Here is a 288,358-nt window from a genome sequence, read left to right as displayed (position 1 = left end):
GATAAGTTTTGCTGGGCGTAAAGGCTAATGCTCGTTTGGATACCTTAAACTCGCGTCTGTTTGGGTACGTCAAATTCACTTCGTCCAGTCTCCTATTTAGGATCTCTAGTAGGCATATGCTAGATCTCGGTAGCCCAGTCACGGCGTTCTCACAGGATTCTTACAGAAATCTTACAGAGCGAAAATTTTCTTACTAGAACGCTGCCATCATCCTGCTAGATTTTCTCAAGAATTCTTTGAGAATTCTAGCTCAAATGCAATAACCGGTTCTAGCAGGAGCCGGCAAAATCAACCGGTTCTGTTAGAATCTTGCTAGAATTTGCTAGAACTATTCTGACAGGCCATCCTGCTAGAATTCTGTGAGAATCTTGCTAGAATGAAATGGCAAAAATTTCTGCTAGAATCCTGCTAGAATTTTGTTAGAATGTTCTTGCTTAAAATTTTGGTTGAAAATGACGACCTAGAATTTAATTCAAATAATAAAAGAAAGAAATCTATATATATAAAAAATTTCGACGGTTTTGTTCGAACGCGCATCAGTTGATAACGGAAAGTCGGATCGGAGCGCTCTTTGTTGCGTTGGGTTCGTATACCCGCATAATCAAAAACCATCGGGGGAATAGTCCAAACTATATTACTACTAAAAGAGATGTAGTTACCACATACTTAACCATTATCATATAGTTACGGCACTATACAAAACCATAACGAAACTGATCGTCAAATGATGACGTTTTTATTGAAGTAAATCTAATGATTCTAACTATTTTTGAACTATTTGGGGTACAATAACCTTACACTAAACAGTTCGGATTGTTTAGACAACGTGACACAACGAAAAAATGTACAAGTCCAAATAGTTCAAACAATTTATCAACTTTATTGAGAACAATATAGCAAAATTCCACAGATTTTAGATTTTTATAGTCAGAACCTGTAAGAACTAAAAACCTACTATAAATGCTATAGTAGAACACAATTGATGGCGGCCACATTTTTTCGATAAGTTTGTATAATCCAAATAATTTGTCAACTTACATGAAGTAAAATTACTATACACCATACTATTTTGAATTAAAAATTTCTATAAGTCCAAATAGTTCAAACAATATTTCAACAGTATGGAGTACAATTACAGTTTGTTATATAATCCAACTATATGTTAAACGATTGGTACAAAAATTTCAACTTTTATCAAGTAAATTGATCACAGTCGATTCCTCTGGATGATAGAGAACCTTCAACACCCCCACTTCTCCTCAGATTATCAGAAAACTCCCAAAAGAAGAAAAATGTTACGAGGGCTCATGAAATTGACTTTCACTATTCCAGAAAAAGTAGGCATGCTGTTCTTACCATACACCAAAAATATGTGTACTACATGGTGGACTATTACTGTTCACTATAAAATGAGTCAATTGTTTGGACAACTTGGACTTATCGAAAATACTTGCCCCGAGCTTGCTCCCTTCTAACACAACATGTCACCAAAACCACTGAAAAACCACCAACAGATATAGATCAATCGGATAAGGCGGCAGCAGTTCGGCAGCAACGTAAATAACATAACATATAATGGCGGTAAACATTCACCAACTATCGATAGAACTTAAAAATCAAATTTGATTATATCCGAAGTAGTTATCACAACAATTGTAGGGTTCATTTTTGCGGTCTTTTTTAAAGTGTCGGCAAAGTAGTGTCGGTAAAGTAGTTTTTCAGAAACTATATAGGGAATAGTCAATTTTTTGGTCAATGACTATTTGACGTAAAATCCAAGTTTATAAAAATATTTACATATGTATGAAAACCTCATATAGTTTTCTGCCTAACAACTAATTTCTCATATAGTAAAATCGACCAAAACTATTTTGGGAATGGAATTAATGGTTTGATATATCGTACATATATAGTTGGGTTACAATTTAATGAATAGTAGAGACCATTTGATAAATAGTTGAGTAACTATTTGTCATAAAGTAGTTATATAGTTCATGACTATGCGGGTAAGCCCAAGGAAGGTTCTTACGCTAAAGAGTGACAACTTTGGCCACTCCGGAACCGATTCCGGAAGATCTGCAGATTGTATGGGAAAAGTTGCGTAAAATCAAATTTTGATCACAGGAGGCTAAAAACGTCAAGAAGAGAAAAATGACAAGACGAAGTTTGTCGGGGTTAGCTTGTTAGTCATATTATGTTTAACGTCAGTGAAAAGAAAACAAGATTTTTAACATTTTTATTGCACTATAAAAACACTAAGGAAACCAAAAATCACTGTCACTGTTCTTTTTTTCTTCTCTTTGGATAATTCCTGGCTTCTAGTTTTACACTTTTTGTGGCTTGGCCGGAATCTCCTGCTGAGGGGGAATAATCGGGAAAATTCCTTAGATGATGGCCGTCAAGCGGCTGCCGGAGTTGATAAATTGTGGTGAAGTTCTGCCGTGTCTTCCGGAGTTGCCAATCGGAATTGTACCTAGGGAATTAAAATTAAGATTTTTTTCAACTTCAAAGTACACGAGTTATTTATAACCATCTTACCAACTCCAGGTGGCCAGAAAACCAACAAAAATGCACTGAATACACATTTTTTTTACCAAATTAAAAATAATTGTGGCTTTTGCCCACAAGATTTTTTTCACAAGATGGCGGTCACAATGCGGTTTGGCGAAAATGACGTCATTCTCGCCAAATTTTGCTCTGCTAGAAAGTTCTAACAAAATTCTAACAGAAATCTGGCAGGCCTGCTAGAATCATTCTAGCAGGATTCTAGCAAAACCAGCTCTGCTAGAAATTTCTGTGACCGGGAGTCGTAGTTCAGCCACAGACAAACAGACATGAAAGTCGAGGTCACCAACCTGTCCCAAAAATCTAACGAACTTTTTTGAAATATCGAGAAGCATGGTTATTGCTTTTCGGATTCACCACCAGAGGCGTCCTTGTTCGCGGTGACAGCGTTTACAAATGACAGCTTTCATTTTCCTTGTCTGTCTGTTTTGTTTCTTTCCGACTTACACGTGCGTTTTGATTACAAAAAGATTTTTTAACTGTTCCGATTGAAAAGGTTCTGAGGTCGTCGTTGTCCCGATAGCCAAGCACGGGTTGCCGCCTATGAAGCGGCCACTTGAGCCGCTCATAGATCTGGTGGAATAAGAACCTCGAGGATGCTCTCGTACATGTTGAGAATATGCTTGTTGCCGGGGCCCGTTGTTTTGGTGGTGTTGCCGGCGGGTGTTGTGATAAGACTTACTTTGGAATGCTTCATCATCCGCTCTGTTTTCCGATATTACGCGTCTGCAGGCGTCCGTCCTAACAGGTGTCCATATTGTCCTCCTCCGTTTTGTGACTCCCGTTGAGGACATACCCGCTTGGTCACATTCTCGGGTTGCCTTGAAGTGGCACGGGACCTTTTGCCCCCTTTACCTAATTTTGCCACTTTCCCTTGGCTGACCCCCACGTGTCCTCCCAAATGCCCAACCCGCCCCCGCATCTCAGTCAGAACTTGGCGCCGCTGCCTCCTGTGTATGACCGCTCAAACCGCCGGAATCGTGAAGAACCTTCGAGGTGCTCCGTCTCGTGGCCAGGATGCTCTTGCTCCGATTGCTAAACTCGCTGCTGCAAAAACAAAGACCCCGAAGGAACCTAGTAAGGGAAAATCTGAAGTAGTCCATCAACATCCAGCAGCAGGCGGCCGAATTTGCTGTTACGGCGCACCTGCTGATGATGGACAAGGAGAAGGGACGCTCCAAGGGCTTCGGTTACGTCCAGTACGTGGAGGCAACCGGTGCTTCTGAGGCCATGGCCCCGAAGAACGGGACAGAAACTGAAGGTGGCGATGGATAGTAGATTCTGTTTGTTTACAAGGCTGCTTGTTATGCATTTTTTTCATCACCGCGGTCACCGCCGCTATCTACAGTGCGGCACACACTTTCATTCGCTTTATCGGGAAAGATCGGTGATCTCAATCATCGAAGGTTGTTGAAAACGTTGAGAACACATTAGTTCAGAACCGCTTTCGGTGAACGAACGGCATCAGAGATGCGTTCCGGTCACAAAATCCGTGAATCGACCGTCTACGGTGATGGTGGCAAAATTGACTTGTTTTGGATATATTTTTTAAATTGTGACAGCTCTCTGCATACACCCATGCACGCATACATAAACATGCACAGTTTGCATTCAAAAGGAATGATTCTAGAAATCTCCACAGATGTCGTTAGTGAGCAAACAAAATTCAAATTTAAACTGGTCCCACTTTTTGATCATGAATTTGTTCTAGCTTTCATGTCTGTTTGTCTGTGGTTCAGCCGAAGAATTCCCTTCTTCGAGCCGAATATGGACAGAAGCGGTTTGAGGGGTCGTCCGGGTTCCGCCGGAAGAAGAACCTGCATTACTACGACATCTCTGCCAAGTCCAACTACACTCAACCCCCGGTGGTTGGTCACTTTTTCGTTTGACACTTTTTTAGTTTGTACCCCGTTGGTTGGTCAAAGTCAAACTAAAAAGTGACGAACTGTCACTTTTTACACGGCACTCACGCACATTATCAAACCAAACGTTTGGTAGTGTGTGTGAACTCCGTGTAAAAGGGGTGTCAAACTAAAAAGTGACCCCGTTCGTTTGACTACAGTTGGTGTCAAACCATCGGGGTTTGAGTGTACAAGCTTGCGGACCACCTGGTCTACGTCTCAAACCTGGAGTTAGTCGCAATGTCCGCCCTCCTGCCCACAGCAGTCAAGATGGACAAGGACTGGCAGCAGTAGAACGAGAAGGATCTGCAGGAGGCCAGGCCACGGCTCTGCCCATCGAGGACGAGTACTTGTAAGAGGACCGTTCCGCCCCCCTCCCTTTCCCAGTTTCCCCTAGTCACGTTATTAACATTTTTTAATCGATTATGCAGATTTCTCTCGTCGCCCTTCATGGACGGCAAGCTATCCAGCTGTGGAATGCAGGTGGAAAGCATACGGTTGCAACTCCAGACCACATTATTCCTGGTTCGTTTTGTTTAGGAATGAACTGAGACTAGCCGACAGAGGAATATGTGCAACCGGAAGCAGGATCATATAGCGGTCCAAATAGATTGTAACCCACGCCAATCAGCCACCTAGAATGACGCTCGGTTGGATGTGTCGCATACGGGTCTGTCGTGGATGTCACATGATTCACGGCATGTTGTTTAATAAGACAAGTTATTAAACGAGCGAACTATGTATCGAGTTGGAATGGCTCTATTTTTGGATATAAATTATTAAAAAAATAAAATATTTCGGTAATATTCTTTCATTTGAGTAAAACGAGATTTATTGTGACGCTTTGAGTTTTGGTTGAGTCAGAGAGGTTTTGCGGCCGGTTGCAGGTTCGTCGTCTTTACCGAGGAATGCGGCACGTCATCCCGATGGATGGCAATTTTGAACTGGTAACCGGCTGCTCCCCGGGAACCTTCTTGCCCGCGTCTGTTCAGTGTACATCCCCGTTTTCACCTTTACCGTACACATTCTTCCCGTCGCTGTCCACGTTTGTGAATATACGACTTCCGCTGTGAGATGATCGTGCAGATCATCTTTCGTTGCCGTCAGCGTTGCAAGATCTGACGTGACCAATGGCCGTATTGTTGTTACGGGAGTGTGACCGGGAGAGACACCATTGCGAATGCCAGCGTTGGACCGAGAACGGAATTGATTGCGCTGTTGTGATCACTCACAACCTCAAAAGCAGCTACGTCCATTGAGTTGGTATGTCTGGACCGTCTGGACGCTTGGATCGCTTGATGGGGGACGCTAGAAATAGTTGGCATTCACTGTACCAATATCCGGTAGACTTTTTGCATTTAGAAGGAAACTTGAATTAGATTCAGACGACAGTTTTTGTTCTTTTCCACTGAGCGGTGGTAATGGCGGTCTGTCCGGATTGGTGCTGAGCAGCTGAGCGGCGGGGACTTGTGCGATCTGTTGCGGGACCTTCTGGTTTTGAGGGACGGCTGATTGAACTTGTTCCCGGCTGCTGTTATTTCCACCAGCCGTGGCCACCGCTGAGGCTGCTATTATCGGTACTGCCAGACCGCGTCTGCTGCTGTTCGTAGCCTTGGTGCTACCTCCGACTCCGTCACTCAAGGTCGAGGTTTAACCGCTACTTCTGGCACTACTTTCCGGGCTTCCACTGCTACTTCCACCGAAAACATTGCTTCTCTGTCCAATCGCGGCACTGCTCGTGGCCGTACAGGTTGCGGTGGTTGCGAACGATTTACCGATTCCACCGAGCACGAGAAATTATGCGTTCAGCTCACTGATTTGGTTGTTTGCAGTTTGGATGACAATCGCTGGCACCGACGTGCCGAGGCCGCTGTCGCTAACGTCGACTTGGGCCCCGCAACCCTAAAACTGTTCAGACTCGAGAATGACTACTGCAGGTCCAGTTTTTTCTGCTCGGACGTTGGAATCCCTGACTAAAAAAATACCAAAATCAACGCACTGAACCAAACATACGAAGCGTTCATCCACCACCGGATTACCTCTTTCGGCTAAGAGTTCTCTGGCGAGATAGGCCCCACATGTGATCCCATACTCAGAAAAAAAAAACGGTGCCGCTGACCACCACTACTGCAAAAGATCGCTCGAATCGTCGGATTTGGAATCTGCTTCGGCTCGTTGACTCTTTCGCAACCGGAGTGAGTGGCACGGCCTCAAACTAAACCACCTCTCAAACCTTGTCCAGGATCTGGTCCACCAGCCGCCGTCTTTCTCCTTCATGGCGGGCTTTTGTTTGTCCTTCTTGCTGCAGAACCCATGGCCAAGTTTTACACAGCCGGCGGGATTCCGGGAGATTGGTTCTGGCAATCCGGTAGAAAATTCGTCCTGCAACAGCCACGTGTTTATGTTGTTTTGTTTTGCTCTTCCACTGCTCGAATTGATTTCAGCAAGACCTGTCAATTGGTTGCTGTCAAACTCATTCGAGCAGAGGACAGCTGAAATCGCGCGATTTTTCTACATCGCGCTCTCATCGCGATGAAATCGTGCCTGATCGCGCTGAATCTTGGCAATCGTGGCAGATCGCGTCCATCGAAGGTCATCGCAGTTGAATCGCGAGAGGGAGTGTCATCCTCCTCGAGTAAAATTAATGAATGTATTTTAAATCGAGTGAAAAAGTGCAATTTACAGTAAAAATACATCTAAAAATAGATAAAAATAAAACAAACATCTATTTTTCACTGCAACATAATCTAAAAACCCGAAATGACATCACACGACAAAGGCACGACATCCTAAATAACAAAACCGTGCGACGTCAGTCGAATGTCATACGACAATGTCGTACAATTTCGATCATCGATCGCACGACAAATACGACATTTTGGTGCAAAAACGTATGACATTCGCGCGAAAGTCGTACGTCGTACGGTTGCACGGACGACAAACGACGAAAGTCTGACGGACTTTTCAGTCAGGGATTACCAAACCGTTTTATCAACGACCGGTGTGGGAAGGGTGACTAAACTAAAAAGGTAGCGCTGTGGGCGAGGCTGTGGGTGAACAAAATATCCCAAGTAACCATCCAGCATTAATATAAATCATAAATTAGCTGTTCATCAGCATTCTCTAGCTAGTTAGTTATAAAACAGCTAAGATCAGAACAAATCAGCTCTAAAACAATTGCTTTAGGCTTTGCTGAAATGCAGCTGAATTAATGCTGCTCCTAGCAACACTGCTGGATTTTTCCCCATTAACTGGCAACACAGTAGAGGTGTGAAGAGAGAGAATGAAGCAAACGAAAATAAACACATGTCTTACTCGCTCATCCCTTCAACTAGAACAACCATCACAAACCTGCGGAGAAAATATCCGCTGTCAGTTGGTGGCTGAGATCCATCGTGATTTCATGCTTTAGCAGGTGCTGTCGATTTTTTCAGTCCTTATCGAATTTTTTCGAAAGAGCTGAATAAACAAAATAAGGACTAATGTTGCGATTATTATAACAGAGAATCGCTTCTTTTGAAAAATGAAGGTTGGCCTAAAGGTTGACATTTTTCGGGCCTCTTCGGTGCCTAAAGAATCTTCAGAATTCACCGTGGGTACTGGGGTACTGGTCATAAAGGAGGAACCTGCCCCAGCAGAGTCTGACGGAGCATATTCTACGAAGTTATTTTAGGTATCATGCAAAGTACAAGCATTGGTAGGTTTAAAAACAGCTGCGGTAAGCCAACTCCAAATAGGGCGAATGGATTAAGGCGCAGAAATTTCATCACATCGGCGGCAAACTCAAGCATCAACCCTGTTTGAAAAATGTCGCACGTCGTACGAGTTGTCGCACGGTTTTGATTTTACCGTTTCGATATCGATTGGTCGAAAGGACGACAAACGTACGACAAACACTCGACATGCCCGACGTTGTTTTTCCATCGATTTACCTTCAATTCGACGTCGATTATCGTCGACGCAAACAGTTTGACAGTTCTCTTCAGTTGAACTTGTTCGGACTTGATTGCAACCGAGTCGAACAAATTGTTGTTGGTTTTAGGCTTTGGGAGGATTTTGGCCAGTTTAAAGGTAAGTTGTGTTCTAGATTGAATTACTTTTTCTGCCGGAAAGTTCCGGCCGGAGTGGGGACAACCGAATCAAATTGTCTTGTATTCCAGATTGCGGTCTTCGTGGCGGTATAGGAGGAAGAGGAGGACGGGAAATATGGATTACTCGGCGAGCCATTCCGGAAGACGGGACGGGAAGGAACCAGTTTGCGATCGAGGAAGCCGTTAGTGTTTGGTGTTTTACTTTCCGCGGGAGGTTGCCTCCATATCTAATGGAACTGGTGAGTCATGTTTTAGAAACGATGGAGGAGGTGTGTTGGGAGTGCGATTGGACGATCGAAATTAAAAATTAGATGAACATCACAAATTCTTAACTTTTAATCCAATAATGCTTAAAAAAACTTCAACGCTGATTTGATTTGATAATTGTAAAATTAAATTATAAAGTTTTTCATTCTTAATTTAAAATTCTAGCATTCCAGAACTTAAGAATGCAAGAAATTGAAAATTTTAAATTCATTTAATTTCTTGATATTGTGCAAATTGTTAATATTCTTAAATTATACAATTCATTAATTTAAAATTCTCAAAGTCTTCAAATATTAAAAAAAATTAAACTCTAAAATTTTAAATTCATTTAATTTCTTGATATTGTGCAAATTGTTAATATTCTTAAATTATACAATTCATTAATTTAAAATTCTCAAAGTCTTCAAATATTAAAAAAAATTAAACTCTAAAATATGAAAATTTTAAAATTGACAATAATTTAAATATTGAAATTCCCTAATTCTTAAATACAAAATTTTTCAATTCATAAATCGAGTCATAAATACTAAAAATCTAACATTATAAAGTTCATAAATTCCCAAAACGTTAGTCGCGCGAGTTGAAATTTTGAATTCTAAAATTCTAAAAATTATATGTTCTAAAATTCCAAAATTGTAAATTCTAAAAATGCTAAAATTCAAATAATTTATATTTTTAAATAAAAATTATCAAAAATTCTATTTGTTATAAATTCTACGCATTTTAAAAATTAGTAAGTTTCTTAAAATTCTAAAAATTAAAAAAATCTCTTTTTTGCACATCTTAAATTTTGATAATTTTAAATAAAACAAATTTAAAAATTCTAAAATTAAAAAAATACAAAATTTTTACAAAATATATTTTTTAAATTTTAAAAATGTTAAAGTTTTTATTTCTTTTAAATATTTTAAACTTTTAAAAATTCTTTTAAAAAAATCTAAAAATTCTTAAATTTTAAAATAGGAAAAAATCTAAAATCTATTAACTTTTGAAATTTTTCAAGGACTTTACAATGTAGAAATAAAAAAAATGGTCTAATGAAAAATAGGAGTTAAAAATATCACGAATTGAAGTAAATGATTTTGGTATTGAGGTACTCTCCAATTTTAATATTCAGAAAATTAGAATTTTAGAATTTTAGAATTTTAGAATTTTAGAATTTTAGAATTTTAGAATTTTAGAACTTTAGAATTTTAGAATTTTAGAATTTTTGAATTTTAGAATTTTAGAATTTTAGAATTTTAGAATTTTAGAATTTTAGAATTTTAGAATTTTAGAATTTTAGAATTTTAGAATTTTAGAAATTAAGAATTTTAGAATTTGATGATGAGATGATGATGCTGAAATTTGTAAACGTCTGATCATTAAATATTTTTAGAATTCTCAAATTTGGTACAATCTTTAAATAATAATAATATTGTCGGATTTTTTAATTATTTGCAGTAATTTGAGTTTTATACGTTTTTAAATTTAAATTTTTAAGATGTCTTCAATTAGAATTCTTTAAAAAAAAAACCAATGCGCCATGGGTTTTCTATGTACATAGGACATTTTGTAAAAGTAAGCGAGAATAAATAAATTTAGTTTTTCTTTTATAGTTACTGTTCGGACTTGTGAACAACTGAGTTTTTAAAGCAGCTTTTTTGTATTAGCAGCTTAAAACTAGAAAAATTCATTTTATTTAGTATCATAGCAAATTGGGCGAATAAACTATCTTACATGAGCAGTTTTTCCTTAAGTACCGATGCAACTCTCTGTTGGTGCTATTGTTGCTGGCGGGCACAGTATTTAACTAATAATTAAAGTTTTCGCATTAGTTTTAGAATCTAAAGTTCTCCAGATCAAATGAACTTTACTTACAGGCTACGATCGATCGATATTCAATTAGGTAACAAATTTGCCTTCGGCCAATATTCCACGTGGGGTATAATTAAAAGCTAATTAAGAAATACAAATAAGTAAGTTTCTGCCCTAATTGGGGAGTAAATCGATTCTACCTACTAATCCGGATCAAAACACTGTTTTTGGTATTCGAATCCGGCACAGATTAGGGAGAAATCAAATAATTTTAGAGATCGCCCGAGCACACTTCTAATTTGCACATGAAATGGTTTGTTTTTGTCCTATTTTCTCAGTTTACCCGGCCGTTCGTTGCGGACCGCCTTTCCGGCCACCGAGTTCTTATTGTGCGTTCCCTTTTGCCTGTCGTGTTTCACGTGCTGCGCTAGGATGGTTCATCGCGGTGCCAACAGTTACAAAATATTTGAATATTACATATTTGAAATTGTATTGTTTTGAAATTTTATTATTATTATTATTGAATTCTGAATTTAATTTATAAATTCTTGCCAATTGTTGATTGTTGTTATATTTTTTTTCGAGCAACAAACATATTCTGATCTGATCCTGCCGGAAACCATGCGTCCCCGTGTGGTCCCGCGTGGCTTCCGTAGAACCCAAGGAAGCAGCCTCTCGTACTCCGGTAAACATCAATCCGTCGGAGGTTCAAGATCGTCGCCAAGGTGTCGCATCCGGGTTTTGATCAGCGCGTCGAGGAGCAAAAGTCCAACACGGCCAAGATGCTGCCACGGCCGCCTCCAACATCCAAGCCGGAAGCTGCGGTCAAGGCAAATCCCGAAGGAAGCAAAGTTGAAGAAGAATCGGCGATCCGCAAGTGAAATTAAGTGAACAAGTAATATTTTTGTGAAATTTTGACAGTTGAAATAAAAAAAAAAACAATAAAAACAAAACAACAGTTTTTTTCAACTGCAACATAACCTAAAAATCCGAAATGACAGCACACGACAATAGCACGACATTCTAAATAACAAAACCGTGCGACGTCGGTCGAATGTCGTACGACAATGTCGTACAATTTCGATCATCGATCGCACGACAAATACGACATTTTGGTGCAAAAACGTATGACATTCGCGCGAAAGTCGCACGACATTGTCGAGCGACGTCGTACAATTGCACGGACGACAAACGACGGACGTCTGACGGACTTTTCAGTCAGGGAAGGCATCACGTCTCCAACATCTACCTTTCACGCAAAAAAATCGACTCTTCCCCACTCGGACAGCTGAATCGGTAAAGCGGTGTATGCACTTCGGAAGGAATCGGTCAAGAAAAATTTCAAATGGGCAGCAGCGGCAGCGAAAGCAAGCCAGAGAGGGTGAAGAAAAGCCCCAAGAAACGCTCCCTCTCCTTTGTTCTGCTGTTCGTAGAGCTGTTTCTTGACCCCTTTCCTTCCGATCTCCATACTAGCCTTAACGTGGTAGTAAACAAACCAAAAATAGATCAGAAGAGGGGGAGGAGGAAATAGAGAGAGCCGAGAGAGTCACATTTTTGCTTCTCTCAATTTTTTTGACGTTTTGTGCAGGGTTGGATCAACAACAGTAGAGGCTAGCTGGAAATCAGAAATATAAAGTCCAAAACCGACCGCAAACCAGCTGTAAAAGCGCTTTTAGTGCAGATGTCTAAACTTGTTAGCAATAATCCGCAGCTGGTAAAGCGCTTGTAGTGCTGAACACTGACTTGTTTTAGAGCTGTTTGGTTACTTGGGTAGTCACTGAGTTGTGCGCACCGGTGGAGATGCTCTAAGAATCCTGCTAGAATGATTCTAGCATACATACCATACCAATCAGCATAGGGCTCCGAGGGAAGTCCGTGCTGTGACAAGGAGACGCCTCCATATTTCTCGATTCTGGGCTGTTTGTCTCCAATCTTCTAAGTTGCAGATTTTCCGGATATCTCGTCTGACTTGATCACCCCATCGTGCTCGCTGTGCTCCCGGTTTTCGTCCTCTACCGCCTTCCTGTTGATCGCGGTCGAAGATCATTTTAACGGGACTGTCATCGTGCATTCTCGCAACGTGACCAGCCCACCTAAGTCGGCCGACCTTCGCCTCTTGGACGATAGTCGGACCTCCAAGCAAAGCGTGCAGCTCGTGGTTCATGCGCCTACGCCACTCACCGTTAGCAGTCCGCACACCCCCATAGATCGTCCGTAGCACCTTCCGTTCAAAGACTCCAAGGGCACGTTCATCCTCTTTCAGCATAGTCCAAGTTTCGTGGCCGAAGAGGACGACTGGTCTAATGAGGGTCTTGTAGATTGCTAGCTTCGTGCGGCGTCGCACTCGATCGGATGTCAGGGTCTTCCGTACTCCGAAGTATGCACGATTTCCTGCATGAATGCGAGTCTGGATCGACCTACTGGTGTTGTTATCGGCCGTCACCAGGGATCCCAAGTACACGAACTCGTCTACCTCCTCCAGCTCGTCACCGTCCACTGCTAGGGGAGTCAGACACGGGGGGCCTCCGTCTTTGGAGCCACGACCTCTCATGTACTTTGTTTTCGTCGCATTCATCGCCAGTCCAATCTGCATGGCTGCTGCTTTCAGTCCGGTGTAGATTTCCATCACCTTCTCTTGACTTCTCGCTATAATATCGATGTCATCAGCAAAACCAAGCAGTTGAACCGACTTGAAGAATATCGTGCCACTCGTGTCAATGCCCGCTCTTCGTATAACACCTTCTAGGGCGATGTTGAACAGAAGACAAGATAAGCCATCACCCTGTCGTAACCCTCGCCGTGACTCAAAGGGTTCCGATAATTCCCCCGAGACACGCACAAAGCACATTACTCGCTCCATGGTTGCCTTGACCAGCCGTGTCAGTTTGTCCGGAAAACCGTTGTCGTGCATAATCTGCCATAGCTGCTCGCGGTCGACCGTGTCATAGGCTGCCTTGAAGTCAATGAAAATGTGATGTGTGGGCACGTTGTACTCGCGGCATTTCTCAAGGATCTGCCGGAGGCAAAATATCTGGTCCGTGGTGGCTCGCGCGCCCGTGAAGCCCGCTTGGTAGGGCCCCACGAACCTTTTTGCGTGGGGTGATAGCTGACGGCAGAGGATCTGGGAGAGTATTTTATAGGCAGCATTGATAAGAGTTATGCCGCGGTAGTTACAGCAATCCAACTTATCGCCCTTTTTGTAGATGGGGCATATAACCCCCTCCATCCATTGTTCCGGTAGATGTTCCTCATCCCAGATCATAGAAATTACCTTGTGGAGCGCCCTGGCCAGTTTCTCTCCTCCATATTTGAAAAGCTCGCTCGGCAACCGATCTTTACCGGCGGCTCTGTTGTTCTTCAGCTCCTTGATCTCCTTCTTAACCATCCAGAGATCGGGAGCCGGGAACTGGTCATCAGCTCCGGGAGCTCCAAGGTTAACTTCTATGCCGTCTCCGTCTGCTGTTTCGCCGTTGAGGTGTTCATTGAAGTACTGCTTCCACCTGCGTATCGCCTCGTTTCTGTTCACGAGAAGATTTCCCTCTGCGTCCCGGCACTTCTCGGCTCGCGGCACGAAGCCTTTCCGGAACTGGTTCATCTTCCCGTAGAACTTCCGCGTCTCGTTTGCAAGGAACAGCCGCTCCATCTCGTCGCGGTCCCGGTCTTCTTGCTGGCGCTTCTTTATCTTGAAGACCGCGGTTTGTCGTTCCCTTGCCTGTTTGTATCGATCCTCGTCCTCTATCGTACCGGTCTGCAGCTTTCTGTTGAAAGCAGCTTTCTTCTCGCACGATAATCGTTGGCACTCGTCGTCGTACCAATCGTTTTCCTGACTCGTTCCACCCTACCTAATGAAGTTTCAGCGACACTACCGATGGCTGAGCAAATCATACTCCAGCCATCCTCGAGAGAAGCAGCGCCTAGTTCTTCCTCACTTGGCAGGTTCGCCTCCAGCTGCTGCGCGTAACTATCAGCCACTTCGCTATCCTGCAAACGCTCGACGTTCAGCGGAGGTGTCGGAGGGCTTCGTCGCTGGTAGCAGACCGTCGACAATTTTGAACTCCGTGTAAAAGGGGTGTCAAACTAAAAAGTGACCCCGTTCGTTTGACTACAGTTGGTGTCAAACCATCGGGGTTTGAGTGTAACTGATTTAAAGGTCTTAACTTTTAATACGACTGTAGAGTTTCTTTCATTTTGACGTTCTCGTGTACCCGTGTACGACTAAGTTCCAAATGTAAACAAACACTTTGGTGGGTTCGGTGGTGCTGGTGATTCTAGGCAGCAGTCAGGAATCGGGCGCGGAAACCTTCGTGAGCCAAACAGCAGCAGCGGAACGCCTTCGAAGGATTGTGGTGCGGGTGCGGGACGAGGTGAAGTGCTCAAAAAGGATAAGGCGAGCTTCCTGCAGGAACTGCAGCGGTTCCACGATCGGAATGGGTAAGAAGAAAGCTTGGGTGTTTTGTGGGGCTTGTGATTGATTTTGTTTGTTTTTTTTAGGATGGGAGGTAGGAATGTGGATTCGCACCGGTTGTATTCGGTGGTGGTGGCAAACACCGATCTACTCGTTGCAATCTTTTTGAAATTGGAATTGTTTTTATTAATTTGGTCATCATCAGAATCTCGCCCAAGATCTCGCCAATATATTCCCCGTCCTCGTCGTATTTCAGCACTTCCCACGGCGATTGATTGTCGAGCAAGTGAATCTTCACGCCGCGGTCCAGCACCACCCGGCGAAACTGGTCGATCGCTTCCGGGTGATTCTGCTTGAGTGGTTTGATGTTTGCGATCCGGCGATGGACCGCAAGAAACGGCAGATAGTCGTCCCAGTAGCGCAGCTGATCGATCATCAACGTGCCCGGGTTGCCGTAATCTACGTAAAATACGGAGATGCGGTCAAGGGAGAACAATTCAACCACTTCTGCATCCAACGTCGGGATGATGACCATTTCCGATCCTACACACAAAAAAATATTACGGTAATCACAAAAGTAACTTACTTTCGAATTAAAAAGTTGTTAAAATTTGCTACATTAAAAGTTTTTTTCTTGTTTTGAAAATGAAAACTTTTACTGCTACAGTTTTTGAAAATCTCATTGCTCACTGATTTAAAAGTTTTTCCTATTAATTCGACTGTAAAATTTCTTTCATTTTGACGTTCCCGTGTAACCGTGTACGCCTAAGTCGCAAATGTAAACAAACACTTTGGTGGGTCCTGTTGTGCTGGTGAGTCTAGGACGTAAAGCAAAGCCGACGGTGGCAGCAGCCAGGAATCGGAAGCGGAAACCTTCGTGAACCAAACAGCAGCAGCGGAACGCATTCGAAGGAGGGTGGTGCGGGTGCGGCACGAGGTGAAGTGCTCAAAAAGGACAAGGCGAGCTTCCTGCAGGAACAGCAGCTGTTCCACGACCGGAATGGGTAAGAAGAAAGCTTGGGTGTTTTTTGGGGCTTGTGATTGATTTTGTTTGTTTTTTAGGATGGGAGGTAGGAATGTGGATTCGCACCGGTTGTATTCGGTGGTGGTGGCCCGGGATTGGTGATTGAAGGTCAATTCCCGCGAGGACTGTAACGACATCATCGCGGAGATGGCGCTGCCGAAGAGTTGCGTGAACAACGAGATTGCGTTGAAGAAGATAAACATCCGGGTTTTGGACAAGTACGAGACAGGTGATTTTCACGGTGAGGAGAAGGAGCCGACGAAGAGGAGGACGACGAGAAGCGGGATAATCGGAGGTGGCCAGAGCGGATGTTGCACTCGGTGCCGGCGGTTTACAACACCGGTGAGTTATGATAATGTGAGCAGTGGCTTGCCAACTTCACTAACTTCCATCTCTTTTAGCAACTAACCGCCCACAAATGCTCATCTCGCGACGGCGCAGCTCCAGCCGAATGAACCTGGACAGCGTGCCGAAAAAATCTGTGTCATTCTCGAAGGACGATGGAGTGCTCGAAATCGAATTCCGTTCCGAGGGCCTCATCAACCCAATGTTCCGGATGCGCTTCCAGAATCTGGAACTCCCCGTTCAGGCACTTCACTTTCCAGCCGGGAAACGTCGATCACCCTTGCCGAATCTACAATCAACTTCTCCAAACCTGTCCTGATGAAGGCCGGCAACGTGACTATCCTGTTCTCTACTTTGCTGTCACGCTTCGAAACGTCCATCCGAAACTGTCCAACTTGGGGTCTTCGGAAGTGACCGGTGGCGTACCATAAGAATCGGTACAGCTTGGACTCGGATTTTGGCCAGAAGCGTTAAATATAATAACAAAATGTCTTTTTTTAACATACTGTTTAAAACTTTTAAAAATAAACATAAAATCAAGCCCATTTTTCTGAAACTATCACTGTAGTATTAAATGTTGTTTATTCTTGCTATAATAGGTTTCTTTTCAAATTAAAAGTAAAACACTTTTACCGATACAACGATTTTGTTCCATAAATGCATGGTAGTATCAAAAACTTTCCAACTTTTAAATTGAAAAGTTTGAACTTTCTACGAATATTCACCAACGCGAACTTTTAATCCAACGAACGATCTTTTTAAATTTAGAGTATTTTTTCTTTGTGTGTATGCGTGGCTACTCCATTTCGGCGCAAGGGGCAGGAAACTCTAAATATTTAACTAAATATAATAATAAGTATACTTAAATTATGAAAGTACACTGAAGATTAAAATTACGCCCAAAATGTGTCGATATGACACATCGAATGTGTACACCGCGTTGTTTTGAATTCGATGTGTCGATTCTACACATTGCGCTGGTTTTAGCTTAAAAAGCCATCCAATGTGTAAACTTTTTTTGAGACTGTTGCACAAAGTTGCCACCAGGTGCGCTTGAGATTGAGCTGTCAAACTGTTAGAATTTCTTCGCCATCAACGTGTTTCTGCAAACGATCCGTGCGGACGGAACAAAAACGGGAATAATCGGATTTTCAAATGCGTCTGGTTACTTCCTTTGTGCCAGTATTACGAAAAAGGTAATAGTTAAAGCAAACTTGATTGAGAATTGCCAAAACACATCGAAACTTCCTCCTCCAACTCGAAATCTGCTTCTTTTTTACAGCAACGCAAAGGCCTGGTTTCTCGGGTGGAGGCCATCCCGAGAAAGGCATTGGAAATGATTTCCGGATAATCATGTCCGGCAGTATCTGAAAGGTAAGTTTTGTTAAAAGTTGTTGAGCTTTTGCTTTGATATTGATGATCTTGATTTTGTAGGTTAGGAGCCAGCCAGCTTCCGGCTCGCGGACGTCCTGCAGATAAATAATCACAATGAGACCTGCTTTCCAGGGCTGGTGATGGTGGTGATAACCCCACCCCCACCCCCCAGAACCAGGATCGACTCCGCATCCGAAGCTGCTCGACACTGAACCTACCGAGCCTGCACTTTGTGACAAGTTTGAGGACCATCACTACACTCGCCAAGAACTGCTAGTTCGTCCCAAACGGTTGAAAACATCAAGCAGATTTACTGCCGCATCTTCTCCGCAAACCGACGCCGGAAACTGAACCTGGTCAACAACGTCGACATCGACATCGTCGGCAACAACATGTTCGCGTACCAGTTCTAACACCTCGAAACCTGTGCAAGAAATCCGGGACAGCGGACTGGAACCGATCACTGGCACTGAGGTGTCACCATACTGGACTGCACCTAGGCATAACGCTCACCGACAACTTTAACCAGCGCCATGAAGGTAGACTTGATCGAGCTACTTAAATCCCTCAAAAAGGAGAAAGCTCCCGGTCACGAGCAGGAGAAAAAGAAGTAATGAGCCGGCGTCGTTAGACCTGTTTCTGGCTGCATTGGAAATACGCGAGCTGGACAAGGATTGAAGTCGGCAGAATCGGAGCACGGATAAGCTGATAAGGATTCGAATCAGCTGTTTTATGATAAGCAAGGTAAGCCGATTGCCATCTGCATTAATTTAAAAAAATAAAAAATAACAAAAAATCTTTCAGGTGGTTTTACCGGAAGTCGTAGAAAAAGACAAATCCCCATCACAAAAGCTGCCGTCGATAGCGTGGACAACTCCGATTAGAGTTGGAAAAGTTCGACGAGAAAAAGCAGCCGGAACCCTTTAGGATTTCTTGAGGGCGACTACTCCTGTGTTGGGAACCGGGCGGGGAGCTGCCAAGATCGAAACCGGCATGTACCTTTAGCCGGATGGGATCTTCATCAATGGAGAAAAAGCCGCCGTCGGCGTTCCATAAGATCGAGAAGCACGAAAAGGAAGATCAATTCAAGCAGGACACATTTGTGAAAGGGAAGGATCTATAGAAGAACACCATCTGTGACGAGTACGGATTAACGCCATCCATGATGAAACATGTTTTTAAGTGATGTGAAATAGCTCATTTATTTTTTATTTAAATAAAAACATATAAAATGTAGTTTAATTTCAATTTACAACAGAAAATGGAAAACAAAACAAAAACTCTAATCTCCAATAGGTGGCAGCACCATATTCCCGCTATCCGAAAGCTTCCCATTTTTGCCACCAGGGGCTACCGCCAAATCAAAAGTTACACATTGGATGCGTTTTTGGCCAGAATCCAGCCAATGTGTTCCGGGCTGTTTACACGGCGCGATGGTTGAAGCGTGGTCTTGTGCGAAAATGGTTGGATTCAACACTTTTTGGTGTAATTCTGATCTTCAGTGTATACTTATTCTTTCCCTCCTTTCTATAACCACCTTGTGTTCTTTTGAGCATCTCATCATAAACGTGTAGCTGTCAAACAAAATCTGCCATTTCTTCTAACCTGCCAGCGAGTGTGAAAAGTGTTCCGAGCTGAATGTTCGTTCAGGAATCGGAGTCGGAATGTGACCGGAGGACATTCCGCATGCGAAAAATGAACGACGCCAATGAATCGGGGTCGATCTGGCAAAAGCCGCTCTAGCATGCCGGCCGGTTTGGTTTCCGGAGATTCGATGCTGTTCAGGATCGTGCTGTTGTCCGCGTCGGTTGACATCCGCTGCAGGCAGTGGGAGAACTTTTTCCGTGCCGTTTCGCAACATCCCGCTCGGAGGCAGATTTTTCCCAGGCGGCCATAACTCCGCTGGTTTTGAAACTGTACTTTGTCGAGAGTTTCAGCGGTAGGGACCACTTTTCCGAGTGAATCAGGGCGCCACGTAGCTTGCACAAGTTGGCACTGCTCGTAGATTCTTGCAGGAGCAGAGCTTCGCAGTCGTTCTTCACCATCGAAAGGATGATCTCGGCGTGCTCCTTGATCTTGTCCGCTTCGGCAAAGTCGAGACCGCGGACTATGGCCGCCAATGTGAGGTTGAGCAACATCCTTGTTACAAGTGCGAAGTCGATTTCCGGATTTGGATAGCCCGGATGTATTGGTCGCAGTTGAGTCTCCAGATTTACGCAGTGATAAGCAATATTGATCATTTTCATTAATGTCTGAAGCTAGAAAATGTAAACAATATCAAAAAAGGATCAACAAGGCTCACGAGCTGTCAAACCATGGTTCAGTAAGTGGCGGTGGGAACTTGGAGTTAAATATTCGTAAGTATACTTACAAGTATACTAAAATACCGCCAGTACACTGAAAATCAATAAGTATATTTAGAGTTTCCTGCCCCTTGTTTCGGCGTGGATTTTGATCTTGTGCGGTATTTTCCCTGGTCCAACCATCCTCAAGCTTGGTCACATTTCCCAGCCGGCTGTCGGATCCCTCCCCCTAGAACGGACAGATTCGCCGACCATCCTGCGAAACGTAACCCAACACGGCCTTCATCACGTTGGTCATATTCAGCGGCTCCTCATTAAGTTCCTCAATCTGGTCCGGACTCAACGTGTCCATCGAGATCTGGTAACTCGGTTCTGGCATCGTCGCCTCGTTCTGAACAGCCTGTTTGGTATCTCCCGGTTGACCTAGCCGGATGCTCAATTGTGATCGACCGATTTGCACCATCTGACACCACTTGGTCTCGTATAGGCTGGCACCCAGATAGGCTCGCTTATCATCGGCCTCGAACGCACTATCCTCAAAACCCTCCAAGCGACAGGGTACCGCAAACGGCGCTAATCGGGCGTAAAAGGAGGCACCTCATACAGCTCCATGGACGTGTCCAGCGGAACAATTTCTCCCGTGTTCAGCAACTGAATAAATCACGGCTAGCCTTCACCGTCCACCTTATTCCGAATGACCCTCATGATTGTTCCTTCGAACCGCACTCCGAAAACCGCCGTCGGCGATTTCGGAACGGCATCAAGGCGTTCGTCAATATTATCCAGCGTTTTGAGAATCTTCGCCAGCTGCAATCCCTTGAAGGTCTGGTCAAACTTGTAGAGAACTCGTCATCCGAGGTGGACGAACAAACGTGACCGGTTTCGGTTTGGTTGAGGTCGTATCGTTCTAACGGTAGCTCCGGCGCTTCAAACACAGGCGGATATTTCTCCATCTACCCAACGCCTTTCTGCCGTGAGCCGCTCTATTTGGGTTCCATTTCCGAAGCAGCCGGAAGTGTCGCGTCCAGAAGAGGTTTCTTATCCTCCTTTTCCTTTACACCGTCAGCGCCGTTACGGCGCTCTGCGGTACATCCAACCGTCGGCCGAATATCTGCCAGGATTGTTTCCCTGGTGGCCACGATCTGGTGCACCGAGTTGATCAATCGGACAAAACCCGGGAGGAGGATCGATTTGTTGAGCTCCATGGACATGCCGCCCGGGCAATCAGGTCATTTAGGAAAATTTCTCCGCTGCTGTCAATTTTTTTGATTTACATATTTCGGCCCCAAATCGTATTTAGGATGACTGAAAATGGAGCAGCAAAAGGAATTGAGGGATGTGTCCATTGAATACCAAACTGCTCGGAACATCTGGTGCCAGCGCACGCACAATCGAAGCGCTGAGGTAAACAAGATGAATCCTTCTCCGGCGCCGTTGCCTCCACCCTAGCCTAGTCACATGTTCTCTCCTTGGCGCGTCCCGGACAGCCACCGCCGCAGAACGAGAAGTCCATGTACCTGGCGGACCAGAACGCGGGTAGACTTGGCAAGTTGAACAGGTCGAGCACGTAATCGAGTTTCATGCGGGACTCGTCCAGCAATCCGATGTGGACCAAACGGCGTAACAGAGCGGCAGCAGGTCCAGGCTGTCTTATGAATCTTGAATCTTGACCAGCGTGTACTCGAGGCGGCAGAACTCGCGCTTGTTGCGCAAAACTTAAATACTGTTCGATGATCTTCAACTCCACATCGAGGCAAGATTTTTCTAACATACGGTAGGTTTCTGAGAAGACCGACGCAATTCCGTGGAGTACCCAGGTACCACAATTTAGCCTGAGCAGTCCTTTGGGGCGCCTTGCTTTGTTGGAACCAAGAAAAGAGGACCAATTCGACCAACGGTTTTAATCCGTTTGGTCCGAAGGAAAGTGCTCCGAAAAAAAATAAAGCAGGGAGGAAGACAACGCGCAGTTGGTCATACCAGTCACTAGTTCAAGATCTTGCGAGATATCGGACCGCGCCGCTATATCCGTTCACTGCCAATGTAGATAAACCTGCACGCGCCCTGGCAAACGCATGTCATCGCAATGGCCATACGTGAAGGAGAACCGTGCGGGTTAAAGATGGAAGATTCCTTCCGGAATGGACGGGATACAAACCGTTCAAACTAACGGCCTTTTTCCAAACACCGAGGTCGCTAATGTTTCGTTGCTAACAGGGCTGTGTGCAACCTCCGAAAGATGTTCTGTATAAGACATCAGACTTGGAATGAATATTAGCATCCTGTGGTGGTTAACTTCGGGGCTCGATTCTGGCCCGAGCTCTAAAACATTCCAAGTACAGTAAATATTATGAGACCATAAAACATTCCGGCCGGAAGAACTCCGTTGGTCAAAGAAAAGGTCTAGTACAAAAACACAAATGCTGTTTACTGCGGAGATCCCGCGTCCCGCGTCAGCGGGAGAAAGCTGAGCTTGGTGAGAATTGGGCATCTGCGGGGAGGACTACGAGAATAACCAATAATATGATCCAGTACTCAAACTAATACTGGCGGAAGTGCCCGCCAAGCAGGACAAAGTCCTGATCCAGCTTCACGGTGAAAACCACTAAAAACTTCCTGGCCAAAGTTCTCACCGGGTAAATCGGGTAAATTTACATCATTTAGGGTATTTTAACCATTAGTGGACCCCCTAGTAGAACCGAAGCACATTTTTCACAAATTTTCAATATTTTAAGCACTTTTTCATAACCCTTTGTACAAAACAATGAAAACTGAAGTCTTTTGAACAATTTTTACTATTTGTTTCATCAGTTATTTGTTTTTGAGCAGAAAAATAGCCAATTGAAAAAAAAAAGTTTTTTTTGCCTGTTGTGGACCCCCTTTTCCTATAGTGGACCCGGGTCCATAATCCGATTGTGGACCCGGGTCCACTATAGGCAAACTGTTATTTTTATACCAAATTTAACCGATATTTGATGTTTTGATGCATGGTGTAGGTCTAATGATAGATATAATGAATAAAAGATGGATTTTGCTCACTTTTCATCATAAACAAATATTTTTTGTTAACAAATTTGGCTTTAAACAACAAAAAAACAAACAGACATTTAAACACATTTATTTCCAAAAAAGATCAGAAAAATCGTCTCGAAAACCACTGTAAACATAAAAATAATTTAAAAAAAAGTAATCTTGATGCAAATTTTTCCATATTAATTACATAAATGGTTGACCGAAACTAAACAATAGAATTGTTTACAGTTGCTGATAAAACCACGCATGTTTTTTGGAAAAAAATGTTTTGTTATTGATTTATTATTATAAAAAATCATTTCAAACTGTAATTATGGTGCTTCAGTTAAGTACGATTAACTATAGTTTTGATTAATTATAAATTCTTACGGCTTCAGCATTATTGATACTTTTAACATGAAAACAGCTATATTTATACTCATAATTGAAAAAATATGCGTTTAGGTTGATAACAACAAGCATTTATTGTATGTTTTAGAGAAACTATTGCTTGAATACACAGTTTTCATCATTTTTGAAGGTTTAATGAACAGGGGTCCACTTTTGGAAAAGTTTGGATTTTGGTTGTCCTATATTGGACCCCCATAATTTTTGCTAGAAAATTGCATTTCTTCGCTTTATTTTAGTAAATATCCTTAAACTTACATTACTTCGACTTGCTGAAGTTAAATAATCAGTCAAAAAATGATTGGATGGTTAATTCAATCATTAAATATAAATGCAGTTTTGTTGTGAAAATGCTAGTGGCCATGGCTGATTTCAGATGTCGAACTCAAAACACTTATTTTGGTGAAAAGGGCAATTCAATGTCAGTCAACATTGTTCTAAATGATGCTGAACATGCCAAATAAAAGATTTGTAGACAACAACACGCTTGAAATTGTGATTTTATTGAATTTTCCATTAAAAACCCTTCAGAGGGTCCACTATAGGAAAGGGGTCCACTAATGGATAACGTACCCTATGATGTACCAAAAGTGCACGTCATTAATTATGCTAATTTACATCAAATTCATTTTAAATTTAAATGCCATCCGACGTAAACTTGCCGAACAAACTTCGCTTCCGAAACGTGTAATTTTCCGATGAAATCGATGTAATTTTACCGAATCCCAAATTTTTTTTACCCCGTTGAATTTTGAATCTGATGTAAATTTCAAATGCTTCAGAAGCTCAACGTTGGTTAAAACGGTGAACTTTTGTTATCTTTTTAAGACACAAAAGTAAATCATTCCAAACTACTATGAGCTGATAGCAAGAAAATAAGTATCAGATTTAAAATTCAACGGAGCGATATGAAATAACACGAAACGTGCTGGTCACTGAGAATGTAGATTGTGATTTTAGCTCTGCGGGATTTTAAAAGAAATAAATAACATTGAATGCTTACATTTATGAAAACAATGTTGGAATTAAGTTGATACGAAAGCCTTCAGCCGACACGTCTACCTGTTGCAGATGTGCGTACCCCATTTGGGCGAGGATGTCCATCATGATCTGTTTGCACTCCAGGTGGTCCAATGAAATGCTCCAATTACAGACTTGTGCGAAAGGCGGTCACGGATGAACAGCTGAAGCATGCAATCCCACGCCGGCTTTGCTTGATTCAGAACCTTGGACTTTTGTCAACATCAAACCGAGAGCTGCAACTAAAGACATTATTATTTCCGAAATTGTATTTAATTTAGTAAATACTCGAGGGGGATGACACTCCGCGATTTCATTCAAATCGCACCTAATCGCGTTAAATTCTTGCGTCATTGCTCATCGTGCCTTCATCGTGGTCGTTTTTCGCCTCATCGCGCCAAATCGCGCCAGATCGCGCACATCGTGCTCATCGTGCATAGATCGTGCTCGAATGAAAATTTGCATTCATGCAGTCAGAGTTGCCATTCAATATTCATTCAAGCAGTTTTCCATGAAACTGGCCGCACTGTTGAAATGTTTATTTTTATTGATTCGAGCAGTCCGAAAAGGTAAATAAACAAGATTTCTTCGATATTTCGGGACGGATTGCGGGAGTTCCATGAAACTGGATTGTTAAGGCGTTCAGACGGAACTTTTCCCCCTGCGAGGACCTGGACCCAGCATGTTTCGGATTTATAAATTGTTTCCTTTCGTTTCGACAGGACTTAGATTAGCAGGGGAGCGATGGAGATAGCGCTTCGACGGCCGCTTCTAGCGACGTTGGTTTACGGGTCGCAGCCCAACCGGAACAGCATGGCAACGTTGTCGGCCGCGGCGCCGAATTATTGTGACATTCGGTTGGACATTAGCGGCAGAACGGAACGGAAGGTTCGACCATCAGCTTCCATCGTCGACACGGGCGCTGTGTCTACTAGATGTCCTACGGGAATCTACCGTTCAGAATGATAAGTTCCAGCTTCCTGAAGGGTCGCTCAACATCAAGAAGGGGACGGCTACGGAGTTGAGTCCAATCATCGGCAATTTGAACCCGTGGGGATCGTTCACGCAAGTTCGCTGTCTGAGCTGCAATCCGGCGGTAGATTCTTCTCATTATGGACACTGTTTTCGCAACTTACGAACAAATGGCCCCAATTTATCGGCATGGACCAGTACGACTAGCACGAGCTGCTGCAGCACCTGCTGGAAAGTGTACGCAAAGAGGATTTGATACGTTACCAGCTGGCCATCGTACTCTCGCTTGGGTACGGAAAGCGCCCGAAAACGGTTGAGGACAGGATGGAAAAAATATCAAGTTCTTCGACACGCATCCGACCGCATGCTCGATCCCGAACCGGTGTTCCGTGGCCTCCTCGTGTCCACCATAACCTGCCAGGACTGCTGTCACATTTTGGTGCGGCACGAGTCCTTCCTGGATTTGTCACTCCCGATCAACTTGGAAAAACCGCAACCCCCCGTCCGTCGGAAAGGCAGCCCTGAATCGGATTACGGCAACAGTGCGTCTGCTTCCAGCGAAGCCACCCAAAAACCACTGAGCAGCCGCAACAACAACTGCACCGCCACCGCAGCAGGTGGCGTTCCGGAAAGTGACGAAAAAGGCGCTGTCGAATCGGACAAGGACGACGACGGCATGTTGGACACGGACGTCGAGGTCGATCTGACCGAAGATTGGCAGTCGAAAAAGATCGTGACTCAGAATAGCAATCAGTCGTCGGGCGGCCGGAAAAGCTTGACGATGCGCCGGAAAATCCGAGCAAAGAGGTTGAATCGAATATGGTGTGTGAGTTGGGTCTGAGTGCCGAGGGCGTGGCCAATATGATGGATAGATGAGCATCGAGCAGCAGAAAGCGAAGGCCAAGGAACGACGTAAACGGACCGTGAGTCATGCCGATTGGGGCAAAACGCTGGTACCGCGATACCAGTGCGAAGACGAGTTGATGGTCGGGAACAGCAAGGTGTGCTGCGACGCGTGCACCGAGCGGATCAACAGCAGGCTGTACAAGTGCATCTAGGTGGTGCTGGTTGCCTTTTGTGTTCGTTCGCGCTAGCACAAAGTGTCCAAGGGCGTAAGCTGCCCTGAGTGACGAATAAGCCGTAAAAGATGAGTTGAGCGTCAAATTCGAGCCAGATTTCGCGGCAGTCTTTGAGAAAGGGAGATGGTCGCAGGGAAAGCTTTGAAGGTGTTGACCCGCAGCGTTAGAATCAGAAATTTGTTGTCTAGATCGTCGAGTTGGTTTACAGCGAACGTTACGTGGTTTGCAACGGCGTACTGGTAGAAGGAGCATTGGATTTGTTTTATTGTTTAATCTATGTAAAAAACTCTTAATTGCTTAAATAAATTTTTTTTAACTTTGGTAAATTTAACGCGAAGCCTGAATACGACTACAATTACACGCTTAACTGCTTCTTCAAGTTTCTACTGAATGCGCGTCTTCTGCTCCGAGCTGGTGTCTTTCTGAGCTGGTCAAACGGCGTTTCTGGTTGTATCAGAAGTGCATCCGTTTCCACTGGCTCGACAGCGGCAATTCATGGTCGATCACTTGTGCAAGTTCGCGCAGATTACCTCGTCAATTCACTCGACCCTCTCGTAGTTCTAGATTGTATCGAGCGTCTCGAACGACTCCGCTGCTGAAGCCTGTCCAGCGAGATCAGACGGTTCAAGTCGAATGTCATCAGCTGGCCAGCCGCGGCCGCTTCCTGCCGAAAACACACTGGTCGGCGTGTGCCTGGTCATCGTTGATCGGCGACGACGTTCCTGACGTCAACAGTCATCCTCTGGAGCGACATGATCTCCTAGTTGTCATTGTTGGACATCTGCAAATGCACGTCCGAACCGTCCTTCATGTACTGGTCGTGCTCCATTCTTGTGCTGAATGATGTTGGACACGTGCTGGTGCACCTGGACAAACTCGGATGTGGGCAGTAGGTCCGACCGGATATCGTGCATGACCTCGCAGAAGATTCACGACAGGTCGACCAGTTTGGCGTCTGAAAAGTGTGCAAACAAGAAGAGAGCGAGAATGTTAGTTACGGCTGTCGAGTGGAGCCGTGCTCGCGGCGACAGAGCACGGGTGAGTCCTCACTGTTGGGCAATCTTTTACCACTGTGCGGTTGCGACGACGGTCCGTCCGGATGGGTAGCTGAGCGGCTGCTTTTCTGACGGGGGCTTGGGCGGGTCCACCATACATAGTTGCTTAATCCGCTGCAGGACCGTCTGGTTGCAAAGCTTATTCCGAACCAGCTGGTAGAACTGGTTCTCGTGCTCGGAGCTGGTGCTGCTGTTGCACCAGCCGTGGCCGCCTTTACAGCTCCAACCGGTACTGCCGGACCACTGTTGTTATTGATACTGGTCGTAGTCGTGGTGTGGCCTCCATCTCTACCTGCTACCAACCGGGTTGCTACTTTCGGTACTACTTTCATTGTTAAGTCCACCGGAAACACTGCTGCTCGTGGCCGCCGGTGATTTCATCGGCCGGCTTATGGTTGTGCGACCGGTTGGCTGAATAGATTGTTCATTTTCTGGATGGCGTTCGGCGATGTTGGACGAGGACGACGTGGGAACCATATTGTAGGCCGCTGCCACTTCCGTAGACTTGTTCGCCGCGACCGTAAAACTTTTGCCAGTGGTGTTGTTGTTGGAGGTGTTTCGGACTCGATTCCCGCCCACCCGGGCTCAGATTCGAAAGCGTCCATTGAAGGACCTGCACGTTGTGTTCGGACGTTGGAATCATAGACTAAAATATATACCAAAATCAGCGCACTGAAAGTCCACAAAACTTACCTACTTGCGAGTCCAGAGGCGATAGGAGATGCTTTGTTTAGTCGCAGAAGCGACTGGAACCGGCTGTGGGTGCTGCTACGGCGAAGGTTGTGGAGCCGTTTTGGGCGGCGGAACATTCCCAAATTGTTGACTCAAGCAATGGAAAGAATTTAATTCAAAAATGGCAGACCAAGTTACGGCGTCCAGCAGTAGATCGACACGACCTAGTCGTCTGATCTTAATCCAGATGATTCGTTGCGGTTTTTTGGAAGCTTCAGCGCTGTGCTGCGTGAAAAAAAAAAACAATGTTTACAACAAACAGCATCTCCTTGGAGGATCTTACCGTTATCAATAACTCCAGCTTTTCCCTAGACCACAGCCTCGAACAGCAGAGTTATCAGCCACGTACACATTGGCCGTTCGCCGGAACGCGACTATAGCCGGTTTCAGATGAAACGGATTGAATATAATACGTCCAGATGGCGACGGTTGACTGTTGAGGCAGGATTTATAGAACATTTGAGGGTACCAGCTGAGCCGCGGTGAAGCCTGGTGACAGCAACACCAAAACAGCCAGCCAGCCGATTCTGACTCCAGAATGTTTTTGCCCACGCTGATTTGGAACTCCCTCACAGATACCACTACTGATAAGATGCGGCTTGAGGCTCAGGTTCCTCTTACCAACGGTTACAACGTTATCGCATTTGTCCGGATTTGCTCCTTCACAAACAACAATCACACAAAAACTACCGTGAAGCGCGACAGGAGAAGCAGAAGAATAATTAATTCGACGGTTGCAAAACTACTTGTACTGACAAAAATTAAACATCAGGAAAAATCAAAAAGAAACCCGACACCCACGTAAACAAAAAAAGCAATCGCAGCAGGCGGGTGGGTGGTAGGCGGCCAACTGAAAAGTGCTCTGTCAAACTCTGGCAAAATCAAAACAAATCATTCCTACACGTTGCAAGGGAATTAGAAAAATCCGTGCACGGTTATAGAAAAGTACTCATTTTTTACTTATAATTGTAGGTTTAAACCGTGTAAACACTGAATGAATTACCGTATCTATCATAAGCGTGTAAATGTGAGGATTTTTCCCGAAAATTTGTTGTGGCTTAGTATTGAGGTTTTGCAGCGCGACTGTGTTTCAAATGTAGGTGGCGCCAAAATGAGGTTACTTGCCAAAAATCGTATTCCTTTTTGCTAGATTGAAGAACAAAATCGCTTATTTCTCATGATTCCCTGCATCAATCTTAATGAAACTGGTTGCAAAAGACGAGAAAATTTTTTGATTTAAAATAATGAACATCAACTTTTGGGCGCGCAAAAATTTGTGACCTTTTTCTTTAAAAAACATGTTTTGGAACACGATAAAATGAGTTTCCCTGTATATATCAAGGAAATAAACAGTTATATAGTTGATAACAGATGTGTTAACGTATATTCAACAATTTTTATTGATTTTTGACAGACTTTCTTGCCAAATAGTCCAAATTACTATCTTTTTCTAAATTTTAAGTTTTCTCATAGAAAAATCAAACAAATATTGGAAAGTTATAAACCAAATTGTTGGAAATAATTTTTCTCATCCGAATCCGGCATAAGTTTTATAAAAATGTTGATTTTGAAGGATAAAACACATTTTTTCAAAAAATCATAGGTTTACGCTTTTTGTTCATAGGTGGCGACACGTGTCTTTTAGCTTTGCTGCAAATTCTCTATGCTTTTCTAGTGAGTGATGCTTATTCCGTTTTTTTTGCATCGGTTTGACCGGCGCTGCCGGAACGGTAACGTTGGGAACGGAGAAGTTGACCACCTTGTACATGTATCACCACTTGGCGTAGCTGAGGAACACAAACAGCGAACGCGATCGTGTAGAACTTAAGCAGAACAAAGTCGTCCACCTTGACCAGTGGTTTTGTCATCAGGCCCTGAAAGCGTTTGCTTTTGGTGAAAATTGATTCGACCTCCTTCGCCATCCGGATCATCATGAACTCTATGAAAAAGGTTGCTGTGGAACCCGTGCTGAACAAACCAAGAAGAGCAGCGCCGATTCCGTTTCTGAAGACGCAGTTAAGATGGAACCGGCAAAACTAGCAGTTCCGGTTGTTCCAGCGAACGGAACGGAAGGCACCACCAAAATACTGCGACCGATGGGGATGCTTTTCAGGATGAATTGGCCACTACGACGGAAGTCCTTGCAGCCGCACCAGAGGTTAAGGTTGCTGACTAGAAAGCTCCTACTGTAAGCTTGATAAACTGCAGCTGTGGATAACAAAATAGGATATTTCGTAAGTTACAATCTAATAGAAATTTACGTACCCACAGGTTTACTGCTGTAATTCAACCGTAAGACCTTACCACAATCCGCCAAACCGAGACGCAGCCAGATAACTGAACCCGATTGCATCGGAAAAGACCGCTTCCGGGATAAATGTTCAGGTTTGGACGCGTCCGCACGGATATCAACAAACCTTGTGGATTGATAGTGATAAAACTTGTTGAGTCTCCTGCTGATGCAAACTTCCGCCTTTCTTCTGCTCCTCAATCCGCAACGTTTGTTTACATCCTCTGGACCGATCGTCTCCGAATCAGATTGTCATGTTTTATTTACAGCAGAATCTGTGAAATACTTTATTACTTCCAGCTAAAATTGCTTTGTTTTGATTTGGTCAGCCAGTTTTTTCCAGCTTTTGAAATCCCGATTCTTTTTGCAATCGATTATTTTTTGTACCTGTACGAACAACACAAACACTATCACTAGCATCCTTAATCATCAAAACTGAACAATTTATCTACAAAACACTTCCGCACCATTCCACTCAATCGTTGATTATGTTGATCTGTCATTGACAGCAACAGCCAATAGGGACGTGGCGTTACATCGTGCTGCCACCTGGTTTTTTTAAGCGCAAGAGTGTAAAAGTGCTGAGTCATCGTCTAAAAATAGACGGCGTCCTATCTCGCCCAGCAAAATTAGGTCGATAAAGTAGTCGGTTTCGATGAGCAAAAGTGGAAAACGTGGTCTAAAAATAGCGACGCCATCCCCCTATGTTTCAATTGAAAGTTATGTGCCTTAAACATTTACATTGAGCATTTTTTACATTGAATATTCATTTACATGTTTTTCAAATTTCAAAAGTTGTCATTTGGCAACAGATTAACAGTCATTTACATGACAAACATGAATTACGTTTAATTTCAGTTTACATGAACCCTCTTTAACCCAGTCACGACGTTCTAGCAGGATTCTAGCAGAGTTCTAACAGAGCTGGATTTTCTTACAGCATTCTAGCAGAAATGTTCCACCGTTCTAGCAGGATTCTGACAGAATCAGCTCTGTTAGAATATTTCGTGACTGGGAAGTGTGATTTAACGCTTAACATCACCCAGTTAATTCAATCCGAATTCTGAAACGGAATCTAATTAGAATCGTATACAATTTCCGTTTCAAACGCAACAACCGGTTCCGTGTTCGAACCGGTTGTTGCGTTTGAAACGGAATTTGTATACGATTCTAATTAGATTCCGTTTCAGAATTCGGATTGATTTGACTGGGCAGTTTTCAATTTTAAATTGAGCTTACTTACGTTGAAAGCATCGATTCAGTGCCGTGTAATTTTACACTTTTTTTCTGTGTAGCGTTTGTCAAACGCCTTCAGAAAAACGGTCCATCGAAAAGCAGATCCGGCACATCGAAGGTTGCAACATGAACATTGCACCGTCCTCGCACGGATCGTATGTCCGCTTGTTCTGCTGGTTCGGCACCTGGACGTACGAAATGCTCCGCGGAACCGCGTTTGTTACTGAATCGGGAATTTTTATTTCAAAAGTTAAACAACAACAATCCGATGACGTTTCTCGACGTCAAAATCAGAAGTGCTGCTGTTGCCGCACCAACTGTGCGACTTTTACGTTGTTGTTTAGCACCAGCCGATCCCTCGATTGTTTACTTAAAGCAGAGAGAAGAAGTGTCAAATAACTTTGTTAAGTGGAAGATTAGCCAGCGTGCGTTTAAAATAATCACCAACTTGGTGTCTAAGCCAATTAATAAAGGCGTTTATCAGGTTGCGGATAAGATTTAAAGAATATTAATGGAACACTGAAATTGTAAGTCAAGTTAAACATATTGTACTTCTTCAACGACTAATCGCAATAAAATGCAGCTTTAAAGCTGCTCAATTTTCAGCTGCTATTAAAACGGTGTTTTAATTCTCACCCACCGCAACAAACTTTAAAGAATTTCATCACGTAAACTTGATGAAAGTTGAGCGCTGTGATAGGATGCTATCTGACTACGATTCCCGCATCGAACCCCGCTCGCTAGAGCAGGTAATCGACATAACTGACGAAGACTGCAGAAGAAAACATCCTAGCGAAATATTTGAGGTTAGAAGCGTATCATCTGGTTGCGGGTCATCAATAAAATCGCAGGAACTGCGATTGAGAATCCAGCTCCTGGATGAACGGCGAATGGTTCGGCTGAAACTTGCTGAACAAGAGGAAGAATACTTTTCTCAAAAGCTTCAGCTTCTGGCGTTGTTGGGAGATTCACTTTTGAACGATGACGTCAATGCAGAATGTATAGGAACAAAGCTGAAGGCGAATGTGTCAGCTTGGCTGCAGAACTACACCAACGAACCAGATATGGATTCTGCTTCAGCTTCAAATTCCGACCTGAGTGAACAACAACAATCGGATTCGTCAACCAAGCCCGACTCACCTCTGCCGAATTTACCGTCCAGCAAGTGCCAACCGAGCAACAAATGATTTTGCCCAATTCTTTTGGGTTCGATCTCCGAACGGCAAATCAACTCGCAAACGGGTCGGGGCTAGCCAGCACTGAAAATGATCTACCAGGACTGAGCCCTTCGCAGCTGGCTGCACGACAAGTGATCGAGAATGAGTTACCTTTGTTCGCAGGAGATCCACTAGAATGGCAAATGTTCTACAGTGCGTTCCAGACAACTTCCGAAGCGTGTGGATTCAGCGACGTAGAGAATTTGTCAAGGCTGAGGAAATGTCTACGTGGTCTGGCCCTGGAGTGTGTGAGCAGTCGTCTTTTGCTACCAGCGTGTGTGCCACGAATAATCGAAACCCTACAAAATTTCTTCGGTCGTCCCGAGTTCATTCTTGAGGCTCTAGTGAAGAAGGTTAGAAAAGCTCCGGGACCGAAACCGGACGACCTTTACTCGCTTATTATGTATGGAATTGCTGTTCAGAATCTAGTTGATAGCATAATTATGTTGCAGCAACAGGATTACTTAAGCAATCCGATGTTACTAAACGAATTAGTAAGCAAACTGCCGATAGATTACCTTTTAAGATGGGTCACTTTCAAAACCCCTTACAAGAAAGTAGATTTGAGTACCTTCAATGAGTACATGTCTGATTTAGTTCAATTGGCTGTAGGAGTTACAAATTTATTTGAGCTAGATTCCATTCATAACAAAAACCATTCAACACAAGCCTGTGTATATTGTAGGGCCAGCGATCATGATATTACCTTTTGCGATCAATTTTGTAATTTGAAGATTGATAGTCGATGGAAAGTAGTACGGCAAGCAAAACTTTGCAAGATCTGTTTAGGTACTCATGCGCAGAAAAGATGTTTTACATCTACAAATAATCATGACCATCTTTTGCTACAAACTTAGGAAGCTGCCGATGCTAAACGGGTCGGGGTATGTTGCCGCACCAACTGTGCGACTTTTACGTTGTTGTTTAGCACCAGCCGATCCCTCGATTGTTTACTTAAAGTAGAGAGAAGAAGTGTCAAATAACTTTGTTAAGTGGAAGATTAGCCAGCGTGCGTTTAAAATAATCACCAACTTGGTGTCTAAGCCAATTAATAAAGGCGTTTATCAGGTTGCGGATAAGATTTAAAGAATATTAATGGAACACTGAAATTGTAAGTCAAGTTAAACATATTGTACTTCTTCAACGACTAATCGCAATAAAATGCAGCTTTAAAGCTGCTCAATTTTCAGCTGCTATTAAAACGGTGTTTTAATTCTCACCCACCGCAACAGCTGCCAAAGCTTATAATTTTCGAGGAAAAGTCGGGTTGACATTTCCAGTTCCAAAGGAACCGGAGGGTAAGCCGATTTGGTGCCCACTTTTGGAAGCGAGTGGCTTGTCGGCTGAGCAGTCTAGATCATTTCATTCAGCATAACAGTTGTTTCTTGGATCATTTATTTACTGGTTTCAGCAGCAGCTGAAGATTCATGCAGTCCCGTCGCATGTTCGGTGTGAACCTCGGAAGACCTTGCCAGAGGATAGGTGAGGTAAGACTATACGAGCCACCTACGGCATAATTCCTCCCGGGCTCCCCAGGTCGGCTTATGGCTTACTTTGGGTTCTCCGTGCAGGACACGCAGGTGAAAGCGGATAGAATAAGCAAAAGATCAAAGCAGGCCACGAGGCTAGGGGGGTGCCACTTCAGTTCCGGCGGGTTTCTCGCGTCTGAAACTGTGTGATCGGCTCCGTCGGCTTCGAATCCGATCCGAACCCTCGATTTTTTTCAAACAAAGTTAATTCAATCCATTTAAGCGTGTAACGCTCCGCTGTGGGTTTCGAACTGTCAACCGCCCTGACTGAAAAGTCCGTCGGACGTCCGTCGTTTGTCGTCCGTGCACTCGTACGACGTCGCACGACAATGTCGTGCGACTTTCGCGCGAATGTCATACGTTTTTGCACCAAAAAGTCGTGTTTGTCGTGCGATCGATAATCGAAATTGTACGACATTGTCGTACGACATTCGACCGATGTCGCACGGTTTTGTTATTTAGAATGTCGTGCCTTTGTCGTGTGCTGTCATTTGTTATATTTAGGCTTTTTTTAAAGAAAAATTCAAGTTTTTATTATTATATAGGTTATTATTTTTTTGTAATTTAACATGATACTGGAATAACCTTCCGAACATTTTCACTATCACTGCACTTAATTTCACTGTTTTCAAAATAACTGAGATAGATCCTGGTTCTGAGGCCATTGGCCATCCCATAGATTCTGGTTCTGATGCCGTTGGCCATCCCACGACGACCGAGTTCGATTCCGTGGGTCGTTCGTCCACCCCCATCGTCTTCTCCCGGATGTCCTTGAGCATCTGGGACCTGCGATACACATCCGGAACCATGCTGGGATTGTTTGTTTGACTGTGATCCGAACTGGCCGCTGTTGCCCTGCTAAGACGGTCGTTTTGGAATGTATCGTTGTCTCATATGGCTCATGTTGCCACCGACTCCTCTTCCTCCGCCACTAGTAGCAGGCCTGGCAGCAGCATCTCGGAAATAATTTTGCAACCTTTGATGAACGGTGGCAGAAGCATCTCGGAGATGCTCGCTCATGCCCTTTTCGTTTGGACCACGCACGAGTAGATCTCCAAGACGTTCTCCAATCTGTTGTGCAGATTCGCGTTTTTTTGTTTTGCATGCCGTTGCCGTATTCTTGAGCTGCATCAGCTGATCGCGCGAGTATTTTCTGCTTTCTGGATGGATTGTCCGGAACCCACTGTTCCGCGTCGTTCTCGATGAGGTTAAGCTAGCACGACTTTTTGGCAGGAATCATCGATACGGTGGCGGCCTTCGCTGGCCTGTCGGTGGCGTAAATTCCGTCGATTCTTGCGTTTGAACCGCTCCGGCACTTCCGCTTATATTGGGTGACTTCTTGCTTCATTTCCGCGGGGCTCGGATGGTGCGGGAGATGCTGCTGGGTGTTGAAATGATAAGAGAACATAGAGGTTCTCTAGTCCGCAGCGGTGATCGTGCGGGGACATTTGCATCTGTGGCATCTGCGGCGGTCCGTGTTGGTGAACGTGTGGCGGCGGATGGCGGAGATGTGTTGGTGGTTTGTGATGCATCGGTCCTATGCCGGCGGGAGGTCCGCTTACATTACATTCGGAGGAGTTGTGTTGTAGGTCGGAGTTGACGGCAGGTTGAGGCTGTTGTGTGAAGCCTGCTGTTGTTGTTGTTGAGCTCCGGATCCGGCTGTAGATGTCAAAGAGGAGGTAGGAAAAGCCAAATCGTTGCATGTACGTCCTCATGTATTTTAGGATTGATGATGGAAATGGCTCGCCAAGCTTCATTATGGTTTGGGGGGTAGCGAATTGGGCAACGGAAACTACTGCATCTGCGGAGTAGGATCAAGTGGATTAGTGGCACTGTTCGTAAGAGAGGCGACAGGATGATGAAAGAATTTGGTGGTATTTACATTGAAGAGACCGCCTTTACCACCAGCCGGATGGTGTTGGCCTTGGGCCAGGATCGGTGCTGACTGTGGGAGGCCAATGCCATGCCCGGCTTCGAACCATATTTCCACGGGTGGCTCGGTATCCGGCTGTACTGCATCTGAATACACGAGGTAAAGAACGGTTCCCAATAAATATTCATAGAAATAGAAAGTAACTAACTACCTCTAACTACTTAAACCAACTTACCAACCAACTTTTTGCTCCGATTTGGTTTTGCACACTACATTTTCAACCTCAATTTTTAGCTTTTGTTCAATCCAGTCTGAACAAGTTTTTGCTTGATGTAAACTGTCAAAGTTTTTTCGCCGACGCCGCCGAAACGTCAATCTGTCAGAAAATCGATGCAAAAAACGATGTCATGCATGTCGATTGTTTGTCGTCCATTTGTCGTCCTTTCGACCAATCGATATCGAAACGGTAAAATCAAATCCGTGCGACATCTCGTACGACGTGCGACATTTTTCAAACAGGGCGTTTTGTTTTGTTTTCCTCCAGTTTTGTGGCGAAGTGCGAACGTGTACAAACAAAAAGGAGTTTTTAGGTGTTTGTCCAACCGGACCACTTCCACGACGGCCAACACTACCGCAGAACTTGCCGTAGAATCTGTTCCTCTGTTTTCGCTCCAGCAATTAATATGCAGAACATCACTTCCGCCGCCGTCGTCCACTTTTTGCTGGACGAACTGGTCCGGGAGCTGAAGTTGTTTGCCTAGAAGAAGATGGACAAGATGTGGCAGAAAACGTAGGAGGATTTAGAGAGAAAATAGATCCTGCAAGAAAACAAGGGCTAAGCCCGTGGTCCGTGGACACGATCATCGACGTTCATCATCGACGCAGTTGCGGGTTCAGCTGGCGGAGAATCCGACCAAGGCGAACCCGATCGGTGCGCGGCTGAAGGCGACCTTTAATCGGATGATTCAGCGTTGCGTGTAAGATGGACATCGCCGACAGGCCGGATATGGATGGACGTGGTGGAGTCTTCGATTATGAAGGTGAAAGTTCTCAATTTTTATAGTAAAAAATAAACTCATTTAAATTCCTACCTTTATGTTACCCAGAGCCTCCCCTTCCGCGACACGGTGCTGCGTTGCTTGTATCTGGGCGTTCCACAACATGTGTCCGTCAACATGTGCCAGTGTCGGATCTCCCTGGAAGACCCCTTGGCCGTCGCCAAACTGCTCGATAATCTGTCTAATTGTGGCAAACACACGGACCTGATGGCGTACTACATCTGGCTGGGACTGGCCAACGGGAAATCACCGGCAGGATATTTATGTGCAGTCTTGTGAGCAATTAATCTTTGACTTGTAACAGAACAATACTGTAAGGGTGAGACGACTGGAATTACCATGGGAATGGTCATGCTCGGTTCAAAGCAAAAAAATTGTCGGGTCGCGTAAGCCCATTAGACCCAGCACGAGAAGATTCTGCGTTGGTTGGCTGTCGGAATTCTGCTGACCATCAACACTAAACCCTGGTCATCACTAACAAGCACAAGGACATGATGGTCAAGTACGGCGCTATCCTTGCCCACGGCATGACCGTCAGCCTCCAATACCGTACCGTACCAACTGCAAGACAGGTCAGAATACTCGGTTTCACCCAATACTGGTACAGGTTCCCTCTGGGTCAGTGTTTCTTTCTGGTATTCTGGAACGATCTCTGAACCGCCGCCCACGCATCTCAGTTACCTTGTACCACTCGAGGAGAAGAAACGCAAAGTAAAAAAAACCTCCGTCAAGGACAAGAACCCAGCTTCGACATTATGCACAGCCTGGCCTGCGTGATGTGCGCCCAGCTGAAGGTGAATTGCATTGCCGAGGGAATGCCGTTTACGTCACCTTCGGCGGGATCGTGATAATGCACAACTCGGCAACTGGCGAGCAGGTGCAGATCGAGCGCGTTACGGAGTACGGGCTGAAGAGTTACAGTATGTAAAAAAAGTATTTACACCCCTCGGGCACTATGCACATTTTGTGATGAAACATGTAAACAATTTAATGTTGACTTAAACCTAGTACTACGTTTTGTTCAGAAACTCATGCCGAACATTTTGCTGAAAAAGCTCATGAAAAGATGTTTTCTATAAAAAGTTATATAACAAATACTATAACAAAAATAAAAAAGGTGCAAAAAAAGTTTGTACACCTTTCGAAAAATTAACATAAATAAAGTTATTTGTTGACAAATCACCATAAATCCAGTCTCCCAACTCCAAATAGGCATCCTTAACTGATTAAAATAATAGTTTGGATTGAATATAAAGTTTACTAATTACTTAGTATAAAAGTTTAGATAACTCTGGAAATTCTATATAAAACTTAATTTTGCAAACTTTCAATTTAACTAAATGTCAATATATTACCATAGAATTGCTCAATAATCATTCTGGAGTGGGTATAACACCGTTTTGGGGATCTTTGTATCGCTAGAATAGATTTTTCGTTGGAATTTCGTACCAACCCGGAATTACGTCGTCGGAAAATCCGCCGGCATCCGAACCGGTCCTCAATTCACAAGTTAACCTATGTGGCATCGAAAAGGGCATAAAATTTCCGATCTTTTGATACCCATACATCTAGGTTTTCTATAAAACCCACGTTTTTAAATACCTAAGCAAAAAGTAAGTTTGATCCAAGAGAACAAAAATTACGAAATTCCATACATTTTTGGCAGATTGCTCAAACGAAACCATAACAACGTTTTTGCCTAGGTATTTAAAAACGTGGGTTTATAGGAAACCTAGATGTCTGGGTATCAAAAGATCGGAAATATGCCCTTTCGATGCCACATAGGTTAACTTGTGAATTGTGGACCGGTTCGATGCCGGTGGATTTTCCGACGACGTAATTCCGGGTTGGTACGAAACCAACGAAAATCTATTCTAGCGATACAAAGACACCAAAACGGTACTCCAGAATGTTTATTTAGCAATTCTATGGTAATATATTGACATTTAGCTAAATTGAAAGTTTGCAAAATTAAGTTTAGATAAGTTTTATATAGAATTTCCAGAGTTATATAAACTTTTATACTAAGTAATTAGTAAACTTTATATTCAATCCAAATTTTAATCAGTCAAGGATGCCTATTTGGAGTTGGGAGACTGGATTTATGGTGATTTGTCATCAAACAACTTTATTTATGTTAATTTTTCGAAAGGTGTACAAACTTTTTGCACCTTTATTTTGTTATAGTATTTGTTATATAACTTTTATAGACAACATTTTTCATGAGCTTTGCAGCAAAATGTTTGGCATGAGTTTCTGAACAAAACGTAGTACTAGGTTTAAGTCAACATTAAATTGTTTACATGTTTCATCACAAAATGTGCATAGTGCCCGAGGGGTGTAAATACTTTTTTTACATACTGTATAACCTGATGAAACCGGAAGCCGCTATGTCATTTGAGAACATTAAGAATAATATGAAGAGAGATCGTTTTATTGCAATTCATTTCCAATATCATTATACACATAACTATTGTAACAGTTTTGTATTTGATTCGTATGTCATAATAAATTCTATTCTTTTTTTATGTTACTGTCCAACAGGAAGTTGGATTCTCCGTTGCGTTTTCCTTCGTAGTTCGATACTTGCTCACGGTATATTACGAAAGTGCCCTCTGATGGGAGACATTTTCCCAAGTTCTGTCAACGGTATCTCCCTCCCTCGAGCAGCTGTCGTCGAACACTTTCTCCTGAAACATGTCCAAACACGCTGGCTTATCCGCGGTCATCGCGTAGTCACCGTCCACCTTGGGCACGCACCCAATGGTATCCCCACGAAGATGACGTTCCTGGAAAGATACAAGATTAGTTTCGATACGAACTTATGTCGCTACTAGTTGAATCTTACCTTTGCAGCCACTGCTCCTCGTCCTTCTTGGGGGCCATTCGTTTGTGCGAGTTGCCAACACTTCCAGTGTCACTCAAGTGCTCGAGTCGAGCGTTTGTTTGCTACCTCCGGACTCCGGAGGCTTTCTTGGTGCTACCACTGCCCAAACTAGAGCTGCATACTTTTTCTTTGATTTCCGATGACGACAGGAGGCCTTCGGTTCCGGTTGAACTTGAGTTGGATGCTCCACCGGAGACGATCCCCTCTTGACGTGGGACAGGGTCGACATTGGGAGTAGTTTGAAGCGTCAAATGTTGGTGTGGTCCCAAGCGGCGTACAGTAGCTGACCGAATTTGGAAATCCGTTCGAGATCGTGAATCCGATCGCTCCGTGCTGGTACCGGTCCCGGCGGTCACTTCCAGTGTGTTGACGATCGCTTTGTATTTATCCCAAAGTCGTTTACGTTGGCCAAACGGCAAGACGCCCCACCAGTTCGTCACTTTCAGTGCTTGAAACGGTTTAGAGCGTACACGTGGGATTTATATGGCCTTGTCCAGCCCAAACAGCTGGTGGCCACATGTTCCAGCTTGCTGCCGGCATAATCGAGCAACTTGTTCTTCTACGTGGCGATGCGTCCACTTTCGGTAGAGACCAGAAACCGGATTGATGCCAACAAAATATACGTGACCTTCTCGTACAGTAATTCCTGCGGAACCGTCTTCGGGTAGATGTTGGTCGGTTCACTGCTCAGTCTGCCCAGCGCCACTGATGCAACTTCCCCTTACTTGTCACTCCGATAAACTCCGAGTTCAGGATCTACGGTATAGAAAAGCTTTACTGTTAGAGATATATTTAGTAAGTCCGTTTCTTATTCTACGAACAACGCTCCTTTACCGCGGGGGACATCGTACAAGGAATCAGAAATCTGTCTTAAAAAGCACGCAGACAATTTTGCTCAATAACTATTGGCCAAACGCCAATACCAGCGGTCTTCCCCTAGCAAAAAAAAAACACTTCACAACCTTTCGGATATCCCCACCGGCTCTGGTGTGCCCTACTTACTTGCCTATATACCACACTTCTTTTCACAGGCGTCCTCGCGGAACCACAGACGTGGTCAAAAGTACCATCGATCACGCCACCGTCCGAATCCTTTCCGCTCAGCACTGTTCAATCCAGATCTGCTTCCACCACTGGTATCGCCTCCTCCTCCTCCTTCGGAACCACCGGCCAGAAGTCCGGACGTTTCTCCCATATCGACAACAGAACCGGAAGCCGATACTTTGCCGATTGGTCGCTCCGTGACTCGCTGCCTACCAATTCTCCCCTTAGGGCACTTTTCCTTGAATCACTCAACCTTTGCGCAAGGCACTCCGTGGCCACAGATTCTTCCGCTGGATAGCTTCAGCACAACTCGCGAAAATCAAATTGAAAACATTACGATTGGAAAACACGATTTTCTAAAACATAAACAAACCAAACGAAATGTCAAAACGGTCAAAACCAACACTCTGAATGAAATTACACAGATTCGACTAAAAAGAGGGATCGAGTCTCAGGGATTTGGAGCGGATCCAAATCCGCTTCGAAAACTCGAAGTGGCACCCCCCTAGCCACGAGGCATACTTTTGAAGTGATTTGTATCTGCAAAGGAATTTGTATTAACAAAAGGATCAAACATAAAAAGACGATACTAATTAATACTTCCCTGCGACCTTGAAGGTTTCTCGGTTAGACATCTAGCCGTGAGCACCAAGCTTGGTATCAATCCTCGTCAGTCGGTGTGGTATTGATCACAGCTGGTGTTAAGTTGACCCTCCGTCGTCTGTTGTATCCTGCGGCTGCTTAGCAAGTCAGATGCTCGCTCATTCAGTTTGAAACGAAAGGAACAAAAGAGAACACAAGAAAACATTAGATTCTGATAGTGAGTTTCAACTCAGCTGTAAAGTGTAATATCATATTAAATATAAATAATTATAATAATATTGTCACTACATGATTCTTTAAAGACACTATATTTATTTTGCTTTGCTATTGCTTCCTTGCTGAACTAACTATTCTCCTGTTACTGAGGAAACAAAAGGATAAAACATCATGATTTGATGTTCTAACAGGACGTTCAACTAGCCAGCTGCGAGACCCATCAGCCCGGCCGGGAACCAGTCCATATCTGTCGAGTACAGCATACGGTGTGGTTCACAAAATATCAAATACAGTGAACACAACACTAAGGCTATACATATGAACTGGCGGGATGGAAGCACGTGGACACCTCCCCCCGATTTTGTTCCATAAATGCATGGTAGTATCAAAAACTTTCCAACTTTTAAATTGAAAAGTTTGAACTTTCTACGAATATTCACCAACGCGAACTTTTAATCCAACGAACGATCTTTTTAAATTCAAAGTATTTTTTCTTTGTGTGTATGCTGCTTTAGAAGTGGCCACTACGTATGTCCATCCCAGATGTTTGATCTCATCGGAGTGTTTGGTTAAACTTCCGTATAGCTGGCTCCGAGGACAATTTGGAGATTCCGTCGGAAATCAAAACTCAGCTGGCAGATTAAAACACACCATCGCAAGTAAGCCATCACTCCCACCATTCCGGCATACTTTTCGAAAAAATTAGGCATTAACTTAACCGAAAACTTAACCTACGTTTCCGCTCTTTGCAGACATGGCTCTGCAGTTTTGGCGACATCTAGACCTCGGATCTGATCTCTGGATTCTCCCCTCTGCATCATTGGCCGCGACATCGTCTACAAATATTCCCAAACCGGGCTTCTCAGACATATTGACAATGAAAAGCAGAGTGCGCTACCGAAGGATCAACAGCCGTCTCCGTGGTGAATTTGAAAGTGATATGACCGCCATTAAAGGCTAATATGGAGATCGGAAGGGAAGGGGTCAAGAAACAGCTTTACCAACAGCAAAGCTGTTTGTTCTTGGGGCTTTTCTCCACCCTCTCTGGCTTGTTTTCGCTGCCACTGCTGCCCATTTGAAATTTTTCTTGACCGGTTCCTTCCGATGTGCATACACCGCTTAAAGCAGTTTCTTACATAATTCTAGCAGGATAGCCTGTCAGAATAGTTCTAGCAGGATTCTAGCAGGGTTCTTACAAAACCGGTTGCTTTCACCGGATTCTGCTAGAACCGGTTATTGCATTTGAGCTAGAATTCTCTGAGAATTCTTGCAAAGATCTGGCAAGATGATGGCAACGTTCTAGTAAGAATAATTTTTCTCAGCTAGAATTCTGTAAGAATCCTGCGAGAACGCCGTGACTGGGAAGTTGAGTTTGGTCGTTTTCTGTAAGTTGGCCGGTGGGTTGAAGAAGGAAGAAGGCTCCGTAGGTTCTGATCGTGTCCTGCCGCTTGACCGGGCTGCTTTCGTCGGTGAGTTCTGGTTGAAATCCAAGTCAATCGCCGATGATTCCAGCTCAAGTTGTCAGAGTTGTCTTACGAAGCTGCTTAGCGGCTGGAGTAATCTTCGCCACCGGTGTAACTTCCTTACTGGTGCTCCGTTCTCACCCGGAGTATCCTTTTCGGCCGATCTGCAAAATTTTCCGAACCAACCGCGGCGGGCTCACTTCGTCTTCTCGGCCAATTTTCTTCATCGGAGGATCCGAGCTCACGAGTTGCGGTACTTCTTCCGGCAAACATATTTTTCGAAATTGTCTTGCGGTTCCTGGGTCATGGCGTAGTCGTTCTGGAACTCGTTCAGGATGAGAATTTGGAGCAGAACCGGCAGCTGTGCGGGTAGAAGACACTTCTTGTCGGTGAAACCGCTGTTGAGATCTTCGCGCAGTGGAACGAACTTTCGACACTATTTGGAGAAAGAAAAAAAAATTAAACATGAATTTTTTACCCAATAAGCCGTTTTTACCCGAATCGTCTTGGATTGCCTAAAGCGCTTCTGATTCAAGATCGGAAAGTTGGTCGGATTCTTATACACAGGTGGCGTTTGCACGTCGTAATCTCCAGAACCGACAGCAACGTAATGTTAAAGGCCTTCTAGTAGGTCGCCTGTATCCGAATATGACGTCCCAAGTAACCATCCAGCACTAAATAACAGTCACTGTTTGGCCCTTAATGCGCTTTCATAGCTGCGAGTAAATGCCAAACGGTTTTTACTTCAGCACTAACAGCTACTATAGTGCTGAATAGTGGCCGCTTTTGGACTTTTCTCGGCTGTTTAAGTGCTGGCCCCTACTGTTTTTGATCCAACCCTGCACAAAACGTCAAAAAAATGGGAGGAGCAAAAATGTTGCTCTCTCTCCCTTTCCTTCCTCGTCATATTCTATTTTGGGTTTGTTTACAATTACTACGTTACCGACTCACAGCTGATCCGAGTGGGGAATGAGATTTTTTTGCTCGAAATTGACCAGTTGGAGATTTGATGCCCGATGATAGAAGATGTTGTCGCTGATTTCCGTGAGTCCGATCCTTGAAGCCTAAATGAGAGGTGGCTATCTGAGCATGCTTCACAGCTACTTGTGAATTTATCCGATGGTCTAGTTGCTGCTAATGTAAGTAAGTGCCAAAAGAGAGTGCGGGTCTAGGTGCGGGTGATTTTTACAACTACACGCTGTGAATTCGATTCAATTTACAAAACATATTTTGTGTTATTCGTTTTGAATTCTGCGTTTATTTATTTCTCAAGATTTTACAATTGATTGAACATCATTGCAGTCTCAATTGATACACGTATCCGATCTAAACTCCGTATTTTGGAACCTCGCACATATTGTCCAAAGCCAATTCCACAGAAAATCTCGAATTTCTGCTCTGATGGTGTATGTTGAGTCCGGCGTCCACTCCGAACAGCTGCCGGTCTTAATTGTACCGCTTCTGAAATGGATACACACACCTGTCACAAATAATAAAGAAAATTTTGGTTGTTAAACTTACCTATTTGTATCATAATTTGATGATATCCGAAAAAATCTCTCTGTTTTTCCCATGTTGGAATATAAGAATAACATGTTTAGATTTGTTTTTTTTTTCATACTGTCTCGCTCGCTCTACCGTTCCAAATATAAACAAAGCTAATACTGTTGCCAGTTTAATGGAAACTGACAAACAGAGTTGCCAGCAGCAGCACTTAAACAGCATCATCTCAGCATTCTCGAATGCTACGCCCACAATGCTGATTAGCACTTGCACGTGCTGTTGCATAGCAATCTTGCATTGGGATTGCTGATTAATTGCTGTTTTATGATTTTTCCTAGTGCTGGATGGATACTTGGGGTGTTCTTGCCCGTCCTTGTACTGCCTACGTTGACCTTCGCGCCGAGTGATGCCACCACGACCATGATGCCGTCGTTGCAATTATTCACGCCAATCACGCACCTCGATGTACACTTAACCCCCGGCCATCACCTTTAGGATCGTTTTCTCCGTTGGAGTACGCCTCTTCGTGCTCCTCGTAGCTGACGGACTGTGAAGATCCTGATAAAGCCACGCCAACCTTTGATTATTCTGAATATCCGGCCCTTTCGTTGGAGTCGGCCACCTCCACGAGCACAAAGTTGTCCTTCAGCTAGGAGTCCAAAACCCACTACACTCCACCCACTTCACTCCACTCCGTTGACCTTCTTCTCCTGGTGATGGTTTTCGGAAAGGAATTTCCAATTCGTTTTGAAGACGCAAGTATCTACTAAAATCTTGCCCTTCTTTGTCTTCACCGCATTACTGAACCGATTCTTTTTCAAAAACTTCTGACAAGGCAGAATTTGACGCTCTTCTGTTCATCAAACATGTTCAAAACATGAATAAAACTGTCAAAGTGTTTGCGTCGACACGGTAAAGTCATCTAGCTGTCAAAAAATCGATAAAAAAAACTATAGGTCTATTCCCGTACTTGCAGAATTGCAGAATTTCTGCAGCTTCTGCAGAATTCTGCAGCCAGCATAAGTCACTTTTTGCAGCATGTTCCCGTACTTTTCAGCTCGCTCTCTTCATCTCTCTTTGCAGAAGTTCTGCAAGGAGAGAAGCCGCAAAACTGTTGCCTGGGTAGCACGTTCCATTACTTTTTCTTCAATCACTCCGGCTAAATCTTTCCGGCAGAAAAAAATAACACAACTCACCTTAACCGGCCAAAATCCTTGCGAAGCTCAACAGCAATCAAGTTCAAACAAGTCCAACTGAAGAGAACTGTCAAACTGCTTGCGTCGACGAAAATCGTGACGTCAAATTGAAGGAAAATTGATAGAAAAAACAATGTCGGGCATGTCGAATGTTTGTCGTACGTTTGTCGTCTTTTCGACCAATCGATATCGAAACGGTAAAATCAAAACCGTGCGACAACTCGTACGACGTGCGACATTTTTCAAACAGGGATTGTACACAGTTGAGTGGATTTACTCAAATTGGGTTTTGAAGTTTTTTTTAATTATTTCAATACAATTAAAAAAATGGATTGACAAAAATTATAATTGAAAGAAGTTTACCTCTAGAACGGGGACTTATTTTTTTGCAAATCAACATTTTATCTAAAAAATCAAGCATGTACCATTTATTAAACTAGAAATTAATAATGCTTAGGTAGACATTTTATATTAGAAACAACTCAAAACTTTTACATTAGGAAAACAATTTAAGAAATGAGAATGGCAGGTACGTTTTAAAAACATAATTAAAAAAAGAAAAAGGTTTAATATAGAAGGTATATTAATATAGACCATAAATACATGTTTTAATAGCAAAATGTTTGAAAGATAACATAAATAAATTATGATTGAATTTCACATCGAAGAACAACGGTGACGCAGCGAAATTGACAAATAAAAAAAATGAATCACAATTCGTGATTAAAAATATAATAAAACTATTTTCAAATTGAGGAACTTGAAAAAAATAAATCAGATATTAGAGAAATTTTAAAATGCAAATATTTATTTCAGAAAAAAAAACAATAAATCAGAAATTCAAAGCTTGAAAAATACAAATAATTAAAAATTAAATATTGAAAATATCAAAAAATCTAAATTTTCAAAATTCGAAATAATAAAATAAAGGTTTCTAACTTAAAAGTTCCTAAACTTAAAAATTCAAATATTTTTAAATTCGAAATAAATGAATCAAAAGTTTGAATATTTCAAAGTTTAGAACACCAAAAATTCAAAAGTTACAGTTGAAAAAAATAATAAAAAATAAAGAAACTAAAATAAGTAAAATTTTAAAATTCTGTGCATAAAAAAATTAAAACTCAAATAATAAAAAAAATAGAAACAGTTCGTACTCTATTTTCCGCAGAACTCGTCATAATGTTCAATCTCTAAATCTAAACCTGATTTTCTAACGACTCCATAAAAATTTACTTTTTGTGATTCAAGATGGCGCATTTAAGAATTTCCGAATTTTAGAATTTAAACTTCCTAAAATTTAAGATTTCGACTAAATTACATCACATTTTTTGGTTCAAATAAGAATACAAATTGGTAGCACCGCTAAAGGTACAATTTATTATTTGGCAATTAAATTTACCTATTATTTAAACACACATATTTAGTCTATTCAAAAAGTTATCATTTTAACACTAAAAAATATCGCTATATCATTTACATTAATGAACTAAGCATGAAATCGTTAACACAAAAAAAAATCGTTCTCAATAAAACCAATAAAACATAAAAACAACCTACCCAAAAAAATCCATCAATTCAAAATATACAAACGTCTCTTCAAAAGACTAATTCAATTTAGTAATAATAAAACAAAAAAAAATATTACAACTAATAAAATTCTTGACCCAAATTGCAAACTTTATGTAAGCGTGTACTCAACATCCATCACACCAACTTCCCAGTCAACTCAATCCGAATTCTGAAACGGAATCTAATTAGAATCGTATACAAATTCCGTTTCAACGCAACAACCGGTTCCGTGTTCGAACCGGTTGTTGCGTTTGAAACGGAATTTGTATACGATTCTAATTAGATTCCGTTTCAGAATTCGGATTGATTTGACTGGGTTGCAGTCACTTTTCAACAAGAAAGAGAAGAGAGAGCTTGCAGAAAAGTACGGGAACGGTTTTGCTGCAACTTCCCAGTCAAATCAATCCGTATTCGAACCGGTTGTTGCGTTTGAAACAGAATTTGTATACGATTCTAATTAGATTCCGTTTCAGGATTCGGATTGATTTGACTGGGTTCTGTCTCTCTCATTGCAGAAGTTCTGCCTGGGAAAAAAGTTTCTTATGTTGTAGAAAAGTACGGGAACGCTCTGCTGCCGATTTCGTGCAGAATTGCAGAATTCTGCAGTACCTTATGTCGGGCATGTCAAGTGTTTGTCGTCCGTTTGTTGTCCTTTCAACCAATCGATATCGAAACGGTAAAATCAGAACCGTGCGACCCAGCGTGCGACGTTACACCTTTTTCAGTTCGGCCCCCTGAACTGGTAAACGTGTAACTTTCATACTTTTTCCAGTTCGCATTTTACACTTTTTTAGTTCGAGGGTTGAAACTATTCGTGTGTAAAATCGAAATGCAAAAATTGTAATGTCGATTCTCCGTTTCAGCGTCAATAAAAATATCAAAGTGTGTGGTATATCTGAACGCATAAAAAATAGTTGGATGATCTGTAAGATTTGTTTTGAAAGAAATTATTGCTATTTGTATGATAGCATTATCTAAGACAGTTTACGCACAATATTCGTCGAAGCAAATGCATGAACAAATTTAATAACATGGCTGACTCCAGATAAAAACAGTGATTGGATTACCTACCACAAGTAAGAATCGTCGATGTTTTACAGTATGTAAAAAGTATTTACACCCCTTGGGATGTATGCACATTTTGTGAAAAGTTGTGTGAAAAGATGATTTCTATGAAAAGTTCTAAAACAAATACTATTACAAAAATCAAAAAGGTGCAGTAAAAGTTTGTACACCTTTCGAAAAATTAACATAACACCGTTTTGGGGTCTTTTATCGATAGAATAGATTTTTCGTTGGAATTTCGTACCAACCCGGAATTACGTCGTCGGAAAATCCGCCGGCTTCCGAACCGGTCCACGGTTCATAAGTCAACCTATGTGGCATCGGAAAGGGCATGAAATTTCCGATCTTGATACCCAAACATCTAGGTTTTCTATAAAACCCACGTTTCTAAATAATTTGGCCAAATCAAAAATCCAAGTATGCAGAAGTATCTACCAAATTGGTACATATGTCTTAACCTCGAAGGAATTTTAGTCTACCCCAATAGTTCAATAAGTACCATTGCCCTGCTGGAAAGATACCTGTTTTCAAGAAAACGACGTCAAATCAACTTATGAAGTAATACAAAGTAGTCTACCTCCGTTCTACCTAACGAATCTGCAATCAGATTTTTCCTAAACTTCTTTCTAAACTTTTTTTTTTCTTAAACTTCATCATCCCGGTACGAGAATCGAACTCACGACCTCTGGATTGGAAATCCAGCACGCCGCTAGTCGAAACCCATCCCCTACCGGTCAGTATTCCTAGTGAGCACATTTACTCTTTTAAGGGACTTGCCACATGATTATTTTATCAAATTCTACCCCATAAAGAAATAAAGATAACTAATAAATATTTAAAGAACCAAAAATGGAAATTTTAATCCCTGGGCCTTGTAAAGTCAAGGGGCATGATTTGATCCTAGTGCATTAGTTAAAATTTGGGTATACATTCTTTTTTATAAGCACTATGGACACCACTTCATGCTACGAGAACTCGCTTTGTCGCAGCCCCAGGGCTTAAGCGTTGACCGATAAGCTGTCTTCGTGAACTAGGTAGTTCTCCGATAGTGAAAATATCACAATTGCACAAGACACCGCTGCTTCTGTGACTTTTTCACTATCACAATTTGGGATTTAGGTTGGGACTTCAGGATAGAACAATTGATTTGTTGCTTAGCATTTAAAATAAATCTATGCTTTCCAAATCTATTTGATGATAAATTTAGTTGCAATTGTTAAGTTAGAGTAATGCTGTCAATAAACTTTGATTGATGTAGAATACTAGGCATTCTTTTATATCAAATTGTCTATAGAGTCTCGATCAATCAATAATGTAATGATATCGGACAAAATTCGTTGATCTGTTGAACTAACGGTTTTCGGATTATGGTTGTATTGACAATTGTTGCGAATCGAGGAACTACGGATCTTTTGACGTAAATGGTCATTTCTTTTCGAATCGCGATTTCTATCCTATTTGTATATCAGTTCACAATTTTTATTGTGTTTTGATAGAAGTAGTACTACAACAATTTAAGGGAACGTTTAGTTTTGAACATTAAGTTTAGAGGATTTTAGATTAAAATTTAGATTTTCAATCCAAAGTAGTTAGCAAATGAATATTTGGACTTAAATGAATAATTGAATAAGTTGGACTTATGAACAACATACAACTGTGCATTTATTCTAGAGTCAGATCCATACAGCGTCAGTGTTTATTTGGTCGAAGTGTACTAATTCATTGGCAGATCTGATTCTAGTTGTAATGTACGACAAGACTACTGACGGACGTGACAGGACGAGGGCCCAGTTTAGAGGTTTCAACATCAACGATGTGCGGCTGGGCCACCCTCCCAAAAAAAAAAAGAACCAAAAATGGAAATTTTAATAAAATATCAAATAAAAGCAGCCCTGCTGAAAATCTGTGGCTCATTCAATGATTGGAGAATGTTGTTCTGATGTCTATGAATGATATTCAGTCATTCTACCAAATTCTACCTCATTATAGAATTGTTTTTAAATACATTTATTGAGAAATTTAATTAATTTCCTCAAGAAAATTGCAATTTTAATAAAATTTCAAATAAAAGCAGCCCTGGTGACAATCTGTAGCTCATTCAATGATTGGAGAATGTTGTTCTGATGTCTAAGAATGATATTCAGTCATTCTACCAAATTCTACCTCATTGCAAAATTGTGTTTGAATTCTTTAATTAAGAAATTCCATCAAATTCCTTAAGAAAATTGCAATTTTTAATAAAATTTTAAATAAAAGCAGCCCTGCTGACAATCTGTGGCTCATTCAATGATTGGAGAATGTTGTTCTGATGTCAAAGAATGATATTCAGTCATTCTACCTAATTCTACCTCATTGTAAAATTGTTTTTAAATACATTTCTTAGGAAATTCCAACAATTTCCTTAAGAAAATTGCAATTTTAATAAAATTTCAAATGAAAGCAGCCCTGCTGACAACCTGTGGCTCATTCAATGATTGGAGAGTTTTGTTTTGATGTCTTCGAATGATATTCAGTTATTCCATAAAAATCTACCTCATTGTAAAATTGTTTTTAAATACATTTATAAAGAAATTCCATCGAATTCCTTAAGAAAATTGCATTTTTAATAAAATTTCAAATCAAAGCTGCCTTGCTGACAATCTGTGGCTCATTCAATGATTGGAGAAAGTTGTTCTGATGTCTAAGAATGATATTCAGTCATTCTACCAAATTCTTCCTCATTGTAAAATTGTTTTTAAATACATTTGTTAAGAAATTCCAACAAATTCCTTAAGAAAATTGTATTTTTAATAAAATTCAAATAAAAGCAGCCCTGGTGACAATCTGTGACTCATTCAATTATTGGAGAATGTTGTTCTGATGTCTAAGAATGATATTCAGTCATTCTACTAAATTCTACCTCATTGTAAAATTGTTTTCAAATACATTTATTAAGAAATTCCAACAAATTCCTTAAGAAAATTGCAATTTTAATAAAATTTCAAATAAAAGCAGCCCTGCTGACAATCTGTGGCTCATTCAATGATTGGAGAGTGTTGTTCTGATGTCTTCGAATGATATTCAGTCATTCCACAAAAATCTTTCTCATTGTAAAATTGTTTTTAAGTACATTTATAAAGAAATTCCATCGAATTCCTTAAGAAAATTGCATTTTAAATAAAATTTCAAATAAAAGCAGCCCTGCTTACAATCTGTGGCTCATTCAATGATTGGAGAGTGTTGTCCTGATGTCTTAGAATGATATTCAGTTATTCCAGCGGTTCTCAACCTGGGGTACATGTACCCCTAGGGGTACCACGAGCACTCTAAGGGGGTACCGGGAGACAAACCCCGTAATGGTGGACATTTAAACATAATATTTGAGAGAAAAAAAATTACAAACAGATTTGAAGCAAAAAAATAAATACCATATTTAAAGTGCAGTGAATTACGGGCGAATTGTTTTTGACCAATCAGAAAATTTTCAAAACATATTGAGTGATAAAAAAAAATAATTTGCACTTGTTAAGAAATTTTAAGAAATTGAAATAAAGTGTACGGTTTTAGAATATTTTTTTCTACAAATATTCGTTTCAAATTTGTAAACTGTGCCTGCTGCCACTGGGTGACTCACCACATATAACCTTCGGACGTCTAGAAATGAGCAGAAACTTGCAACAGAGACCACAAAAGACCCGGGGGTCGTTAAAGTGGATTGCTTTTCTTTTTGCCAGCTGCCATTTATTTAAAACATACAAAATGTTGAAAAAATATGTTTCATATTTTGAATATTGTAAATTCGACCTTTCTTTGCTCAAATATTACACAGCAAAAATCCGATGGTAAAATGGCATCAGCCCGCCTGTGTGCTTCTAGCATATTCGGCGAATGAAGCTGATGTAGGTAATCTCGAAAACACAAAACTTTAAAATTTGATATCTCTTGAACGAAACATATTCATTTCTGTCGATAGGTGATTCTTATCTAAAATTGGCGGGGAACACAATGGTGAGGTCAAATAAAAAAAAATAAGTTGGGGTGTTTTGAGATACAGCCGTTTAAAGTTTTCAATTGCGCAATACAGGTAGAAAAAAATACATTAATCAGCATTTTGATCACGGAAATGGATTCTACGTCCAATTTCCTTCAAAATTGAGTCTAAGATCGACCTTCTAAGATTTGTGGTTCCTGAGCTATCGCCGTTTGAAACTAGGAGGTTTGGTCAAAAATCGCCAAAAAGTCGTTTTTTTGGGGAGGTACAAAAATGGAGGGGGTGGTCCGATTTGGATGAAATTCGGGTTTCTTGCTTGTTTTGATAGTATCAACAGCTCTGCCAAATTTGAGCAGGATCGGAGAGGGTAATTTTCAAATTTGCACTTTTTCGTGCACAGTTGAGATGGAATGACCCATAATTGTTAGGCGAATATTGAACTTTCAACACGACCAGAATTCACCACAAAAGCTTGGTGAACCAAATTGGAAAGCTTTCAAGATGAATCCAAGAACATACGAAGAATTAAGGACTATACATAGATTTGACCAGCCGCATCACTTACCAAGGTGAATCCTGGCTTCACACCCATCTTACTAACACCCTCAAACCTCACGTGATACTTTGTCGAAGACGCAGGCGATTTAGCGGTCTTCATCACTCAAGTATCGGACTAAAATTCCTATCCACTTCCCCGTGTCTTACCACTGGTCGTGGCCGGCGCTGTGATTGGCTAGCATGATAGGGACATTTGAAAGTTGCGAAGTGGTGATGATTGGTTCCTACTCTTCATCTGTGGTCCACGGAGCAATTCTTGGAGGTCCTGGTCAATAACAGAGTATCAACTACGGGTAGACACCAATGCTATGCTATGCTATTTCAGATTTTTGTTGAAATTTTCTTTATTATTTAAAAAAAAAATATTTGAAATTTATGAAATGTTTGTTTTTTCATATTTTAGAATTTGTAGGCTTGGTTGGATTTCAAAATTTCAGATTATTATTGTTTTTTCAGTAAAAACATAGATATTTTATGATTATTGTCAAGTTTAATTTCACTCTGATTTACTTCATTTTGGTCCCGCGTGTGTGGATCAATCGGACAACGCAGGGGACTCGTAATACAGAGTACTGGTTGGTACTAGCAATAAATAGTTGGTGACACGATGGCCGACATCTATAAAGACAACTTTTGTTTTACTCCATTTCGACCAAAAAAACTAAATCTGAGCAATTCTCTACCAAAACCGGAAATGGATTTTATTTGTATTTTTTCATTTGGCTCAAACTTTGTGGGGGCCTTCCCTATGACCAAATAAGCTATTTTGTGTCATTGGTTCACCCATACAAGTCTCCATACAATTTTGGCTGCTGTCCATACAAAAATGGTATGTAAATTTTCAAACAGCTGTAACTTTTGAGTGAATTTTCTGATCAATTTGGTGTCTTCGGCAAAGTTGTAGGTATTGTTGAGGACTATTGAGAAAAAATAGGTACACGGAAAAAAATTTGCCGAATTTTTATTAACTTTTTACTAAAACTCAATTTCCCAAAATTGAGTTTTAGTGAGTTTACAGCCGCATTAAGAAAAAGAAACACGAAAATTGAAGTTTTCTAAGTTTCACCAAAACAACCCACCATTTTCAAATGTCGATATCTCAGCAACTAATGGTCCGATTTTTAATGTTAAAACATGAAACATTCGTAAAATTTTCCGATTTAAAAAAATAGGTGCACGGAAAAAAATTTGCCGAATTTTTATTAACTTTTTCACTAAAATTCAATTTCCCAAAATTGAGTTTTAGTGAGTTTACAGCCGCATTAAGAAAAAGAAACACGAAAATTGAAGTTTTCTAAGTTTCACCAAAACAACCCACCATTTTCTAATGTCGATATCTCAGCAACTAATGGTCCGATTTTTAATGTTAAAACATGAAACATTCGTAAAATTTTCCGATTTTTTCAAAAAAAAATATTTGGAAAAAATTAAATCGAGACTAGCTTTTTAAATGGGCGTATTATTCAATGTATGGCCCTTTTGAAATGTTTGTCTTGATATTTTTTTCGAGAAGATCGGAAAATTTTACGAATGTTTCATGTTTTAACCGAGGGGGATGTCACTTCCGCGCTAACCGAGCGATAAAGCTTCCTTTTCAAACCTTTGCAGCGTTCACTTTCACCTTTCCGCTTTAACTTGCTTTAACGCGCGTTAACCGCGATAACTTGCTTTTGGCTTTCCTTTTCTTGCGTTCTCGCATCGCACTGCTCGATTTTTTTTGACAGCGAGAACTGTCAAGAGCAAATGACAGTTCTCGTTGTCAAATCAGTCGAGCAGTTTGTTTTGCTAGATTTTTTTCCGTCACCGGACGGATGGTGGTCAAAAAACGGTGGCGCTCTAGGAGGAAACAAGATTCTCGCCGCGTTGTGCTGATGCAACTTTCGAACGGAACATTAATGAAAACGGGCGTGTTTCGAGGCCGGTGTTGGCTGCGAAGAGCCTGCTAACGGAGCTGTACCACGATGAACCTGCGGAGGGCAAAACCGGTGGGGACAGATCAGCCGTCGGAACCGTTTCCTGCGCCTTCGAAGGGTTCCTGTTCCAGCGATTCGAGACGGGTTGGTTTTTCGTCGATTTCATGGTGGAGGAATCGAAAGGTCGCGCGACACTCTGAAGGACCAGAGCAGAAGATTGGAAACCTGGAAGTGGCCATTAAGATCCTTGAGCTGGCTGGTGAGAATCAGAGCGAAGCGTTCGAACATCGGCATGATTGATGCGACTGGCTGTGGACAACAATAACGCTGCATACAGGCAACGCGGCCAGCTTGGAGGACAGCATCGACTGCAGACGGCACAGGCTCCCATTGTTCCGGAGACCGTCGCAGTTGCGCCCAACAGCGGCGGTGGATCCCGCTTGAGCTTTTTGGTCAAGGACTCGGCCACGCTGTTTTTATTCCCTGGGCCTTGTAAAGTCAAGGGGCATGATTTGATCCTAGTGCTTTAGTTAAAATTTGGGTATACATTCTTTTTTATAAGCACTATGGACACCACTTCATGCTACGAGAACTCGCTTTGGCGCAGCCCCAGGGCTTAAGCGTTGACCGATAAGCTGTCTTCGTGAACTAGGTAGTTCTCCGATAGTGAAAATATCACAATTGCACAAGACACCGCTGCTTCTGTGACTTTTTCACTATCACAATGTGGGATTTAGGTGGGACTTCAGGATAGTACAATTGATTTGTTGCTTAGCACTAGCATTTAAAATAAATCTGTATCTTTTCCAAACCTATTTGATGATAAATTTAGTTGCAATTGTTAAGTTAGAGTAATGCTGTCAATGAACTTTGATAGATGTAGAATACTAGGCATTCTTTTATGTCAAATTGTCTATAGAGTCTCGATCAATCAATAATGTAATGATATCGGACAAAATTCGTTGATCTGTTGAACTAACGGTTTTCGGATTATGGTTGTATTGACCATTGTTGCGAATCGAGGAACTACGGATCTTTTGACGTAAATTGTCATTTCTTTTTAAAATCGCGATTTCTATCCTATTTGTACATTAGTTCACAAATTTTTATTGTTTTTTTTTATAGAACTAGTACTGCAACAGTTAAAGGAACGTTTAGTTTTGAACATTAAGTTTAGAGGATTTTAGATTAAAATTTAGATTTGCAATCCAAAGTAGTTAGCAAATGAATATTTGGACTTAAATGAATAATTGAATAAGTTGGACTTATGAATAACACACAACTGTGCATTTATTCTAGAGTCAGATCCATACAGCGTCAGTGTTTATTTGGTCGAAGTGTACTAATTCATTGGCAGATCTGATTCTAGTTGTAATGTACGACAAGACTACTGACGGACGTGACAGGACGAGGACCCAGTTTAGAGGTTTCAACATCAACGATGTGCGGCTGGACCACCTTCCCAAAAAAAAAAAATATTCTGCATTTTGAGATTCGGCGGGAATTTTAAATATTATTATATCCAATACAAAATTAATCAAAACGTTTGTAATTATCAGTCGCAATCAAAAAGAAAATTACATTTCTTTGATTTTTTCATTACAACATATTACAGACAAGCACCGCGTTAAGAAACGTCAAACGCAATCTTTCCGTTTCTGTTACTTTTCAGCTGCGTACCGCTTAAGAAAAATCTTTTCGTGACCCTTTCCTTGACCGTTTCTTGGGCGTTTTTTTATATGGAGTTTTGCGTTCCTTCCGATCAGCATACCAGCGTGATCAGCAAACCGTACTTAAACATTTAGTGTTATTCTCTCGCCAGCTCTTGCAGTGAGCGGTCGTCATTCGAGTTTTTAGTGCGTGTTTCTGACGGTGTTTTGTTTACCTTCGCCGACGGTAATGGCGGCGGCCGCGAAGGCGGATAGCGATTGGACGGTCCACAGAACCAAGGACGGCAAGACGTTTTACTGGAACAAAATTACGCAGGACGGGTTTCAGGAGGAGAAGCAGCCGTTGACGGACAAGGAGGTGGAGAATTCGTTGAAACCGGATCCACCAACCCCGCGCGTGCGTAAGTACCAGGACGCTCCCGGGGAGAGGTGGCAGGTTTTCTTTCGGCCGAAGCACAAGCCACTGCAGACAATGCAGATTTCGGAGGAACTGTGGAAACACTACCCCGGAGTGACGGATGTCACCAAACTCCACCAGAACAAGCTCCGCGCTACTGTCAACAACCCGAAGGAAAACAACGCAATCGTCTGCGATCCGTGGTTCTGCATTGAATACCGGGTCAGGATTCCGGCGCGTTCCGTGGAGATCGACGGCGTAGTGAGCGAAAATGGACTGACGGTGCAGCAGGTGTTGACGGCGGTAGGCCACTTCAAGAGGAGGAGCTTACCATCAATTCCGGTCATTGAGGCTCGACAGATGGGTACGGCCGAAGGTGAGGGCGCGTCCAAACGCTTTGTCCCATCGAGCTCGTACCGAGTGACGTTTGCGGGGACGACAGCTCTACCAGACTACCTGGTGGTGGACAACATGCTCCGTCTTACGGTGCGCATGTACCGCCCGCGCGTTATGAGTTGTTCTAACTGCAAAAAGCTGGGACATACTGCAGCAACAAGACGGTCTGTGGCAAATGAGGAAAGAAACATCCGGACGAGCAGTGCCAGAAAGAGGTAGAGAAGTGCCTACTCTGTGGAGGACAACTCCACGAAGTTCGTTCTTGTCCCGAATACAAGACGCGCGAGGACAAGTTGAAACGAGAACTGGAGAGGCGGTCGAAGCGCTCATTCGCAGATATGTTGAAGACGGTCACGACGAGTGCCGGCAGCGAGAACCCCTTTTCCGTCCTTTCAGAGAAAAAGGATGATTCAGCTGAGGACGGAACTGAAGATGAGCTGATAATCAACGCAAAAGGCGGAACCTCCAAAAGGAAGAGTAAAACAAAGAAAAAGAGCAACAGTGACAAATCTCGGAGCAGCACCCTTCCACAGCAAGGTTCGGAAAAGTTCAACAAAGCGTTCCCGGGGGTGAGCTCAATAAAAACATCGCCAAAAGATCCAACCAACCCAGCAGCAGTCGTGCCTCAGAAGGACCATGGTAAAGACAACCGAACTCCGCTTTCAATTTTGTTTGAAGCGGTGTTGTCGGCAGTGAGCGGATCAACAAGAACCCTGCTGGAACCTCTGATCCCATTCTTCAAAGAACTCGGCAAGATACTCAGCGAGAACTCAGCGCTTAATGCCATTATCTCTTATGATTAAAGTGTTAATTTACTAAAGCCTTAAGTTAAAATCAGAGGCGACTCGTGCCCCAATGAAGTACCTGTTCAATGTAAAAAATGTTTTTACAGCTTTTTTCTTTCAATGGCATTTATTTTTACGTTTTATTATTTTTACACTATTATAATTTTCTATTTATGCAAATAATTAATTAAAATTATGATTAAGACTTTTTTATCTCGTTAAAATGTATTTTTAAGACTTAATCATTAGCGCGGGGAATGTGGAAAAATAGAGCAATCGCTCTGAAATCCTTATCGAAACTCAAGGGAAGTTATTGAAAATTATACTGAATTTTAAAACTATTCATCAGGATGTTAGAAAAAATACCACATCCTAAACAAAAAAAATGTTTGTTGGGATTTTTTAAGCCCAACTAATATTGAGCTTACTTGGTTACTATTTAAAAATAAATTGACATTTTACTCTATACTTTTTAGAACCAGCTCGTATCGCTTTTGATCCTTTGTCAAATTTTTAGAGAATTGAATTGAAGGGCTTTTGATGTTAAAAACAAAACTATATTGACATGAATTCGAAATAATTAAAATATTTGTTTTTAGCATCAGTGAAAAAAAGTTTTCAGAACAAATTCATGCTACAATATATGATAATAATATATTCAACTAGAGTGAACAGGGACTACAGTCTGAATAAACACAGTCGTTTTTGGAGCATTTAATGGCATCAAATCTTAAACTTTTTTAGGACTGCATCCGCTTTAACCCTTTCCGGCCTGATGGGTCATATATGACCCAAAAATCAAAATTTTCAAAAGTAGCCTATAATTTTCGTAAGGACCATTTTCCCATCATCACCTAAAAAAATATTTTTTTGAAAATTCAGGCCTGAAAGGGTTAAATAGAACCACCCGAAAAATAAAATAACGATCATGGTTGAATCTCAGTCATAATTCTTCTCATGTGTCTCGATACTGTAAAAGCACAGTACTTTTTGTTTCAATTGTTTCAATTCAATCTATCAATCACACTATCTTAACTTAATATTACATCACTTTCCAGTAGAGCAAGAATCCACTAGTAACCAAGAAGATCGAAGAGGTTCAACGCGCGCAGTTGAACATTCCAGTTTTAAAACAAGCCATCACCAGTCTGCGCAAAACAGCCTGATGCCTAAAAGTGCGCCAAATATAGAGCAATATCTGTGGTGCTCTCGCGCTCTCTCATTTATTCATGCTCTCAACGTGCTGTCAATGCGCTGGCTTGTTTACCTTTTGCATGCAGCTCCCTGGAGAGCTGAGCGAGCTAAGTCGGCTGGGGCCTGGGGGTGGCATTTCGCTCTCTCCCAAAAATGCTGTCAGTTCAAGCTCTCAGATTGAACCTGATTTACCAACACATCGATACTGCCTCTGCGTATGAATAGGAAGCTCTTTACATGTGTTGAATTTTTTCTGTATGGAGATTTTTTCCCCGACGTTCAGGGGGTCGGTGTTGAACGCGACGAGCATTTGCGCGTGGCCCGCTAGGCTGGCTCGCTTTAGTATTGGTGGGTTGTAAAGAGAGGTAAAGAGTAAAGGGTGGCGGGCCAAAGCTTTTTCGGTGCATGCAGCGCTGCTGAACATAGGGCGTTGATTTTGTTAACGTATATTCAAACAAATTGTAATAAACAATTATTGTATGCTGCTGGTTTAAAAGCACCGTGGTACTTAAATAAAAAAATATCCGCTTGAAATCGGCTACCTGTTCAATGAACAGGTTGAACAGGTGGACGAGTCGCCTCTGGTTAAAATGTAAATTACAAGTAAAACCCGGTCCGAACCAGTTTACTAAGGGGACCTAAATAAACAATTTCACGAATAAAAAAAAAAAAAAAAAACATTTAGTGTCACAAACAAACATTGCCTCAACAATGAAGCCTTCGGACACCTAGTTTCGAGTAGGAATCTTGCAATCGAGAACGCCAAGGCAATTCTGTAGAGCAAATAATTTGATTTGATTTTTTTGAAACAATATTGCACACTTTGCACCAAATTCTCGCCCCTTGCAAATAATATCTGCTCACCAAATATTTGCACACTTGAAATCCTACCCCTTCTCTTTTCGCTCGCCTTGAGTGGTTCGTGTCTCGACTGAGCTTTGATGCTTTCGGCCACTTTAGAACAGTTTCAGCACAGAGAACAGATCCAGAGTTTTTTTTGAAAAGGACCAATAAACTATTGTCTTTCATATGTTTATAGGACCTAATCAAAAAAAACTCTAGAGATGTACATCACTGAACAAAAAGCATCGAAAGACGTGTGTAAAAATTCAAACCATGATACGTTGAAAAGAGCTAGGGTGTGCATCATCCGCCTAGATAGCGCCACTTCAAAAATCATGATGACCTACAGTAGCAGAACGTTGGACCATCCACTCACTGCACAAAACATTCCGAACGAACGAAATCAGACCAATGTCTGACTGTCCTTCATCGTAGGGGTACGATTTTACGCGCGAAAGAAAATAACAAAATCAGCTGTGAAGGTAAACAAAACGAAATCAGAGTTTTAAAACATGTGGAAAGGTACTATTTTAAGCTCTCGTTCAAAAAAATAATTTTTAAACAAGTTTTCTACTATGTTTTTGATAATGTTAATGCATTTTTGCATTATTTGCAGTCAATTGAAATTGTACTGAAGTGAATTTATTTATAAACGAGGAAAATATTATTTTTCTGAGGAAATTATTGACCCATTCTACATTGTTAAGTCAAGTAATCTCAGCTGCGACGGTGGCGCCGCCAAGCGTATCCTTTACACCCTAATTTCTTTGATGCAAGATTGTATGCAACACATTTTGTGATTGCTGCAGTGTTTACACAAGTTCGAGCCTAGACATCTGTTCTCTGATGTCTGTATATTTCCATTAGATCCATTGGAAATTTACATTAGATTCATTGGAAATTTACATTAGTTTTGAAAATTTACATTAGTTTTGAAATTTACATTAGTTTTGGAATTTACATTATTTCAAATCAACTAATTCTGATTGGCCAATGGGAATGAGAAGCTCGACTTGGATTGCAGTAGGAAAAGGGTGTGGCCTATGTTCTATTTTAAAATTATTGAAGCGGGCAGCAAAAGGAAATTCTGATTCTAAAAAGTTGTTTCACAGGTAGGGGACGCTTTCTCGTCGACGGCCAAGTGGAATAACGTTGGACTGGAATCGAACAGACGACGGGTAGGATGTTCGGTGTTACTGCTGCTACCCGCTGCCGACTGAGCCATCTTCGCATTTTATAATCGAGCGGCTAAAGCATCAACTTGTTCAGGTCGAGGCACAGGCAGTGAGCCAGCGAAGTATGGGAGCGATAGAAAGAGAACCAAACATAACTATTTTTAGTTCGGGTAGTTTTGAAGTCAACGTTTGGCAGAAATACATTGGATATATGATTTACATTAAATAGGAATTTACAGGAAGCCGAACACGGGTAGAAATTCATCAGATTTGAGTTTCCATGCTCAACGTTTCCATTAGATTCATGATTTACATTAGATTTAGATTTACATCGGAGTAATTTCCATTACTTTTTGCTTATTACATCATATTTCAACATTACATTGAGTGAGTTTACATAAGAAACAGCAATTACGTGCTGTGTAAATTTACATATTTTTTTCTGTGTAATTTTTTTTCTGCTGTAGTTTCCCTGTTTGAAAAATGTCGCACGTCGTACGAGTTGTCGCACGGTTGTGATTTTACCGTTTTGATATCGATTGGTCGAAAGGATTGGTATGGAGGAGAAGGATGAACCACGAGCTGGCGCAACTCTACGGCAAGCCAAGTATTCGGAAGGTCGCCAAGGCTGGCCGGATCAGGTGGGCCGGACACGTCGCGAGAATGCCGGACGCGCTGGATGCGCGCCAACCAAACCAGACTATCAATCCGGTGAAGTTGGTGTTCAATTCGGAGCCGGTTGGAACGCAGCGGAGGGGGGCGCAACGTGCAAGGTGGTTGAACCAAGTGGAGGAAGACCTGGAAAGTGTGGGAGTTCCGCAACGGAATTGGAGAGAAGCAGCCCAGGACCGAGTTAGATGGCAACGCATCTGGAGACAGCTCATGACCCGGAGGTTGTACGAGCAGTAAAAGTAAGTAAAGTAAAGTAAGTGGTCGAAAGGACGACAAACGGACGACAAACACTCGACATGCTCGACATGGTTTTTTCAATCGATTTACCTTCAATTCGACGTCGATTATCGTCGACGCAAACAGTTTGACAGTTCTCTTCTGTTGATCTTGTTCGGACTTGATTGCAACCGAGTCTAACCAGTTGTTGTTGCTTTTAGGCTTTTTGAGGATTTTGGACAGTTAATAGGTAAGTTGTTTACTAGGTTCAATTACTTTTTCTGCCGGAAAGTTCCGGCCGGAGTGGGCGAGTGACCGAATCAAAGTGTCTTGTATTCCAGATTTCGGTCTTCGTGGCAGAGGAGGAGGAGGACGGGAAATATGGTTTACTCGGCGGGCCATTCCGGAAGACGGGACGGGAAGGAACCAGTTTGCGATCGTGGAAGCGGTTGGTGTTTGGTGTTTTACCGTCCGCGGGATGTTGCGACGCATACCTAATGGAACTGGTGAGTCATGTTTTAGAAACGATGGAGGTGTGCTGGAAGTGCGATTGGACGATCGAAATTAAAAATAGGATGAATGGAACAAAACAAATTCTCAACTTTTCAATCCAATAATTCCAAACTGAAAAATAAAAAAATCAAAAATACTAAAATTTTTAAAAAACTTAAACGCTGAAATTGTAAAGTTGTAAAATTTTAGCATTTCAGAACTTAAAAATGTAAGAATTCGAAAATTCTAAATTTATTGAATATCTTGATATTGTGCAAATTGTTAGTATTCTTTTCTTAAATTCTAGAATTTATTAATTCTTCAAATTCTCAAAGTCTTCAAATATTTTTGAAAAATTTGAAATTCAAAAATAAGATTTTTTTTAATTGACAAAAACTTAAACACTAAAATTCCTTAATTCTTAAGTACTAAAATTCTTCAATTTATAAATACAAAAAATCTAACATTATAAAGTTCTTGAATTCCCAAAACGTTGGACGCACGAGTTGGAATTTTGAATTCTAATATTCAAAAAATTATGAGTTCTAAAATTCAAAAATTGTAAATTCTGTAAATTCTAAAATTGAAATAATTTATTGCTTATTGCGCGATAAAATCACGTTTATCCTTCGCTGTGAGTGACAGGAGATTATTGCCGCCTAACTACCGCAGTGTAAAAATCAGCAAGTTGAACTGAAATTCTACGTTGATTTGGCTGTCAACTTGGTTTGTTTTGAATATTTTCCAAAAAGTCAACTGAAAACTCAAGGCAACCTTTGACAACTGCCAAAAATTTGTTCTGCGGTTGTCATGCGACCATTATCTTGCGGTCGTATCACTGCGCGTGAGCTCTAATTATTGACGCCCGCAGTAATATATTTTTAAATTCTAAAATTTCAAAGATCATTATTTTTTAATTCTACGCATTTGAAAACTTATTAAGTTTCTTAAAATTTTAAAAATAAAAAAAACTGATTTTTTAGATCTTAATTTTTTTTTGAATTTTCAATAAAATACAAATTTAAAAAACTTTAACAGACTAAAATTTAAAAAAATATTACAAAATTAAAAAAAAAAGTTCAAGTTTTGTTTTAAGGTTTTAAAAATTGTTTTTTTTTATTTAAAAGTTTTAACTTTTCAAAGTTTTCAAGGATTTTACAAAGTCAAAATTTTAAAAAATATCACGAATTGAAATAAATGATTTTGGTATTGAGGCACCCTAAAATTCAAAAATTTTATAATTCAGAAAATTTTCATTTTTAAAAATTTCGAATTTCGGAACTTAAATTTTTTAAGAATTTCAGAATTATAGAATTTTAGAATTTTAGAATTTTAGAATTTTAGAATTTTAGAATTTTAGAATTTTAGAATTTTAGAACTTCAGAATTTTAGAATTTTAGAATTTTAGAATTTTAGAGTTTTAGAATTTTAGAATTTGAGATTTTTTTAGCATTCTTAAATCAGGTACAATTTTCAAATAATAATATTCTCGGATTTCAAAACTAATTGCAATAATTTTAAATTTAAATCTATCATCTATCTAGGCATCTATTATTTATGATTCTTTTTTAAATGTTTAAATTGAAAGTTCATAAATTTAGTTTTTCTTTCATAGTGTGGGTCTCGTGGCGCAGGGGTAGCGGCTTCGGCTGCCGATCCCGATGATGCTATGAGACGCGGGTTCGATTCCCGCCTTATCCACTGAGCTTCTATCGGATGGTGAAGTAAAACGTCGGTCCCGGTTTCTCCTGTCTCGTCAGAGGCGCTGGAGCAGAAATCCCACGTTAGAGGAAGGCCATGCCCCGGGGGGCGCAGTGCCAATAGTTTCGTTTTTTTTTTCATAGTTCAAAAAACCATATTTGAAATTTTATTGAATTGAAATTTTATAATTATTATTATTATTGAAATCTGAATTTAATTTATAAATTCTTGCCAATTGTTGATTGATGATATATTTTTTTCAGGCAATAATCATTTTCCAATCTGATTTTGCCGGAAACCGGAATGCGTTCCCGTGTGGTCACTCGTGGCTTCCGTAGAATCCACGGAAGCAGCCCCGTTTTTTCGTACTCGTACTCCACAAAACCCACGTTTCCTCGTACTCCGGTAAACATTAATCCGTCGGAGATCCAAGATCGTCGCCAAGGCGTCGCATCCGGGTTTTGATCAGCTCGTCGAGGAACAACGGCCGCCTCAGAAGAACACCAACACCCAAGCCGGAAGCTGCGGTCAAGGCAAATCCAGAAGGAAGCCAAGTTGGGGAAGAATCGGCGATACGCAAGTGAAATTAAGTGTACAATAAATATTTTTGTGAAATTTTTACAGCTGGAATAAAAAAAATCAATAAAAACAAAACAACAGTTTTTTCAACTGCAACATAACCCAAAAATCCGAAATGACAGCACACGACAATAGCACGACATTCTAAATAACAAAACCGTGCGACGTCGGTCGAATGTCGTACGACAATGTCGTACAATTTCGATCATCGATCGCACGACAAACACGACATTTTGGTGCAAAAACGTATGACATTCGTGCGAAAGTCGCACGACATTGTCGAGCGACGTCGTACGATTGCACGGACGACAAACGACGGACGTCCGACGGACTTTTCAGTCAGGGTTGAGGAAGGGCTGTGGAGTTGGAGTCGGAGTCGGAGTCGGAGCCGTAGTCGGTGGAGTCGGGTCTTTATGGGGACCTGGAGTCGGAGTCGGAGTCGTCAAAACTCGAACAGCTGGAGTCGGAGCCGGAGTCGGCTAAATTTTAAAAGCTGGAGTCGGAGTCGGAGTCGGAGCCGAAGATTTCTGATAACCCGGAGTCGGAGTCGGAGTTATCTTAAATTCAACAAAAACAAATAATTTATTGTTCAGTATTTACTATATAACAGCTTGATTTACAAAACTTCTTATGTTTTTAATTGTTTTTTACGTCGCATGCAATGCGTCGCCATTTTTTAAGTTTTTAAAGAGATTTATCAGATGCCATTAAGTTTTTGAAGCTTTTTATGGTTATTGGAAAGCTCTAATTGTGTTATTTTACTATAATCACTAAATAATAACCTCTTACCCAAATATGTAGTATCATAATTAAAAAAAAATATAAAAAATATTGGTTATGTAGTCAGACATATCTTATTGATTCTTTTGACTGCTTCCTTTTGACTATAATTATGTGCCCTTCCAATTCAAATTTGACCAAATTTCATCCAGTTCTTTCTGAAAAAAGAACACACACAGTCATCTTTTACCCCGATAACGAATGTTTTGGAGGCTTTAAGTTAAATATTTTTTTAGGAAAAAAATACGAGGTACATAAAAAGATTACAAATAGTAATTACTGTTTTTGGAAATCGAAAAAGAGTCACAGACAGTTTAACTTTTGTAACAAATAATCAACGATAATAACAATCTCTTGGAACTCAACATGCGCATTTTGTTTATAACTGAGTACAAGAAAATCAAAGTAGTGCATTTAAAATAATTGAAACTAACAAAAAATATCAAAAGAAGTTGCAACTAATTTTGAAATAATCATTGAATGATGATGTTGATGTTGATTTTAGGTAAACTATTTTGATATCGTTGCAAATTATCGTTGAACAAATCTCAAGCCTTCAGTACAAAAATGAACTAATAAAAAAATGTATAGAAGAAAATGCAGGATTTTAATTTATTTTTAAAAAATTATTAAAAAACGAAATCAAAATATTATCAACCCGTAAGAATTTTCTCATACTGTATGTACCACGCCAATATGACGGAAGGTGATTATCATTGCAAATCAATGTACCTTAAAAAAATGAAATACTTGTGACCTAGAAAATATTTTACTTGTGGATATTTGTTTTTATCATATTTTAAATTTTTTCATATATTTTGATGGAGGCGCAAGATCATTCATAAAGCTTCGTTTCAGGTGAAAATTCACGAAGTATCGTGCGCCTCCTTTTTAATGTATATTAATTTTTAAAATTAAAATAAATTTAAAAATTCCAGAGTAAAATATTTTCCTTGTCACAGATGTTTGAAAAGGACCTCTTAAGCGTCCTTTCCACGAAGAAATTGTTCAGATACATAGATTTGCAATAATAATCTCATCCAGCCATGGCGTGATGTCCATGTACGTCTTAAAAAAAATAAAAAAAAAATGTTTCGTTTAAAATTGTCATTTAAAAATCAAGGTGCCTGTCACTGTGCTTCTTATAAATGTCAGCCTGAAAAAGATCAAATTGCATTTTAATGTTCAATAGATCATTAAGGCCAGGTTTCTATTAATTATTCATTCAAAAATAACAATTTAATATTTACATTTATTAGCTTTGAATGCATTATTTGCAAATTTTAGGTTTAGCAAATAATTCCAAATTTATTTACAAAACTGTTCTTCTCAAAATGCCTCTAAAACTGAAGATATTTTTCGATTTCTGTTTCCATAACGTATAAAACTTGTAACCTAGAAACTTTTTTTTCGTTTTGTGATTCGAACTTATTTTTCTTGAGAAAAACATGACGCTTAGAGAGTATTTAAATAATCTTATTTATCAATGTTTTAAAAATAATTAAGTAATAATAGTTGACTAACTTTTGAAACATTTAAAAATATGTGGAGTCGGAGTCGGAGCCAACCATTTGTTGAAAGCTGGAGTCGGAGTCGGAGTCGGCTAGAGTTGGTAGGCCGGAGTCGGAGTCGGAGTCGGAGCCAACCATTTGTTGAAAGCCGGAGCCGGAGTCGGAGTCGGCTAGTCTGAGAAAGCCGGAGTCGGAGTCGTTTGAAATATGACCCGACTCCGCAGCCCTGGTTTGAGGTGTGCACTTTGTTGGAGAGCTTTTTACAACTTGCACGATTGTTTAAAAATCTCTGAAATCCGCAATATGTCTTTTTTACACACGCTTTATGTCAGTGGTCATCAACTGCGGCCCACTGAGGTCTTCTGTGCGGCCCGCGGGCTGGTTTTGAATTTATTATAGAATGCTGTCCATCAAGAAACTTATCATGTCAAGTTCTCTAGGAAAAAAAATAAAGTGTGATACCACAATACTAACAAAACAATTCAAAAGGGCTGTAGTGGGTTTGTTAACAAAAAGTGTATTTCTCTAATGCCAAATGTTAACGTTCTCAAGCATGAGCAAAAAAAATAAATTTTAATACCAACCATATTTGTAAAGATGTCGGAAGTATTTATTTCGCTTTATCTCATTTTTAAACAAAGATTTATGAAATGTTGTTTTTTTTTTCAAATGAAGATTCAATCTTTTTTTTAAATGTAGACTTTAAAATATGATTGCGTTTCAAATGTTACATTCATTAATTGGAAAATCAATATGCTTAAATCAACTATTATATCAGAACAAGGATCGCAGGATCGCCAATTGTGCGTCCGGCTCCGCAAGAAGCCCCCAGCAATGAAAGTTTGCCACGCGAGGGATGTTGACAGATCGAAGGGCCCGCCGTCGACACCATTCCCAAAGTATAGTACGCAACGACACTCACGGCTGACAGTGGGCCGAGTACATTAACAGCGCAATATCCCACACAAACTTCAAGCAATTAGAGGGAGGGGTTCCAGTGGTCAGAATGAGCTCAAATTCGGAATATAGCCTAGTGATGGGCCAATCTTTCATTCCAGGGGGTAGGCCCGAGGAAGCCCGGATTCGGAACACCCTACACAGAAAAAAAAATATGGTAATATTCATCAGGAAATGGTGAAAGATTTTGTGTAAAAAAAATTAATTAATTTTACCCCAGAAAATGATTAATTTTTATCAGTTTTTGATGAATATTCATCAGGTTCACATTTTTAAACATTTTTTTTATGTAATGTTACTCAAAAAAGTGGTAATATTCAACCTACAAAATTTTCAGCATTCCAAAATTCAACTTTTTTTTTTTGTTTAGCTAACCATTCATCCATGCCTGCTATCAATATGGACACCCATATAGGGTAAATTGGACATACTTTAGGGGGTAATTTGTATACATTTTGTGGAGCATACTCCGCTAAATGAAAAACCTAGATTGTTTTTCATTTTCTTTTTTTGAACTTTTGATGTGACAGTCATGCTACACAGCAAAAAATCCGATGGTAAAATCGCATGCAAAAGCATGCACATCACCTTCGTCAAAAAAGACACTTAATATTACACACTGCATGTACAATTTTTGCAACACACAAAAAAAAATTGCAACCGACGGGATTCAAACCCAGCACCATCAGTAAGGACTGGCGCCTTAGCCCACTCGGCCATCAGACCGATGAAGAGCTGTAAGGATAAATGCATATATGAGCTTGACATTTCGGTCAAGTAGGTTTCTCATACTGATGGGCTACATATTTCAGTGTGTAAAATCACATAAAATTGCATAAAATAATGCAATATTTATTTTACACCCAGGCCTTTTACACGCAGCTGTATTACTATTTTTTTAGCTGTGTAGGTCAGGATAGATCTAATCCTGGATTTTGTTCTGTATCATGTGAGAAATTACACACAGCTCACTTTTGGGCTATCACAGAAAAAAAAATGATGGTAATATTCATCAGGAAATGGTGACATTTTGTGGCTAAAAAAATGATGAATTTTCATCAGTTTTTGATGAATATTCATCAGGTTCACATTTTTACACATTTTTTATGTAATATTACTCAAAAAAAGGGTAATATTCAACCTACCAAATTTTCAACATTCCAAAATTCAACTTTTTTTTCTGTGTAATCCAAATTCTTTTTCATCGCATGTGTTCCTATCTGCCCCACTTGACTTTAAAGAATAAAAGAGAATCATTCTTTTTTTTTAGGACTCCCATGAACACCTCATCAACAATCACAAAAATGTACATACTCTTCATTTCAACTTTATGTAATGTATTTTTATTTGTATCCAGAACAAGTTGTACAAATGATAGCGAAAAATCTACAAACACTTTTTATGATGGAGTGCCGAAAATTCTTGCAGAGTTTGTTTTAGATGATAATACATATTTCACACACTTAACGTATGACAAAAAAAGGAATTTGCTGTATGCAGGAGCAACTAATCGTATTTTTCAGTTGGACATGGACAACATAAAATTAATACATGAGGTAAAAACGGGGCCGAAATTAGATTCACCTCAATGTCATACAGGAGGGTGCTCGCAAGATGATATTGAAACGTATGAAGCAAATAATCATAACAAAATTCTTATATATAACGATGTTGGCGATACGTTAATTGCCTGCGGCAGTGTTTACCAGGGAGCATGCCAGATTTATTACCTCAATGGACGCTTTCCAGACTCTTCAAAATATATTGAAGTAGCTTTGGCAGCAAATGATGAATTTTCATCCACATATGCTTTTATCGGGCCGAGTAAATATCAAGCCTGGAAAAAAGAAGATATTCTCTACGTCGGAACAACTTTCACAAATGTTGGTGATTATCGTCACGATGTTCCAGCCATCTCTTCAAGAAAGTTAGATGATCTTGACTACGCAGAATTTTCAATCCAGCAATCAAATATAAACATTGATGTTAAATACCGTGATCACTTTTTAGTAAACTACATGTATGGATTTAACAGCTCGGAGTATGCTTATTTCGTCGTCGTACAGAAAAAATCCCACCTGGCAGATGAGGCCGGATTTGTTACGCGATTGGCAAGAATATGTGTGAATGATCCAAACTATGATAGTTATACAGAGGTAAGCACAAACAACCTAAATAAGACAAGCCCAATCCAATTGAAAAAGTTTCCCACTAAAGGCTAGTATGGAGATCGGAAGGAAAGGGGTCAAGAAACAGCTTAACGAACAGCAGTAGAGGGAGCGTTTTCTTGGGGCTTTTCTTCACCCTCTCTGGCTTGCTTTCGCTGCCGCTGCTGCCCATTTGAATTTTTTCTTGACCGATTCCTTCCGAAGTGCATACACTGCTTAATCATGAAACTAGGTATAAAAAAACAAAGTTGACTTTATAGCTGTCAGCCACTATTGCTAGTTCCAAACTAGTGTCTTCCTTTTATCTTCAAGAACTTCGCAACACGTGGGTTAGCCAGCGTTCCGGCTCCCGTAAGTTGTCCAAAAGGATCTGGCAAGTCTTGAGTTGTTTCTTCGAGGGGCTTCTTCGGTTTCAACTATCTGCGCACTTGACTCTTCCCGTTATCCCAACAGAGGCGTAACTTGTGGTACGTTCGTTTGATGGCTAGTTCGGCACTGAGTGCCGCACTCAGAGCTGTCAAAGTGTTTCTTTGAAGAAACTCGCGCTAGTTCCGCACGAGTTTCGCCGCCATCTTGGAACTGAAACTCTAGTGCCGCACTCGATATTTTTTCAGTTCATGCGAGTTCCATGCACACTGAAAAAGAATGTTCGTTTGAACCAAAACTGGCACCGACGAGTGCGGCACTCAGTGCCACACTGGCTGTTCAAACGAACGTACCATTGGTATCGTACTTACAGGTCGTGTTGTTTTCTACAGACGCAGATGACAGCCGCAGGGGCTGTCAAAAGAACTGGACGACCCGAAGGATTAACTTCAGTGCTTGTCGTTCCTTGATATCCTTTGGACCTTCTCCAGTGTCTCGAGGTGACACTCGCTTCAGTGGGTCGGCGCATACCGACCGCTCGTGTGGGTGGATTTTTCCAAAGACACTCTTCTTCTTCTTAATCATCGTTGCTGCTGCAGCTGCTCGAAACCTTTTTTTTTGGGGATTTGACGAAAAATCTGCAATCTGTGAGGTTAGGTAGAGCTTAACCCGACTCACTAAAAAAACGCCCTATTTCACGGTAAGCCTTTATACCTCCCCGGAACCGTCTTTCGACATTTCTTCAGGGAGGGGCAGCGCCCAATGGCGCACTCGTGATCAGAGTATCAGGAAGCCACCGCGGCCCCTTAGCTCTGTCCTTGCGCACGCTGCTCCGTACGGCACTTTTGCTGCAGTTTGAGCATAATCTGTGTTATGGCTCTGGATGCAGCGCTCCATGCGTCTTCGCTAAGACACATTCGATCCACCAAGTTGTCTGGCACGCTAGCAACAAGGTGTTCCTACTATCCTGGAACCGTGGGCAGAAAAATACCACGTGTTCCACAGTCTCAACCGTGTCCGTACAGCTCGGGTAATTGGGTGGATTGTGTCACGTTCCCCAGAAAACCATTCCCCCGAATAACATTCCCCAGAAATCGATTCCCCAGAATGAACCGTTCCCCAGAAAACCATTCCCTAGAATGTACCGTTCCCTAGAAATATTTATCGTGGTGATTATAATTATTTCCAAAATTTCAGAAAAAAATCCAAAATTTTCAAAATTTCTGAATGTTTTCAAAATTTTCCAAATTTCTAAAATTTTCAAAATATCCAAAATTTCCAAAATTTTTAAAGTTTACAAAATTTCGAAAAATTCAAAAAAAAAATCAAAATTATAAATTTTCAAAAAACTAAAAAAAATTAAATTCATAATCTTTGATTTTTTTAAATTTTAAAATTTCTTTTCTCTTTAATCCACGTTTTTATTAATGGAGGAATCGATAATGCAGCAAACACTGCCTGCGTCCTGCTGACCGCCGGAGTTGTCAAAGTCTGGTTTGACAGCTCAAGAAAACCATTTTGATCGATCTGTCAAAAATTTTCACAAGTATGGCGACGACTCGACCCGCATATCGTGAAAGTTTATGCGCGTAAGCTGTTTTTTCTATCTTTTTCTTTTTAATTCGCCCAACCTGGATAAACATTTCGTAGGCCCTCTAGACAACACGCCCGAGCCGAACAATCGGCGGAGAACCTCCCCCGGACGCAGAAAAGCTGATCCGCAGGCCCTCTCGGAACACGCCCGCGTTGACCACTCCTCGACGAACCACGACCGGACTAAAAAGTGTAAAAGCTGATCGCAGGCCCTCTCGGAACACGCCCGAGTTGACCACTCCTCGAAGAACCGAGGCCGGACGAAACAAATGTTAAAGCTGTCCCGCAGGCCCTCTCGGAACACGCCCGAGTTGACCACTCCTCGAAGAACCGAGGCCGGACGAAACAAGTGTTAAAGCTGTTCCGCAGGCTCTCTCGGAACACGCCCGCGTTGACCACTCCTCGAAGAACCGAGGCCGGACGAAACAATTGTTAAAGCTGTCCCGCAGGCCCTCTCGGAACACGCCTGCGTTGACCACTCCTCGACGAACCACGACCGGACAAAAAAGTGTAAAAGCTGATCCGCAGGCCCCCTCGGAACACGCCCGAGTTGACCACTCCTCGAAGAACCGAGGCCGGATGAAACAAGTGTTAAAGCTGTTCCGCAGGCTCTCTCGAAACACGCCCGAGTTGACCACTCCTCGAAGAACCGAGGCCGGACGAAACAAGTGTTAAAGCTGTCCCGCAGGCTCTCTCGGAACACGCTCGCGTTGACCACTCCTCGAAGAACCGAGGCCGGACGAAACAAGTGTTAAAGCTGTCCCGCAGACCCTCTCGGAACACGCCCGCGTTGACCACTCCTCGACGAACCTCCACCGGACGAAACAAGTGTTAAAGCTGTCCCGCAGGCTCTCCCAGGCGAAGCTCGACCTGAAGTTTATAAAGTTTAGTTTTCAAATTATTTGCGAAAATGCCCCGAAAATGTGCTGTTATAAAATGTGGAGCAATGGAAAGAAAAACCGACACTGGATTTTACAAAATTCCTAAGGGGGACCTTGCCAGAGAAGTTCTAAGGCGAAAATTGTGGATTAGTGCGGTCAATCTGAAAGTAGAACACAAAGAGGACTTTGTTTGTGGCCAACATTTCCATTCAGGTAAAAAACATAATAAATCTAATTGGATATATAAACCAATATTTATTTTAAAAACAGGAAAGCCTGCTTCTCCTAACGATATATCAAATATCGATTGGGTTCCTTCAATAAATCTAAATCCTGTGGATACTTCTCTAGATTCTTCTTCATGTAACATATAAAAAATGATAATTAATTTAAGATTCATTAAATCGGTCAACGTGTTGTTTTAATTATAGATTGGGCCTCGGACAAGTGAGATGAAGAGTGGCTCGAAGAGCACACTTCACAAGATGCTTCTCAAAATGTGCCCGACTCCGAATACCTTTTCTACGATGATGGACCTAATGAAGACACCAACAATAATAACATTACGAACCCTTCCGAGCTTGATCAAACAAACATCAGTTTGATCCACGATGAAAAGCTAGATGATGTTAATCCGGAGGACATGCATGGAGAATTTGACGAAGCTGTTCCGGAGGACATGATCGTTGACGACCAAGAAAACGAGGAAAACATTTCCAGGGAAAATGTCTTGGGGTTACTCCGACAGATACAACAGTACAAGGAAGAACTTGAGAAAAAAGACGCTGAAATTTGCTCGCTGAAGAAAACGGTAGAGAAGCAGAACAAAATTCTAGAGTGCTTTCGGTGGGATCTAAATTCATTTCAAGATAACGACCGCAAGGTTACACATTTGACAGGATTACCGAGTTATATTACCTTAGAAGCAGTGGTTGATTTTGTAAAGCCAGGAATTATGGTGTTTTCTGATGTTTTGAGCAAGGAGCAAGTTATAATTATGGTTCTTATGTACATTAGGCTAGGTCTATGCTTTAGTACATTATCAGTTTTGTTTCGGGTCTGTACTGCCACGGTAACCCGCTACTTCTATTCCGGTTTATACTCTATGTAACTTACAGGTTTAGTTAAGTGGCCTTCGCCTGATCTGATAGAATCGAACACCCCTGCTAAGTTTCATAAACTTTATAATGCACCCATAGCTGTTATACTCGACTGTTTTGAGGTGTTTACCGAGAAACCAGGAGTTAAAGATGCAATTGTAAAGATGTATAGTACATACAAACATCATCACACAGTTAAGGAGCTGATAGGGATAACATCTTTTGGGTCCATTTCTTTTATTTCAAAACCCTACTCAGGTAGAACATCTGATAAATATTTAACTGAAAACTGTGGTTTTTTGGAAAACCTACAGAAAGACGACATTGTTTTAGCCGATAGGGGCTTTACCATAAGGGCATCTCCACCGCAGGGACCTAATTGCGTTGCAAAGCTAATTTGGCACCCGCGTCAAGCCCACCGCGGTACTTGTGCGAGAGCTAATTAGGTTCGAGTTCATCCGTGTTCATCCGAATCTAAACAAAACTCAGGTTAGCTCTGGGATCTACCGGGAGCAAATCGTCTGACGGATGGTTTTTTCAAGCAAAACAATGTAATTAGGCCAATGTGAGTTTGTAAACAAAGAGTTTATCCTGCTCACGTCAGTAAATGTTTACATTAGGAGTGATGATTGATTTTTCGATTTCAATTCTTCGAGTTTGGAGATATTTTCCCTCCCGTGCTGCAAGTTCACGCATGAAAAATGACTTTTGGTAATCTGGGGTGATGCAGTTTTTTTTAGGTTTGATTGGGGCTGTGTTTGATTAATTTTGGTCAACGCATTGTCGATCTACTGCCGGACATGCAAAATCTCGAGACAAGTCATTTGTATTGAGTAAAAAGCAAAATTCAAGCAAAACATTTTAAATAAGCCAATACGGATTTGAAAACAAGCAATCCGAGCAATTGGGTCTTAAAATGAAGCTTAGATTGCTGATATTATTGTTTACAGCGATAAAGTTTATTTTTATGAGTACGACCACAAAGAATTTAAAATGGATTTTTAAATCAATTTTGAAAAATTAACCTCGCGGTCCTTCTTGACAGAGAAGCTCCTACTTGACAGCTCGTTCCAAGGGGACCATAATTGATCCATCGAAAAAATGTTGTCTTGTCAAAAAAAAAAATTGAAATGTTTTTTACCGTTGTACATAAAAATTTACATAGGGCTTTAGTACCCAGTTCTGATCCTAAATTCCTAAATTCTTAAATTCTTAAATTCTTAAATTCTTAAATTCTTAAATTCTTAAATTCTTAAATTCTTAAATTCTTAAATTCTTAAATTCTTAAATTCTTAAATTCTTAAATTCTTAGATTTTCAAATTCCTTATTTTTAAATTCATTTTTTATATTTTTGATAAAAAAATTGTTTTTGAATGTTAGAATTTCGGGGCCGACAGCTATAAAGACAACTTCATTTTTTACTCCATTTCGACCAAAAAGCTATATCTGTCCTTTTAATTTCAAAATTCTGCATTTTGAGATTCGGCGGGGATTTTAAATATTATTATATCGAATACAAGATTATTAAAAAAGAAAATTCCAATTCTTCGATTTTTTCATCAGAACATATTGCAAACAAGCACCGCGCGAAGAAACGTCAAACGCCACTTTTCGTTTATGATGCGTACCGCTTAAGAAAAATCTTTTCGTGACCCTTTCCCTGACCGTATCTTGTGCGTTTTTTTTTATATGGAGTTTTGCGTTCCTTCGGATCTGCGTATCAGCCTTTACGGTACAACCATTCAAAATATTTTTAAATTAAATGAAAAAAATAAATAATAAAAATAAACGTATTCGTATTTTTTTTCTTACTCCTCACTGACGTGAGCAAGATACACCCACAGACAAACAGACGTGACTCTCCATACAAATTATTTTTGAAATCCATCGTCCTTAATCAAACCACCAAATCACGACGACGCCAGCGCTGCCTGGTGAACTGATGCCGAAGCGCAGCCCAAACATACCAATTCAAACCCATTACTGTCATGTATCATGTCAGTGTATGCGTGAGACAATCAAGCCAAACGATTGTAAACATCAACAGCTGACCGAAATAATTTTGTTTGTTGCTGATCGTCAGTACCCGATGCAAAAAATAAAAATCAACGTCGATGGCCGAAGATGACGGTGGACCTTATGAGCCAAATCATGCGGCAGCACTAGCAACGACGCACTACAAACGAATGATAGAGATCAAACCACTGGTCCTCCTCGTTGCTTCCAAGTTCTGTCGAAGATTCCTCCTCCTCCAAAAGCTCGAACACCTGGCCCCATCATCAACAAGATACCCCAGGTCACGAAAACATCAGTAGTGGCCGCCGAAATAGAAAAATCCAATTCAAATTTACCGGAATTGATCCCCACGATGGGCGTTCGGAAACATCCGCGGGGAACATGTCCACGGAACAGTTAAGTTGCGTCAAACGACAAAAGCAAAAAGGGCAATGATTCCAAAAATGCTGCTGTTAAAATTATATCGAAACAGAACCACAGAAACTGAACCAAGAACTGAACTGTGGCAAAAGGTTTAGTGGCGCAACATCGCCAAAAGGCCAAAAGGACGACCAGCAGCAGCAATCTTAGCAGCAGTCCACGAAGGATAAGCAGGTTGCTCCGAAGGAGATGACTCCTCCACAGGATCCGGCTTCCTCCTCAGGAGCGGGCGCCTCAGCAGCAGTCTCGACATCGGCAGGCAGTTGAAAAGGGCCTACCGGGTTAATATTGGGGCAAGAGGCTATGGCCAAGGCTGCCCAACCTTTTCTTGCAAAGCCTGGATTGTGATTCACCGATAGATTTCCTGAATTCCATAAATTTTTGTGTTCATTTGCCTCGCACGTGCTCACGCTCAACTTAAAAACAAAAACACGCATCACACACACTGAGAAAAGACGGGTGAGCTGTCACGACAGCAGCGCCATCAGCGCCGCGTGAGTGGATGCCGAAACAAAATTGCATTTGAAATAACCGTTTGTGAAGGACGATGGTTCAGCACTCGAGTGTCCCGTCTGTTTGTCTGTGATACACCCTTTGTTTAAAAACTCACATTTGACCAATTACATTGTTTCGGTTGATATATATTTGAATTTTATACATAATTTAAAAATGTTAAATTTTGGACATTCATGTTTAAATTTTCGGTGATGATTTGCTTATATTAATATATGTGGTTGATTATTTTTTCAATTGATTAAAATATATTCATATTTAATATTCATTCAAATTTGATATTCAAAATAAATGCATCTTCAACCAAAACAAATACAAATAATTCAAAAAATCGCTGAAAATATTAGCCACCGGCAGCTCGGGAACTTCTCGAGCACCTATCTTGGCTACTCGACGGATCCCCGATGAACTTTTTCTTCGCTGAATGAACTCGAAGGCTAATTTAGCTTTAGCTTTGCTACCCGCGGTGCGAAAGTTGGGGTGCAAACATGTCGGGAGCAAATCGGATGAACTCTTTCAAAAATTTGAAAATGATATTTTATTGATGTAAGTAAACAATTAGGACATATAATGCAATTGGAAGCATGCTCTATCATGCTAGAATGTAGTTTTATTGATTTCGATCAACAAAACGGCCAGAATTTGAAAATGAATAAATTAGATCCCCGCGGTGGGCTTGATTCGGTAGCCAAATTAGCTCCCAGCGGTGCGAAAACGTGTATTAGCTACGGAGCAAAGCTAAAACTGGGGATCCAACCGATAGGTTTGCAACGCAATTAGATCTCTGCGGTGGAGATGCCCTAAGGAAGGCTATTCAGGACAAAGGAGCTATTCTCAAGGTACCCGACTCATCAAGTAAGAAAAAGCAACTTAGCTCGACAGCAATCGAAAGAACTCGTGCTCTAGCATCCATTCGAAATGAAGTAGAACGTAGCATAGGATCATTACGACAAAAATCTGGGATTTTAAGCACACGTCTTCCAATCACATTGTTAAACCACGAGCACAACGGAGTTAATGTTTTGCACATGATTGTCACTCTTGCTTGTGCACTTTTTAACCTGTGTCCGTCAATAATTTCATTAACCTAAATGTCAGCTAGATGTTAGAAACGAAAATAATAAAACAAAAGTCTTTACTTTACCTCATAAACAAATATCTTTGCTACATTCCAATAGCATATGGGTCATTCCATCTCAACTGTGCACGAAAAAGTGCAAATTTGAAAATTACCCTCTCCGATCCTGCTCAAATTTGGCAGAGCTGTTGATACTATCAAAACATGCAAGAATCCCGAATTTCATCCAAATCGGACCACCCCCTCCATTTTTGTACCTCCCCAAAAATCGACTTTTTGGCGATTTTTGACCAAACCTCCTAGTTTCAAACGACGATAACTCAGGAACCACAAATCTTAGAGGGTCGGTCTTAGACTCAATTTTGAAGGAAATTGGACGTAGAATCCATTTCCGTGATCAACATTTTGATTAAATTATTTTGTCTACCTGTATTGCGCAATTGAAAACTTTAAACGGCCGTATCTCAAAACACCCCACATTATTTTTTTTATTTGACCTCACCATCGTGTTCCCCGGCCAATTTTACATAAGAATCACTTATCGACAGAAATGAATATGTTTCGTTCCAGAGATATCGAATTTTAAAGTGTTGTGTTTTCGAGATAACCTACATCAGCTTCATTCACCACATCTGCTAGAAGCACACAGGCGGGCTGATCAATAACTGCTACCTGGTGTTCTGGGAGATGATTAATTTAATTTATATTTTTTACAATTTTACGCAAATATTTTTTCATATAGCTAATACCTAGAAATTTCTAGTATGTTTGGCAGGTTATGTCCTCGCTCCTAGTTTCGTCCAATTTGCTCATTTTCACTATTTAAACAACAAATTTTGCAAAACTTTTGATAGAAACTTGCTTGTTCACTTATTATTGAGCTATTTATCACTCGATTTCAATTGAAAACGCTTTTAATCAGCTGTAATTGAATGCCAAAGCGCTGATATGGCAACATTAGAGGAACGCTGGAATTAGATGCTGTTCCCCTACCTTGATCAATCTATTTTTGTGAAAGGAATATTTATTGGGTTATTTTACGTGTTGCTAACCGTTTTAGAGTACCTCCGAGGCTATGACTAGGGCCTTTATCATGGGCGGTAGCAAAATAGTGCCATTCAGCAAAAAACCCCAAAACCTGCTTTATTATTATTATTATTATTATTATTATTATTATTATTATTATTATTATTATTATAGTTTATTATTGACACTTTACCATAATTTAGCAAATCCGATTTATGGTTTAAAAGATCGATTATATAAAATCAATTTTTATATTGTGAGCCATCTCCATTTGATTAAAAGAATCCAAGAATGATATAAGAAAAAAATACTGTTGTTCGGACGGTGTCGAAATCATCGCAACTAAATTTGGGGAATTAGCCGCTTTGCAGCAGATCAAACTTTGTTATTTTCTTACATTTTTCAGTTTTATACTTTCCAGAAATCCTTTTCCTACTCCTTGTGATTGTCCTTCACTAGAGTACAACGTATCAACAAATTTTATTAATTTTAGTTCATATTTTTTACTCATTAATGTATCGTGCACTTATTGTTTAGTGTTACTAACAAGATTAATAGCATTTTCCTGCTCGCTCCGTCGGAATCCAATTCTGCCCTTTACTGTGTGTCGTTATTGCTCTGTCCTGTGGGTTAGCACAGAAATTCACTTCATTCATTCTTTTTGAGCAGATGAACATTCGTGATTCAACTCCAGTTTCCTACAGTGTTCCATACAGTCAATTTTTGCCCAATTTGATAAAGATTATTTATGATGAAATATTATTTCAATAAATGGCCAGGTAGCAGTTATTGATCAGCCCGCCTGTGTGCTTCTAGCAGATGCGGCGAATGAAGCTGATGCAGGAAATCTCGAAAACACAAAACTTTAAAATTCGATATCTCTGCAACGAAACATATTCATTTCTGTCGATAAGTGATTCTTATGTAAAATTGGCCGGGGAACACGATGGTGAGGTCAAATAAAAAAAATAAGTTGGGGTGTTTTGAGATACGGCCGTTTAAAGTTTTCAATTGCGCAATACAGGTAGACAAAATAAATTAATCAAAATTTTGATCACGGAAACGATTCTACAATTTGCTTCAAAATTGAGTCTAAGACCGACCCTCTAAGATTTGTGGTTCCTGAGTTATCGTCGTTTGAAATTAGGAGGTTGTGTGTGTGTGTGGGTCCAATCCAATACCCGCTAACCGGTAGCGATATTATGGGAAAGTATAGTTTGTATCAGACTTTGTATATGCCGAATGCTGATACAACTTATCTCAGTCCCGGGTATTAGGTGGTGATAGCCCTCGCGCTGCTTCCAACGACCCGTTTCAGAATGACAGTGCTCCTTGCGGTCCAATTCCGAGGTCGCTGGGCATTGTTCGGCCCCGCCTAAACATAGAAGCAAGCATCTGAAGGAAACTCGATCTATATTTAGACTTCCAATCCCGTCAGGCAAATCAGGGATCAGCGCGTATTTAATATGAGAAGATAACATGTTTCAACACTACGGATCATTTCACTGCTAGAGTGTAAACCTTCTGATGGCCGACTGCTTAGCGACCCAGACCACCAATCCAAAGGCGTGAGTTCGAATCCCACCTGATTCATTTTCGTTTTTGTTCATATTCAAAGTTCAAATTCCTGATTCCAAATTTCAAGGGTACCGACCGGGATTTGATCCCTGAACCTTCTGCTTGTGAGGCAGAAGCCGTAACCATTAAGCCACGGAGCCGGTTATCGTCGTTTGAAACTAGGAGGTTTGGTCAAAAATCGCCAAAAAGTCGATTTTTTGGGGAGGTACAAAAATGGAGGGGGTGGTCCGATTTGGATGAAATTCGGGATTCTTGCATGTTTTGATAGTATCAATAGCCCTGCCAAATTTGAGCAGGATCGAAGAGGCTAATTTTCAAATGCTGTTCCGCTTCAGATGGAATGACCCATATTTGAATTAGCAATTCAGCTTAAAACACAAAAGTTAGGTTTATAACGGGATATGTTTTAATATCGGAGTACAAAGTTTAGTCAAAATGATCAGGCAAATTTGGTCCATTTAAATTGTTTTGCTTGAATTATTATGCTCAAATCTTTATCTTAAACGTGTTACTCAAAAATAAGTACAACAGCGTGAGTACTCAATTATGACTCATATACCTTAACAGTGTAAATCACATGAGCCGTGACTTGGTGCCAGCTGAGTTTTTATTTTGAACGCACTTGTCAACAAAAAAAAAGTTTTTTAATTTATCTTGTATGGAAATCACTTTTAATTAGATGAGCTTTGAAGTTAAGTGTATTTGAATATTTTTTGTGAATATTGAGCAATAACCATAACAAAGGTAAGTTTTTTTTTTGTACAAACCGTTGAGTGGATCACAAAATTAAAACAAATTTACCTTTTTAGTTTGTATACTCACGTTAGATGATTTCTTAGGTAGGGTTTGTTTAGATTAGATTAGAGATTAGATTAGATTAGATCACGTTAGATGATTTCTTAGATTGTACAAGACGACCTTTATTTCAACGATGTCCTTATCCAGATCAGTCTCTTCGGACGGATTCGAGTGAGCGTGGTTTACAGTATTTGTCCAGTTGGGCTTGATTCAGCATGGTAAATATCCAGTCAAGTTTTTCAATAATTTTCTTGATTAAAGAACACACTTTAGAATTGCAGGCCAAGGGTGCATGATACTGATGATACTCGTCGGTTGACACACCTAGGCGAGGAACATCCCGGAAGGAGCCCAACTACATCCGTAGTGCTGTTTGGACAAAACAGCATGGCTCTTGTTCCTTGCAAGTGTCCTATTTTCGTACCTCCACGTTGGCTTGGTTTAGTCATCATGATGACAAGGTGTAACCTAGCTGGTGGCCTGTGGAAACGACTCGTAAACCTTTGACCAGCGAGGGTCAGAGTCGAGACGGCTAAAAGAAAGGGCGCGTCAATGTGGGAAGGGAAGTAATTTGTGATTGTAGACGGTATTGTTTTGATTCGCAGTATGTTGAGTCAACTGCTGTGGATGTACCAGAGAAGAAGTTTCTCTTCTTCCCATTTCAGCTAACAGCTATCTTCTGTTTATTTTGTTTCACTGATTTTCTAAAACGGCTTCTGTTTACTATCCTCCATTTGATTTCGATTTACTTATTTCTCAACGCTTTTCCACACTATTTCACCAATTGATGCTGCTGTAACAAACTGTCTGCTTTCCCTTAATTTGGCAGCGATGTCAATTTTGTTTATCATGTGCCTTTTCTTTATTTATCTATTTGAATAATTTCTCATCTTCCCTGTAAATTGCCCTCAATACAATCTAAGCTTGTTTGTTACCCCTATTTATTAACTATTGTTAATTTCTTTATCTACTTCATAAATTACTATCTTCCTTTTACTATTGATTCTTTACATAGTATATTTCCTTCACTGTCCATTGTTTTGAAACTTCACCTTTTCTTAAGCAAGTGAGGTTCGAGCCCTTACTCAATTTATGGAATGATTAAAGGATTAACACAAATATTACTATTGTACTTTTGAAAAACTTTTCTAAAATGCTTAGGACCAAAATATTGTAACACAACACCGCGACAAAAGAAATAGCAACATATAAACACGACTCAACACTAGGAAAGGTTTCAGGAGAAAACAATACACAGTAAAATAACAACTAGTTTTTGAATTCAAACTAAAAATACAGTCGACTCTCTGGTTGTCAATATCCAAGGGACCGTCGAGGAAGAGAAGCATCAGTTTACGGAACGATGCAAAATGAAGACTCGTTTTTTCTTGCTAACCAGTTATGGGAGTGAATCATGGCAACGTCCAGCAAACAAAAACAAAGTAAAGTCAAACACCTTTCAAAGCTTCGTTTCTCAAAGAAAAATGCCCATGCAAGCCATGAGAAAGTGAAATTATTGACAACCAGAATATGTATTTAAAGCAAAACGAATCCAAGGGACCGTCGAGGAAGAGATCCTTCAAGCAAGAGAAAATATCGAGGAATAAAGACAATCGAAGTATGCAGTTTGAAGGGACTGAGAAATTCATCGGTACATGGAGCAATATTGATATCGAGAAGATCGACAGCCAGAGAGTCGACTGTATAACAGTTTTTGCTTTACTGAAAATTGATAGGCACACTATAAATGGTTAGGCGCTTATACTTACATCAAACCCTACGTAATGTACCACCCCCGGCCGAGTTAAAATGCGTAACCGGAAAAGAAGGTGTGCATGCCTGGCACGAACACTCAAAGCGTGTTCTAGCGTGCTGCTCGTACTGACTCAGAGCAAGGGTGAGATGTAGGTGTAAGGGCAGTGCGTGTTCGTCGGGAACCTGGTGCATAAGATCGGTCAAGGCCCGTTCTTACACTGAAAATTGCGAATTGCGAATTGCGATTAAAGAAAACACTTTAGAATTGGTTAATATTAGAATTTATTTATAAATAATGCAATGAATTAAGGTTAAATCATTCTTTCAAAATCTGGTTCAAAATCTCGGTGAGTAAAAATGTCCGATTATCTCCGGTTCTAGCACATTTTCGAAAAACTTTTCTGCCTTTTTGGAATTTTTTTCCCAAAACTCATTATTACGATTAACTTTCAAGAACAATTGAAATTTAGATGCATATATGACGAAAAATCCATAGCTAGCATTCGTGAGGAAAATCTGCATCTGCACTTGGAAATAAAAACTATGGTCGCGGTTCATAACCAATGCACCAGTATCATTACGCACGATGTATGCTTGTTTTTGATTCAATAATAAGTTAATGCCTTCTTCTCGATTTAGATTTTCAAACTTAAAGGGACACTTCACTTCGACCGTTATTTTTCCGCAGCAATCACACGTAATGATTTGATCCGGCGATGCTGCAAAATAGGGAAAATTGGGAGAAATTACCAATCCACTGTCAGTGTGACGAACGTTCCGGTGTTTTTGAATCTGGAAGCACTTAATCGCTGCAGCAAAACCGTTTGTTTCATTGAGTTTCCCGTGGAGACAAGCTGGTATACTTTGATTTTGGTTCTCCGTGAAGATTGATCGAAGGAGCGACATTGATGGATTTGAAGAACTCGTTCTGACACACCGTTTGAAAACCGAAGCTGTTACTCTACCTATGCGCATCTTAAACCAGAGAGGGTCACCCGATTGCTGTCTCGTCATCTCCTCGACAAGATCACAACTTTCTTGCTGAATACTCCAGTCCATAAATTTAACCGCCGCTCGAAGTTCTTCTATGGGTAGATGCTTAAAGCAATCGTCGTACAGGGCAAGCATCGACAGATTTTCTATTTTCTGCCTATTTCGGACAAGTTCTTCGTCCTCGTCCGTACCGTTGGGCCTTGAAAAAAATGCCTTTGCTACTGCCACGTTCTGACCAGATTAAGCTTTGAAATTAGTGCCTTGTAGTCTTCGTCTGACCTCTCGAGATTAAAAAAGCGCAAATCACAGAACGTTTCGCGAATCCGGCCGAAGGACACTTGCTCGATAGGTACAAACATGTTCTGGTTTGCCGAGCCTCCTGGCGCTGTCCAATATGCCGGTAGTTCGGTCACGGCAATCTTAAATTAATAAAGATTTGATTTAAACAAAATTATTGTTTTGTTATATGCCCATACCTGTTTGCCCAAACAAATCTCGCGCGCGAATGATAAGGCATACAAGACTGCTGCCACGTGGGTGCACGTTTCTCCTGCACCAGCAGTACAATCGCAGTGTGCAGAAATGATCGTTCCAGTTTCATGCTCATCAGTATCCTCGTCTTGAACCAGAAGCCAACATTCTGCTGGTGGTTCGTTCACGCTCATACTGTGAAGTACCTATTAAGTATTTAAAATGTATAAATTATAATAAAACGATTTTTTTTGGGAAAGTACCTTTCCAAGAACAACGTACAAATCCTTTTGCTGACAACCTTTCACTTCCTTAACAAAACCCGTCTGGAAGGCTTTGTACGCTTCCAAGGACTTCATGTTGTGGTGCGGCTGTCCGGTCCGAAAGGAGTTTTTGGTTATCAAGTGTGTGAATATCTTGTGATTTGGTGCGCTGGAAGTGGGGACGCGAAGTCGTGATTATGCAGGTTAATTTTTTTGTGTGCTTTCTGTCGCTATTCGTATGGGGTGAGTGATTGTTGTAATTGAATAATAGCATCATTGGTGCGCTGGAAGTGGGGACGCGAAGTCGTGATTATGCAGGTTAATTTTTTTTGTGTGCTTTTGTGTCGCTATTCGTATGGGGTGAGTGATTGTTGTAATTGAATAATAGCATCATTGGTGCGCTGGAAGTGGGGACGCGAAGTCGTGATTATGCAGGTTAATTGTTTTGTGTGCTTTTGTGTCGCTATTCGTATGGGGTGAGTGATTGTGTTAATCGAATAATAGCATCATTGGTGCGCTGGAAGTGGGGACGCGAAGTCGTGATTATGCAGGTTAATTGTTTTGTGTGCTTTTGTGTCGCTTTCGTATGGGGTGAGTGATTGTGTTAATGGAATAATAGCATCATTGGTGCGCTGGAAGTGGGGACGCGAAGTCGTGATTATGCAGGTTAATTTTTTTGTGTGCTTTTGTGTCGCTATTCGTATGGGGTGAGTGATTGTTGTAATTGAATAATAGCATCATTGGTGCGCTGGAAGTGGGGACGCGAAGTCGTGATTATGCAGGTTAATTGTTTTGTGTGCTTTTGTGTCGCTATTCGTATGGGGTGAGTGATTGTGTTAATCGAATAATAGCATCATTGGTGCGCTGGAAGTGGGGACGCGAAGTCGTGATTATGCAGGTTAATTTTTTTGTGTGCTTTTCTGTCGCTATTCGTATGGGGTGAGTGATTGTTGTAATTGAATAATAGCATCATTGGTGCGCTGGAAGTGGGGACGCGAAGTCGTGATTATGCAGGTTAATTTTTTTTGTGTGCTTTTGTGTCGCTATTCGTATGGGGTGAGTGATTGTTGTAATTGAATAATAGCATCATTGGTGCGCTGGAAGTGGGGACGCGAAGTCGTGATTATGCAGGTTAATTGTTTTGTGTGCTTTTGTGTCGCTATTCGTATGGGGTGAGTGATTGTGTTAATCGAATAATAGCATCATTGGTGCGCTGGAAGTGGGGACGCGAAGTCGTGATTATGCAGGTTAATTTTTTTGTGTGCTTTTCTGTCGCTATTCGTATGGGGTGAGTGATTGTGGTAATCGAATGATAGCATGCCTTACTGAATTATTTGTGTCTTGAGCGTAATTTTCGTTGAGTAATTGGTGTTTTTTGTGATCTTAATTAATTGTTTTGTGATTTTCAAAGCTCTTCCTATATCATCGTTGATCGGAAGGCACGGCGTCGGGTAAATTGTGTATAATTTTTTCGATTAAGGTTTTATTTTTTATGGTGAAAAAGTCATTTCTATATAATGATCGAAAGACGCACTGACATTTTGGAATAATTAATAGTGAAGTGAAATAATTGTGAGTGAGTGATTTTGTGTGTTAACCAGAAAGACCTTCCCATAGCATCGTTGCTCGGAAGGCTCGCCGACGGGTCTGTTATGAAAGTCCTCCCCATAGCATCGTAGCTCGGGAGGCATCGAAAAGCCAATACCTTATCCTACTAACCCAAAAAAAAAAATTAATCACGTGATGCTTGAAGGAGATGCTGTGGATTCAACGGTCTCAAGCGGTATCAACAAGTATATAGCGAAAAACTGTGTGCTTGATGAGTCTGCAACTTCAACTATCGGACTAACATTCCTCCCTTTCGTTGAACTGCAGGCTTCTTGGGAGGGCGCCGGTATTGACTAATAAAGTAGGGATCTTCAGAGGTTAAACAGTGAACGGATGGTTGGCTCCCACTGATCATTTTTGATTCATTGTTTAACTTCAGCTGATCTGTCAATAACGGAGTAGCAGCTCATTGGCAGTCAACCATGCTCATGCTCATGCTCATGCTCATCAAGTGTGTGAATATCTTGTCATAATCCACTGTTAGCGGTAGGTTGCCAGAATCAAACTCCATGTTATACGAGTCAATTCCATCTATGACCCGTATCTTTTCATGGTACCTGGCAATATCCTCCGGTTGAAGTTTTTGTGCTTTCGCCGACAGATTATTCGCCATCTCTATCTGATCGATTTTCAAACGAGGTTTGCCGGCAAGTCTCCAACTCCGGTGTGTTGCCGGACAACTTCAACACTTTTCTTCGTCCGGTCGAGGGTTCGCCGACAAGTCGAGGAGTGGACAACTCGGACGTGTTCCGAGAGGACCTGCGGATCAGCTTTTACACTTTTTTGTCCGGTCGTGGTTCGTCGAGGAGTGGTCAACGCGGGCGTGTTCCGAGAGAGCCTGCGGGACAGCTTTAACACTTGTTTCGTCCGTCCTCGGTTCTTCGAGGAGTGGTCAACTCGGGCGTGTTCCGAGAGGGCCTGCGGGACAGCTTTAACACTTGTTTCGTCCGGCCTCGGTTCTTCGAGGAGTGGTCAACTCGGGCGTGTTCCGAGAGAGCCTGCGGATCAGCTTTTCTGCGTCCGGGGGAGGTTCTCCGCCGATTGTTCGGCTCGGGCGTGTTGTCTAGAGGGCCTACGAAATGTTTATCCAGGTTGGGCGAATTAAAAAGAAAAAGATAGAAAAAACAGCTACGCGCATAAACTTTCACGATCACGCGGGTCGTGTCGTCGCCATACTTGTGAAAATTTTTGACAGATCGATCAAAATGGTTTTCTTGAGCTGTCAAACCAGACTTTGACAACTCCGGCGGTCAGCAGGACGCAGCCAGTGTTTGCTGCATTATCGATTCCTCCATTAATAAAAACGTGGATTTGTTGTCAAAAAAAAAAGGAAGATTTCTTGGCATGGATAAAATAACCTTGTCCAATTTTTATATTTTCTAAGAAATTTGAAACAAACTAATATTTGAAACTACTTTGATTTTTCGAGAAAGAAACATTTCTGGGGAATGGTTTTCTGGGAAATGGTACATTCTGGGGAATGGTTTTCTGGGGGACGGTTTTCTGGGAAATGGTTTTCGGGGGAATGGTTTTCTAGGGAACGTGACACAATCAATTGGGTGAGGTGCGTGCCCGAATCTGTGTAGATACTACCCAGTCAAATCAATCCGAATTCTGAAACGGAATCTAATTAGAATCGTATACAATTTCCGTTTCAAACGCAACAACCGGTTCGAACACGGAACCGGTTGTTGCGTTTGAAACGGAATTTGTATACGATTCTAATTAGATTCCGTTTCAGAATTCGGATTGATTTGACTGGGTAGGTCTATTCCCGTACTTGCAGAATTGCAGAATTTCTGCAGCTTCTGCAGAATTCTGCAGCCAGCATAAGTCACTTTTTGCAGCACGTTCCCGTACTTTTCAGTTCGCTCTCTTCATCTCTCTTTTTTGCAGAAGTTCTGCAAGGAGAGAAGCAGCAAAAATTTTGCCTGGGTAGCGCGTTCCAGTACTTTTTCTGCAATATTGTACACAGTTGAGTAGATTTACTCAAATTGGGTATTAAAGTTTTTTAATTATTTCAAAAAATAAAATAAAGGGATTGAGAAAAATAATAATTGAAAGGAGTTTACCTCTAGACCGAGGGCATTATTTTTTAATTCAACTCAACATTTTATTTAAAAGATCAAGCATGTACCATTTATTTAGTAACTAGAAATTAATTATGCTTAGGTAGAAATTATACATTAGAAATTATTCAAAAACTTTTACATTAGGTAAAAAAAAATAGTGAGAGTTGCAGGTACGTTTTACAAAAATAATTAAAAAATGACAAACAAAGGTTTAATATTGAAGGGGCCATAAATAGGGGAAGGTGGGGCAAGACGACCATATGGGGCAAGAGGAGCAATCGCTCGTAAGGCCGTAATTTTTACAATTTTGATTATTTCCAGTATGAGGAATTGTTGCTAGCAATGCAATTAGCTGATTCTACTACCACATAACCGCCAAAACGACGTAAACGCCACGAGGCATAAGATTGAATGAAGTTTTTTTTTTCAAAACCTTTGTTTCCTTATAATATTTGGAAAGTACAAAATAAGGCTTAGGGTTCGTTTTAAGGCTCATTTTATCAAAATGCTTTTTTTCCTAGATCAGTATTGTCCCTACCAATGACTTGCACGTATTATAAAGTATGATTTAACTTTTGGTTATTTTTGTAGAGAGCTCTTGTTTAGGTGGGGCATATGGATTTTTAGTATGAAAAAAAATACGAATTGCTGCAGCAATATATTTTATTGTGAAAAAAATACATAAAAGTTCTTAAAAACTGATAAACAATTGTTTAAAAAATTGTCCATATACGATATAATAATATCATGGAAATTTACTATTTATCATCCAAGTAATTTTTTTTTTCGTAAAAACGGTAATTTTTTTAGTAAAATATTATTTTTTATCCAAAAATGAAAGAAACGTTTCAAATACATCCTAATCTGATGTATGTTAGTAAATTAGCATGTTTTTTCATCCATTGTTCCTCTTGCCCCAACGGGTTGTTCATCTTGCCCCACTAGTTGAGTAGAACGTACGAAAAATCAAAAATTTTTAAATATTTTTTTTACATTAAAAAACCGTTTTTTTAAAACTTCTTCTATCAAAGTCTCAGTCAAGACCTGGAATAAGATGATTCTAAAAAATCCGACAGATTTTTGAACGTTTTTAATGGGTTATAACGAGCATTTCCTTAGCTTGTTACACTTTCCCCACTTTCCCCTACACGTTTTAATAGCAAAATGTTTGAACGATTATTCAGGATAACATAAATAAATTATGACTGGATGTCACATGGAAGAACAACGGTGACGCAGCGAAATTGACAAATTTAACCTTCGGGAAGTCGCGTGTTTTTGCCTTTCTTACAAGTGCCCTTACAAACTGTGTACAAAGTACACGTACGCGACCTCCGGGGTTAAAAAAAATAAGTGAATCACAAACTCATAAATTTAGAAATCTGGACATTAACACTCCTCCGTCCAAAGCATATTTCACTTACACGGACGACCAAGCCTCCGAAACAGTTGCTTCGCTAAATTCAACTCGCTCGCATTTGGCTCCATTTCAACCAATCTTGATCGTTCTTGCAGCATTCGAACCGGTAGGATTTCAAGATTCATCTAAAACAAGAACGAACCTGATCCGACTTAGTAACACCGACTAAATTTGTCGAAGCAACTCTTTTTAGGCGCTCGTTTTAGGGAACACACCATGGCCAAATCAACAAGAAAGCATTAAAATTTGAAATCAACCATTCAAATTTAACTAATTTGGGGTCGCTGAACACGAATACGACACTTAGAATATTCCAAAGTATTCAGAAATCCAGAAATCCAAGATGGCGGCCAATATGGCACCTGTAGTATTGTTATGTAAGGAGGGTAAGGTGATACAAATGTTAGAACACGGTTGACGGTGGAACTAGGAATGATCTTTATTTTAACTTCAAATTTATTGCTAACTTAAACTTAAGCCTTGTTGGCTGTGGTGAATTCCTAGAACAAGATGGCTAATAAGCCACACCTACTTTTTGGCTATTTACCATCGAGTACTCTTTCGGTGGTCGCTTGAATATAACAAAGTGCTTGGTGCATGTTTGTCAACATCTGGTACCCATCAAAGAGGGTCAGTGTTAAACACAACACGGAAAGCAACTGCTGACTTCAAAGTGAATGTGGGCCACAAGAAGGTCGCCCAAGAAGTAGAACATAAATAATTTGTTACTGACTCAAGTGTTGTAATTTGAGTCAGCGTTAAATGATACGTTGCATGTGTCGACCCACTACTGAGTATATTGGGAATATTTTTTTGAGGTTGTAATAGTGATTCAACCACTCAAATGTAACTAATTTGGGGTCGCTGAACACGAATATGACACTTAGAATATTCCAAAGTATTCAGAAATCCAGAAATCCAAGATGGCGACCAATATGGCGCCTGTAGTATATTGGGAACATATATTTGAGGGTGTAATAGTGATTCAACCACTCAAATCTAACTAATTGAGGTCGCTGAACAAGAATATGACACTTAGAAAATCCCAAAGTATTTAGAAATCCAGAAATCCAAGATGGCGGCCAATATGGCGCCTGTAGTATAATGGGAATATTTATGAGGGTGTAATAGTGATTCAACCACTCAAATGTAACTAATTTGGGGTCGCTGAACACGAATATGACACTTAGAATATTCCAAAGTATTCAGAAATCCAGAAATCCAAGATGGCGACCAATATAGCGCCTGTAGTATATTGGGAACTTATATTTGAGGGTGTAATAGTGATTCAACCACTCTAATCTAACTAATTGAGGTCGCTGAACAAGAATATGACACTTAGAAAATTCCAAAGTATTCAGAAATCCAGAAATCCAAGATGGCGGCCAATATGGCGCCTGTAGTATATTGGGAATATTTATATGAGGGTGTAATAGCCATTCAACCACTCAAATCTAACTAATTTGGGGTCGCTGAACACGAATATGACACTAAGAATATCCCAAAGTATTCAGAAATCCAGAAATCCAAGATGGTTGCCAATATGGCGCCTGTAGTATATTGAGAATATTTATTTGAGGTTGTAAAAGCCATTCAACCACTCAAATCCAACTTATTTGGGGTATGAATATGAGGAATATGACACTTGGTATATTCCAAAGTGTTCAGAAATTCAGAAATCCAAGATGGCGGCCAATATGGCGCCTGTAGTATATTGAGAATATTTATTTGAGGCTGTAATAGTGATTCAACCACTTAAATCTAACTAATTTGAGGTCGTTGAACACGAATATGACACTTAGGATATTCCAAAAATTCAGAAATCCAGAAATCCAAGATGGCAGCCAATATGGCGCCTGTAGCATTTTGGGAATATTTATTTGAGAGTGTAAAAGCCATTCAACCACTCAAATCTTACTTATTTAGGGTCGCTGAACATGAATATGACACTTGGTTTATTCAAAAGTGTTCTGAAATTCAGAAATCCAAGATGGCGGCCAATATGGCGGCTGTAGAATTTTGGGAATATTTTATTGAGGTTGTAAAAGCCATTCAACCACTCAAATGTAACTATTTTGGTGTCGCTGAACACGAATATGACTCTAAGAATATTCCAAAGTATTCAGAAATCTAGAAATCCAAGATGGTTGCCAATATGGCGCCTGTAGTATATTGGGAATATTTATTTGAGGTTGTAATAGTGATTCAACCACTCAAATCTTACTTATTTGGGGTCGCTGAACATGAATATGACACTTGGTATATTCCAAAGTATTATGAAATTCAGAAATCCAAGATGGCGGCCAATAATGCGCTTGTAGTATATTGGGAATATTTTATTGAGGTTGTAATTGTGATTCAACCACTCAAATGTAACTATTTTGGTGTCGCTGAACACGAATATGACACTAAGAATATCCCAAAGTATTCAGAAATCTACAAATCCAAGATGGTTGCCAATATGGCGCCTGTAGTATATTGGGAATATTTATTTGAGGTTGTAATAGTGATTCAACCACGCAAATCTAACTGATTAGAGGTCGCTGAACACGAATATGACACTAAGAATATTCCAAAGTATTCAGAAATCCAGAAATTCAAGATGGCGGCTAATACGACGCCTGTAGAATATTGGGAATATTTTTTTGAGGTTGTAATAGTGATTCAACCACTCAAATGTAACTAATTTGGTGTCGCTGAACACGAATATGACACTAAGAATATCCCAAAGTATTCAGAAATCCAGAAATACTAGATGGTTGCCAATATGGCGCCTGTAGTATATTGGGAATATTTATTTGAGGTTGTAATAGCCATTCAACCACTCAAATCCAACCAATATGCCGGGACCGTGGTGTAGGGGTAAGCGTGGTTGCCTCTCACCCAGTCGGCCTTGGTTCGATCCCAGACGGTCCAAGTGGCATTTTTAGAGACGAGATTTGTCTGATCACGCCTTCCGTCGGACGGGAAGTAAATGTTGGCCCCGGACTAACCTAAAAAGGTTAGGTCGTTAGCTCAGTCCATGTGTAGGAGTCGTCTCCCTGGGTCCTGTCTCGGTGGAGTCGCTGGTAGGCAGTTGGACTAACAATCCAAAGGTCGTCAGTTCGAATCCCGGGTGGAAGGAAGCTAAGTTGTAAAAAGAGGTTTGCAATTGCCTCAACAATCAAGCCTTCGAACACCTAGTTTCGAGTAGGAATCTCGCAATCGAGAACGCCAAGGCAATGCTGTAGAGCGAATAATTTGATTTGATTTGATTGATCCAATCAATTTGGGGTATGAATATGAGGAATATTCCAACATTCCAAAGTATTCAGAAATCCAGAAATCCATGACGCCTGTAGAATATTGGGAATATTTATTTGAAGTTGTAATAGTGATTCAACCACTCAAATCTAACTGATTTGAGGTCGCTGAACACGAATATGACACTTAGAATATTCCAAAGTATTCAGAAATCCAGAAATCCAAGATGGCGTCCAATATGGCGCCTGTAGAATTTTGGGAATATTTATTTGAGGTTGTAATAGTGATTCAACCACTCAAATCTAACTGATTTGAGTCGCTGAACACGAATATGACACAAAGAATATCCCAAAGTATTCCGATATCAAGAATTTCAATATGGCGCATGTAGAATATTGGGAAAATTTATTTGAGGTTGTAAAAGCCATTCAACCACTCAAATCTTACTTATTTGGGGTCGCTGAACATGAATATGACACTTGGTATATTCCAAAGTATTCTGAAATTCAGAAATCCAAGATGGCGGCCAATATGGCGCCTGTAGAATATTAGGAAAATTTATTGGAGAGTGTAAAAGCCATTCAACCACTCAAATCTTACTTATTTGGGGTCGCTCAACATGAATATGACATTTGGTATATTCCAAAGTATTCTGAAATTCAGAAATCCAAGATGGCGGCCAATATGGCGCCTGTAGTATATTGGGAATATTGATTTGAGGTTGTAATAGTAATTCAACATCTTAAATCTAAATAATTTGAAGTCACTGAACACGAATATGACACTTAGAATATCCCAAAGTATTCAGAAATCCAGAAATCTAAGATGGCTGCCAAAATGGCGCCTGTAGTATGTTGGGAATAATTTTTATTTTTTTTCTGGATTTCTGAATACTTTGGGATATTCTTAGTGTCATATTCGTGTTCAGCGACACCAAATTAGTTACATTTGAGTGGTTGAATCACTATTACAACCTCAAATAAATATTCCCAATATACTACAGGCGCCATATTGGCCGCCATCTTGGATTTCTGAATTTCAGAATACTTTGGAATATACCAAGTGTCATATTCATGTTCAGCGACCCCAAATAAGAAAGATTTGAGTGGTTGAATGGCTTTAACACTCTCATATAAATATTCCCAAAATTCTACAGGCGCCATATAGGCCGCCAGCTTGGATTTCTGGATTTCTGAATACTTTGGAATATTTTTAGTGTCATATTCGTGTTCAGCGACCTCAAATTAGTTGGATTTGAGTGGTTGAATCACTATTACAACTTCAAATAAATATTCCCAATATACTACAAGCGCCGTATTGGCCGCCATCTTGGATTTCTGAATTTCAGAATACTTTGGAATATACCAAGTGTCATATTCATGTTGAGCGACCCCAAATTAGTTAGATTTGAGTGGTTGAATGGCTATTACACCCTCAAATAAATATTCCCAATATTCTACAGGCGCCATATTGGCCGCCATCTTGGATTTCTGGATTTCTGAATACTTTGGATTATACCAAGTGTCATATCCATGTTCAGCGACCTCAAATCAGTTAGATTTGAGTGGTTGAATCACTATTACAACCTCAAATAAATATTCCCAATATACTACATGCGCCATATTGGCCGCCATCTTGGATTTCTGAATTTCAGAATACTTTGGAATATACCAAGTGTCATATTCATGTTGAGCGACCCCAAATTAGTTGGATTTGAGTGGTTGAATGGCTATTACACCCTCAAATAAATATTCCCAATATACTACAGGCGCCATATTGGCCGCCATCTTGGATTTCTGAATTTCATAATACTTTGGAATATACCAAGTGTCATATTCGTGTTCAGCGACCCCAAATTAGTTAGATTTGAGTGGTTGAATGGCTATTACACCCTCAAATAAATATTCCCAATATTCTACAGGCGCCATATTGGCCGCCATCTTGGATTTCTGGATTTCTGAATACTTTGGATTATACCAAGTGTCATATCCATGTTCAGCGACCTCAAATCAGTTAGATTTGAGTGGTTGAATCACTATTACAACCTCAAATAAATATTCCCAATATACTACATGCGCCATATTGGCCGCCATCTTGGATTTCTGGATTTCTGAATACTTTGGAATATACAAAGTGTCATATTCGTGTTCAGCGACCCCAAATTAGTTGGATTTGAGTGGTTGAATGGCTATTACACCCTAAAATAAATATTCCCAATATTTTACAGGCGCCATATTGGCCGCCATATTGAAATTCTTGACATCGGAATATTTTGGGATATTCTTAGTGTCATATTCGTGTTCAGCGACCTCAAATTAGTTAGATTTGAGTGGTTGAATCACTATTACACTCTCAAATATATTTTCCCAATATACTACAGGCGCCATATTGGTCGCCATCTTGGATTTCTGGATTTCTTAATACTTTGGAACTATTACACCCTCAAAAAAATATTCCCAATATACTACAGGCGCCATATTGGCCGCCATCTTGGATTTCTGGATTTCTGAATACTTTGGAATATTCTAAGTGTCATATTCGTGTTCAGCGACCCCAAATTAGTTAAATTTGAATGGTTAATTTCAAATTTTAATGCTTTCTTGTTGATTTGGCCATGACGTGTTCCCTAAAACGAGCGCCTAAAAAGAGTTGCTTCGACGAATTTAGTCGGTGTGACTAGCAGGTTAGTCGGATCAAGTTCGTTCTTGTTTCAGATGAATCTTGAAATCCTACCGGTTCGAATGCTGCAAGAACGATCAAGATTGGTTGATATGGGGCCAAATGCGAGCGAGTTGAAATTAGCGAAGCAACGGTTTCGGAGGCTTGGACGGAGGAGTGTTAAAAAATTCATGATTAAAAATATTTAACAAAAAAAACTTATATTTTCAAAATGAGAAACTTAATAAAATTCTGATATTTGAGAAATTTAAAAATGCAATTATTTATGTCAAAAAAATAAAAAAATAAATAAAACACAAATTCAAAGCCTAAAATTAAATCTATCAAAATGTTTGAAATATCAAAAAATCATAATTTAAAAAATTCAAAATAAAAAAAATAAAGGGTTTCAACATAAAAGTTCCTAAACTTAAAAATTCTTATATTTTGAAATTCCAAATAAAAAAATCTTAAGTTTGAATATTTCAGAGAACACCAAAAATTCAAAAGCTACAATTAAAAAAAAATTAAAGATACTCAAAAATTTCACAATTAAGTAAAGTTTCAAAATTCTGTGAATCAAGTTGCGTCTTTCAATTACGAAAATTTTGGTACCCAGACATGTATAGGTCATCGCTGAAATTTTAAAGTTATCGCAGTTTTAGTGAAAAAAGTTGATTTTTTGCCGATTTCGTCATTTTCCGGTTTTTGCGCGCGGCGCGTCGAAAACCCCAGTTTTTATGTTAAAAAAACCTATCTCGGAAACGTGTTAATGGATATCCGCAAATTTTTGATATGTTATGTAAAATATTACAAGGAATCAGGGAAAAATATTTTCAGACATGGGCTCTTTGGTCCCGTGACCTTGAAATCGGCAAATGAAATTTTCATAGGACCTTTTCAAATATTCAGCTAGTTTTTTTGGACCTCAACATATTGTTGCTTAAAAGCCCAACTAATAACCATTCTTTTGAATTGTGGCGCTCTAAAATTGGTTCAGCCGTTCCAGAGATATGATTTTTTGAAAATTGTGGTTTTTGCGAAAATCGACGAAAAATGACATTTTTTGGACCACCCTATTTCGGATTGGACCACCCTAATCGCCAAACAAAAAAATACGGGTCTAATTATTTGGGCCAAGGAACCCTCACTCCAAATTTGAGCCAAATCGGAGCACTTTTGATTTGGAGACTTCCTGTTTGACGTGGAATGGCTGTATATATTTTCTCTAATTATTTAACGATACAGGCTGAGCCGAATTTCTAGCTATATTTTTAACTAATGTCTTACTTGAATACAGACAAATATTCGTACATGTATTCAGTAATTAGCTGTTGTTAGCAATATTTTTATTGAATTTGCAGCAAATTTTATTATAATGCCTCACAAATTAATTTGTTGTACTTGTACTTATTTGTATTTTTTTAATTGTTATTAAAAAAACAACAACAACAACATGTTAAGTTTGATTAATGTTTAAAAAAAATTATAGTAAAAAAGCATTTTACAAATTTTGTTAAACATGTTCAAAAAAAAAAAAGGTAGAAACCGTGTAAAATTTTCACCATGTTTTAAGCTTATATTTTTATTATGTTGTATACAATTAAGTGTTGTATTCACTTACCATCACTGTGAAATCATCCGATAAGTCGTCATCATCTACAACGGTCTCATGTTTAGTTATTTTTCTTGTGGTTGGACACAGAATTTACACCAAAGCGAACCTTTTGCTGCAAATAGACATATGAAATTTATTATTAATCTAATAAAAAAATTAATATCGGCTCTAAACTGATAAAAGGAACGTAAATAAATGTAGTTATTAACAAGAAATATCAATAATGCTACTTACCAAGTTTGCACTAATTTAACAACTACTTTTGGCAACACACATTCATTGCATTTGATTCAATTTATTCAACGTAATCCGATTCCTGAAAACAATATTTTGAGTTTTAGTTACCAGTTTATTGAGCAGTCTTTTTCAACAGCATTTTTAAAATATTAATATCTTCTTTTGTATATCTTTTGTAAATTTTATTTTTTTTAGAAATTTCTCACCATAGAATTTTTATTTTGATATAATGTGTACGCATTTCCATGTATTTTATGGTTGATGATTCTGAAAAAATAATGGTTCATTTAAATTGTATCCATCGTAAGCACGAAGGTTCCTGATGATTCAGTTTTCTAATTAAAATCACAATAGATAAATTGTTGTGTAAAATTAAACCCATACTTACTTAGAATAACCAACATTTTGTTAAATTTGCCAGTGCAAGTATTGTCGTGTAAGAGTTGGCCCGCCTCTTCCTTCCACTGCCCCTCTCTTTCCTTCAAACATTATCATAAAGTCCCCTCGCATCAGAGGTCCCCATTGCGAATGTCCTCGTCTTGCTCTTCATAGTTTATCGCCTGCAAAGAAATCATCAACAAACTTACTCACCAATTGCACCTTCACAGTTGCAGCAGTGAGCCACTTCAACTTGTATGTATGTATGTATGTATGTATGTATGTATGATCCCCATACCCGCAGGCAACTTGGTCCCGAAACACATGTGAGCGCTAGGTGAACAATTCGATCATCTTTTACTCCGTAATCTGTACACCCACGTGCTACCTCCACAACCAGAGGACCCACAAGTGTTGGTAAGGCGCAGTGGTAGGGAGCACGTGCCCCCAGGCAAGTATAAAGATTATGTGTGCAGTACCCTACCTGAAAAAGATTCCCAACCCAGACAGAACCGTTCCACCCCGATGATGGTCGAGCCTGACACGTACCGTGAGGCGATTGCTCGAGACGACAGCGACCAGTGGAAACGCGCGATGGATGCGGAGTTTGGAGCGCTGGTGGAGAATCGGACGTGGGAACTAACCGATCTGCCGAAGGTGAGGAAAGCTCTACGCTGCAAATGGGTCTACAAACTCAAGACGAACTCGGATGGATCTGTCGAGCGCTACAAAGCCCGCCTGGTGATCAAGAGCTATTCGCAGATCAAGGGCGTCGACCACAGTGAGACGTTTTCACCGCACGGAAAGGGGATCCATCGCCAAATCGCGATAAAGTTCGCTAAAACTAGCGAAAAATGTCGCTAATTTCTCAGCCTGCACAAAAATTACCTAGAATCGCTAATTTTTTTCGCTGGTTTGGAAACCGATGAAATTCTACCAAACCAGTGAAAAAAAACACTGGTTTGGTGAAAAATGTCGCTGTTTGGGGGATCAGTTTTGCTAGAATCAGAAAATTTTCTCGCTGGTTTGGAAAAAGCGGCAGGGCACCAAAATCAACCAGGAGATTATTGTACTGGTTTTGGGAAACAATTCGCTGGTCCAGCGGATTTCTTCACCGAACTGGTGTTCTTTTACGCTGGATCAGCGTTTTCTATCGCTGACGGCCGGGTTTTTTTCCGGCGGCAGCAGCTCGTACCAAAATCAACCAGGAGATTATTCTACTGGTTTCGGCGAAAAATCCGCTGGTTCAGCGAATGTTTCCACTGGACCAGTGTTTTTTTGCACTGGATCAGCGTTTTTTATCACCGACGTTCGTTTTTTTGTTTTGGCGGCAGAAGCCTATGCCAAAATAAACCAGAGGATTTGAGAACCAGAGTTCTTCGTTGTACTTACTTGCCACAGCACAAACTGTTCCGCGGCCATGGTCAAGTTCCTCGCCTACGATTCTTGCTGCCACCTGCGACAATTTGTGCACTCATCTATGCAGCAGTACAAATACATCTCCAGCTTCACTGCACCGTATTTTTCTGCTGCGAGAACTTTATGGAAACGTGCTTCTTTTCATTGAAAAGAACCATCACCTGTTGAGTATGTATTTTAATGCTGAACACTTGATGCAGAACTTTTTCATGCTTTTTTGTTTTGAAAAAACCCCTAAAGCAATTCGATTGCCACAAATCGCTTCCAAACGTGAACAATAACAAACATTTATGACGGCTGTCGGAAGGATATGTATCAAACCAGCGAAAACTTTCGCTGGAAAAGAAACCGTTTCGGAAATAACAAACCAGCGAAACCAAGTTGCTGGATTTGATTTCGCGCAGCCACCTTTTTCAGCGAAAAATTTCGCTGGTTTAGAGAAAAAATTCGCTGATATCAGCAAAACCAACCCAGCAAAATTCGGTCGCTGGTTTGGCGATCGATCCCCTTTCCGTGCGGTAGTCCGGTACGCTACCGTCCGATACCTGATGTCGTTGGCTGCCAAGTTGGATCTCAAGGTGCATCAGATGGATGAAGTGACGGCGTTCCTGCAGGGTGACCTGGGAGAAGAGGAGATCTACATAGAGCAGCCGTAAGGATTCACGGAATCAGGTGTCCCCACGAAAATCTGCAAGCTGCGGAAGGCGCTGTACAGTTTGAAGCAAGCCAGCCGGGTATGGAACCAGAAGCTGGATGCCGAGCTGAAACGAACTGGGCTGAAGCGTTCGGCTTACGACACGTGCGTCTACTTCAAGCTGGAGGGCAACACGGCCCTTATCGTTGCCGTTTACGTAGACGATTTGTTGGTATTCTCGAACAATCAGCAGTGGGTGACCAAACTGAAGAAGGACCTGATGGCGCGATTCCGGATGAAAGACTTGGGCATGGCGAGCAAAGTTCTTTGCATGGGAGTGACCAGAGTCGATGGCAAGGTGATGTTGGACCAGGAGCAGTACATCAACGAGTTGCCGCAGCGATTCAACGTGGCCGAGTATAATGCCGTCTCGACGCCTGCTGATCCGACTCAGAAGCTGAACAAGGAGATGTGTCCAAGCACTGTCGAGGAACGGGAGCAGATGGCGAATGTTCCGTTCCGTGAACTGGTAGGCGGACTGCAGTATTTGGCGCTTTCAACCCGGCCATATATTTGCTACGCGGTGAACACGGTCAGCGATGAAGCTGACCTACTCGAAGCACGGAGACCAGGGCTTCGTCGGATACAGCGATGCGGACTGGGGAAACGATCCCGAGACCCGTCGATCGATCACTGGCTACGTCTACATGGAGGCTGGTGGTTCGATCTCATGGAGCAACAGGAAGCAAACCACGGTGGCGCTGTCGATGATGGAAGCGGAGTACATGGCCGTCTCAGCTGCTACTCAAGAGGCACTGTGGTGGCGCGGACTGCTGAAGGAGCTGTTTGATGTCGCTCAACCGGTCACGACACACTGTGACAACATGAGCGTGGTGCACCTGGCGGAGAAGAAGATCGGCTACTCGCCCCGGAGCATGCATATCGATATTCGGCACCACTTTGTGCGCGAGAACTCCGAGGAGAAGCTGATCAAGCTGGAGCATGTCGCAACGGAGGCGCAGAAGGCGGACGTGTTCACGAAGCAGGTAGCTCATGGTACGTTCGTTTGAAGAGCCGGTGCGGCACTGAGTGCCGCACTCGTCGGTGCCAGTTTTGGTTCAAACGAACATTCTTTTTCAGTGTGCATGGAACTCGCATGAAACTGAAAAAATATCGAGTGCGGCACTAAAGTTTCAGTTCCAAGATGGCGGCGAAACTCGTGCGGAACTAGTGCGAGTTTCTTCAAAGAAACACTTTGACAGCTCTGAGTGCGGCACTCAGTGCCGAACTAGCCATCAAACGAACGTACCATCAGTCTCGTTCCTCAGCTTGACAGAAGAAGACGTGTTTTGGTTTTCGTTGCGCGGCAAAGTGCTTTCAGATGGAGGTGGAAGAGTCCTCCGATGGGGACGAGTTTCGTTCCGTAAACGGAACGCGGAAGCGGAAGAAGACCAGGAACGGAGTCGTTGTCGGAAATGGCCAAGAGGAGCATCTTCTCAACAACAACAAGTTCAGCCCGCTGGTGGAGAAGAACAACAACAATGGTAAACAAGCCGGGAAAGGAGACGTCCCAACGGTACCAGTGGTTCCACTGGCCAAGAAACCACCACCTCTGGTGGTAAAGAATACGAGCTACGCCAAGCTGAGGAGTGTAATGTCGCCGTGCACAACCAAGCCAAGTTACAAGCTAACTCCGTTTGGGATCAAATTGCTGTGTTCCTCCGAGGAGCGTTTTGAGACCGCGCGGGCCCACTTGATTGCGAACAAAGTGGAGTTCTACACCCACGAGAAACGAAGCGAGCGGCAACTCCGCGTCGTCGTCAGAGGACTTCCACCGGCTTCACCTGAATTCGTCAAGAAGAACCTCAAGGAATCGCAAAACCTGGATGCTGTGGAGGTGAACGGAACGGAACGGAAAATCGAAGGATCGCCCTCGACCCGCAGGAAGCAGTGGTTCCCGAGACGGTGGAGCTACGGAGGAGGAAGCCGGGGAGGTGCTCTACAGTTCGGCTGAGCTGTGGGGCATTTTCTCCGAGTACATCGGCAGGTTCAAGACCTGCAAGACCCGCTTGGACCAAGTAACCCTAGTCAGTTAAATGATCTCCAAGTATGGAATGTAAGGAGTTGTTTTTGATGTGTATATTTAATATGTTGATCGATCCTCGGTCCTAACCTGGTCTTAGCACCTAAGAAGACCTAATAAAAATAAGTTTAGAATAAAAAAAAAGAAGCAGGTAGCTGTTTCAAAATTTGTTGAAGCACGGAAGTCTTTTGGAATTCACGGTTGAGGGGGGATGTTGGCGAAGCAACCGTTGAATTAATTATTAATTAGAATAGGCTATGACTTGGAGTGCAGCAATAAAACTATTCATTCGTTGTCTAACCCTCGAACTATAAAGACTGCCTTTAGTATCTACTTTCACAATATGAGCACCTAAAATTGTTGTTCAAAAGTTGTTTTGGACGCTGGAATTTAACAAAACAGAATTTGCATACATAACCCCTAAGAGCGGAAATGCGTGTAATGATAATTTAATTTGAATTTGTTAAAGGTAGTTGTGTTTTGTTTCAAAGAGAAGAGCTGAGGGACATTTCAAAGAGCTGATAAATTCCAGCCAAATGGTGCGGCACAGAATCTAAGACTGCCGGCACGCATACCATACCAATCAGCATAGCGCACCAGGTACGCGTGCTGTAGCAAGAAGACGCTTCCATCTTTCTCGGTCTTGTGCTGCTACTCTCCAATTTCCCAGGTTACAGATCTTCCGGATATCACCATTCACTTGGTCTCCCCACCGTGCGCGCGGTTTTCCTGCTCTCCTGCCTGTACCGCCAGCTGGTTCAGCGCGGTCAAAAAGCAGTCTGACAGGCTGGCCCTCGTCCATTCGGGCGACATGGCCGGCCCACCTGAGCCTCCCGATCTTCGCCTGGGTGGCGATGGTCGGTTCTTCAAGAAACGCGTGCAGTTCGTGGTTCATGCGTCTTCGCCACACTCCGTCAGACACCTGCACTCCACCGTAGATCGTTCGTAGCACCTTCCGTTCGAAAACTCCAAGGGCACGTTCGTCCTCCTGCCGCTTCGTCCAGGTCTCGTGGCCATAGAGGACTACCGGTCTAATCAGTGTTTTGTACATCGTCAGCTTCGTGCGGCGTTGCACTCGATCCGATGTGAGGGTCTTCCGTAATCCGAAGTAGGCACGATTCCCAGCAAAAATACGGTACTCTTTGCTGGCGTCGTTGACGGCGGTTACCAGCGATCCTAAGTACACGAACTCGCTCACCTCCTCCAACTCATCACCATCCACAGTTAGAGGGGTAAGACTTGGGGGGCCGACATCCTTCGAACCCCTTCCTCTCATGTACTTCGTCTTCGTCGTATTCATGCCAAGTCCTACACGCCTTGCTTGTACCTTTAGTCGGGTGTAGACATCCGTCACCGTCTCCAGGTTTCTTGCCACAATGTCGATGTCATCGGCAAACGCAAGCAACTGGTAGGACTTGTTCATAATCGTGCCACTCGTTTCGATGCCCGCCCTTCGAATAATGCCCTCAAGGACGATGTTGAACAGCGCACAGGATAAGCCATCACCTTGCTGCAGCCCTCGGCGTGATCCAAAGGGTTCCGCTAAATCCCCCGAAACACGCACGTGACACATCACACCATCCAAGGTAGCCTTGATCAGTCGAGTCAGTTTATCCGGAAACCCGTTCTCGTGCATAATCTGCCATAGCTGCTCGCGGTTGACTGTATCATAGGCCGCCTTGAAATCGATGAAGATGTGATGTGTGGGCACGTTGTACTCACGACATTTCTCGAGGATCTGTCGGAGACAAAATATTTGGTCCGTGGTGGCGCGCGCGCCAGTGAAGCCCGCGTGGTAGGGCCCCACGAACCTCCATGCATGGGGTGATAGCTGACGGCAGAGGATCTGGGAGAGGATTTTGTAGGCCGCGTTTAAAAGCGTAATGCCGCGGTAGTTGCCGCAGTCCAGCTTATCGCCCTTTTTGTAGATGGGGCACACGACACCATCCATCCATTCCTCCGGTAGCTTCTCCTCCACCCAGATCTTGGAGATCACGCAGTGAAGCGCCCTCGCCAGTTTCTCTCCTCCATATTTGAAGAGCTCACCGGGTAACCGATCCTTGCCGGCAGCTCTGTTGTTCTTCAGCTTCCTGATCTCCCTCTTCACCGTCTCCAGATCAGGCACTGGGAACTGTTCATCAGCTGCGGGCGCTCCAAGGTTGACTCCAACGCCGTCTCCGTCCGCTTCATCGCCGTTGAGGTGCTCGTTAAAGTACTGCTTCCACCTTTCCAACACCTCGCTCTTGTTTACGATCAGGTTTCCACCGTTGTCCCTGCACACGTCGGCTCGCGGCACGAAGCCTTTGCGGGACCGGTTCACCTTCTCGTAAAACTTCCGCGTTTCATTAGCTCGGAATAGCTGCTCCATTTCCGCGCAATCTCGGTCTTCTTGCTGGCGCTTCTTAAGCTTGAAGACCGCGACCTGCCGATTCCGAGCCTGCCGGTACCGTTCCACGTTCCCTCTCGTCGCCTTGTGCAGCTTCCTGTCGTATAAGCTGCCTTCTTCTCGGCGGTAATCCGCTGGCACTCGTCGTCGTACCAATCGTTTCGACTGACGCACTACCCAGTGTGGCTTCCGCTGCACTGCCGATGGCTGAGCTTATGCGGCTCCAACCACCCTCGAGCGAGGCTGCGCCAAGTTCCTCCTCACCTGGCAGATTCGCTTCAAGCTGCTGCGTGTAACTGTGGGCCACTTCCCCGTTCTGAAGACATGCGATGTTGAACGGAGGGGCCCGCCGGCTTCGGCGTTGGTTGAACACCGTCGACAGCTTTGAGCGCATGTCAACTCCAACTAGGTAGTGGTCCGAGTCAATATTTGCACCGCGGAAGGTGCGCACGTTTGTTACGTCCGAGAAGAATCGGCCGTCGATCAGAACGTGGTCGATTTGCGTTTTCGTCCGTTGGTCAGGTGATGTCCAGGTGGCTTTATGGATGTCCTCGCGTGGAAAATAAGTGCTTCTGATCACCATTCCACGAGAGGCTGCGAAGTCGATGCAGCGTTGACCGTTGTCGTTCGTGACCATGTGTAGGCTTTCCGGGCCTATAGTTGGTCGAAACATTTCCTCTCTGCCGAATCGAGCGTTCATGTCCCCAATGACGATTTTCACATCTTGACGCGGACAGCCGTCGTACTCCTCCTCCAGCTTCGCGTAAAATGTTTCCTTTTCGTCATCGAGTCTTTCTTCGTGGGGGCAGTGCACGTTGATAATGCTATAGTTAAAGAACCGGCCTCGTATTCTTAACTTGCTCATCCGCTCGCTGATCGCCGTGAAGCCGAACACGCGATCCTGCATCTTTTCCCTCACGATAAAGCCGTGCCGCCGCTCAGAAAGAATCTGGAATTGGTCTGCTGACCTGGCCAGTTCAGCACCTGCTTCTCCTCCAAGGACACCTCCTGCAGTGCAACAACATCGAAGTTGCGAGGTTGCAACTCATTCGCCAAAGCGAGTTCGAAACCCAGAAAGTTTAGGGACCTGCAGTTCCAAGAACCGAGTCGCCAATCGGTGATCTGCTTTTCAATGGGCTTCAATGCCGGCACGCGTGCGACGGGAAATCGCGAGTTGAAAACGTGGGGTGGCTGGATCAGATCTAGTGGCCACGACGTGTAATGGCGAGAAGATGTCGCGAAGTTGAGAAGTTGCTGGGTGAAATTAGAAGAAGAGCATGAAGATTTTTTGGACAGAGAACAGAAAAAGTGACGGAAACGCGCCAAGAAGAAGAACAGGAGAAATAAGAAGTAGAACTGATTTTTGGTTACGAATACCGCGGTTTTAAGACGAGCTAGTTGAGAAGAAAATTCATCGTAACAATTTCAAGCGGACTTCCTGTTTCCTCCAGTGTTGTATGTGGAAACTGTCTTTATTTTAACGAGAGGTCTCGGAAACGATTCAGAAGGCACCTGGACCTTCTTGCAGCAAATTTGGTGAGATCAATCCATTATATTATATGAATAACATGACAAAACTATATGCATATAAACTAAATAATGTACTACAGACTTTACACTACACTAACAAAAGAACAATTCAAAAAAGACTTAACGTATCAAACCATATTTCATCAGCTCGGACTAATGAAATTCCTCTTAACCCCCTTCCAAACCACCCAAAATAAAATCCGTTCACTTTTAAAAGTCCCGTGGGTTCCCCGCTCTTTTGGAACTAGTGAACAAAAAAAACATTACCCCCCCAAATCCCCACGGGACTGTATGGGCGTAGCCTTGGAGCACAGTGTGGAAATTTACGTTTTTAGAGATTTTTTAATGTACCGAGCAACAATCAAAGTATCTAAGAATATTGAATTGACCATTGTGGCACCCCCTACAGACCTACAGCGTGGTGCAGACCCGTTATGCTATGCTATAACCCCTAAGAGCGGAAATTTCAATCGTCACTCTTCGCTCTGTTCTACTACTAAACACTAGATGTCGCATGAAGTTTGTATTGTTAACGCCAATGTCTTCTTACCGGACTTGGGTTCATTTGAAGCCCACTATTTTCTCCGAAAACGAATATGAAATAACCTACGAACAAAAAAAAAGTTTAGATAAATTACTGAAACAAGAGCTGCAGTGAATTGAGTTTACATAAATGATTTGTTGATAGATTTTTATCAAGAAGGTGATTTGAATTGTTGTTTAATTTCAGGTAACTATTTCATGTCTTGTCGATGGTGAAGATTACAACATCGTTAGGGATGCTAAAATAACTCAAGCTGGAACCAAACTCAGTCAGGATTTAGGTTTAAAAAAAGATGATTTTGTGTTGGTTGCCGTTTTTTCCCCGTCGAAGGAGATTACAAATGAACCACAAAATAATTCTGCAATGTGCATATATAGTCTTATTGAAATCGAAGAAATTTTCAATGAAAATATACACTGTAAGTATCAGTTAACAATACACAGTGGTTCAAAAGGCTGTTTTGACGAACTTAATTGATTAGAGCAAAAAGTAAGCATTTCGTGCTTTGACATGTTCTACAACTTTGTTCAGCGTTGTCATGGCCTACTTTTGGTGAAATTTGTTTTTCAAAACACTCATCACAGCAGGCTATGGAATTTCTAACTTTTGACAGTTAAGAGATAGAGCTTTGGTGTCTTCGGCAAAGTTGTAGGGCTGAAAATTTCCACAAACTTTGTCGAAGACGCCAAAGCTCTATCTTTGCGTTGAATACCAGTTTTGGAACCTTTTTCATAAATCCTGCCAAAAACAGGTTTTTTGACTAAAACTATGTTAAACTTTGATTTTAGACGATTACAATGTTCAGAAGAGTTGTTAGTAATATCAAAACAAACAACTTTGTCGAAGATGCCAAATTGATAGGAGCTATATGTTATGAGTTATAGCAAGATTTCGTGATAATTTAGCTAGTTTTCGAGCTCGGTATACAAAAGGCAAATTTGGGCAAAAACCCATACAATAGGCTTCAAGTATGACTATTCCACTACAAAATGTCGGATGAATCATTCGTCCGAAGGTTTACGGTCATAGATTTCCGAGCATTTTAATTTATTTTATTTTTGATGACTATTTAAATGCATTTAGGACACTTTTAAGGCACATAAGCCATTTTTGCGATTTATTCGGACACACGAGGCGTGTAGGCCAGACTCTTGTGAAAATTTTGATGTATTGGAAGTCTATCTTTGGAACTTATTGGCTAATAAATAATATGAATGTTTGAAATAATTTATTGTCTTTGCAACACCAACGTTATGACGATGACTAGATGTCTAGATTCGCCGATAAGCTCTTTTGGAAGGGATTTTTTTTCAGAGATATTCCCAAAAATACACTGGATAGCCTCAAAAATGGAAGTGGAGGCATCAATACATCAAAATTTTCACAAGAGTCTGGCCTACACGCCTCGTGTGTCCGAATAAATCGCAAAAATGACTTATGTGCCTTAAAAGTGCCCTAAATGCATTTAAATAGTCATCAAAAATAAAATAAATTAAAATGCTCGGAAATCTATGACCGTAAACCTTCGGACGAATGATTCATCCGACATTTTGTAGTGGAATAGTCATACTTGAAGCCTATTGTATGGGTTTCTGCCCAAATTTGCCCGAGGCTTTGTATACCGAGCTCGAAAACTAGCTAAATTATCACGAAATCTTGCTATAACTCATCACATATAGCTCCATTCAATTTGGCGTCTTCGACACAGTTGTTTGTTTTGATATTACTAACAACTCTTCTGAACATTGTAATCGTCTAAAATCAAAGTTTAACATAGTTTTAGTCAAAAAACTGTTTTTTGGCAGGTATTTATGAAAAAGGTTCCAAAACTGGTATTCAACGCAAAGATAGAGCTTTGGCGTCTTCGACAAAGTTTGTGGAAATTTTCAGCCCTACAACTTTGCCGAAGACACCAAAGCTCTATCTCTTAACTGTCAAAAGTTAGAAATTCCATAGCCTGCTGTGATGAGTATTTTGAAAAACAAATTTCACCAAAAGTAGGCCATGACAACGCTGAACAAAGTTGTAGAACATGTCAAAGCACGAAAATGCTTACTTTTTGCTCTAAACAATTAAGTTCGTCAAAACAGCCTTTTGAACCACTGTGCAATAGAATTACCATGAAAAAAAAATAATGAAAAAATGTTTTGTAGCTTGTTTCAACGGCAGCATCAAAGACAGAAATCTAGGGTATATTTCTGGAACAATTAACGATGGAAAGTGTCCAAATGTCGGTTCAATAGGAAACATATTCAGTTTTTGTCAAGTTGGATTGAAAATAAGTGGTGTAACACCTATTGTGTCTCGATCTCTATTTGTGTTCCAAAATGAATCGGTTACATCTGTAACGACAGCAAACACTGGACCACATACTTTAGCATTTCTTGGAACCAATGATGGATGGATTAAAAAGGTATTAAGAATGGAAAACTATTTGCTCTTTTGAAAATGTGATCTAATGATCATTGCCGCCAACTGTGGTGAATCGGGTTCACGTTCTGTTAAATCCCCATTAAATTAACCTTAAATATAAAAAAGGGGAAATTCTCGTATGTTTGGCAGGTTAAGCACTCGCTCCTAACTCCATCCAATTTGCTGATTTTCACTATTTAAACAACTAATTTTGCAAAACTTTTGATAGAAACTTGGTTGCTCACTTCTCATTGAGCTATTTATCACTCGATTTAGTTGAAAACGCTTTTAATTAGCTTTAATTGAATGTCAATGTTCTGACCTGCCAACATTAGAGGCACGCTGGAATTAGGTGCTGTTTCCATACTTATCAAAACCATGCCTGTTATCATGAACTTAACACTCAAACGCTTGGGTCGTCATTTGACTCCTTTTTTTTTAATAATTGTATAACTTTTGGTAGAATTAACCAAATGCTTCCGGTGGCAAAAGATCACGATATGTCTATATTTTTCATTGACAGATGGGGGACAAATATGGTCCATTTTACCGGAGATATTCCGGATTCCGTTGGGGTACCTCGGCCCCCTTTTGAGTATTTTTGATCAATATAGCAAATACTTTTTCACATAACAATGCCGGAAATTATGCAAAACTTTAAGGAATGGCAAATCGCAGAATTTTGCGTTTGAAAATATGATGATTGTTTTCGCAAGACTTTGCGTAAGTTTGATTGTAGATGAAGTGCTATGGAAAAAGTACAATGGTTTTGTTTTTGGAACAACATGCACAGATAGAAATCTTATTAGCAAATCCGTAAAATCTATGTTGACGACATCTCTCAAATCATATACCGATCCCGCATAAAATTATATGATGATTATCATTGTAAAAACCATGCAGTTACAATACATATTATAATATTTATCGAAAGTTTATTGTTGACTATTTCGAACTTAATTGGAATCACGATAAAGCTTCAGTAAAAATTTATGATTATAGCAAATCGGATGTTTTTTTTTATTGGAAATCCTATAAAGTCATAACAAATAAGTTACCGTAAAGCGTATGGTTACAGAAAATTGCATGGTTTTTATATTGGTTTTCTCTTGATGTATTTTATAAATTCTTTAGTAACAGTAAGTCCCATTGTAATGTTAACCGGCTCCGTGGCTTAATGGTTACGGCTTCTGTCTCACAAGCAGAAGGTTCAGGGATCAAACCCCGATCAGTAGCTTTGAAATTTGGAATCAGGAATTTGAACTTTGAATATAAACAAAAACGAAAATGAATCAGGTGGTTTTCGAACTCACACCCTTGGATTGGATGGTCTGGGACGCTAAGCATTCAGCCATCATATGGTTTACACTAGTAGTGAATTCATCCGTAGTGTTGAAGCACGTTATGTGTGTGTGTGTGTGTGTGTGCAACCAACCAAACGGGACCACGCGGTCGCTTCTTACAAATTGAGTTGTTTCCATGTATTTTTAGATCTTCATTCTATACATGCAAATAACTCGCATAGGCATTTGGAAGGTGTTAGCTCTGCCGAGCTTCGGTGACCCATTTCTACGCTGGCTAGCCGAGCGCGAGGTACTTCAGCTTTGTCGACAAGCCCCGCCCTGAAGAACGTTTGCACCAATCGGGTTCAAACGTTATTTAGAACTTCCGAACCCTTGTCAAATGGACAAGGACCCAGCGCGTATATAGTTGATAGTAACAGTATTCCTAATTCCAGTCATCGCTCACCAAGCTGTGATGGCGTAGTGGTTAGCATTTTTGATTGCCAATCCAAAGGACGGGGGATCGAACCCCGACTCGGGCGACTTTGATTTTTCGTTCATGTTCAGAGTTTCAAGATTAATATTTCCTATACTTTCTCGTTGGGAGCAGATGGGAATCGAACCCAGGACCATTCGCTTAGAAAGCGAACACCGTAACCAGTCAGCCACGGCCGCTCCTATTCTGTAGTGTTGAAGCACGTTATATTCTCATATTAAATACGCGCTGGTCCCTGATTTGCCTGAAGGGATTGGAATTCTAAATATAGATCGAGGATCCTTCAGATGCTTGCTTCTATGTTTAGGCGGGGCCGAACAATGCCCAGCGACCTCGGAATTGGACCACTCTGTCATTCTGAAATGGGTCGTTGGAAGCAGCGCGAGGGCTATCACCACATAATACCCGGGACTGAGATAAATTGTATCAGCATTCGGCATATACAAATTATACTTTCCCATAATTTCGCTACCGGTTAGCGGGTATTGGATTGGACCACACACACACAGTAAGTCCCATTGCAATGTTCGGTGGTTCTAAAACTGTTCAAAATTTACAATACTCAAACTTTTACAAACACAGAATAGGAAATTAGGATATGTTGATCAAGTGTTTTGTTTAATATTAAAATATTAAAATATTAGAATATTAAAATATTAAAATATTAAAATATTAAAATATTAAAATATTAAAACATTAAAACATTAAAACATTAAAACATTAAAACATTAAAACATTAAAACATTAAAACATTAAAACATTAAAACATTAAAACATTAAAACATTAAAACATTAAAACATTAAAACATTAAAACATTAAAACATTAAAACATTAAAACATTAAAACATTAAAACATTAAAACATTAAAACATTAAAACATTAAAACATTAAAACATTAAAACATTAAAACATTAAAACATTAAAACATTAAAACATTAAAACATTAAAACATTAAAACATTAAAACATTAAAACATTAAAACATTAAAACATTAAAACATTGAAATATTGAAACATTGAAACATTGAAACATTGAAACATTGAAACATTGAAACATTGAAACATTGAAACATTAAAACATTAAAACATTAAAACATTAAAACATTAAAACATTAAAACATTAAAACATTAAAACATTAAAACATTAAAACATTAAATCATTAAAACATTAAAACATTAAAACATTAAAACATTAAAACATTAAAACATTAAAACATTAAAACATTAAAACATTAAAACATTAAAACATTAAAACATTAAAACATTAAAACATTAAAACATTAAAACATTAAAACATTAAAACATTAAAACATTAAAACATTAAAACATTAAAACATTAAAACATTAAAACATTAAAACATTAAAACATTAAAACATTAAAACATTAAAACATTAAAACATTAAAACATTAAAACATTAAAACATTAAAACATTAAAACATTAAAACATTAAAACATTAAAACATTAAAACATTAAAACATTAAAACATTAAAACATTAAAACATTAAAACATTAAAACATTAAAACATTAAAACATTAAAACATTAAAACATTAAAACATTAAAACATTAAAACATTGAAACATTAAAACATTAAAACATTAAAACATTAAATCTAATCTAATCGCACACAAGCGCAGCCGGTCCGAAGAAAGCATCCGGGAAGAACTTATGGTTAGATTACGCCTCAAGTTCCTTCTTCCCCCGAAGTGTATTACACTCATTAAAGCGGCCCGGCCTACTGCGTTGCATTAACCGTGTTGGCGACGATATTGTTTCGGACTTCTTTTAGCAAACTCTGGTGTTCGTGGTAGAGTTACAGCTCAAAGATTTAGTCTCCTAATTTCACTCTAGTCGCAAACAGAAGAACTCTAAATACGAGCCAGAGTGCTCGGTAAATCAATAACTGCAAATTTCAACTAGTGGTACTGCTGTTACACTCAAACCCCGATGGTTTGACACCAACTGTTGTCAAACGAACGGGTTACTTTTTAGTTTGACACCCCTTTTACACGGAGTTCACACACACTACCAAACGTTTGTTTTGATAGTGTACGTGAGCGTCGTGTAGAAAGTGACAGTTCGTCACTTTTTAATTTGACTTTGACCAACCAACGCGGTACAAACTAAAAAAGTGTCAAACGAAAAAGTGACCAACCACCGGGGGTTGAGTGTATTTCTGTTATAACTGATACCTTCAAAACTGCTAGATCATCGATGTCAAAAGTATTTCAATCCCTACCTACAGTCAGTGTCAGCTTGACACGTTCTCATTATACCCTTTTTGTTCAGTCGCGTTTGGCCGATGATCCGAGGGGTACGGTCGGCGCGGTCAGCGCAGTCGGCACGGTGTGCTCGCAACATCCTCCCCCACGTGTCGCATGATGATCTGCACCAGAATCCTCAGCGTCACCAACGTCCAGCAGAGCCAACTTGACGACTGCTCGCTCTCGCATCAGACCCTTCGATGTCTGTACATCCGCCCGACGTACTCTGCCATCCTTGCCGGGATACGTCCTTGCAACGCGTCCTCGCAGCCACCCGTTCCGATGTCCTTCGTCCACAACAAGCACGAGATCACCCTCCTTGATTGGTCTCACCTCTTCGAACCATTTAGTCCTCCTCGCGATCGTCGGCAGATATTCTTTCACCCAGCGGCTCCAGAACTCGTCCAGTGTGTGCTGGATACTGTTCCAGCTGTTTTTGATAGCCGCGCCTACGCCGACCGGGTCCTTGACGGCCTGCTGAACACCGCTCGAACTCAGCATGAGGAAATGGTTGGGGGTCAAGGACTCACTGTCTGCGCTCTCCAGCGGCACGAAAGTCAGGGGGCGCGAGTTGACCATATGCTCCGCCTCCGCTAGTAGGGTGACCAGCGACTCCTCATCCAGCTTGCGTTCCACCGGGATTGCGCCTCCCGCATAAAATTATATGATGATTTGCACTGTTAAAACCACGCAGTTACAATAGATATTATAATATCTATAGTAAGTTTATTGTTGTCTTTTTCGAACTTTATTGGAATGACGGTAGAGCTACCTTAAAATTCATGATTACAGCAAGTTGGATGGTTTTGTTATATGTAATTTTATACAGTCTCAAAAAATAAGCTACCGTAAAATATATCGGTACAGTAAATTGCGTGGTTTGATAGAAAAATACGATGATGTATTTTTGATTTTTTTCACAGTAAGTTCAATTTTAGTTACGTAATGAAAAAAATTATCCTTTGAAATATAAAATACGCAAGCTTCAAACGGATTCAATATTTGAATGAAAAAGTGTTTTAAAATGCATTTTACACCAGTTCAATTGTTTTGCAATCTTTAGTTTTCAAAATATCTAAGTATTTCAGAAATTATGTTCTTTCGCAAAAAGTTGGTTTTTAAATATATTTTTTAGACGCGCTCAATCATGCTAAATATGTTTATCAACGCAGGAAATGCATTTGAAATTGTTATCAGTTGATTAGACTTCTAATTCCATAAAAAGTTAAGCTGCTGATTTTTTTTACCTCTTGATTTTTCGAGCCGATTTTGATGAGGGGGACATGAAGTTTGAAAAATATTTGCAAGGTTTCAAGGATTCAAGATTAACCTTCCGTGTGGATCAATCGGACCGCGCACTGAATTCACATTCCAGAGATCGCCGGTTCAGATCCCGCAGCGGGCACCCTGAAATTTGAAGTGTCAGTATGGGGTTTCGGTGCCTTCGCTCCGTGACATATTTTACACCAGTTCAATTGTTTTGCAATCTTTAGTTTTCAAAATATCTAAGTATTTCAGAAATTATGTTCTTTCGCAAAAAAGTTGGTTTTTAAATATATTTTTTAGACGCGCTCAATCATGCTAAATATGTTTATCAACGCAGGAAATGCATTTGAAATTGTTATCAGTTGATTAGACTTCTAATTCCATAAAAAGTTAAGCTGCTGATTTTTTTTACCTCTTGATTTTTCGAGCCGATTTTGATGAGGGGGACATGAAGTTTGAAAAATATTTGCAAGGTTTCAAGGATTCAAGATTAACCTTCCGTGTGGATCAATCGGACCGCGCACTGAATTCACATTCCAGAGATCGCCGGTTCAGATCCCGCAGCGGGCACCCTGAAATTTGAAGTGTCAGTATGGGGTTTCGGTGCCTTCGCTCCGTGACATACTCTCGTACACATAGGAGCCCAGGGTGGCGAAGTCCTTGTAGATAAAAGGAAGACACTAGTGGTTGGTACTAGCAATGGTGGCCGACAGCTAAAGTCAAATTCGTTTTCGTTTCGTTCTAAGGATAAAAAAAGTTAAACTCGGTAAGTATTGAGAATTAATATTAAAATACCAGAAATATAATTTCAATGCCAAATTGAATTTTAAATAGTCATATGTGATATTTTGATAAAGTGCACTGTTTTAATGAGGACACTCAACCAAAGACAAGTTTTGTGTCTCAACCCTCAGTGTTTAATGTTTATTTTGCGTTTGCTGCTTTTAGGTTTTTACAGGTTAGGTGTCCACCTTGGTGTTCACACTTTTTTTTTGTATGGAGCGTAAACAATTGCCAACACACCCAACCGTGAAAAAATTAAATATAATAATTTTTAAAATTCAAGAACATAAAAAATCAAAATGCCATTTGACATTTTAACATTTTGAAATGTCGAAGTTTTTTCATTTTGACATTTTCACAATTCTACATTTTTTTACATTTTAACATTTTCCGGTTTGTTCACCTCCTTACCCTGATAAAAAGTCTGACTAACATGTTATCGTTGCCAAATAAAATTACAATTATATTTTAACATTTTAACATTTTAACATTTTAACATTTTAACATTTTAACATTTTAACATTTTAACATTTTAACATTTTAACATTTTAACATTTTAACATTTTAACATTTTAACATTTTAACATTTTAACATTTTAACATTTTAACATTTTAACATTTTAACATTTTAACATTTTAACATTTTAACATTTTAACATTTTAACATTTTAACATTTTAACATTTTAACATTTTAACATTTTAACATTTTAACATTTTAACATTTTAACATTTTAACATTTTAACATTTTAACATTTTAACATTTTAACATTTTAACATTTTAACATTTTAACATTTTAACATTTTAACATTTTAACATTTTAACATTTTAACATTTTAACATTTTAACATTTGAACATTTGAACATTTTAACATTTTAACATTTGAACATTTGAACATTTGAACATTTTAACATTTTAACATTTTAACATTTTAACATTTTAACATTTTAACATTTTAACATTTTAACATTTTAACATTTTAACATTTTAACATTTTAACATTTTAACATTTTAACATTTTAACATTTTAACATTTTAACATTTTAACATTTTAACATTTTAACATTTTAACATTTGAACATTTGAACATTTGAACATTTTAACATTTTAACATTTTAACATTTTAACATTTTAACATTTTAACATTTTAACATTTGCACATTTTAACATTTTAACATTTTAACATTTTAACATTTTAACATTTTAACATTTTAACATTTTAACATTTTAACATTTTAACATTTTAACATTTTAACATTTTAACATTTTAACATTTTAACATTTTAACATTTTAACATTTTAACATTTTAACATTTTAACATTTTAACATTTTAACATTTTAACATTTTAACATTTTAACATTTTAACATTTTAACATTTTAACATTTTAACATTTTAACATTTTAACATTTTAACATTTTAACATTTTAACATTTTAACATTTTAACATTTTAACATTTTAACATTTTAACATTTTAACATTTTAACATTTTAACATTTTAACATTTTAACATTTTAACATTTTAACATTTTAACATTTTAACATTTTAACATTTTAACATTTTAACATTTTAACATTTTAACATTTTAACATTTTAACATTTTAACATTTTAACATTTTAACATTTTAACATTTTAACATTTTAACATTTTAACATTTTAACATTTTAACATTTTAACATTTTAACATTTTAACATTTTAACATTTTAACATTTTAACATTTTAACATTTTAACATTTTAACATTTTAACATTTTAACATTTTAACATTTTAACATTTTAACATTTTAACATTTTAACATTTTAACATTTTAACATTTTAACATTTTAACATTTTAACATTTTAACATTTTAACATTTTAACATTTTAACATTTTAACATTTTAACATTTTAACATTTTAACATTTTAACATTTTAACATTTTAACATTTTAACATTTTAACATTTTAACATTTTAACATTTTAACATTTTAACATTTTAACATTTTAACATTTGAACATTTGAACATTTTAACATTTAAACAATTGAACATTTGAACATTTTAACATTTTTAACATTTTTAACATTTTAACATTTTTAACATTTTAACATTTAAACATTTTTAACATTTTAACATTTAAACATTTAAACATTTAAACATTTAAACATTTAAACATTTAAACATTTAAACATTTAAACATTTAAACATTTAAACATTTAAACATTTAAACATTTAAACATTTAAACATTTAAACATTTAAACATTTAAACATTTTAACATTTTAACATTTTAACATTTTAACATTTTAACATTTTAACATTTTTAACATTTTAACATTTTAACATTTGAACATTTGAACATTTGAACATTTTAACATTTTAACATTTTAACATTTTAACATTTTAACATTTTAACATTTGCACATTTTAACATTTTAACATTTTAACATTTTAACATTTTAACATTTTAACATTTTAACATTTTAACATTTTAACATTTTAACATTTTAACATTTTAACATTTTAACATTTTAACATTTTAACATTTTAACATTTTAACATTTTAACATTTTAACATTTTAACATTTTAACATTTTAACATTTTAACATTTTAACATTTTAACATTTTAACATTTTAACATTTTAACATTTTAACATTTTAACATTTTAACATTTTAACATTTTAACATTTTAACATTTTAACATTTTAACATTTTAACATTTTAACATTTTAACATTTTAACATTTTAACATTTTAACATTTTAACATTTTAACATTTTAACATTTTAACATTTTAACATTTTAACATTTTAACATTTTAACATTTTAACATTTTAACATTTTAACATTTTAACATTTTAACATTTTAACATTTTAACATTTTAACATTTTAACATTTTAACATTTTAACATTTTAACATTTTAACATTTTAACATTTTAACATTTTAACATTTTAACATTTTAACATTTTAACATTTTAACATTTGAACATTTGAACATTTTAACATTTTAACATTTTAACATTTTAACATTTTAACATTTTAACATTTTAACATTTTAACATTTTAACATTTTAACATTTTAACATTTTAACATTTTAACATTTTAACATTTTAACATTTTAACATTTTAACATTTTAACATTTTAACATTTTAACATTTTAACATTTGCACATTTTAACATTTTAACATTTTAACATTTTAACATTTTAACATTTTAACATTTTAACATTTTAACATTTTAACATTTTAACATTTTAACATTTTAACATTTTAACATTTTAACATTTTAACATTTTAACATTTTAACATTTTAACATTTTAACATTTTAACATTTTAACATTTTAACATTTTAACATTTTAACATTTTAACATTTTAACATTTTAACATTTTAACATTTTAACATTTTAACATTTTAACATTTTAACATTTTAACATTTTAACATTTTAACATTTTAACATTTTAACATTTTAACATTTTAACATTTTAACATTTTAACATTTTAACATTTTAACATTTTAACATTTTAACATTTTAACATTTTAATATTTTAATATTTTAACATTTGAACATTTGAACATTTGAACATTTGAACATTTGAACATTTTAACATTTTTAACATTTTTAACATTTTAACATTTTAACATTTAAACATTTAAACATTTAAACAATTGAACATTTGAACATTTTAACATTTTTAACATTTTTAACATTTTAACATTTTTAACATTTTAACATTTAAACATTTTTAACATTTTAACATTTAAACATTTAAACATTTAAACATTTAAACATTTAAACATTTAAACATTTAAACATTTAAACATTTAAACATTTAAACATTTAAACATTTAAACATTTAAACATTTAAACATTTAAACATTTAAACATTTAAACATTTAAACATTTAAACATTTAAACATTTAAACATTTAAACATTTAAACATTTAAACATTTAAACATTTAAACATTTAAACATTTAAACATTTAAACATTTAAACATTTAAACATTTAAACATTTAAACATTTAAACATTTAAACATTTAAACATTTAAACATTTAAACATTTAAACATTTAAACATTTAAACATTTAAACATTTAAACATTTAAACATTTAAACATTTAAACATTTAAACATTTAAACATTTAAACATTTAAACATTTAAACATTTAAACATTTAAACATTTAAACATTTAAACATTTAAACATTTAAACATTTAAACATTTAAACATTTAAACATTTAAACATTTAAACATTTAAACATTTAAACATTTAAACATTTAAACATTTAAACATTTAAACATTTAAACATTTAAACATTTAAACATTTAAACATTTAAACATTTAAACATTTAAACATTTAAACATTTAAACATTTAAACGTTTAAACATTTAAACATTTAAACATTTAAACGTTTAAACATTTAAACTTTTAAACATTATTGCGAAATAAATAAAAAAAAATCGTAAAAAAGCAATAAATAAGAATCATAAAACGAACGCACCATTATACAGAAACTGTGCAGCCGACGCTCTTGAAACGAACGCACCATGATTGAGCGAGCTGCGAGCTGTCAAACTTTTTCTCTCGCGCGTGTTCATTCATGTTTCGTGTTGGCCGTGTTGGCTGCAGTTTCGAATCGAAATCAAGTTTTACTCGCGTGTGCTTATGAAAAATAACCTCCGTCATCAAATCCGCCGGGTGAACGAACCGGAACATCTCCGGGATGGCGGATTTTTCTCACATTTGGGTAAGTTTTAGGAGTTTTATTAATTTTGGAGAGGGCGGAATCCCCCTGAAGCAACAGCAGGTTGTTGCCATGGCCTGCTTCGAAAAATTGTCAAGCTATTCTTTTGTATTATTTGTGTCTTTTTCAGTGGGCGTGTGGAGCTGTTCGGTTACGGGACAAAACCCGCAGTGGAAACGCAGACCCGGCGCATACTGCGGACATTTCCGGCCACCGTCAATAATCCATTCCGAATGGAGGCCTCCAAGATGCCAAGTGCTCGATCTGGAAAAGCTACGAGGAGTTCGAACATCTTCGTGTGAGTATTTGACATTTTATTCTATTGGAAAAGGATAGAGCCACGGGGCGGAATCCCACTCCGCAGTAGGCAAGAAAACTGTGACGTAGCAAATGAGCTCAAAGAACTCAGTGGTTTGATAGGTGTCGTTTTCACGACTTAACATTTCTTTTTTGAATTTGAATTTGCTTCCGATTGCGCGAAACGTCAAAACCTGAGTTTTTTTCGGATAAGTGTGCATCTGTCCGTGTTCGTGTACGCGCAATTGACCACGTAGTTGCCTGTTCCTTGTCGTTCCCGTGGCCGTGCTCTAGGCTGTGTCCTTGTCCGAACTCCTGACCGTGTTCGTGTCTGTGCTTCTGGCCGTTTTCGTGTCCCTGGCCGTGTAGGTGCCTGTTCCTGGCCATTCCGTGGCCGTGTCCTTGTCGTGCTCCTAACCGTGTTTGTGTCCATGCGAAACGGAACAACCGGAACAAAATTTTGAGTCCCGGCACTGACACCTGTCAAAAAAGTTCATTTGGTTCATTTATGTTGTATTTCGTGAGAGCTAAATTTATTTGATTCTATCTTGTTCGAGTGTCAGAAGTAGAATCGTGAATGAATGCTTGAATGATTGATGGTTGCTTCGATTGCTTGAATGGGTTGCTTCGTTAGTCCAGGGTGTGCAACAATTTACCTTTGAGGTTAAGTTCCGAGCTTTTCTCATTTGTAGCAGTAGACATTTTCCGTGGCTTGCTGGGGCAGGCCGATGTGTTTTCTTTTAGGTTACCTATTTTTAACGTATTGTTTTTTTTTCGATTACAGAGTCTACTACTTCCAACGCGGATGCTCGTAGACGTGAAATGCGGACATTCCAGTTTGCCATCATGGTCGATCATGGTTCCTTTCTTGGTGGCAACGTTAATTCCTGAAGCAGCAGGACATTTGAAGATGAAGAAGTGGACGTAAGTTGTGGGATGCAGGCTGTGTAAATTGATTCTAATTGTGTTTTTTTACATTTGCAGTCTCGACAAAACGGAGCTTTTGGCCGACAGCTTGAAGCGGAATTACGAAAGAAAACGTCGGAGGGAGCCCAACGACAGTTTCAACTCGACCGCGGCGGTGATTAAAGGAAACCCTTCCTGAATGGCGAGATGCTGGACGGACGGCGGTGACGAAAATCCTGACGGGAGTTGTGAGTGATGAGTAATAAGAAAAGCTTGGTTTGTTTCTAATAAATTGTTTCATTTTTGAAGTTCAATTTAAAAAAAACAGTGTAAATGAAACTAAAATAAAATAAAACATACTGTTAATTTAAGGAAAATACCGTAAAACATACCATAAATAAAATAAAAGTACAATAAAACCTGCTGTAGTTATTATTTATTTCAATGTACGAATATAGTTTAAACAGTACTATTTAGCAGGGAAAAAATCTTGAAGAACTATACATTTACTGTGAAATCCATTGTAAAGGTAACTGTATTTGTTGTAAATGTATGATGTTTTCTATAGTCAGGGCAAGTTTTTGAATGAAAAATGCAACATTAGATTAACAGTAAAATGCGTCGTATTTGAAAAAAAATGTATGGAAAAATTTCGAAATTTTTATGGTACCGGTGCATAACAACCCCCCTTTTTTATGGTAAAAAAACGATGCTGTCTACTGTTAAAACACTGTCAAAATGACAATATATTTTATCGTTTTGTAACGTTAAAATTTACTGTAAGTTCATCAGAAATCTTTATGCGGGCTAGTGCAGCCTTTACGGATCTTACCATTCGTTCCCAGCAGCCACCCATGTGCGGCGCGGCCGGCGGGTTGAATCGCCACTGGGTGTGGGTGTCGGTGAATGTGCTGCTGAGTTCGTTGTGGTTGACCTTGGCTAATTTCTTCGACAGCTCTCCGCTGGCTCCTTGGAAATTCGTACCGTTGTCCGAGTATACCTCCTGCGGCGCTCCGCGTCGCGCGATGACCCGGCGGATTGCCTTTTTGCACGAGTCCGTTGACAAGCTCGCGACGAGCTCCAGGTAAACTGCGCGGATCGTCAAGCAGGTGAAAAGCGCCACCCAGCGTTTCGCAGCACTGCGTCCAACCTTGATCAAGACCGGGCCGAAGTAGTCCACGCCTGTGAACGTGAATGGGCGCACGAAAGGGGACAGCCTCACACGTGGAAGGGGTGCCATTATGGGTGCCACCGCGATGGCCTTTTTTATGCGGCAGAAACAGCATTTACTCGCCACCTGCCGTATCAGGACCCGCAGCTTCGGTATATTGAACTTCTGCCGTATCTCGTTGACCACCGTCTCGTTGTTTGCGTGGCGAAACCTTCGGTGGTAGGAGTCCACGAGCAGCCAGGTCACGCGATGTTTGTTTGGGAGAATCACGGGAAACTTGGCGTCGATCGCGGCGAACTCGGCGGCCTCCAAGCGACTTCCAGCTCGAAGCACACCGCTGTCGTTCAGCAGAGGGGACAACTTCAAAATGCTGCTTGATGTCTCCAAACACTCCCGTTTCTCGGCTGGCACTAGCAGGTTCTGGTTCAGCGTGGCGACCTCGTCCGGATAAGCGTCGGATTGAGCCAAGCGCCACAGGCTTTGTTCGGCTTTCTGCAGCTCCTCACGTGTCAGCGCGCCCGGACAGGTTTCCTGCTTCAGCTTCGGTCTGCGCGCGAGAAAACGATGAACGTAGGCGACCATCCTCAGCAGGCGTTCCCATCGCGAAAACAGCTCCAGTCGAATGATGGGCTTGACCACGAAGTGGCTGAACATGAACGCTGGCCTGAGTTCTTCCGTCGCCTCAACCCGCTCGAGGTAGTCTTCGGGCCAGTCTTCTTCCTGATCGTAAATGAACTTGTGGCAGACGTAAACTTGCGCGTCGGGGTCGAAAGTTGGTCCCTTTTTGCCCCACTTCGTAGCTTCGTCGGCGACGTTCATGCGCGATGGACAGTATCTCCACTCGGCGGCCTTGGACAGTGACAGTATCTCGTTGACCCGGAACGCCACATACGGGCGATATCGGCGGAGGTCGGTTGACCTGATCCACTGTAGTGCCGTCTTGGAGTCCGGAGAGAAAACGACCTTCGAAATAGGGAGTGAGTGTCCGTCCTCGATGGTCTTCGGCAAGCGCGATCCAGTTACGCCCGACTGAACTTCGAGACGTGGGATGGGAAGCGACTGTAGAGGTGCGACCTTCGTTTTGGTTGCCACCAGTGAGCACCGGACTTGGCCGCGATCCTCGAGACGAAAGTATGCCATCGCGGAGTAAGCTTGCTCGCTGGCATCGACAAACACGTGGAGTTGCAACGTTTTCAGGCTGGCTGGTTCGTAATCCTTGAAAAAGCAACGTGGAACTCTCACCGTTTCGATTTTGCGCAGCAGCGCGATCCACTGCTTCCAGCGTCCGGTGAGCTTCTCCGGGATTTTGTCTTTCCAGCCGACGCCGGATCGCCACACGTCCTGCACGAGTATTTTTCCGTGGATGACGAAGACGGTGACTAACCCGTTCGGGTCGTAGATGCTCATCACGATGCGTAGCAGCTGGGTCTTCGTCGGCACCACCTCTCCAGTCAGCAGCTTCATGTTGTCCTCTCGCAGGCTCAGTGCGAACGAGAACATGTCTTTGTCGGGCAGCCACACCATTCCCAGCAGACGCTCGAATCCGTTTTCCTTCTCGATCACGAAGTTCTTGACCGTCGTAGGGTTGACCGCTCCGATCCGCGCTAGCACGGTTTTGTCGTTCGAGATCCAGTTCCGGATGTGGAATCCGGCTTTCGCGTGAATCTCGGCTACCTCTAGCGCCATCGCAACTGCTTCGTCCGCCGTATCGACACTGTCGAGGTAATTGTCGACGTAGTGCTTGTTGCGAATCGCTGCTGCCGCCTTCGGGTGATCTGCTTCGTGTTCGTCAGCGTTGAGGTTTTTCACGTACTGCGAGTGAGCTGGGGAGCACGTCGCCCCAAAGATAGCGACGTCGGTCACCATGGTTTCCAGCGGCATTTCCGGCGAATCTCTCCACAGGAACAGCTGTGGTGAAACATGGCTTCGATGTCTGCACAGATGGCGACCTGTCTCTCCCTGAACTGGAAAAGCACGGACAGCAGCGGCGTCAACATGTCGGGCCCCTTCAACAGCATGGTATTCAGGGACACGCCGTCGACCTTGGCAGCCGCGTCCCAGATCACGCGCACTTTGCCTGGCTTTTTTGGGTTCAGTACTACTCCGAGGGGTAAATACCAGGTCCGGCGAGTGTCGAAAGTGTCCAGTTCCGCAGCGGTCGCCTTGTGCGCAAATCCTTTCGACTGGAAGTCCGCGATCTGTTTTCGTACTTGATCGTACAGTGCTGGATCTCGTCCCAGGCGTCGCTCCAAACACTTCATCCGCTTCTCCACCATCGGTCTGCTATCCGGAAACTCCACGTAGTCCTGTTTCCAGAGAAGGCCAGTTTCAAACCGCCCACCTTCGACTCGTTTGGTAGTTTCGGACAGAATCTTGTTGGCACGCTGATCGTCGACGCTCTCCTCGCTCGGTACTGCCATGACTCCGAGGCTTTCAATCGCAAAGAAGCTCTTGACGTATTTGTGTAGGTCAACTTCGGCTTGTTCATCAGAGATGTGGAACTGGCGATGGGCGAAAGACTGTGTAGCTGCCGGCATACTCCCGTAGACTGTCCACCCGAGACGCGTTTTGGTAGCGTTGCCAGCAGGTGCACGTTGTTCAGACCGATGAGTATTCCGGGAACCGCAGACTTCAAGCTCGATAGCGGCAGGTCCTGCAGGTACGTGAACTCTTCCGCCATGGCCGCGACGTCCATTGTTTGTTCCGGAAGTCCGAGCTTGTCCACCGTGTACACGTTCGACGCGACGAACCGCTGCGGACGATCAGCGCCAGAAATCTTCAGCTCAACCTCCCGCGTCTCCGAGAAGTTCTTCTTGATGCCCGATGTCCAATGGATGCACAGAGATGCTTGCTTTCCTTCCAGGCCAAGGGATGCCGCCAACTTCCGCTCCAGGAGTGTCACCGACGAGCCGTCATCCAGAAAGGCGAACGTGTTTACTTTCCTTTTCTTTCCGTACAACGTGACGGGCAACATACGGAACAACGTTGATGTCGTCGGTTGACGGTACAGTGCGACTACGCCGCTCGTTGCGGGCTCGCTGCGCTTCGCTTCCGTGGGTGCTTGTTCGTAGTGGAGCAGCGGATGATGCTTCTTCTGGCAACCTTGGACTCCGCAGGGATCGCTTTTGCACGGCCAGCGCGAGTGGGCAACCAGACAGCGACGACAAAGTCTTTTCTCCTTGACCAGCTTCCAACGGTCGTCGAGACAAAGTTTGCTGAACTTCGAGCAGTTGGCCGCCAAATGGCCGCTGTTGTCGCACATCGGGCACACCTTGATGTTCGAAGACGGACGTTCCGTCGGCTTTTCCTTGATCTCGTCGTCACCCTTGCGCCGACCTTGCTCGGCAGTCGAGTGCGCGTTGACATACGCCGCCTTCTCCTTCTTGGGCCGGAAATCGTCCTTGACAGCCTTCGCAGCGAACAATGTCACGCCGCTGGTAGCGGTCGCTATTTTCGACATGTAGTCGCCGAACACGTTGAGGTGCAGGGCAACGAGCTCGTGCAACAAAATGGGGTTCGACAGGTGCTTCTCCATGCCAATAGCCTTCAAATGTCCACAGAGATTGTGGACTACCACACCGAACGAGACGAGAGACTCCAGCTTGTCCGCTCTCGGCGCGGGGGTCGCGCGTACTTTCTCGATCATCGTGTGAACGATCTGCTCCGGTCGTCCGTACAGCAGCTTCAGAGAGGTCAGCAATTGCGATATTGTCGACGGATTGAGGAGCAGGCTGCTCACTTCTTCTCTCGCTCTCCCCTGGATCGCACGCTGCAGTCGCAACAGGTTCTCGTTGTCGGTGTATCCGCACGTCTGCGTAACTGCTGATAAAGATCGGCCAGTCAACAGGATTCCCTGTGAAAACTGGGAGCTCCTTGTTGACCACCTGACGTGCAGCAATCTGCTGCGAAGTCGGTCCTTGGTACGGAGGCGGTGCCGGCAGCGGCGGCACGAGAGAGGGGAATGATTCAACGGTAGGTACGACCGACGGTGTTGTCAAAGTAGACGACCTTGAAGATGAAGATCGAGAGCTCCTTACGGAAGAACTGCCAAAGTTTGCAGAGGCGCGAGATCGCTCGTTAGATGGAGGTGGCAGGACATCATCAACGCTTGGTACAGATGTTGTTCCTGATCGGATGCTTTCTGTTGATCGGCTTTTGTTGTTTTCGACCGTGCCGTTGCGGCCCGCCGCCGACGAGTGGTTCTTGTCCCGAGATTCTGCCAGCTTTTGCAGCCTCTCGAGCTCTCGCAAACGGCAGCTCTTCTTGCTGCTTGTTGCTTCTGCTCCTTGAGACGCTGTTTCAGCTCCCGCTTCTGCTCGGCCAGCTCGCGTTGTTGCTGCTGCAGTAAACGCTGCATTTCTTCCTTCTGCTCTGCTTCCACCTGCTGAAGTCGACGCTGCAGTTCTTGCTTCTGCTTCGCATGCTCACGTTCTTGCTCCTGCAGCTTGCGTTTGAGCTGCTCTTCCCGCTGGCGCTGCAACTGCTGGTCCCCGGCTGAAGGAGCACAAGCAAGTTTTGCTCGTTTTTCTTCGTCTCTTCGCTTAGCTCCTGAATCGGGTCGAGATCCTTCCGCTGCATGCTGTTTCCAATCCAATCCTCGAATGCGGTCGAGGTGACTTTGAGGATCTTCGGGATAGCACCGGTATTCTGCGGCTTCCCCAGTGAGATTTGCAGCAGCTTGAGGATGCTTTTCATGGTGGTAGGTGGTTCTGGAACCTCGCTGGATGGAGTTTCAGCCGCGGTCTGCCCGGGGTCCTTGGGTCCCTCAGGGATCGAATTTTCGCTGCTTTTCTCGAGACTGTTCGGCAATAGGGAGGAAATGCAGAGGGAAACGTACGACGATTCGTTGAACGAAGCATTTGGCGAAGCGACGGAGTAGACGTGAACTTCACGTGCAGACTATCGGCCTTGTCCTCACACAGTGGCTGGACGTGATTGTCAGACTCGGTCGTCTCCTTGTTGACGCCTGGACCGTTGTTACCGGTCTCAGCCTGAGCATTGATCCACTTCTCAACCCTGCTCGTCGAAGCGCGACTGTCTCTGCTACGGACACTACGTCCCCCATCTTCTTCTTCCTGTTTCCGAAGAAGCGCGTACCAACTGCGCGAGTCGTTCCTTCGTGAGCGCTTCCTGGATCCGGAGCTGCTCCTCCATCTGCTGCAGTTCTAGGGCAATTCGTGCCGAACGGGTACTGCTCACATGGGAGCACGATGAACGGGCAGATCTTGGCCGAAAGGGCACGCAAGTACGGCACACAAACGGTGGCCGATTGACGGTTGCGGTGGTGACGTTCGCGCACGAGACGTGGAAGTACAGCTCGCACTTTTCACACCGCACCATGTACAGCTCGGCGTTGTTCGGCCTGGTACATCCAGCGCAGCTCATCTCCTCGCTCCGTTTCGACGAAAGACGGCTCGAACGGTTTCGCTGCATCATCCCCAGCACCTTCAACTTGGAGGTTACCTGCTTCTTGAGCCGCGCGCGTCATCGAGCGGGTCTGCTGAACAAACGACTTACGGGGATTCGAGGCCATAATTGATATAAATCTTTGAGTTTCTGTTGGCGACGATATTGTTTCGGACTTCTTTTAGCAAACTCTGGTGTTCGTGGTAGAGTTACAGCTCAAAGATTTAGTCTCCTAATCTCACTCTAGTCGCAAACAGAAGAACTCTAAATACGAGCCAGAGTGCTCGATAAATCAATAACTGCAAATTTCAACTAGTGGTACTGCTGTTATTTCTAGTTGATAACTGATACCTTCAAAACTGCTAGATCATCGATGTCAAAAGTATTTCAATCCCTAGCTACAGTCAGTGTCAGCTTGACACGTTCTCATTATACCCTTTTTGTTCAGTCGCGTTTGGCCGATGATCCGAGGGGTACGGTCGGCGCGGTCAGCGCAGTCGGCACGGTGTGCTCGCAACAAACCGCATGAGATAGATTCTATGAACGGATCCCACATTTCATAGAACCATCAGGGGAAGAAGAAGACGCCGGGGACATACCGTACCAACCGGTTCGAGTTATTTATAGATTATAATGGTGTGTGGTGTGTAGGGGAATCGTTGGGGAATGGATTGTTGTATTATATAGTAAATGAACTTGTGACATCATTTCACCACTACGGATTAATTCACTCAATGAGTATTAATCCGTTGATGACCGAATGGCTAGAGCATCCGACTTCCAATCCAAATGTTGTTCGAATCCCACCCCTGATTCTATGCGTTTTTTTGTTCATATTCAAAGTTCATTTACAGTCGAAAAATTTCAAGGAGACCGGTCGGGAATCGAACCCTGAAACTTCCGCTTATGAGGCGGGAGCCGTAGCCATTAAGCCACAAGCCAGTCATCATAAAATCATAAAATCATAAAATCATAAAGTTTGGATTTATTGTGTACGAATCAACAGGCGGATATGCGCCCCAATGATTAACTTAACTAAAACTACTTAATTACTATACATTAAAATAAAAACTACACATTTCTAAAAAAAGACAAAAACCTAACCTTGAGGGCGTCACGGGACAAACCAAAGTCAAAGATAGACGAGACACGATTAAAAACTCGGAGGATACCGGAGAAGGCGCCATAAATACAATAGTTAGTACGATGGAAGGGAAGCTGAATCATGTTAGTGTCGCGTAGGGGTCGCATGGGGGCGTGAAGGTTGATACGTTGCAGGATAGCGGGACAATCTAATCTTGAAGCTAATGAATCAGCAACCACAAGGGCTCTCGCGACATTCCTGCGAACTTCGAGGGTGTCCAGATGAATCAACAAACACCGACTCACGTAACTGGGGAGACGGAAGGGATCGTTCCAGGGTAGGCGACGCAGGGCAAACCGGATGAACCTGCGTTGAACGTCCTCGATTCTCTTTACACCGTTCAGGTAATATGGGCTCCAGACGGAAGAGCAGTATTCCAAAGTCGAGCGGACAAGCGAGCAATACAGGGATTTCAAGCAGTAGATGTCAGTAAACCGCTTAGTCGTTCGGAAAATGAAGCCTAATTGTCTGGAAGCTTTGTCAACAATATAAGAAATATGATGTTTAAACGTCATTTCCGAGTCTAGGAGGACGCCAAGGTCCTTCACGCAACGTTCCCTCGGGACGACTTCGCCGTGTAGGCGATATTCAAATGTGGTCAACTTTTTTTTGCGAGAAAAAGAGATGATACAGCATTTCTTCGGATTTAGGACCATGCAGTTGGAACAGCACCAATTGGCAAAGGTTGTCAGGGCGGTTTGAAGAAGTAGGGCGTCTTCGATGGAGTGAATGCGGAGAAATAATTTCAGATCATCGGCGTATGACAAGCATAGGGAGGGAAGCGCCAGACTGCTGTCGTTGAAGTACAGTAGGAATACTAACGGACCTAAGTGGCTTCCTTGAGCGATGCCAGAGCTAGCAGGGAACCAGAACGAGAGTAGATCACCAATTTTAACACAAAGTGATCGGCCAATGAGATACGAGCGAAGCCACCTCAACAGACTTCCGCTGAATCCCATCCTTTCGAGTTTGGCGACGGCAATATCGTGGTCCAGCTTATCGAAGGCTGCTGATAAATCGGTGTAGATGGCGTCGGTTTGAACACCTTTCGACATACCGTCGAGGATGTAGGACGTGAAATCCAGCAGGTTCGTGGTCGTTGAACGTCCAGGCAGGAATCCATGTTGAGTGTCGACGATCAAACTTCTACAGTGGGAAGATATCGGGTCCAAGACAACTAGCTCAAACAGTTTTGACGTAGAACAAAGTGCGGAAATGCCACGGTAGTTGTCGACGTTCCGCTTGTCGCCTTTTTTGTGAACCGGAAACATATAGGCGATTTTCCAAAGCGCCGGGAATGTTCCACTGGACAGGGACAGGTTGAAAAGATGTTGAAGGGGGCGGACTAAGCCAGCGATGCACTTTTTGAGTATGATAGATGGGATGCCGTCAGGACCTGAAGAGCACGACGACTTAAGCTTGGAGATGGCTCTGGCAATACTGGATGCGTTCACGTTGATAGAGCTAATTGACTGTCCGTTCAGCGGGACATTACTGGCTGCTAAAGACACCTGCTCGGGGGTTATAGCCTCGTTAACAAACGTGCGGGAGAATTTACGGGCAAACAAGCGGCAAATGTCTTCCTGTGACGAAGCAACCTCACCTTCGAGCGACATCGAGGAAGGGAGACCACTTTCTTTTCGCTGTTCGTTTATGTACTTCCAGAAGCCCTTGGGATTCGTTTTCAGCTTACGTTCGGTTTGGCGAAGATGGTTTGAGTAACAGTGTCGGCTCAATGATTTGTAGGAGCGATTCAGCCGCCGATAATAATCTTTTAGTGGCAGGGAATTATTTCGGGAAAACAGTTTAAGTGCCGATTTTTTCGCTGTCTTCAACCGGCGGAGGTCGGGAGTCATCCATGGAATGCGAGTGTTATGGGAGATGTTCTTCTTGGGAACATGGCGATCAATGATGTATGCGAGAACATTGGAAAAGGTCTGAACTGCTGCATCCACGTCTGAACCGTCTAGGATGCTGTCCCAGTCGATGCTGGAAAGTTGTTCAACTGCACTGCTGATGTCAGCATTGCGATAGTCATAGCGGACCGAGAGTGAGGTGGGAGTGAAAACTGTGTCCCGTTTCGCGGTGAGCGTGAGGACCAGAGGGTGATGATGGGCGGCATCCTTTACGAGTGGGGCCGTAGCAACCGTGAATGGTGGAGCCGTGTCATGTCCAGCAATAAAACAGAGATCAAGTACATTCCCACTTTCATTCCTAATACCGTTCAGCTGTCGCATCTGGGCAGTGCTGTACGTGTCGAGTAAACTTGTAGCAGTTGTCGAGAATGAAGAATAGTCGCAATCGGGTACCAAAAAACCGTCTCTGAGATGGCGCCACTTCAAATCCGGAAGATTAAAATCGCCTAAAATAACCACCTCGTCCGAAGGAGCAGCAAGTGAAAGGATATGTAACACCGAGAGTTGGTGATGTTCGAACAGCGTAAGATCCCGGGTCCGATCGGGGGGGATGTAAATATTGCAGAGGTACAGATGGCGGTCTCTCAACTTGATGACTACCCAAACCTGTTCGATGTTGTTCCACGCAGTATTTTCGATAATCCGAGCATTCCAGTCTTTACGTACCGCAATAGCAACGCCACCGCCATGAGATTTAGTGCTATTCTGCGGTCCGCGGTGACACCAGAAGACTTCGAAGTCAGGTCCAAAAACTTGAGAAGCGAGGGTGTTGTTGTTCAGCCATGTCGCGACCTGTAGACTTCGGCGTCAACGAGTTCGACGAGATGAGCTTAGCGAAATTAGAATTGATTTCCGCTTTTAACTCGGACAATATTTCGGTCTTGAGCTGTTCAACGATACGGTTGTGGTGGCTCAGCGATAGTTCCTGCCCGGCCTCGAAGGCGCACTGAACCGAGCGACGGTGGCGCAAGTCCGACATAAGATTGGAGCATGACTTACAGAGCCAAAACATTTGACGATGCGATACGACCTCTTTCAACAGCTCCAGTGAAATACCGCAGCATGTTGGATGGAAAACTGCGTTGCAGAAGCCTTGGCAGGAAACATATTCGCCGACCAAATCATTGGCGCAGCTATGGCAGATGATCACGTTCTTCGACGTGTCAGCAGAACGCGATTCAACTCCGGGTCCAGACATGTTGGCGCTTATTTATATTTACAAAAAGAACACTGCCGAGTTCGCAGAGAATCAGACCGATCGCGAACGTGTGCGCTACGGTGGTATTACTGCTATGCAGTGGTGCGCGTGTGGTCTTTAATCACGGTTGAGGCAGTGGTAGTGCCACAAAAAGATGAACGTCCCAAACAGCACAATGTTATCCGATTACGTGGCGCGGAATGTAATATTAATAACGCGGAAAATCGATCGTGAGCTCTTCCTTGTACACTAAATCCCCCATGTGCGCTCTTTTTGGGGGGGGCGCACACCGGGGGAGAGCGCAATTCGAGGGAGCGTTATTTCGGGGTTTGAGCGCAAACGGGGGGAGCGTTATTTCGGGGTTTGAGCGCAAATCGGGGGAGCGTTATTTCGGGGTTTTGGCGTAAAATGGGGTTTTCTTTTTAAATGTACTTTATTTACTCATAAATGAAACATTTGTATAAGGAGTCATCCACGAAACACGGATAAGGGGCCATCCACAAAACTGGGTATCTAAGAACTCCCGGAAGTCATGCCCTAGATATCTACTTGATCAACGGGGGTCTATATGGGTGAACTAACCATCGGTATAGCTTCAGGTAGCTTCAGTGAACCACGATGGATACCCTTCGCCATTTTGGATTGTTATGGGTCCTCCAGGAACTCCCGGAAGTTATGACCTGATGATCTACCTGATCAACGTGAGTCTATATGAGTGTATTAACCATCTGTATAGCTTCCGGTAGCTTCTGTGAACCACGATGAATATTCTGGGTTATGTTGGATTGTTATGGGTCCTCCAGGAACTCCCGGGAGTTATGACCTGATGATCTACCTGATCAACGCGGGTATTTATGGGTGTGTTAACCATCGGTATAGCTTCAAGTAGCTTCAGTGAACCACGATCGATATTCTGGGTTACGTTGGATTGTTATGGGTCTTCTAGGAACTCCCGGGAGTTATGACCTGATAATCTACCAGATCAACGGGGGTCTATATGGGTGTATTAACCATCGGTATAGCTTCAGGTTGCTTCAGTGAACCACGATGGATATTCTGGGTTACGTTGGAATGTTATGGGTCCTCCAGGAACTCCCGGAAGTTATGACCTGATGATCTACCTGATCAACGGGGGTCTATATGGGTGTATTAACCATCTGTATAGCTTCAGGTAGCTTCAGTGAACCACGATCGATATTCTGGGTTACGTTGGATTGTTATGGGTCCTCCAGGAACTCCCGGGAGTTATGACCTTATGATCTACCTGATCAACGGGGGTCTATATGGGTGTGTTAACCATCGGTATAGCTTCAGATAACTTCAGTTGACAACGATGTATACTTTGCAGCTTGTTGTAATGTTTAGGGTTTTTCAGAAATTCAGGAAGCCATGGCCTGGGTGTCTACTTTAACCATGCCATGACTTTACGGAGTCCCTAGATGACCGAGAACAATTCAACATGGCGCAGGGTTTCCATTGTGGTTCACTGAAGTTACCTGAATCTATACCGATGATTAATTCATCCATATAAACCTCCGTTGATCAGGTAGATCATCAGGTCATGACTTCCAATAGTTCCTGGACGACCTATAACAATCCAACGTACCTCAGAGTATCCTTCGTGGTTCAGTGAAGCTACCTGAAGCTATACCGATGGTTAACACATCCATATAGACTCCCGTTGATCAGGTAGATCATCAGGTCATCACTTTCGAGAGTTCTTGGATGACTCAAAACAGTCCAACGTACCCCAGATTATCCATCGTGGTTCAGTGAAGCTACATGAAGCTATACCGATGGTTAATGTATCCATACAGACCCCCGTCGATCAGGTAGACCAGCAGGTCATAACTCCCGGGAGTTCCTGGAGGACCCATAACAATCCAACATGGCAAAGGGTATCCATCGTGGTTCACTGAAGCTACCTGAAGCTATACCGATGGTTAACACACCCATATAGACCCCCGTTGATCAAGTAGATCATAAGGTCATAACTCCCGGGAGTTCCTGGAGGACCCATAACAATCCAACGTAACCCAGAATATCCATCGTGGTTCATTGAAGCTACCTGAAGCCATACCGATGGTTAATACACCCATATAGACCTCAATTGATCAGGTAGATCATCAGGTCATAACTCCCGGGAGTTCCTGGAGGACCTATAACAATCCAACATAACCCAGAATATTCATCGTGGTTCACAGAAGCTACCGGAAGCTATACAGATGGTTAATACACTCATATAGACTCACGTTGATCAGGTAGATCATCAGGTCATAACTTCCGGGAGTTCCTGGAGGACCCATAACAATCCAAAATGGCGAAGGGTATCCATCGTGGTTCACTGAAGCTACCTGAAGCTATACCGATGGTTAGCTCACCCATATAGACCCCCGTTGATCAAGTAGATATCTAGGGCATGACTTCCGGGAGTTCTTGGATACCCTGATTTGTGGATGGCCCCTTATCCGTTTTTTTGTGGATGACCCCTTATATAAATGTTTCATTTATATGAAAATAAAGAACATTTGAAAAGAAAACTCATTTTACGCCAAAACCCCGCAATAACGCCCCCCCGATTTGCGCCCAAAAGAGCGTTATTTGGGGGGAGCGTTATTTCGGGGTTTGAGCGCAATTCGGGGGGCGCAAAACGGGGGAGGCGCAATCGGGGGGAGCGTATTTAGGGGATTTAGTGTAGAAACTTTCGATATCATTCACTGCACTACGGTCTTGGCCAACGACAGGACGCGATCGAGTTGTGAAAACAAAATGTTTGCAGGTGAAAAACGGACGAAATAAAAAAACTGTAAACAAAGCGTAAGTTCACTGTGCAATCGCTGGATTGCGAGTCATAAAATCATAAAATCATAAACTCATAAACTCATAAACTCATAAACTCATAAACTCATAAAATCATAAAATCATAAAATCATAAAATCATAAAATCATAAAATCATAAAATCATAAAATCATAAAATCATAAAATCATAAAATCATAAAATCATAAAATCATAAAATCATAAAATCATAAAATCATAAAATCATAAAATCATAAAATCATAAAATCATAAAATCATAAAATCATAAAATCATAAAATCATAAAATCATAAAATCATAAAATCATAAAATCATAAAATCATAAAATCATAAAATCATAAAAGTTAGTTGCTGCCGGATCCGGTCATGTAACGTGTCCTAGGACTTCCGCCTAACGGTCGCAAAAGGAATGAAGCCAGCCAGAGCAAGTTTTGTGAAACCTGTCGAAATAGAACGTAATTGAACCGATCGGTGGTAGGTGAACTGGTAGGTGAACGGAATAAATGAAAGGAATAACTCCGAACGACTTCGATCCAAAAATTACAGCTACAGTCCCAACTTGTCTCTTAAGCCAACCTAATTTCGACAAGCGAATTGGGCTTCAACAAGTTGAGGCTAAATATAACCGGTGGTCGCAACCTCGCATCGCGTGCGGCTGGCTACCGGCACCGGTTTGCTTAGCTTGCTTCGATTAGATGGACAGCCGCAGGCGAATCAGATCATCAATGAAAACTTGCTTATTAATATCTTTAATTCTAATAATTGTTTTTCAGATTTAATGTTTCACTTTGAACATGAGCATGAGAGACCACCCATGGTTGTCCTTTCCCGTTGCTGAACAGGACCGTAATATCCCATCAGCACAACCGGTCACACGCTTCAACGTTCAAATGATGTTTCCCTTATCAACAGCATGCATGAATGCGCTGAAAAGATAAAACATCACGATCATCAAAACTAGAGCCGGTGCGAATAGGACACAGTCGTTGGCCACCAACGGCGCCCGCCATGTCAGTTTGTAGATCTCGGGGGGATGGGACGGGAATGTTAGTCGGCACAGGCTGCTACCAAGGGTGGGTTCTATACGATATTCACACCCCCGCGTGTGCCGAAAAACTACTTCTACTTGGGATTTTGTTAGTGGGGAAGGGTAATGGCCAGGATTCATCATAGAGGATGATGATTTGGCCCAATAATCAATGAATTTCGTTGAATAGGGTGATGTATTATGTATTCTCAAGGCAAACAATCGGATGATGCGGATAAGTCCATTCCCGGTTATTTGGTGTTGAGTTTATCATAAATGATTCAATCTTAGACAGCCGGCTGTAGAAAGATAGAATCAAAATTATGTGTGATTAAAAGGTGAAATATTAAACTCAGCGTTACATATTTACGTTGAGTTGACCTGAGACTATTTATACTTTTAAATTATAATAAGATGAGCGACCAATTAATTACTGATGAGTTATGATGTTATCTGAAGGACTTGAACAATCGCGTTGAAACAATATATGTCACCGCGATTCGTGGGGAACGAATGGTCGAATTGAATGATAATTTATATTTTGCTAACGCAATTTAAAACGAATCTTCGCGTGAAACAATTGCAAATCATAGAACAAAGAAACCCGGCTGTGATGTGTATCAAATACATGACTAACGAGAAAAACACACCGACGACGATCGACGAAAACAGAACGCGAAAAAATGCGTCCCGACGGACAGACACTGCGAAACGGACTGGCTCAGCTCTGCTGTCATCGTGACAACCAGAGCTAGCCGCACCTTCACACACACCGACGACGATCGACGAAAACGGCAAGCGAAAAAAATGCGTCCCGACGGACAGGCACCGCGAAACGAACTGGCTCAGCTCTGCTGTCATGGTGGCAACCAGATCTACACAGAAAAAAATATTTCTATAAATTTACATTATTTATCATGTATCAAAAGGTATAATGAAAAATGATGTATATTTACATTACATTTATCGGAAATTCACATGTTTTTCATTGTAAACATTTCCAACCAAAATATTTTGAAAACGTGTAAATTTCCAACAAATATAATGAGCATGAGCATGAGCATGAGCATGAGAGACCACCCATGGTTGTCCTTCTCCGTTGCTGAACAGGACCGTAATATCCTATCAATACAACCGGTCATACGCTTCAACGATCTAATGGTGTTTCCCTTATCAACAGCATGTATGAATGCGCTGAAAAGATAAAACATCAAGATCAATAAAACTAGATCTGGAGCAAATAGGTATCAGTCGTTGGCCACCAACGGCGCCCGCCATGTCAGTTTGTAGATCTCGGGGGATTGGGACGGGAATGTTAGTTAGCACAGGTTGCTACAAAGGGTGGGTTCTATACGATATCCACACCCCCACGTGTGCCGGAAAACTACTTCTACTTGGGATTTTGTTAGTGGGTAAGGGTAATGGCCAGGATTCAACATTCTCAAGGCAAACAGTCGGAGTATGCGGATGAGACTATTCCCGGTTATTTGGTGTTGAGTTTAGCATAAATGATTCAATCTTAGACAGCCGGCTGTGGAAAGATAAAACCAACTAAAATGCGAAAACGCGAAACCGCCCGGACCGAAAAACACACATTCGGGGGGAAAACAAAGACGGAATCGACAACGAAAATCCGGCGTGTTGCCCGCGACGCGCAACGTTCAAATTCTCCAAAGCAACTGTCAACATCGCGGAATCGTCCGGGTCGAAATACACACACAATCGGGGGGAATACAAAGACGGAACGGCAACGAAAATCCGGCGTGTTGCCCGCGACGCACAACGTTCAAATTCTCCAAAGCAACTGTCAACATCGCGGAATCGTCCGGGTCGAAATACACACACAATCGGGGGGAAAACAAAGACGGAATCGACAACGAAAATCCGGCGTGTTGCCCGCGACGCGCAACGTTCAAATTCTCCAAAGCAACTGTCAACATCGCGGAATCGTCCGGGTCGAAATACACACACAATCGGGGGGAAAACAAAGACGGAAACGGCAACGAAAATCCGGCGTGTTGCCCGCGACGCGCAACGTTCAAATTCTCCAAAGCAACTGTCAACATCGCGGAATCGTCCGGGTCGAAATACACACACAATCGGGGGGAAAACAAAGACGGAAACGGCAACGAAAATCCGGCGTGTTGCCCGCGACGCACAACGTTCAAATTCTCCAAAGCAACTGTCAACATCGCGGAATCGTCCGGGTCGAAATACACACACAATCGGGGGGAAAACAAAGACGGAAACGGCAACGAAAATCCGGCGTGTTGCCCGCGACGCGCAACGTTCAAATTCTCCAAAGCAACTGTCAACATCGCGGAATCGTCCTGGTCGAAATACACACACAATCGGGGGGAAAACAAAGACGGAACGGCAACGAAAATCCGGCGTGTTGCCCGCGACGCACAACGTTCAAATTCTCCAAAGCAACTGTCAACATCGCGGAATCGTCCGGGTCGAAATACACACACAATCGGGGGGAAAACAAAGACGGAACGGCAACGAAAATCCGGCGTGTTGCCCGCGACGCACAACGTTCAAATTCTCCAAAGCAACTGTCAACATCGCGGAATCGTCCGGGTCGAAATACACACACAATCGGGGGGAAAACAAAGACGGAATCGACAACGAAAATCCGGCGTGTTGCCCGCGACGCGCAACGTTCAAATTCTCCAAAGCAACTGTCAACATCGCGGAATCGTCCGGGTCGAAATACACACACAATCGGGGGGAAAACAAAGACGGAAACGGCAACGAAAATCCGGCGTGTTGCCCGCGACGCGCAACGTTCAAATTCTCCAAAGCAACTGTCAACATCGCGGAATCGTCCGGGTCGAAATACACACACAATCGGGGGGAAAACAAAGACGGAATCGACAACGAAAATCCGGTGTGTTGCCCGCGACGCGCAACGTTCAAATTCTCCAAAGCAACTGTCAACATCGCGGAATCGTCCGGGTCGAAATACACACACAATCGGGGGGAAAACAAAGACGGAACGGCAACGAAAATCCGGCGTGTTGCCCGCGACGCACAACGTTCAAATTCTCCAAAGCAACTGTCAACATCGCGGAATCGTCCGGGTCGAAATACACACACAATCGGGGGGAAAACAAAGACGGAACGGCAACGAAAATCCGGCGTGTTGCCCGCGACGCACAACGTTCAAATTCTCCAAAGCAACTGTCAACATCGCGGAATCGTCCGGGTCGAAATACACACACAATCGGGGGGAAAACAAAGACGGAACGGCAACGAAAATCCGGCGTGTTGCCCGCGACGCACAACGTTCAAATTCTCCAAAGCAACTCCGTGTAAATTTCCAACAAATATAATGTAAAGTTACCAAACCAGAATTTTTTTTTTGCTCCACTGGATCCAAAATTCGTTCGAAATATCGAATTCTAGATCCACGGAGCAATACCAGTGTTTAAAAAAGCATAAAGTTTGTTTTATGATATGATTTCTGTAACTTTCTGACTTAGTAATTTCCGATTTCAAAACAAATTGATTTACACAAGTCGCAAAAATATCAAGTAAAATGAAAAGGGAACTGAAATTCGAGACAAAAAATACTTTACTAACTCAAGACTAAGCGCAATCTCCTCAAGGCCACTTACCCGTGCACTGTTTTGCAATAGTCATCTGTAAACCAACTCCAGGTTAAGATGGTAGGTATGGGGTTAATATGGTTGGTATGGGGAACCCTTGAAACGGGACCACTTCCACCACTGTAATAAAAAAAAAACACATATTACCAAGATCTATGAATCTGGTTGATATGTAAAAATCGCTGCCTGATGAGCAGAGTGGCAGGTTGGCCGGATTTGTTCCGGAGAAAAACGCGTGAGTTGTTAAAACTAAACTGGAGACTTTATTGAACCGCGTGCTATTGTAACGGATGACGCAACACATTTGCTGTTGTTGTCTGACAGCTGCGCGTGAGGTCGAAAGGGGTTCGGCCGACTAGGTCGACACGATGACGACTACAGGGTTGTTCATCTCAACACCCCCGCTCAATCCTGGGAGTCGCCATGTCCCGCACGATGCCACCGGATCACAATGATCAGCCCCCGCTGAATCAGCACACCCACGACATCCGCCTGCTCCAGGCCGATTACCTCGATGATCTTCCTTCGGTCTTCCTTCGCAGCAGGTCACACCGGCTCCTTGCCCGTGTCCTGCTCCACTCGCTCGTCGATGCCTCGCTCGCATCTTCGGAACCTCTGTTCTCAACTTCTCCTTGATCTTCGTTGCTGCAGGGACGCACACTTCCAAAACCGTTTCTGCCGCTCCGCCATCCGGCTTCCGCGCAGAACCAGCAGTCTTCTTCCTCGATACGTCAGGTTGCTCCTCGATCTCCGACAACGCAACAGGGACGCAGTCAGCTGCACTCAAGGCGAAGCCCGTGTACGCCTTCTTGTCCTGCTTCGGTTCTCGCTTGCTTCGACCTCGTTGTGGTTTGGTTTTCTCCGCTTCGTCGCTTCCGCACTCGCAGCATCCCTCCGGATCTTCGGGCACGCGACCTGGTCCACGTTCGTGTAGAACCAGCAGGTACAGCCTCCCCGACTGCTTTCCGATCGCCACAGTTCTCTCCTCCTGCTTGATGCTTACTGTTCCCGAACTGAACACCACCTTCAGTCCGCGCTCGTCCAGTTTCCGAACCGACAACATGATCGCGCTAGCTTCCGGGATGTACAGAACGTCCTTCAGCGCGATCGGGATCGTCTTTCCGTCCACGGCTGAGGTCAGACAGATCACGCCACAATGCTCAGCAACGATCGACTTCCCCTTCTTGGCAACGGCGATTGTCACCGGGTTCTTCAGCGGCACGAGCTCCTCGAACAACTCACGATCTTTGGCGATGTGTTCCGATGAACCAGAGTCCACGATCCAGCTCACCTCCCGCAGCTCCGGAAGCTTCTCCACGCCGACGAAGCACACCTCGTCTTCACTCGACCCGTAGCGTGCGCTCGCTTTCGTCGCGTCTGACTTCTTCTCCGGACAGTCTGCAGCTTTATGGCCCTCTTTTCCGCAAACGAAGCACTTGAACGCCTTCTTCTTTTTCTGCTGTTGCGACTTCAGCGCACTTGTTCCCGAGAAAGCCGCTTCCCCCGTCTTCACACCGACCGATTCGCTGGAGTTCTTCCTCGTTTTCTCGTCGAGCAAACGGCACTTGACGAATTCCAGCGATAAATCTCGCTCCGGAACCGTCTGAATGCTCGTCACCACCATCTCGAAACTCGGATTCACCGTCAACAGCAGATGACAGATGACGTCGAGTTCATCGATGGTCGCTCCAGTACACTATGGGGTATTTCCATATAAGCGAGCGGCCAAAAACATTTTTTTTTTGCTTTTCTGTGACTTTTTTGTGTTGTTTGTACTTAGTATAATGAAAACAAATAAAATTTGATATTTTTCCAAAAAAAAAGTTTAATTTTCGATTTTTTCATATATTTGAGGCCACATGCATTAAAGTGGTGAATTTTAATATTCTTGCTATTTGATGCACGGAATGGCGGTTTATGCTATGTTAAAGTTTCAGATTTACGTTCAATCTCCCTCCCCTTTTTCTTGAGTTAAAATCCACCTCTCTTTGAAGACCCCCTCCCCTACCCCTCCAATTAAAATTTGATTTTTGCGGTGTTTTAGAATTTTAGATGGTTTATTTTATGGAACATTGTATGGATTCTCGTCCACGTTTTTGGTTGATCCACTTGCAAAATTCACGTTTTCCACGATAAATTCTTCTAAATCAAAATCACTATGTAACCGATTGTCGTTAGATTACTTAAAATATGAACTTCTTCTATGGGCTTTTGTATACCTCGTTTTGAAGCTACAGAACAACGTGCGTAGTTTTTCCTCTGTGGTTTTTCCCTGAGTTGATCATGTGATGGTTCTGCAATGTTGTAATTCTTACAAATATACTCGAAAGCAGTTCTCACGTTTTCAGAATAGTGCTTCTGCTTCGTTATATCGTACAGGGACACTACGGTATTATTATCCATACTTTCAAAAGAACACAACAACGAACTGATATGAATATTCGACGAATCGTTTCTGTAAAATACTTAGAATAGGAATTTCTAATTTTATTAAACGTACCTAGTACCAACAAAGTCATGAATATCAAATCAATTTCAAAACATACATAACAGGTACGTCATTTCTGCCTCCGCAGGTAAATAATGTGATTTTAACCAAGCGTATACGCGAAATCATTAATTTCCTTGCATGAATCAAAATGTTCAAAATGGCATAACTCAAAAAGTGCACATAAGTGCACTTTGAAATTTGGAGACAAGTTAGGACATGGTTCAAATTTTAAGCTGCAAAATTTTCAGATCGCACAAATGCACACAAAAATAGTACTCCATTAACAAAGTTGAAAAAAACTAAATTTTGAATAAAAATCCATCTTTTTTTATTTTTTTTATTTTTTTTAGCCTGTAAAAGTGTGTTTTGTAAAATATTGTTGAAAAGTTAAATCAATTACCTTTCTGAATATATATAATGATGCAGGAAAAAATACATAAACAGCTACACAGTACAACTATGAAAAATAATATTTTTTTGTCAAAAAACATGTTTTTTCTTACCATTTTCGCCTTTGAAGGTTTGCAATTCAGTGAATTTTGAACCTACAACTTTCAAACTCCGGATTTTTCTTAGTTAGAATGTTTATTTTCGAAAAAAATACCAAAAAAATAATTAGAGTATATCGGTTTTTCGATTTATGGCCGCCTGAAACCCCATGGTCAGACTTACCTTTTGACGGGTGCGACAACGGTTTGCTATGATACCGGTTTTCCTATGCGCACCATTTCTCGTCACGACCCAAACCCGTCACAGCCCGGTAGCTTGATCGGTGCACCAAAACCGAAGTTTGGTGTGACGGCGGTGTGGATCGGGTACACAAAACTGACATGGTTTCTGCGCCTACCACATCGGAGAAGTTTGGAACTCTTGATGCCTAGCAAACCAACCGAACTCAACAGTTCGTAATGGTGTGGTTGTCAAAGACAGTGCATTAGTATTTTAAAGGTTCTTGGTTCGAATCTCGACAGTTATTATTTTATTTTTTTGAATGTTTTTTTATTTGTTTAGAATAATTCGTTAGGAATAGAATTTCGTAGTGTCATGAAAATTTTCATTACGATTTCATGATGAAATATAAACTTTAACTTCTCGTGCATATAATCCTGAAATAGGCATTTTCACTTAAACCTGCCTGCATTATATGGAACGTTTTCTCTATTCCACTACAAAAATCCATTCAATTTTCTAACTTTTTGACTAAAGCGTCACAGGTTCGAAGAAGTTACTTAAAAAATAAATACAATCAGTAATTTTGACAGCAAATATTGAAAAAAAAAAAATTCCTCAAGAATATTTGTACTCAGGATTGAACCAGGAACCTCGTGATTAAAAGACGGAGACAACAACCGCCACGCCATCCCGAAGTTGTGAATGATGGCTGACAAACCTCAATCAAAACAATGTCGCCTCCGGTTTACTTGGATCAACCATATGTTGAGTTGTATCCTTGGTATACAGTTTGGGTGCACCGGTGGTGTACTAAGGTGCATTCGGTACAGTTGCTATGGTGTGACAATAAACAGCTCGGTTTGGTTTCTAGAGTGACACGAAAACCGCACCACGGCGCACCAGATCTTGGTGTTCAGTGAAGCCTGCCCATGGTGCAGTAGACTTCAACTCACGAATGATCCGGTCAAACTTCGTGAAGTGCTCCCGTAGAGTGTCGCCCCCCTGGCGCAGCAGAATCAGCTCCTGCTTCAGGTGCAAACGTTTCGTCAAACTTTGCCGCTCGTACATCGCAGCCAGGGCCAGCCAAATCTCCCTCAGCGTCGACTTGTCCTGGACCTGCTCGACGTGGTCGTCATCCAGCCGCGAAAGCAGAAACGACCGGCACCGTTTCTCCTTCTTCTTCCTCTTCTCCGCCGCCTTCAACTTTACCTCCTTCTGCGCCGCCGTGTCCTCCTCCTTCACCTTCAGCTCCTCCACTTCCGCCGCCTCCTGCTGGATGCATTCTTCCAGCTCGTGCTCGTCCAGCACGGCCAGCATCCGGCACTTCCACGACCGGTAGTTCGAGCCAATGAAGAGTGGCAATACCAGTGTTTAAAAAAGCATAAAGTTTGTTTTATGATATGATTTCTGTAACTTTCTGACTTAGTAATTTCCGATTTCAAAACAAATTGATTTACACAAGTCGCAAAAATATCAAGTAAAATGAAAAGGGAACTGAAATTCGAGACAAAAAATACTTTACTAACTCAAGACTAAGCGCAATCTCCTCAAGGCCACTTACCCGTGCACTGTTTTGCAATAGTCATCTGTAAACCAACTCCAGGTTAAGATGGTAGGTATGGGGTTAATATGGTTGGTATGGGGAACCCTTGAAACGGGACCACTTCCACCACTGTAATAAAAAAAAAAAAACACATATTACCAAGATCTATGAATCTGGTTGATATGTAAAAATCGCTGCCTGATGAGCAGAGTGGCAGGTTGGCCGGATTTGTTCCGGAGAAAAACGCGTGAGTTGTTAAAACTAAACTGGAGACTTTATTGAACCGCGTGCTATTGTAACGGATGACGCAACACATTTGCTGTTGTTGTCTGACAGCTGCGCGTGAGGTCGAAAGGGGGTTCGGCCGACTAGGTCGACACGATGACGACTACAGGGTTGTTCATCTCAACACCCCCGCTCAATCCTGGGAGTCGCCATGTCCCGCACGATGCCACCGGATCACAATGATCAGCCCCCGCTGAATCAGCACACCCACGACATCCGCCTGCTCCAGGCCGATTACCTCGATGATCTTCCTTCGGTCTTCCTTCGCAGCAGTTCACACCGGCTCCTTGCCCGTGTCCTGCTCCACTCGCTCGTCGATGCCTCGCTCGCATCTTCGGAACCTCTGTTCTCAACTTCTCCTTGATCTTCGTTGCTGCAGGGACGCACACTTCCAAAACCGTTTCTGCCGCTCCGCCATCCGGCTTCCGCGCAGAACCAGCAGTCTTCTTCCTCGATACGTCAGGTTGCTCCTCGATCTCCGACAACGCAACAGGGACGCAGTCAGCTGCACTCAAGGCGAAGCCCGTGTACGCCTTCTTGTCCTGCTTCGGTTCTCGCTTGCTTCGACCTCGTTGTGGTTTGGTTTTCTCCGCTTCGTCGCTTCCGCACTCGCAGCATCCCTCCGGATCTTCGGGCACGCGACCTGGTCCACGTTCGTGTAGAACCAGCAGGTACAGCCTCCCCGACTGCTTTCCGATCGCCACAGTTCTCTCCTCCTGCTTGATGCTTACTGTTCCCGAACTGAACACCACCTTCAGTCCGCGCTCGTCCAGTTTCCGAACCGACAACATGATCGCGCTAGCTTCCGGGATGTACAGAACGTCCTTCAGCGCGATCGGGATCGTCTTTCCGTCCACGGCTGAGGTCAGACAGATCACGCCACAATGCTCAGCAACGATCGACTTCCCCTTCTTGGCAACGGCGATTGTCACCGGGTTCTTCAGCGGCACGAGCTCCTCGAACAACTCACGATCTTTGGCGATGTGTTCCGATGAACCAGAGTCCACGATCCAGCTCACCTCCCGCAGCTCCGGAAGCTTCTCCACGCCGACGAAGCACACCTCGTCTTCACTCGACCCGTAGCGTGCGCTCGCTTTCGTCGCGTCTGACTTCTTCTCCGGACAGTCTGCAGCTTTATGGCCCTCTTTTCCGCAAACGAAGCACTTGAACGCCTTCTTCTTTTTCTGCTGTTGCGACTTCAGCGCACTTGTTCCCGAGAAAGCCGCTTCCCCCGTCTTCACACCGACCGATTCGCTGGAGTTCTTCCTCGTTTTCTCGTCGAGCAAACGGCACTTGACGAATTCCAGCGATAAATCTCGCTCCGGAACCGTCTGAATGCTCGTCACCACCATCTCGAAACTCGGATTCACCGTCAACAGCAGATGACAGATGACGTCGAGTTCATCGATGGTCGCTCCAGTACACTATGGGGTATTTCCATATAAGCGAGCGGCCAAAAACATTTTTTTGCTTTTCTGTGACTTTTTTGTGTTGTTTGTACTTAGTATAATGAAAACAAATAAAATTTGATATTTTTCCAAAAAAAAAAGTTTAATTTTCGATTTTTTCATATATTTGAGGCCACATGCATTAAAGTGGTGAATTTTAATATTCTTGCTATTTGATGCACGGAATGGCGGTTTATGCTATGTTAAAGTTTCAGATTTACGTTCAATCTCCCTCCCCTTTTTCTTGAGTTAAAATCCACCTCTCTTTGAAGACCCCCCCCCCTACCCCTCCAATTAAAATTTGATTTTTGCGGTGTTTTAGAATTTTAGATGGTTTATTTTATGGAACATTGTATGGATTCTCGTCCACGTTTTTGGTTGATCCACTTGCAAAATTCACGTTTTCCACGATAAATTCTTCTAAATCAAAATCACTATGTAACCGATTGTCGTTAGATTACTTAAAATATGAACTTCTTCTATGGGCTTTTGTATACCTCGTTTTGAAGCTACAGAACAACGTGCGTAGTTTTTCCTCTGTGGTTTTTCCTGAGTTGATCATGTGATGGTTCTGCAATGTTGTAATTCTTACAAATATACTCGAAAGCAGTTCTCACGTTTTCAGAATAGTGCTTCTGCTTCGTTATATCGTACAGGGACACTACGGTATTATTATCCATACTTTCAAAAGAACACAACAACGAACTGATATGAATATTCGACGAATCGTTTCTGTAAAATACTTAGAATAGGAATTTCTAATTTTATTAAACGTACCTAGTACCAACAAAGTCATGAATATCAAATCAATTTCAAAACATACATAACAGGTACGTCATTTCTGCCTCCGCAGGTAAATAATGTGATTTTAACCAAGCGTATACGCGAAATCATTAATTTCCTTGCATGAATCAAAATGTTCAAAATGGCATAACTCAAAAAGTGCACATAAGTGCACTTTGAAATTTGGAGACAAGTTAGGACATGGTTCAAATTTTAAGCTGCAAAATTTTCAGATCGCACAAATGCACACAAAAAAAGTACTCCATTAACAAAGTTGAAAAAAACTAAATTTTGAATAAAAATCCATCTTTTTTTATTTTTATTATTTTTTTAGCCTGTAAAAGTGTGTTTTGTAAAATATTATTGAAAAGTTAAATCAATTACCTTTCTGAATATATATAATGATGCAGGAAAAAATACATAAACAGCTACACAGTACAACTATGAAAAATAATATTTTTTTGTCAAAAAACATGTTTTTTCTTACCATTTTCGCCTTTGAAGGTTTGCAATTCAGTGAATTTTGAACCTACAACTTTCAAACTCCGGATTTTTCTTAGTTAGAATGTTTATTTTCGAAAAAAAATACCAAAAAAATAATTAGAGTATATCGGTTTTTCGATTTATGGCCGCCTGAAACCCCATGGTCAGACTTACCTTTTGACGGGTGCGACAACGGTTTGCTATGATACCGGTTTTCCTATGCGCACCATTTCTCGTCACGACCCAAACCCGTCACAGCCCGGTAGCTTGATCGGTGCACCAAAACCGAAGTTTGGTGTGACGGCGGTGTGGATCGGGTACACAAAACTGACATGGTTTCTGCGCCTACCACATCGGAGAAGTTTGGAACTCTTGATGCCTAGCAAACCAACCGAACTCAACAGTTCGTAATGGTGTGGTTGTCAAAGACAGTGCATTAGTATTTTAAAGGTTCTTGGTTCGAATCTCGACAGTTATTATTTTATTTTTTGAATGTTTTTTTATTTGTTTAGAATAATTCGTTAGGAATAGAATTTCGTAGTGTCATGAAAATTTTCATTACGATTTCATGATGAAATATAAACTTTAACTTCTCGTGCATATAATCCTGAAATAGGCATTTTCACTTAAACCTGCCTGCATTATATGGAACGTTTTCTCTATTCCACTACAAAAATCCATTCAATTTTCTAACTTTTGACTAAAGCGTCACAGGTTCGAAGAAGTTACTTAAAAATAAATACAATCAGTAATTTTGACAGCAAATATTGAAAAAAAAAAAATTCCTCAAGAATATTTGTACTCAGGATTGAACCAGGAACCTCGTGATTAAAAGACGGAGACAACAACCGCCACGCCATCCCGAAGTTGTGAATGATGGCTGACAAACCTCAATCAAAACAATGTCGCCTCCGGTTTACTTGGATCAACCATATGTTGAGTTGTATCCTTGGTATACAGTTTGGGTGCACCGGTGGTGTACCAAGGTGCATTCGGTACAGTTGCTATGGTGTGACAATAAACAGCTCGGTTTGGTTTCTAGAGTGACACGAAAACCGCACCACGGCGCACCAGATCTTGGTGTTCAGTGAAGCCTGCCCATGGTGCAGTAGACTTCAACTCACGAATGATCCGGTCAAACTTCGTGAAGTGCTCCCGTAGAGTGTCGCCCCCCTGGCGCAGCAGAATCAGCTCCTGCTTCAGGTGCAAACGTTTCGTCAAACTTTGCCGCTCGTACATCGCAGCCAGGGCCAGCCAAATCTCCCTCAGCGTCGACTTGTCCTGGACCTGCTCGACGTGGTCGTCATCCAGCCGCGAAAGCAGAAACGACCGGCACCGTTTCTCCTTCTTCTTCCTCTTCTCCGCCGCCTTCAACTTTACCTCCTTCTGCGCCGCCGTGTCCTCCTCCTTCACCTTCAGCTCCTCCACTTCCGCCGCCTCCTGCTGGATGCATTCTTCCAGCTCGTGCTCGTCCAGCACGGCCAGCATCCGGCACTTCCACGACCGGTAGTTCGAGCCAATGAAGAGTGGCACCCCCGCAACAACGCCGTTGGTCTCCATCCTCAATCCGTTCTACCAACTTCCGAAACTTCACTCACAAAACGCCGCGAAAACAACTTTTCGGCACTCGCGCAACTTGGGCTCATAAACTGATGAGCAGAGTGGCAGGTTGGCCGGATTTGTTCCGGAGAAAAACGCGTTAGTTGTTAAAACTAAACTGGAGACTTTATTGAACCGCGCTATTGTAACGGATGACGCAACACATTTGCTGTTGTTGTTTTGCAGCTCTGACAGCTGCGCGTGAGGTCGAAAGGGGTTCGGCCGACTAGGTCGACTCGATGACGACTACAGGGTTGTTCATCTCAACACTGCCGACAAACTACACAGAAAAAAATATGTAAATTTACACAGCACGTAATTGCTGTTTATAATGTAAACTCACTCAATGTAATGTTGAAATATGATGTAATGAGCAAAAAGTAATGGAAATTACTCCGATGTAAATCTAAATCTAATGTAAATCATGAATCTAATGGAAACGTTGAGCATGGAAACTCAAATCTGATGAGTTTCTACCCGTGTTCGGCTTCCTGTAAATTCCTATTTAATGTAAATCATATATCCAATGTATTTCTGCCAACGTTGACTTCAAAACTACCCGAACTAAAAATAGTTATATTTGGTTCTCTTTCTATCGTTCTCATACTTCGCTGGCCCACTGCCTGAGCCTCGACCTGAACAAGTTGATGCTTTAGCCGCTCGTTTATAAAATGCGAAGATGGCTCAGTCGGCAGCGGGTAGCAGCGGTAACACCGAACATCCTACCCGTCGTCCGTTCGATTCCAGTCCAGCGTTATTCCACTTGGCTGTCGACGAGAAAGCGTCCCCTACCTGTGAAACAACTTTTTAAAATCCGAATTTCCTTTTGCTGCCCGCTTCAATCATTTTAAAATAGAACATAGGCCACACCCTTTTCCTACTGCAATCCAAGTCGAGCTTCTCATTCCCATTGGCCAATCAGAATTAGTTGAATTGAACTAATGTAAATTCCAAAAGTAATGTAAATTCCAAAACTAATGTAAATTTTCAAAACTAATGTAAATTTCCAATGAATCTAATGTAAATTTCCAATGAACCTAATGTAAATATACATCATTTATCATGATACCTTTTGGTACATGATAAATAATGTAAATTTACAGGAATATTTTTTTCTGTGTAGGATGGTCTTCAACTTGCCGCGCATAGCTTACCTTTAACCTTGCCAGAATCACTGAAGGCGTTGATGTCGTACACAGAAAAAAATATGTGAATTTACTCGACACGGAAAAAATGAATCACATGTGAACTCAGTTCATGTAAACTTGAGATTCGACGTAAACGGTTGAATCACACGTAAAATCATGTTTTTACGTATAATTTGTTGCAAATTTACATCAAATTGCATTTAAATTTAAAGGTTTAATGACGTGCAAAAGTGTTACATCATAAATGATGTAACATTCGGAAATATTTTTTTGTGTGTAGTCACTCTCTGGAACACTACGTGGGCATTCGACAGCATTGGCAGGTTCCCAAAAATGCAAAAATGCTGCTGCTGGACGCCTAGCACACGAACTGGCTGATGAAAAAGATAAAAATAATCCTGCATGTGTTGTTTTTGATTTTCTGTTTTGATTTGAGTTTTCCTGTTCTGTCAAAGATTCAATGCAGTCAACGATGTAAGGTGCGGCTGCAATGAGAAGAACCAACAGCAGTGCTAGCAAAAGATATAATATGTGAATAAAAGACATAACATAAAATAACCCTCAGTGCATCAAGAAAATATATTTGAAGCATAGTCATGTAAATTCTAGAGTTTTTTAAAGGTCCTATAAACTATTGTCTTTCATATGCAGTGTTGCGATTTTGAGCGCTCATCCGCTCATGAGCGAGCATTTTTCGCTCATTCGTGAGGAGGAGCGCGACGCGAGCTAGCTCACGTTTGCTCGTGCTCGTGTTTGCTCATTTATTTTATGAGCGAAATTGCTCATTGCTCGCGCTCGCGCTCATTTTTGCTCATTGAGCAAAATGAGCAGTATTTTTTTACCTGTAACGGGTAAAGGATAACAACTTGGAGGCTTGAATAGGCTAATCTTAATAATATTGGATGAAGATATTTTTATAATTTTTGTTTTGAAGCTGTTAAGCTCTGCATACAGTCAGAAAGATGCGTAATTTTACTTCTGAAAATGTGTAATTTTACCACTTTTCTGGTGAACTACCACTTTTTCAGTCTAAATCGAGGTAAAATTATAACATTCAAGAGGTAGTATTCAACCTTAATGTACACTATTTTTTTTACTGTGTAGAAATAATTTGATTTATAAAAAATATAGTTGATAATAGAGTAACACGTAAAGGTGAACTACACAGCAAAAAATCCGATGGTAAAATCGCATGCAAAAGCATGCACATCACCTTCGTCAAAATAAACACTTAATATTACACACTGCATGTAGAATTTTTGCAAACACAAAAAAAGCTGCAGTCGACGGGATTCAAACCCAGCACCAACAGTAAGGACTGGCGCCTTAGCCCACTCGGCCATCAAACCGATGAAAAGCTGTAAGAATAAACGCATATATCAGTTTGACATTTCGGTCAAGTAGGTTTCCCATACTGATGGGCTACATATTTCAGGGTGTAAAATCACATAAAATTGCATAAAATAATGCAATATTTATTTTACACCCAGGCCTTTTACACGCAGCTGGATTACTACTTTTTTAGCTGTGTATTTAATAAAGCTGAAAAGTACGAAAAATGTTTTCTTGGTAATACATTACGTCATGTTTTTATTCTTAGGCACCTCATAATGTTTAGCTAAATATTTATAAATAATTTTGCATAATAAATGTCAAATCTGTGTCTTAGATAATTTTCACATCTATTATCTTATTTATATGCTGGGCAACAAGTAAAAACATGTTTAAATAAAAATAAAATCGATTGCCATCCTGTTTACAACTTATTTAAGACCTAAAAATTCCAATCCTTGACAGTTTAATCTGAATTTGAAAGTTAAATAACATAAATAGCCTGGAATTCTATGCAAATTAGGACGCCTTTATTGCGAATCAGCTATTTTTCATTTATCGGGAATTTAATCAAAACTAGTTTTCTTAATTGTCAAACTCTGAAAAAAAATAATAAGCTTAGAAAAGTATCACGTCAATCCACCGCGATCAATTTTTGACCAACGAACTATTTCATGAAAATTTACCGCGGTTAACCAAAATCAAATTAACAATGCAACTTTGATGAGTTCATGTCCCTTTTTCGCGATGAAATTATCCTCAAAAGTGGCAATCCAATTGGCCTGTGCCAGATTCATCAACAATACTAAAAATCAACCTGCTTTGCTAATGAGCGCTCATTGAGCGCGAGCGCATGCGATGAGCATGAGCGAGCACGAGCTACCTGATAAGTCCTCATGCTCATGAATGAGCGAGCACGACTTTTGGCTCGCTCGCTCATTCGCAACCCTGTTCATATGTTTATAGGACCTATTAAAAAAAATCTAGAATTAAACCAACGTGAATTTGTAAACATACAATGCATCTTGATCATTTAAAATATGAACATACATTAACGAGGGCGTTATGCACTGTTTGTAAATACTATAGTAGTATACGTAATTTTTTGATGTTTTTTTTTCATTTATGCTCTGATAAGAAAAAAAGTTATAAAGCCTCGTACAGTGTTATTTTTAGTACGTTTATCAATTCTAGATTACTTTTTCAGAACAGCCAAAGCGCCATGGGTTTCCTATGTACTATTGGACCATTTGAAAAAGTAAATGAAAATTAGCGCATTTACAAATCTAGATTTTGAAAAAAGAGAGTTTTGTGAATATGTCCTGTAAGCTATGGGATTGGGACCTTTTTAAATAAAACTCTAGAAATGTATGTTTGTTTAAATATCATTTAGTTTTTTCACATAATTTTTGGCAATATTTTTAATGTAAGAAATTACAAAAAAAAATCTAGTTTATTTTTGAATAGGTCCTATAAGCATTAGAAACACAAAAGCTTATTGGACCTTCAAAAAAACTCTAGAAATTTTTTTTCCGTATTTGTCGAACAACTTATGGAATAGTATTGAGAAATAAAAAGTCAGAGTGTGTACGTGCAACATGGAGTTAAACTTTTCGAAACGCCATGGTAAACTTCACAGCAACTGTACACAAAGTGCAGTTGCTGTGAAGTTTACCATGGCACTTGGAAAAGTTTAACTTCATGTTTCAGATTTGACAGCTCGATACTTACTTGTTTTTTCCGTGTAAATAATGCCTTTTGGTTTAGTTCATTTTTCGATTCCCCCTGTTGTCATTTGGCTTTTTTTGACAGACCTACACAGAAAAAAATATGTTAATTTACACAGCACGTAATTGCTGTTTCTTATGTAAACTCAATGTAAACTCACTCAATGTAATGTTGAAATATGATGTAATGAGCAAAAGTAATGGAAATTACTCCGATGTAAATCTAAATCTAATGTAAATCATGAATCTAATGGAAACGTTGAGCATGGAAACTCAAATCTGATGAATTTCTACCCGCGTTCGGCTTCCTGTAAATTCCTATTTAATGTAAATCATATATCAAATGTATTTCTGCCAAACGTTGACTTCAAAACTACCCGAACTAAAAATAGTTATGTTTGATTCTCTTTCTATCGCTCTCATACTTCGCTGGCTCACTGCCTGTGCCTCGACCTGAACAAGTTGATGCTTTAGCCGCTCGATTATAAAATGCGAAGATGGCTCAGTCGGCAGCGGGTAGCAGCAGTAACACCGAACATCCTACCCGTCGTCTGTTCGATTCCAGTCCAACGTTATTCCACTTGGCCGTCGACGAGAAAGCGTCCCCTACCTGTGAAACAACTTTTAGAATCAGAATTTCCTTTGCTGCCCGCTTCAATAATTTTAAAATAGAACATAGGCCACACCCTTTTCCTACTGCAATCCAAGTCGAGCTTCTCATTCCCATTGGCCAATCAGAATTAGTTGATTTGAAATAATGTAAATTCCAAAACCAATGTAAATTTCAAAACTAATGTAAATTTTCAAAACTAATGTAAATTTCCAATGAATCTAATGTAAATTTCCAATGGATCTAACTCTCCGCAGTAATCTCTCAAGCTGTCGATTCTTCGAAAAGATGCGGTGAACCATGATTTAGCCGATCTTGCCGTTCCGACATCAACCAAGTCGATGTATCCCGGTTGTACAAGTGGACGACAGGCCATTTTTTGATCCTCTACCGGGACCGGGATTTCGCTTTTTCGTTCCGAAACTTTCACGCAAACTTTTTTTAAACAAACGAAAAAACCAACGGCATCGATACATTTTCGAGCAAAACCAAATAAACATAAATTTGACAGGCGAGCGTGTGAAAGAGACGCAAAACAGATAAAAGTTTCGAAAGCAGGTGTAGCACTGTCAAGTGTGGTTGACAAGTGGAATTTAATTCGTTAATGTATTAAATGCGAATATTAAATACATCAAGGCCAGTTTCACGTCCCTCGATTTGAAGCCTTTCAAACGTGTGAGACTACCTACACAGAAAAAAATATTTCTGTAAATTTACATTATTTCTCATGTACCAAAAGGTATCATGATAAATGATGTAAATTTACAGAAATATTTTTTTCTGTGTAGGTAGTCTCACACGTTTGAAAGGCTTCAAATCGAGGGACGTGAAACTGGCCTTGATGTATTTAATATTCGCATTTAATACATTAACGAATTAAATTCCACTTGTCAACCACACTTGACAGTGCTACACCTGCTTTCGAAACTTTTATCTGTTTTGCGTCTCTTTCACGCGCTCGCCTGTCAAATTTATGTTTATTTGGCTCGAAAATGTATCGATGCCGTTGGTTTTTTCGTTTGTTTAAAAAAAGTTTGCGTGAAAGTTTCCGGAACGAAAAAGCGAAATCCCGGTCCCGGTGGAGGATCAAAAAATGGCCTGTCGTCCACTTGTACAACCGGGATACGTCGACTTGGTTGATGTCGGGACGGCAAGATCGGCTAAATCATGGTTCACCGCATCTTTTCGAAGAATCGACAGCTTGAGAGATTACTGCGGAGAGTTGCAAAATGCTTTGGAACTTCGACAGAGCTGCTGGACTGAAAGAAACTTATACAATCTGAGTCAATTTCATAAAAAAGATGCTAAAATCGACCCCAAAGAAAACATGCAACTCCCAGTTGGAAGAATCGTTTCCGGAAACGAAACCGCTGGAAAATTTGTTTCCAAGGACGTTCCATTCTCTCCTATGTCGGCAAAGAAAAGACTGATTGGTACACAGCAAAATGATGAATTCTTGTTGAATAATAATTAAAACAATCCACGACTAAATCTATACACTCTAGGATGACGACCGCCAAGGCAAGGTTCCCGGTTTAAGATCTCTCACCGACGGAATAGCAACGAATCACAAGCGCAAAGTTAACGATTATCAAAGCCTACTAAAAGCTGAAGTTTTTGAAACCTTCATCACCGGAAGCCGTAGTAATTGTTCTATTATTTCAATAAAATAAATTGTTCGCTCTACAGCATTGCCTTGGCGTTCTCAATTGCGAGATTTCTACTCGAAACTGGGTGTCCGAAGGCTTGATTGTTGAGGCAATTGCAAACCTCTTTTTACACCTAAGCTTCCATCCACCCCGGGATTCGAACTGACGATCTTTGGATAGCGGGTCCTACTGGCCTATCAGCGACTCCACCGAGACAGGCCCCAAAGAGAAGACCTGGACTCAGCTAACGACGTAACCTCTAGGGCCAACCAATTAGCGCATTTACAAATCTAGATTTTGAAAAAAGAGAGTTTTGAGAAAATGTCCTGTAAGCTATGGGATTAGGACCTTTTTAAATAAAACTCTAGAAATGTATGTTTGTTTAAATATCATTTAGTTTTTTCACATAATTTTTGGCAATATTTTTAAAGTAAGAAATTACAAAAAAAAAATCTAGTTTATTTTTGAATAGGTCCTATAAGCATTAGCAGTCCGTATTTGTCGAACAACTTATGGAATAGTATTGAGAAATAAAAAGTCAGAGTGTGTACGTGCAACATGGAGTTAAACTTTTCGAAACGCCATGGTAAACTTCACAGCAACTGTACACAAAGTGCAGTTGCTGTGAAGTTTACCATGGCACTTGGAAAAGTTTAACTCCATGTTTCAGATTTGACAGCTCGATACTTACTTGTTTTTTCCGTGTAAATTATGCCTTTTGGTTTAGTTCATTTTTCGATTCCCCCTGTTGTCATTTGGCCTTTTCTGACAGACCTAGGTAGTCTCACACGTTTGAAAGGCTTCAAATCTCGCTTCAAATAATTCAATCATTCTTTCCAAAACATTTTCTTTATTTTTGTATAATCGCGATTATTTATTATCCGAAGCAGCTTGAAGTGCTTGGTTTGCGGGGTCGTTTCCGCCGGGTGACCACACGTCGGTTTGATCCGCTTTTGTTGAAGGTGTACTGCTGCATGCCGGTGTCCTGATCTAGGGAATGGCCTCGAAGCTGAAGAATTCGTGGGGTTGATTTTCCGGAGCCTGTTTTCCGCCGCGACCGGCTACGGCACGGCGGGGTGCCATGTTAAGGTATTTAGGTCTAGCGCCGATTCCAAGTCGAAATCACCACGGCTTTTTTGTACTTGAGGCTTTTCGGTTCCAGCTCCTGATCGTTGCGACAATGGGTAAGCGGTCCGGACCGTCTAAATCTGATGGATTGCGACGGCGGAACTACTTTAGCTCGAATTTTCTTCGACTTGAGAAGGACCACGAAAAGGCATTTTGACCGCGATCCGTACTCCGATTTCTAAAATTGTGTCTGAAAGCACATAACCTTACCAAATTTCGTTCCGGTTGGCTTGTTGGTTACGCGGAACTCGAACTCACTCCCTTCCACTCGGTTTCTTCAAGAAGCTGCAGAAACTGCTTCCGCTTCGTCAGATTGAATAAACAAATCTTCCCACGACAGGGAAAATTGATGGCCATAGGTTCTTCATCAGGCGCAGTGAAGGCCGCAGCACGGTTGACGAAATGATTGTTTCCCAGAACCCAAAACAAAACAATATTCAAACCTACGCGACAAACCTACCGCGAATTGCGACGGATTGTACAGAATCATTCAACTTGTCTGGCAGAAACTATTAAATCAAGCAATTATTATCTTGAAACACTTCCATTCCCTTCCAAACAAACATCAACATTGAAAATAATTTTTAGCTGTCAAACAACATATCCATTTTAATTTACACGATTCTTGATTTACATGCAGACTATTTACATTGAATTTGGCTTTTACACGATCCCTAATTATTGAAAGATGACAAAACAATCGTGCATTTACATGAGTTTTACAAATTACATGCAAATAGTTTTTACATGATCGCTGTTTACATCTGATTTAGCATTTTACATATGATTTAAATTTTACATGTACCGAATTTACATTTGAAACATAGTTTACATGACGTGGAGATTTACATACACAGCTAAAAAAGTAGTAATCCAGCTGCGTGTAAAAGCCCTGGGTGTAAAATAAATATTGCATTATTTTATGAAATTCTGTGTAATATTACACCCTGAAATATGTAGCCCATCAGTATCGGAAACCTACTTAACCGAAATGTCAAGCTCATATATGCGTTTATCCTTACAGCTTTTCATCGGTCTGATGGCCGAGTGGGCTAAGGCGCCAGTCCTTACTGTTGGTGCTGGGTTTGAATCCCGTCGGTTGCAACTTTTTTTTGTGTTTGCAAAATTTGTACATGCAGTGTGTAATATTAAGTGTTTATTTTGACGAAGGTGATGTGCATGCTTTTGCATGCGATTTTACCATCGGATTTTTTGCTGTGTATTTTTTTCTGTGTAGCCGCACCATTTACACACACACACACGCACTCACCCGAAATACGCGAAAAGATCGGAAAATTTCACGAAAAAAAAAACGGAATCGACGTAACACCTTATAATGTGGCCTTCTTAAACCTTGCGGTTTCGTCAACGGATCCACAGGCGTGTATCGTTCTTTTTGCGACAAGACTCCGCCTCCCGGGTCTCCTTAGTGTGAAGGTATGGCACGGGGAGAGGGCACCGAATACCTATATTTACACTTAGAATTTATTGCGTCCGTCTACGGCAAGTTCTGGTTGAAGTTTGAACAACCGGGACAATCGCCGGTGATCACTGCTGGAGTCGTCTTTGCCTTCGGCGTAACTTCCTTACTGAGGTTCCGACGTCTTCCCAGACCTTCGCGACCGATCCGCAAAAAAAGAATCCTGCCGGAGCTGGCGACTGGCGACCGCCCCGGGTAACATGATGTCGGAAAAATCCTGGGTAATGGCGCTGTCGTTCTGGAAAAAACTCTTTAAAAAATAAAATTGACCAAGCAAACCATTCTTACCAGAATCTTCATGAAAAGCTCCGGATTGACGTATCACGATTCGAGATAGGAAAGTTGGACGGATTTGGTGGTGCAATCCAGATAATCGACAGTTGTCATGCCCTGCTGGGATTGTTTGTTTTACTGCGATCCGGACTGGCCGCTGTTGACCTGCTGGGACGGTCAACTCGGCATGCATTGTTATCACATTTGGTCCATGTTGCCACCGCCTCTGATAAATGTCGGCAGCAGCATCTCGGAGCTTATGCTTATTCCGTTACCTTCTCCACCATGGCTCGGGATCTGGGACCGGTCAGTTTGTTAACGTTCACGATCAGTATCTCTACTTCGGCCACCAACTTATCGAGATGCTTTTGGAGAGTAACTTTAAGTGGCGGTTCCTCCACAACTTATTTTTGCTGCGGCGTGACCAACACTTCCGGCTGCTGCAAGTCTGCCAGGCTTGGCGACGGTGCTACTCCGGCTCGATGCGCACGGGATGTCGATTTCTCCGAGGTTATTGGTATCGATTCGTTGAGGACAATGGGGGATGTTGTTGTTGGAGCTGGGGGCTGCTGGGCGGTGGAGGATTGTGCTGGTTCGGGAGCTGCGGCTAAGGCAACAAATCCTGCTGCATCTGCGGAATCGGATTAAATGGATTAGTGACACTGTTCGTTGGTTGGCGAACGACTGGACATGGCGTATCATAGGTACTTCGAGTACCGCAGGAATAAAATAGACCCACCAAGCGGTCCTTTAGCCTCTTGTCCAGTAACTCCGATACCCTGGCCTCCCCGCGGCGCTAGCCGGGATACTAGTAACCATTGGAGAGATCGGGTAACCAACCCCGGTGGGAACTCTCTTCGGAGGGTGTAGCTATGCCGTTAGGCCTCGTGAGAAAGGCCCCCGTTACGGTGTCGAGAGAAAACCGGAGCTGGGTCTCGGTAGCTTCAAGGTGGCAGCCCCACCCCGAGACTAGGTATCGCAGCCCCAATCTGGCTGCATACCGAAACCAAAATCATTACGAACAATCAAGAAGGAATAAGGATCCGGAACAAACGGCATAGACCTAGGCATGAAAAGGACACCGATTGGAAACTCGGAACATGGAACTGCAGATCGCTACGTTTCGATGGGTATGAGTACGCTCTGTTGAACGAGCTCAAACCCCGCAACTTCGATGTTGTAGCACTGCAGGAGATGTGCTGGAAGGGAGCGAAGATGTGGGAGGATGATGCTTTGGAGCTCATCATGTACCAGAGCGGCGGAGCCGAAAACAAGCTGGGAACCGGCTTCATAGTGTTGGGCAAGATGCGGAGTCGTGTGATAGATTGGGAGCCGATCGACGACCGGATGTGTAGGTTGAGGATTAAAGGCAGTTTCTTCAACTATCACATCTTCAACGAACATTGCCCACACGAGGAATCATCCGATGCCGAGAACGCGAAGCTGGAGCAAAAGTTCGACAGCTGCCCGCAGAGGGACGTCAAGATCGTCATCGGAGATATGAACGCCCGCATAGGAAGGGAGGAGATGTACAAGCCGGTGATCGGGCCGAATAGCCTGCACACCGTCACCAACGACAACGGCCAGCGGTGCATCAACTTCGCAGCCTCCCGCGGTATGGTGGTACGGAGCACATTCTTCCCCCGGAAAGACATCCACACTGGAGAACAGTTTGACAGCTTGCCCAGAGCAGACGTGTGTCCATTGAGCGCGTTTTTGACGGTGTTTTTTTTTAACTTTCGCCGACGGCCATGGCGGCGGCCGCGACGGCGGAGAGTGAGTGGACGGAGCATAGAACCGAGGATGGAAGGCCGTTCTACTGGAACGCGGCCATGAAGAAAAGTGTGTGGGAGAAACCGGACGGGTTCCAACCCAAAACGCAGGCGGTGACGGGCATGGAGGTGGAAGACTCCGAAGGAGGAGGAGAGGACGGGGGCGAATTTCGTCCCGTGATCAAGGTTCGGCGCAGGAAGGCTAACGAGGAGATCAACGTCGGCGATGGCCAGGAAGTGGAGAAACTGCTCAGCAACAACAAGTTCAGCCCGCTAGCGGAGAAGAGCAACAACAACAACAATGCGAATCCAGCAGCAGAAAAAACCACCCCTGTGGTACCAGCACACGGCAAGTCGGCCGGGGAAAAGAAGCAGCCGCCGCTGGTGGTGAAAGAAACGAGCTTCGCCCTTGCGAAGGTGATGTCGACATGTGATGTCCAACCGGAACACAAACTGACACGGTACGGCACCAAAATTACGTGCTTCTCGAGCGACGACTTCGACACGGTGCAAGCCCACCTGAAGAAGAACAAGGTGCAGTTCTACACGCACGGAAAGCGCAGTGCGAGACCGCACCGGGTAGTAATGCGAGGTCTCCCGAACGCGGAACCGGATTACGTCAAGGAGCTGCTCAAGACGGAACATCAGCTGGACGTTTTGGCAGTACACGCCATCAGGCGGAAGCAGCAGCTTCCCGCCATCGAAGAGACGCCTTTCATCGTGCTCTTCCCCAAGGGGCACACCAGTCTGAAGGAGTTGAGTAGCAAGGTAAAGAAAGTGGGACCAGTCGTCGTCCGGTGGGTGGCCTACCGGAACAAAGAACCGCACGTGACCCAGTGCAAGAACTGCTTGCAGTTCGGTCACGGAACCAGTAACTGCCATCTCAAGCCCAGGTGCAGCAGCTGTGGGGGTGCCCACAGCACAGATAAGTGCAAAGCAGAAGAAAATCAAGCCAAGAAGTGTGTCAACTGCTCTGGATCCCACGAGGGTCTAGACCGCAGCTGTCCCAAACGTGCGCAGTTCATCCAGTTGAGGCAGCAGGCGTCCAAGCCGAAGCCGCCAGTATGGAAGAAGGACAAACAGACTCCGGCTGGAGCCACGTTCACCGCGGCGGATTTTCCTCCGCTACCTGGAGCGGTGCCGTCCATCGGGACGGAAGAAAAGCATCCTCGTCCCGCAGGAAGAAGTCCAGATAATACTGGCGCCGGCGCCGGTGCAACCCCGAAGGAGGATCAAGGCGAACCGAAACTGTACAGCGAGTCGGAGCTATGGTCCATTTACCGAGAGTATAGAGTTCGCTTGAGGCAGTGCAAGACACCCGAGGAACAGATTGACGTGATCGCACACTTGCTGACACATGGCACGAGAAAATGATAATCTAAATCAGTTCCGTTTTTTTTTATTTATTTTTCTTTCATTATTTTTTGTACTATTGATCCTCGGTCCTAACCAAGGGTCCTGATTGTTCAAAATCAACCAGCACAAATAGCAGGCGACGCGATACTGCCCTGACGAATTCCTACTGTTTGTCACTTTCTCACCATTCGCTCCCGAACACTCTCGCTTCTGCTCTCCTTCTCTCTCTGATCGGCTCAGTCTCCGAACGGCTCAGGCAGGCCGAACGTCACCGATCGCTCTGAACTGAAAACATTTTATCTCTGATGCGCTGTGTTATACTCATTCATTTGGGTTGCCTAAAATCAATGTAATCAATTAAATTGTGCATTTATTTTGATTTCATAACATTATAGGCACCATTCAAAGAAACTTCCACCAAGAAAAAATCAAATTGATGGCAAACTGAGGGCGTGAAGACAAAAAGACTGCCGAGCTGGCATTTTGTTAGAATGGCTCTTCGCTGAGCATGGTAGTATGTGAGTGTCGTCGAGCGACGGAGTAGGCAACAATTTTCACGATGTATTTGTTCGCTGAGTGAACAGTTCGGGCCACTCGCTGGCTGCTTGCGAGTATCATTCGCTCATGAATGCTAGCGGGTTAGAATAGGCGACGACTGGATAGGTGATGAGTGAGTGGTTTCTGTTCATTGAACCGAAAATCAGGACCCTTGGTCCTAACCTGGTCACAGCACCTAAAAGGACCTAATAAAAACAAGTTATGAAAAAAAAAGACATCCACAAAGTCACCTGGACATCGCCTAACCAACGAACAAAAACACAAATCGACCACGTCCTCATCGACGGCCGATTCTTCTCGGACATACGGAACATCCGCACGTACCGCGGTGCGGACATCCACTCGGACCACTACCTGGTGGGTGCAAGCATGCACTCAAAACTGTCGACGACGTACCACCGACGACGGAGCCGGCTCCCACCGCCGTTCAACACTGAGCGGCTGCAGGACACGGCTGCGGCTCAGCACTACGTGCAGCAGCTGGAAGCGAGCCTGCCAACGGAGGAGGAACTCGGCGCTGCCTCGCTCAACGATGGATGGAGCAGAATTTGCTCGGCCATCGGCAGTGCCGCTGAAGCCGCGCTAGGTAGTACGGTCCGAGTTGGAAAGCAGCGCTGGTTCGACGAGGAGTGCCAGCGGCTACTTGACGAGAAGAATGGAGCAGCTGTTCCGGCAGAACGAGACGCGAAAGTTCTACGAGAAGGTTAACAAGTCCCGCAAAGGCTATGCGCCGCAAGCCAACACTTGTCGGGACGCCGAGGGAAACCTTCTTATGGACAAAGGCGAGGTGTTGAACAGGTGGCAGCAGTTCTTCAACGAGCACATCAACGGCGATGTAGCGCATGGAGACGGCTTTGAAGCCCAACTTGGACCGCCCGCTGCTGACCAACAGTTCCCGGCACCTGATCTGGAGACGGTGAAGAAGGAGATCAGGCAGCTGAAGAACAACAGGGCCGCCGGTAAAGATCGGTTACCCGGTGAGCTCTTCAAATATGGAGGAGAGCAGTTGGCGAGGGCGATCCACTTGGTGATTTCTAAGATCTGGGGAGGAGAAACTACCAGAAGAATGGATGGATGGTGTCGTGTGTCCCATCTACAAAAAGGGCGATAAGCTGGACTGCGGCAACTACCGCGGTATCACGCTTATCAACGCGGCCTATAAAATCCTCTCCCAGATCCTCTGCCGTCTGCTGACACCGCACGCACGGAGGTTCGTGGGCCCCTATCAAGCGGGGTTTACTGGCGCTCGGGCCACCACGGACCAAATTTTCTCGCTCCTTGAGAAATGCCGTGAGTACAACGTGCCCACACATCACATCTTCATAGATTTCAAGGCAGCGTACGATACAGTCGACCGCGAACAGCTATGGCAGATCATGCACGAGAACGGATTTCCGGACAAACTGACTCGGCTGATCAAGGCTACCTTGGATCGTGTGATGTGTCACGTGCGAGTGGCAGGGGAGCTAGCGGACCCTTTCCAGTCGCACCAAGGGTTACGACAAGGTGACGGCTTATCCAATGCGCTGTTTAACATCGGACTTGAGGGAGTTGTGCGAAGAGCGGGTATAGACACGAGAGGCACGATTTGCAACAGGACAGTCCAACTTCTTGCTTATGCGGACGACATTGATATTATAGCAAGAGACCTAGAGACGGTGAAAAGGGTTTACACCGCCTTAAAGACGCAAGCAAGACGAATTGGATTGGCCATGAATACGACGAAAACAAAGTACATGAAAGGGAGGGGCTCAAAGGACGTTGACCCCCCAAGACTCACCCCTTTAGCTGTGGATGGCGATGTGCTGGAGGAGGTGAGCGAATTCGTGTACTTGGGATCGCTGGTAACGGCCGACAACGACACCAGCTTAGAGATCCGGACTCGTATCCACTCCGCGAATCGCGCCTACTTTGGATTACGGAAAACCTTGACATCTGATCGAGTGCAACGCGCCACGAAGCTGACCCTGTACAAGACACTGATTAGACCGGTTGCCCTCTATGGCCATGAGACCTGGACGCTGCGGCAAGAGGACGCACGAGCCCTTGGAGTTTTCGAACGGAAGGTGCTGCGAACGATCTACGGTGGAGTACGTACAACTCAGAACGAGTGGCGAAGGCGCATGAACCACGAACTGCACGCGCTGCTGGGAGAACCGACCATCGTCACACTGGCGAGAATCGGGAGGCTCAGATGGGCCGGCCATGTCGCGAGGATGGACGAAGACCATCCTGTCAGGATGCTCTTCGACCGCGCGCGACCGGGTGGCGGCACAGGCCGGAGAGCAGGAGCACAGCGTGCACGATGGGGAAATCAAATCGAGGCGGACCTAAGAAAGATCTGCAACCTAGGAGACTGGCGAGCTGCAGCCCAGAACCGAGCAACATGGAACAACCTTCTTGATACAGCACGGGCACCGCGTATGGTGTTCTAAGCTGATTGGTATGGTATGGTATGTATGACACTGTTCGTTAGAGGTGTGAGCGGATGATGAAGTTAGATACATTGACAAGACCGCTGTTGTCCCTAGCATTGGGTTTTGCCTTGGGTTAGGATTGGTGCTGGCTGAATGTAGTACTGCGGCAGCCCGATGCCATTGTCCCGGCTTCAAACCATAGTTCCACTGGTAGGCCGGGATCCGGCTGTACGGCATCTGAATCAACAGAATAAAAATCGGTGCCCAATGAGCAGTTCTCTACGGAATCGGTCTTTTTTCTTTAATTTTAATTTTTGTATTTTTTAATCCGGCTGAAATTTTTTTGGTGCCTTCGGTATGCTCAAAGAAGCCATTTTGCATCATTAATTTGTCCATATAATTTTCCATACAAATTTGGCAGCTGTCCATACAAAAATGATATGTGAAAATTCAAAAATCTGTATCTTTTGAAGGAATTTTTTGATCGATTTGATGTCTTCGGCAAAGTTGTAGGTATAGATATGGACTACACTGAAAAAAAATGATACACGGTAAAATTTTTTTGGTGATTTTTAATTTCACTTTTTGTCACTAAAACTTGATTTGCAAAAACACTATTTTTAATTTGTTTTATTTTTTGATATGTTTTAGAGGACATAAAATGCCAACTTTTCAGAAATATCCAGAATGGGCAAAAAATCTTTGACCGAGTTATGATTTTTTGAATCAATACAGATTTTTTCAAAAAATCGAAATATTGGTCGCAAAAATTTTTCAACTTCATTTTTCGATGTAAAATCGAATTTGCAATCGAAAAGTACTTTAGTGAATTTTTGATAAAGTGCACCGTTTTCAAGTTATAACCATTTTAGGTAACTTTTTTGAAAATAATCGCAGTCATTAATTTTTTAAAAATAGTGCCCATGTTTGCCCACTTTTGAAAAAATATTTTTGAAAAGCTGAGAAAATTCTCTATATTTTGCTTTTTTGGACTTTGTAGATACGACCCTTAGTTGCTGAGATATTGCCATGTAAAGGTAAAAAAAACAGGAAAATTGATGTTTTCTAAGTCTCACCCAAACAACCCACAATTTTCTAATGTCGATATCTCAGCAACTATAGGTCCGATTTACAATGTTAAAACATGAAACATTCGTGAAATTTTCCGATCTCTTCGAAAAAAATATTTTCAAAAATTTAAATTCAAGACTAACATTTCAAATGGCCGTAATATTAAATGTTTGGCCCGTTGAAGTTGAAAAATTTTTGCGACCGATATTTCGATTTTTTGAAAAAATCTGTATTGATTCAAAAAATCATAACTCGGTCAAAGATTTTTTGCCCATTGTGGAAATTTCTGAAAAGTTGGCATTTTATGTCCTCTAAAACATATCAAAAAATAAGGAGGAGGGAAGTGGAATTGAAAAAATACGACAACCTTTCTAAAGTGACCAATTATAAAAGGAAATACTTAATTTTAAATGCGAACAATTATTTTGAATTTCAACATACATTATTTTTGGGCTAAACATGTTTTTATTTATAATTTTAGAATGTGTGTCATAATATTAAGCATAAACAATGTATTTTCCTTAAAAATCGATCAATTTACCCTTCAATTTACCAATTATTACCATGTTTTCAATAAGACCGATAGACACGGAGATATTTTCAGGAAATGTAGTTAAAAGTGTGTACTTTTAGGTGCATTGTTCGGTTTTGCGCCAAAATGCGCCATTTTCAAAACATAGCAACTTGAAAATAGGCTCAAAATCACTTAAAAAGGGTTATAACCCCTCAAAAAAGGCTCATAACATTTGCTGTTTTTGACGAAGATGTGTAATTTTATGTCATAAACAACTCTTCAGAACATAGTAGGCCGCTAAAATACAAACATTTTGAGTTATCACCAAAAAAGTGCTTTTTTGGATCTTTTTTTGCAAAAATGGCGTATATCTCGAGTAGATTAAGAGCTACAAATTTGGCGCCTTCGACAAACTTTCATGAAATTTTCTCCTCTACAACTTTGCCGAAGACACCAAAGCCTTACAACGTCATCCAACAAAGTTAGTTTTTGGTTGACACCCTGGAAGGTCGTCACCCTGTATGTCAACAACTTCAAAAGATAGCCCTTATCAAGTACAACAACTCTTCCGAAGACACCATTTGGCTAGGACGTCAAATAAAGGAGTTATCAATTTATTCCACTTAATTTTGCCATTCCGAACACTGTGCAATGGTAGAACTTTTTTCAATTCATAACATCGACTTTGTTTATTTATAACGTAAGGCACAAAAGAAAGTCTTATGATGAAAGCAAAGTATCATAAATGATATGATTTCCAAAAGAAATAAAAAACGCAATTTTCACCAAAAGAATATATTCAATCGTACAATATGTTTGTACGTTTGCAATCAAACAAGCGTTTATGACAAACGCGATCATAGCAAGCTTTCCATGCGCCAGTGGCAACGCACACCGCGGTTTTGGCTTTTTAACTTCGGTGAACCGCGTATGCCGCACGGTGCAGGGAAGCTAGCCATTCAGCTTCTAAGAAAGTGACAGAGTCAGAGATAGTTATTTTCAACAACCGCACCACTACACACTCAATCGCGAGAACCTTAGGTAGAAAGCCATTGGCTACGCCAGCATTGAAAACGATATAAACGATGAAAGCTTGGAAAGCTTGGAAAGCTCCTATAGGAATCCAATGAACCCTGTTAAATAAAATTACGAAAATGAAGTCTACATTTAGGCGATTTTAGGAGCGCACGGGAAACAAATTGATTGTAGCCGGATGAATGTCCTATGTCACAGAAGTTTTTGCATAAACATTGGACAGTTATGCAAAAAAGGACAGAGCAAAAGAAACCGAAAAGCTACGATATCATACATGTTGTAGAAAACATCGGTAGACAAGCTACTACAAAACGAGTATAAGTCGAGCCACAAAATATATGCGCCAGCATTCTCGCGCCAGTATTCGAAGCTTCGTTGACAACTTGTCGACTTGGCGACGAAGCGTCGAAAATCGATGCAGTGTGATTTTTTGACGATTTTTGCGATTAAAATTCATGCTGAATCGACATATTTACGAAGCTGGAAATGACGTCCAGCCTTAAAGTAAAACCTATACCTTTCTTTAGGAAGAAAGGCAAAAACAAGTATTTAAAACACATGCACACAATCAAAAGATTATTAAAAAAAATGTTTTGGGATTAAAGAAATACAAATATTGCCGTAACACCCGTCTGGCCTGTGTCCGATTGTTGGCCAATCCGGTCTTACCGGATCACCTGAAAATAGCTTTGCTTGTAAACCTATCAATTAACATGTCTTGAGGGCCCCTTGCTTCCCTAACTCTACCACCTCCTCGTGTAGCGTTTCCTTCGTAGACCGGAAAAAATGATTATGATTATTTGGGATGAAATTTTATTTCAATAAATAACCAGGTAGCAGTGATAGATCAGCGCGCCCGAGTGCTTCTAGCAGATGGGGCGAATGAAGCTAGTTTAGGTAATCTCAAATACTTAAAACTTTAAAATTCGGTATCTCTGGTGAGGTCAAATTAAAAAAAATAGGGCTGTTTTGAGATACGGCCATTTAAAATTTTCAATTGTGCAATACAGGTAGAAAAATAAAATAAATTAATCTAAATTATGATCACGGAAATGGATTCTACGTCCAATTTCCTTCAAAATTGAGTCGAAGACCGACCCTCTAAGATTTGTGGTTCCTGAGTTATCGTCGTTTTGAAGATAGGGGTTTCGCTCAAAAATCGCCAAAAAGTCGATTTTTTGAGAGGGTACTAAAATGGAGGGGGTGGTCCAATTTGGATGAAAATCGGGATTTTTGCATGTTTTGATAGTCTCAACAGCTCTGTCAAATTTGAGCAGAATCGGAGATGGTAATTTTCAAATTTGCATTTTTTTCTTGCACACTTCAGGTGGAATGACCCATATACGTTTATCCTTTCCATTTTTCATCGGTCTGATGGCCGAGCGGGCTAAGGCGCCAGTCTTAACTGTTGTTGCTGGGTTTGAGTCCCGTCGGTTGCAACTTTTTTTTGTTTACAAAAATTGTACATGCAACGTGTAATATTAAGTGTCTTTTTTTGGCGAAGATGATGTGCATGCCTTTGCATGCGATTTTACCATCGGATTTTTGCTGTGTTGTTGAACAAAATTAGGGTATGGTGGTCTAAGCTTATTGATATTGTATGATATGTATGAGTCAATCTTTTATGTTGTTTTTTTTACGAAGGTGATGTGCATTAGTATGTAACAAAAATTACTTTTCGGCGGGCATTCAAGGGTTTGTTCCGGTTGGCATACTAAGCCCAAATCCAAAATATGAGCTTGATTGGACGTAACAGGAGCTGGCGCTCCGCCCTTCAGTTTTAAATGGGACTTAACCCGTAAAAAAATATTTTTTTTTGAGTCATTTTGGCCACTGAAGCGTTTATTTTCAACAGCATTGGCGTGTGATCCTTGCGCATCTTTTGGTATATATAACATTGAAATTTGGAGCACCCTGGAGCTCGGTACAGGCCTTCAAAGTTTGGCATTTTTTTTTCGAAAAATCGGCCCCGGCAAAATCAAATGGTGTCTAGGGCGTCGCGAGGCGCGACGCATATCTTTTTTGCCGGGGCCGATTTTTCGAAAAAAAAAAAACGTTTCAGTGGCCAAAATTCCTCAAAAAGTGACATTTAAAAAAAATACTTTTTTTACGGGTTGAATCCCATTTAAAATTGAAGGGCGGAGCGCCAGCTCATGTTACGTCCAATCAAGCTCATATTTTGGATTTGGGCTTAGTATGCCCCCCAGCCCAAATCCAAAATATGAGCTTGATTGAACGTAACATGAGCTGGCGCTCCGCCCTTCAATTTTAAACGGGATTCAACCAGTAAAAAAACCCTTGAATGTCCGCCAAAAAGTCATTTTTTGTTACACTCTAATGTGCATGCTTTTGCATGCGATTTTACCATCGGATATTTTCCTCTGTATGTATGAGTCAATCTTTTGTGTCAGTGTTTAGATTTGTACCACTCTACTTCAACATCTAGCAATACCTTTGCTCTGAAACGTAAAATAATGAAACATCATCATGACTGCCAGAAAAAATGCTAATATACGGTGGAAGGCAGCTGTTTCTTTCTCTCTGCTGTTCTTGGAAGTTTTTAACATCGTGATCTTTTTATAGGTTCTCTTATCAGGATCAGCCGCTGGAGAGTATGAAAAGATAGAAGTAGATCCAGGTACCAAGATTTTGACAGACACAATGATCGCTCCAAGAAATGATTTCCTGTACGTTTTATCGACAAAAAAGGTTTGTGAAAATTTAATTAATTAAATAAACGATTTTTTTTTCTCCTAATTAAATATACCTTTATTAAACATTCTTGTAATAATTTCATTTGTTTTACATTCTAGGTGGTGTGACCCAATGCTCTTCATTTTTGTACTTTTCGTTTTATTATTGACTGTTCACATTCATTTATTCACTTCAAATTGTTTTACATTTTAGCTCTGCGAAGAATACATTTGGGTTAAAAAGAAAAAAAACACTTTAACATCTAATCCTATACACACAAAAATATTACTTTAATGACAAAATTAACATTATTATTGATGAAAAAGTTGCCAAAATTTGCTTTAGAAACAACATTATTTTGTTTAAAAAATGAAAACTTCTACTGGAAATGTTAGTGAAAATCTCCTTACTAACTGATTTAAAAGTCTTAACATTTAATACGACTAGGTATATAATTTTCTTTCATTTTGACATTCTTGTGTAACCGTGTACGCCTACACTGAAAATATGCCACACTTTTTATTCAAGTGCCCAAACACTTGAAATATTGAATAAAACCACACAGCATAGATCTAATTGGTTTGTGTTTCAACATCAATCCAACCAAATGCAAGTGTTTGCGCGATTGAATTTTTGGTATTTTATGACACGTTATTGTCATTCGGGTGGCTCAAGCATTTCAAGTGATTTGCTCATGAATTTGCCCCACTGTCATGAACTATTCAAAGTGATGAGGAAAACACTTGAAATTGATCATGAGATATACCCAAAACCCAAATGTCAACAAACACTTTGGTGGGTCCGGTTATGCTGGTGAGTCTACACAGAAAAAAATATGTGAATTTACACTACATGTAAACATTGTTTCTAATGTAAACTCGCTTGATGTAAAATTCAAATCCGATCTAAATCGTTGAATTATATGTAATAATAAGTTATGTAAAATTAAAATCAATGTGAGCAATTCTCTACAAAACCGGCCGATTTCGACCATTTTTATTTTTTGTATTTTTTGATTTGGCTCAAACTTTGTGGGGGCCTTCCCTATGACCAAAGAAGCCATTTTGCATCATTAGTTTGTCCATATAAATTTCCATACAAATTTGGCAGCTGTTCATACAAAAATGGTACGAAATATTCGAAAATCTGTAACTTTTGAAGGAATTTTTTGATCAATTTGGTGTCTTCGGCAAAGTTGTAGGTATTGTTAAGGACTATTTAGAAAAAAATAGGTACACGGAAAAAAATTTCCCGATTTTTTTATTAACTTTTTTTTCACAAAAACTCAAATTCCCAAAATACGTATTTTTTGATTTTCGAGATTTTTTGATATGTTTTAGGGGACAAAAATCCGCAACTTTTGAGCTATAGAGAAACATGGTCAAAAAATCTGCCGCCGAGTTATGATTTTTTGAAAAACTGGTGATTTTTGGAAAAAATCGAAATTTCATACATAAAATTTTTTTGACCTCATTTTTTTATGCAAAATTGAATTTGCAATCGAAAATTACTTTACAGATTTTTTGATAAAGGGCCCCGTTTTCAAGATATAGCCACCGAAAGTTTGATTTCAGCGAAATATTTGCAGTTTTTCGATTTTTAAAAATAGTGACCATGAGTGACCATTTCTAAAAATATTTTTTTTGAAAAGTTCAGAAAATTTGCTATAAAATTGTCTAAGAGACACCGAAGATTGGACCCTCGGTTGTTGAGATACAGCGGCTTAAAGAAAAAGAAACACGAAAATTGAAGTTTTCTAAGTCTCACCCAAACAGCCCACGATTTTCTAATGACGATATCTCAGCAACTAATGGTTCAATTTTCAATGTTAATACATGAAACATTCGTGAAATTTTCCGATCTTTTCGAAAAAAATATTTTGAAAAAAAAAATAAATCAAGACTAACATTTTAAAAGGGCCAAACATTGAATATTATGCCCATTTCAAACGAGCCAAACATTTAATATTACGGCCATTTGAAATGTTAGTCTTGATTTTACATTTTTGAAAATATTTTTTTCGAAGAGATCGGAAAATTTCACGAATGTTTCATGTTTTAACATTGTAAATCGGACCTATAGTTGCTGAGATATCGACATTAGAAAATGGTGGGTTTTTTGGGTGAGAATTAGAAAACATCAATTTTCCTGTTTTTTAACCTTTGCATGGCAATATCTCAGCAACTATGGGTCGTATCAACAAAGTCCAATAAAGCAAAATATAGGGAATTTTCTCAGCTTTTCAAAAATATTTTTTCAAAAGTGGGCAAACATGGGCACTAATTTTTAAAAATGAAAAACAGCGACTATTTTCAAAAAAGTTACCTAAAAATGGTTATAACTTGAAAACGGTGAACTTTATCAAAAATTCACTAAAGTACTTTTTGATTGCAAATTCAATTTTACATCGAAAAATGAAGTTGAAAATTTTTTGCGACCAATATTTCGATTTTTTGAAAAAATCTGTATTGATTCAAAAAATCATAACTCGGTCAAAGATTTTTTGCCCATCCTGGAAATTTCTGAAAAGTTGGCATTTTATGTCCTCTAAAACATATCAAAAAATAAAAAAAATTTAAAATAGTGTTTTTTTTGCAAATCAAGTTTTAGTGACAAAAAGTTAAATAAAAAATCACCAAATTTTTTTTACCGTGTTTCATTTTTTTTCAGTGTAGTCCGTATCCATACCTACAACTTTGCCGAAGACACCAAATCGATCAAAAAATTCCTTCAAAAGATACAGATTTTTGAATTTTCACATATCATTTTTGTATGGACAGCTGCCAAATTTGTATGGAAAATTATATGGACAAACTAATGATGCAAAATGGCTTCTTTGGGCATACCGAAGGCACCAAAAAAGTTTCAGCCAGATTAAAAAATACAAAAAAAATCGAATGACCGAAATCTCAGAGAATTGCTCTACTGTCAAAAACTGCTCGAATACGGGTACTCCATTACAAACGTTTTAATAATTTTGTATTGGACATAATAATATTTAAAATTCCCGCCGAATCTCAAAATGCAGAATTTTGAAATTAAAAGGACAGATTTAGTTTTATGGTCGAAATGGAGTAGAAAAAAAAGTTGTTTTTATTGATGTCGGCCATCGTGTCACCAACTGTTCATTGCTGGTGAGCAATTCTCTACCAAAACCGGAAATGGATTTTATTTGTATTTGTTTATTTGGCTCAAACTTTATGGGGGCCTTCCATATGACCAAATAAGCTATTTTGCGTCATTGGTTCACCCATACAAGTCTCCATACAATTTTGGCTGCTGTCCATACAAAAATGGTATGTGAATATTCAAACAACTGTAACTTTTGAGTGAATTTTCTGATCAATTTGGTGTCTTCGGCAAAGTTGTAGGTATTGTTGAGGACTTTTGAGAAAAAAATAGGTACACGGAAAAAAATTGCATATTTTTTAATCAACTTTTTTTTCACTAAAACTCAATTTCCCTAAATATGTATTTTTTTCATTTTCGAGATTTTTTTATATGTTTTAGGGGACAAAAATCCGCAACTTTTGAGCCATAGAGAAACATGGTCAAAAAATCTGCCGCCGAGTTATAATTTTTTGAAAAAATAGTGATTTTTGGAAAAAATCGAAGTTTCATGCAAAAACAAATTTGACATTATTTTTTAATGCAAAATTGAATTTGCAATCGAAAAGTACTTTACAGATTTTTTGATAAAGGGCTCCGTTTTCAAGATATAGCCAACGAAAATTTGATTTTAGCGAAATATTTGCAGTTTTTCGATTTTTAAAAATAGTAACCATGAGTGACCATTTCTAAAAATATTTTTTTTGTAAAGTTCAGAAAATTTGCTATAAAATTGTCTAAGAGACTTTGAAGATTGGACCTCGGGTTGCTGAGATAGAGCCGCTTTAAGAAAAAGAAACACGAAAATTGAAGTTTTCTAAATCTCACCAAAATAACCCACCATTTTCTAATGACGATATCTCAGCAACTAATGGTCCGATTATCAATGTTGATACATGAAACATTCGTGAAATTTTCCTATCTTTTTGAAAAAATATTTTGAATTTTTTTAAATCAATACTAGCATTTTATATGGGCGTAATATTCAATGTTTGGTCCTTTTAAAATGTTACAGGACTTAATACAAGAAGTGGGACTCTAACTGTTTTCTATTCAGAATTATGACAATTTCAGTAAAAAAGTCGAAGCAAAAAATGTTTGCGTGTAGTGGATCCTTAAATAATTGAACAAGTCTATTTTTTTTAAACACCTTAAGAGCGAGTCCACGAGCAAAGCATACCCATCTCGCATCGACCTCACCAATCTGCCTGAAATTTTCAGGGGTTGTTTGTACATATGAAACTAGCATCTGGCCAAAATATGAGCACTCTAGGTCAACGGAAAGTGGGGCAAATCGGGACACAATGTTTGAAGGTTCAAAAGCGTCAAAAATCTTAAAAAGGCTAAAACATAGGCAAAATACAATTTAATTTTATAATTCAAAATGCATCTGAAAGGGCTTGAAAAATGCAACAAAATGCAGGGTAGAGCATCCTAATTGATTAAATCTAAAGGGAGTTATTGTCATTTTAGTGAAAAAATAGCATAATTTTAAAACTCAGATAAAAAAATGTTCCATCCAGATATCAACTCGGTTCGACCTGCAGCTTGTAGGGGACATCTGGGACTACCATCTGAGACTGAGAACGCTTTGGGTAAGGCAGTTTAACATATTAAATAGACACTTTTACTTTTAGTGAATTTTTTGGTTGTAATTTTTTGCTCGGGGGACCCCTTATATCCCATTTTCTGATGATAATTTTATCATATTCGTGTTCCTGAGACAATTTCACAATAGAAACATGCATAAAAATGTTTATTTTCATCCATTTTAACCCTTTAAAAAATTAAAGTAAAAAAATCAGGGGGCAAAAAAATATTTTTTCAAAAAACTTAAAAATTTTAAAGGAAATAGAAGTCTAACCAACTGAAAACAATCCAAAATGCATTTTCCAGCGTTCAAATTCATGTTTAGCATATCTGGGATCGATGAAAAATATTTTATTTTTTTATGGAATTCCAATGTTTTTTTTGGGGAAAAAAAAACTTTTAAATACTTTGATATTTTGAAAACTAATGATTGCAAAACAACTGGGCAGGTGTAAAATGCATTTCAAAACACTTTTTTCATTCTAATGTTGAAATTATGGCCTGTAGTTTTTTTGCCCCCCCTCGACCCCGACCAGAGTCGAGGGACATAAACTTCAAAAAGTATTTGCAACGGCCTATATCGGGGTGATATAATTGCTTTAATTTTAATTTATTTTTCAAATTTTAGAATTTTCTCATTATTTATATGTTTAAAGTGTGTACTGGGCTGGATCACACAATTTCCATGTACGTCCTCTAAAATAAATTCAAAAGAGATTTAAAAAAATAGTGACTTTGAAAATTGTCTATTTCAATTTTTAACAGTTCTGCTCCAGGATGTTACATTTGCAATTCAGAGATTTGGAGAACCTTTCAACTGAGATCAATTCATAGCCTTTGCAGGGAGGATACATATTTTTACGTTTAGATTTTGCCTTGGATTTTGCTAACTGGGTGTTCTTTTAGGGAAAAATTGTCTATTTCAAAACCAGGGTATCTTTGATAGTCGCTGTGTTTCTTCAAAATTTCAGCCTAAAATTATGCAAATTGATTTTATACAGTATGTAAAAAAAGTATTTACACCCCTTGGGCACTATGCATATTTTGTGATGAAACATGTAAAAAATTTAAAGTTTGACAGGAACCTAGTACTACGTTTTGTTCAGAAACTCATGCCAAACATTTTGCTACAAAAAGCTCATGAAAAGATGATTTCTATAAAAAGCCTTGGGCCTTGCCAGGGGAGTATTATATAGATCGTTATAGTACTCATTTTGTCAAGGGGCATGGATAGATCCGTCATGGTAATGAAATTGAGGGTTTAATTGTATTGTTCCAAATACTGTTAAAACTTCCATTTTATTAACACAATGGATATCGTTCCATGCTGATGAGAACCCGCTTTGCCGTAGCACCAAGGCTTATCGATGTCTTTTGGCTTAACCATCTAGAAGTCGCGTATTTTGGACACTCTTAAAATGTCCTTACAACGTGTGTACAATGAATACTAACGCGACTGCGGGTGAGTTAAGCTGGCGTCGAGACCAAGAGGTTCTCCGATAGTGGAAATATCACAAATGTACAACAAACCGCTACATATGTGACTTTTCCCCTATCGAATGTGGGAGTTAGGTTAGGACTTAGTTTTCAAAAAAAATAGTTTCTCATTCGAATTCCAAATTCAAATTAAAATTGGGTCTTTGAAGATTTTACATTTAGTAATTTTAGGAATTAGATTAAAGATAACAATTATCAGAATTACATTAGGCAGTTAGCGGGGCAAGTAATACAGCTAGAATCGTTAATTTTCATTCATGTTGAGTACTGTTCTGATTTGTCAAAGTTGCCATAGCGTCTCGATCAATCAATAATGAAATGATATCGGACAAAATTCGTTAATCTGTTGATCTAACGGTTCTCGGATTATGGTTGTATCGACCATTGTTGCGAATCGAGGATCTACTGGAGTTTTGACGATCAAATAGAGCCTAACATTTCAAAAGGGCGCATGGGTTTTGTGAGCAGGAAAGTGTGTCCCTTTCACTTAAATGATAGTTTTCATAAGGTGTGAGAGGGTTACACTCTTGTTTACAAGAGTTATGTCCCCTGATGAAATGGAAGGCACGAAATGGGCGTCTATTTTCTCATTCACGACGCCTGTATAACTTATAAAATAGGAACTGTTCATTTATGTTTATTGGTTTTGGAAGCGGCAAGACAGGTTAAAAGGCAAGATAAAGGAATGTTTGGCTTTGTAACTAAAAATTTTGGGGATTTAAGATTAAAGTTATTTCAGAAAGTTTAGTTAAGGTTTTGGCAGAAATGCTTCTAGGTGTAATGTACGACAAGACTACTGACGAACGTGACAGGACGAGAACCCCGTTTAGAGGTTTTAACATCAAGATTTGTATTCCATGAACAAGTTATTTTATCTTTCGTTTTCCAGTGCGATTTTTTGTTTCCATTTAGAGTTGGAATGCATAATAGGGTATCTTTGAATTCCGGGCCTTTTTTGTTTTGTTTTTTTTTTTTGAATAACTACTTTAGAGTTACTTTATTAGGTTTTAAATTTAGATAAACGTAACCGTTCAATCAATCCAAGTTCTTACCACTCACACCTACACTAATTTTCTTTCACCTTCCCCCTCCCGATCCCCTATATCTTCCGGTGGTGTTCATTTGGTATGCAATACTAGTTCGGCCACTACCCTTTTTTCCACAAGAAACCGGACTTGGATTGACTTGAGGCCGCGTCCCCCACCTTGCTCCGTAAAACGAAAACGAAAACGAAAAGATGATTTCTATAAAAAGTTATATAACAAATACTATTACGAAAATAAAAAAGGTGCAAAAAAAGTTTGTACACCTTTCGAAAAATTAACATAAATAATGTTATTTGTTGACAAATCACCATAAATCCAGTCTCCCAACTCCAAATAGGCATCCTTGACTGATTAAAAAAATAATTTGGATTGAATATAAAGTTTACTAACTACTTAGTATAAAAGTTTATATAACTCTGGAAATTCTATATAAAATTATCTAAACTTAATTTTGCAAACTTTTAATTGAACTAAATGTCAATATATTACCATATAATTGCTAAATGAACATTTTGGAGTGGGTATAACACCGTTTTGGGGGTATTTGTATCGATAGAATAGATTTTTCGTTGGAATTTCGTACCAACCCGGAATTACGTCGTCGGAAAATCCGCCGGCATCTATACCGGTCCTCAATTCACAAGTCAACCTATGTGGCATCAGAAAGGGCATAAAATTTCCGATCTTTTGATACCCATACATCCAGGTTTTCTATAAAACCCACGTTTTTAAATACCTAAGCAAAAACGTTGTTATGGTTTCGTTTGAGCAACCTGCCAAAAATGTATGGAATTTCGTAATTTTGTTATCGTGGATCAAACTTACTTTTGTCCAGGTATTTAAAAACGTAGGTTTTAAAGAAAACCTAGATGTATGGGTATCAAAAGATCGGAAATTTTATGCCCTTTCCGATTCCACATAGGTTGACTTGTGAATCGTGGACCGGTTCGGATGCCGGCGGATTTTCCTACGACGTAATTCCGGGTTGGTACGAAATTCCAACGAAAAATCTATTCTATCGATACAAATACCCCCAAAACGGTGTTATACCCACTCCAAAATGTTTATTTAGCAATTCTATGGTAATATATTGACATTTAGTTGAATTAAAAGTTTGCAAAATTAAGTTTAGATAAGTTTTATATAGAATTTCCAGAGTTATATAAACTTTTATACTAAGTAGTTAGTAAACTTTATATTCAATCCAAATTATTTTTTAATCAGTCAAGGATGCCTATTTGGAGTTGGGAGACTGGATTTATGGTGATTTGTCAACAAATAACATTATTTATGTTAATTTTTCGAAAGGTGTACAAACTTTTTTGCACCTTTTTATTTTCGTAATAGTATTTGTTATATAACTTTTATAGAAATCATCTTTTCATGAGCTTTTTGTAGCAAAATGTTTGGCATGAGTTTCTGAACAAAACGTAGTACTAGGTTCCTGTCAAACTTTAATTTTTTTACATGTTTCATCACAAAATGTGCATAGTGCCCAAGGGGTGTAAATACTTTTTTTACATACTGTATGTCGATTCGATCGTGAAGGCTAACTTTCTTTTAATATTTCATTAAAAAAAAAAGTACAATTAAAATTAGTTAGCTAGCATATAAGTTTTAAAAAAATTAAAGAAAATTTAAAGTACATAATGAAATAAAAATTAACATTTTTCAAACAACAAAATGTAAATTTATTTAGAAAATTGTTGTGCTGAAAATGCGTTTAAATCTGAAGATATTTATGATTTTTGTTAATATAACCTTGAAAACATGTAACATAGTACAACGAACACTTATCTACCAAGCTTAGTATGGTTCCATACCATTCTGTTTGTATAAATAATTCGTATTTATAATTTTCCGAAACACCCCGAACATAAATGTCACCCCGGTTTACAGTATTCTTGCAAGTGTGAACTGAAATGTGAGTGATGTGATTAATTCAAATTTTTAAAATATTTTAAATAAAGATTAGGTGTCGGAGTCGGAGTCGGAGCCGGAGTTAACAATTTGTGGAAAGCTGGAGTCGGAGTCGGAGTCGGTTAAAAGTTAAAACTTTCAAATCAGTTAGCAATGAGATTTTCAAAAACTGTAGCAGTAAAAGTTTTCATTTTCAAAACAAGATAAATAAATTTAATGTAGCAAATGTTGACCACCTTTTTTCAAGAGTAAGTTACTTTTGTCAAGTGGCAGTGCGTGGCCAAATGGTTACGCTGTCCGCTTTGTAAGCGGATGATTCTGGGTTCGATTCCCATCTGCTGCAACCTTCCATCGGATGAGGAAGTAAAATGTCGGTCCCGGCCTTGGTTGTTAGGCCGTTAAGTCATTCCAGGTATAGGAGTCGTCTCCATGCCATAAGTACAAACAACACACCAAACCAAGCCTACTCCGGTGGAATCGCTGGCGGCGGTTGGACTCGCAATCCAAAGGTCGTCAGTTCAAACACTGGGGTGGAAGGTTCCTTGGAGTAGAAAGAGGTTTGGGTGCTCTCCCCATTCAAGCCTTCGGACTCGTAGGTTCGAGCAGAAACTTGCAATAGAGACCACAAAAGACCCGGGGGTCGTTAATGTGGATGGTTTGTTTTGTTGTTACTTTTGTCATTACAGTAATATTTTGTGTGTAGCAATGCTAATTTTATTTACCATTTGCCTAATCTTTGTTTAATTCTTTATTTGTTTATATATTTTAATACTTTTTCATCTGCTCTATAAGCAGAGACGCATCGAGCTCTATAGGCTCAAGAAAAACTGCTTACCTGCTCTGTAAGTTAGAACAGAGCTAAGCTCTGTATGCAGCGAACAGAGCCAGCTCTGTATGGGGAAAAATAATAATGAATCTCAAAAACGATAAGTTTTAGAAAGTTGACATGTTCTAGAAAGATGCTGGTACCAAAAGATTCTATTTTATAAGTTATAAAACGTCCATTGTAGAAGGGGAGATGTTTCGAAATAAATAACGCCAACGCGTTGTGTTTGACTGTCCGAAACGTTCTGATTTTATTGTGATCGAAACGTCCCCCAGAGCCTCACACACGAGGTACTGAGGTTTTGCTTACTAAGCATTAATCGAGCTACTTGCTTTAATCGCGGCGAGGTAAACGAAGTTTAGCTTTGTTCGCAGTTTGGGTTTCTGTTGTCGGCTGTGCTGACGATGTTGGTGGCGTCGATCAATTATGCGGAAAGCAATTTCCGTAACTGCTCCCTCACCAAGAAAGGATCGTCCCGATCCGTATCGACTGCACATACATTTTCCATCGAAAAGAACTACCAAACAGGTCACTTAGCGAGTTTGAAATATCAAGCTTCTTTGGTGATGTTTGAAACATTATAGTTGTTGCTGTTTTGTAATTAAGTGTTACAAAACAATCGTAATGGCGCCTGAAACCACTCAACCGTGCACGAAGTGCAAGAAAAATATCAATTCACGGCATGGAAAACCATTACAGTGCGACGGAAAGTGTAGACAAGTGTGGCACAAAGCGTGTACAAGTGTTTCCGATGCAGAATATCAGGAAATCCTAACCGTTCCTGACAAATTCTGGTTTTGTGCTCCCTGCAAGGAAAGCAGAAACCGTAGCAGAAGAAGCACAATAAACATGGCTGACCAACAACCGTCTACACCCCTCACGGTAAAAGCTGGAGCTGCAACATCCACTATGGAAGCTACGATCGCCCGAATCGAGTCCAAACTTGACCAGCTTATCGGCTGGCAAAAGGATGTCGTATCGGAGATCCGTGGCATGCAAAACACGCTGGACGAACTGCGGACAACCACGGAAACTCTAATGGATGAACAGCAGCAACTTCGCTCCGAAAACTGCGAGATGCGGAGGCAGCTGGAGTTGAACGAGATTGAAATCGACAAGCTGAAGCAGGAGACGCTGCGGAAGACATTGGAGATCTCAAACGTTCCCGTTACCGAAGAAGAAGATCTCTTTGGCATAGTCGCCCAGATTTGCCTAGGGATCAGCGTCACACTGGACAGGTCTCAGGTGAAGGAAATCTTCCGGGCTCCAACATACCAGTCCCAGAAGTCGCAAATTCCTCCACCTATCCAAGTCAAACTTAGCAGTAAGGAGAAAAGAGACGGAATGCTTAGGAAGAAGAAAGAGAAGAAGGAACTCACGACGGCAATCCTAAACATGGCGACCGACAAGCCGGCCAACATCTACATCAACGAGATGTTGACCAAACGAAATCGGTACCTGTTCAAACTGGCAAGAGGCTTGAGGCGAAGCAACAACATCAAATTTGCTTGGTTCAAAGATGGCAGACTGTTGGTTAGGAAAACAGAAAAGGCTAAGGTGAAGGAGATCACCACGACTTCCTCGCTAAATGAATACACGAAATGATCCTAACCTCCAACTGCCCTTCCAACCAAGCTCAACAACTAACAGCACAATCAACCACCTCGAGTTCAAGAACAACAACAGTCTCAAGCTGTTCTATTTCAACGCCAGAAGCCTAAACGACAAACTTACCGAGCTGGAGTTTCTCCAGCCAAGACAAAACGGTCCTGGTGGCTGTGTACCGCCCACCAGATACGCTGAACGCTATGGTGGACAGCTTCATGGAGCTCCTGGACACCTTTCTAACTGCACGAAGTAACCGCCCAACGATAGTAGTCGGAGATTTCAACCTGGATCTGCTGACAACAACACATGCCGTTCAGAGGTACACCAACATCGTGCTATCGAACGGGTTCTTCTTCTGCGGCAATCGACCAACACGTTACGAAGCCTGTCTGGACCATGTCCTGACAAACAACAGCGAGCTGCTCATCTCCGTCCAGCAACTGCAGTACAATCTTTTCGATCACGACGCAATGTTCATCGAAGTGGATCGACCGATTGAGCTATCACCGTCAACAGAAGCCTACTACCTCAAGGTCGACACTAGCAAGTTTCGAGAGTTCCTGCTGCACAACCCAACCCACACCAACGAGCTGCTCGCGGTAGAAGATAACTATAATTCCTTGCTGTCACAACTACGTTCAGGACTCGATGCTGCTACTAGCCGTGTGAGAGTAAGGAACAACAAACGCTCACACTCGAAACCGTGGTTCGACCTGGAGATGAAGCAGTGTATTCGGACCAAAAATTATTGGTATGCGAAACACCGGCAGAACGTCCACAACGAAGTCATCCGAAACACATACACGCACTGGGCCAACAGGGTGACCACTTAGAAACGATCAAAGGCGAAGCAGCACTACGGTAGCAGTTTCGCACGGCAACAAAACAATGTGACTGGATTATGGGATGTGATTGGGCAAAAACAAGCACACAAAGAAACCTTTATCCAGCCAGCAACGTAGTCCGGATAGCAAGCGTCGCTATATTGGTGAAGCAAACAAGTACTTTGCCACAGCTGGTAGGAACCTGGCTGAACGCATCCCGTACTCCGCCTTGCGACCACTCAATGCACAAACAAACCACCAATTCTCCATAACACCTGTGACCCGGGCGGTGGTCCTGCGGACAATCACTGACATGACTGCAACGAAGTCAGCTGGCTACGACGGTTGTCAACCCGGAGTCCTTAAGGCTTGTTCAGACTACAGATACTAGTCGATAGTATTGTCAACGTCGTGAACTCCTCAATCCGACAGTCCCAAGTCCCAAGCGCTCTGAAAATCTCCAAGGTGGTCGCTATCCCCAAGACACTCACTGCTAAAACCTTCAACGACTATCGGCCGATCAATATCCCGAGTGTGACTGACAAAGTTCTGCAAAAGGTAGTAAACAAACAGCTGATCGACTATCTAGAAGAACACACACTGCTGTCGCCGCACCAATACGGCTTTAGATCACGATCCAACACTCAAACTGCCTTGTTTGATGTAGTTGTGGAAATCCAAACTCACTGCGACCGTAAAGAGAAGGTATCAGCTGTTTTTCTGGACTTGAGCAAAGCCTTCGACACCTGCGACAAGAGGGTTTTACTACGTCGTCTTAGTGAGCTCGGAGTAATTGGGGAATCTCTCCAGTGGTTCGCCAGTTTTCTGGATCGCCGGCAGCAGTACGTGAGTGATGATGGTGTTGACAGCGAGCTACAAGTCGTCGATTACGGTGTCGTTCAAGGTAGCATCATCGGCCCCACCCTGTTCAACTGCTACGTAAACAACTTGAAGGCAGCTCAATGGAACTCTCTTCATGTACGCCGATGATATTGTGTTGGTGTACGTTGCCACTACTACCGAAGAACTCCAAGGCAAGATGAATGAGGACCTAGTTCAGTTGCACTGCTGGATGAATGAACACAAATTAACGGTAACTATCCAAAAAACCAAATACATGTTGTTCAATGAATCAAGCAGGATACGGTGGACGCTAAGCTACGGCGATGAAAGCATTGAACGGGTCGACTACTTCAAGTACCTGGGTGTCTGGCTGGACAGTGACCTGAAATGGGAGTACCAGATCGGGAAGCTGAACAGCAAGTTATCGCAGGTTGCCGGGATCTTCAAGAAGATCTCGCCCGTGGTTCCAGACCAAACGAAGAAGATGCTGTACTTCTCACTGTTCCACAGCCACATGGTCTACGGGATTGCAGTTTGGGGAGCAGCTGGCAGCTCAATGGTCAGTCAACTACAAACTACACAGAACAAGGCGATCAAGAACCTATTTGGCTACCGTCGTCGTACAGCTACTGCATTCATCCACACACGCAACCAGCTCCTCACCGTCGGTAGCACGTACTCGGTGGTCGTATGTAACCACATACACAAGGTCCTGCAAGGCGGCATCCATACCAAAACTGTGCTGGGCCGAGGTGTGGACAGACACGGGCACTTCACCAGAGGAAGGGGAAATCTGACTGCTAGCCGGATCAACACAACGACTTTTGGGCAGAACTCAGCACTCTACAAGGCAACAATGCTGTACAACGGCGAACGGCCTCTTCCCGAGGACATCAAAGGACTTCCAACTTCTCAATTCAAAAAAGAACTAAAAAACAAACTATTTGAAGAACAATTTTAGACTGTTGTGAAAAGTTTCTTCTCTTAAATTTCTATAGTTTTTTTTTGTCTCTCTGTTAATTGTTAGTTTTTATTTGCTATTATTTAATGCTTGTAAACAAAATGTAAAGCAAAACAAACTAGTCAGTCACTACGAGCCGTTGGCTCATTGGCAAATAAACGATTAATAATAAAAATAAGTAAATAATAAATATTTGTAATCAAAGATTACGTAATCCTTAATTACATCTTCGTTTGTTACATTTCTGTAACTCTGAATTACAAATTGAGACTTGTAATTGCTATTACAAACAAACTATTATTTCATAGCAATGTTTCCTCTTAACAATTTCAAACACACTCGAATAACTAATTTTTTTGCTACATAATTTTGAAATGGTTTTCTTTGTTTTTTTATCACTTACACACCTTCTAAAAAAATAAATTTTAAATCTTGTTTTTGTCCTTTTGTCAAATTAGTTAATCTGATCATGCTGAATTATTTAAATGATTTTCGAATTGCTGATTTTGTTTTTACACACACACACACACACACACACACACACACACACTACCGTTCGCGGGTTTACCTGGATGTCCTGGGGTGTCTTGCACGGTCCTTCCGTGTCCTCCGTGAAGTCCTTCTCATTGGTGAGTCGCGGCACTTTACTTAATCACGCCGCGGAGCTTTAAGCGTAGCTCGGACGGCTTTCTTCGCGATCTGTACGACGCGTACACTTTCCGATACACCGGGCAAATGGCCGATCTACGGCAGGACATGGAACCGCGAACCTCTGATCCGGCGAAGTCCCATATTTCGCCCCATCATCATCAATCTACCAATCCTTGCGATACTCTTCGGCCCTCTGGTGGTGGCTAGCGGCGTTACTCCTTCTCATTGGCGATCTCATACGGGGTGGTCGCGCTCGCTCTCCGTGGGTGACACAAACCGAATCGTCTCACTCTCAACGACACACACTCGCTTACCTGCCCCTGTGTCACTGGAATTCACTCACTACACACCCACTGGTTACAATTATTCTCTCAGACGTAATTATAATTTTATTGATTTTAGTTGTGCAAAACAAGAAAAAACTATTTATTTTCTAAGATACATTGTACAATGTACAATGTAAATACTGCTTGCATCAAACACAAAGTGACCGCGTCGTAGGCACAGGTAATATGAAGCATGTTTGGTAGAGATCGTGTGAAGTGAAAACTAGTATAGCAGAGTGTTCATAGAGAGTTTTTTTGTTAAATGCTCTCGTCAGGTCTGTTGAAAGAAATTTCAGAGATGATTTTTTTAAATTCTTTTACCTTTTTTGAATAAAATAAGAAATTGAAATTAAAGAGCAAAAAACATTTTTTCTTTTTTTTTCGGGCAAGGAAATCAGTGAAGGGTTTTTAGCTCTAAATGCTCTTTTTGGAAATTGGAAGTTTTATTACCTGTATTCTAAACTTTTTTATTTTCAAGCAAAGGAAATCAGTGAAGAGTTTTTAGCTCTGAATGCTCTCTATGGAAATTTGCCATTTTATTACTTGTATTCTAAAATTATTTTTCCAGAACACTTTTTAGTGATAAAGTTAAAAAAATCAAATTATTCATACTGAAAATAAATCGCTGCAAATATTTAAAAAATGTATCAAAAACTTCAAAAAATTGCAACGATCATTGAAATTCGAATGTTTTTTTTAAATAAAAAAAATATATCAAGATATTTAATTGCAATCGTCAAAAACAATATCTATAAAATTTTAAACAAACAAAAATTAAAATAAGTCAAATAAACACATTTTTTAATGTTATCTTTGTTTTTCATTCTTAAAATCAAGATATATGAATCATATTTTTATTTATTTATTTATTTTTTTATTTTATTTTTTTACTTTAAAAGAACTCAATCATAAGAACATTGAAAAAAATGTGTTTACTTTTTCAACTTTTATCAAATACTAGTTCCGGCCCGCCACTGCTTCAGAAAAATTAGATCCGGCCCACAGGGCCAAAAGGTTGGGCACCCCTGGTTTAAGCTCTTAATGCTTTTTATGGAAATTCGGCATTTTATTACCTGTATTCAAAATATTTTTATATTTTTCGAACAAAGGAAATCAGTGAAGAATCTATAGCTCTAAATGCTCTCTATGGAAATTTGCCATTTATTAGCTGTATTATTAACATTTTTATATTTTTCAAACAAAGGAAATCAGTGAAGAGTTTAAGCTCTAAATGCTCTCAATGAAATTTTGCCATTTTATTGTTCTTTTATAATTTCCTTGCTCGAAAATAATTTAAAAGAAATGTGTTTTGCGTGGTCGAAAGGTTACGCTGTCCGCTTTGTAAGCAGATGATTCTGCGTTCGATTCCCATCTGCTCCAACCTTCCATCGGATGAGGAAGTAAAATGTCGGTCCCGGCCTTGGTTGTTGGTAGGCCGTTAAGTCATTCCAGGTTTAGGAGTCGTTTCCATGCCTTAAGTACAAACAACACACCAAACCAAGCCTACTCCGGTGGAATCGCTGGCGGCGGTTGGACTCGCAATCCAAAGGTCGTCATTTCAAACACTGGGGTGGAAGGTTCCTTGGAGTAGTAAGAGGTTTGGGTGCTCTCCCCATTCAAGCCTTCGAACTTCTAGGTTCGAGCAGAAACTTGCAATAGAGACCACAAAAGACCCGGGGTAGTGTGGATGGTTTGATTTTTTGTGTTTTTTTTTAAGTCTTCCGAAAAAAAAAATCATTATACACACAAAAAAATATTTCCAAATGTTACATCATTTATGTAACACTTTTGCACGTCATTAAACATTTAAATTTAAATGCAATTTGATGTAAATTTGCAACAAATTATACGTAAAAGCATGATTTTACGTGTGATTCAACCGTTTACGTCGAATCTCAAGTTTACATCAACTGAGTTTACATGTGATTCATTTTTTCCGTGTCGAGTAAATTCACATATTTTTTTCTCTGTAAGGTTAAAAAGCTGTTAACTGATTTTCTTTTCATAAAATTAAATTAATTGTTAGAAGCTTTAGTTTTTATGTTTTTTTTTAATATTATCTTAATTTGTTGCACGAAACTTGTAATTTTGTTGAACATTTGTTTTGTCAAGACAAACATAAAAATAGCTGTAAAGTAATTATATTGTTTCTTATATAAATTACTTACCAGGACAATAAAAAGAATATAATTTTATAAATTTGTATTATTTTATCTGAAATTTCTTTCAACCATCCAGACGAGAGCATTTAACATAAAAACTCTCTATGAACACTCTGCTATACTAGTTTTCACTTCAGACGATCTCTACCAAACATGCTTCATATTACCTGTGCCTACACAGAAAAAAAAATCCGGTAAATTTACATCATTTATGATGTACCAAAAGTGCACGTCATTAATGATGCTAATTTACATCAACTTCATTTTAAATTTACATGCCATCCGATTTAATTCTGTAGAACAAAAAGCATTTCGAAAACATGTAAATTTCCGATGAAATCGACGTAAATTTACCAAAGTTCGAAATTTTTTTACTCCGTTGAATTTTAAATCCGATGTAAATTTCAAATACTTTTATGGCCAAAATGTAGTATGAAAGATTACTCTTTTGTTATCATTTCTAATCAATTCATGCACATGATTCCATTGACATAATGCGTATTATTGACCAGATAATACAAAAAAGAATCATTTCAAACTGCAGGCAACCAAGTGCTTGAAAAATAGCATGGGATTTTAAATTCAACGGAGTAATACAAATGCTCACTTGTTTGATAAGAAACCACATTGTGATTTTAGCTCTGCGGATTTTACTTAGTAATAAAAAATTGGCAAAACTTACAGTTGATCAATTCAAATCGTGCACCTTGCACCTCTACAGATCCTCCTAGCCGAATACTCGATCTCGAATCGAATCTCGATCTAGTCTCCCTTCAGGCTCGAACTGTAGAACTGGTGATGAAGGTGAACACGGACGGCTCGACCGAAACCACCTGCTGCAGGTTGACGTCACGCAGCAAAATACTTTCGACGCTCGGATTGGTGGCCTGAGCTGTACTAAGTCACTTTAAGACCGTCTTTGCAGTTGTTGCGTCCTGTTGCGCCAATCCAGCGATCGGCCAAATTCAAACCCCCTTAGGCCTTCATGGAAGAGCTGAATGGTCAGCGGCGTAAGCGAGCTGCATAAAAAAAGTATAAATTTATACTCCATAATTGTAACGAATTACAACTTACCAGCTGAGTGTAACTCTTTTGGGCTGCTTCCACCAGTGCTTTCCGGATGATGTTTCGATGTGACGACGGCGTCTAGTGTCCTCGCATCTACGAGTAATCGGCCACGCCGTTCTTATTCTTCTCCTGGCGACGACTGGTGCCCCTGGATTTAGTTTGCGCACACTTCTTAGCGAACCGACACGGACACCTGTCAGACGCGAATGATGTTGTCGAAGTAGCCGGCGTCAGGGTCTGTCCGTCGGTGGACCAGGCCGGCGACAGCTACTGCGGCCAGTCGGCCATGGTCTTGCAGGCCAGATCTCAGATCTTGATCGACGATCCGTAAGTGACACACAGCGCCGAGAAGCAGAGCACTGTGTTGTTCCAGCGTGTGCAGATGCTTGTTATCGTTCAGATCCCACAGGAACGCCTTGCAGTCCTTAGACAGACATGCACAAGGAACCGTCGGTCGATCTTCAGCTTGCAATTGGCCAGATTCCAGACCTACGGTGAGATCCCAACCGGCGGACATGATGATCGGGTTGGAGTGGTTTGGCGATAAGCGCACGTCCGTCCTTGGTTTGGTCTTCGAAGCGGCGGGTCTTTTCCCAGGAGAAGGACAGGGCGTAGTTACCGTCCGAGGACAGCACGACGTCGCTGATGAAGTGCGATTAGCCGTACAGGCGCTTCTGCGGGATGCCGTAGCTGGCGTCGTCCCGAGTCAGCTTCCACACGATCAGGGTCAGGGTCTTGTCGCGCGACGAGGACAGAATCGTGTCCGGGTACTTTAGGTTGGTCGCGATCTGGATGACCCAGCCGGAGAGCTGGCCGCGGAGCTGCAGCGTCCCTATCATTGTTGATTTGCCGCACTGTTCCATTTTTCACGGAGAAAAGCACTTTCGTCCTCGTCCGGCATGTTTCATGGTATGCTAGCTGAAAAAAGCGAATAACAATTATTGTAAATTAACACAGAAAGAAAACTAATACAAACTTGCCTATTTCAGTCGCAGCAGGTGGGAATAATGATGATCATCTTACCGGAACCTACAGCTGAGGGATTCTCTCAGTCTCTAAATTATTAAATTTTAGAGATGAAAACGCAGAATCGTGAAAACACCAAGAAAGAACACGGGACGAACGAATGTGGTGCAACAACAAAAACGCAATTTTTCTGGGTCGTGGTCGTCGTGATGGTGACAGCTCGCGCAGCAAAATGTTGACTACCCCTGCGACTGAAAATGCAAGCAGGGTTGCATAATTGGATTGTGTCAACAAAATCTGTATGAGTTGACGAAAAATCTGCGTTGAGATTTCAGAACCTGATTTTAAGAGCGAGTCCACAAACAAAGAATTTTAAAACCTCTTTGTTAGTGACGTCGTTAGGACCTCATCAATCCGTCGGATTTTTTAAGGGATTGTTTGGATATTATACTCTAGGTCAGGGCAAATTGGGACACAACATTTTAAAGGGCAATAATTGAAAAAATCTATATTTCGCGATTAAAAATGTATTGATAATTTTAAATCGCTTAGAAGGATGTTAACTTTTAACTTTGTTTGTTTAAGCATATAACTAAATGAACGTAGACATTTTTATGCATGATTCCAAAATGAAATTGGCTCGTCAGTAACTCGAATTTGATAATAACTTAATTTAATCCCAGCAAATGGGATCTAAAGCAAGGGAGCTCGAAGTTTTTTGAATGGAGGGCCACATTTGAAGCTCACATGAGCTGTACAAAAAAATGATTATTTAAAAAAATAATTATGTTATTACAATCAACACGACTGAAAATGGATTGATCAGCGATGTTTTTTTTAATAATTCCATGTATACATTTTCGTCATTTAAACATAAGAGAAAAAAATGACATATTTCCAACAGCTTTGTACAAAGTCAACTAAACTTAAATTATCCATGAGCTAGTCCATGAGCTTTTCATTGTAATTTGCATGCCTAAACAAACATTGTAATCAGGTTGGAATGCTCCAAATATTTATGCTAGAAGTTTTTATACCACCAACTGGAAAAAGTCAAAAGGTTGATCATTTTGAGGCTAAAAACGATTGAAATTTCTCAAATGTAATGAAAATGAAAAGAAGGTTCTTGATATCTTTTTTGATTTGATTGATTTGATTTTTTTGTATTTTCCCAAAAAAAATAAACACTATTTAAAAAAATAGAGATGATGACACAAACTTAGAAAAATTGCGCAATTTTATGTTCATTTAAAGTGAAGAAATAGGGTCCTAAAGCCCTATGTGAATTTTTATGTTCAACGATTAAAAATACACCTGAAAACCATTTGTGATCACTTTTTTTAGCAAAAAAAAGTTGACAAGACAACATTTTTTCGATGGATTAACTATGGTCCCCTTGGAAAGTGTTATCAAGTAGGACCTTTTCTGTCAAGAAGGACCGCGAGGGTAATTTTTCAAAATTGAAATCCATTTTAAACTCTTTGTGGTCGTACAAAGGGTCATTTAACGCAGAAAAATAAGCGTTATCGCTGTAAACAATAATATCAGCAATCTAAGCCTCATTTTAGGACTCAATTATCTGTCTAATCGTTTCAATAATTTCTCCATTTTATTAAAATTTTAATATATTTTGGTGTGCCTGAATCTTGGCCTGAATCAAATGTTAGTCAAATCGATTCATAACCCAAATGTCATGAGTTCGAATCCCGAGGTGGTAGGTATCTAAGAGCAACATGAGGTTGAGGCTCACCTTAGAAAGAAAAAAAAAATTGCATTTTAACTTTTTCATAGGTATCGAATACCTATGTTTATGCTGTTTTTTGAGTTTTCTATTTTAGTAAAATTTGAACGTTTTTTTTTTGTTTATAATTTACGAAATTACAATTTTTAATCACATTATAACTTTTATTAAGATAGGTTTTTCAACAAAATATTTGTGTCGTATAGTAGGGATCAAAAATAATGGTCCACATAAAAAGCTTATACCGAGGCTTATACTAAACTTATTTTTTTTTAAATATTAAAATAATGTTCTAGATGAATCAAAGGTCCGCAGGCCACAAAAATCACCTCGTGGGCCACGTTTGGCCCGCGGGCCATACTTTGGTCACCCCTGACCTGAAGGGTCTCCAGAGCAAACTTACCGTTGCACATAAAATTTAACATAGGGCTTAGGAACTCATCGCAGGTACAAGGTCCAGACTGTTAAAAAGCTTAAAAAATTTCTAGCAAAACAATGTAATAGGGCCGAAACCGAAGTGTAAACAAAGTGTCTATCCTGCTCGATCCAAATGTTAAACATCAACTGACGTGAGCAGGATAGACTCTTTGTTTACACTTCGGCTTCGGCCCTTTTACATTGTTTTGGTTGAATTTAATCTGAATCGACAAGATACAGACCTCCCGTACAAAATCTGGCAACGCTGGTTCTACGTCAAATGTCAAATATTTTCAGTCTCAGGGGTCTGATTTTGTCTGTCAAAGAGAAAAGTTTTAAAATAACTTAAATCACTTAAATACGTTGTCGTTGATCTCGTTATAATAACATTTTGGTAAGAGAACTATGTTTAGACAATTTTAGATTATTCCACTGTATTTTTGGAATTTGATTGTTATTGTGAAAATATATTACCTTACAGCTTGACTCCCGGTAATGGATTCAAATGTGCAGAACCGAAACAACCCTTACCATCGCGAGATGCTTTTTAAAAGTATTCCCCGTGCGGATGTTCACCAAGATGCCAAGATGCTCTCGGAGTGCGCCGGATCAGCTCGTCGGAGGGAATCAGTCAGCTGATGCTCGACGAGTCCCGGTTGATAGGCTGCAGCGGACACAACGAGATAGATTCTTCATTTCCGACCTGCAATCTAAGTAAGGTAACTTTCACCAGGCCCTGGCCAGTGTTTTAATTGTGTCCTCCTTTTGTGTAGAGCAGCTCCAGCAGATCAAAGCTGTAGAATATGCTCGTTACATAAAGTTGGTAAAATAGTTGATTTAGTTGTGCTGTTTACTCACCAAGAAACCCCGCAAGTTGTAATATTGTGAATTAAGATTTCTGAATTTGCTGGATGGTCCGCTACCGGCTAAAATCCTGCATCATTTGTTGAAAAAGTTCCGGAAGGCAGAAACTGATCGAAAATCTGTCGACGGCGGGTTTCTGGAATCAACTGAATCGTCTTTTACGACTTCCCGCAGCAAACGTCAAATCAGTACAAACTTGCTGCCGGATCCTTTTGCGGATATCTTCCGAAATAGATCCTGCACCAAAACAATAACAAAAATCACAACAAACATCAGCCAATAAGCACAACATTGAATTGTCACTGATTACCAAAACAAACTTTTTTTTTGTTTTGACTCAATCGCCGCTTGACATTTGACGCTGGTACTTATAAACACTTCCGCTCTGCTGCACACCAAACATAATATTGAATCGATTTGATTTTGTATTTCGCTTGTGCTGTCATTTGCAAAACATACCAGCAATTTAAATTTTCATTCTTTTAGAGTTTACATTTTGAAAATTTTTACATCGAACTTTCGTTTACATGTTTTTCATACTTTCAAATTTAGGATTTGCCCAAATAAAAGTTTCGTTTACATGAGATTCAAGTGTTACATTGAATCTCAATTTACATGGAGGTTGTTTATGTGCTATTCAACTCTTTACATGAGTTTTCAAATTTACATTTAGCATGTTTACATCTAAAACATGGTTTCAGTGTTGGGTAAATTTACATTTTTTTTTCTGTGTACGACGCAGTCACTTTGTGTTTGTCGCAAGCAGTATTTATTATAAAATAAGTTTTTATTTTTCATTTCGGTATCTATTGAAGATAAAGCTTTGGGTTCTTCGAGAGAGTTGTTCATTTTTGGCAGTTGAGCAACTTTGTCGAAAACAAAATTATTATATACTTTGTATCTTAGAAAATAAATAGTTTTTTCTTGTTTTGCACACTAAAATCAATAAAATTGTGATGACGTCTGAAAGAATAATATAGAATCTTTTGGTACCAGCAACTTTCTAGAACATGTCAACTTTCTAAAACTTATCGTTTTTGAGATATATGCATTGCATATATCAAAAAAATTAAAATTGCTCAAATCAAAAAGTATATGAGATTGCCCGAAAGAGTACTCAAAATAGGGCCTCCAGCCCAAATTTCAGCCCATTTGGTTGAAAATTGGCTTGCCTTGAGCAGGAACAAGTTTAAATGGGAATTAACCCGTAAAACTTGAGCAATTGGGTACATTGCTCTGTGCAAGTCAGTCGTTGAAATTTGACGACTTTTGCATACCATGGGGTTCAAGGGGATGGTCTGGGGAACAATTCCAACAATGGTAGAATCAAAGCACACTAAGAAGGCTGCCTCGATCAGAGGACGCCACATGTCAAACAGCCACCGCGCGGCAGAAGGGTATGTGGAAATTGGAGTTTAAAATGATATTTGACGTTTATAAAGTGTTTTTGCACAAATATCTGACTAAATAAATTGTTATAACATTGACAGAATCACTTTTAAAGCCAAAATTAGAGAAACCCTCCTGCCACTGGCTGATTGACATGTGGCGTCCTCTGATCGAGGTAGCCTTCTTAGTGTGCTTTGATTTATCCCTGTACATTTTGCTTTGACCATGAGAATTTCGGCGACGCCGGAATGAATCTGCTTCTAGGCAAGATTAGAGGCCTCGGATCATCTTGCACCCTTCAGTGGAATTGTTCCCCAGACCATCCCCTTGGACCCCATGGTATGCAAAAGTCGTCAAATTTCAACAACAGACTTGCACAGAGCAATGTACCCAATTGCTCAAGTTTTACTGGTTAATTCCCATTTAAACTTGTTCCTGCTCAAGGCAAGCCAATTTTCAACCAAATGGGCTGAAATTTGGGCTGGAGGCCCCATTTTGAGTACTCTTTCGGGCAATCTCATATACTTTTTGATTTGAGCAATTTTAATTTTTTTGACCCGGGCTAATATGCAATTCAATATTATTTTCCCCTTACAGAGCTGGCTCTGTACGCTGCATACAGAGCTTAGTTCTGTTCTACCATACAGAGCAGGCAAGGAGTTTTTCTTGAGCCTATAGAGCGATGAGTCTCTGGCGGAGGGGCGAGCGCGTTCCGTGGTGATGAGATCCCCAGTGTTGAACCAGGCGACTGCTTCGAGTCAACAGAAAGGAGTTTGGAGGGAAACTCCCAAGTCATTCGTATTGAACTTCGCTGGCGGTACCCCTCAGGATGGAGTCCTGCTCGGAAGGACCGCGGTCAGAAGGAGGGTTAACGAGCTCTTTGATTTCATCAAGGACAGGAACAACGTCCACACCAGAATCAAGCAGATGGTGAATGGAGTCAAGGCAGACATGATTGCCGCAGAGCGCGAAAACAGTTCGCTGGTGGTGACGAGAACTTCACTGAAGCTGAGAGCTGAAAGAGCCGAAGAAGCGCTGGAGGCAAATCTGGAGGAGGAAGCGCTACGGGAGAAAGAACCGAAAACGCCGCCCGGCCCAAGCTCAAAAAGGGACAGGGAAACGCCTGGAGAGGAGGAGGACGTAAAGAAGCAGAAGCAGGGGAATGGAGACAGTCCGGACCCAGCGAAGGAGCCAGAACCAGACCCAGGGTAGGAGAAGGAATGGGAGAAGATCAAGAAAAAGAAGCGGAAGAAAATAGGGAAGCAGCAGTCGGTGTGCCCATTGAGGCCTGTTCTTCGAGTGACCCAGCAGATGACGAGATGTTTCCGCTGTATGGGTTTCGGCCACCAGGCGAGAAATTGCGATGGTCCCGATCGAACCAACAGTTGCAGAAGGTGTGGTAGAGAACAGAAAGGAGCAACCGGTCCTACGGGAGGAAATGGAAGCTGCAGTACTTCGACGAGGGTCTCTTCGTGGAAGCGCTCCATTGGTGTAATGGTCCCCAAGACTTGAGTGCCGACGAGCTAGCAGCACAACTAGTGACATCATGCGACACAACCATTCCGCGGAGACTGGAGCCAAGGAACCCTTCGTCGTCCAGCCTACTGGTGGAATGAAGAACTCGGTACCCTTCGGGCAAGTTGCCTCAGCGCCAGAAAACGAGTCCAGAGAGCAAGATCCGAAGCAACTAGAGAGGAGTACCGGTCTGCAAAGGCCGCGCTCAAGAAAGCGATCATATGCAGCAAGACAAACTGTTTCAAGGAGTTATGTCAAGACCGAGGGGGACGTCACTTCCGCGCTAACCGAGCGATAAAGATTCCTTTTCAAACCTTTGCAGCGTTCACTTTCACCTTTCCGCTTTAACTTGCTTTAACGCGCGTTAACCGCGATAACTTGCTTTTTGGCTTGCCTTTTCTTGCGTTCTCGCTTCACACTGCTCGATTTTTTTTGACAGCGAGAACTGTCAAGAGCAAACGACAGTTCTCGTTGTCAAATCAGTCGAGCAGTTTGTTTTGCTCAATTTTTCTCCATCACCGGAAGGATGGTGGTCAAAAAAACGGTGGCGCCCGGAGTGGAGGAAGCAAGATTCTCGCCGCGTTGTGCAGGTCAAGAGGGACACCAGCAGCCCGGCTTCATCGAGTGCAACTTCCGGACGGAATATTAATGAAAACTGACTTGCTTTGTTTCGCAGGATGGGTGTTGGGTTCGAAGAGCCTACCAACAGTGATGTAACGATGAACCTGCGCAGGGCTAAAACCTGCAGCCCATCGATCACACGAAAGGAGTTGAAGCCACAGATTGTGTTAGTGGGTTCTGGACGATCCACACGGTGCAGTCAACTGTTGCTGAACGAACCGCACGTGTCCTCGTACCACATTCCCAAGAATCGCAAGAATTATCGCGGACGCGGGCTTGATTAATCCGTCGCTGCTGTCTAACCTTCTCTTGGAAGTGTGAAGCTTGGATCAAACATCGGCCAAGCGGATGTTCCTTAAACAATAGCCGGCAAAAACACCAGAAGGTCCACGGCGGAGGAAACGTCTGGTCGAACTGCCGGGCGTGGTGGCTCTCCCCCGCAAAGTACTGTAATTGCAACAGACAATACACTCAAACCCCGACTCAAAACCAACTGTTGTCAAACGAACGGGGTCACTTTTTAGTTTGACACCCGTTTTACCCGGAGTTTACACACACTACCAAACGTTTGTTTTGATAGTGTGCGTGAGCGTCATGTAAAAAGTGACAGTTCGTCACTTTTTAGTTTGACTTTGACCAACCAACGGGGTACAAACTAAAAAAGTGTCAAACGAAAAAGTGACCAACCACCGGGGGTTGAGTGTAATGCGTTTTCTTTTAACAAACTAATCATTTGCTGAAGGAAACTGAACAGAATAAAATAAAATATATAATTCTTTATTTATAACTGTTTTGATTTCTTTTGTAAAACATCAGTTTAATTCGAGGAGAAAACGGGTCAGACCGGGGCCGTGGTAGATCGGAAGCGGGATCGGGTGCGAAAGTTGATGCGCGAGACCAGTGACTCGGGAACGTCCAGCTTGGAGTTGCCACCATTATTGAACGCTGCTCGATTCTTTCTCGGAATACTGCCCAGCTGGTTGGGTGCGTCCAGCGCTTAATCTTAAAGTTGTCCGTGATCGTGATTCAACATTGTCGGTACTTGACGAAGCCGGACTGTGGATCGTCTTGGGCGAGAGGTAGCCGTAAGTGAAGTACGGATCGGCGAAGTGCAGAATTTTCTTGGTGGCCATGTTTTAGGAAGGTCGGCACCTTGGCGCAACGGAACTGCAGCACCTTGCAGATCTTTGGACTTGCAGATAGGTCATCTTCGCTGCGCGGGATGGTCCCTTCAATGAGTGCCGGTGGCTCGGGAATGCCCCCCCTTGTTAAATTCCAGGCAAGCTGTTCCTTTTGGTGCTGTCCTCACGGAAGTCCAGATTCAACAGCGGACCTCCATTAGACGCACCCATGTGGCCATTAGTATCCGCGAGGAGCAGGAGAAACACGACAATTCTTATTTTCCAAGCTCTGGAAGGCGAGCCACTAGCCGTTCGTAGATAGCCTAACCTGCGGGCATCGTTGGATCGGCGTATCCATGTCTACCGGAATGTCTAACAAGCATTCGTTGTCGGAGGAGAGATCGGTCGGAGGTTGTCACGAAGCACCAGTTATCATCGACGAATGTGATCGTGTTGACCGAGCTCAGACTGCGTGTGTCCCACTGTAAGAGAAAGAACTTTGAGGTTTCTTATCCAATTATTTTCAAATGAATCTACTCACTTGGTCTTCTAGTCAGAAGCTCTTGTATTCCGAGTCCTCCCGCACGACCTGCTCCGAGCAGGTTCGCAAGCAATGCCGCTGGTAGTAAACCTTCAAGATAATGATCCGGTCGTCCATGCTGCAGGACAGCAATAGGTGGGCCGATTTTGGGGGACCACTGGATGGCAGAAATGTCCTTAGTGTGACCGGTTCAGGTGTGGATTTGTGTCTACGGCAGCAAGCACCGGCCGGTGGCACCACTTTTGCGCAGATTGACCCCGACGTCGTACGTCGGTGATAATCGACCGAGTTCTTGATGTGCAGCACGTACTTCTCCTCGATCAGCTTATCTTAATTCACGCGGTTCTAGTGCTGCTTCTTGGGCATCATCTTTTGATCTTAGTCCGCTCGGTCCGGTTGGCCTCGATGCAAATTCTTGCCTCATGGTCCAAAAATCTCTGTATGTCTTTCCGGTTCCGGTTCTGCAAGTTCCACTCCGCGGGTTTAAACTTAACTCGTTCATCGTCGGTGCCAGCAAACGGAACGATTCCATCTGCTCCAGGGGACTCCCAGCGGAGCGGCACAAACCAGCAGCGTTTTTGAAACCGAGTGGGCTGAAACCGACATTCACACAAAAGTAAACATTTCCCACATTTCCGATCGTTAGCGATAAAAAAAACTCACAGGTTGCTGTGTTTATTTTCTCCGTGAAAACTTCAGGAAAAAAATCAAAACAAAAAAACGAGTTGCCAAACACGATCAAAAACTGCTCGATTCAAGACGGCATGGTTGCAAGATCGATTTCTTTGGTTCAAAAGTCGAGCAGACGCTGACCGCTTTAACTCGCTTTAACGCGCGTTAACTTGCGATAACTTGCTTTAAGGTGGCGTTATGTGAAAACTCGGCACGATGAGTAGCTTTGATGCTTTTCGAGCTCGTTTTTGTGCGTTTTAGTGTGTTATCGCGGAGTGACATTCCCCTCGGTCAAGACGCTGATGCGAACCCTTGGGGGAGCGCATATCGCGTCACAATGGCGAAGATCAGAGGCCCATCGATGGCGGCTGAAACGTGTCCCGACAAGCTTAAGGTCATCGTGGAAGGGCTCTTTCCAAGCCATGACCCAACGACCTGGCCTCCTACACCGTACAACGACGAAGGGGGTGCAACGCCGAAGGTCATCTGATCACCAACGAAGAACTTGTAGCAGTAGCGAAGAGATTGAGGGTGAATAAAGCTCCCGGCCCGGATGGAATCCCGACTTTCGATGTGAAATCGGCGGTTCAAGCATTCCCGGACAGGTTTCGAACAGTCCTGCAGAAATGCCTGGAGGAAGGACACTTCCCCGACCCGTGGAAGGTTCAGAAGCTCGTGTTGCTACCAAAGCCAGGCAAACCACCGGGGGACCCATTAACGTATAGGCCTATATGTTTGCTGGACACTCTCGGAAAGCTTTTGGAACGGATCATCCTTAACCGGCTGACCAAGTACACGGAAAGCGTGCGCGGCTTCACGCAGAAAAATAAGGCATATTTGAATCAACAAAACATTTTGTTAATTTGAAAATCAAGATTTTTGTTGAATCAACGCTAAACGTCAAAGCAACTTTTCCAAAATAACAAAAGATTTTTGTGGAATTGAGAAAATCAAGGTTTTTTTCAACGCAAAATCGGCGTTGATTATTTTACAAAAAAATGGTTGAATCAAACCTCGTACAGGCTGATCGTAAAAAATATTTTTCTGCGTGTTAGCAGCGAGGCATTTCGGCTTCAGTAAAGGGAGATCCACGGTGGACGCCATCTGGAAAGTGGTCGGGAAAGCCGACGAAGCGCGGAGGAAAACACGCAGAGGGAACCGATGCTGCGCAATATTAACGATTGACGTCAAGAACGCGTTCAACAGTGCAAGCTGGGCGGCCATAGCCGCAGCGTTGCACAAAATGAAGGTGCCTGACTATTTGTGCATGATCTTAAAGAGCTACTTCGAGAACCGTGTGCTTGTCTACGACACTGCCGATGGACAAAAAACCGTTGTTGTTACCGCGGGAGTTCCACAGGGATCTATTCTGAGTTCAGCACTGTGGAACGGAATGTATGACGGAGTGTTGACACTGGGGCTACCCAACGGCGTAGAGATCGTTGGCTTTGCAGACGACATAGTGCTGACGGTAACCGGCGAAGATTTGAGGACGTCGAAATTCTGGCTACGGAGGCAATTGCATTGATCGAGAACTGGATGCTCGAGATGAAGCTGCGGATCGCTCACCACAAGACGGAGACGGTACTGATTAGTAACCACAAGAAGGTGCAGCAGGCCCAGTCTCGCGTACAGGGCCATCTCGTCGGATGCAGTCTGCGTCATAGCCGGAATGATCCCCATCGGAATCACACTGGAAGAGGACACCGTGTGCTACACCCGAAGAGGCACGAGAGGTATCCGGGAAGCTGAAAACGAAACTATTGGCACTACGCCCCCCGGGGCATGGCCTTCCTCTAACGTGGGATTTCTGCTCCAGCGCCTCTGACGAGACAGGAGAAATCCGGGAAGCCGCGAGAGCCGAATCGCTGACAAGGTGGCAACGCGAGTGGGACACTACGGAGAAAGGCAGATGGACGCATCGGCTTATCCCGTCTGTATCCGCGTGGGTGAGCAGAAGGCACGGAGAGGTCACCTTCTACCTCACACAGTTCCTGTCGGGCCATGGCTGCTTCAGGAAGTACCTGCACAGGTTCGGACATACAGAGTTTCCTTTCGCACGTGGTGTTCGCCTGCCCTCGCTTCGAGGTAGCGCGAAGCGAAATGCTGGCCATTATCGGGGCAGACAGCAGCCCGGATAATGTGGTGCGAAGAATGTGCAGCGACATCGCCAAGTGGAATGCGGTCGTCGGAGCGGTGACGCAGATCACTTCGGCTCTCCAGCGGAAATTTCGCGTCGTTTTTCTCATTCTCTATTTCTGAACTGTCAGGTTGGCAGCGATGCGTCGGCTACACGCTCCGCGTCGATTGCGCGAAGTCGGTTGAAACATTAGGTCTATTCCCGTACTGCAGAATTCTGCAATTCTGCACAAAAACGGCAGCAGAGCGTTCCCGTACTTTTCTGCAACAAAAGTAACTTTTCTCTCAGGCAGATCTTCTGCAATGAGAAAGGTAGAAGTTGCAGCAAAACCATTCCCGTACTTTTTTGCAAGCTCTCTCTTCTCTTTCTTGTTGAAAAGTTACTGCAATTTGGTGTGATGGCTTACGTAAAATTTGCAAAATGGGTGAAATCAAGCATTTTATTATTTTTTGTAAGAATAAATGATTTTGGATTTTTTTTTATGCTAACGATTTCAGGCTTAGTTCATTCATGTAAATGATAAAGCGATTTTTATAGCGTTAATATTTTTACCGGATAAAACTTAAGCCATATTGAGCAGTTCTCTAGGATTTCGGTCATTCGATTTTTTTTTGTATTTTTTAATTCGACTGAAACTTTTTTGGTGCCTTCGGTATGCCCAAAGAAGCCATTTTGCATCATTAGTTTGTCCATATAATTTTCCATACAAATTTGGCAGCTGTCCATACAAAAATGATATGTGAAAATTCAAAAATCTGTATCTTTTGAAGAAATTTTTGATCGATTTGGTGTCTTCGGCAAAGTTGTAGGTATGGATACGGACTACACTGAAAAAATAATACACGGTAAAAATTGGTGATTTTTATTTGACTTTTTATCACTAAAACTTGATTTAAAAAAACACTATTTTAATTTTTTATTTTTGATATGTTTTAGAGGACATAAAATGCCAACTTTTCAGAAATTTCAGGTTGTGCAAAATCATTGTCCGAGTTATGAATTTTTTAATCAATACTGATTTTTTCAAAAAATCGAAATTTTGGTCGCAAAAAAATTTCAACTTCATTTTTCGATGTAAAATTGAATTTGCAATCAAAAAGTACTTTAGTGAAATTTTGATAAAGTGCATCGTTTTCAAGTTATAGCCATTTTTATGTAACTTTTTTCAAAATAGTCGCAGTTTTTCATTTTTTTTTAAATTTGTGCACATGTTTGCCCACTTTTGAAAAAAATATGTTTGAAAAGCTGAGAAAATTCTCTATATTTTGCTTCTTCGGACTTTGTTGAAACGACCTTTAGTTGCTGAGATATTGCAATGCAAAGTTTAAAAAACAGGAAAATTGATGTTTTCTAAGCCTCACCCAAACAGCCCACCATTTTCCAATGTCGATATCTCAGCAACTAATGGTCCGATTTTCAATGTTAATATATGAAACATTTGTGAAATTTTCCGATCTTTTCGAAAACAATATTTTCAAAATTTTCAAATCAAGACTAACATTTTAAAAGGGCGTAATATTGAATGTTTGGCCTTTTTGAAATATTAGTCTTGATTTGAAAATTTTGAAAATATTGTTTTCGAAAAGATCGAAAAATTTCACAAATGTTTCATATATTAACATTGAAAATCGGACCATTAGTTGCTGAGATATCGACATTGGAAAATGGTGGGCTGTTTGGGTGAGGCTTAGAAAACATCAATTTTCCTGTTTTTTAAACTTTGCATTGCAATATCTCAGCAACTAAAGGTCGTATCAACAAAGTCCGAAGAAGCAAAATATAGAGAATTTTCTCAGCTTTTCAAACATATTTTTTTCAAAAGTGGGCAAACATGTGCACTAATTTAAAAAAATGAAAAACTGCGACTATTTTGAAAAAAGTTACATAAAAATGGCTATAACTTGAAAACGATGCACTTTATCAAAATTTCACTAAAGTACTTTTTGATTGCAAATTCAATTTTACATCAAAAATGAAGTTGAAAATTTTGCGACCAAAATTTCGATTTTTGAAAAATCAGTATTGATTAAAATTCATAACTCGGTCAATGATTTTTGCACAACCTGGAAATTTCTGAAAAGTTGGCATTTTATGTCCTCTAAAACATATCAAAAATAAAAAAATTAAAAATAGTGTTTTTTGTAAATCAAGTTTTAGTGATAAAAGTTAAATAAAAAATCACCAATTTTTTTACCGTGTATTATTTTTTCCAGTGTAGTCCGTATCCATACCTACAACTTTGCCGAAGACACCAAATTGATCAAAAATTCCTTCAAAAGATACAGATTTTTGAATTTTCACATATCATTTTTGTATGGACAGCTGCCAAATTTGTATGGAAAATTATATGGACAAACTAATGATGCAAAATGGCTTCTTTGGGCATACCGAAGGCACCAAAAAAGTTTCAGCCGGATTAAAAAATACAAAAATTAAAATCAAAGAAAAAAGACCGATTCCGTGGAGAACTGCTCTATTGTTACAGCACGACTAGTACCCCAACAAAAAAAATGTACTTTAAAAACAATTAGTTTTTAAAAACTTTTAAATAACACATTTCTTTTGAGTTTAATAATTTCAAATAAATATTTGTTTAGGGATTATTTTTGATCATAAATTGATTTTGAATGTACTCAATATGTGTGTTAAAATAATAGGTAAATTTAATTGGCAAATCATAAATTGTACCTTTAACGGCGCAACCATTTGAATTCTTATATGAACCAAAAAAATGATGTAGTTTTGTAGGAATTCAAATTCTGAAAGTCAGAAACTCTGAAATGATTCAATTTTTAAATTCTTAAATTCCTAAATTCATAAATTATTGAATTCTTAAATTCTTGATTTCTTCGCCATCTTGAATCATAAAAAATACACATTTTTTGAAGTCATATTTTAGGATAGAAACTCAAATTTAGACAATTTAGAGATAATTTTACTTATTTTTGAAGTTATAATTTCTTTATTTTTTTTTTTTTAATTATTGATTTCTTAATTTGTGTTTTAAATTTTTTGAGTTTGTGATTCATTTTTTTTAATTTGCAAATGTCGCTACGTCACCGTTGTTCTTTCATGTGACATCCAGTAATAATTTATTTATGTTGTCCTGAATAATCTTTCATACACTCTGCTATTGAAACATGTATTTTTGGTCCGTTCTATATTAAACCTTTGTTTGTATATTTTTTTAAATCATATTTATTAAACGTACCTGCCATTCTTATTTGTAAAAATGTTTACCTAATGTTAAAGTTTTGAGTTGTTTCTTATATTTAATTTCTACCTAAGCATAATTAATTTTCTAGTTACTTAATAAATAATACATCCTTGATTTTTTAAATAAAATGTTGTGCTGCATAAAAAAATAATTTCCCTGTTCTAGAGGCAAACTTGTTTCAATTACTTTTTTTGGGCAACATTTTTTTTTTAATATTTTGAAATAATTAAAAAACTTTAATACCCAATTTGAGTAAATCCACTCAACTGTGTACAATATTGCAGAAAAAGTACTGGAACGCGCTACCCAGGCAAACGTTTTGCCGCTTCTCTCCTTGCAGAACTTCTGCAAAAGAGAGAGTTGAAGAGAGCGAGCTGAAAAGTACAGGAACGTGCTGCAAAAAAGTGACTTATGCTGGCTGCAGAATTCTGCAGATCCTGCAGTATGCTGGCTGCAGAATTCTGCAGATCCTGCAGAAATTCTGCAATTCTGCAAGTACGGGAATAGACCTATTATCACTTTCGGGACTGAACAGCCATTGGTAAACAAAGCCCTTTTTGCATCGGTATTCGGCCTACTTACGAAAAACCTCCTGTCTCGTCAGAGGCGCTGGAGCAGAAATCCCACGTTAGAGGAAGGCCATGCCCCGGGGGGCGTAGTGCCAATAGTTTCGTTTTTACGAAAAACCAATTTTAAAAATGCTTGAGATTGTTCATCTACATGTCCTTAAATCGTCCTAATGAAAAATGTTGTTTCAATTTGAAGAAAAAGGAAAATTAGTGCCGGAGGTCACGGTGGCTCTTGCGGGCTTGGGAAACTCATCTGAGATATAATCACGATCCAACACTAGGGATGATTTCAGGAGAAAACAATTTATTAATTGAATTCAAACCATAAATTGCTGCCATTGCTTAAATAAAAGGCAGACTATAAATGGTTAGGCGCTTATACTTACATCAAACCCAAAATACTTTACCACCCCCGGAACGAGTTATAATGCGTAACCGGAAAAGAAGGTATGAATGCCTGGCACGAACACTCATAGCGTGTTCTAGCGTGTTGTTTCGTACTGACTCAGAGCAAGGGTGAGATGTAGGTGTGAGGACAGTGTGTGTTCTTTGAGAACCTGGTGCATAAGATAGGTCAAGGCCCGTTCTTACACTGAAATTGGCGAATTGCGAAGTTCATCTTCAGCAAAACAATGCAAAAGGGTCGCTGTGAGTTTGTAAACAAAGAGTGTATCTTGGTCACGCTAGAAAATGTATAGGTACATCTGGCATGATAAAAATAATAACGGCACCATCATCAGGGGCGACATTGGGTCTGGGGGTGAGATTGGGTCTTACAAAAATGCCGGAATTTGTATGACCCAATGCTAATCCTGATGACGGTAGTCTTTATTTCAGGTCAGGAAAAAATATGAATGAAATATTATGTTTTTCTTTCTTGCAGATAATTAAAATAAGCATCGAACATTGTAGTACATTTCTGAACTGTTCCAGTTGTTTGGAATCTAGAGATCCATTCTGTGGTTGGTGTTCCCTTGAAAAACGTTGCACAGTTCGTAGTGCATGCCAGAAAGATACCAGTACATCTCGATGGCTTTCAATAAGTACCGGACAACAATGCATTGATTTTGAAAACGTTTCCCCGGATAACATTCCTATTAATCAAATGGCAACCGTGAATCTTATAATTCGTACTTTGCCAGAACTACCGTACAACGCAAAATACAAGTGCGTTTTTGGAAATTCGACACCCATTGATGCAAACGTCACAAATGAGGGCTTAATTTGTCGAACACCACCGATTTCTAAACGTCCTTCAATTTCGGTTAGCAGTGATCATATTTTAGTTCCTTTAAGTGTTCGAAGCTCAGAAACTAATAAAGACTTTGTTTCACGCAACTTCGCATTTTATGATTGTTCGCGTCATGAAACCTGTGTAAATTGCTTGCGAAGCCGTTGGGGTTGTAACTGGTGCGTCTACGACAACAAGTGTGTTTATAAAACGTCATCCTGTCGAAATTCTGGCAATATTTCCAACAGCGAAAGCATGTGTCCGCATTTTAAAAAGAAATCACGGACAATTCTTTTACCAAATAAGGTTCCTAAAGAAATAAAACTAGAGATTGAAAATTTACCAAGACCACAAAGCGCACATACTGGTTTTCTATGTACGGTAAACATCGAAGGGGCTCATATGGTTCTACCAGCAAGAGTAGAATCAAATAAATATGTCGTCTGTGAAAAAACGCCGGTGAGTAACAACTGATTGTCCTAATTTGCCGTAAATAATTCTCTACTGCCCAAATTTTTTTTTTCGAAAATATTTGTTTTTCCCGTGTTCAGGAGGTCATTTTGAGCAACTTTTGTTCTACGAAAAACTTTACTTCTTTTGTTTTATGTTTTTCTTGTTTTATTTTTAGTATTTTAATTTGCATCTATCTTGTTAAGTTTATGTTAGTTTTTGGTAGTTTTTGGCCTATTCTACCATCTAATATAATTACATTTTGCCTATCTAATTTTTTCACGTCTTTACAGTCACTTTTTAAATTTTTTGCATGTTTTTCACATTTTCTGCTATAGAATGGCACCATCATCATTTGAAAAAAAAAATCATCATTTAAATTGCGAAAAAATGCGTAGAGGCATAAGCGGTGTATGCACTTCAGAAGGAATCGGTCAAGAAAAATTTCAAATGGGCAGCAGCGGCAGCGAAAGCAAGCCAGAGAGGGTGAAAAAAAGTCCCAAGAAATCGCTCCCTCTCCTTTTTTCTGCTGTTCGTAAAGCTGTTTCTTGACCCCTTTCCTTCCGATCTGCGTACTAGCCCATAGTCTGGGAAACTACAAAAATTACTGCATACTTCTTTTGACTGAAAATATAAGAAATGTTAGTAGAAAACACAGCCAAAGTTGACCCCTAAAAAAATGACATTTTTAAAAACATTGGCAAAGACACATAAAACAAGTTAAACTTCCAACCCAGAAATTTTCTAAAATTTTAAGAGTTCTTCTTTCCAATGCTTTTTAAAGATCAAAAATCGGTTGGAAAATAGATTTTTGGCGATTTTTTAGATTGAAGCCCGTCTAAAGGCGGAAATAGGTTGTAGAGGGTTAAGGCTAGTATGCAGATCGGAAGGAAAGGGGTCAAGAAACAGCTTTACGAACAGCAGAACAAAGGAGAGGGAGCGATTTTTTGGGGCTTTTCTTCACCCTCTCAGACTTGCTTGCGCTGCCGCTGCTGCCCATTTGATTTTTTTCTTGACCGGTTCCTTCCGAAGTGCGTATGCCGCTTTAACTAAAACCCGAATGGTTTGACGTCGAATATTTTCAAACATATGAGCTCTTAAAGAGGTAGTAGACTTCGACAAACAAACAAACAAACTAAACAGACTACGCACGCGAGTTTGGCAAACAAGTTTGCGAGCCAACGAACTGTTTGTTCATACTTTTACGTTGTAAATGTTTAGTTGCCCTGCTATAACATATGTTTATGCTATGAAATATTATGATTTTGGTGAAAATATTAAACGAACATGTTTAAGTAACTATTATTATTATTACTAATAAAAGTGCCGGTAAAAGAATAAAATGCACTTCTTACAAAAAAATAACCAGGAGAGGTACCTGAGTTTAGTCGACTCCAACTCCGACTCCGGCTCCGGCTTTCAGCTCCAACCGACTCCGACTCCAACTCTGGCCTACCAACTCTAGCCAATTCCGACACCGACTCTGACTCCGACTCCAGCTTACAACAAATAGTTGGCTACGACTCAGACTCCACATATTTTTAAATATTTCAAAAGATAGTTAATTATTATTTTTCCCCAGCCTGCAGTTTTGACGCACCCTGTGCGGTTTGACGGGTTTGACGTACACACTAACACACTCACACACGCATGCCTACAGAATTAAAGTCAAGTCGAGTTTTACACGTTGAATCGATCGGTTGCATTTTTGCTCCTATCCGAAACGACTCCGGTTGCCACGAAAGAACTACAGTCCACTCCTCGAAGGCCAACATGAACCTTACGGAACCGGATCGCGAGACCCATTGAATCTCGACGGAAGCTCTTTCCCTTCTCGAAAAGGGAAAGAGTTTACGAGCATTCGATCGCGGCTGTCGGTGTAGGTTAGTCGAGGTTAGTCGTCGACTAACAAGTTCTTTAACAAAAATGTCGCCCTTCGTAAACCATTCGGCGACCTTAGCAGGGCCCAAGAGAAACTATTTTGCAAATTTGCCAAGTTGCCGATTTGTGCTGCGCCTTCTTGAAAAAGATAAAGCGCCCCCTCAGGAAGCCCCAGGCCGCCCAAAATGACATTTTCGCAAATTAAAAAAAAGTGCCTAAGGGAGATCAGAGCTAAGCTGTAGGTTAGTCGATGTTAGTCGTCGACTAACAAGTTCTTCAACAAAAAAGTCGCCCTACGTAAACCTTTTGGCGCCCTTAGCAGGGCCCAAGAGAAACTTTGCATTTTGCAAATTTGCGAAGTTGCCGATTTGTGCTGCGCCTTCTTGAAAAAGATAAAGCGCCCCCTCAGGAAGCCCCAGGGCGCCCAAAATGACATTTTCGCAAATTAAAAAAAAAGAGCCTAAGGAGATCAGGGCTGAGCTGTAGGTTAGTCGAGGTTAGTCGTCGACTAACAAGTTCTTTAACAAAAATGTCACCCTCCTTAAACCATTTGGCGCCCTTAGCAGGGCCCAAGAGAAACTTTGCATTTTGCAAATTTGCCAAGTTGCCGATTTGTGCTGCGCCTTCTTGAAAAAGATAAAGCGCCCCCTCAGGAAGCCCCAGGGCGCCCAAAATGACATTTTCGCAAATTAAAAAAAAAGAGCCTAAGGGAGAAGTCGGAGTAGTCCTTGTCCGGCACTGCTTCTAGGGATGTCCCGATCAGGAAGTGAGCGGGGGTCAGCGGTTCGAGGTCGGTGGGATCTTCAGTGAGAGGCGTGAGGGGTCTTGAGTTGAGGCAAGTCTCTACCTGGGCGAGGAGGGTTATGTAGTCCTCGTGTGAGCTGGAGGATTGGCCAACAACGCGGAGGAAGTGTTTTTCGGCGGAATTAACAGCGGCTTCCCAGAGCCCACCAAAGTGGGGAGCGCCAGGAGGAATAAAGTGCCAATTTGTACCCTCCTGGGAGCATTCGTGCTGGATGTGTTCGTGATGTTTCGCGTGCCTGAGGTTGTGCAGAAGGTCTTTGAGGTCGTTTTTCGCGCCGACAAAGTTTTTGCCATTGTCGGAATACATGTCGGCTGGCTTTCCCCGACGGACCACAAACCGACGCTGCTTGGAGGAACTTGGCGGTGGACAGGTCCAAAACCAGCTCCAAGTGGACCGCTTAAGTTCCAAAGCAAACAAACACAGCTACGTAACTATGAATACAAAGAGACGAGTTGTTCCTTTTAATTCCGCTATATATTCAGCTACGTAAGCTTTAACCGGCCCCCTTTGTAGCATTTGTGTTTAGACGGCTTGAAATTACGTTATTTGACTTTCCGTGCCCATAATCTTGCGCGCAAGAATACTCCCCGTTCGGCGGAAAATATTATAAGCGTCAAACTGTCAAGTTGACGCAGCTGTTGCGAGCCGCGTGAGCACGTCGTCCACGCGACGCAGCAAAATTTTACTCCTTCTTTTCGAATCGACGGTCGGACCGACCGCACGTTCCACCGTTCCGGCCTGCATCGCGAGCAACCCGGCCGACTGGACGCCCTTGCCCCGGAAGGGTGAGTTGCCGTTGGAGAAAATGAGGCAACCGTTGGGCTGACTGTGGCCGATTCTGCAGGGCCTTTTCGTTCTAATTGGAACTCTTGCTGGCGAAACCCGGGCACCTGCAAGCGGCCAGTGCAAAGGCGAGCCGTTTCGACGAAACCGTCGGCGTGTTTTTCCACGGCCGAAAAGAAATGTGGCGAGGAAGAGGACCTGTGGAGCCGGAGTGGTTGCGATCGGGACCGTGCGCAATTGTCGGTGAGTGCACAATTCCTCCGAAACTAGGAGGCAGCAGTGGAGACAAACAAAGCGAGCGAAATGCCCCGCGAGAGGGTGTGGTTTGTGCCTGTCGCCGTTGGAGCTCGTCGGAAGCGGCGTCATGTCTGAAGACCGGAAGTGACGCTTGGCGATGTCGCTGAAGAAAGGGGAAGTGTGAGGAAATAAGGCGAGGGCGAAGAGCGGGGGAAAGAAAAAAAAGAGAAGAGGAAGCAAAAGCGCGAGAAGGAGAACAAGCGCGAGGTGCGCGAGAAGAAAGAAGAGCGTTGAAGAAGAAGAAGATGCAGGGGAAAAGGAAGATTTGTATGCACACACACTGATGAGGGTTCAATACACGTGTTAAAACATGCATTTCGTGCTTGTGCTTTCTTCTTTTGAGCTCAAAGATCAGCCGGGAAATCTCTAATTGTAACATGACGCCCCACGTTCTTCTTCAACGCTCTTCTTTCTTCTCGCGCACCTCGCGCTTGTTCTCCTTCTCGCGCTTTTGCTTCCTCTTCTCTTTTTTTTTTCTTTCCCCCGCTCTTCGCACTCGCCTTCTTTCCTCACACTTCCCCTTTCTTCAGCGACATCGCCAAGCGTCACTTCCGGTCTTTAGACATGACGCCGCTTCCGACGAGCTCCAACGGCGACAGGCACAAACCACATTTTCTCGCGGGGCATTTCGCTCGCTTTGTTTGTCTCCACCGCTGCCTCCTAGTTTCGGAGGAATTGTGCACTCACCGACAATTGCGCACGGTCCCGATCGCATCCACTCCGGCTCCACAGGTCCTCTTCCTCGCCACATTTCTTTCCGGCCGTGGAAAAACACGCCGACGGTTTTGTCAAAACGGCTCGCCTTTGCACTGGCCACTTGCAGGTGCCCGTGTTTCGCCAGCAAGAGTTCCAACTAGAACGAAAAGGCCCTGCAGAATCGGCCACAGTTCTCCAACGGCAACTCACCCTTTCGGGGCCAGGGCGCCCAGTCGGCCGGGTTGCTAGCGATGCAGGCCGGAACGGTGGAACGTGCGGTCGGTCCGAACGTCGATTCGAAAAGAAGGAGCTCACGCGGCTCGCAATAGTTGCGTCAACTTGACAGTGGGTAGACGAGATTGAAGTTGAAACAGATTTGTATCAGCTTTTTGAACAAGTACGATAAAGTTAATTTTAACGGTGAGGAGAAGAATCCGACGGAAGAGGGAAACGCCGAGAAGCAGCATAATCGGAGGTGGTCAACGCGGATGTGGCACTCGGTGCCGGCGGTTTACGACCATCAGCAGCTTTATGTGCTGGAAGTGATGTAGGGTCAGTGTGGGATGTCCTGAGGGTCCGCAGTTCATTTCTCGTTACGGGACATGTTTGATGAGTATTACCTAAACATCCGGAAGAACAGTTTGCACCAGTTCTGGAAGGACCGTCTGTACGAAAGCCGCAGGTCCTGGAGCTGTCGTAATCGGATTACTTCCAGAGGTTGCAGCGAGATCCGACGAACCTGATCAAGAACATCTACCTGGAATACCGAAGAAGTCACCGGTGAGTATTGAGAATGTGTTTAGTGGCTAGCCAATTTAATTTACTTTGAAACTCTTTCAGCAACTCCCACCCGCAAACGCTCATCTCGCGACGGCGCATCTTCTTCCGGATGAACTTTGACGGCGAGTTTGCAACATCTGGGAGGACAAAGTGATCGGGAACTATCCGTTCAGTCGCTTCCCTTCCCAGCCGGAAAACGTCGACTTCCCTTCCCGTATCAACAACCAATGGCCAACTCCTCCAAGCCTGTCCAGATGATGGCCGCAACGAGACCACCCTGTTCTCTATATCGCTGTCGAGCTCCAAAATGAAGGGGGCGATTCTGCTGCCCTACGAAACGTCCATCCGTAAACTCCTCAGCCTGGGGTCTTCGGACGCGGAAGTTGGCCAACCATAAGCAGATGCGTGAGATACAACAACAAAAAAACGAAAACATACTGTTTTAATATTAAAATATTGAAATAAAATCCTTCACTCTTCGAAAATCATCACTGTAATGTTAAATGTTATTTATTCTTGCCATAAAAAGTTTTTTCTTATATGAAAAGTAAAAAACTTTTACCGATACAACGATTTTGTTCCATGGTAGTATCAAAAACTTTCCAACTTTTAAATTAAAAAGTTTGAACTTTCTACGAATATTCACCAACGCGAACTTTTAATCCAACGAACGATCTTTTTAAATTTAGAGTATTTTTTCTTTTTGTGTGCATAAAGATCTTTGCCTTAGCCACCACCGGTCCAACAAGCCCCAAAGGATCGAAAATTTTGGCAATGATAGAGAGGATTTTGGCCTTGGTCAGCTGGTTCGGTGGAATCAGCGCCGACTCAATCTTGAACCGGAATGTGTCAGTTTTCGGCTCCCAGACCAACCCAAGAGTTTTCACGGTCCTCTCTTCGTCGAAATCGATCCCTTTCTCTCTCGGTAGCGCCAAGTTTTTTTCACTCACACCCTCAAGCGCTTCCTCACAGTTGGAGACCCACTTGCGAAGCGGAAAACCTGCTCCCAGCGTCATCGTGTGCAGTTGCTCACGAATTTGTTTCGCTTCGGCAGGGTGTTATGCACCAGTGATTACATCGTCCATGTAAACATCTCTCGCGATCCTCTCGGCGGCCAGTGGGTACTTGGTTGCATCATCGACGGACAGCTGCTACAGGGGTCGGGTGGCCAGGAACGGCGCTGGTTTGGTGCCGTACGTCAAGATTAGCAGCTCGTACGTGTCGATGGGATCGTCCTCCGAGAAGCGCCAGCGAATTCTTTGCAGCGGTAGGTCCTCGGCGTCCATCCGAATCTGCCGAAACATTTTCTCCACGTCTGGGACAAGAAGGATGGGAAACAGGCGGCTTCGGGAGATGATGGTGCGCAGGTCGTCCTGGATGACTGGGCCGTTCAGCAGAACGTCGTTTAAGGATGTCCCAGTGGAGGTTTTGCTAGACGCATCAAACACGACGAGGACGCGCGTTGTTGTGCTCGAACTTCGGATGACGGGGAGGTGTGGGAGGTAGTAGGTTGTCGCGGTACTAGTCGAGTCTTCGATGATCTTGCACATGTGGTTCCTGTCCAAGTAATCCTTCATGAACGCATGGTACTCCTTCTTAAGGTCATCGTCGCGAGCCAACCTTCTCTCCAGGAAAAGAAGACGACGATCAGCAGCGCTTTTCGATTCGCCTAGCTTGATGTGCAAATCAGCAGATTTTGGCATTTCAACGGTGTACCGACCGTCTCCACCTCGCTTGACGGTGCGCACGTAGTAGTCCTCGCACGTGCTCTCCTCCACGGAATAATCGGAAGTAAATCCTCCGTCCTCGCATTTCCAGAATTTGGTCATAATCTCCTCCAAGGTTTCCGTGAGTGCTGGCATACGATCGGTGCTTCTCCACGGTTCCAGCCGCACCTGCCAGTCACGATTCAGCCGAACACCGATTCGACCAGGGATGGTAGTCCTGCTGCAAGCGAGATCCTCTGTTTGGATGAGAAGAAGTTGAAGAAGAACTCTCCGCCGAGCAAAACATCAATAGGGTTGGTTCTGAAGAATTCAGGGTCCGCCAGTTGCACACCTTTGGGAACAGTCCAGCTTGTTGGTTCCACCGGGGAGGTTGGTAGATCTTCACCTTGGCCAAAACGTAAAACTCCATGACTTCGCAGTACTTCGACAATCTGGACTTGACCGTGGCTCGAACCTTCTGCGAAGTTTTCGTAGGAACTTGACCAACACCGGAAATCTGCACGTTGGCCTTGTTCCGGGTCACGTGCATCCGTCGGGCGAGTTTGGTGGAGGCGATGTTGCACTCTGACCCAGAGTCCAAAAGTGCCCTTGCTGGAAACTCCTGTCCAGCATCGTCGACGAGCAAAAGTACTGCGGTTGCCAAAAGCACCTTTCCGACCGTAGCTGCAGAACTGGTGTTCGCAGTGCGTGTCTCCGTGACAGCAGCAGAGGACGACTCAGAGGTCGCCCCCGTTCCTGCCTCTTCCTTGCTGGGATGGCTGGACATAGGTTGGATTTTCCTTCCTGTTTGTAGCAGACCAGCGTATGGTGGCGTTCCTTACATCGCTGACACTAAAAACCTGGAAGTACAATTCCTAGCGACGTGGCCCTTCCGGAAACAGTTTCTGCACAGCGCGTTCTGATTGACGATCTTCTCCCTCTCGCTGACTGACATCCTCGCAAACGATGGACATTTGAAAAGGGGGTGTGAGTCAGAACATGCCAAACAGCCGAAATTGGGGTTGGAATGGACCGTGTTTTGGTTGGAGACCTTGGTGGCGAAAGCTTTACGGGGTTTGGACTGATGGGGCTCTTGGTGTTTGGTAGGCAGAGCTTCCAGAACGCAGATGTGCTGACGCAGGAAGTCGATCGGATCCTGGAAGCTCTCTTCCGTCTTCGTGGACACGTGCTCCTCCCAACTGCGCAGCGTTTTGTCGTCCAAACGAGAGCTCAGCAGATGAACAAGAAGAAGATTCCTGTACTTGGCGTACTCCACAACCTGATCCAGGACCCGGACAGTTTTGTCGAACCCTTCCACCAGTTCGCGTAGCTCAGTGCTCATGTGCTTGGTGTTACCGAACCGCTTTTGCAGTAACTCCCACGCCACAGTGTTGTGGTCTGCAGTAAATTTCACATTCGCGATCTCCGTTTTGGCAGGACCGTCAAGTTGATTCCGCAGATAGTGAAACTTTTCAATATTTGGCAATTCCAACGAGTGAATCAGCGACACGAAGAGATCTCGAAAAGGCATACAATCCTCGTAGCTCCCAGCGATAGTAGGCAATTTAACGTGTTGGGTAGAAGGGGTGGTGTGGGCGGACTGCGAAACCATGGGCAGGGCTTGGGCTTGATCGGGAAGCTCCCGAATTTTAGACTGCAGGAATGCTTTGACCGTAAAATATTTATTTTGGAAGGCACTCCGAACGTTTGCGTACCTCTCCGGTTTGGACCACTTTTTCTCACCACTCTCACTTTTATCCTCACCCTTATCCTCACCTCTCTCCTCCTCGCCGGACCCCTTCTCACTCACTGTCCGCCTCCGTGATGGCATCATCGATTTTGTCCCACAGCGCACACTGGGAAAAAAGGGACCCGTAGCCCCATGAATTAGATGCCGCTGAAATTTTAACTTGGAAATATATGTTTATTATGTAAAAAAATCCGGGGAATCGAATGGTGATGGTTTCGTCTGCCGGAGATAATGGGAAAGGGTCAATTTTGCCCAAATATCCCCTAAAATGCAACTTTTTTATATTATATGCTACATTACGAGAAATACCGCAGGTTTTTAGACTTCAAAATAAGTGAACTTTGTGTAAAAAACTATGACAAATCGATTGGTGAAGGTTTCACGTGCCGGAGACACCGAGAAAGGTCTCATTTTGCCCCAATTAACCCTATATTCGATTTTTCATGTAATTTGCTCCACATCGTAAAGTGCCGCAGTTTTTCAGACTTCAAAATAAGTGAACTTTATGTAAAAAACCATGACAAATCGATTGGTGAAGGTTTCACGTGCCGGAGACACCGAGAAAGGTCTCATTTTGCCCCAATTAACCCTATATTCGATTTTTTCATGTAATTTGCTCCACATCGTAAAGTGCCGCAGTTTTTCAGACTTCAAAATAAGTGAACTTTATGTAAAAAACCATGACAAATCGATTGGTGAAGGTTTCACGTGCCGGAGACGCCGAGAAAGGTCTCATTTTGCCCCAATTAACCCTATATTCGATTTTTTCATGTAATTTGCTCCACATCGTAAAGTGCCGCAGTTTTTCAGACTTCAAAATAAGTGAACTTTATGTAAAAACCATGACAAATCGATTGGTGAAGGTTTCACGTGCCGGAGACACCGAGAAAGGTCTTATTTTGCCCCAATTAACCCTATATTCGATTTTTCATGTAATTTGCTCCACATCGTAAAGTGCCGCAGTTTTTCAGACTTCAAAATAAGTGAACTTTATGTAAAAAACCATGACAAATCGATTGGTGAAGGTTTCACGTGCCGGAGACACCGAGAAAGGTCTCATTTTGCCCCAATTAACCCTATATTCGATTTTTTCATGTAATTTGCTCCACATCGTAAAGTGCCGCAGTTTTTCAGACTTCAAAATAAGTGAACTTTATGTAAAAAACCATGACAAATCGATTGGTGAAGGTTTCACGTGCCGGAGACACCGAGAAAGGTCTTATTTTGCCCCAATTAACCCTATATTTGATTTTTCATGTAATTTGCTCCACATCGTAAAGTGCCGCAGTTTTTCAGACTTCAAAATAAGTGAACTTTATGTAAAAACGTTACTTAATCCACCTTTAGGTGGTTGGTGCCTTCCTCTCATTTATCGAGAAATTAAAAGTGCAACATCCCTGTTTGAAAAATGTCGCACGTCGTGCGAGCTGTCGCGCGGTTTTGATTTTACCGTTTCGATATCGATTGGTCGAAAGGACGACAAACGGACGACAAACACTCGACATGCCCGACATTGTTTTTTCCATCGATTTTCCTTCAATTTGACGTCACGATTTTCGTCGACGCAGTTTGACAGTTCTCTTCAGTTGGTCTTGTTTGGACTTGATCAAATCAGAGAAACTTTGAACCGAATCGAACCAGTTTACGTTGTTGAAAAGTTCGTGTGGATTTTTGCCGGTTGATTGGTAAGTTGTGTTGCTTTTTTTGCGAGCGGCTTTATCACAGCAATATTTATATTCCAGATTTTCTGATTTCGGCCTTCGTGGTGGAGGAGGAGGAGAACGGGTCACATCGTTGCTCCGGCGGGCCATGCCGGAAGACGGGAAGGGGAGCACCCGGTCTGTGATCGAGGAAGCGGATTGGTGTTTAACTTTCCGCGGGATGTGGCGGTGCATGGTTTTTATACGGTGAGTTGGGTTTTTGAAACGATAGAGGAGGTGTGCATCGTAGTGTTTCCCTTCCCATTTGGACGACGAAAAATAAATGAGGACGATGAAAGTGTGAGGGGGAAAGGGCTGGGGGTGGGGACTGGACAATTTAAAACCTGAAACCATCACAAATTCTAAACAATAATATTCTATTTTTTCAATTCTGATTCTTTTCAATTCCACAATTCAAATTTTCTAAGATTCAAATAAATATAAAATAATACAATTAAATGGTATGGTTTCGTTCAAAAATATGATAAAAATTAAAAATATACACTCAAACCCCGATGGTTTGACACCAACAGTTTGTCACTTTTTAGTTTGACTTTGAAAACAAGACATATATATTATAAAATTATAAAATTATAAAATTATAAAATTATAAAATTATAAAATTATAAAATTATAAAATTATAAAATTATAAAATTATAAAATTATAAAATTATAAAATTATAAAATTATAAAATTATAAAATTATAAAATTATAAAATTATAAAATTATAAAATTATAAAATTATAAAATTATAAAATTATAAAATTATAAAATTATAAAATTATAAAATTATAAAATTATAAAATTATAAAATTATAAAATTATAAAATTATAAAATTATAAAATTATAAAATTATAAAATTATAAAATTATAAAATTATAAAATTATAAAATTATAAAATATAAAATATAAATTATAAAATTATAAAATTATAAAATTATAAAATTATAAAATTATAAAATTATAAAATTATAAAATTATAAAATTATAAAATTATAAAATTATAAAATTATAAAATTATAAAATTATAAAATTATAAAATTATAAAATTATAAAATTATAAAATTATAAAATTATAAAATTATAAAATTATAAAATTATAAAATTATAAAATTATAAAATTATAAAATTATAAAATTATAAAATTATAAAATTATAAAATTATAAAATTATAAAATTATAAAATTATAAAATTATAAAATTATAAAATTATAAAATTATAAAATTATAAAATTATAAAATTATAAAATTAAAATTATAAAATTATAAAATTATAAAATTATAAAATTATAAAATTATAAAATTATAAAATTATAAAATTATAAAATTATAAAATTATAAAATTATAAAATTATAAAATTATAAAATTATAAAATTATAAAATTATAAAATTATAAAATTATAAAATTATAAAATTATAAAATTATAAAATTATAAAATTATAAAATTATAAAATTATAAAATTATAAAATTATAAAATTATAAAATTATAAAATTATAAAATTATAAAATTATAAAATTATAAAATTATAAAATTATAAAATTATAAAATTATAAAATTATAAAATTATAAAATTATAAAATTATAAAATTATAAAATTATAAAATTATAAAATTATAAAATTATAAAATTATAAAATTATAAAATTATAAAATTATAAAATTATTATAAAATTATAAAATTATAAAATTATAAAATTATAAAATTATAAAATTATAAAATTATAAAATTATAAAATTATAAAATTATAAAATTATAAAATTATAAAATTATAAAATTATAAAATTATAAAATTATAAAATTATAAAATTATAAAATTATAAAATTATAAAATTATAAAATTATAAAATTATAAAATTATAAAATTATAAAATTATAAAATTATAAAATTATAAAATCATAAATTCAAAAATTTCTATAAATCACATACTCTTATATTTTCAAATTGTATCATTCTCAAAATTCTTGATATTCTCAAAACTTTTTTTAAAAATATCAAAGATTTTATTTTTATTTTAAAATTATTCAGATATTTTAAATTTTAACGATTCTAACATTAAAACATTTCATAATTGCTTAAAAACTTTAAAGTTCATTGCTTTTTTAGCAAGGACTTCAGAGTCCCAAGAAACAAAATTCTCCATACAAATTTTTGATAAAAAATTAACATGCGTTGATGTTGATTTATCTGAAATTAAAAATGTTTGAATTTTGTTGTTGTTTTTTTTCCTATTTTTTTCCTAAAAATTTACAAGTTTAAATTGACCAAATTTTTTTTATTTTACATTGAAAGTTAAATTTTACATTTTTAGTTATGTTTTTGAATGATTTAGCCAAATGACGTAATCTTTTTTCAGGTAACCAAAAATATTCCAATCGAATCCTGCTGACAACCCAGCGTTTCCGTATTGTCCCACGGAACGGAAGCTGTAACGATCGCAAAAACACCTGCACTGGAAGTGCGTATACCAACGTTGTCCCGTAGGCCATCAATCTGTGAGAATTAAATAGAAGCGCCGCTCCAGTGCCGTATCTACACGCTGGTGTCGACTCCAAAGATGGCTGACAAAGTCCGGCCAAGATGCCGAAGCGACGAGATGAGCTGAAAGGCCAATCGGAAGACAACGCCAAAAACCACGTGAAGATCGCGACACACAACAAGAAAAATTAATGAATGTTTGTGAAATCGAGTGAAAAAGATTAATTAACAGAAAAAATATATCTAAAAATAATTTAAAATATTTTTTCTTTTATTTTTACTGCAACATAACCTAAAAAACAGCACACGACAAAGGCACGACAACCTAAATAACAAAACCGTGCGACGTCGGTCGAATGTCGTACGACAATGTCGAACAATTTCGATGATCGATCGCACGACAAATACGACATTTTGGTGCAAAAACGTATGACATTCGTGCGAAAGTCGCACGACATTGTCGTGCGACGTCGTACGGTTGCACGGACGACAAACGACGGACGTCCGACGGACTTTTCAGTCAGGGATGGAGTAAAACTTTTTGGCAAGATGGTGTGAAGTTTTCTATGACAGCTGCGAAAGTTTCACTCCATGTTACCGGCTCACATCTCTCTTTTTAATTTCTCGATTGAATTACCCCCTGTTCAAGATATTTGCAAGAGAAATCCCAATTCGGCATTGTATTCATTCGAACAATCCAGCAAATGCCACCACCTGTCATTTTTGACACTTCGCACAGAAACGAAACAAAAACACTGCGCTGTCGAATCGTCAGAAAATTTTCACGATCCTTTGCCATTCGGATGTTCCGTGTGCTATAGATTAACTGCCTGTTTGTACGGATAAAATCGTCGGAGGTGCAGGTGAGGACCCGGCTGCAGTTCGGGCCGCGAGTGGCCTTTTACGGAAGAGGTCACTTAGCGCGCATTTCCGAATAGCTGCCGAAAATTTTCCGTCTAGTTTGCTCAAGTAATTGCCACTCATAACAAAGCGATTTTCTACTATTCTTGGTCCTCTTTCTAGCAATAACAATGTTCGGTGTGTTCCGAAATGGCGTCCACTTCCTGAACCGGACGACGCCCATGAAGCCGATTCTTGAGTTGCGAGTGCTCAGTCTGCTGACGATCAGTTCGTGTTACATTTACGACAAAACGCTGCGCGGTTCGAAGCTGTGCAGTTTGGCATGGGTATTGCATTGCACCGGCTGTAATTTCCATTTAAATGTTTAAAGCACTAGTGTAAACTTGTGAACGCATTAACTTTGAATAAAATTGAAACTGGAAATGGGTATCACGACATTTAATTCCCATAAGAATCAAGAGGTCCCCATGTTCGGATTTGACTCGCTACAGCAGATTTTAGTGTATGTTCAAACATATGATTACTTACCAGACTACGAAACGTTAAATGAATACCTAATAAATGATGTTTAAGTGCTTATTACTATTGATAGGGTTGTCAGATCTATCTATTATCCAAATAATGACTTGTCGCATGATGGAACCGGACACCTTTTTAATCAAAATATCTGAGATCCGGTCTCCAAAAAGTGTATAAATAACACATAAGTGTTTATAACTTTTGATAGCATTATCAGACCTTCGATGTTTTAGGCTTATTTTGAAGGTCTTTCAATTATCTAACTAACGACGAGTTGCATTATGGACCCGGACATAATTTTCTCAGAAATATCTGAGATCCAGCCTCCCAAAAGTGTATAAATAACACATAAGTGCTAATAACTTTGGAAAGGGTCGTCAGATTTTCGATGTTATAGGCTCATTTGAAAGGTCTTTTGATTACCTATCCAACGATGGGTCGCATGATAGATCCGGACAACTTTTTCACCAAAATATTTGAGATCCGGCCTCTGAAATGTGTACAAATGACACTTAAGTGCTCATAACTTTTGATAGGGTTATCAGATCTTCAATGTTTTGGGCTCATTAGAAAGGTCTTTCAATTATCCAACTAGCAACGAATCGCATGATGGACCCGGCCAACATTTTCATCGAAATATTTGAAATCCGGCCTCTAAAATGTGTTCAAATGACACTTAATTGCTCATAACTTTTGATAGGATTATCAGATCTTCAATCTTTTGGGCTTGTTGGAAAGGTCTTTTGATTACCTATCCAACGATGGGTAGCATGATAGATCCGGACAACTTTTTCATCAAAATATTTAAGATCCGGCTTCTGAAATGTATACAAATGACACTTAAGTGCTCATAACTTTTGATAGGGTTATCAGATCTTCAAGGTTTGGGGCTCATTAGGAAGGTCTTTCAAATACCTTTCTAAAAATGTATGATCAGACGGGTTTTCTTACAAAAACCACCCTTTTTACATTCTTTCAAACTTTAGCCAGAAGCGTTTTTTTAGCATAACTTTTGAAATACTTAACAAAACTTCATAATAGTTAATATAGGTCTTGTGGGACCCTAAGACGGATCGAATGAGACCAGAACGGCCCAAATCGGTTCAGCCAGTCCGGAGATAATTGAGTGCATTTTTTTCGGTGCACGGACTTACAGACATACACACGCACAGACATTTGCTCAGAATTTGATTCTGAGTCGATAGGTATACGTGAAGGTAGGTCTACGAGGTCGAATTAAGAAGTTCATTTTTCGAGTGATTTTATAGCCTTTCCTCAGTAAGGTGAGGAAGGCAAAAACTATGACAAATCGATTGGTGAAGGTTTCACGTGCCGGAGACACCGAGAAAGGTCTCATTTTGCCCCAATTAACCCTATATTCGATTTTTCATGTAATTTGCTCCACATCGTAAAGTGCCGCAGTTTTTCAGACTTCAAAATAAGTGAACTTTATGTAAAAAACCATGACAAATCGATTGGTGAAGGTTTCACGTGCCGGAGACACCGAGAAAGGTCTCATTTTGCCCCAATTAACCCTATATTCGATTTTTTCATGTAATTTGCTCCACATCGTGAAGTGCCGCAGTTTTTCAGACTTCAAAATAAGTGAACTTTATGTAAAAAACCATGACAAATCGATTGGTGAAGGTTTCACGTGCCGGAGACGCCGAGAAAGGTCTCATTTTGCCCCAATTAACCCTATATTCGATTTTTCATGTAATTTGCTCCACATCGTAAAGTGCCGCAGTTTTTCAGACTTCAAAATAAGTGAACTTTATGTAAAAAACCATGACAAATCGATTGGTGAAGGCTTCACGTGCCGGAGACACCGAGAAAGGTCTTATTTTGCCCCAATTAACCCTATATTCGATTTTTTCATGTAATTTGCTCCACATCGTAAAGTGCCGCAGTTTTTTAGACTTCAAAATAAGTGAACTTTATGTAAAAAACCATGACAAATCGATTGGTGAAAGTTAAAATTTCAGCGTTAAAATTTCAGCGGCATCTAATTCATGGGGCTACGGGTCCCTTTTTTCCCAGTGTGCAGCGGTTCGAGCTTCTCCAGCCGCATAACCAGCTCGCCGGCCTGCTTGCTGGCGTCGTAGCTCTCCATGAAAGCGTAGATCCCGTTGAACGACGTCATCAGGTGCAGGCGGGTCACGGTTGAGCGTCGAGACATTGTGGCAAATGGAAGAATGCGCAGCTAAAATAAACAAGCACGAAAGGAGCACCCTTGGGATGCGCGGGGAAATATTGGAATGGTACTAACCGATTGCCAATTAATTCGTGCCTTGAATTAATTATGCACAGAGACGCATCGAGCTCTACAGGCTCAATAAAAACTCCTTACCTGCTCTGTATGGTAGAACAGAGCTAAGCTCTGTATACAGCGAACAGAGCCAGCTCTGTATGGGGAAAAATAATATTGATTTGCAATAATCTCAAAAACGATAAGTTTTAGAAAGTTGACATGTTCTAGAAAGTTGCTGGTACCAAAAGGTTCTATATTATTGTCTCAGACGTCATTACAATTTGATTGATTTTAGTTGTGCAAAACAAGAAAAAACTATTTATTTTCTAAGATACAAGGTATAGAATATTTTTGTTTTCGACAAAGTTGCTCAACTACCAAAAATGAACAACTCTCTCGAAGACACCGAAATAAAAAATAAAAACTATTTTTATAATAAATACTGCTTGCGACAAAGCGACCGCGTCGTAGGCACAGGTAATATGGTAATCGCCGTCAATTAGTGGCACAGTCCGTGGGATGAGTGCCAAACCGTTGGGAATCAGGCCAATCCTTGGCCGGGATCGGGTGAGATGACGCTCGGGAAATGGCGCTAATCTCGGGAACCTCGATGGCGGTACGTCCTTTGTACCTCATCGACAAAGAACTTGGAATTTGTAGGGCTCCTCCGACAATATCCAATTGTCCGCGGTGGTCTATTGTGCGTCCTTGCGACAATGGCGTTCCGATCGGCTTGGTCCGGCGTGCTCGGGCGTGCTCCGCGGAAACCGACTCCAGGCGGGTACCTTCAACCGATTCGGTTCGAAGGACCAATGTTGGAACCGGTGTCTACGCCGAGACACCTCCTCGACAGCCGGGATTGTCCTCAGTAGGACGGGGAGTGGACTGTAAAGACTCCTTGGTTGGGCTTGGTCCGGATCGAAGAAGAAGAGTCCTGGTCGTCGGTTCTGGGTGATCTTTATTAGGTGTGCCCTTTAGCAGGGGCTGGGTGATACTGGATGGGGATTACATTTTGGGGTGCCTTTTTATAGTCGGTGGCAAGGTCAAACTCAAGATCTGGAACAATAGGGGCTGCGAACTACCATGAGGATCAACAAAAGACCAATTGTTGGTGCCGTGTGCACAGAAATGGGGATTAGAAAAAGTCTTGAAGGTCAGCAAGTTATGGGATCGTGTGCAGAACTAAATCTAGGGTGAATATCCTAATTGCGTACGCAACATACCGGCCACCAATGGAATACCAATTCCATTCAAAAACTACAAACTACAAAGATTATTTGCAAGTCACACTTCTTAGTCTAGCACTTCACAGTCTTCAGATGTCGCCGCCGACTCGTTGAGCAGCTCATCGGGTGGGTAACGGACCTCTTCGGCTTCGGGGTTGTCCTTGGGTGTCGTTGCCGACGACTTCGGCTCAGTTGATCTCCAGGTGAGGTTGACGCCAGCGTGCGTGGAGCGCCAGGCCAGCTTTGGTCACATGTTGGTGAAGAATTGGCGAGTCCCAAGCTCGTTGGCGCCTTTCGTTGATCTGCTTGCTTGATGGGTGTGGCCGTGCTTCGGGAGGCAGCCAGTCGCCTTCGGTTGCGGCTGGGGTCACTACGGCAGCGTACCATGGGCGTAGCGTAGCCCACGTTGACCTTCGTGCCGACAGTTCGGTGGAGAGAGGAGGTTTTGCGCTTGAGATCGGGTGGGCGACCACACAGAAAAAAATTGTGTAAATTGGGAAGCTTTAATTTTGGAAGGTTGAATATTACCTCTTTTATGATGTAATTTTACCTCAATTTAGACTGAAAAAGTGACATTACACCAGAAAAGTGGTAAAATTACACATTTCCAGAGGTAAAATTACACCTTTTTTCTGACATAAAAGATGTACCCCTTCCCAGATGTAATATTACCATGATTTTTTTTTCTGTGCACGACTGTTCGTGTCGAACTTCTTCCGTGCCATGTTACGGGTATTGCTTTCAAACGGGGGGCCTGCGTGCAGCAGGGGGCTGTGAGCTGACGCCATCGGGGGGAAACGCTTTGCCAAAAGATAGAACGTTTGCTTTCGGGCGCTTGTCGGTTGATCGCGCCGGCCACCAACGGGGAGTGCACCTCTGTCGAAGAGCGGGTCGACCTCGAGCCAGCACTGAGCTTGAACCACGCTCCAAGCCGGCGAGAAATCCTCTGAAGCCAGGTACGCCGAGGTTGTGGGTGGAACGCCAGGTTGCTTCAGCTGCAGACAGCCAACGAGGGCGTTGGGGGATCTCGTCCGCGACGAGTATCGTCCGAGTAAGGAGAGTTCGAGCTTGATAAAATCTGGGGGAGTGACGCCAGCGAGCATTGCGTGGGCGTCCAGTTTGCGAGTTCCGACGTTATCCTCAAGTGAGCCGTGCTTGGGAGACGCAGAGCGCTTGAACCGGATCGCTGCCGATTCGAGTGAGCACGAGTGAGCCAGAGTGTTCACCGCGCTGCCAGCCAGGGGAGTGAGCTGCTGAGTGAGCTTGCCGGTAGTGCCGAGCGCGTGTAGCTCAGTTTTACAAATTCCCGGGAGTACAGGGCCAGCAGTGCACTGTATCCGATGCAGCCAATCCTGGAGACTGCCACCAGCAAAACTTGGACAACAGCGCAGACTGCGTCGCAGCTGCGCTTCGGTGACGATGCTTTGTAGCGAGACGACAATCAAATCGATCGTGAGCCGATGGGGGAAGGTTGAACCTTGAGCGAGTTTGGCCTTTCTTTCAGGCCGGTGAGCCTCGACCTTGGCAGGAAGGGACGAGGGGTAGTCGAACTCCACAGCTTCCGACAGGGAAGCTCTAGATGCAGCACCCAGTGGGACAATATAAATTTCCCGAGAGACTGCCGGCTGAGGGTGGTTGTGTTCGGGGGTTGGTGTGATGGTGAGGGCTTCTGTTTGTGTGAGTGAGGTGAGAGTACTTTCCGAGGGTTGCGAGACGGCATTCTTTCGTGACCTCGTCAGAGGTGGCCGATCACCAGGGGAGGGAAGATGCAACGAAAAGTGATGTTTCTGCCTGCATCGCCAGCAGGGGTTCGAGAAGCAGTCACGCGTGGGGTGGCTGGCCGACAGACAGTTCTGGCAGAGTTTATTCTGCAGGACAACTTCCTGTTTCTGATCGTACGGCAATCGTAGATACTGCACGCACACAGTTGTGCGATGGGGCCGAGAGCACACAGAACAACCGCTGGGGATAGGAACAGCGGGCGGACAGAGCGCAGCGGCTTGATCAGGTGTAGTCGACCCATGTGACACCAAGAAGTCACGCAGCCGGTTGTAGCGATCCTCCATGTCCACTCTCTGGTTGGTGTACTCACCGCGCATCGCCTGTCGATAGCTCAAGATCGACCAATGCGGTCATGTGGCGTTTGAACAGCTCGTCCAGCCGTTGAATACGGAACGGAACTTTCTCGCAATCAAGTTCAATATTGAATGCGTCCACAAAACGTTCAATAATTAAGATGGAAGCTCTAGTGACGCGCACGAGCGTCGAGAGCTCACGTAGCTTCCACATCTTTCACTCGGTTTATAAATTGTTTGTTTCACTCACCTCAGCCGCTCCAAACCAACTTACGAATCGTCTGTGACTGGCCAGCGGCGTCAGCCACGTGCTTGGGCAGGTTTTGACGACAAACCTGGGACAACGGGGATCAGGAGCGTGCAGCAGGTTGTCCGAGATCTTCAGGAGTGCTGTTTGGTTTACCGTACCGCTAGGTTGACCAGCGATAGCAGTTCGAGACGCCACGTGCTTGCTCAGCAATGGCGGTTACAAAATGGCGACTTGCTCAGGAACCACGCACTTCAAACGACCGCGTCACGTGGGCCGCGCAGCAATGGCGGCTTCTGCAGCGAGCGTGTATCACTACTCCGCCGACACCAGGTCGGAAACGGCAAAGCTTCTTCTGGAACCATAAATCCCTTTCTCACTTTTGGATCGCCACGTGATCCGCACAGCAATGGCGGCTTCACACACTTTAATTCCGATGACCACGCCACGCTGTCTGCGCAGCGATGACGGTCTTCACTATCCACAATCTCTTTGTTCTTCACTTTTGCTCACTTTTTGTTCACACACTTTTCAGTTTCGGACACGGTTGAACAATCGTTCTCGATCACGTGTCTGGGCAGCGCCAGGTGCCACCAGGATCGCGCCGGCTCGGTTGAGCCACGCGCAGCGTTCAACGTTCGAATCGGGGGGTACACGTTCTTCAACCACTTTCACCAGCGACGGTGGCTCGCCGAAGCTCACCACCGTGCTCTTCCGAAGTACCTTCGGGGCTTCTGGGGAGTCCGGAATGAATCCGGTACGGCCACGCTTGACCGTCCAACACTTAAAGCAACCACGTGCTGTTCCGAATGCTCCGACGAGCTTCGGGGGCTTCCGGAAAGAATCTGATTCACTATTGTCCACTTTTCACTAGCAACGGTAACACGTGCTCTTCCGAGCTGGACGGGGGTAACCGGGATTGACCGGCACTTGATCACGATCACTTTCACAAACAACTTCCGCGCGACACAGGAACCATCTTTCGCTACCAGACTAAGCTTGAGGGGGGAGGGAGGCAACGCCAGGTGCCAACCCAAGCGACGGCGGCTCGCACAGGAGCTCCACACCGTGCTTCCAATGCTCGTGAAGAGCGAGGCGAGGGGTACACTTCGAGGGGTCCGGGTCCATCCGGCTCGAAGGACCAAAAAATGTCTACGCCGAGACACCTCCTCGACAGCCGGGATTGTCCTCAGCAGGACGGGGAGTGGACTGTAAAGACTCCTTGGTTGGGCTTGATCCGGCTCGAAGGACCAAAAAATGTCTACGCCGAGACACCTCCTCGACAGCCGGGATTGTCCTCAGTAGGACGGGGAGTGGACTGTAAAGACTCCTTGGTTGGGCTTGGTCCGGATCGAAGAAGAAGAGTCCTGGTCGTCGGTTCTGGGTGATCTTTATTAGGTGTGCCCTTTAGCCGGGGCTGGGTGATACTGGATGGGGATTACATTTTGAGGTGCCTTTTTATAGTCGGTGGCAAGGTCAAACTCAAGATCTGGAACAATAGGGGCTGCGAACTACCATGAGGATCAACAAAAGACCAATTGTTGGTGCCGTGTGCACAGAAATGGGGATTAGAAAAAGTCTTGAAGGTCAGCAAGTTATGGGATCGTGTGCAGAACTAAATCTAGGGTGAATATCCTAATTGCGTACGCAACAACCGGTTTTGGTTGAGGGTACCTGGTTGGTTGTTGGGATTTGGGATGCTCTGGATACCGGGGTTTCCGCGCGGCCACTCCTGTGGCAAGCGGTCCTTAGGGATGACGGCCGGATCCGGGACGGGATGGAGTACTCTGGCGGTCGTTCCTGGCACGTCTTCAGGCCCCTTTCGGATGGGTTTGGAAAAATATTTATTAAAAACCAGACTTATTGGACTTAAATTTATTTAATTCTTAAGTAAAACACAGCTTGTTAAATGGTGTCGAGGAAGGTTTTTGCGTGCGGGTCTTCGCGGAATGAAGCGCTGAAGCGTACTGTTGCGCAAGCTGGATCGCAGAATCCTCGAAGGCTCACCAGCGGAGATCGCAGTCCAGTTTCTCTCTCACCTCTTCTCTCGCGGCCTTCGCGGCGAAATGGCGATCAGAGGGATCTGCCGTTCACGGTTTAGAACTCTCGGTCCACACGGTCCGAAAGGTTAACAGAAACCAAACAGGAGAGTAGCCGCATTGAACCATTGAACCGAGTCCAGTGGCAGCGCGTTTAGAAACAGCTCATGACCCGGAGGTTGGCTAGAGGATTAAGTATTAGGTCAGCTGCTCTCGTCACTCGTTGAGGCAGGTCAGGTCATCAACCCTTGTCCGCCGGTCATCGATCCCGGAAATCCTTCCGTTTTTGTTGGTTCCATCAGCGACCGCGATCGCCCGTCTCTCGAGAGGATCACTGTGATCACCTATACCGCGATCAGCTGCTGTTGTAGGTTTCGTGGCAGAATGGTCTCTCACGTTGGATGGTCACAGTTGACCCGAACATAGATGCAGGGTTTTTAGTAGTGACCGCTCCAACAGGTAGGACTGTATTAATGATAAGTCCTACTAAAATCGGATTAAATCTGCTACTACCAGACTCAGCAAGAGCACGTCGACGCACCAACGCACACGGGTGTGATTGTAAACCGCGCGTTCGGAAGAAATTTGGAAAGTTTCACCAACGGTAATGACCCGCGTGTGTTTCTTTTGTAGAAACTTCCGTGCTTCCGCCATCTTACCAAGTGCGCCCTCATCAAGCGTAACAACGACGGTTCAGCGGACCTGCAGAAACCTGCACCAGCAAGAGGTAACTTCTGCTCTGGCGAATTACTCTGCCCAACATCAAAATCAACGCGTTTTTGCACAGCGTCAGTCCCATTTGCCTTCAGGGCACGAGACGTAGGTGACGAAGGAGCAAACACGGCGGTGTTTTCATCATCTCCATCACCGACAGCGGAAGTCAAATTGGCGGAGATCCTCTCACTAGAGGTAAGAAGATGAAGAAGGTGCGGTTCATGTCGGAGATGTTTTAAGAGTTTTTTGGTGAACACTCGAGCTAGTCCGGACATTGTGGTTGCACGCCGACCGGATAGCCAGACGTGGCCGCGAGCTTCCACACGAGCTTGAGCGGCGTGAAGGTGCTGTTGCTTGTTTCACGAGGAGCGGTACGCGCGCTAGGCGCATCTGTGTCAACGGCCGTCAGGAGTCAACCAGTTGTGGCTGACTTCGGTGAGCCGACCTTAAGCAGGAGGAGCATGATTCAGCTACAGTGAGAGAGAGACGCTCGCATGCAATAACCGCTAGCATTTAAGCACAAACAAAAAACTATATGTTCCGTTTTTAAATAGTGCCTCGGTAGGCAAAGCTGCAAGAATCGCTTTAGCAAATATTTGAATGTTTACAGAGTCGGTAATACATGAAAGTCATGAAAGTTAAGTTTGCTGTTGGTTTTATGATTTTATGGTTTCATGAAGCTCTTAAACTTTTAAGAACAGCGTTCAGACTGGGTTGACCAACGTGTGCGGCTGTCAGGAACTCGACATGTGTTCGCGACGACAAAAAAGTTTTCGGAGGATCTTCAGCAAACGCTTTTTTAAGCAGTGTAGCTCAAAGATTTAGTCTCCTAGTTCAAATCTGTCGCAAACAGAGTAAATTCGTCAGCAGACGACGGATGGAGCTGATAATCAAATCACTTAAATCGCAAATTCAATCAGTAATTTCCTTCCAGTATCTGATTGAGGAATGATAATGTAAATTCTTGTTTTGTCTACCTACGGTGTCAGCGTGACATTGTCTACGTGACCGATCTTGCTATAGTCTTTTTGCTGGGTCGCGTTTGGGCGATGATTCGAGGGGCACGGTCGGCGTAATCAGCGCAGTCGGCACGGTGTGCTTGCAACACCATGTTTTTCGACAGCCTTAAAAATCATCCTTTATGTTATGTATGTATGTATGTATGTATGTATGTATGTATGTATGTATTTAAACCCCCGTCTTGGCAGGACTTGGCCATGATCACAGTATATTTCAACTGAGACGGTTCGGTTAGTAACCACCATATATCTCAAGAACCTGTAGCGAATACCTTTCTCTGGCTAACGATTTCTTCTGAAACTGTACAGACATAGATCGGTAATGCAGATGACTCGGGCCAGGCAATCCACGACTCCCTCGTCCAGTTCATGAGTATATGAGATGGCCCTGGGCCACGGTGTATTTTTTAGAACAAACTAATGATAAAAAATTCGGTATGTCTGATATTTGGCACCGTGAAAGAAGGGCTCTTTCCCGACATTTTGCGTTATATACCGAAATATTTCGTCGGGGGGTCTAGTGCAACTTTTTTTAAAGATTTTTTTTACGATTTTATGGGATATTTGTTCAAAAAAGTCACAGAAAATCGGTGCATTCATGTTGATATCATTCAAACTTCTTATGAATATGCCTTGGGGATTCTAACCGACTATATTTGACCAATATTAGACCTCCAATAAAAAAAACAAACCAAATTTACCAGATTTCTAGCTTTCTTTGAAATAACCCCAAAATCCAAGCTGGAAACCCCGATACGACCGAATCTAAATCTTTTCTTTGTACAATTTGTCATGAAATAACAGCAACACATTGTCCGGATACAAATTTGAGCATTAAACAATGCAAAACATAAATTATTTATTTAATAAGCTGTTTATTACCCAATAGGTTCCGAAAATTATTTTTTCAATCCTCGGCCACATAAAACCATTACATTTTTAAACATTTTAGAATCAATCACATTGTAGAAAACAGTTTTCTGAACAATTTCCATAAAAAAGTATCACTTTCGGTTCAATATAAGCAGAGATATGCCCAATTTCCTGAAACAAATAGTGCCTTTCTCCAAAATTTTCTTAATTTAATTACCTTTCACATGATGGGCACTGCCTACTAAGATATTTTTTATGATGATAATATGTTATTAAAACGTAAAAATTATAACAAGTTTTGACGAAATTAATGAAATTATTCTATCCAGGTTTTTAAAAGAAAGCAGAAGGTTCAGGGATCAAATCCCGGTCGGTTCCCTTGAAATTTGGAATCAGGAATTGAACATTGAATATGAACAAAAAACCTTTAAGAATCAGGTGGAATTCGAACTCACACCTTTGGATTGATGGTCTGGGACGCTAACCAGTCGGCCATCATGGAGTTAATGCTCCAGAACTGAATAGATCCGTAGTGGCGAAATAATGTCACAAGGCATAATATATCAAACCATTATATAACTACTAACACCGTCTCAAAACAGCCCACGGTGTATTTTTTCGAGACCTCAATGATAAAAAATTCGGTATGTCTGATATTTGGCACCGTGAAAGAAGGGCTCTTTCCCGACATTTTGCGGTATATACCGAAATATTTCGTCGGGTGGTCTAGTGCAACTTTTTTTATGGAAGATTATTTTTCGATTTTATGGGATATTTGTTTAAAAAAGTCACAGGAAATCGGTGCATTCATGTTGATATCACTCAAACTTCTTATGAATATGCCTTCGGGACTCTATCCAACTATATTTGACCTCCAATAAAAAAAAAATCGAACCAAATTTACCAGATTTCTAGCTTTCTTTGAAATAACCCCAAAATTCAAGCTGGAAACCCCGATACGACCGAAAGTAAATCTTTTCTTTGTACAACTTACTTTACTTTTACTGCTCGTACAACCTCCGGGTCATGAGCTGTCTCCAGATGCGCTGCCACTGAACTCGGTCCTGGGCTGCTACTCTCCAATTCCGACTCGGAACTCCCACACTTAGAAGATCTTCCTCCACTTGGTCTAACCACCTCACACGTTGCGCCCCCCTCCGCCGCGTTCCAACCGGCTCTGAATTGAACACCAACTTCACCGGATTGATAGTCTGGTTCGGTTGGCGCGCATCCAGCGCGTCCGGCATTCTTGCGACGTGTCCGGCCCACCGGATTCGGCCAGCCTTGGCGACCTTCCGAATACTTGGCTTGCCGTAGAGTTGCGCCAGCTCGTGGTTCATCCTTCTCCTCCATACAGTGTTCACACGCACGCCGCCAAAGATCGTCCTAAGCACTCGCCGTTCGAAAACTTCAAGCGCTTGCATGTCCTCCTCGAGCATCGTCCACGTCTCGTGCCCGTAGAGGACGACGGGTCTTATCAGCGTTTCGTACATGGTACACTTTGTACGCCGGGAAAGATGACCAGACCGTAGGGTCTTGTGGAGTCCATAGTAGGCACGACTACCGGTGATGATGCGCCTCCGAATTTCTCTGCTGCAGTTGTTGTCCGACGTAACCAACGATCCGAGGTACACAAACTCCTCCACAACCTCGAACTCGTCGCCGTCGATCGTCACGCTCGGTCCTATGCGAGCCCTAAGGGACTCGGTTCCTCCTGCCAGCAGATACTTCGTCTTCGCCACATTCACCTTCAATCCAACCTTATCCGCTTCCCGCTTCAATTCGGTGTACCGCCTGGCCACATCCTCGAACGTTCTGCCGACAATGTCCATGTCGTCGGCATAGCAGATGAACTGGTTGGACCGGTTGATAATCGTGCCCCGCATGTTGAAGCCCGCCCGCCTCATAACACCTTCAAGCCCAATGTTGAAACAGAGGCCGGAGATACCGTCGCCTTGTCGCAGTCCCTTGCGCGATTCGATCGGGTCGGACATCGCTCCCGAAATCTTCACGCTGTACCGTGCCCCGTCCATCGTTGATTTCACCAGTCTGATCAGCTTCCCGGGAAAGCCGTTCTCGTGCATGATCTTCCATAGCTCTTCGCGATCGACCGAGTCGTACGCGGCTTTGAAATCGATGAACAGGTGGTGCGTCGGGATCTGGTACTCGCGACATTTTTGGAGGATTTGGCGTAGCAAAAAGATTTGGTCCGTCGTCGATTTCCCCTCCACAAAACCGGCTTGGTACGTCCCAACGAAATCCTTTGCTCGCTCCGACAGACGACAGAAGATGATCTGAGACAGCACTTTGTAGGCCGCGTTGAAAATAGTGATGGCTCGATAGTTCTCACATTCCAACTTGTCCCCCTTCTTGTAGATCGGGCATATTACTCCCTCTTTCCACTCCTCCGGTAGCTGTTCTGTGTCCCAGACCTTGACTATCAGCCGGTGTAGACAGGCCGCCAGCTTGTCCGGGCCCATCTTGATGAGTTCAGCACCGATACCATCCTTACCCGCTGCTTTGTTGTTCTTCAGCTTCTTGATGGCATCCTTAACTTCCCACATCGTGGGTGCTGGCTCGTCCCCGCCGTCCACCATACCGCTGACGTCGTTTCCCCCGTCGCCCTGGTACTCCGCCTCTGGGCCGTTCAGGTGCTCGTCGAAGTGCTGCTTCCACCTTTCGATCACCTCACGCTCGTCCGTCAAGATGCCTCCGTCCTTGTCCCGGCACATTTCGGCTCGCGGCATGAAGCCAGTCCGGGATTGACTAAGTTTCTTGTTCCATGTCCTGGCACTCCAACTCTTCCAGGCGGCGCTTCTTGTCCCGAAAGAGATGGGTTTGCTGTCTTCGCAACTGTTTGTACGACTCCTTGTTCCCACGGGTGTTGTGCAGCAGCCACTTGTCCCGCGCTGCTTTCTTCTCGTCCCAAATCGCCTGACATTCCTCGTCGAACCAGCCGTTCCGTCGAACTCGGTCCACGTACCCGATGGCGCTCGATGCCGCTGCGTTGATGGCTGCTTCCATATGGCTCCAGCAGGCCTCCAGAGGGGCTTCGGCAAGCTCACCCTCGTCAGGCAGCGCAGCTTCGAGTTCCCGCGCGTACTGGGTAGCGACCTCAGGATCCTTGAGCCGCTCCAGATTATACCGCTGCGGGCGACGGTACCGGATCTTGTTGACCTCAGACAGGCGTTGGCGCAGCTTTGCCACCACCAGGTAGTGGTCCGAGTCGATGTCCGCGCCACGGTAGGTTCTGACGTCGATTATGTCCGAGAAGTGCCGACCATCGATGAGAACATGGTCGATTTGCGTCTCCGTGTCGTTTGGTGATCTTGTATAGGGACAGGTGTACTTGTATAGGGAGGTGTGCTGGAAGAAGGTACTACGTATGGCCATGTTTCGGGAGGTAGCGAAATCGTAGGCCGTTCTCGTTCGTCTGCTGGTGAGCGCTGAACCTCCCAATAACCGGTATAAACTCCTCCTCCTGGCCAACTTGAGCGTTTAAGTCGCCGATGACAATCTTGACGTCGTGTTTTGGACACTTCCTGTACTCGCGGTCAAGAAGCTCGTAGAAAGCGTCCTTGTCATCGGCGTCGCTTCCCATGTGCGGGCTATGCACGTTGATGATGCTCAGGTTGAAGAATCGGCCCTTGATTCTCAACCGGCACATTCTGTCGTTGACTGGCCACCACCCAATCACGCGCTTCGCCATTTCACCCAGCACGATAAAAGCTGTCCCCAGCTCGTGTGTATTGCCGCCGCTCCAATACATAGTATACCCACCGAATTCTCGGTGGTCCTTCCCCGTCCAGCACACCTCCTGCAGCGCCACGACTTCGAGACCGCGGACCCGCAATTCGTTGAAAAGAATGCGGTCGCTCCCATCGAAATTGAGAGACCTGCAGTTCCACGTCCCGAGTTTCCAATCCCTGGATCCCCGAAAATCGGGTCGGCGATTGGATCGGCTCGCATCTGGAGCTCTCTGCACTTGGGTTTTACGGCGGGTGCGTGTAGCCATCACCAACCCCCTGTCTCGCCGGAGGACCGTCGTACCAGGACTGTTTAGAGTCCCACCCTGGCACTGGGACTGTTAGTCAGCCGCCCTAACCTGGGGAACAGACGCTCGAGGGGGTCCTAACTCTATCTGCTGTAAGCCGCCCCAACCTGGAGAACAGACGCTTACCTCGACGATGGAGCAGGACACCGATTTCCTTGAGCCGCCCCTAACCTGGGGAACAGACGCTCGAAGGGGGTGGTTGCTCGCCTCTGTAGGAGCCGCCCCTAACCTGGGAACAGCCGCTCACGGGTAGAAGGAGTCGAAAACCCTAATTGTTTTGGGCCGCCCCTAACGTGGAGTACAGACGCCCAAAACGGTAATGGAGGGGGTATGCGTGCGCCGCGGTGCAAAAAAATCAGTTCACTTTAAACTTCAGATTTTTTCCAGAATTTCCAAAAAAAACTTTTCGACGCTTTTATTTTGTCGCACTTTTGCTTCGATCCGACCCACTGTGCATTCTTCGAATTATCATCCACTCTTCCAAGTAGGTAGCCCAGCACACAGATCTTCGATGACGACGACGACACAACTACACACTATTGTGTGTGGACGGACGATGACGATGACGACGATGTGTACTGGCCACGCGGGGAGCACTTTATTGTTTTTCGTTTGGCCCGAACTTAACCGTGAGGTCGAACAAAAATTTCACCAAAATTTGACGATTTCGCGATCGTCAGGCGCGGACTTCATAGGTCGCCGATTCGCGGCAGGTTCCGGAGTAGATCGACGAAAACAACACGCCGCGATGTGCCGGAAAACTACGGTTTTTCACGATTTTATTCGGCACGCCGGTCGGAACGCGGGCACCGCACTTGCCGTGACAAACAGACTTTCTTTGTACAATTGGTCATGAAATAACAGCAACACATTGCCCGGATACAAATTTGAGCATTAAACAATGCAAAACATAGATTATTTATGTAATAAGCTGTTTATTACCCAATAGGTTCCGAAAATTATTTTTTCAATCCTCGGCCACATATCACCATTACATTTTTAAACATTTTAGAATCAATCACATTGTAGAGAACAATTTTCTGAACAAGTTCCATAAAAAAGTATCACTTTTGGTTCAATATAAGCAGAGATATGCCCAATTTTCTGAAATAAATAGTGCCTTTTTCCAAAATTTCTTAATTTAATTACCTTTCACACGATGGACTTTGCCTACTGAGATTTGTAATGAATGCTATCGAGGTTTTTAAGCGAAGATGGCGTTCGAATGGTGAACGCCCGAAATGTAAAAATCGCGCAGTGGTACCAACATTACGGAACAAGTGTGCCATGGCATGACAGCCACATTAGAAAAAAAATGCGGCGAACCTGCCGCGAATCGGCGACCTATGAAGTCCGCGCCTGACGATCGCGAAATCGTCAAATTTTGGTGAAATTTTTGTTCGACCTCACGGTTAAGTTCGGGCCAAACGAAAAACAATAAAGTGCTCCCCGCGTGGCCAGTACACATCGTCGTCATCGTCATCGTCCGTCCACACACAATAGTGTGTAGTTGTGTCGTCGTCGTCATCGAAGATCTGTGTGCTGGGCTACCTACTTGGAAGAGTGGATGATAATTCGAAGAATGCACAGTGGGTCGGATCGAAGCAAAAGTGCGACAAAATAAAAGCGTCGAAAAGTTTTTTTTGGAAATTCTGGAAAAAATCTGAAGTTTAAAGTGAACTGATTTTTTTGCACCGCGGCGCACGCATACCCCCCCCCCCCTCCATTACCGTTTTGGGCGTCTGTACTCCACGTTAGGGGCGGCCCAAAACAATTAGGGTTTTCGACTCCTTCTACCCGTGAGCGGCTGTTCCCAGGTTAGGGGCGGCTCCTACAGAGGCGAGCAACCCCCCCCCCCCCTTCGAGCGTCTGTTCCCCAGGTTAGGGGCGGCTCAAGGAAATCGGTGTCCTGCTCCATCGTCGAGGTAAGCGTCTGTTCTCCAGGTTGGGGCGGCTTACAGCAGATAGAGTTAGGACCCCCCCCCCCCTCGAGCGTCTGTTCCCCAGGTTAGGGGCGGCTGACTAACAGTCCCAGTGCCAGGGTGGGACTCTAAACAGTCCTGGTACGACGGTCCTCCGGCGAGACAGGGGGTTGGTGATGGCTACACGCACCCGCCGTAAAACCCAAGTGCAGAGAGCTCCAGATGCGAGCCGATCCAATCGCCGACCCGATTTTCGGGGATCCAGGGATTGGAAACTCGGGACGTGGAACTGCAGGTCTCTCAATTTCGATGGGAGCGACCGCATTCTTTTCAACGAATTGCGGGTCCGCGGTCTCGAAGTCGTGGCGCTGCAGGAGGTGTGCTGGACGGGGAAGGACCACCGAGAATTCGGTGGGTATACTATGTATTGGAGCGGCGGCAATACACACGAGCTGGGGACAGCTTTTATCGTGCTGGGTGAAATGGCGAAGCGCGTGATTGGGTGGTGGCCAGTCAACGACAGAATGTGCCGGTTGAGAATCAAGGGCCGATTCTTCAACCTGAGCATCATCAACGTGCATAGCCCGCACATGGGAAGCGACGCCGATGACAAGGACGCTTTCTACGAGCTTCTTGACCGCGAGTACAGGAAGTGTCCAAAACACGACGTCAAGATTGTCATCGGCGACTTAAACGCTCAAGTTGGCCAGGAGGAGGAGTTTATACCGGTTATTGGGAGGTTCAGCGCTCACCAGCAGACGAACGAGAACGGCCTACGACTCATCGATTTCGCTACCTCCCGAAACATGGCCATACGTAGTACCTGCTTCCAGCACACCTCCCTATACAAGTACACCTGTCCCTATACAAGATCACCAAACGACACGGAGACGCAAATCGACCATGTTCTCATCGATGGTCGGCACTTCTCGGACATAATCGACGTCAGAACCTACCGTGGCGCGGACATCGACTCGGACCACTACCTGGTGGTGGCAAAGCTGCGCCAACGCCTGTCTGAGGTCAACAAGATCCGGTACCGTCGCCCGCAGCGGTATAATCTGGAGCGGCTCAAGGATCCTGAGGTCGCTACCCAGTACGCGCGGGAACTCGAAGCTGCGCTGCCTGACGAGGGTGAGCTTGCCGAAGCCCCTCTGGAGGCCTGCTGGAGCCATATGGAAGCAGCCATCAACGCAGCGGCATCGAGCGCCATCGGGTACGTGGACCGAGTTCGACGGAACGGCTGGTTCGACGAGGAATGTCAGGCGATTTGGGACGAGAAGAAAGCAGCGCGGGACAAGTGGCTGCTGCACAACACCCGTGGGAACAAGGAGTCGTACAAACAGTTGCGAAGACAGCAAACCCATCTCTTTCGGGACAAGAAGCGCCGCCTGGAAGAGTTGGAGTGCCAGGACATGGAACAGCTGTATCGCTCCAACGAAACGCGTAAGTTCTACAAGAAACTTAGTCAATCCCGGACTGGCTTCATGCCGCGAGCCGAAATGTGCCGGGACAAGGACGGAGGCATCTTGACGGACGAGCGTGAGGTGATCGAAAGGTGGAAGCAGCACTTCGACGAGCACCTGAACGGCCCAGAGGCGGAGTACCAGGGCGACGGGGGAAACGACGTCAGCGGTATGGTGGACGGCGGGGACGAGCCAGCACCCACGATGTGGGAAGTTAAGGATGCCATCAAGAAGCTGAAGAACAACAAAGCAGCGGGTAAGGATGGTATCGGTGCTGAACTCATCAAGATGGGCCCGGACAAGCTGGCGGCCTGTCTACACCGGCTGATAGTCAAGGTCTGGGACACAGAACAGCTACCGGAGGAGTGGAAAGAGGGAGTAATATGCCCGATCTACAAGAAGGGGACAAGTTGGAATGTGAGAACTATCGAGCCATCACTATTTTCAACGCGGCCTACAAAGTGCTGTCTCAGATCATCTTCTGTCGTCTGTCGGAGCGAGCAAAGGATTTCGTTGGGACGTACCAAGCCGGTTTTGTGGAGGGAAATCGACGACGGACCAAATCTTTTGCTACGCCAAATCCTCCAAAATGTCGCGAGTACCAGATCCCGACGCACCACCTGTTCATCGATTTCAAAGCCGCGTACGACTCGGTCGATCGCGAAGAGCTATGGAAGATCATGCACGAGAACGGCTTTCCCGGGAAGCTGATCAGACTGGTGAAATCAACGATGGACGGGGCACGGTACAGCGTGAAGATTTCGGGAGCGATGTCCGACCCGATCGAATCGCGCAAGGGACTGCGACAAGGCGACGGTATCTCCGGCCTCTGTTTCAACATTGGGCTTGAAGGTGTTATGAGGCGGGCGGGCTTCAACATGCGGGGCACGATTATCAACCGGTCCAACCAGTTCATCTGCTATGCCGACGACATGGACATTGTCGGCAGAACGTTCGAGGATGTGGCCAGGCGGTACACCGAATTGAAGCGGGAAGCGGATAAGGTTGGATTGAAGGTGAATGTGGCGAAGACGAAGTATCTGCTGGCAGGAGGAACCGAGTCCCTTAGGGCTCGCATAGGACCGAGCGTGACGATCGACGGCGACGAGTTCGAGGTTGTGGAGGAGTTTGTGTACCTCGGATCGTTGGTTACGTCGGACAACAACTGCAGCAGAGAAATTCGGAGGCGCATCATCACCGGTAGTCGTGCCTACTATGGACTCCACAAGACCCTACGGTCTGGTCATCTTTCCCGGCGTACAAAGTGTACCATGTACGAAACGCTGATAAGACCCGTCGTCCTCTACGGGCACGAGACGTGGACGATGCTCGAGGAGGACATGCAAGCGCTTGAAGTTTTCGAACGGCGAGTGCTTAGGACGATCTTTGGCGGCGTGCGTGTGAACACTGTATGGAGGAGAAGGATGAACCACGAGCTGGCGCAACTCTACGGCAAGCCAAGTATTCGGAAGGTCGCCAAGGCTGGCCGAATCCGGTGGGCCGGACACGTCGCAAGAATGCCGGACGCGCTGGATGCGCGCCAACCGAACCAGACTATCAATCCGGTGAAGTTGGTGTTCAATTCAGAGCCGGTTGGAACGCGGCGGAGGGGGGCGCAACGTGTGAGGTGGTTAGACCAAGTGGAGGAAGATCTTCTAAGTGTGGGAGTTCCGAGTCGGAATTGGAGAGTAGCAGTGTGTAAGCTTGTGTAAGCTTAGTCTCTAATATCAGTGGGATTTCTTTCATTTTTATTCCTTTAGCACAGAACGACACCATTTTCACTTTAACTCCAAAATATGTATTCTTAGATTTTTCTTAAGCTTATGGCAACATTTCACTATGCTTCTAAGATATGCCCCGTGGCATTTTGGTTGAATCTGTGCATCGTAGCACTTACACCGAACTCTCAACTCTAACTGCTAATTTCAACTCCCACTCTCAACTCTCTCCTACTTTCAACTACCCCATTTCAACTGCCTCGATTCTAAATCTAACTTAGGCTTTTATACTCCGAAGCGTTTTTAGTCAAGACGCATGCGCAATATTCTTCTCTACGGGAGTAGCTCAGCCACGTGCGTTTTGACTACACCGCGTTGATCTTGAAATCTTTCTGCTCGAAAAATTCTCAGCAGGGATCCTGGCAGAGTTCATGACCCTTCTATTTTCGTTTTGTGGTTTTCCTTCCATCCTCCTACTGTGTTTATTTATATCTTAACCTACGTGCTCCTAGAAATATAACACTTGACTCGTGTCAACATGTGTTAATGAGTGCATCTGAAGATGTTGCACTTCGTCTGATTGTAAAGACCAATGTACTTCTGACAAATTCTTCCTGTTGGTCGAACTAAAAATCTAAATTTATATTCTGATTAACTGAGGGTCGCTACATACCCTTACACTACCCAGCTAGATGTTTGTCTGCTAAGATAAGCATCTACTGTAAGCCTAACGCTGGTTCTTGATAAACGTTGATTTTGAAAAATATGTTTTTGTATATCTGAGTACTAAATATAATTGTTGTTCACGTTCTGTTGTCTCCTCTGCGTTGATATAATTGATAAAATAGCTGGCTTGATAATTCGTCGATGTTGTTCTTCACTTGACTTTTGGTTTGAAACTTGAAAACATTCAATAAACCACATAGATTGAGACATTTGACTTTGTTGATTTGACTATAGTGGATCAATTCTGCCAAACATTATTTGATACATTTTCCTTCTTGTCCTTTCCTTGATGCTTTTTTCTTATTGCATAGAGATCTGCGTTAGTCCTTCTTTGTGTTCTGCAGTCGATAAAATTTTCGTGGACCTCAATCGAAACTTTTCATTCCATTCCATAAGATCTGATTGTAATGTACAGATCATGTTTCATCATTTTGCCATACTTGTTCCTTTCCATTAGATCCGAGAATTGTATTTGGATGTCTTGCCTTAATTGTCAGTTTTGATATATATTTTTCCGGTTGAGAAGTTTTTGCTTCTGACTGAACAAACAGAAACTATTCCATGTAATATAATTTTGCATCATAACCATTCTTTGCCTTGTATCATATACTTCACTCCATCATTGTTATGTTCCACCTTTTTTTTTATACAACTCATCTCCTGTCTCAATTTTCTGCAATTTATGAATGCAATACTTCCAATAATTCGTTGATGCCAAATGTGTTGTCCGAAATGTTGTAGTTGTATTGCTGCTATCCGCTGTATCCGAATGTTAACGTTTGATGATATTTGTGTTCGTGTAGGTGAGATTTTACATATTTGTGTAGTGTCGTGTTACAGATTTTTTTTTTTGAATAATTTCCTAAGTGCCTATCAATTTAACAATTCTTTGTTTAAAGTTAATATTAATTATTGTAGCAAAGTATATTATAATCATAATTTCCTAAGCCTATCCTGCATCTTCTGCTCATTGTTTTTTTTTTAGTTTAAAATTTATTTGGATGCTTTTTTTTTTACTCTAATAATATTAAATCTACTTTGGCATTGGCTAAAAAGTTTTTCAAAATATTAGATACTTACTCCACTTTCTCAATTGAAAATCTTCAACTTCATTTTTCGATAAAATTTGTCTTTTTGTAAACTTTTATTTCACATTTCCATGAATCTTTTTTTTTTTTTTCAATCGATAGGGTGCGTAGTGAATAAATTTCGTCTGCGAAATTACCTTCCCCTTTCCTTTCCCAGGTAAAAATAGGTTGGTTGCCGCTGGTCCTAAAATTCTAAAAGTAGAAAACTTGACACAACTGTTAGAGAATTCCATCAAACATTACATTTATCTCGACCCATACACATATCACACTCTCATACATTGCGGGTAATTACTCCTCATCCCATCATTAATTTTCAATATTTTGTTTTAAAGTTTAATAATTGTTTAACATTTGTATGTCGTTATCTTAAAACATATTTCATTTTGAAAAGTTGTCGACGTCACTAAAAATTTATTTTAAATTTTGATATTTGTTTTTTCTGTATACCGAATCTACTAAATTTACCAATTATGATATTCCTCATTCTTCTTCTTCTTTTTCTTACTCTTCTTCCTCTCTTAATACCAAACATTGATTCATCGTCCCTTTGTCTTGCATTATGTCTTCTACACAAAAATTTAATTTACCAGCAAGCAAATATAAAAATGCAAAATGTGACACATTATGCACACAAACTCCCCCCTATCGTTGCACCATCTAAGATATTTAAAAGTTTTCCATTTAGATAATTGTCTTCTGCTTGAATGATTTGTTTTAAATCTGAAACCTTGATAATTTGGTTGATTACATTTTTAAACCTTATGTTATATTGTTGACGCTACTCTCATATCTTCTTGTTCATTAACCATATTTCTCATTTTAGAAATAATATCTATTCCATAAACTCCATTGTTAATTTAATTTGGTAGCGATATACAATTACAATTTGTGAAAAGGACAAACTTAATTTGTTTGGTTCCGATATTTGATAAACATGATTTTTCCAACCAACTTCAGATTCCTGACACGGCCTCGATAAAATCCGATTTTGTTCCATGAATATTAAAGCAACTTTGATCAGTGAGTAAATGATTTGTTCAAGAGTTATAAGTCTCTTAGGTAAATTTCACTATTTTTTTATAAGTTTCTTTTGTAATTTTCACTAAACAATGAATAATTGTCCAGTTTGTTCTTCGTATTTTACGCCTCTAACGATTTTTCCCATCTTTTCCTTGATAATGCTTTTACGATTTGTATTTAGTTTGCTTATGCTTATTTAAAAAATCCATTTTGTTTTGTTATTTCTTCTTCTGCTCTCGAGACGTTTTTAGTGATAATTAATAATTTTCTCTGAAAGCTACAAATTGTTAATAAAGTTGCAATAATAAACACACTGTCGACTCAAATTTATTTGTTGCATACGAAAAAATCAACAATATAAAATAACCCACTTTAAGAATGAGATTCCATATTCATAAAAGGAATTACAGTTATAAAAACACACGAAAATTATACTTCTTTTCTCCTTCTTCATTATTTGTTTTTGTGACTCTTTTTGGTGCACTTTTTATTCATGAGCTTTCTCAGCATTTCATATAATTTGGTATATTCACCATTTCTTCGATATAGATTCCCTTTGATCGTGCTTAAAGTGCTAGTAACTTTTTAGTTATTTTCACACCATCCCTATATTATAATTTTCATCGACAGTTCTTCACTATCAAAACTTTAAATTTCAATTGTCATTTCAGCTCGTTTTCCAAAGAGTGGAACGAAAAATTAATCAATTTTGGTTGCTAATACACATGTTTATATTAAAAGTCATAAAAACAATGCAAAAAGTATATCATTTACTCATGTTGCGATTAATTATTATTTCTATTGAATGAATACAGAATAGGGGAAATTCTCGTATGTTTGGCAGGTTAATCACTCGCTCCTAATTCCATCCAATTTGCTGATTTTCACTATTTAAACAACTAATTTTGCAAAACTTTTGATAGAAACTTGCTTGCTCGCTTCTCATTGAGCTATTTATCACTCGATTTCAGTTGAAAACGCTTTTAATTAGCTTTAATTGAATGTCAAAGTTCTGACCTGCCAACATTAGAGGCACGCTGGAATTAGATGCCGTTCCCCTAGTTCATTCTAAATGTGATCAATAATTCAAGTTTGTGAATGCTCCTCGTGGGGGTGCAAATCTTATCGATCTTTTTCTGATTTTAAATTTGTTTGATTATTTATAGAAAAATACTGGATAAATCGAGTTGTGTCATTCAAATTTAAAAACAAAGCCTGCATTTTGTGTACTTCTCTAACTTGAATTGTCAGATTAACGATGGATTGGATTGTTAGTTCAGTTCTGGACTCCTGAATTTATTTTTCTTCATCAATGGATATCAATAAATCGTACTTAAGTTCAAAATATTAGATATTTTTAATTACTTGTCTGACAAAAAGTCGTCAAATTTAAATAACGCTTACTGCCAGTTTCATTCTCTTACCTTGAAAATCATATTAATTTTTTAAAGTAAATGTTATTCAGTTTTTTTCATTTATTTTAATGTTTTTATATGGCGTGTTAGCTTTCTGGGTTCAAACAAGAATTCCTTATTATGAAATTTTCATAGCAAAATCACACCTTTTCCTCCTTTTAACAACATTCTGCCTGGCGTTTTCATGATACATTGGCTAAATATGTCAAATATTTTCATTTTTGAATCTTTTAATAATCGCAAGATTTATTTATTTTATAAAACTAAAAATCAATGATTTTTTTAAATTGATAGTTTTGACAAAAACGCAAATAAAATCATGACGTATTTATGAAAAAATATTTAATTTTCCAAAGTTGAAATTGATGCACGACTGTTTTTATTTTTTTCAAAGTTAAAAAAAACTATTGGATTTAAGAATATGATGTCTTACATACAACTGCACTAATTCACTCAAAAGAATAAAATTTAATTGAACTTACCACAATATTTCCATGATCGTAACTGTCATGTTCTCGCATTACAATTAGTTTCCAGAACCCATTTCTCTTGGCTGGCTTTTTGGCTGGGATGTTCTCCATTGCTGTGGCTGGCGTTTCGACACATTTTTTTTTCAATAATCATGGCTTTGGCCTGTTAACTTCACTCTTCACAAAATGTACCCATTTCCTTGGCTGGCGGTTCGATAATTTTTTTTTCGATGATCGTTATTTTTAAGCTTCACAAAACTTCAGTTGCTTTCCATGGTTTTGGCTGGCGGTTTGACACATTTTTTGAATCATCATGGCTGGCGTTTGAACTGCCATCTTCACTCGTCACTAAAAGTTTCCTTTGGCATTGGCTAGCGGTTCGACGCTGGTTTTTTCACTTGTCCGAAAATAACGTTCCTGTTTCAATTGAAACTTTTACGCTGTCACCACATGTGTAAGCTTGTGTAAGCTTAGTCTCTAATATCAGTGGGATTTCTTTCATTTTTATTCCTTTAGCACAGAACGACACCATTTTCACTTTAACTCCAAAATATGTATTCTTAGATTTTTCTTAAGCTTATGGCAACATTTCACTATGCTTCTAAGATATGCCCCGTGGCATTTTGGTTGAATCTGTGCATCGTAGCACTTACACCGAACTCTCAACTCTAACTGCTAATTTCAACTCCCACTCTCAACTCTCTCCTACTTTCAACTACCCCATTTCAACTGCCTCGATTCTAAATCTAACTTAGGCTTTTATACTCCGAAGCGTTTTTAGTCAAGACGCATGCGCAATATTCTTCTCTACGGGAGTAGCTCAGCCACGTGCGTTTTGACTACACCGCGTTGATCTTGAAATCTTTCTGCTCGAAAAATTCTCAGCAGGGATCCTGGCAGAGTTCATGACCCTTCTATTTTCGTTTTGTGGTTTTCCTTCCATCCTCCTACTGTGTTTATTTATATCTTAACCTACGTGCTCCTAGAAATATAACACTTGACTCGTGTCAACATGTGTTAATGAGTGCATCTGAAGATGTTGCACTTCGTCTGATTGTAAAGACCAATGTACTTCTGACAAATTCTTCCCTGTTGGTCGAACTAAAAATCTAAATTTATATTCTGATTAACTGAGGGTCGCTACAGCAGCCCAGGACCGAGTTCAGTGGCAGCGCATCTGGAGACAGCTCATGACCCGGAGGTTGTACGAGCAGTAAAAGTAAAGTAAGTTGTACAAAGAAAAGATTTACTTTCGGTCGTATCGGGGTTTCCAGCTTGAATTTTGGGGTTATTTCAAAGAAAGCTAGAAATCTGGTAAATTTGGTTCGATTTTTTTTTATTGGAGGTCAAATATAGTTGGATAGAGTCCCGAAGGCATATTCATAAGAAGTTTGAGTGATATCAACATGAATGCACCGATTTCCTGTGACTTTTTTAAACAAATATCCCATAAAATCGAAAAATAATCTTCCATAAAAAAAAGTTGCACTAGACCACCCGACGAAATATTTCGGTATATACCGCAAAATGTCGGGAAAGAGCCCTTCTTTCACGGTGCCAAATATCAGACATACCGAATTTTTTATCATTGAGGTCTCGAAAAAATACACCGTGGGCTGTTTTGAGACGGTGTTAGTAGTTATATAATGGTTTGATATATTATGCCTTGTGACATTATTTCGCCACTACGGATCTATTCAGTTCTGGAGCATTAACTCCATGATGGCCGACTGGTTAGCGTCCCAGACCATCAATCCAAAGGTGTGAGTTCGAATTCCACCTGATTCTTAAAGGTTTTTTGTTCATATTCAATGTTCAATTCCTGATTCCAAATTTCAAGGGAACCGACCGGGATTTGATCCCTGAACCTTCTGCTTTCGAGGCAGAAGCCGCAACCATTAAGCCTCGTAATACGTTTTTTTTTTGTTCCTTGCAGTACTCTTACGAAGCTAATACAAATGAATATGAAGCAAAAGTAGACATCAACTGGAATCGCAACCACTATATAGATACTGTTCCAATTATAATTTACAAATGTGATGTTCTTGGCTCTCACAAAGAACATGCCGATTGTAGTTTATGCGTGACACGTGACAAAAAGTATCAATGTAATTGGTGTAACAATCAATGTTCTTACAACGAGACATGTTCCTTACATGCTCATTTAAGTGATTGTCCCAAACCTCGGATAGATCAATTTTCACCATTGAGCGGCCCTATAGAAGGTGGCACACTTGTTACTATAGAAGGAAGTAATTTAGGCATTCGAGAGGAAGATGTGAGGGGTAAAATACGAATTGGCGACGTTCCATGCAGTTTAGTAAAGTATGAAATATCGGTAAAAATAGAGTGTCTAACTGGCTCTGTAGCAAAAGAAATGACAGCCTCAATAAAAATTGGTAATGAGGCAGGATACACAGAATCAAGCGTACAATATCGATACAAAGATATAAAACTAAGTGGTTTATATCCTACGATGGGCCCGCAGTCTGGTGGGACGAAGTTGTCCATAATTGGAAAGCATTTAAATATTGGATCGTCAATAACTGCCCATTTAGATGATTATGTTTGCCATATAAATGTTTCCCAAATTTCTTCCGGACAGTTAACATGTATTACAACACCCGCTAGATCACCCGAACATGTTCGCACTCTTAAACTTAGTATTGACGGAGCCAACCGCACACTGAAGTGTGGTGATGAAAAAAAATCGAATAGTTCGAATGGAAGCAGTTATCACTATCATAGCCATTTTGAAACGTGTAGCGTTTTCAATTACACAGTTGATCCTAAAATCATGCAAATAAAACCTTTAAAAAGTTTTATGAGTGGAGGACGTATGATGACAGTCCACGGAACAAATTTGGATTCAATTCAAAAACCTGAGATAGAAGTGTACTGTGATGATGAACGTATAAATAAATCAACATGTGTTGTGCTCAATTCTAATCAAATGGAATGTCCATCACCAGCAGTAAATTTAAAATTCGTCGCGAGCATGAGGCATATTGACAGAATAAATGAAAACATGCTTTTGGAAGGTAATCAAACTCATTCTAATAATAGACAGAATCTTCTAGTCACGGAAACATCTGGATTATTCTCCACGACGGGTACGTTCATGAGTGAAGATTCAACATTGTCGGTATCCTTGTTTTCACCATCGTCAAATGACTTACATGACACTACATCCTTAATTGAATCATCATTAAATTCAGGAAATGCACCGATTGCGATAAAAAATCAAGATAATCAACTAACATTACAAATAAATTTTGTTATGGATAGTGTCAGTTCCGTAAATAATTTAAACACGCATTTTCAAACACTAAGATCAACGATTATGTATGTGAACGACCCAATTTACTTCCCTTTCCCAAAATTCAAAAAAATGTACAAGGGTGATACTCTAGTCATTGAAGGAGACAATTTAAATATAGCTAGTGATGAGACGGATGTTAATGTAACAATTGGAACAATGCAGTGTAATGTCACCAGTTTAGCCCTTGCACAACTAGTATGTACTCCTCCAGATCAGCAGCCAGCGCCAACAGACGAAAATGGATTTAGGCATATGTCTCAGGACCTACCTATGGTTGTTGTTCGTGTAGGGCATAATTTACGGTTTCAAATAGGTATGTATTTATTATTAAAGTCACCAGAGAAGTTTTGTAAGAATAATAAATTTGGTGGATTTTGCTAAAGGACTTTGTCTTATAGCTTGATCTGAGGTGTCAATGTAAAAAAATTCGAAAATGTAGCGTTACCGTCGCATGCCCTCGGCGTGACATTCTGTTTCTGTTGCGTGGATGCCGTAGCTAAAAGTTAGCCTCTGGAGGATTTAGTGTACCGTCAGTGGGGGTGACATTGGGTCTGGGGGGTGAGATTGAGTCAAAGTGATTTTTGACGGATTTTACCATTTCTCAGGTTCTTCTCAATGAAAATGAACTCTGTTGAAAGGGTTGTGTAGGGGACATCTTAAGATGACTTCGCTGAAAAAATCTCGTTCCTAGAACAAATCCTGTTATTTTGGCAGCTGTCTAAAGTTTAGGTACGTTTTTGGCCAAAAATGACCTCTCGAAAAATCATTTTTCTAATATTTTTGTTAGAATTGCTCGAAAACTACCCAAATGTTTGAAAATCTCCACTTCAAACATTGTAGCGTGTCAATACGATTCCCTCGAACAAGAAACACTGTTGGATGACTTGTTTTTACCATATCGTTGTATTTGAGCATCATTTTAGTTTCATTTGACTCAATGTCACCCCCTCTAAGGGGTGAGATTGGGTCAATTTTCAAACAATAGGCATTAAGGTAGTGTTCATCAAAATCCACCATATTTTGGGAAAATGTTAGTAAACTATCTAAGAACAAATCTACGTTGAAAGATTTTCGATGTTATTTAAATTGTTTTTGTTATTAAGAAAATACGAGAACGATTCTGCGTGTATCCTCCAGAGCAAGCAGCAGTTAAGTGCTCAGAGCTCTAAAAGTTTTTCGAATTTTCCGCCGCAATCGACCGTGATTACCCGCGAGTTTGCTCCACCAGCATGCCGAAGGCCGGCCGTGGCCGTGGCAGTTCGAGTGCGGCCTCGAAAAACCCGCGAAGTTCGTCTACAGGCCGAGTGCAAAAAGGTAAACAAAACAACGCCGCCGCGTCGTCCGCCATCGCGCAGGGGAGCGTGTGCGCTGATGGTTTCAATCCGGAGTTAATGCACGCTAATTACCGTGTCCAGGATCACAGCCCTATAAGAAGCAGACTCCGCTCAGGTACTTCCGGCAATCTGTCGACCGGTGGCGCATCAACATCCGCCAACATTCCCACCAGTACACTCAAAAAAATCAACACGTAGATGCTACGTGAAAAATCACGTAACCCCGATTTTTCCCTCGACAGGCCCGTTTTACGTGACACACGTAAAAATAATGTGAACGTGTTCTGGCAAAAAAATGTTTTCACGTTGAAGTTACGTGAAAATCCTTATAGTATTTTTCTACTAGGTTTTTCCATGTAGCTTTTATGTGTTTTGGAATGTGACTTTAACGAGATTGTTTTTCTTTGAGGGCGCCATTCGGACCAGTTTCTACGTGATTATTTTAGTGTGAAAAACGATGGCGAATGGTAAAACCCTGCTGCGGAACTTGTGTTCACCAAATGATGTTGAAAGTTTATCGAATGGTATGTTTTATTTATTTTAAGTTTTTTTTCTCTATATTCAAATATTTCTTTGTTTCAGAAGTTGAAATCTGGATATGAAAATCAATAATCAGCTTGCCACGACCGGAGTCTCGATAGTAAAATCCGGATTGCCACAGCAAGCTTCACGTCGCCGAACCCATCACCCTTCTGCGAAAATATTTCCACGGATGAATTCGACACAACCGGTGGAACCGATATTCCCGGCGAAGGAGGAGAACCTAACTATCGAGATCCCCGAAGACCATTTCTGGCAATCGTGAAATCTGACCAGGTGTGAAGGTGTTAATCACTATGTAGTGCTGCTACCAGGAGTCTTTGTTCCGGCGTGGATGCCGGGTTTTTCGCGGCCAGTCTTTCTTCTGCCCCGGCAAGTTTCAAGCGCTCAAACTTCTTCAGTGATGGTTGCAGTGTGATCAACGGATTCGACTACTCGCAGATTCTCGGAGAGAAAACTACGGTCAAGCTTATCGTCGAGGCAACGCCCGACCCAAAACCAGTGAATAGTGAATTTAGAATAATGTTTAAAATGAACAAATAAAACATGTTACATTTTTAACTGCATTTTTTTTTTTGTTTAATTCGAAAATATGAAGTAAAATAAGCCCATTGCAAACTAAAATTTTCCTATGACATTCACTATATAAGCATGTAAGATTCATAAAAAAAATCATTTAGCTTTTACGTGTGAAGCACGTAGAAACGACGTGAGATGATCTAGCTAGACAAATTTCGTTTCTACTAGGACCGCATCGTAGAACTTACGTGAAAACTTTAGTGGAAAAATACCACATAGCATTTCACGTAACTTCAACGTGAATATTTTTTTGAGTGTAACAAGTTCGCGAGGCTGAGTGACGAGGAAACCAACAACAACAACACCGACAGTAGCAGCACTACACTGAAAATACGCCACCCTTATTATTCAAGTGCCCAAACACATGAATTATTGAATGAAGCCACATCATGGATCTAATTGGTTTGTGTTTCAACATCAATCCAAATCACTATCAAATGCAAGTGTTTGGGCGATTAACTTTTTGGTATTTTTTGACACTTTATTGTCATTCGGGTGGCTCAAGCTTTTCAAGTGTTTTGCTCATGAATTTGTCCCACTGTTTTGAATTATTCAAAGTGATATGGAAAACACTTGAAATTGATCTTAAGACCTACACAAAACAAGCACTAATCAAAGTCAACGTGATTTTCCACTTGAATTTAATGTCCCAAGTAACCATTCAGCACTAAATTTAGTCACTGTATAGCACTAACAGCGCATTTCCAGCTGCGGGTAAAAGCTAAAGTGTTTTCACATCTGCATCAAAAGCGCTTTTACAGCGGATTTGCAGCTGGATTTGGACTTTATATTTCTGTTTTAGTGCAGGGCCCCTACTGTTAGTGTCCCACCCCTGCAAAATGTCAAAAATAAAGAGAGCAAAAAAAAGCTCTCCCTCTCTTCCTTTTCTCCTTCTAGCCATTTCTATTTTCGGATTGTTTACATTCTACGTTGCCGACAAAGCTGACTGACTGTGATTTTTTGTTCTGAGGTACATTGTTTGGGATATTGATCATGCTGTTTACAGTAGATTTTGCTGGTTCCTGAGCCCGTGCCGTCTCGCCTGTTTGGGAAGTGCTTCACATACGTGAATGTACAACACGAGATGATGTTTCACCCGATCACGAACATGGTCTAGATCCATTTTTCTTTCATGTTCCTGAAAAAATCTTCCACCGTCAAAGAAAAATAGACTTTGTACAACTCAAATCAATTTATTATTCGATAATTAATGCACTATCCAACACTAAATCAAAATGATGCTCGACGGCATAACTTTTCACGGCCAACACTTCTCCTGGACCTGCAACCTAGCGAACACTCTATTACTGGACATTCCCGACTTTAAATCCTTCCGCAATGTTCTACGCTGAAGGTATCCGGCATCCGGTATCCGGCATCGTTTTAGTCAAAACATGACCAAAACCTCGCCACTTCTCGTCTGCACATCCTCCGAGGACCAGTTACACCAAGCCGGATGCTCCAGGATGAGCAAGGAAACTTCATTCCACATATTTTTGCACCGGATTTGTCCGCGGATCTGTTCGCCTTCGGAACGGCCTGGAAAGGAGGATTTTTTGTACATCCTAGCTATTTTGTACATTTATTTTATTACATCATTAATGAAACTTACCTATTTGGTAATAGAACAGGTACAAAACCAGTTCTTATAGTTTTCCAAGCACAAAATAAATCCTCAGATTTTTGCCATTCTTTTTCACCACTGGTTTGTTTTTGTTGAATGGATGAGAGAGTAAGAATTACTTTTGTTTCTGTTTTATAGTGCTCTCTCATTCGCTCTTGTGCAATTCAATCCCGTGTTACCAGTTTGTAGATATAAAATTCTAGCAGTGTTGCTAGTAGCAGCAATAAATTAGCACTATCTCAGCTGCTTTTAGAGCAGTTCTTTTAGAGCTGATTTGCTCTGAGTATAGCTATTTTATGACTGATGTGCTGTTGAATGCTGATTACCAGCCAATATATGATTTATTTTAATGCTGGATGGTTACTTGGGGTGTTTCACTGATTTATTTCAGCGCGACTTTTATCGATGGCTAGAAGTTGGCTAGAAGCGAGGCTAGAACCAATAGCACAAAAAACTCTCCCTATTCCAACTGGCCGGCCGGCGCAGTGGTAGCGTGCACGACTAGCAAGCGAGAACCTGTATATCGCTTGTACGTACTATTATTTTTCAACACCATTTAAAATTTAAGTGTTTGGCTATTGAAATTATTTCAGGGCCAATCACCGCAATTTCGAGTGTTTTGCGATTGATATTTAAGTGCTCTGTACTGCAGGGTCAGATCATGTGCGAAACACTTCGATGCGCTGTGTGAGTTTTGCTCAGTGTACCGACGACGACGACGACGATGGACGTGCACGCAAAAAAGGTAGTACGACAAAAAAAGATAATTCTCCGAAGGAACGGCGACCACCTCCAATTTTTGTTTTGGATACGTTGGCGGACGATGTTGACGAGTTGCTGGAAGGCCTCCAATATAGTCTGAAAATTGGAAAATCGAAAGTGCAAGTGATTACTTTCAACAAAAAGAATTTCGACCTGGTGGTGAAAGAACTGAAGTGTAGCAACTTCAAGTTCTACACGTTGAGAAGACCGCGGTTAGGGTAGTCCTGCAGGGCTACCAAGACCGCCCAATCGCCGACCTGAAGGAACACCTCTCGGGTGCCGGAATAACGCCACGGGAGATAAAAGTGCTCTCGCGCAAGACAACAGTCACAGGTACGCACACTCTGTACCTGTTGTACTTCGACCGCGGCACCGTCAAAATCCAAGACCTGCGACGGACTAAAGCGTTGGACGGTTTTTGGGTAAACTGGCGGTTTTACTCCAAAAACCCAATGGACGTAGCGCAATGCCACCGTTGCCAGAAGTTCGGCCACGGCTCGCGGAACTGCAACCTCCCGCCCCGCTGCTTGAAGTGCGGTGAAACACACCTCTCGGAGAAGTGTGCACTGCCGTGCAAGGCGGGCTTGGGGGACAACGCAGAGCACACCAAGGCGCGCATTAAGTGCGCCAACTGTGACGGCAACCATACCGGTAATTACAGCGGATGCGTCGCGCGCAAGGCGTACCTCGAGGAGCAGGAAAAGAGGAAGAAGAAAGCAGCAGCATCCCACCCTTCTCAGCGGAATACGAGTGCAACTTTTCCTGCAGCTGGACAGCGTACGGTTCCAGCGGACAACTCAGCGTTCCCTCCTGGATGGGGGCGATCGTACGCCAGCGTGGTCGCTGCCGGTAGCGGCGATGCGGCCCAGCAAGAAGTAACCGGAGAAGATCTCTTCACCTTGCCGGAGTTTTTTGCTCTAGCGGGTGAGATGATGACGCGGTTCCGGACCTGCCGTAACAAGGCGGAGCAATTTCTGGCCCTCGGGGAGCTGATGATTAAGCACATCTACAATAGATAACAAAAAAACTGTGACCTAGTTTAAGCTTTTTCTATTTCTATCCCCTTTCCTTTGCAATTTCAGTAAGTTTTTTCTAAATTTTTTCTTACTTTTGGTAATCTCTTAGTCATAAGCAATAATCGTTCCAAAATGGATTGAGATTTAACACACAGCTGAAAGGAACTCCAAAACTCTGTTATGTACTGCGAATGAACTAATTGTAACATGATTATTCACTAATAAAACCAAATTGAAATTGAAAATTGAAAATACGAGAGGTGTATCGTTTTTTGACCCATAGTCACCCCCACTGATGGTACATCAGACTTTCATCAAAGACGGACCTTACGTTGGGAATTTTATTGCTCACACACACACGCACACGTTGAAAGAAACAGGTGGTGCACGAACTTGAGAGGAGGTCCAAGAAGTTATTGACGGTTGCCAGAACGGTCCCCGGAATACCGAAATGATTGGGAACAAATTGGTAGGATATCGGCCACACCCGGAGTAGCCATTGCCCTGGGGAAGGTTCTCCCGGGAGGACATTTACACACCCGGAGTGGCCATTGCCCTGGGGAAGGTTCTACCGGGGGGGACATTTATCGAACCATAGGACTTGGGGCAATATGGGTATCAAAATTCGTGGTATTTGATACTGGTAATGAAAATGGCCATTTTGACAGGATTGGCCACACCCGGAGTGGCCAGTGCCCTGGGAAAGGTTCTACCGGGGGGACATTCATCGAACCATACGACTTGGGCAATATGGGTATCAAAATTCATGGTTTTTGATACTGGTAATGAAAATTGCCATTTAGACAGTATTGGCCACACCCGGAGTGGCCATTGCTCTGGGGGAAGGTTCTGATGAGGTTCCTACCGGACAATCACTTTGGGTGTGGCCAATCCTGTCAAAATTGACATTTTCATTACCAGTATCAAAAACCATGTATTTTGATACCCATATTACCCCAATTTGTATGGTTCCATAAATGTCCTCCCGTGAGAACCTTTCCCAGGGCACTGGCCACTCCGGGTGTGGCCGATCCTGTCAAAATGGCCATTTTCATTACCAGTATCAAAAACCATGCATTTTTGTTACGTCTATTGCTAGGCAATGAAAGACAGTTTCGTTGCTAGACTAGAGCATTTATTGAATTGCGTCTGACTTTGTAGACTGTCAGGATTTGAGTGAGATTCTGGGGCTGTTGTAGGCATGGCCTACTACATCTCCCTCTTTAAGAGGTTTGAGGGATGTAAAACCTTCATGTGACCGGCATCTGGTTGTGGCCAAATCTTGTCTTCACGTGGCGTCCAAGACAGGTGTGGTCCGCGAACGACGCTTGACGGCTTGAACCAGACGATGCTTGTGACCGCCGCTTTCCCCCCTACGGCAAGATTCTGGGGACCTCTTGCAGCCGTCGGAGAAATGCGATGGTTGAACTTTGTTGACAGCTTCCGAAATGATCGCAGGACATCCAGACGGCCGGCGTTGGCGCAGGAACTGCTGTCGGTAAGCTTGATGACGTCGCTCGATGTCGGCGACTGACGATGACCGGGTCCGGGAACACTGTCGACAGGCTCCGCAGGTTGATCGTCGTAGATTGGACTTGAGACGGCCAGGTCGACGCGTTGTTCCGGAGCGACGACGGCCTCGTTGAATTGCTGACTGTGTGTGCAAGCGCTGTGTCCAAACGGATCCGTTGATGCCACCAGATTCTTGGCACGCAGCTGAATTGAGTTGCAGCGTCCAAGCGATTCGTGGTGTTGATCTGGATTCAAGGCGCACAGCGAGTTGAACGGAATCGACCACAGATCGAATGCTTCGATTGTGTCGATCCCCGACCCCGACGTTGAAGTCAGGATCTCCCGTGACGTAGATGCATCCTTCCTTCGTGACGCTCTGGACGGTAATGTTGGCGTTGAATTTACCGATGATGTTGATGCGACCTCCAGCGGCACCCACGGCGTTGACGTCCGCGGCGTGAATGTGGGGTTGTCCGATTTGCGCCCACACGTTCTTGGAGATCATCGTGATGTCGGAAGCGGAATCCAGCTGCATCTGCACGGTCGTCCCATTGAGCCCGATGCGGATGTACTTCCTCTTCTGCTTCAGGTCCGTCTGCTTGACCAAGCGAATGCCCTTGGACGTGACGAAGTCCTTAGACCTTGGCTGCTCGACCTGTTTCGACGACTTCTGCTCGGCCATGGAGCAATAGCCTTCCTTGTGCCCTTGCCGCTTGCATCTGCTGCACATGTGGTCCTTGTAGCTGCAGTCTCTGACATAGTGCATGTCACCGCAGAGCCAGCACGGGGAACTTGGCACCTTCTTCTCCGTCGCAGTAGGCCGTGGTTGCTTAGCGACGGCGTGGATGTTGAGTTTTTCGGTTTTCTCAACCAGTTGCGTGTCCTGCTTGAGGTTGATGATCCGATGGCACTCTTCGACCAGATTTTCGAGCGTCAGCCGTGGTGCTGCGCCCTTAGCAGGAGGTTCAGGTTGGGGGTTGGCCTCCTCGGCTTCCAGCTTGCTGATCAGCCTCGTCCGGATTTCAGCGTCGCGCGGTGACTGGAGACCGCACACGAACCGGAGCGCCTTGAACTGATCACTGGACAGTTTCTTCAGCTGGAACGCTTCACAGTGCCGGTTGACCGATGCCGCGTACGAAGAGAAATCGTCCGCTTCGTTCTTCGCGTACTGGAGACATTGGTACCGGGCGTGGAAGAGAGAAGTTTGTCGCCCGAAGAGCCTCTTCAACTTCGTGATCGTCTCGTCGAACTTGAAGTCTCGGGGGTGTTTCGGCAGGATGCTGTTCACGTAGCGCTCGTGGAACTGCGTGCCGATCTTGCGTAGAAGTAGCCTCACCTTCGCCTTGTCGTCCAGGTGCTTGCCGTCCTCCTTGAAGACGTCCTCGTAGCGCGCGAACCACGCATCGAAGAAAATTCCGTCGTCCGGGTCGTAACGGAACTCCTCGATGGCCGTTGCCAATGACTCGATGATCTTCTCGCTGCCGGAGGGATTTGCGTTGGCCTGTTGGAGTGCCGTAATCTGCTCCTGCTGGGTGGCGATCAGACTGGTCAGCTTGAGGATGGCGTTCTTCAATTCTGGATCAGACGACATCTTGAGACCTTGAACTTCGCGAAGCTTGAAAACTTTTCTGCTTTTCCTCGTCGCCAAACTGTTACGTCTATTGCTAAGTAATGAAAGACAGTTTTGTTGCTAGACTAGAGCATTTATTGAATTGCCTCTGACTTTGTGGACTGTCAGGATTTGAGTGAGATTCTGGGGCTGTTGTAGGTATGGCCTAATACAATTTTGATACCCATATTACCCCAATTTGTATGGTTCCATAAATGTCCTCCCGGGAGAACCTTCCCTCAGGGCAATGGCCACTCCGGGTGTGGCCAATCCTGTCAAAATGGCCATTTTCTTTACCATTATCAAAAACCATGAATTTTGATACCCATATTGCCCCAGTGGTGCAACATTCTCGCGTGACAGTTCCAAGAAAGCAGGAGACGAGGCAAAATTTGCGCCATGTGCGGCGAGTTAATTCATTTATGAAATGTTGTTTCTGTGTCAAATACTAGTACCTCTAGCCAGTTTGTGACAACTTTGAACTTCTGATAACTTTGTTAAGTTAGTTTATATTAAAAATTGGTTTAAATTTAGTTTTTTTTATGTAAAACTTATCAAAACATTAGTTTATAAACAACTATTTTTATAAAATTGCTATTTTATGTTGTAAGAGTCTCTATTGAACAAGTTTTAACAATATTTGTTCGAAATATACATTGTTTTCATCTTTTTTATTGACATTTTTCGACCAAAAATATTGTTTCGGAACAATACCGTTAAACAATCCGGATTGTCCCGGAACCGGTTTAACCCCTCGAAGGAAAATTTTGTGGTGGTCAGATAGAGGACAAAAAACCCACCTCTTGCAATTTGAAGCATCCAATTTCGTCCACTACAGCCCGATTACGAGACCCTAGTCTGAAATTTGAAATTTTCAAATTCCCCAAGCAAAACATTCTGACCCAGGCCGGTACAGAAAGAGAAAATTTCAAATTTCAGTCTAGGGACTCGTAATCGGGCTGTAGTGGACGAAATTGGATGCTTCAAATTGCAAGGGTGGGTTTTTTTGTCCTCTATCTGACCACCACAAAATTTCCCTCCGAGGGGTTAAACCGGTTCCGGGACAATCCGGATTGTTTAACGGTATTGTTCCGAAACAGTATTTTTGGTCGAAAATGTCAATAAAAAACCCGATTTAATATCACCAGAGGTGAAATAGAGCCTTTCTTACAAAATGATGAAATTCCGAGAAATATATTGGTGCAATAAATTTTTCAAAAACATAATGATACAATCCAGTGAGAATTATACCTAAAGCTTCGAATCTTTTTAGGCTAAACATCAAATGCCATTTTTTTTAATTTTAGAGGTACATTATTTGTCGCAAGACATTTAAATTTAATTATGAAAAACATATTGGATTGACATCATTAGAAAAAAAAAATTAAGGGTACTCAGTCTATAATGTTAGTCTATGATTAACTTAAAAAAATATGTACCACTATTGCACTTTGTCGATCAATTATGAAAAGCCATAAAGAACACTTTTACGCGCAGCGTAAAACGCGCAAGCGTAAAAGCGCTGGCGTTGAAGCTTCCACTTGACGACTTGTCGAGCGAGAACGAGCCGGGACTTCGAATTCGATGTTGAGTATATGATTCTGTATAAAACCAAAAATTTAATAGGAAAAAATAGGGTAAAAATAAGACGAAAAACACTAAAATCGCTATATCTCTGGAAATACATTTTGGAAAAGCTTAAAATTTTGGGCCTAAACAGTTTATGGCGCATTAGGGTGTAATATGAAAATCGATTTTCCAGCACAGCAATTTTTCAGTTCCTCTTGGAGTCCTGAACAACTCCCCAAAGTTTGAGAAAGATTGGTTAAGTCCTCACATTGCGCAAAGCGATTCAATTTTCCATATAAATTTGTATGGGAAAAATATTTTTTTTTGATTTTGATATTTATATAATCCACGTTTTACGCTGTACTAAAACCGGATTCATATTCGGATGCTCTGGAAGGTGCTCTACAACTTTCCCGAAGAGAGTATGGTGCTAGCTTGTCCCTGAAGGAAGATACAGCGTCCTCAAAACTCGTCTAAAACGTGATTTTCGATCAAAAAACACGATTTAGACGAGTTTTGAACACGCTTTATCTTTTTTTAGGAGCAAGTTAGCACCATACTCTCTTCGGGAAAGTTGTAGAGTACCTCCCAGAGCATCCGAATATGAATCCGGTTTTAGTACAGCGTGAAACGTGGATTTTATAAATATCGAAATCCAAAAAAATGGTTTTTCCCATACAAATTTATATGGAAGATTGAATCGCTTTGCGCAAAGTGAGGACTTAACCAATCGTTCCCAAACTTTGGGGAGTTGTTTAGGACCCCAAAAGGAACTGAAAAGTTGCTGTGCTCACTAAATTTGGGAAATTTTATTTTTTTCCATACAACCATATTACACCCTAATGGCGCATGCTTTCGAATGGCTTTTTGTTTGAAACTGAATTCTTTAAATTTGATAGTGTTATCTGTAAAATAGTCCAAAAAATACCTCTAAAAATGGCTTTGACCACATTTACTGGTCGAAAATTGTGAATCGAAAAATAAAATGTTCGTCTCCGACCCCACGGCTACAGATCTGACTTATAAAAATTGTGGGTTTTACGAGCGGTTTTCCAGTGATGGAAGACACAATTTTTTAAGAGCGGATACAGACATCGCTCATGTATTTCAGAAAAAAGAGCTTTCAAAAGTCAGACTTTGAGTTCCGGGTTTCGGGCCAAAATTCAATCGAAAGAGCGCATCTGAACCTTCAATTTAATAATAGGATTTTTTCCTGGGACGAATCCTCGCCGTGCACGAATTTTTTGAGATTTCTAAAAAAAGCGTTTTTCTAAAAGCAAACATTAAACCTTTTTTTTGTAAGAAAGGCAAAAAGTCAAACGCTCTCAAATAAAAGTGCGGAATCCAATCGATGTGAAATTTGCTGAGAAGTTTGATCGAGTCGTGAACACTCAGTTAGAAAGATAAATTTAGGTGAAATCACAAAAAAAAACATTGGGGAGAATGATTTTGAATGACCCCTTACCTTTTTTGAGAAATTTCCTCTGTATATAAAGAAAAATCATACAGCTGTAACTTTTGAACCAACCGTCTGATCAATACCAAAATTTACTCGAATACAATTCATACCAAATGCTTTCGATCAAGAATGGGCTGGGACTTTGAATTTGATGTTCAGTATATGATTTTGTATAAATCCAAAAATTTAATAGGAAAAAATAGGGTAAAAATAAGACGAAAAACACTAAAATCACTATATCTCTGAAAATACATTTTGGAAAAGCTTCAAAGGAGAATGGGCAAATTTGTATGGGAGCTGGTCCAAGGATGTACACGAACGGGAGAAACTTTATTCGAAAGATCTCGCCGAGACATGAAAAAAAGTCTTCTGGACGAACTCTCTAAACCCCGGGGTTCAAAAGTTACAAGTTGTTGAAGTTTAAGTATTTTCGGTTAAAATGTACAAAAAATCGTATTTTTGCTATTTCTAAAATCACTCATAAAATCCTTATTTTATTATGGATTTCGATCATCTTGACTTCATTCGACGCGTATCAGTAAGAACTATAAGTTCTGATATGTTTTAGCATGATTAAAACATGATCTCTCTTGTCTTTATACGTCTATAACCGTTTGTGCAAGAAGCTTAATATAGAAACAAGTCGAAACTTGAAGATTTTAAAAACGGATTCTACCCAGACTGCTTCAGTTAGTATGGAAGGCTACAGTGTTTTGTTGTAACAACTTATTGAGATGTTCTGGGTCGTCCAAGAACTCCTTGAAGTTAAGACCGGTGGGTCTACCGCCGTAAAAAGCATGAGGTCAGTGATTTTTTACCATTGTTCATAACCGCATGGCTTCAGTGAGTATGGTAGACTACTTTGTTAATGTTCAGAAATGTCCTGGGTCATCCTTGGACTCACTGAAGTTAAGATCTGTGGGTCTATCACCGTGACAATCAAGATATCTACCTGTTTTGACCAAGATCAGTGCTTCAGTCAGTATGGTAGACTGCTTTTTTAATGTGTTGGTCATCCCAGGACTCACTGGAGTTAACAGCCACAGATCATAACTCCAGGGAGTCCTTAGGTGATCCAAGACAGCCCAAGTCATTTACAAAGTAGTCTAACCTACTCTTAAGCTATGCGGGTATGATCCGTGGGCAATACCGGTCGACATCTTACTAGTTACGGAAGTAGACCCACAGATCTAAACTCCAGGGAGTCCTAGGATGATTTTGGACATTTCAAAACATTAACAAAGTAGTCTACCATACTCACTGAAGCTATGCGGTTATGAACAATGGTAAAAAAATCACTGACCTCATGCTGTTTACAGCGGCAGACCCACCGGTCTTAACTCCAAGGAGTTCTTGGACGACCCAGAACATCTCAATAAGTTGTCACAACAATGCACTGTAGCCTTCCATACTAACCGAAGCAGTCTGGGTAGGATCCGTTTTCAAAATCTTCAAGTTTCGACTTGTTTCTATGGTAAACCTCTTGCACAAACGGTTCAAACGTATAAAGACAAGAGAAGTCATGTTTCAATCATGCTAAAACATATCAGAACTTATAGTTTTCGCTGATACGCGTCGAATGAAGTCAAGATGATCGAAATCCATAATAAAATAAGGATTTTATGAGTGATTTTAGAAATAGCAAAAATACGATTTTTTATACATTTTAACCCAAAATACTCAAACTTCAACAACTTGTAACTTTTGAACCCCGGGGTTTAGAAAGTTCGTCCAGAAGACTTTTTTTCATGTCTCGGCGAGATCTTTCGAATAAAGTTTCTCCCGTTCGTGTACATCCTTGGACCAAATCTGCCCATTCTCCATTTGGGCCCAAACAGTTTATGGCGCATGTTTTCGAATGGCTTTTTGTTTGAAACTGAATTCTTTAAATTTGATAGTGTTATCTGTAAAATAGTCCAAAAAATACCTCTAAAAATGGCTTTGACCACATTTACTGGTCGAAAATTGTGAATCGAAAAATAAAATGTTCGTCTCCGACCCCACGGCTACAGATCTGACTTATAAAAATTGTGGGTTTTACGAGCGGTTTTCCAGTGATGGAAGACACAAATTTTTAAGAGCGGATACAGACATCGCTCATGTATTTCAGAAAAAGAGCTCTCAAAAATCAGACTTTGAGTTCCGGGTTTCGGGCCAAAATTCAATCGAAAGAACGAATCTGAACCTTCAATTTAGTAATAGGATTTTTTCCTGGGACGAATCCTCGCCGTGCACGAATTTTTTAAGATTTCTAAAAAAAGCGTTTTTCCAAAAGCAAACCTTAAACCTTTCTTTTGTAAGAAAGGCAAAAGATGAAAACAATGTATATTTCGAACAAATATTGTTAAAACTTGTTCAATAGAGACTCTTACAACATAAAATAGCAATTTTATAAAAATAGTTGTTTATAAACTAATGTTTTGATAAGTTTTACATAAAAAAAACTAAATTTAAACCAATTTTTAATATAAACTAACTTAACAAAGTTATCAGAAGTTCAAAGTTGTCACAAACTGGCTAGAGGTACTAGTATTTGACACAGAAACAACATTTCATAAATGAATTCACTTAAATCGATCAGATTTTGTACCCACCTTCATGTATACATATCGACTCAGAATCGAAAACTGAACAAATGTCTGTGTGTATATGTGTGTGTATGTGTGTGTATGTATGTATGTGGCCAACAAACTAGCTCATGTTTCTCGGCACTGGCTGAACCGATTTGACCCGAACCTGTTGCATTCGACTTGGTTTAGGGTCCCATAGATCAAGTTTTATACAGATTGAAGTTTCGATAAGTAGTTCAAAAGTTATGTATAAAAATGTGTTTTCACATATATCCGGATCTCACTTAAATGTATGTAAACTATGTCCGGGTCCATCATCCGACCCATCGTTGGTTAGGTTATCAAAAGACCTTTCCAACGAGCCTATAACATTGAAGATCTGGCAACCCTGTCTCGAGATACGGCCCCTTAAGTGATATTGATGTACTTTTTGAAGCCGGATCTCATTTAAATGTATGCAAACTATGTCCGGATCCACCATCCGACCTATCATTGGTTAGGTTATCAAAAGACCTTTCCAACGAGTCCAAAACATTGATGATCTGGCAACCCTGTCTCGAGATATGGCCACTTAAGTGATATTTATGTACTTTTTTATTCCGGGTCTAAAAAATAGATGAAATTTGTGTACAGCCATTGTTGGTAATGAGTGAGGAAGGCTCCAACCATATAGGTGGATTAAGTTAGTTTTTCTAAGTAAGTCAAGCATCAACATTTCCCGTGCTCCGCATCCTTTTTCCTTCCTGGTGAATGGTGGAGATGGGAGCGGCCGGCTATGGATGGCTTTCATAGTGCTGCCTGTCCTGTTCTGGTAGAATTGGTTTTAATTCCCTTCAATCAATATTTAAGCAACCTGGGCTGGACAATCATCACATATACATGACGAAATCCAGTCTGCAACCCGCTAAGATCACCATCTCCATGCGAATGCAAATGCGAATATTTGGATATTTTTTAATAGTTTCGGATAGAACCAAATTTCAAGCTTTTAAGTGCTCTGCTGTCCCTATTCATACTGTAGTCCCGATTCGCCCCAGATGACAGTAATGATTTTTTTAGAAATGCAAAATATTTGATTTTTTTAATTCAAAATAGTTACAACTCGAAAACTTACTTTTATCAAAAAGTTTTTTAATAAAATTTACAATATTTTCAATTCAGCAGGAAAGAAAAAATGGCTCGAAGAAAAGTAGGGGAAGGTGGGGCAAGAGGAACAATCGCTCGTATGGCCGTAATTTTTTACAATTTTGATGTTTCCAGTATGAGAAATTGTTGCTAGCAATGCAATTAGTTGATTCTACTACCACACTACCGCCAAAACAACGTAAACGCCACGAGGCATATCATTGAATGAAGTTTTTTTTTCAAAACCTTTGTTTTCTTATAATATTTGGAAAGTACAAAATAAGGCTTAGGGTTCGTTTTAAGGCTCATTTTATCAAAATGCATTTTTTCCTGGATCAGTAGTGTCCCTACCAATAATTTGCACCTATTGTAAAGTACGTTTTATCATTTCGTTGTTTTTGTTGAAAGCTTTGAAAAACCTTGTTTATGTGGGGCAAGTGTACCACATGGATTTTAAGAATGGAAGAAATTACGAATTGCTGCAAAAACATATTTTATTGGGATATTGATGCATAAAAGTACTTAAAAACTGATAAAAAATGTTTAAAAAAAATTCATACAAATTATATATTATAAAAAAATATATTATAAAAAAATCCATTTATCTACAAAAAATTATTATTTTTTCGAAAAACGAACAAATTATTAGTAAAATATTATTATTTCTGTTAAAAATGAAAGAAACGTATCAAATACAATCAAATCTGAATTGTAAGCAAAATAACATGCTATTATATGGATTGTTTCTTTTGCCCCAACGGGTTGTTCGTCTTGCCCCACTAGTTGAGTCAAACGTACTGAAAATCAATAATTTTATAATCTATTTTTTATCGTGAAAAACTGGATTTTTTAGAAACTTCTATCAAAGTCTTAGTCAAATCTGGGATAAGATGACTATCAAAAAATCCGACAGATTTTTCAACGGTTTTAACGAGCATTTCCTTTCCCCTACATGGGCATTGTTTGGCCTACCCAGTACTTGTACTTAAAACAATTCTAGACACAAACTTTAACTTTTTAACAATATTTTTCGATTTTTTAAATATTCAATAAAATATTTTTTCACTTTTTCGGTTCAAAAACACCCAGGGAGCAAAAAAAAATTGGTCCAAGAAAATTCCAGATTCAGTTTAAATTCTATCAATGTCCCCCGAGTTACAGGTACAGAACATTTAAACAGATTTTTTTTCTCCAAAATTTAAGTTTCTCATACATAAAAAAACCGATATTTGGAATTTAAAAGAAACTCCTACAAACGAAAAAACCAGGAGCTTAAGCAAATCGAAAAGGGGTTGATAATCGCCAAGAAAAGGTTGATAACCGCTGTTGTAGAGCATCGCTAAGCGCTAGGAATTAATTCCTAGATACAGCCATCCCTCATATTCGGAACAGTTTACAGATCGGCAAATGTTCAAAAAATCATAGCAAATCGATAATTGAACTTAATGATTCGCTTTTACCTTCATTTGAAAGCTTTTCTTGCGATCTTTCGAATGCTGTATCGAGAAACTGCAAATTTTAGCTTTTATATCAAGTTTTGGAAGAAAAACTTTGACCCTTGAAATCCACAAATTCGGAACACTTTTTTCTTACGGATGTAAACAAACTTTGGATCTCTCAAGGAGTACATAATTTTTACAAAATAATGACTTCACACACTGAAACCAATGAAACTCAAGCTTAGTAATGTTTTATGAATGGTCTGATAACTTTTTTGTGAAAATATCATTGAAATTAAGGTGTTCCACAATTGTGGGAGGCACAATAACATCCCACAATTATGGAACAGGCAGTTTGGAGGCAGTGTTCTGCTGCTCTGGATAAAATAGTCTTGAAAAACAGTTTTTTGCTTAAAATAAACTACTTTAACTAGTGAAATAGCAAGAGAATGTCCAAACGAAAGTCCTAAAAATAGTAGGGTCGACCGAAAAGCTGCATTTAGCATGCTGTTGACAAGTTACCACAAAAGTGTTCCGAATTTGTGGGTGTTCCGAATATGTGGGATGACTGTACAGGTTATTTTTTTGAGCATGTTTTGAAACTTTTGGCGAAAAGGATCAATTTCTATCGCTTTGGGATGTTCTACAATGTTGTTCTTCGGATCAAAACCTATAAAAAAAACTAAGAATAGGAAAATTTTATAGGGTTTTGGGAAACTTTCTCTAAGAAGCTGTAAAAAGTTACAATTCTCCATACTAAATTGATTAAAGTTCCATGCTAACTTCAGATTAAAACGGGAGCAAATAAATGTTAACCAAAGGGCAGTTTAGCTTCTGGGGTCATAGTACTTTAAAAATCCGGTTGATACTCTCGAAATTAAACAATTATGTCTTTTCCATAAATCCGTGAACCACGCTAATGCAGAATTATGTCGTGGGTGGTTAGCCTAGGTCCCAAGTAACCAGAAGCACTAAATCAAAACTCTAAATCCACTCTAAATAAACTTTCCCGATGCTATGACACTTTAAATAGCCTTTCCCAATGTTTTGAAACATTTATTGTTTGAAACATTATTACTTACTGTATAATGACATATAGAACAGCCAATTAAAGTTTCAAAGCATTTAGCTCAATAATGTTTCGAAGCATTAATGGTAAGCTTTATATATCAATGTAAAGTGAGCTTTTAAAGTTACATCACACTTTGACATTTCTTCAAATGTTTCAAAACACTAACTCAACATTAGTGAGGGCAAAGAAAGTTTGGCAGTATTTGGTGGTATTTTTGTTGATGCAGGAAAAATCGTTTGGAGGAGGTCCAGGTTTTGCTCGGACGAGATCGTGTGCGGAGTGACATACGTCTACGCCAGCTTCAACGATACCTTCGTCCCCGTTACGGATCTTTTGGGCGGGGTCGGGTCAATCGGCAGAAAATCGATCGGCAGAATGCCGAATGGCAGAATGCTTAATGGCAGAAATTTCAATCGGCAGAAAAATAAATGGCCGAATGTTAAATGGCAGAAAAGGTCAAATGGCAGAATATAATATGGCAGAAAAGGTCAATCGGCAGAAAGGGTCAATGAGCAGAAAATTAAGAAGCCGAATAATCAAAACGCAGAAAAATCAAAAGGCAGAAAAATTAAAAAGCAGAAAAGTTAAATGGCAGAATGTTAATAAACATAAAAAATAATTAGCAGAAAATTAATTAGCAGAAAATTAAATGGCAGAAAATTAAACGGCAGAATAGTTAGTTGGCAGAATAGTCAAATGGCAGAACCGTCAAATGGCAGAATAGTAAAATGGCAGAATAATTAATTAGCAGAAGAGTTGAATGGCAGAATAGTTAAATGGCAGAATGTCAAATGGCAGAATAATTAATAAACAGGAGAGTTGAATGGCAGAATAGTCAAATGGCAGAATAATTAATTAGCAGAAGAGTTTAATGGCAGAATAGTCAAACGGCAGAATAGTCAAATGGCAGAAATGAGAATAGTCAAATGGGGTGGGGGGGGGGGACTATAAAAAAATCTCAGAAAATAACAAATTATTGTGCCTGCATTTCTTATAAGAGTTAAAACGTTTACAATTATAGTACTTAGAATTCTCTCTTATATATTACATTATTTTCCACGGACTTGATTTAATATTAAGAATAAATATTGTAACTCCAGTGTTTATTCAACATAAACAGTTTATCAAGTTTTTCAAACAGTGCATGCAATAAAAGTAATAATTTTTAATAAATTGTACTGTTTAACATTTAGAGTCTTCTTGAATAGGTTCTTTAAACATATGAAAAACAATAGCTTATAGGACCTTTTTTTTTTAAAAAAAAAAATTCTGGATATATATAACCGTAGGAGGTTATGTTACACATGACCTGTCTGCCCAAAAACTATGCAAGAGCAAGAAGCATGTTGAAATGGTGGAAAATTTTCGATTCGGACGGTGCATGTGTTCAAATGGGGAGAAATACCGCAATGTAGTACCGCCCCTTTCAAATGTTGCTTCAGCCCAGTCACGTAATATTCTAGCAGAGCTGGTTCTGCTAGAACCCTGCTAGAACGGTGGAGCATTTCTGCTAGAATGCTGTAAGAATTTCCAGCTTTGTTAGAACTGTGCTAGATCGTCGTAACTGGGAGATTTCTTCCACTTGAAGCAGTGTATGCACTTGGTAAGAAACCAGTCAAGGAATATTTCAAATGGGCAACAACAGTAGTGAAAGCAAGCCAGCGATGGTGTAGGAAAGCCCCCAAAAAACGCTCCGTTGTTCTGCTGTTCGTAAAAATGTTTCTTGACTCCTTTCCTTATCGAGCTGCGTACTGGCCCTGTGTGTCCTAAATAGTTCCGTAGTAACTTTTTTACAAGGGCGAAATGGTAATGTAAACAAACAATCTATCCCACTTGCTCTGGTGACAGTTATCGTTGTGTAAGAGTGGGATAGGCCAGCAAAATGAAATGGTACCCTAGTGTGCGAACGCGTAATATAGAGTTATCTAAGCCCGATCTCACGCACACTAGCACGCCATTTGTTTTGCTGGTAGGTACAAAATTTAACCACAATCTTTTTCGTGTACGTACACGCAATACATGCGCATATAGATAACTCTATTGGACGTTTCATGAAATGTACATTTCCAACTTCTATAAACATATTTAATTATACACGGAAAGGAGTTCCATCTAAAATTTAACAATTCAAATTAGCTGGCTTCAAATTGGTGAAACAGTGATTTTTTGGTTAAATTAGCCAATTACAGATAAATTTACCATTGGGGAAGGCTGCGGGTACAGAATGTCGAGACTGTCCAATGTTTGACAGATCCGAACGAGCAGAGCACCTTATGCCTTTGAAGCACATAAAAAAAGAGTTAAATAATGTTAAATTAACTTAAATTAAGTGAAATTAAGGTCAACCAAGTTTTATTAAATAAAATAAAATAAAGTTAAATCATGTTTTATTAAGTAAAATGAAGTTGAATTTAAATTTAATAAGTTAATTTGAGTAAAATCAAGTAACATTTGATTAAATTTAGAAAAAAATGTTGAATTCAGTTAAATTAAGTTAAATTAATTAAATTTACTTAAATTATTAAGTTAAATTGATGTTAAATTGTTAAATTAAATAAAATTATGTTTAATTGATTAAATTTAGTTAAATCATTAAGTTAAATTGATGTTAAATTGCTAAATTAAATAAAACTATGTTAAATTGATTAAATTTAGTTAAATTATGTTAAATTGAGAAAATTTAATTAAAATTAGTTTAACTTAGTTAAATTATGATAAAATTTGTTGAAATTAGTTCCTTTTTGTATAATTTAATAGAATTTGACGTAATATGGTTAAATTACGTTGTGTTAATTTAAATTTTATTAAATTAAGTTAAATTAAAATAAGTTATATTAAGTTAAATTAATTTAAATTAAGCTAAGTTAAATTAAGTTAAATCAAGTAAAATTAAGTTAAATTGAATTAAATTAAGTTAAATTAAGTTAGATTAAGTTAAATTATGTTGAATTAGGTTAAATTAAGTTAAATTAAGTTGAATTTGATTAAATTGGATTAAATTAAGTTAAATTAAGTTGAATTATGTTAAAATAACTTAAATTTAGTTAAATTAGGTTAAATCAAGTTAAAATAAGTTGAGATAAGTTAAAATAAGTTAAATTATGATGAAATAAGTTAAATTAAGTTAAATTAAGTTAAATTAAGTTAAATTAAGTTAAATTATGTTAAATTATGTTAAATTATGTTAAATTAAGTTAAATTTTGGCTGATTTTAGCGTGACGCACTTTATGGGTGAAGCCTAGGATGGTCAATTATAACAAAGTTCAAAAAGCCTGGAATCTATTGAAACATTCAAATAATTTTCTGGACTACCAAAAACCGTTCCAAGAATAGCGGAAAAGCATGCTACACCAGCAAAAACTTTTAAAGTGATTTCAAAATTACTAGTTAAAACAGTCGAAAAATTAGCTGGATGTACCGAGAAACGTGACAAGATCAAAAAAGAAACGAACTAAATCAGCAAAAAGGCTGGGTGAATAGAGCAAGCTTTACAGGCAGCAATGGAGGCTTTTGAAGTGAAAACTAGTAGAAATAGCAGAAAAAGTAGCTATTAGAACCATAGAACATACCAAGAATAGTGGCAAAGTTGGCTAAAAAGATGTGTGAAAATATGTGGATTCGCAGCCATCAATGGAAAATTTTGAAAATTATTCCTAAAAAAAAGTTGAAATAGTCTAAAAACTCGCTGGGCTAGCCATAAAGCTCACAAGGATACATTAAAATCTAGCTAAAATAGCTAACAGACTTTCTGAAAACAAACAGCTTTTGAGACTGACAGCATTTTTCCAGCTTACAATTTAGCTAGATTACTATATTTTGGACCAGGATTTGTTTTATGATTTCTAACTTTAAAAAATTGTGGTTGAAAAAAGAACCTATTTTTTTTTAGGATTTTTAACTAAATTTTAATAAGATTCACGATAAACCTTCTTTCCGTGTAGGTAACTCGGGACTCCAGTAACCAAACTTCAGTGCACAGAACGGTTAGACAAATATCAAATGTTTGTTATTTCCAGTTTTTTTTAAGGGTCCTCTAAGCTATTGCGTAAAAGAGGTTTTGAGTGACTCACCACACATAACCTTCGGACGCCTAGAAATGAGCAGAAACTTGCAACAGAGACCACAAAAGACCTGGGGGTCGTTACAGTGGATTACTTTGCTTTTTTTTTGCTAAGCTATTGTTTTTCATATATTTGTAGGAGATTTGTTTACATTGCGTGTTTTTTTTTGTTTTGTTTTATTTTTTAAAAAAAAGGGTCCTGTGACTAGTCCTATAATTTATTTTGTTTCATATGTTTTTAGGACCTATTCAAAAAGACTCTAAATGTTAAACAGTTCAATTTATTAAAAATTATTATTTTTATTGCTTGATAAACTGTTAATGTCGAATAAACACTGAAGTTACAATATTTATTCTTAATATTTAATCAAGTCCGTGGAAAATAATATAATATATAAGTGAGAATTCTAGGTACTATAATTGTAAACGTTTTAACTCTTATAAGAAATGCAGGCACAATAATTTGTTTTCTGAGATTTTTTTTTATAGTCCCCCCCCCACTATTGCCTTTGATGATTTTTTTCGGTCTAATTTCTGCCATTTGACTGTTCTGCCGTTTGACTGTTCTGCCATTTGACTGTTCTGCCGTTTGACTATTCTGCCATTCAACTCTCCTGTTAATGAATTATTCTGCCATTTGATATTCTGCCATTCAACTATTCTGCCGTTCAACTCTTCTGCTAATTAATAATTCTGCCATTTGACTATTCTGCCATTTGACGGTTCTGCCATTTGACTATTCTGCCAACTAACTATTCTGCCATTTAATTTTCTGCTATTTATTTTTTCTGCTGATCAACTTTCTGCCATTTAATTTTCTGCTAAATAATTTTCTGCTAATAAATGTAGGACGATCGAGGCACCCCCCGGTTCCAAACCCGAGGTCTAGAGAGAAAATTTTGTGCTGCTCTCGGCAGTTAGCACTCGACCGCGTACCGACGTAGACGTGCAATAAACCGCAGTTAATCGAACAAATAAAGCTACGTTTCTATTTTCCATTAATTCTAAACTCTTCCCTTTTCTACATGGGGGCTCGTCCGGGAAGCGAGTTAATGTGAAAATTACGCGAAGTGCGCGAAATCGTTACAAAATTCGCGACAAAAGACTCTAAAAAGTGACGCCAGCCGAACGACAAGATGGCGACCGTCGAGGAGTTGTGTGAAAATTTCACCAAGCTTGGCCTTGTGCGCGAGTGCGAAAGACTAGGCTTGCCGACTAACGACAGCAACGAATCATCGATCATCAAGCGGCTGCAAACGGAGAGGACGACGATGATGACGGCAGCCAACGCGACGACGATGATGGTTCGGTCCACGACGAAAACGAGAGCGACGCTGATGAGAACGACGACTCACACGCCGACAGTGACGACGCCACCGTGAGAGGAAACGACGCGAAAGATGAAAGAGAGGCACGACGAAACACACACCAACGACCGCAGGTGTATTCGTTTCGCGACATGGAAGAGAGCATCGAAAGTTTCGGTGCCGAAGACGGCGAAGATGTGAAAGTGTGGTTGCAGCAGCTCGAAACAGTTGCGGAGTCGGCTCGTTGGACTGGCGAGCATAAAATGATTATGCTACGCAAGAAATTGACCGGCACGGCGCGTCGGTTTGTATTCTCTCTTCGGGACGTCAGCAGCTACGCGAAGTTGAAAAAGGCGCTCATCGATGAGTTTGCTCCGTTCATGCGGGCGAGCGACGTCCACCGCACACTGGGAAATCGGAAGAAGAAGCCGACGGAGACGACGCGAGACTACATCTACGAGATGCAGAGAATCGCGCTGGCCATTGACCTCGATGAGCCAAGCCTGTGTGAGTACATCGTGGATGGAATCACCGACGACGAGTTTCACCGCTCTCTGCTGTACGAGGCACAAACCATCCGCCACCTGAAGGAGAAGCTGCTGAACTACGAGAAGGTGACGAAGAACTCCCGCAAGAAGACGAAGCCGGACGAAAAGAGAGAGAAGCCGCGCACGGAGAACAAAGCAAGCGCCAAAAGTGACCCGAAGAAGCACTGCTTCAACTGCGGCGACGCCTCGCACGTCGCATCAGAGTGCCCACAGAAGAGCGACGGACCGAAATGCTTCAACTGCAACGCTTTTGGTCATCTGTCGAAGGATTGCCCGAAGAACAAGACGAAGCAGAAGGAGAAAAAAGTGAACGTGGTGGAGAAAGTGAACGGCGACAAACCGGGCGTTTTGCTGAACCTGTTCGGGCGCGAGTTTTCGGCAATCGTCGACACGGGAGCAGAAATTTCGTTGATTCGGAAGGATCTGTGGACGGATCTCGCGGAAAACGGCGTCCAGATGAGAAAGTCGACGATGAAAGTGCGCGGATTCGGCGGTGACGTTCGTGTTGTGTGTGGTGAGGTTGCTCTCACAGCAACGATCGGTGAAGAAGAGTTCCCGATTCGCTTTTACGTCGTGCCAAACGAAGCGATCGACATGCAGGTGTTGATCGGCATGGACTTTCTCAGCGGCGTTGATTATTCGATCAGTCTGGGAGAAGTGCGTGTGAAGAAGTATCGGCCCAGCGACGCCGAACCGGCCGACGTCGACGTGAAGTGGGTTCGTCGCGTAGCGGAGTACGTCGCGGAAGACGAGGTGACGGTACCGTATCAATACCGCGACGAAGTGCTAGAACTCATTGAGAACTACACGCCGGAGAAGCCAGTGGTTGCCGCGAATCAGCTGACGATAACGTTGTCGGACAACGACGTTGTTTGTGAAAACCCGCGACGTCTGGCCCAGCTGGAGAAGGAAGTTGTGAAGAAGCAGATCAGTGAGTGGCTCGATGAGGGGATCATCCAGCAGTCAGAAAGTGAATACGCGAGTCCAGTCGTAGTGGTTCCGAAGAAGGACGGATCGTACCGTGTGTGTGTTGATTACCGGGAGATCAACAAGAAAGTAGTGCGCGATAAGTTCCCGATGCCGAACGTGGAAGAGCAGATCGACCAACTGTCCGAAGCCCGCGTGTACACAACCCTGGACCTGAAGAACTCGTACTTTCACGTGTCTGTCGAAGAGAAAAGCCGGAAGTACACAGCGTTTGTGACAAGTTGCGGGCAGTACGAGTTTTTGCGTGCGCCGTTCGGATTGTGCACCAGTGGAAGTGGATTTGGACGATTCATAAGTGCAGTGTTGAAAGAGTTCATCCACGAGGGAAGTGTGATGGCGTTTGTGGACGACATCATAATTCCAACGGGATCAGAGGAAGATGGACTAAAAGTGCTAAAACGAGTGCTCGAAGTGGCTGCGAAGGCAGGGCTGCTGTTCAACTGGAAGAAGTGTGTGTTCCTGCAACGTCGTGTGGAGTACCTTGGCTACACGATCTACGACGGCCGAGTGGAACCAGCACCAGCGAAGATCGAGAAGCTAAAGCAGTTCCCGCAGCCGACGACGGCGAAGCAGTTGCAGCGATTCTACGGGCTGGCCAGCTACTTCCGAAAGTTCGTTCCGTCGTTCGCTGGCATTGCCCGCCCCCTGTCGGATCTCCTGAAGAAGGATAAGTTTGCCCAGTTCGACGACGCCGCGGTTTACTCGTTCAACCGCATCAAAGAGATCCTGGCAAGCTACCCTGTGTTGAGGATCTTCCGACCGGACGGTGACGTGGAGGTGCACACAGACGCCAGCAAGACGGCCCTCGCTGGTATCCTGATGCAACGCGCAGAAGACGATGGCAAGTTCCACCCGTGCTATTACTTCAGCCGACTGACGAGTGGTGCGGAGAAAAATTACCATTCGTTCGAGTTGGAGGCGTTGGCTGTTGTCGAGTCGGTTAAGAAGTTCCGTTGTTACTTGCTCGGCCGGCCATTCAAGATCATCACCGACTGTATGGCGTTCAAGGATGCGGTGAAAAAGAAGAAGCTCAACACACGGATCGCCAAGTACGTCGTCGCCCTGTCTGAGTTCCGGTACCAGATCGATCACCGCCCTGGAGAAAAGCTGCCACACGTTGACGCGCTGTCGAGAGCGGATGTTTTGGTTATGTCTGCACCCATCGTCGCCAAAATCCGTGCAGCACAACAAGAGGATGACCGAGTCAAAGCTCTCCTGGCAGCGTTGCAGCAGAGCGATTCCGTCGACGGGTTCACTACGAGCAACGGTATTCTCTACGAAGGCGAAGCTGAATCGCGACGACTGTACGTGCCCGAGTCGATGGAAACGGAGATCATCCGGTCTGCTCACGAGCAAGGCCATTTCGGAGTCCGGAAGACGAAGGAGCGGATCAAGGCGGACTACTACATCTCTGGCTTGGAGGACAAGATTAAACGCTGCATCGCCACGTGTGTTCCCTGCATTGTTGGCGAGAAGAAACGAGGAAAGCCGGAAGGTGAGCTGTGTCCGATCCCGAAAGGAGACGTTCCGCTGGATACGCTGCACGTGGACCATCTAGGACCGATGCCCTCAACGAGGAAGTCGTACGGGTACATCCTAACAGTCATCGACGCTTTCACAAAGTTTGTTTGGCTGTTCGCGACGAAGTCAACCACCGCAGAGGAGGCCGTGAAGAAGTTACGGGTGATCACAGACACGTTCGGAAACCCACGAGGGATCATCTGTGATCGGGGAGCAGCTTTCACGTCGGGATACTTCGCCAAGTTCTGCGACGAAGAAGGCATCGAGCTACACACGATTGTCACGGGGGTTCCTCGTGGCAGCGGGCAAGTCGAACGAGTGCATCGCGTCATTATCCCGATGATCACCAAGTTGTCCGTGGACAACCCGGAGGAATGGTTCAAGCACGTTGCCGTGGTCCAAAAGTGTTTGAACAACAGCTGGCAGCGCGCGATCAACATGACCCCGTTCGAACTGTTGACCGGTGTTAAGATGCGAACCAAAGAAGACGCCGTGCTCCACGAGTTGCTGCTGAAGGAGGTCCAAGACAGTTTCACCGACGACCGGAACGAACTGCGAATGGCGGCGCAGCAGAGCATCCAGAAGATGCAGGAGGAGAACCGGAAGTACTACAACCTACGCCGGAAGCCGTACGTGGAGTACAAGGTCGGCGATATGGTGGCTATCCCCAAGACACAGTTTGGAGTTGGCCAGAAGGTGAAGCCGCGATTCTTCGGACCGTACGAGATCACCGGTGTTCTGCCGAACAACCGGTACGAGGTCAGGAAGCTAGACGACGAAACTGAAGGGCCGAAGAAGACGTCGACTGCAGGAGACCAGATCAAACCGTGGACACTTCCAGGCCGGAAGTGATGTCAGGAAAGGCCGTGTAGGACGATCGAGGCACCCCCCGGTTCCAAACCCGAGGTCTAGAGAGAAAATTTTGTGCTGCTCTCGGCAGTTAGCACTCGACCGCGTACCGACGTAGACGTGCAATAAACCGCAGTTAACATTCCAACGCCCAAGGCTCCAAAAAAGTTGGAACGGTAACTTCAACTCAACGGATCTCGGGCATAACTCAACCAATCAAGATTCTTCTTTCCAGTGATTTGTTAGGATGACTAGATGATTCTAGAACTTTGCAGAACTTAATTTGATCAAATCTGTAATTTTTGCGATCAAAAACATCGTTCCAACTTTTTTTTTCGCGTACAAAAAAAAAATCGCCAAAAATTCCGCGGAGGCAGTCGTTTTGAAAAAAGGTGGAACGATGTTTTCGGTCGCAGAAATTACAGATTTGATCAAATTAAGTTCTGCAAAGTTCTAGGATCATCTAGACATTCTTACAAATTACTGGAAACAAGAATCGTCCCGATTGGTTGAGTTATGCCCGAGAACCAGCGAGTTGAAGTTACCGTTCCAACTTTTGTGGGAGGCTTGGGCGTCCGTGTAAGTTGGACATGCGTTGGGCGTTCCAGTGTTAATCGAACAAATAAAGTTACGTTTCTATTTTCCATTAATTCTAAACTCTTCCCTTTTCTACATAAATTTTTCTGCTTATTAACATTCTGCCATTTAAATTTTCTGCTTTTTAATTTTTCTGCCTTTTGATTTTTCAGCCTTTTGATTATTCGGCTCTTTGACTTATTCTGCCAATTAATTTTCTGCCTTTTAATTTTCTGCTGATTGACCTTTTCCGCCATTTAATATTCTGCCATTTGACCTATTCTGCTATTTAACCTTTCTGCCATGTGATTTTCTGCCATTTGGCATTCTGCCATTTGGCATTCTGCCATTCGGCATTCTGCCGATCGGTTTTCTGCCAATTGACCCGACCCCCTTTTGGGCAAGCAACTATCTGGCGGGGCACCGGTGGCATGAAGGTCAAGGCTGATCGTGACGAGGCTCGCCCTACGCTGCTACTCAACCTGTCTAGTGTGTTCTTTTTTCATGCAACTAACTGAAGGAAGACTCTATCGACAAGAATCATACGTGTACACATATTTCAACGAGACGGTTGGCGCAGGGCATCTAGGTGGAACATCTCAGAACATCAAATCAACACGCAGTTTAGAATCTCGAATGAAGCTTTTTATTCTATTTCAAGTACTGTCGGTAAGGTAGTATTTTGACGTTTTACCGCGGTATAACTTTATATCAACTCTACCCGTCGCCACTCAATTTTACCTCCATGCGTATATAGTGAATATAAAGTTTTGAGACTCTGTATGCATACTTTATATGTTGATATAGAGGGGATTTAAAGCTACCATATACAGTCCCACGGTTACTTGGGGTTGGCTCACCTTTCCAGCGATAAATATTACCATAGGTCTACACCAGGCCTGCCCAACCTTTTCGGCTCAATTTTCACATTTTTGATCGTCAAAATTACAATTGTTGATTTTTTCATGGTTTCTTTAATGGAATCGGTTCTCAGATGACCAGTGAACATAACTTTGATAAAAGCTTGAAAAAATATTTTTGCAGGTTGTTTTTAATGTAAGTTTTAAGTGAAAAATTGGTCCGGCCCGCGGACCACATTGATTTTTGACGTAAAATGTAGATAAAAACGACATGTATAAATATTTTTTCTCACTTTTGGAAAAGTTATGTTCACTGGTCATCTGAGAACCGATTCCATCGAAGAACCTAGAAAAAATGAACAATCGTGATTTTGACGATCAAAAATGTGAAAATTGAGCCGAAAAGGTTGGGCAGGCCTGGTCTACACCATCTACACTCACACATGCGACTTGGGACGGCTGAAGCCGGACTGGTGTATTCCGAAATCACCTAATTCTAAAACAGAGTTTTGTCCGGTTCTTTTGGGGGGCGAAAGAACTTATTTGGTCAAAACCGGACCTACCGGACCGGATATCTTCTACGCTATTAACATAATCATCCGTTTTAACTCAAACCCAGGTGAGAAGTAAAGTTACAGAATATTATAGGGTTTTTTTTCGGTATCTCGCAATCTCGCATCATACGTTTGTAGACTGTAAGGCCTATTATACAGTTTTTAACCATGTTTTTTTTTTTTTTTTACAGGATACCTGAAATATGATTTAATCAAGCCGTACACTTTTTCTCATTTCCTTTTTGGTATTATTATTGGAAGTTTATTGATCGTCATTTCATTGATAGTAGTTTTAATCTATCGCCGTAAAAGCACTCAAGCTGAAAGAGAATATAAACGCATTCAAATTCAAATGGATACACTCGAAAGTAACGTTCGGCTAGAATGTAAACAAGCATTTGCCGAGTTACAAACTGACATGACAGATTTGACTGCAGACTTGGAAAATAGTGGTATACCTACGTTGGATCACGTGAATTATATAATGAAAGTTTTCTTTCCTGGAGTTAACGATCATCCCATACTAAACTCATCTAAATTTAGATTGACAATGATACGTACAACTTATGATCAGGCAATGCTGCAATTCGAGCAACTTATCAATAATAAAGTATTTTTGCTTATATTTATTGAAACTCTAGAAGCACAAAAATCGTTCAGTATACGAGACAAGTGAGTATAATGTTTTTAGAATAATATTGTTGCATTCAAGATGACCTTTGAGTATCGTGCTATTCAGCCAGTAAATTTAGCTCAAAGTGAAGAACAAATTCGGGACCATCCACAAACCACGTGGACACTTTTGTGGTAATCTCAACCCCCTCGTGGACAATTGTCCATATAAAAAAACTTTTTTGTATGGAGCGCCATATCCCCCCCATCTAAAGTGTCCACGTGGTTTATGGATGGTCCCTTCACAAAGTTTTGTTTTATCTACCTATGGTTATTTTACCTAAACTGCTCGTAAAAACCTCCGGAGAGTTGAGATATTATAAAAAAGAGAGTTGAGATAAGTGAAAAAAGTAAGGAATCGGAAAATTATCTAAACAGAAACAAGAAGGACGTTGAAAATTAGTAGAAGAAACCCCACGTGCTACGATATTCCTACACGCAAAGAAATTTTCATTTAATCGGTTCAAAACTAACAACTTGTTCGTTAGTTCTTGCGTCAAATAAAACACTCGTTTAGGTTTACCAAAAATAATCATTTGAAGTTACTTATGAGCAATTTAAGGACAAATCAGGAATTTTTCTGGTATTTTTGTACCCGACCCTCTCCGATTTCAATGAAACTTTTTAGACTTGTTATCCTAGGCCTATATAAGCCATTTCTGTGGATATTGAGCCAGTTGCACTCGAAAATGACATTTGAGAAGGGTGTAAGTAATTTAAATATTTTTGTATTTTGTAATTTAAAAATTACTGTAACTCAAAGCCGTTGCATCGTATAAAAAAGTGGTTAAAGACAGGGAAATTGGACGGGCTTTCTTTAAAAAAATTCACTGAAAGAAAAATACACGCCACTTCCATGAGATTTTTAAATTTTTAAGGAAATAGCCTAAAATGTAACATAAAGATTCACGAAAAATGCAGGATGGTATGTCTCTCCTAAAAAATACGAAAATCATTTACTAAAACTGTTTTTCTGAAAAGTGGTCTAAACGTCAAAATTTTCGAAAACCGATAGTGAGAATCGATTCCTCAGACAATTTTACATAAAAGTCTCCATATTGACCATTGTCCTTTGTCCATTCCTAGTCAAGATACAGCGGTTTTTAAAATTAAAATGTTAAAAAATAGGTTTTTTGATGGTTTTTTGGAATTTCTAAATGTCAGACTGGATTATTCAGTCTCAAAAATATTTTTACCGGAAATCTCGTCTAATTTCCTATAAGTTTGCCTTTAACAGCATTTGAATTGGATTTATGGGCTTACAGATATGACCTTACCCAAGTAACCAGAAGCACTAAATCAAAACTCTAAATCCACTCAAAAAAAATTCTCGATGCTATAAACACTTTAAATAGTCTTTCCCAATGCTTCGAAACATTTGTAGCTTGAAACATTATTACATACACAGTAGGGTGGTCCAAATCCGGACTTTTTTGGGGCTACCCCCTGAAATCAAAGATTGACCCATCACTAGGCTAAATTCCAAATTTGAGCTCATTCTGACCACGGGAACCCCTCCCTCCAATCGCTTAAAGTTTGTATGGGAAAAATCGTCAAAATGTATGGAGAAAAGCAACTGTTTTACTTTTTTACCTGTGGAAGGCGCCATAATTATCCGATTCTTACCATTTCTCAAATGTAGAACCTTCATTAAATTTAGAACAACTTTCCCGAAGACACCATATTTTTATGATTTTTTCCCGCGATGTTATTAGCGCCCAAAACTGACATTTTTTGCGCGGCCAGCTGTAAGGGGCTACCTCACAGCGATGTTTATTTCCAATTCGTACACGCACGTGCTCTCTCTCAGGTTCAAACTCTCTCACGAGCTTGCTCGCCTCCCGCATAATCAAAAACCATCGGGGGAATAGTCCAAACTATATTACTACTAAAAGAGATGTAGTTACCACATACTTAACCATTATCATATAGTTACGGCACTATACAAAACCATAACGAAACTGATCGTCAAATGATGACGTTTTTATTGAAGTAAATCTAATGATTCTAACTATTTTTGAACTATTTGGGGTACAATAACCTTACACTAAACAGTTCGGATTGTTTAGACAACGTGACTCAACGAAAAAATGTACAAGTCCAAATAGTTCAAACAATTTATCAACTTTATTGAGAACAATATAGCAAAATTCCACAGATTTTAGATTTTTATAGTCAGAACCTGTAAGAACTAAAAACCTACTATAAATGCTATAGTAGAACACAATTGATGGCGGCCACATTTTTTCGATAAGTTTGTATAATCCAAATAATTTGTCAACTTACATGAAGTAAAATTACTATACACCATACTATTTTGAATTAAAAATTTCTATAAGTCCAAATAGTTCAAACAATATTTCAACAGTATGGAGTACAATTACAGTTTGTTATATAATCCAACTATATGTTAAACGATTGGTACAAAAATTTCAACTTTTATCAAGTAAATTGATCACAGTCGATTCCTCTGGATGATAGAGAACCTTCAACACCCCCACTTCTCCTCAGATTATCAGAAAACTCCCCAAAAGAAGAAAAATGTTACGAGGGCTCATGAAATTGACTTTCACTATTCCAGAAAAAGTAGGCATGCTGTTCTTACCATACACCAAAAATATGTGTACTACATGGTGGACTATTACTGTTCACTATAAAATGAGTCAATTGTTTGGACTACTTGGACTTATCGAAAAATACTTGCCCCGAGCTTGCTCCTTCTAACACAACATGTCACCAAAACCACTGAAAAACCACCAACAGATATAGATCAATCGGATAAGGCGGCAGCAGTTCGGCAGCAACGTAAATAACATCACATATAATGGCGTTAAACATTCACCAACTATCGATAGAACTTAAAAATCAAATTTGATTATATCCGAAGTAGTTATCACAACAATTGTAGGGTTCATTTTTGCGGTCTTTTTTAAAGTGTCGGCAAAGTAGTGTCGGTTAAGTAGTTTTTCAGAAACTATATAGGGAATAGTAAATTTTTTGGGCAGTGACTATTTGACGTAAAATCCAAGTTTATAAAAATATTTACATATGTATGAAAACCTCATATAGTTTTCTGCCTAACAACTAATTTCTCATATAGTAAAATCGACCAAAACTATTTTGGGAATGGAATTAATGGTTTGATATATCGTACATATATAGTTGGGTTACAATTTAATGAATAGTAGAGACCATTTGATAAATAGTTGAGTAACTATTTGTCATAAAGTAGTTATATAGTTCATGACTATGCGGGCTGCCTGCCTGCCTGTTTACCTAAAAGCACAGAGAACAGATGTATATCATTGAACAAACAGCATTGAAAAACGTGTGTAAAAATTCAAACCAAAATACGTTGAAAAGAGCTAGGTGTGCACCATCCGCCTAGATAGCGCCACTTTCAAAATCATGATGGCCTACAGTAGCAGAACGTTGGACCATCTAATCACTGCATAAAACATTCCGTACGAACGACATCAGACCAATGTCTGACTGCCCTTCATCAGAGGGTTGTAATTTTACGCGCCAAAGAAGGTAAACAAAACGAAATCGGACATAACATGTGTAAAGGGACTATTTTAAGTTGTCGCTTGAAAAATCATTTTGAATGAATTTTCTGTTATGTTTTCGTTAATGTTAATGCATTTTTGCATTATTTTTAGTCAACTGGAATTATACAGAAGTGAATTTTATATTTAAACGAGGTTAACATTTATTTTCTTTCGAAATTATTGAGCCTTTTTAATTGTTAAGTCAAGTATTCTCAGCCGCGACGGTGGCGCCGCCAAGCGTATCCTGCACACTCTAACTTCTTTGATGCAAGATTGTATGCAACGCATTTTTTTAGTTTACACGGTTTACACACAAGTTAGAACCAAGATGTACATCTGTTCTCTGTGCTAAAAGCGCGCGCTGTTTCTCTGCTTGGACTTTTGTCGTCGTCGTCGTTTTCTTTTGCTATCCGCTGCGCTGCGTTTCTGGCATGTTTATTTTAATTTTCAACTGAAATAGCAGGATTGTTTTGAGATATATTTAGTATATAAATTCTTAAATTATGTCAAAAATTAAGAAAAAACTGCGCTGAAAAAATAGTTTAAAGAAAAGACAGCTTAGGCTCGATTAAAAAATTACAGCAAATGATGTGACAACAGGGTTTGTTTGTTTTTTCCAAGCATTACACGCAGTTTTGCGTATATGCTAAAGAAAAATGATAATGAATCAATTATTAAAAAAAAAACTTCAGGTAATACAAATTTTGTTCCTTTAGGTAGTTTGCTATAACAAAAATATACTTTAGTACAAATGAGAAAAAATCAAGGCAATTTTACAATTATTGCTGCAAACTATCATTCATACTCTCTAAATTTTTTTTATTCTTTCTGGAAATTTCTTTCTGTGTTCCTAGACCACCTGCAACATATATTGCAACTGTTTATCATTTTTTGTCATTTTACGTGTAAATTTTTCGATTCAGGAAACATCTCTTTCTGCACAATCGTTAACTACCTTAAGATCTTGCAGTTGCGGCCTTCCTTTAAGATACTCATTTGGATTCAGCTTAAAAAATCTAAAGAAAATTCCTTCCTTTTTATCTAAAAACTGCATGGTATTTCTTGTAACAAAAGCAGATAAATTAAAATCCAAAACGTTTGCATTTAGGTTTGGATCAGAACAGATGACGATTCATGGATGAACTAATTCATCAAATTTGTATTCTCTCTCACACGCTCTTATAATATGATATCTATTGTTGATCACATATTACATTAAATTTTATATCTCAAAACAATCCTGCTATTTCAGTTGAAAATTAAAATAAACATGCCAGAAACGCAGCGCAGCGGATAGCAAAAGAAAACGACGACGACGACAAAAGTCCAAGCAGAGAAACAGCGCGCGCTTGTAGGCAAACAGGCAGGCAGACGAGCAAGCTCGTGAGAGAGTTTGAACCTGAGAGAGAGCACGTGCGTGTACGAATTGGAAATAAACATCGTTGTTAGGTAGCCCCTTACAGCTGGCCGCGCAAAAATGGTCAGTTTTGGGCGCTAATAACTTCGCGGGAAAAAATCCTAAAAATATGGTGTCTTCGGGAAAGTTGTTCTAAATTTAATGAAGGTTCTACATTTGAGAAATGGTAAGAATCGGATAATTATGGCGCCTTCCACAGGTAAAAAAGTAAAACAGATGCTTTTCTCCATACATTTTGACGATTTTTCCCATACAAACTTTAAGCGATTGGAGGGAGGGGTTCCCGTGGTCAGAATGAGCTCAAATTTGGAATTAAGCCTAGTGATGGGTCAATCTTTGATTTCAGGGAGTAGCCCCAAAAAAGTCCGGATTTGGACCACCCTAATACACAGCTAAAAAAGTAGTAATCCAGCTGCGTGTAAAAGGCCTGGGTGTAAAATAAATATTGCATTATTTTATGCATTTTTATGTAATTGTACACCTTGAAATATGTAGCCCGTCAGTATGGGAAACCTTGAGTATGGGACTACTTGACCGAAATGTCAAGCTCATATATGCGTTTATCCTAACAACGTTTCATTGGTCTGATGGCCGAGTGAGCTAAGGCGCCAGTCCTTACTGTTGGTGCTGGGTTTGAATCCCGTCGGTTGCAAGTTTTTTTTTTTGCGTTTGCAAAAATTGTACATGCAGTGTGTAATATTAAGTGTTTATTTTGACGAAGGTGACGTGCATGCTTTTGCATGCGATTTTACCATCGGATTTTTTTGCTGTGTATTAAGTAAGAACATTTAATATTTATTTGCAAATGCTACAGTGTTTTAACAATACAATTTTATCATTGTTATATTATTTTCATATTTTTCCTAATTCCTAATTTCTTCTTTTATTTAAAGCGAGAACAAATGTAGAGCTGGCTTTAGTAGATGAAATAATTCTCATGGGTTGCCATGTGCGGTAGCGAAATAGTGCCATTTTCGCATTCGCATTCGCATTTCGCATTCGCATGGAGATGGTGATCTTAGCGGGTTGCAGACTGGATTTCTTCATGTATATGTGATGATTGTCCAGCCCAGGTTGCTTAGAAAATGATTAAAGGGAATTAAAACCAATTCTACCCGAACAGGACAGGCAGCACCATGAAAGCCATCCATTGCCGGCCGCTCCCATCTCCACCATTCACCGGGAGAGGAAAAAGGATTCGGAGCACGGGAAATGTTGATGCTTGACTTACTTAGAAAAAGGTAGCGAAACCGCAGGCTCTTTTTCCCAACCCTATTGTGGAACTCGACCAAATTGACCGTTTAACCAAATTTGATCGAATTTAAACAACAGGGCTGCGTAAGCGTCGCGTGGAGTTGGTATTTGTGTAGGGTAAGGGTCTGGGAGTCGCTCTAAGCAAGCGATACGACCATTGGCATAAATGAGTTTAGATGGTGTGGCATTAATCTCAAGGCAAGTAATCGGATGCTGCTGTCGAGACACTTCCCGTTTATTTATTTGTCATATGTTAGAACTTTTATGGAGTGTTATATTATTCTCAAGGCAATAATAAAGATGCTGCTGTTGAGACAGTTTTTTTTTAATTTAAGTTTTTGGTAATTTAAATAGCTTATCCCGACGCGAATATTTAGTTAAGATCAAATCTTAGGCAGCCGGCTGCGGAAAGATAGGATCCGTGTTCAATATAATTATTTCTACTCCTGACTCTTTTGGCCACCGGGAAATTAATGTGAATATTTATTTTACTATACAAAAACCAAGAAAAATATTATAAATGACGGGAAAATATTCCAGTAAAGGGCCGTTTTTCTATGCTTATCGCGCTTATCGTGAAACAAGTTTCATAATTTTACCACGGAAATAATATTTGAAATGAACTTTTATCGAGAAAAAAACCTTAAATTATACACATATTCTTCAATGAGCCGGAACAAGGAGATCTTTTAAACTATTGTATGTTGAGAAAAGTTAACAAAATAAAATAACAGCATTTTAAATTAGTTAACCTCCTTACAAATTAAAATGCATGTCACTAGTTAGCTTACTATTCCAGAAAAATCTTTTTAAACAACAAAAAAAAAACAAGAAAAAAAATAATAAAAAAGTATCTCGTTAGGAACATTCAAATCTTTGGCAACACTGTCACAAAAAAGTTGTCTAGATCAGTTGTGCCGGCTCAAACCCTTTCTCGCACACACTCACGCCTCATCCTCATACACACTTTCAAACTCTCATTTCTCAGAAGAATTCCTATTGGAATTGGCTCACCCGATTTTGCTATTTGCTATTTGTAAACTATACCACCTCAAGAAAAAACAATCATTTTGGCACCATTGACTCGCATACGAGTTGCATAGAAACTTTCATACAACCACTCTGCGGAACGATGAAAAATGAAACCACCCAAAGCAACCTGTCAAGATGTCGCGCAAATCAAACCAGAACGAAAATAACACAAAACAAATTATCACAAAACTACAGTTTTCCCTCAAATTTCGAAGAAACTCCATGTTTCTCGTGTGAAGCCAGGTCACCCGTCTCGAATTGGGTACTAAAGCCCTATGTCAATTTTTATGTACAACGTTAAAAAACACGATTAAAAACCATTTCTAATCACTTTTTTTCATTTTAACGCAAAATGTTTTTTTGACAAGACAACATTTTTTCGATGGATTAACTATGGTCCCCTTGGAACGAGCTGTCAAGTAGGAGCTTTTCTGTCAAGAAGGACCGCGAGATTAATTTTTCAAAATTGATTTAAAAATCCATTTTAAACTCTATGTGGTCGTACAAAGGGTCATTGTACTCAGAAAAATAAGCTTAATCGCTGTAAACAATAATATCAGCAATCTAAGCTTCATTTTAGGACCCAATTAACTACTTTTGCCACGGCCTTCGGTAAAATTTCACAGTTCAAATGCTAATTTAAAAACGCGCGACGGAGTACACAACCGGGCTGGATCAGAGCTGCCAGCAATTCCGTGCGGTAGCGAAATAGTGCCATTCAGCAAAAACTCCAAAATCTGCTTACGGTTTGAAAGATTGATCATAATAAACCGATTTTTATATTGTGAGCCAGTTTCATCTGAATAATTGATGATTTTTTTCAATTCTGGTACATACATTTAATTTCAAAAACAAAACCATATACTTCTGATACATGTGGACAGCAGCTGTATCGTCTTCCAAGATTTCGAAATGATTGACAAACAAAAAAAAATCAAAAACAAGAAATCAACACAACTGAATTTGATCTTAATCAGATCATAAATCAGATTAAACTTTGTGATTTTCTTACATTTTTCAGTTTTATACTTTCCAGAAATCCTCCTCCTTAATCATGCTTCACGAGAGTTTTATTCATGTTAATTCATAATTTTTAAGAAGTGTTACTTACAACACAACTCTGTGCTTACAAGATCAATTGCAATTTCCTGCTAGCTCTGTGTGAATTCCATTCTGCCCTGTATAGCGTGTCGTTCTTGCTCTGTCCTGTGGGCTAGCACACAAATTCACCGTATACTATTTTGTTTTAATTTAAGATTATTCAACAGTTTCCTACAGTGGTGTACATTCAATTTTTGCCTAATTTACTAATGATTATTGCAGGCCAAGGGTGAATGATACTGAAGATACCTCTTCAGTTGACGCTCAGGCGAGGAACATCCTGGAAGGAGCGTCACTGACTACGTCCGTAGTCCTGTTAGATCATTCTTGATCAGGACAGTATAGCTCTGGTTCCTTGCAAGTGTCCTATTTTCTTACCTCCACGTTGGCTTGGTTTTCATGATGACCTAGCTGGTGGCCTGTGGAAACGACTCGTAAACCTTTTACCAGCGAGGGTCAGAGTAGAGACGGCTAAAAGAAAGGGGCGCGTCAATGTGGGAAAGGGAAATAATTTGTGATTGTAGACGGTATTGTTTTGATTCGCATTATGTTGAGTCAACTGCTGTGGATGTACCTGAGCATCGCAGAACGGGGTTTCTCTTCTTTCCATTTCAGCTAACAGCTATCTTCTGTTTATTTTGTTTCACTGATTTTCTAAAACGGCTTCTGTTTACTATCCTCCATTTGATTTCGATTTTACTTTTATTTGATTCTCTTATTTCTCAACGCTTTTACACTCTATTTTACCAATTGATGCTGCTGTAACAAACTGTCTGCTTTCCCTTAATTTGGCAGCGATGTCAATTTTGTTTATCATGTGCCTTTTCTTTATTTGAATAATGTTTCATCTTTCCTGTAAATTGCCCTCAATACAATCTAAGCTTGTTTGTTACCTCTATTTATTAACTATTGTTAATTTCTTTATTTACTTCATAAATTACTATCTTTCTTTTACTATTGATTCTTTACATAGTATATTTCCTTCACTGTCCATTGTTTTGAAACTTCACTTTTTTCTTAAGCAAGTGAGGTTCGAGCCCTTACTCAAATTATTATGGAATGATTAAAGGATTAACTCAAATATTACTATTGTACTTTTGAAAAACTTTTCTAAAATGCTTAGGACCAAAATATTGCAACAAAACACCGCGACAAAGAAATAGCAACCAATAAATACGGCTCAACAATAGGGAAGATTTCAGGAGAAAACAATACACAGTAAATAACAATTAGTTTTTGAATTCAAACAAAAAATAAAACAGTTTTTGCTTTAATGAAAGTTGATAGGCACACTATAAATGGTTAGGCGCATATACTTACATCAAACCCTACGTAATGTACCACCCCCGGCCAAGTTAAAATGCGTAACCGGAAAGAAGGTGTGCATGCCTGGCACGAACACTCAAAGCGTGTTCTAGCGTGTTGCTCGTACTGACTCAGAGCAAGGGTGAGATGTAGGTGTAAGGGCAGTGCGTGTTCGTCGGGAACCTGGTGCATAAGA

The 288,358-nt window shown here is 41.3% G+C and overlaps 3 protein-coding genes, 3 long non-coding RNA genes and 2 pseudogenes across 9 annotated transcripts; 5 read left to right on the top strand and 3 right to left on the bottom strand.

Annotated features, from left to right (window-relative positions):
* Positions 1 to 10,451: 10,451 nt before the first annotated feature.
* Positions 10,452 to 10,911, bottom strand: LOC119770695. The gene is made up of 3 exons (XR_005278949.1): positions 10,822 to 10,911; positions 10,685 to 10,761; positions 10,452 to 10,616 (listed from the first exon to the last, which is right to left on the bottom strand). It is a non-coding gene; the product is annotated as an uncharacterized LOC119770695 (long non-coding RNA).
* Positions 10,912 to 15,408: 4,497 nt separating this feature from the next.
* Positions 15,409 to 16,727, top strand: LOC119769142. Its single transcript, XM_038261043.1, has 4 exons — positions 15,409 to 15,489; positions 15,849 to 16,030; positions 16,089 to 16,392; positions 16,452 to 16,727. Exons 1-3 carry the CDS (start codon positions 15,409 to 15,411, stop codon positions 16,150 to 16,152), a joined length of 327 nt encoding a protein of 108 aa, XP_038116971.1. The 3' UTR covers positions 16,153 to 16,392; positions 16,452 to 16,727.
* Positions 16,728 to 21,383: 4,656 nt separating this feature from the next.
* Positions 21,384 to 26,539, top strand: LOC119769141 (annotated as a pseudogene).
* Positions 26,540 to 26,853: 314 nt separating this feature from the next.
* Positions 26,854 to 29,271, bottom strand: LOC119770858. 2 transcript variants are annotated; one of them, XR_005279031.1, is made up of 3 exons: positions 28,631 to 29,271; positions 28,309 to 28,572; positions 26,854 to 28,228 (listed from the first exon to the last, which is right to left on the bottom strand). It is a non-coding gene; the product is annotated as an uncharacterized LOC119770858 (long non-coding RNA). The 2 variants fall into 2 exon arrangements; XR_005279030.1 differs by having other exon boundaries at positions 26,854 to 28,572; positions 28,631 to 29,265.
* An 8,037-nt stretch (positions 29,272 to 37,308) lies between these two features.
* LOC6045749 (26S proteasome non-ATPase regulatory subunit 1) lies at positions 37,309 to 38,473 on the top strand. Its single transcript, XM_038264753.1, has 2 exons — positions 37,309 to 37,532; positions 37,599 to 38,473. Exons 1-2 carry the CDS (start codon positions 37,503 to 37,505, stop codon positions 37,827 to 37,829), a joined length of 261 nt encoding a protein of 86 aa, XP_038120681.1. The 5' UTR covers positions 37,309 to 37,502; the 3' UTR covers positions 37,830 to 38,473.
* Positions 38,474 to 48,865: 10,392 nt separating this feature from the next.
* Positions 48,866 to 278,153, top strand: LOC119770555 (plexin-B). 3 transcript variants are annotated; one of them, XM_038265645.1, is made up of 7 exons: positions 48,871 to 49,107; positions 70,176 to 71,061; positions 107,942 to 108,173; positions 109,909 to 110,168; positions 170,454 to 170,579; positions 205,651 to 206,457; positions 278,022 to 278,153. In XM_038265645.1, the coding sequence occupies exons 2-7, from the start codon at positions 70,183 to 70,185 to the stop codon at positions 278,028 to 278,030; spliced, it is 2,313 nt and encodes a 770-aa protein (XP_038121573.1). In that variant the 5' UTR covers positions 48,871 to 49,107; positions 70,176 to 70,182; the 3' UTR covers positions 278,031 to 278,153. The 3 variants fall into 3 exon arrangements, with proteins under 3 accessions (XP_038121575.1, XP_038121573.1, XP_038121574.1); XM_038265646.1 differs by lacking the exon at positions 278,022 to 278,153 and adding an exon at positions 242,954 to 243,399; XM_038265647.1 differs by lacking the exons at positions 170,454 to 170,579; positions 205,651 to 206,457; positions 278,022 to 278,153 and adding exons at positions 122,081 to 122,220; positions 122,281 to 122,601 and having other exon boundaries at positions 48,866 to 49,107.
* On the bottom strand, positions 189,051 to 189,908 carry LOC6045742 (annotated as a pseudogene).
* On the top strand, positions 216,668 to 219,395 carry LOC119770556. The gene is made up of 3 exons (XR_005278889.1): positions 216,668 to 216,831; positions 216,889 to 217,053; positions 219,208 to 219,395. It is a non-coding gene; the product is annotated as an uncharacterized LOC119770556 (long non-coding RNA).
* Positions 278,154 to 288,358: the final 10,205 nt, after the last annotated feature.

Source organism: Culex quinquefasciatus, chromosome 3 (genome assembly GCF_015732765.1).
Source record: "Culex quinquefasciatus strain JHB chromosome 3, VPISU_Cqui_1.0_pri_paternal, whole genome shotgun sequence".
NCBI lineage: Eukaryota > Metazoa > Arthropoda > Insecta > Diptera > Culicidae > Culex > Culex quinquefasciatus.
The sequence above is the reverse complement of the archived record's forward strand: the minus strand, read 5'-3'. Positions and strand labels throughout refer to the sequence as shown.

Bases quoted from the DNA above. Each gene is read 5' to 3' on its own strand.
- LOC6045749 (XM_038264753.1), top strand. From the start codon at position 37,503: ATGGACGTGGTGGAGTCTTCGATTATGAAG. The intron at 37,533-37,598 runs GTGAAAGTTCTC...TATGTTACCCAG, and splicing joins TGGAGTCTTCGATTATGAAG to AGCCTCCCCTTCCGCGACAC.
- LOC119769142 (XM_038261043.1), top strand. From the start codon at position 15,409: ATGGACCGCAAGAAACGGCAGATAGTCGTCCCAGTAGCGCAGCTGATC. The intron at 15,490-15,848 runs GTAAAATACGGA...TGGTGAGTCTAG, and splicing joins CCCGGGTTGCCGTAATCTAC to GACGTAAAGCAAAGCCGACG. The intron at 16,031-16,088 runs GTAAGAAGAAAG...TTTGTTTTTTAG, and splicing joins CTGTTCCACGACCGGAATGG to GATGGGAGGTAGGAATGTGG.
- LOC119770555 (XM_038265645.1), top strand. From the start codon at position 70,183: ATGAACACCTCATCAACAATCACAAAAATGTACATACTCTTCATTTCA. The intron at 71,062-107,941 runs GTAAGCACAAAC...GTTTAATTTCAG, and splicing joins ACTATGATAGTTATACAGAG to GTAACTATTTCATGTCTTGT. The intron at 110,169-170,453 runs GTATTAAGAATG...ATCTTTTTATAG, and splicing joins ATGATGGATGGATTAAAAAG to GTTCTCTTATCAGGATCAGC.